The following is a 288,358-nucleotide window of genomic DNA, read 5'->3' on the forward strand; positions in this document are numbered from 1 at the left end:
GTATAGATGTAGCAGAGCTGGGTGTGTTTGGGCATCTGTCATGTATAGATGTAGTAGAGCTGGGTTTGCTGGGGCAGCTGTCATATATAGAGATATAAGCAGAGCTGAGTGTGCTGGTGCAGCTGTCATGTGTATAGATGTAGCAGAGCTGGGTGTGTTTAGGCATCTGTCATGTGTATAGATGTAGTAGAGCTGGGTTTGCTGGGGCAGCTGTCATATATAGAGATATAGCAGAGCTGAGTGTGCTGGGACAGCTGTCATATAGATATATAGCAGTGCTGGTGTGTTGGGGGCAGCTGTCATGTGTAATGATGTAGCAGAGCTGGCTGTGTTTCGGCAGCTGTCATGTGTATAGATGTAGTGGAGCTGGGTTTGCTGGGGCAGCTGTCATATATAGAGATATAGCAGAGCTGAGTGTGCTGGGACAGCTGTCATATAGAGATATAGCAGTGCCTGGTGTGTTGGGGGCAGCTGTCATGTGTATAGATGTAGCAGAGCTGGCTGTGTTTTGGCAGCTGTCATGTGTATAGATGTAGCAGAGCTGGCTGTGTTTTGGCAGCTGTCATGTGTATAGATGAAGTAGAGCTGGGTTTGCTGGGGCAGCTGTCATATATAGAGATATAGCAGAGCTGAGTGTGCAGGGACAGCTGTCATATACAGATATAGCAGTGCTAGGTGTGTTTGGGCAGCTGTCATGTGTATAGATGTATTTTTTTTTTTTTACAGTCAGTTGTAATGCAGCCTTTATGGCTGTGAGGGTAAATGCTTTGCCACTGATTCACTTATAATAAGATTGGAGGTTGTGGGTTCGAATCCCAGACCAGGAGACTTTAGCAGACAGTAAAATTAGATCACACTAGCGGCTGTGAAGGGGCCCTGAACACGATATTTAACTAACTTGAAAATAAACTGTCACACACGCTGCTGGGGCGCCAGGCCCCCTTGGCAGCCCGGGCCCCGAAGCAGCTGCTTCCCCGGTAGTTACGCCACTGAGCCCAGCGCTGGATCTGAAACGCTCTGAACAGGTAATTTTTTTTTTTCACTTTAGCACCATGCTGGCCCCACCAATTAATATGCAATAACAGTTGAAAGTAAATGTCCCCATACACATAAAGGAGCGTAGGCCAAACCAGCCTGTTGTATGGGGTTCCCCAACTGTCCCTTAATCACAGATACTAGGGGAAAAGATGGATTCTCGCTACTGAGAATACAAGCATGCTCAGCCAAGCTGCATGTGCATGCATATAGGGGGGACGGGATGAACTGCTGTCCACTGAATGAGTGGCTGACAGCTGAGGTTTACGGCGATCTTATGGAAAGCTTTCTACTTGGAGATTACAAAATTGTTTTACTAAACTTTACTATGTAGGGAGATTTTGAAATAAATAGAGCTTTTTCAGGTTTTCACGTAGCAAACTAGAACTAGATGCATACAGATAGATTTTCAGTCGTATTCCATGTGAATCAGATAAATAAGAAGATACATGTAAAATTCTGTAATCAGAACTAATTTCCCCTAGAAGCATTGCATGGAGCAGAGAATACATCCCTAATATGAAGGCATAGGAAGCACTATATGGCGATACACGGGTTTCCTATGGGGCTGTAGTGTGGAGCCACATTAGGGGGTGATAATTTGCAGTGAAAGAATTTCCTCAGCTTAGGGCTCATGCACACAAACGTATTTTTTGTCCGTGTCGTTTTTCTTTTTTTTTTAGGCCCGTATGCAGAACCATTCACTTCAATGGGGACGCAAAAAAATGGAAAAGGCTCTGTGTGCATTCCGTGTCCGTGTCACAAAAAAATAGAACATGTCCTATTATTGTCCACATTTCGGACAAGGATAGGACTGTTCTATTATGGGCTGGCCGTTCCGTAAAATGCAGAATGCACGCAGTCGGCATCCATGCTTTGCCGATCTGCAATTTGCATGAGCCCTTACAGAAACAAGACAAGAGTTTAGGTTATGTTCACACTGCCATCATCAACATTGCTATTCTTCCTGTTAAAATTACAAGAATGATGACATAAGTCAGTAGGGTCCATCGGACTCTTGAGGTTCCATCATTTTATGGATCTGATTATGCATAATGGTTTCTGTAAGGCCTCACGACCGTATCTGTTTCTGTAAAATTCTAGTGAATTAAAAGAAAACCTTAATTTTGCCCCAGGTTCTACAAGTATGAGCGTATCTTTATCTTTACAGATTGTCATGACCAGAATACCACCTGACACTGACCACATCTGGTTAAACAATGCTTCATCTCTAGTTTGCTTCTCTTTCTGGAATAAGAACCATACTGGTTTCCTCCTTTTTGAGGTGCAAATGTATTATCCGTTTTAACTTTATATTTTTGGACAAAACCTATGGCAATCTTTATCACACCAGCATTTATGTTAAGTAATTGTACAGTCATATGAATCAGAGTATTAAAAGTGTCTTAATGGGGTTGTGTAATCTGAGATACTGGTGGCATATCATTAGGATATGCCACCAATGTCAGCTAGGTGCAGGTTCCAGAGGTGACAACCCCTTTAATACATTTGAATTACAAATGACACCCACCTTTCTATTTGGGCTGCAGTATCCATTCTTCCCTGTGGTCAGGACTGCAAGGCTCTGATGTTCACTGAAGGTGCATGATGTCCTGTCTGCCGATCATGCAATGTCTCCTCCCTGTTGCTCCGCTCCCTTAGATGGAGCTTCCCAGGCATTTGCTCAAACTGCCTATTTTCCATATATACTGCAGGAGCTCTGCATGTATCCACGTTTCTCCACTCCAATCAGTGTTCATGTCTGTTGGAGGAGAACTGCGCTGATACATTGCTCCTATGCTGTAGAAAATAGGCAGTTTGAACAAATTTGAGTCATCTAATCCAGGGGTTGGATCCTCTCCTTCTCCAAACACTACAGGGGACTCTTTTCTTCTCTTTAGTGGCTCTGGCCTTTGGGCGTGTAGCCCACCAGTCTTTATCCATGGGTGCCACCTCGCCTGTAGGATGGATAAGGCATCATGACCGTAAGTGTTTTGAGGCTCGCAAACGACAGATACTGGCCATGTGCGCCCCTTAATTTCCCGTTCCGCACATCCTGCACTATTGTAGACAAGGGCGTAGCTAAAGGCTCGTGGGATCTGGTGCAAGAGTTTAACTTTGGCTTCACCCTCCATCAGTGCTTTGTGGCAAGGGGCAGGGGTGCACCTAGCCTTTCTGCTGCCTGAGGCAAAAATTGCCTACTGTTAAAGACATACCGTATTTTTGCCCTATAAGACGCATCGGCCCATAAAACGCACCTAGGTTTTAGAGAAGGACAATAAGAAAAAAATATTTTTCATTAGACCTCAGATAAGGCCAGTAATCAGTACCCCAATGTTAATCAGACTCTCAATCAGACCCCCATGCCTCACATCAGCCACTATGCCATCTATGAGCCCCATGCCATTTATGAGCCACACTTACCTCTCCTGCTCCGGACGCCGCCGCTCCTCACCTCCAGCGCGCTCTGTCTTCTTCCTGTTGCGGCTGTGCTGTGTCCCGACGAGCACAGCGTGAGGTCACGGAAGCGATGAGTACAGAGCCCTCACCGCTTCACAGTCCTCCGGTACTAATGAGCGCTTCCATAATGGAAGCGCTCATTAGTATTCACCCCATAAGACGCAGGGACATTTCTCCCCCATTTAGGGGGGGGGGAATGCATCTTATGGGGTGAAAAATACGGTACTTGGAAAACATAACATACAGCGCTACAAATATACAGGAGAATACAGTGCCCTATACTTCTTACATCCAGTGATGTCTCCTGTGATGTAGACGTTCTCTTTCCTCATCTTCTCCTTTCAGACCAGATTGCCATGATGATTTCTTTAAAGGGGTTGTCTCATCATAGACAATGGGGGCATATCGCTAGCATATGCTCCCATTGTCTTATAGGTGCGGGTCCCAGCTGGGACCCGCACCTATATCGAGAACGGAGCCATGCAAGGTGGTGGCTGGAGGACTCTGGTCCAGCCACCACCAAGCTGGCTCCCCATAGAAGTGAATGAGAGTTCACCCTGCATGACCGGCCACCACTCCCATTCACTTCTACTGGCTTGACGGCTATTTTCGCCGGCCCCATAGAAAATGAATGGAGGGCGGCTGTGCATGCGCAGTGCGCCCTCCTTCACTTTCGGGGCTCCGTTCTTGATATGGGTGCGGGTCCCAGCACCTATAAGACAATGGTAGCATATCCTAGCGATATGCTCCCATTGTCTGTCATGAGACAACCCCTTTAAGCTATTGCTCGTCTCTGCAGAGTTTGACAAACAGACATCTTAGTTTCCTACTTTTCCATCATCCTCCCCACCTTCTCAACACCCTATCCTGCCACCACCAGTACTGTGCCCACTGTGCTCCCCAAATCTATACTAAAAATACCTGAAAATACTAGTACCACACAGATAGTGCCCCTTCAATAATTATTGGTACACAGTGCCCTAAAAAATAACTGTGCCCAGCAAATAGTGTCCCTGACACTAATAGTATAAACATAATGTCCCCCAAAAATAATTATGCTAAGCTGATACTATTCCCAGGGTGCCGCCCACTGTAATAGTGCTCCTCAAAGTCCAATAGAAATAATTATCTGTTAACAGTGCCCCCAAAAGTAATACTACTCTCATTGTGCCCATATTAGTAATCATGTTCACTATAGTAATAATTCTCCTTATTCTGTGAAGAAGTTCGGGTTTGGGTACCAAACATGCACAATTTTTCTCGCGCGTGTGCAAAACGCATGACAATGTTTTGCACTTGCGCTGAAAAATCGCGGGTGTTCCCGCAACGCACCCCCACATGTTTCCGCAACGGCCGTGTGAAAGAGGCCTTAGTGCTTCACTGCCCACTCCTCCTGCAGAGTACTGAGAGCGTTGCACTCACTCTCCTCTCTGGTTTCCCTGTACGCTAGTATTGGAAGTGCTCACTAGTATTCGCTTTATAATATGCACTGTGTGTTATAAAACGGAAGATACCTCAACTGGCAGTGCGTTTCTGGCAAGGGTGCCCCCTTGCTTAGGGGCCTGGTCACAATTGCGACCGATGTGACCCCTATAGCTACAGACAAGGATACGGCTGTTCTTCAGAGGTCAGGATGTTCAGTTCTGAAAAATGCAGAACACACAAGGATGGCATCTGTGTTTTGCGGATCAGCAATATGCAGACCGCAAAACAGGCTACAGCCGTGTGCAAGAGCCCTTAGGGCTAATTCAGACGGCCGTAATATGGGCATTTTTGCACTATGGGTTCAATTCTGGTTCCCACTGTGGATATAACAGCATCATATATCGCTACAATGCTGTAAGTTCAGGTCATTACGGCTGTCTGAATTAAGGCCTTAGAGTGCAAATTAAGGCTACTTTCACACTTGCGTCTGGTGCGAATCCGTCATGGATCTGCACAGACGGATCCGCACTGATAATACAACCACATGCATCCGTTCAGAATGGATATGTTTGTATTAGCTTTAACATTGCCAAAACTGATCCGTCTTGAACACCATTGAAAGTCAATGGGGGCAGATCCATTTTCTATTCTGTCAGTGAAAACGGATCCGTCCCCATTGACTTGCATTGTGTGTCAGGACCGTTTGCCTCTGCAGCGTTTTGGTGTCTGCCTCCAGAGCGGAATGGAGGCGGAACGGTGGCAAACTGATGCATTCTGAACGGATCCTTATCCATTCAGAATGCATTAGGGCAAAACTGATCAGTTTTGGACCGCTTGTGAGAGCCCTGAACGAATCTCACAAACGGAAACCAAAACGCCAGTGTGAAAGTAGCCTTAATTTGAGCCTTACACTTAACATGTTGGCTCCCAGCATATAAACTTTCACCCAATGGAGGTCAAAAGATTGTCCTTTTTCATCCATAGGGGTGGTATGCATCATCATATTTTTTTCAACTGTATAGTAGAGTGTGTTTTCCCATATGGAGGTCTGCCAAAAAAAAAACTTAAAAAAATGCTTTTTTTTTTCTTTTACAACAGACCCTATGGGTGACATATGTTAACGTATGAGTATGTGGCATATGTTGGGGGAATTATACATCAGGAAATCTTCTCAATGTGTCCTGAAGACAAAACCAGGATTGGAGCCTCCACAGGGATCTAGTATAAAGGCTCATGCACACAACCATTGCCTGTTCTGTGGCCCGCAAATTGCAGATCCGGAAAACACAGATGCTGGCCGTAGGTGTTCCGTATTATGCGGAATGGAACAGCCAGCCCCTAACAGAACTGTCCTATCCTTGTCCGTAATGCGAACAAGAATCAGACTTTTTCTATATCTTTGTGGCAGCCACGGAACGGACATCCAGATGTGAATAGCACACTGTGTGCTGTCCGCATCTTTTGCGGCCCCATTGGAGTGAATGGGTTTGTATACAACCCGCAAAAAATGTGGATCAGTTGTGGGAAAAAAAATATGTTTGTGTGCATGAGACCTAAGGCATAAGGCAATATTCACACACAGCGACTGACGTGTGGTTATATCCACATTGAAAAAACTCAGGCATTTTTCCAGCTTTCTCCGTGAGCTTACACTTTTACAGGTGAAAAAAGCCAACCACACAGATTTTTTTTTCCGCCCCATGCAATTTAACCGTACCTCAAACTGCTACGTGTGAATAGAACCTAGATGCCTAGTCTTCACAGTGCAATTTTTACTTATTTAAAACACTGCATCAAAACTGCACACTGTGTACAAGCCCAAATGCAGCAGACTGCAGATTTTATGTTTTACTAAAACTGTCTCACATTTACAAGTATTGCTCCCTTATCTTTATGTATCGCATGAACACTAAAGCTATAAGAATATATATATATATAATTTGAAGAAAGTGAGGAAGCAGCACACTGTATAAGCAGGGGGTGCACGTCCGGCCAGTGTATATATATATATATATATATATATATAAAATGTGGTATTTCTGGTGGTAAGGGCGTTATTACTTCTCAGAATTCATGAAACAAGTCTTTCCCACTTGATGCAAACCACTGACATTAAGAGAAATGATACTGTTAGGGCTCATGCACGCGGCCGTTGTTCGGCCGTGCCTTTACAGGGAGTGCAGAATTATTAGGCAAATGAGTATTTTGACCACATCATCCTCTTTATGCATGTTGTCTTACTCCAAGCTGTATAGGCTCGAAAGCCTACTACCAATTAAGCATATTAGGTGATGTGCATCTCTGTAATGAGAAGGGGTGTGGTCTAATGACATCAACACCCTATATCAGGTGTGCATAATTATTAGGCAACTTCCTTTCCTTTGGCAAAATGGGTCAAAAGAAGGACTTGACAGGCTCAGAAAAGTCAAAAATAGTGAGATATCTTGCAGAGGGATGCAGCACTCTTAAAATTGCAAAGCTTCTGAAGCGTGATCATAGAACAATCAAGCGTTTCATTCAAAATAGTCAACAGGGTCACAAGAAGCGTGTGGAAAAACCAAGGCGCAAAATAACTGCCCATGAACTGAGAAAAGTCAAGCGTGCAGCTGCCAAGATGCCACTTGCCACCAGTTTGGCCATATTTCAGAGCTGCAACATCACTGGAGTGCCCAAAAGCACAAGGTGTGCAATACTCAGAGACATGGCCAAGGTAAGAAAGGCTGAAAGACGACCACCACTGAACAAGACACACAAGCTGAAACGTCAAGACTGGGCCAAGAAATATCTCAAGACTGATTTTTCTAAGGTTTTATGGACTGATGAAATGAGAGTGAGTCTTGATGGGCCAGATGGATGGGCCCGTGGCTGGATTGGTAAAGGGCAGAGCGCTCCAGTCTGACTCAGACGCCAGCAAGGTGGAGGTGGAGTACTGGTTTGGGCTGGTATCATCAAAGATGAGCTTGTGGGGCCTTTTCGGGTTGAGGATGGAGTCAAGCTCAACTCCCAGTCCTACTGCCAGTTTCTGGAAGACACCTTCTTCAAGCAGTGGTACAGGAAGAAGTCTGCATCCTTCAAGAAAAACATGATTTTCATGCAGGACAATGCTCCATCACACGCGTCCAAGTACTCCACAGCGTGGCTGGCAAGAAAGGGTATAAAAGAAGAAAAACTAATGACATGGCCTCCTTGTTCACCTGATCTGAACCCCATTGAGAACCTGTGGTCCATCATCAAATGTGAGATTTAAAAGGAGGGAAAACAGTACACCTCTCTGAACAGTGTCTGGGAGGCTGTGGTTGCTGCTGCACGCAATGTTGATGGTGAACAGATCAAAACACTGACAGAATCCATGGATGGCAGGCTTTTGAGTGTCCTTGCAAAGAAAGGTGGCTATATTGGTCACTGATTTGTTTTTGTTTTGTTTTTGAATGTCAGAAATGTATATTTGTGAATGTTGAGATGTTATATTGGTTTCACTGGTAAAAATAAATAATTGAAATGGGTATATATTTGTTTTTTGTTAAATTGCCTAATAATTATGCACAGTAATAGTCACCTGCACACACAGATATCCCCCTAAAATAGCTAAAACTAAAAACAAACTAAAAACTACTTCCAAAAATATTCAGCTTTGATATTAATGAGTTTTTTGGGTTCATTGAGAACATGGTTGTTGTTCAATAATAAGATTAATCCTCAAAAATACAACTTGCCTAATAATTCTGCACTCCCTGTATTGTGGCCTGCAATATGCAGGCACCAGCCATGTGCACCCCGCATCTCGGATGTGGACCCATTCACTTGAATGAGTCCACAATCTGGAAGGTGGGTGAGGAATGGAGGCACAGAACCACACGGACGCACTACGAAGCACTTCCATGGGATTCCTCTCCGTGACTCCGCACCGCAAAAAAATTTCAAATATAGCAAGGCACTTTATCCAGGTACATTCTCGCCAGGTGTCATTCTTCCAGGCTTATGCCATTGAGCGAGTATTGGCTCCGAAAAGGGGCGGTGACCATCGGAAGAAAATTCTTCTTCGTGAGGCCTACTGGATCTTTAGACTGGGTACTAGGGTCCCAGTGGGTCTCAATCTTAAGAAAGAACTTATATACATTTATCAGTAAAATTCTGGGTATGCCCAGTGGAGAGTTATTATTATTGTTTATTGCATATCATCATTAGTATTTTATGTTTATTAAACTAATATCTGGGCGGATGTGCTTCAGATGTACATCATACCATTTTGAATGTGATGGGACAGTTTATTGTGATTTTAGCAATAGTGCACGATACGTAGAAATTTTATATTCTGGATTCGCACGCATCTCTGTTCATCTACCTACTAGAACGCTGGCCAGACGGGGCGGTTTCTTTTATTTTATTTATTCCGGTTGTGCATGATAAATACTAACAGTATGCACCCATGATTCTATTGATAACCAGCCCTTTCCATCTGATATATATGTATTTAACCTGTATCACTTGCAAGCGGTAAGATTCCCAGCCTGTTATTAGGACGGTGGAGTCATTGTCTTTTTACTCCTACTCTGTTACCTATTATTAAAAGGTTAGATTAGTCCAACCAGGGTTGCTGGTATTGGATAAAAAACTAGTTATGTGCCGAAAGGCAGGAGGCCATTGTATTTGTTATTGCATTTGTTTTTATACATATTATATGTTTGTAATTGATGAATCAATTGAGTTTTCACACTGTGCGGTTTTTCTTGCGGAATGAATACACGGGGCAACCCGGGGTTAACAAGTCGGGGGAATGTCCACACAGTGTGTCACCAATTACTATCTGATTAAGGTAAAAAAACAAAAAAAGGTGTGTCTGAGTGTGCAGCAACTAATGTTGCTTGAAATCAGTTCTGCCCTATTGGAGGAGGGTTGTTTTCAACCCCTTTATATTGAGGGGCCACACTCAGCTATTTGTTACGACTAAGGGTACTCACCCGAAACGCGTCATCCTGCCGTGTACCTGATGGTTCTGTCTGTCTACTGTTTATAAACCAATAAAGAAGAGCTGAAAGAGGACTTTATCTGTCTCCGGGATCCTTCTTTAACTTTTTACTAGTAACATACTATGTTAGAAAAAAGACTGGCACTCTAACATATAGTAGTCACATGGACAAAATGTATCAGAGTTATGTAATATTTATTATATTTATTTAAGTCACTCAAAAATAATATAAACACACCTAAAAAATCTTAAAAACATATAGAGAATGTACATAAATAAGTGCACTTAATAATGTTGTATAAAAACAAATGATGGGTATAATAAATCACAGACCAGATCTGAATAGGTCATTCGCCGTAGTAAATTGCTGTATTTCAGATCCGTAGCCGCCAATATAGTGCTTGAATGGCGGTAGTAAAATAATTCAATATAGTCAGGTTGATTCACATGAAATATTTCCTAGAATAAGGGCTTGATGTAATTAGTTCATATATGCATGTACAGACAGTTCTTTCTTGTTCCCCGTTTGTACACTGATAGTTCAAAGGATTATTATATCTGAATTATTGCAGGCACTGTGTGATCAAACATGTTGAAAGGTTCCGCTTTTGATGTTTAGTTGTGCAAATCATACCCATTTGTCATATGCTGCAGCATTTCCATATAGTCAGAGTATTCGAATTGGGGGCCGCAGGAGCACAAATGAAAATATTACTCACAGTTCCGATGGTCGGTCCGCTGTGGCATCCCACTTCAGTGGGCTTACCTGGAGTTGTGAGCAGTCCCGGTGAGTTCGATGTTAGTGAGTGGGGTCCGTCATCTCAGCAAGGAAGTTTCAGCCAGGTAACGAGGCTGTGCTGGGTCTCGACGTCTCACGGTGTGCTCGATCTTGGCGTGTCACGTGGTTCACTCTACATCTCGCGGGAATAGGTTTGCATATAGCGTTCGTATGACTCCGATTTTGTTTGGGTTTGCTGAAGAGCTTCAGACTTATTGCACATCATACTTTCAGATATTCTTACCCATTCATATTAGTTTAGGCATTGAATGTAGTACGAAAATACCAGAAGTGTGTCGGGGAGTCCTTTCCCCTTCTTCAGCGTCTACATTCAATGTCCACAAGTCTGGTCTTTTACAGTTGCAAGAAAAAGTATGTAAATCCTTTGGAATGATATGGATTTCTGCACAAATTGGTCATAAAATGTGATCTGATCCTCGTCTAAGTAAACATTCACAGTGCACGTGGAAAAAGTATGTGAACCCTTGGATTTAATTGAACCTCCTTTGGCAGCAATAACTTCAACCAAACGTTTCCTGTAGTTGCAGATCAGACGTGCACAACGATCAGGAGTAATTCTTGACCATTCCTCTTTACAGAACTGTTTCAGTTCAGCAATATTCTTGGGATGTCTGGTGTGAATCGCTTTCTTGAGGTCATGACACAGCATCTCAATCAGGTTGAGGCCAGGACTCTGACTGGGCCATTCCAGAAGGCGTATTTTCTTCTGTTAAAGCCATTTAGTTGTTGATTTACTTCTATGCTTTGGGTCGTTGTCCTGTTGCAACACCCATCTTCTGTTGAGCTTCAGCTGGTGGACAGATGGCCTTAAGTTCTCCTGCAAAATGTCTTGATAAACTTGGGAATTCATTTTTCCTTCTATAATAGCAATCCGTCCAGGCCCTGACGCAGCAAAGCAGCCCCAAACCATACTTCACAGTAGTTGGGATGAGGTTTTGATGTTGGTGTGCTGAGCCTCTTTTTCTCCACACATAGTGTTGTGTGTTTCTTCCAAACAACTCAACATTGGTTTCATCTGTCCACATAATATTTTGCAAGTACTGCTGTGGAACATTCAGGTGCTTTTGTGCAAACTGTAAATGTGCAGCAATGTATTTTTTTGGACAGCAGTGGCTTCCTCTGTGGTATCCTCCCATGAAATCCATTCTTGTTTAGTGTTTTACGTATTATAGATTCGCTAACAGGGATGTTAGCATATGCCAGAGACTTCTGTAAGTGTTATGTCTGCTAAATTTGTGAATGTATTTTCAAATAAACAGGGTCTTGCTCAGGTGGACGAAGAAGTACTTTCCCATGAAACCACCTAGTGTGTCTGGTCTCGTTGTGAAAGCAGTATAGCACGTACATACTTCTGAATGAATTGGCACCACACAAAGAAGGAGGAAATCGTATGAATTGTGATGCCAATTTGGCATCAATGGGTGGACAGACAGCTTGCATAACTTCCTGATTCAAACGCACAAGAGGACTTGCGCAAAACCATTAGACAAGGTCACAAGCTAGCAAGGTAAGAATTTTTATTCTTACAAAACCTTCTCTGAGCCTTTTGCCCAAGTGGGTTCTCAAGAGTTGAATTGGTGTTATTGCGATAGAAGGGTTCAAATCAAATTAAGCTGATCTGTCCTTTAAAACGAAAGAACCCATTTGAGTATTCCTTCTTTGTGTGGCTTTTCATGTGGTAGGACATGCTGGAACTAAGCGGAAGTTGTTAGACAGCTGATAGTTGCATATTCTGTGACATAGAATTAGATCCCAGCCAGACTCTGACTACAGTTTTTGGAAAAAGGAAGGATTGTATTCTGTTGCTTTAGTTTTTTATGTGAACTCCCAATAAGGAAGACTCTAGGTTAAAAATGTTGTGATTTCCCGTTTAGGAAGAATCTAGGTTAAAAAAAATAGTGGTTTCCCTGACTAGGAAGAATCTACAATATTAATAAAATATTAACATATAAAATGGTTAACTCTAATGTTACAGGATATAGTGAGGAGGTGTTAATGGCAGCTCGGTTGATGCAAGAAAGTCATACAGTGTAGCAGAGATATCCGGTATTATCCGGAAATACGTAGAAGATGTGCAAGAATTCCCCCTAGAGGCTGAATATCGAAACTAAGCTTGTTATTAAGTTAAAATTGTTAATGTGTGCAATTGATATGCCATGTAGGATTTTGGAAAGTGTATTGATGGAAAAGAGAAGTTGATTGAAGGATAATAATAGGCTAGTGCAAGCTGAGTTATGGTGTAAATTGTCTATGGAAGTGAGAAGAGAGAAATTCAAGTAAGTTGAAGAAATGATTAGAACAGATACCATGTGGCATCCCAACCTCCTTTCTCAAATTCCGCAGGTTAATCTGTATCTTGTAGTTCCACAGTAACTTTTCCTGTTTTCCCTCTGAAATGTGCTCTCAACAGGAACACCTCCCATCTGTATTTTGCTCTTTTCTTCACATCCACCTCCTGTGCTCTTACTAAAACATATGGGGGTTGGTGGAGCGGGGCTGGTAACTGGTAATGCAACTGGTAATGCATCTGCAGACTGTGAATATGCTAACATGTGTGTTATAAATAGACCTTCCAGACAGGGCTCCATTCTTTAACCTTTCCCAATTGTATGCTTCACTAGTTAAGAAAGTGCCTGCAGTGATTGCCCTATGATGCCAGTTGGAATTGTCCAATCCTATCAATCTAGGGACTCTTAGTCCTTATTCAGACTTATTTGGGTTGCAGTCAGAGAAAAGTGTAGAGATATCTGCATCATTGTATGATGTATGACATCTACCATCCCCAGTTGTAACATCCACATCTGCCCTACCATAACCAAGTCTACCCCATTGTACTCCTAGGCACTAAATCCCTGAAATTGCTCCTCCCAGAGGTTCAAATAATGGCCCTGATGAACCAATATATCGTCATTGGTCCCCTAGTGAGATGCCATGATGAGTAGAATTCCAAATCCAGAGGACTTCCTTATGCTGCTTTATAGAAAATTAGTAAAAAAAATTGAGAGTTTTCTCATATTATTGGTGAGATTTGGAAAGTTTAGTCCAAAGTAGAGATGGGGATTTAATGCATAGTGAAGATCATTGAGTCTGGGAGGAAGCGTTTAGGTCATTAGTCAGTCACATTGTTTGATTATTCATCAGGACATGACAGAGAGTGTGGAGAAAGTTTTCACTAGACTCCAAGAAAGCTGGGTGGATTTGGGTTTTTGAGCTTACCTTAGATATGCATGAGAAAATCCTAAATGCTGTCTTTATGAATGATATTAAGGATCATCTGGAAAGGTCTAGTGTTGGCTAGGCTTGAGTGAAGTTCATTTTGTCCCTCCATGTTGTTGAAAGGGAATGAAACAAAGTCGTAAGGCAGGCATGGCTGCCTATCAGTCCTCCCCACAAGGGGGGGGGGGGGAGAAAGACTTTGTATGTCTTTGCCCACTTCCTCGCCCATGGGAGGAGCTACAAATGTTCAGCCTTTTAAGGGCAATGCCGATAGGGAATTAACAACCCACAATCAAATCCTGGATTTCTATTATCTATACAATCCTTAGGCTGAGTTCACACAGGCGTTGCAGGAAAAGGTGCGGGTGCTTTACGGGAACATGTGCGATTTTTCCACGCGAGTGCAAAACATTGTAATGCGTTTTGCACTCGCGTGAGAAAAATCGGCATGTTTGGTACCCAAACCCGAACTTCTTCACAGAAGTTCAGGTTTGGGTTAGTTGTAGTGTAGATTGTATTATTTTCCCTTATAACATGGTTATAAGGGAAAATAATAGCATTCTAAATAGAGAATGCATAGTACAATAGCGCTGGAGGAGTTAAAAAAAAATATATATAATTTAACTCACCTTAATCCACTTGCTTGCGCAGCCGGCATCTCTTCTGTCTTCTTTTTTGCTGTGTGCAGGAAAAGGACCTGTGGTGACGTCACTCCGGTCATCACATGGTCCATTACATGATCTATCTCCATGGTAAAAGATCATGTGACTGACCATGTGATGACCGGAGTGACGTCACTACAGGTCCTTTTCCTGCACACAGCAAAAAAAAAGACAGAAGAGATGCTGGCTGCGCGAGCAAGTGGATTAAGGTGAGTTAAATTATAATATATTTTTTGTAACCCCTCCAGCGCTATTGTACTATGCATTCTCTATTCAGAATGCAATTATTTTCCCTTATAACCATGTTATAAGGGAAATAATAATGATCGGGTCTGCATCCCGATCGTCTCCTAGCAACCGTGCGTGAAAACTTGCTTGCGGATGCTTGCGATTTTCACGCAGCCCCATTCACTTCTATGGGGCCTGCGTTGCGTGATAAACGCACAATATAGAGCATGCTGCGGTTTTCACGCAACGCACAAGTGATGCGTGATAATCACCGCTCATGTGCACAGCCCCATAGAAATGAAAGAGTCCAGATTCAGTGCGGGTGCAATGCGTTCACTTACCGCATTGCACCCGCGCGGAATACTCGCCCGTGTGAAGCCTTAGGATCAAATTCCATTGCCTCATAGCAAACATGTTCCATGATCTCTCAAGGCTAAGGGTAATATCACATGTGTAGGAGTAGATAGTACTGCAAATTTCTACTCCTCTCACCAATTAATCACCGTCTTAAGGGTATACAAAATTAGATCCAACTACTCTGCTGCGTCTGGAGGGGTGGGAGTAGTAATGCTTTCTGGGAGTAGTAGTGCTTTCCCACCTCTATAAAAAAAATAAAAAATTCTAATAAATTCACATGACTGTTTCCAATTAATTAACCAAATGTTTGAGTGTCTGGTAGATAATTTCAGGTTCTTGGAAGATGGATTATCTTGGACAGAATATACTGTTCCTACTTAATCTGATGTTGTCAAGAAAGAACCACTCCCTCCAGCAAGGTTAGTGCAGGAGACAGAGTTGAAGACACTCTCCGAGGTTTGTAAGATGGCTGAGGGTAAGACTGCTAATATCAACATTAATCCAGGTATGCCTTCAGTATCACTCATTATGGTCTAATCTGGTGAAGCAGAGATTTTGTTTGATCTATGGGTATGCCCATGAATAATGAATGCTGAGTGTATGAAAGATGTTTGATGCCCTGATGCTGCCTGAGAAGGTAGAGGCTAAACTCAGGGGTGTGGAAATCGTATTGCCCGACGCCTGGGACATGTAGTTCCGGGCGCCGGGCAGGTAGTTTGTTCAGTAGGTTAGCCCTGCTGCGGGCAAATAGCAGGGCTAAGATGGCTTTGTTTAACAGAACAGTGGACGCAGTGGATCGGTGACGAGCTGGGCGTGGAGAGGCGTTCCCATGGTGATGGGGACGCTTGAAGTTAAAATATACCATCGGATTGGAGAAAATTCTGATCCGATGGTATATTCTTAACCGAGGTGTTCCCATGGTGATGGGGACGCACCTCTGACAGGGCGCTGCCATCCGCGGCACCTGAGGGGTTAATTGCGTGGACGGCAGCTCCCTGTCAGAGGTCGGATTCCGGGAATGTTTCTACAATGTTTGCATTGGTGGGCAGTGCGCCCCCCCCCCCCCCCGGTAGTAAAATCATTGGTGGGCGGTGCGTCCTCCCCCCATTCCTAGTATTAAAATAATTGGTGGGCAGTGCGCCCTCCCCACTCCATCATTGGTGCAGAGGCAGTTCCGATCGGTTACCATGGCAGCCAGGACGCTACTGAAGTCCTATCTGCCATGGTCAGTTACTCAGCAGCATTATACTTACATGCGCTGTGGCCGCCCGGCGCTCCTTCTTCTTGTACCTCACAGGTCTGTGCAGTGCATTGCTATAAGCATAAGCAATGCACTGCACAGACCTATGAGTTACAATGCTGGGACTCCGATCGGAACTGCCGCTGCCACCAATGATGAGGGGGAAGGGGGAGGGCGTACTGCCCACCAACAATTTTAACCTGTTACGAACACAGGGCGTACAGGTACGCTCTGATGTCCTGGTATTTAAGGTCACAGGGCGTGCACGGCGGCTGGTGTTCGGAGCAAGGTGCCTGCTCAAATCATTGTCGGCGTGTCGGCGATCGCAGCAAACCGCAGGTCATAATACACCACCAATCACCGTCCTGCGATCCTGAGTGTTGGCGGTCACGCCAACTCTCAGGATCTCTTCTGATTGATCGGCTGGGCAGGTGGTCGGGCCGAGCGGCAGTTTTGAATTGCCGGAGCTTCTCTCCCAGCTCAGACACATCCGAGGAATGTGAGAGAGAGGAGCTCGGCTGGATTGTAAGTTTTTTTTGTGCCATCAGGCACACATCAGAGTATTTTGGAGAGGTAGGGAGAGGTGGATTAGGTAGGGATAGTAAGGGAGAGTTAGGGGGGAAAAAAATGATTTTTTTATTGCAGTTTAGCACCCGTATCGGGTGTCTGGGGTCCACAGCACTCAGCTGTGTGACCCAAGACCCCCCCAGGGGTGCAGCAGCTTCCCCCCACACACACACATTTTTTGGGGGGGCGCAAGTGTTTTTTGTTTTTTTTTGCATGCGCTGACTGTGGCCGGCACTCTAAGCGTCTGGCCACTGTTAGCGCATCGGCCACCCCACCACTGATCAGCTTCGTACCACTGATCAGAGTGTTTGAATCTTTTTATTTATTTATTTTACCCTTTTGGGGATTTACAAAAAATTTTTGTTCCTTTTTTTTTTTCTGTTAGGTGTAGGGCAAAGTCCGTGAACACCCGTCCCCCACACACACGCACACTGAATAAAGTTTTCCACGCACGCACACATACACACTCCCCTATGGCCCGCCGGATGTTCTTGGCCAAGGAGGCATATGCCCAGCTTGCCTCTGAATCCGAGAGTCCCAGTGAGGACGAGGATGACCCCACTTTCCTCTTGTCATCCGCGTCCTCCTCCTCAACTAGCGCTGATGATGAGCCTACAAGGCAGCGGAGATGCCGCAAGGCGGAGCGAGGCAACTGCTATGCCAGGGACTGTGTGGCCCACACTAGTACGAGCAGCTCTGGGGCTAGTCTGGTGTACCCCAGAGCATTTTGAGCCTGTGATTACTGATTTTGTTGGCCAAGCAGGAATCCAGATTCTCCCAGTGGGTTTCACTGAATATGACTATTTTAGTCCTTGTTTCAGTGACCACTTTGTGAATCTGATGGTGGAGCAAACAAACCTGTATGCCCAACAGTTCAGTGCTCAACAACCGGGCTCCTTTTTGGCTAGGGCTGGTGGCTGGGCTCCGGTTAGTGCAGCCGAGATGAGGACGTTTTGGGGCCTCGTGCTGCACATGGGCCTTATTAAAAAAAAGCCCAGTGTCAAGCATTACTGGAGTGGGGACGTCCTCTACCAGACTCCACGTTACAGTATGGCCATGACACGTTCCCGGTTTGAGGCCACCTGGAAATGCCTGCATTATACAAATAATGCAGCATGTCCCCCCCAAGGTGATCCTGCCAATGACCGCGGTCCTCAAGCCCGATTGTATCATCGACTACAGTCGGTATATGGGAGGAGCTGATCTCTCTTATCAAGTCCTCAAGCCATATAATGCCCTGCACAAAACCCGAGCATGGTACAAAAAAGTTGCGGTCTACTTGGTACAGGTTGCCTTGTACAACTCTTTTGTGCTGTCTCGGAGAGCTGGCAACACAGGAAAATTCCTGCAGTTCTATGAAGCAGTCGTCAAGACCCTGATCTTTTCTGACCGGGAAAGAGCAGGCCGGAGTACCTCGGGAACTGGAGACGCCCGGATCGTCCCTGGCCAACACTTTCCAGGTGTGGTCCCCCATACTGGAAAGAAGAGATGGTCCCAAAAAAAAGTGCAGAGTGTGTAACAGGAGGGGGATACGGAAGGACACCACCACTCAGTGTGACACGTGCCCCAATCATCCGAAGCTCTGCATTGACGGTTGCTTCAGGGAGTACCACACTTCCATGGAGTACAAAATTTATAATCCCCTTCCCCAATTTCAATTCAATTTAGCCACTGACAATCGAAAAAAAACTATGGTTCTCAGACTTCAGACACTAAAACAAAAAAATCTTTTCTTTCAAAAATATTATTTAAAACTAAAATAAAAAAGTACACATATTATTAGGCATCTCTGCGTCCATAAGAATCTGCTCTATAAAAATGCCCCATGACCTAACCCTATAGATGAACATGGTCAAAAAATTTAATAACAACAATGCAAAAAAAGGTATTTTTTTGTCACCTTACATCACAAAAAGTGTAATAGCAAGCGATCAAAAAGTCATATGCCCCCCAAAATAGTGCCAATAAAACCGTCCTCTCATCCCACAAAAAATGAGCCCCTACCTAAGATAATCAGCTAAAAACTAAAAAAAAACTGACTATGGAGATACTAAAATGTTTTTTTTGTTTATAAAAGGATAATATAGTGTAAAACCTAAATAAATAAATAAATAAATAAAAAGTATGTACAGCCACGTCCATAAGAATCTGCCCTATAAAAATACCTCATGACCTAACCCCTTAGATGAACACGGTACATTTTTTTAAATAGAAACAGTGCCAAAACAGCTATTTTTCCATTTTAAACCATTTTATTCCAGTAACAAAGCAAGGGTTAACAGCGAAACAAAACTTAATATTTATTACCCTGATTCTGCAGTTTACAGAAACACCCCATATGTGGTCGTAAACTGCTGTATGACCAAACGGCATGGCGCAGAAGAAAAGGAACGTTTGTTTTCTGGAAGGCAGATTTTGATGGACTTTTTTTTTTGCACCATGTCCCATTTGAAGAACCCCTGATGCACCCCTAGAGTAGAAACTCTATAAAAGTGACACCATCTAAGAAACTACACCCCTCAAGGTATTGAAAACTGACTTTACAAACTTTATAAACCCTTAAGGTGTTCCTCAACAGTTTATGGCAAATGGAGATGAAGTTTCAGAATTTCTATTTTTGGTAACCTTGCCTCACAAAAATGTAATATAGAGCAACCAAAAGTCATATGTACCCTAAACATAGTCCCAAAAAAACTGCCACCTTAGGCTACTTTCACACCTGCTTTCAGGTGTCCACTCGTGAGCTCCGTTTGAAGGGGCTCACAAGCGGCCCTGAACGCAGCCGTCTGGCCCTAATGCATTCTCAGTGGAGGCGGATCCACTGAGAATGCATCCGTCTGCCAGCGCTCAGCCTCCGCTCCGCTCAGTGAGCGGACACCTGAACGCTGCAAGCAGCGTTCGGGTGTCCGCCGGGCCGTGCGGCGCGAGCAGATCCGTCCAGACTTATAATGGAAGTCAATGGGGACGGATCCGCTTGAAGATGACACCATATGGCTCAATCTTCAAGCGGATCCGTCCCCCATTGACTTTCAATGTAAAGTCTGAACGGATCCACTCAGGCTACTTTCACACTTAGAAAATTTTCTAAGTTATAATGCAGACGGATCCGTTCTGAACGGATGCAAACGTCTTATTATAGGAGCGGATCCGTCTGATGGACCCGCTCCGAACGCTAGTGTGAAAGTAGCCTTATCCTGTAGTTTCCAAAATGCGGTCACTTTTATGGAGTTTCTACTCTAGGGGTGCATCAGGGGGGCTTAAAATGGGACATGGTGTAAATAAACCAGTCCAGCAAAATCTGCCTTTCAAAAACCACATGGCGCACTTTTACCACTACGCCCTACCGTGTGCCCGTACAGTAGCTTATGGCCACATATGGGGTGTTTCTGCAAACTACAGAATTGGGGCAATAAATATTAGGTTTTGTTTGGCTGTTAACCCTTGCTTTGTTACTGGAAAAAATAGATTAAAATGGAAAAAAAAATAAAAAAATCTGAAATTTCAGCTCCATTTGCCAATAAGTCTTGTGGAACACCTAAAGGGTTAACCACATTTGTAAAATCAGTTTTGAATACCTTGAGGGGTGTAGTTTCTTAGATGGGGTCATTTTTATGGAGTTTCTACTCTAGGGGTGCATCAGGGGGGCTTCAAATGGGACATGGTGTAAATAGACTAGTCCAGCAAAATCTGCCTTCCAAAAACCACATGGCGCACCTTTCCCTCTATGCCCAACCGTGTGCCGTACAGTAGTTTACGGCCATATATGGGGTGTTTTTGCAGACTAAAGAATCAGGGCAATAAATATTGAGTTTTGTTTGGTTGTTAACCCTTGCTTTGCTACTGGAAAAAATGGATTAAAATGGAAAATTGGCCAAAAATAAAAATATCAACGTTTGTAAAATCAGTTTTGAATAACTTGAGGGGGTGTAGTTTCTAGAATCGGGTCATTTTTTGGTGGTTTCTACTATGTAAGCCTCACAAAGTGAAGTGAAAAATTTGAAGATTTGCTTCTAAACTTCTAACACTTCTAACATCCCCAAAAAATAAAATGTAATTCCCAAAATGATCCAAACATGAAGTAGACATATGGGGAATGTAAAGTAATAATTTTTGTAGGTATTACTATGTATTATAGAAGTAAAGAAATTGAAACTTGGAAATTAGCAAATTTTTCCAAATGTTTGGTACATTTTGTATTTTTTTATAAATAAAAATGATTTTTCTTTACTCCATTTTACCAGTTAAGTACAATATGTGACGAAAAAACAATCTCAGAATGGCCTGGATAAGTCAAAGTGTTTTAAAGTTATCACCACATAAAGTGACACTGGTCAGATTTGCAAAAAATGGCCTTGTCCTTAAGGTGAAAATGAGCCCGGTCCTTAAGGCGTTAATACTAATGCAAACATTGTATAACATTCCCGGCACCCGACCTCTGACAGGGAGCTGCCGTCCACGCAATTAACCCCTCAGGTGCCACGGATGGCAGCGCTGTCACGGAAGGTGTACAGGAAACAAGACAACACAAAATGAATATACGACTCACTGGATCCAAAACTAAGGAACAAAAAGGGAGACCCCTGCATCAGACCTGGCACTCTCCCTGACTGCTCAGCCTATGCGAAAATCCCAATGGTAGATGATCGCATACCCTCGTACCTCGACTGTATAACACCTGAACACCCTATAATAGTGAGGGGATACGACCACCGGCTCCCTACACTAGATACAGAGGGAGTCAGGGTCACCTGGGATCCAGCAAACAGAAAAACACAAATGAATGCACAACACTTATCTTGTAGAAGACTGGGAAGTAGGATCAGCATGCACACACACTCCAGGAAGAAATATAAACCGCAAAGTGATGCACTATGGGGAGGAATTTAAAGGGATGCAATCAGTACAACTACATGACAGCTGAGAGAGGCTAACGAGATGAGGAACTGAAAGCAAAACAAAGGAAGCTCAAGGAGGAGGTTCTGAAAGGCATCTGTCAGAGCTTCTCAGATGTCTGGTGGTGACAAGCGCCCTGTTAGAAGTGCGTCTCCATCACCATGTAAACGCCTCGGTTTAGAATATACCATCGGATCGGAGTTTTCGCGATCATAAAAACTCTGATCTTAAAAAGCTAATAGTATTATTTTCCGTTATAACCATGTTATAACGGAAAATAATAAAGTGAAGTTCAGGTCCCAAACCCGAAATTTGACCTGAAGTTCGGCTGAACACGAACTTCACCGAGTTTGCTCAACACTAGCAGTGACTGAGCAGTGGTCGTAGAGCAGTGACGCAGCCGTGGTGACAGAGTGGCGGGGGGGAAGGGGGTGTACTGACAGCATGGGGAAGAAGAAATTACAGAGCTGGAGGGGTGGAGCATTGAAAGGTTCTGTCACGTCTCCGGCTCGAAGGGAGGAGCAGTGACAGAGCCGTTAACAGAGCCAGGGGCATTGATAGAACATTCAACTCTGCCAGCATCCCTCAGAGGACCCCCTTTCTGCAGGTGTTGTCAAACTGGGAAGGTGAGTAGGTCCTTTCCATGTCACATCAGCAGCTAATTTGCCTAAACCACCTAGAGGTATGGGTAGTAATGTGCTAAGAGCAAGAGTATGCACTAAACTAATTGCTGTGATCACATTAAGGCCTCGTTCACACCAGGCAGTGCGTTCCGGCCTAATTCTGTTGAGAATACACTGCACCGCATTGCGGCCGGCTAACTATATTGTGGGGCAGGAGGGGGCGTAGTGGTCTGTTGAAGTGATTGGCACCAGAACCATGCCCAACGGCTGCAATGCGATTGGCATGCACAGGATCGCAAGGTACATTATGCCTGCGGTCCAGTCCAAACAAAATGCTGCAAGCAGCATTTTGACCGGACCTAAGGCATAATTTTGCCTTGCAATCCCGTGCATCCGATCGCCTGCGACTGTGGCTACGGTGCCATTCACTTTAATGGATCGTCACGCCCCCTCCTGCCCCACAACATAGTGAGCTGCGATGTAGTGCATTCTGGACAGAATCATCTGGTGTGAACGAGGACTAAATGAGTGATTTCACACCACAAAGACTGAAACGCAAGCCAGCCACCTCCCTGCATGAGGAAGCGTGGCGATGCATTGAAATATGGTTTTGATTTTAAATTGTTTTGTGTATCAGGACAAGTAGATTGTCATGAGTAGATCGAGACCCAAATTAGTCCTTCAAGAAGTAGGTTTTTTAAAAATTTCCACATTACCTGAAGTCTACGCTGGAAGTGTGTGTGATACAGGATGGCTTAGGGCCAGTGGACTTCCAAAAAGTTTGTCTTTTTCAGATACAGGCTACAGAGGCTGAAAGGAAACATCAAAGGATAAATGTAGAAGTGATGATTGGGAATGGACTCTGGAGAGTTGATAAGAAGCTCTTCCTTCAAAGTGCACTCTGCCTAAAGAGGATGGATTTCAAACTTGGGCAAATCAAGAGAGACAAGGTTTGATTGGGTTCTGTGGTGGATGGCTCCTGGGATCAACAATGCTGCCAGTAGGTTAGTTGAAGGTGAATGCTTTAATAATGAAGGGAGAACTATGGGGGTTCCAGGAAGGCATATGCCAAGGTCATCTTACCCATTTCATAGACTGCGGAATTGACTACATTCAGAACAAAGGTGGAACAGTATGAATATGTCTGTATTGATCTTTTTCCAGGATATTCTGAGATTTGGCCTATAGCAAAGGCTACAGTTAAAAGATACTGACTGAGGTGAGAGTACCTACCACTGGGGTTTTTCTCCATCCGGTACACATGTAACCGGAAGATAGGCCTAAGTCCTTATGAAGCACTCTTTGGAAATACCCCTAGATTAGGTCTCTATTTCCCCAACAGCTCAAGATTCAGCATAGTAGTTTTTCCAAATTATGTTGTCTGTTGAACAAATTGATTATCTAATGTATATTTCCAGGTTTTAGTTGTTTTCTAGAATCCAGACTGTATAGAAGCAATGTATTCTTTACAATCAGGAGATTGGGTAGTGGTGAAACGAGAGACGTGTGTAAAGTCGTAGCGCTACGGTTTGAAGATCTACATCAAGTCCTGATAACCACCGCCACTGCTGTTGAATTGGAAGGAGAGCCTGATTGGATCTACGTGTCATATTGCAATCAAGTGCCAGGACAAGAGCCTTAATGTTTTGTTTGTTCCATATAATACAAGGGGGAAATAACAGTCAAATCTAATTCCAATGGTGTTATATTATCAAGATAAGTCAGGAACAACTAAGTTGACTTTTGCAGTATAGTGGACTGTAAGACAGATGACAGATAGGACACTTGGTTTTGGTCTGATAAGTACATCTGTGTGACTGGAACTGACCCAGTCTATGGTAATTGTGCTTAGATATGACTATACCAACGGTGGATAGTGGAGATTAACAGAATAGAGCACTAGTCTGAAGTGTTGGTAATATAAACCAGTGGAAACTTCCTCTAGAGTATGGTTTCGGGGTAAATAGGACAAGGTGAAGGCAAAAACGAAAGGGAGTTGAGGGGACCTGGTGAAGCAATAAGGAAAGTCTCACTTTTGCCTGTTTACCTTTGGTCTATTTCCCGCAAAAGGAGGGATTTGTGAGAGATGGATTTTATTTCTCTACATTCTGTAGTACACATTTTTGTAAAAATGGATGGCAACAAACTAGATGTATGAGCCATGTGTGCATTCTTTGTTTTAAGGTCCTATCAGGTTAAGGAGCCAATAGTCTCTTCTTAAGGAACACTCCTTTTGTGATGTCATGTCTGCTATATATGTAAATGTATTTTCAAATAAACAGGGTCTTGCTCGGGGGGATGAGAAAGTGCTTTCCCATGAAACCAACTAGTGTGTCTGGTCTCATTAATGAAAGCAGTATAGCACGTGCATACTTATACTTCTAATTAATTTGGCACCACACAAAGAAGAAGGAAATCGTATGAATTGCAATGACAATTTGGCATCAATGGGTGGGCAGACAGCTTGTGTTAACTTCTGATTCAAACGCACAAGAGGACTTGCACAAAACCATCAGACAAGGTCACAAGCTAGCAAGGTAAGAAGTTTTATTGTTACAAAACCTTCTCTGAGCCTTTTGCCCAAGTGGGTTCTCAAGAGTTGAATTGGTGTTATCGCGATAGAAGGGTTCAAATCAAATTAAGCTGATCTGTCCTTTAGAACGAAAGAACCCATTTAAGTATTCCTTCTTTGTGTGGCTTTTCATGTGGTAGGACATGCTGGAACTAAGCAGAGGTTGTTAGCTGATAGTTGCATATCCTGTGACATAGAATTAGATCCAGCCAGACTCTGACTAGAGTTTTTGGAAAAGGATTGTATTCCCAAATCAGATGAATCTAGATGATATAGTATGTTGTTCCCCTATTCGGAAGAATCTAGATTATATAGTTTTGAGTTCCCCTAATTGGATGACTTTTAGATTAAATTTTTTTCTGTTGCTTTAGTTTTTTTATGTGAATTCCCAATTAGGAAGAATCTAGGTTAAAAATGTTGTCATTTCCCGTTTAGAAAGAATCTAGGTTAAAAAAAATTGGAAAAATTTAGGAATAATCTAGAATATTAATAAAATATTAACATATAAAATGGGTAACTCTAATGTTATATAGTGAGGAGATGTTAACAGCAGCTCGGTTGATGCAAGAAAGTCATACAGTGTAGCAGAGATATCCGGTATTATCCGGAAATAAGTAGTATTGTGCAAGAATTCCCCCTAGAGGCTACATATCAAAAACTAAGGTTTTTGTTAATAAGTTAAAATTGTTCATGTGTGCAATTGATATGCCAGAAACCGGTAGGCTAAATGAAGGATTTTGGAAAGTGTATTGAAGGAAAAGAGAAGTTGGTTGAAGGATAATAATAGGCTGATGCGAGCTGAGTTATGGTGGAACTTGTCTATGGAAGTGACCGAGAGAAATTGAAGTAAGTTGAAGAAATGATCAGCATTTCTGTTAGCAAGATGGAGGTTTTTGAATCCCATAGAGAACAAAGAACAGAAACCATGTGGCATCCCATCCCCCTTTCTCAAATTCTGCTGGTTAACCTGTATCCTTTAGTTCCACTGTAACTTTTCCTGTTTTCCCTCTGAAATGTGCTCTCAACAGGAACACCTCCCATCTGTATTTTGCTCTTTGCTTCACATCCCCCTCCTGTGCTCTTACTGAACCCCCCCCCCCCCCCCCACAGGATTTCAAACCCCCCTCCATATGGGGGTTGGGGAAAGGGGGGCTGGTAACTGGTAATGCATCTGCAGACTGTGAAGATACTAACATGTGTGTTATCAATAGACCTTTCAGACAGGGCTCCATTCTTTAACCTTTCCCAATTGTATGTTTCACTAGTTAAGAAAGTGCCTGCAGTGATTGCACCATGATGCCAATTGGAAATGTCCAATCCTATCAATCTAGGGACTCTTAGTCCTTATTCAGACTTATTTGGGTTGCAGTCAGAGAAAAGTGTAGAGATATCTGCATCATTGTATGATGTATGACATCTACCACCCCCAGTTGTAACATCCACATCTGCCCTACCTTAACCAAGTCTACCCCATTGTACTCATAGGCACTAAATCCCTGAAATTGCTCCTCCCAGAGGTCCAAATAATGGCCCTGATGAACCAATATATCGTCTTTGGTCCCCTAGTGAGATACCATGATGAGTAAAATTCCAAATCCAGAGGACTTACTTATGCTGCTTTATAGAAAATTTGTTAAAATATGGAGAGTTTTCTCATATTATTGGTGAGATTTGGAAAATTTAGTCCAATGTAGAGCTGGGGATTTAATGCATAGTGAAGATCATTGAGTCTGGGAGGAAGCGTTTAGGTCAGTCACATTGTTTGAATATGCATCAGGACAGGACAGAGAGTGTGGAGAAAGTTTTTACTAGACTTCAGGAAAGCTGGGTGGATTTGGGTTTTTGAGCTTACCTTAGATATGCATGAGAAAATCCTAAATGCTGTCTTTATGGATGATCTTAAGGATCATCTGGAAAGGTCTAGTGTTATCTAGGCTTAAGTGAAGTTCATTTTGTCCCTACATGTTGTTGAAAGGGAATGGAAGTCCTAAGGCGGGCGTGGCTGCTTATCAGTCCTCCCCACAAGGGGGGGGGGGGAGACTCTGTATGTCCTTGCCCACTTTCTCACCCATGGGAGGAGCTACAAATGTTCAGCCTTTTAAGGGCAACGCCCATAGGGAATTAACAACCCACAATCAAGAGCTGGATTCCTATTATCTATACAATCCTTAGGATCTAATTCCATTGCCTCATAGCAAACATGTTCCATGATCTCTCAAAGCTAAGTGTAATATCACATGTGTAGGAGTAGATAGTACTGCAAATTTCTACTCCTCTCACCAATTAATCACCGTCTTAAGGGTGTACAAAATTAGATCCAACTACTCTGCTGCGTCTGGAGGGGTGGGAGTAGTAATGCTTTCCCACCTGTATAAAAAAAAAAATTCTAATAAATTCACATGACTGTTTCCAATTAATTAACCAAATGTTTGAGTGTCTGGTATATAATTTCAGGTTCTTGGAAGATGGATTATCTTGGACAGAATATGCTGTTCCTACTTAATCTGATGTTGTCAAGAAAGAACCACTCCCTCCAGCAAGGTTAGTGCAGGAGACAGAGTTGAAGACACTCTCTGAGGTTTGTAAGATGGCTGAGGGTAAGACTGCTAACATCAATATTAATCCAGGTATGCCTTCGGTATCACTCATTATGGTCTAATCTGGTGAAGCTGAGATTTTGTTTGATCTATGGGTATGCCCATGAATAATGAATGCTGAGTGTATGAAAGATGTTTGATGCCCTGATGCTGCCTGAGAAGGTAGAGGCTAAACTCAGGGGTGTGGAAACCGTATCGCCCAGGTAGTTTGTTCAGTAGGTTAGCCCTGCTGCGGGCAAGTAGCAGGGCTGAGATGGCTTTGTTTACTGGAGAAGTGGATCGGCGACGAGCTGGGCGTGAAGAGGCGTTCCCATGGTGATGGGGACGCTTGAAGTTAAAATATACCATCGGATTGGAGACAACTCCGATCCGATGGTATATTCTAAACCCTAGGTGTTCCCATGGTGATGGGGGCGCTGCCATCCGCAGCACCTGAAGGGTTAATTGCGTGGATGGTAGCTCCCTGTCAGAGGTCGGGTGCCGGGAATATTTCTACAATGTTTGCATTGGTGGGCAGTGTGCCCTCCCCCACCCTCCCCGGTATTAAAATCATTGGTAGGCAGTGCACCCCCCCTCCCCAGTATTACAATCATTGGTGGGCAGTGCGCCCTCCCCCTTCCATCATTGGTGGCAGCGGCAGGTCCGATCGGAGTCCCAGCATTGTAACTCACAGGTCTGTGCGGCGCATTGCTTATGCTTATAGCAATGTGTTGCACAGACCTGTGAATTACAAGAAGAAGCAGTGCCAGGCGGCCACAGTGCATGTAAGTATAATGCTGCTGAGTAACTGACCATGGCAGACAGGACTTCAGTATGTAATGCTGGGACACCGGTCAGTAACCATGGCAGCCAAGATGCTACTGAAGTCCCGTCTGCCATGGTCAGTTACTCAGCAGCATTATACTTACATGCACTGTGTCCGCCTGGCACTGCTTCTTCTTGTAATTCACAGGTCTGTGCAACGCATTGCTATAAGCATAAGCAATGCGCCGCACAGACCTGTGAGTTACAATGCTGGGACTTCGATTGGAACTGCCGCTGCCACCAATGATGGGGGGGGGGAGGGCGCACTGCCCACCAATGATTTTAACCTGTTACGAACACAGGGCGTACAGGTATGCCCTAATATCCTGGTACTTAAGGACACAGGGCTGATGGTGATCGGAACAAGGTGCCCACTCAAATCATTTAGCGGGGACCTTGGTACAATGCCCAGGGAGGTCCAGTGACCCCCCCCCCCCCCCCCGTGTCGGCGATCACAGCAAACCGCAGGTCAATTCAGACCTGCGGTGTGCTGCGTTTCTGTTTTTTTTGGGTCTCTGCTGATCCGATAACCCGGAATAGGACGGTGATCAGTGTTGTTATAATACACCACCAATCACCGTCCTGCGATCCTGAGAGGTAGCGGTCACGCTTCTGATTGGTTGGCTGGGCAGGTGGGCGGAGCGGCAGGTTTTAATTGCCGGACCTCCTCTCCCCGCTCATACACATCCGTGGAGCGGGAGAGAGAGGAGCTCGGCTGGATTATAAGTTTTTTTATGCTATCAGGCACACATCTGAGTATTTTCGAGAGGTAGATTAGGCAGGGATAGTGAGGGAGTTTTTTTTATTGCAGTTTAGCAACCGGATCGGGTGTCTGGGGTCCACAGCACTCAGTTGTGTGACCCTAGACCCCCCAGGGGTGCTGCAGCTTGCCCCCCCACCCTCACACACATTTTTTGGGGCGCAAGTGTTTTTTTGTTTGCATGCACTGACTGTGTCAGGCACTCTTAGCGTCCAGCCACTGTTAGCGCATCGCCCACCCCACCGCTGATTAGTTTTGTACCGCTGATCAGTGCGTGTGAATCTTTTTTTTTTTTTTTACACTTTTTAGGATTTTCAATTTTTTTTGTTATTTATATATATTTTTTCTGTTAGGTGTAGGGCAAAGTCCGTGAACACCCTCCCCCCTTCCCACATGCACACTGAATAAAGTTTTCCACGCACGCACACACACACTCCCCTATGGCCCGCCGGACGTTATCGGCCGAGGAGGCATTTGCCCAGCTTGCCTCCGAATCCGAGAGTCCCAGTGAGGACGAGGATCACCCCACTTTCCTCTTGTCATCCGCGTCCTGCTCATCATCTAGCGATGATGATGAGCCCCCAAGGTGGCGGAGACGCCGGCAGGCAGAGCAAGGGGCCGCCATGCCAGGGACCCTGTGGCCCACACTAGTACGAGCCGCTCTGGGGCTCGCACTAGTTTTCCGGCCCACCTGAGAAGTCCACCTGAGCCCCCTACCGGTGAACTTGTCTGGTGTACCCCAGGCATTTTGAGCCTGTAATTCATGATTTTGTTGGCCAAGCAGGAATCCAGATTCCCACAGGGGGCTTCACTGAATATGACTATTTTAGTCATTTTTTCAGTGACCACTTTGTGAACCTGTACGCCAAACAGTTCATTGCTCAACACCCGGGCTCCTTTTTGGCTAGGGCCGGTGGCTGGACTCTGGTCAGCGCAGCCGAGATGAGGACGTTTTGGGGCCTTGTGCTGCACATGGGCCTAGTAAAAAAATAACAGTGTCAGGCATTACTGAAGTGGGGACGTCCTCTACCAGACCCCACTTTACAGTACGGCCATGACACGTACCCGGTTTGAGGCCACCCGGAAATGCCTGCATTATGCAGATAATGCAGCATGTTCCTACCCCCCCAAAGTGATCCTGCCTATGACCACCTGTGTAAAATCAGGCCGGTCATCGATCACAGCCAAATTTTTGGAGGCCTATGTACCTGGAAGGGAGGTCGCGGTTGATGAGTCTCTCGTTGCTTTCAAAGGGAGACTCCTTTTCCTCCAGTATGTTCCCTCTAAGCGGGCGAGGTATGGCGTGAAGCTGTACAAACTTTGTGAGAGTAACTCAGGGTACACTTACAAGTTTCGTGTGTACGAGGGGCGAGATTCCCATATTCAACCCCCAAAATGTCCCCCCACTCTGGGTGTTAGCAGGAAACTTGTATGGGACCTTATGCACCCACTGATAGATAAAGGTTACCACCTGTACGTGGATAAATTTTATACTAGTATCCCCTTGTTCCAGTCCCTCACCGACAGATCCACGTCCGCTTGTGGGACCGTGCGGAAAAATCAACACAGCCTCCCTACCCACCCCCTCCAGGAACCTATCCCCCAGGGGTGAGACCCGTGCCCTTACCAGGTGAAACCTGTTGATGGTCAGATATAAGGACAAGAGGGATGTCCTTATACTGTCCACAATTCACGGTAACGGCATCACCCCTGTCCCTGTGCGAGGTACCGCGGCAACGGTCCTCAAGCCCGATTGTATCGTCGGCTAAAATCAGTTTATGGGAGGAGTTGATCTCTCTGATCAAGTCCTCAAGCCATATAATGCCCTGCGGTCAACTTGGTACAGGTTGCCTTGCACAACCCTTTTGTGCTGTCCTGGAGCGCTGGCAACACAGGGAAATTCCTGCAGTTCTATGAGGCCCTGATCTTTTCTGACCGGGAAAGAGCAGGCCGGAGTACCTCGGAAACTGGAGGCGCCCAGATCGTTCGTGGCCAACACTTTCAAGGTGCGGTCCCCCATACTGGAAAGAAGGGACGGTCCCAAAAAAAGTGCAGAGTGTGTAACAGGAGGGTGATACGGAAGGACACCAACACTCAGTGTGACACGTGCCCCGATCATCCGGGCCTCTGCATTGACGGTTGCTTCAGGGAGTACCACACTTCCATGGAGTACTACATTTATAATCCCCTTCCCCAATTTTAATTCCATTTAGCCACTGACAATCCCCAAAAAAACTATGGTTCTCATACTTGAGACACTAAAACAAAAATATATATTTTTTTAAAATATTATTTTATAAAACTAAAAAAGAAAAAAAGTTGACATATTAGGTAACACCGCGTCCACAAGAACCTGCTCTATAAAAATACCCCATGACCTAATTCCTCAGATAAACACTCAGTCAAAAAATTTAAATAAAAAAAGTGTAATAGCAAGCGATCAAAAAGTCATATGCCCCTTAATATAGTGCCAATAAAACCGTCCTCTCATCCCGCAAAAAATGAGCCCCTACCTAAGATAATCAGCTAAAAAAAAAAAAAAAAACTGACTCAGACTATGGAGATACTAAAATGTTTTTTTTATTTGTTTATAAAAGGATAATATAGTGTAAAACCTAAATAAAATTAAAAAAAGGCATATTAGTTATTGCCGTGTCCATAAGAATCTGCTCTATAAAAATACCCCATGACCTAACCCCTTAGATGAACACGGTCCAAAAAATTAAATTGAAACGGTGCCATTTATTACCAGTTTACAGAAACACCCCATATGTGGTTGTAAACTGCTGTATGACCAAACTGCAGGGCGCAGAAGGAAAGGAACGCCATATGGTTTCTACAAGGCAAATTTTGATGCCCTTTTCTTTTTTTTGCACCATGTCCCATTTGAAGAACCCCTGATGCACCCCTAGAGTAGAAACTCCATAAAAGTGACCCCAGCTAAGAAACTACACTCCTCAAGGTATTCAAAACAGATTTGACAAACTTTAATAACCCTTTAGGTGTTCCTCAATGGTTTATGGAAATAGAGATGAAATTGCAGTATTTCTATTTTTGGTAACCTTGCCTCACAAAAATGTAATATAGAGCAACCAAAAATCATATGTACCCTAAAAATAGTCTCAACAAAACTGGCACCTTATTCTGTAGTTTCCAAAATGTGGTCACTTTTATGGAGTTTCTACTCTAGGGGTGCATGAGGGGGCTTTAAATGTGAAATGGTATAAATAAACCAGTCCAGCAAAATCAGCCTTCCAAAAACCCCACGGCACATCTTTCTCTCTACGCCCTACCGTGTGCCCGTCCAGTAGTTTACGGCCACATATGGGGCGTTTCTGCAAACCACAGAATCAGGACAATAAATATTGAGTTTTGTTTGGCTGTTCACCCTTGCTTTGTTACTGGAAAAAATGGAAAATTTTCAAAATTCTGAAATGTTATCTCCATTTGCCGCTAACTCTTGTGGAACACCAAAAGGGTTAACTACGTTTGTAAAATTAGTTTTGAATACCTTGAGGGGTGTAGTTTCCCATTTTTGGGTGGTTTATATTATGTAAGCCTCACAAAGTGACTTCAGACCTGAACTGGTCCTTAAAAAGTGGGTTTTTGAAAATTTCTTAAAAATTGGAAGATTTGCTTCAAAACTTCTAAGCCTTCTAACGTCCCCAAAAAATAAAATGTCATTCCCAAAATGATCCAAACATGAAGTAGACATATGGGGAATGTAAAGTAATAACTATTTTTGTAGGTATTACCATGTATTATAAAAGTAGAGAAATTGAAACTTGGAAATTTGCTAATTTTTCTCAATTTTTGGTAATTTGATATTCTTTTATAAATAAAAATGAATTTTTTGACTCCATTTTACCAGTGTCATGAAGTAGAATATGTGACGAAAAAACTTTCTCAGAATGGCCTGGATAAGTCAAAGCGTTTTAAAGTTATCACCACATAAAGGGACACTGGTTAGATTTGCAAAAAATGGCCTGGTCCTTAAGGTGAAAATGAGCCCGGTCCTTAAGGCGTTAATACCAATGCAAACATTGTATAACATTCCCGGCACCCGACCTCTGACAGGGAGCTGCCGTCCGCGCAATTAACCCCTCAGGTGCCACTGGTGGCAGCGCCCTGTCAGAAGTGGGTCTCCATCACCATGGGAACGCCTCGGTTTAGAATATACCATTGGATAGGAGTTTTCGCGATTATTTTCCGTTATAACCATGTTATAACGGAAAATAATAAAGTGAAGTTCGGGTCCCCATTGACTTTAATGGGGTCCGGGGTGAAGTTCAGGTCCCAGGGAGGGGGGATGGCGCACTGCCCACCAATGATTTTAATACCGGGGGTGGGGAGGGCGCACTTTACACCAATGCAAACATTGTAGAAACATTCCCGGCACCCGACCTCTGACAGGGAGCTGCCGTCTGCGCAATAAACCCAAGTGCGTCTCCATCACCATGGGAAAGCCTCGGGTTTAGAATATACCATCGGGTTGGAGTTTTCACGATCGTGAAAACTCAGATCTGAAAAAGCTAATAGTATTATTTTCAGTTATAACCATGTTATAACGGAAAATAATAAAGTGAAGTTCGGGTCCCCATTGACTGTAATGGGGTCCGGGGGTCAAGTTCAAGTCCTAAACATATGTAGTGAAAGAGACCACGGCACTCGTTTTTTATATATATGAAGATTATTTTATATTTTCAATTTTCATAATTTTCATTCCATGATATTATTTCATTATTCATAATTTTTCATAATTTTTCATAATTTCATTATTTGTAAGCATCCAGGAATGCAGGCATTATGCAGCCCGGACAAAGGCCGTGATCAAGGTCCCATTCAAGGACCGAAACGTTAAACGTTGGCCAAGTCTATGCATTCCTGGATGCTTACAAATAATGAAATTATGAAAATTATGAAAAATTATGAATAATGAAATAATATCATGGAATGAAAATTATGAAAATTGAAAATATAAAATAATCTTCATATATATAAAAAACGAGTGCCGTGGTCTCTTTCACTACATATGGTTTTAAATTACCAGTGAGCACCGTACAAAAAAGGACTCTAGAGGAGTGCCGTCCAATCCAAGTACTTCAAGTCCTAAACATAACCTGAACTTCACCGAGTTCGCTCAACACTAGCGGTGACTGAGCAGTGGGCGTAGAGCAGTGACGCAGCCGTGGTGACAGAGCAGCGGGGGGGTGGTTGGGCGTGGTGTACTGACAGCATGGGGGTAGAAGAAATGACAGAGCTGGAGGTGTGGAGCAATGAAAGGTTGTGTCTCGTCTCCGGCTCAGGGGGAGGAGCAGTGACAGAGCCAGGGGCATTGATAGAACTCTCAACTCTGCCAGCATCCCTCAGAGGGCCCCCTTTCTGCAGGTGTTGTCAAACTGGGAAGGTCAGGGGGGTCCTTTCTATGCCACATCAGCAACTTATTTGCCTAAAGCACCTAGAGGTACGGGTAGTAATGTGCTAGGAGCAAGAGTGTGTACTAAACTAATTGCTGTGATGACATTAAGGCCTCGTTCACACCAGGCAGTGCGTTCCAGCCTGATTCTGTCCAGAATGCACTGCAGAGCTTTAGTCCTTCGACAAGTATTTTATTTTTTCCACATCCCTGAAACTATTACCTGAAATCTACGCTAAGTGGAAGTTTGTGTGATACGGGATGGCTTAGGGCCAGTGGACTTCAAAAAAGTTTGTCTTTTTCAGATGCAGGCTACAGAGGCTGAAAGGAAACATCAAAGGATAAAGGTAGAAGTGATGATTGAGAATGGACTCTAGAGAGTTGGTAAGAAACTCTTCCTTCAGAGGGCACTCTGCCTAAGGCCTCATGCACACAACAGTTGTTTGGGTCCGCATCCGAGCCACCGTTTTGGCGGTTCGGATGCGGACCCATTCACTTCAATGGGGCCGCAAAAGATGCGGACAGCACTCAGTGTGCTGTCCGCATCCGTGGCTCTGTTCCGCGACCCCGCTAAAAAAATATAACATGTCCTATTCTTGTCTGCACTTTGCGTCAAGAATAGGCATTTATATTGCCGCCACCCGTTCCGTTAATTGCGGACCGCAAAAAACGGCACGGCCGTGTGCATGAGGCCTAAAGAGGGTGGATTTAGAATATGGGCAAATCAAGAGAGAGAAGGTGTGATTAGGTTCTGTGGTGGATGGCTCCTGGGTTCAACAATGCTGCCACTAGGTTAGTTGAAGGTGAATTCTGTAATAATGATGGGAGAACTATGGGGGTTCCAGGAAGGCATATGCCAAGGTCATCTTACCCATTTCAGAGACTGCGGATTGACTACATTCAGAACAAAGGTGGAACAGTATGAATATGTCTGTATTGATATTTTTCCAGGATATTCTGAGATTTGGCCTGTAGCAAAGGCTACAGTTAAAAGATACTGACTGAGGTGAGAGTACCTACCCCTGGGGTTTTTCTCCATCCGGTACACATGTAACCGGAAGATAGGCCTAAGTCCTTATGAAGCACTCTTTGGGAATGCCCCTAGATTAGGTCTCTATTTCCCCAACAGCTCAAGATTCAGCGTAGTAGTTTTTTTTCCAAATGATGTTGTCTGTTGAACAAATTGATTATCTAATGTATATTTCCATGTTTTAGTTGTTTTCTACAATCCACACTGTTTAGAAGCAATTCATTCTTTACAATCAGGAGATTGGGTAGTGGTGAAACGAGTGACGTGTGGCAAGTCGTAGAGCTATGGTTTGAAGATCTACATCAAGTCCTGATCACCACCGCTACTGCTGTCGAATTGGAAGGAGAGCCTGATTGGATATACGTGTCATATTGCAATCAAGTGCCAGGACTATAAGAGCCATAATGTTTTGTTTCATGTCGCATTGTTTGTTCCATATTATACAAGGGGGAAATCACAGTCAAATCAAATTCCAACAGTGTTATATTATCAAGATGAGTCAGGAACAACTAAGTTGACTTTTGCAGTATAGTGGACTGTAAGACAGATGACAGATAGGACACTTGGTTTTGGTCTGATAAGTACATCTGTGTGACTAGAACCCACCCAGTCTATGGTAATTGTACTTAGATATGACCATACCAACGGTGGATAGTGGAGATTAACAGAATAGAGTACTAGTCTGAAGTGTTGGAAATATAAACCAATGGAAACTTCCTTTAGAGTATGGTTGCGGAATAAATAGGACAAGGTGAAGGCAAACCCGAAAGAGAGTTGAGGGGACCTGGTGAAGCAATAAGGAAAGTCTCACTTTTGCCTGTTCACCTTTGGTCTATTTCCCGCATTTTTGTCCAATGGATGGCAGCAAACTAAGATGTATGAGCCATGTGTGCATTCTTTGTTTTAAGGTCAAGGGGGAAGAGGGGAGTTAGAGTTAGGTTGCAGTTTTCAAATCTACCTATGAACTCAGGGTTGAAGTTGCTGAAACCACTCCTATCAGGTTAAGGAGCCAATAGTCTCTTCTTAAAGGGAACCTGTCACCAGTTTTATGGTGTCCTAACTAAGGGCAACATAAATAAGTGACTGATTCTCCTATCAAAATGCTGGGTCACTTTCTTTAATTGACCCAGTCAATCTGCCAACATCTTGTATTGAAAATCTCCAGCTGATAATGATGAGTCCTGAATATTCATGAGCTCCTGACTCCCCCCGCCTACCTGCTGCTGAATGACAGTTTGTTTCCATAGGGATCAGCAGCAGGTGGGCAGGGGAGTGGCTATAGCTCTGAATTAAATATACGCTGGACTCAATGACATCACGCCGGACTCAAATCAGCTCATTAGCATGCGGCATCTTTGTGTGTATATTATGAGGTAACCATCTGTCACACCAGTAAGTGAATACATCTAAGGTACTTTTTAGTAGTTAATGATTGTATACAATTAGTTAGATTATAATCAAATATCCTTTTGTGATGTCATGCCTTTTATATATGTGAATGTATTTTCAAATAAACAGGGTCTTGCTCGGGGGGATGAGAAAGTGCTTTTCCATGAAACCACCTAGTGTGTCTGGTCTCATTATAAATGCAGTATAGCACGTGCATACTTATACTTCCAATTGATTTGGCACCACACAAAGAAGGAGGAAATCATATGAATTGCGATGACAGTATATAGCATAGCATGTACTGTAACATTTGCATAACACTGAAGCACATGATAAAATGGCTGCTTCTACAAAGATTACATGTCTAGCTAACAGAATTGACAACTCCCTGAGTGACAATGATAACCAGCGGAACAGCTCTGCATAACATAATGTCCCTGAAACAAACATAGATCTCTCACCAGATATGCTTTTACCAGGATGGAGGAGTTTAAGAAGGAGATATGTAGGAGGACAGCACTGTATTGTGTCCTGGAGACTTCTCTTTCCCAGGATGCTTTGCCCTCCCACAATGCTTTGCACCACCCACAATACAGCAGTCTTTGAAACAAGAAAAACAAGGTGCAATACAATATAACACTGCTAGATGGTGGTATTACCACATTAATCACTACAGGAATACAAAGGCTAGGTCTACACAATGACATTTGTCGCACCTATGTCGCGCGACAATTTTTATAATGATAGTCTATGGTGTCGCACTGCGATATGCTGCGACTGCGACATGACAGTCGCAAAAAACCCATTCAAGATGGATTTTTCTGTGACTGTCGACACCATAGACTACCATTATAAAAATTGTCACGTGACATATGTTGCAGTGTAATTGTGCGACACATGTCGTCGTGTAGACCTAGCCTAAAACCTGACTGACGTGAAATAGAATTTAATTCAAACCCTGCAGGGCAGAACAATCCACATCAGGCTTTTTTTGATGTGTTTCTTTTCTGACACATTTTATAAAACACTTTTTGATGCAGTTTTGGTGTGGATTTTCATTCCTTCCCATTTTCAGTAGGAATTCTGGACATGAACCCCGCGTTATGAATGACCAGGGCACTTCTGTATTTCCATGGTGCAGTTTATAAAACAACAAGCTGAAAAAAAGGGGCTGTCCCATCCGGGCCCCTGAAGTGAAGGGAGAGCAAAGTGTGCATGCATGGTTATCCTCTATTATGCTATAAGTGTTCTGATAATATCTGATCACTGGCTCTGCTATTTTTCAAAATTCCATAGCAGTGAATGGAGATAATGCTGTACATGCACACTATTATGGGGGACCTGTGGATGACACACTGTTATGGGGGACCTATTATTTATCGGCACGGCATCTGGCTAGCCTTCATTTCTCTTGCACTGACTCTAGCTAACAATTATGGCATATCCTGAGGATTTCTCATAAATAGCTGCCTAGCTAATACCCCTTTAAGTGCACCTGTAATGTCTGCTTATTCGGTACAGTATTTCAACACTTATGGATGGCTCACAGAGTACTTTAATAAAGGCTTTGAACATATATAGTAACTCACTGCGATCCATGGGCTCATGCTATGGATGACACACTGTTATGGGGGGGCTATGGATGACATGGTTATGGGGTACCTGTAGATGACACGATTATGGGGGACCTGTGGAGGATACACTGTTATGGGGGACCTGTGGAGGACACACTGTTATGGGGGACCTGTGGAGGACACACTGTTATAGGACCTGTGGAGGACACACTGTTATGGGGGACCTGTGGAGGACACACTGTTATGGGGGACCTGTAGAGGACACACTGTTATGGGGGACCTGTAGAGGATACACTGTTATGGGGGACCTGTGGAGGACACACTGTTATGGGGGACCTGTGGAGGACACACTGTTATGGGGGACCTGTGGAGGACACACTGTTATGGGGGACTTGTAGAGGACACACTGTTATGGGGGACCTATAGAGGACACACTGTTATGGGGAATTTGGCTGTGATATGGCCACAATGTGTGACACACTGTACCTTTACAGATGCTCCTCCCAGGTACTGAAAAAAAAAAAAAAGACTGCTAATTTTGACTCAGATTCTTAATCTATAATCCACTGCCCCCCCCCCCCCCCCCCCTGCCATTAACAATGCAGACCACCTAAACAATGCTGTCTTCATTAGTTTAACTAGAGCCCTCTATGGCCCAGACCGCCATGTGGTAATTGAACGCAGCGTGGCCATGTCACAAGCACCACACGAGCATGCCTTTTGGTTGTGCCCTGGAGACACACGGAGCCCACAGGACACAAGGAGCTCACACAGAGGCACAGGGAGCTTACATACGAAACACAGGGAGCTCACACGGGGGAGCGCACACAGAGGGGGCACAGGGAGCTCACACAGTGTGCACAGGGAGCTTACACAGCAGGCACAGGGAGCTAACACAGCAGGCACAGGGAGCTAACACAGCAGGCACAGGGGAGTGCACACAGAGGGGGCACAGGGAGCTCACACAGAGGGAGCACAGGGGAGCACACACAGGAGGGGGCACAGGGACCACACAGTAGGGGGCACAGAGGAAACACAGAGCTGACAGTAGGAACTCACAGGTCAGTGACCATCAGTAGTTGAGGGCAGTGCAGGGCTGTTACAATGAGAGTGTGATCCAGCAGCCCTGCACCCCCTCCTCCACAGACACTGCTGCATGTTTCTTAGGCCTCACTCACACATACATGGACTACAGTCCGTGAAAACCCAGCGTGCCGTCCTGCTGAGTGCACATGCTAATGGCATCATTGGTTGCTATGACGCAGTGTGCTTTGTGCCGCCGCCGCTGTACAGTAATACAGTCGTATAGATCCACGTATGTGTGAATGAGGCCTTACTAGATGGACTTACCAAGTGCTCTAATAAGAGGGTCCTGGGAGCTCCTGCAGTCCAGCAGCTGAGGTCAGAGCCTGTGGGTGGACACAGCAGAAGGCCCAGTCATTCCAGTCTGATGTTATGGGTCTTGCAGCCTGGAGCAGGTGCCTCATGGCACATGCCTTCAGCTTTCCTCGCAGCGCTCATACGCTGTGCCACGGGGACCATCTCATTTACCTCTTCCTCCTACTAGTGACTCTTCTGACCAAGGTCTATCTGTGAACGAAACGTCAAAGAAAAACAGTCACAATCTAAATATTGGCAATTATTCCTTTTTTGTTTCTTTTTGGAGGATTTGTCATAAAATAAAAATAACTTTATTTTGCATATAACCCTTGAGTGGTTCTCTCTTTCTTATAAACATTGGTTACTGATCAGCACGGCATCTGGCTAGCCTTCATTCCCTGCACTGACTCTAGGTATTTATGGCATATCCTGAGGTTTTCTTATAAATAGCTGCCTAGCTAATACCCTATAAAATTGCACATGTAATGTCTGCTTATTAGGTACAGTATTTCAACACTTATGGATGGCTCACAGAGTACCGTACTTTAATAAAGGCTTTGAACAGGTATAGTAAGTAACTCACTGCGATCCATGGGCTTCATGTCACAAATATCAATGTGAAAGTGAATGAAACAGCGCCACCTAATGCCTGTCTGCTGCATCTTCTGTGACAAATAATCCATCACTAGAGCAAGGATCAGCAACCTCCAGCACTCCAGCTGTTCGGAAACTACAACTCCCAGAATCCTCCTTTCACTTCTAAGAGAGTTACAAGAATAGCTGGGTAAGTGTGCATGCTGGGAGTTGTAGTTTCACAATAGCCAGATTGCTGATCCCTGCTTTAGAGTGTCTCTCATATTTTACAAAATGTATCCCTACTATAGACAAGTCTATGGAAAATGACTGAAAAGTATACTATGTTCTGAAAAATACAATATGGATCCCAAAAAGTGCACAAAATTGTGGAAAAATGCCAGAAAATATACACCATTCCTGGAATATATTATGTTCTGAAATACAACACAGACCCCATAAAATGCACCAAAAGTGTGGAAAAATGCAGTTTGTAGTGTCCCTCATAAATGCTCTATCCAGAGTTTTGCACACAAAAAAAAGCTGTGAACGTGGTAAAAGTCAGAGGCGCATAGAACCTTAAAATAAAATGTTACTCCTGCCTATGTCTACAAAATTAGCAAAAGTTAAGAGACCAAAAATCTGTGTGATCTTCAGTTATAGACTCTAGATTTTTGGCAGAGTTATAACCTATATCCTTGGCTGTGAAAGGGTTACAGGGGTTTTCTTATGAAAAATATTTTCAATTTTTCAAGCCCACATCTGGGTCTGAAAACTTTTGTAATTGTATGTAATAAAACTTTTTGGATAGCTACGGAGTTATTCAATAAAATGTATCTGTATAGCGCCACCTGCTGTTTGTTGTTTTACTTATTTCTTGTCCGACTTACTGAGGTGGTCTCACGCGCTCAGCTTAAATCTTCAACTGTCCCCCGCCATATCTTCTGTTAGAAAGTGCAGCAGTTACAGGGAAAGACCTACTGCAGAAGTTTCACGAACATGGCAAAAGAAAAGTCATTAAAACTTTACATGCTCGCGGCAGCAATTGCAGTGGTGAGCAGGTGTAATTACAACTGTGGCGTCCCCATTCACTTCTATGGGACGGTTCTGTAGTATTCCCTTGAACAGACATTGCCATCCCATAGAAGTGAATGGGGACGCCATACTTGTAATTACACCTGCTCACAGCAGGTAAACAGAACAGAGAAGGCAGCTGATCTGATATTGATGACCTATACTGAGGATATGTCATTCATAGTAAAAAGCGGACAGCCTCTTTAAACCCAGGCCAGTTTTCACCTTCCTGCCCAGGCCATATTTTGAAAATCTGACATGTGTCACTTTATGTGGTAATAACTTTGGAATGCTTTTACTTATCCAAGCCATTTGATTTAGAATTTTAGAAGCAATTCTTTAAATTTTTAAGAAAATTTCCAAAGCCCACTTTTTAAGGACCAGTTCAGGTCTGAAGTCACTTTGTGGGGCTTACATAGCAGTAACCCCCCCATAAATGATGCCCATTGTAGAAACTACACTCCTAAAGTTACTCAAAACTGATTTTACAAACTTTGTTAATCCTTTAGGTGTTCCACAAAAATTCTAAGAAAATGGAATTAAAATGTCTAAATTTCACTTTTTTTGGGCAGATTTTCCATTTTAATCCATTTTTTTCTTTAACACATTGAGGGTTAGCCAAACAAAACTCAACATTTATTACCCCGATTCTGAGGTTTGACCGATTGTCTTAGGTAGGGGCAGATTTTTTTGGGGATGAGATGATGGTTTGATTGGTTCTATTTTGGGGGGTATACGCCTTTTTGATCGCTTGGTGTTGCACTTTAAATTATGTTAGGTTACAAAAAATGGCTTTTTTGCCACTGTTTTTATGTTATTTTTTTTTTACGGTGTTCACCTGAGGAGTTCATGTGATATTTTTATAGAGCAGGACACGGCGATATCTAACATATCTACTTTTTATTTATTTATTTCACTTTAGACATGTGGGCAACTAAATTTAGGGGTATTCCCTGAGACTACCCAAGAAAAAAAAAGCAAGCCTGTCTTACAAAGGGGAGGCTAGCGAAGTACCGGAGGCCGCTGCGGTTGATAAAAAATATCAAAACTGATTTTTTTATCGCCGCAGTGCGTGTAAAGTGAATGTGCAGTGATCAAAAAAAAAATTGTTTTTGTCAATGCGGTGGGGCGGGTGTGGGCGAACGCACGTGTGGGCGACCGATCAGGCCTGATCGGGCAAACACTGCGTTTTGGGTGGAGGGCGAACTAAAGTGACACTAGTACTATTATAGATCTGACCGTGATCAGTTTTGATCACTTCCAGATACTATAAAAGTACAAATGCTGATTAGCGATACGCTAATCAGCGAATAACGGACTGCGGTGCGGTGGGCTGGGCGCTAACTGATCGCTAACTACCTAACCAAGGGACCTAAACTATACCTAAAACCTAACGGTCAATAACAGTGAAAAAAAAAAGTGACAGTTTGCACTGATCACTTTTTTCTTTTCACTTGTGATTGACAGGGGTGATCAAAGGGTTAATGGGGGTTCAGGGGTGTGATCAGGGGCTATAGTGTAGTGTTTGGTGTACTCACTGTGAAGCCTGCTCCTCTGCTGGATCCAACCGACGAAAAGAACCAGCAGAGGAGCAGGCAGCCATATAACAGATCATATTCACAAATATGATCTGCTATCTGGCACTTTGATTGGATTTTTTAAAAATCAGCAACCTGCCAGCCACGATCATTGGCTGGCAGGTTGCTGACGAAATACTTCTGTGCGAAATGCCGGCGCGAACTGCGCATGCGCGCGCGCATAGTCGCGTCATCTCGCGTCTCGCGAGATGACGCGTATATGCGTGACTGTGCGCAGCGCTGCCACCTCCGGACCGCACATCTGCGTTAGGCGGTCCGGAGGTGGTTAATACAATAATAGCATTTTTGAAGCAATGAAAATCATATTTTAGTGTCTCCATTGTCTGAGAGCTATAGTTTTTTTTAATTTTTTTTGGCGATTGTCTTAGGTAGGGTCTCATTTTTTGCGGGATGAGGTGACGGTTTGATTGGCACCATTTTGGAGGGCATACACCTTTTTGAACGCTTGGTGTTGCACTTTTTGTGATGTAAGGTGACAAAAACTGTAATTAGACTTAGGCCTCATGCACACGACAGTTTATTTTCACGGTCCGCAAAAACGGGGTCCGTAGGTCCGTGATCCGTGACCGTTTTTTCGTCCGTGGGTCTTCCTTGATTTTTGGAGGATCCACGGACATGAAAAAAAAGTCGTTTTGGTGTCCGCCTGGCCGTGCGGAGCCAAACGGATCCGTCCTGAATTACAATGCAAGTCAATGGGAACGGATCCGTTTGACGTTGACACAATATGGTGCCATTTCAAACGGATCCGTCCCCATTGACTTTCAATGTAAAGTCTGGAGTTCTTTTATACCATCGGATTGGAGTTTTCTCCAATCCGATGGTATATTTTAACTTGAAGCGTCCCCATCACCATGGGAACGCCTCTATGTTAGAATATACTGTCGGATATGAGCTACATCGTGAAACTCAGATCCGACAGTATATTCTAACACAGAGGCGTTCCCATGGTGATGGGGACGCTTCAGGTTAGAATACACTACAAACTGTGTACATGACTGCCCCCTGCTGCCTGGCAGCACCCGATCTCTTACAGGGGGCTGTGATCAGCACAATTAACTCCTCAGGTGCCGCACCTGAAGGGGTTAATTGTACTGTCATATCCCCCTGTAAGAGATCAGGGCTGCCAGGCAGCAGGGGGCAGCCCCCCCCCTCCCCAGTTTGAATATCATTGGTGGCCAGTGCGCCCCCCCCCTCCCTCCCTCTATTGTAATAAATCGTTGGTGGCACAGTGTGCTCCCCCCATCGCCCCCCCTCCCTCCCTCTACTGTAATAAATCGTTGGTGGCACAGTGTGGCCCCCCAACGGCCCCCCCTCCCTCCCTCTATTGTAATAAATCGTTGGTGCCACAGTGTGGCCCCCCCCCTCCCCCCCTCTATTGTAATAAATCGTTGGTGGCACAGTGTGGCCCCCCCCCCATCGGGCCCCCCCTCCCTCCCTCTATTGTAATAAATCGTTGGTGGCACAGTGTGGCCCCCCCCATCGGCCCCCCCTCCCTCTATAGCAGTAACAACATTGGTGGCAGTGTGCGGCCTCCCATCTCCCCCCCCCCATCATTGGTGGCAGCGTAGTTCCAATCGGAGTCCCAGTTTAATCGCTGGGGCTCCGATCGGTAACCATGGCAACCAGGAAGCTACTGCAGCCTTGGTTGCCATGGTTACTTAGCAATAGTACAATAGTAGAAGATTCATACTTACCTGCTTGCTGCTGCGATGTCTGTGACCGGCCGGGAGCTCCTCCTACTGGTAAGTGACAGTTCTTTAGCAATGCGCCGCACAGACCTGTCACTTACCAGTAGGTGGAGCTCCCGGCCGGACACGAACATCGCAGCAGGCAGGTAACTATGAATCTTCTACTATTGTACTATTGCTAAGTAACCATGGCAACCAGGACTGCAGTAGCGTCCTGGTTGCCATGGTTACCGATCGGAGCCCCAGCGATTAAACTGGGACTCCGATCGGAACTCCGCTGCCACCAATGATCGGGGGGGGGGGGATGGGGGTGATGGGAGGCCGCACACTGGCCACCAATGTTGTTACTGCTATAGAGGGAGGGGGGCCGATGGGGGGCGCACACTGTGCCACCAACGATATTCAAACTGGGGAGGGGGGGGGTCTGCCCCCTGCTGCCTGGCAGCCCTGATCTCTTACAGGGGGATATGATAGTACAATTAACCCCTTCAGGTGCCGCACCTGAAGGGGTTAATTGTGCTATCATATCCCCCTGTAAGAGATCGGGTGCTGCCAGGCAGCAGGGGGCAGTCTTGTACAAAGTTTGTAGTGTATTCTAACTAGAAGCGTCCCCATCACCATGGGAACGCCTCTGTGTTAGAATATACTGTCGGATATGAGTTTTCACGAAGTGAAAACTTAGATCTGAAAAAGCTTTTATGCAGACGGATCTTCGGATCCATCTGTATGAAAGCAACCTACGGCCACGGATCACGGACACGGATGCCAATCTTGTGTGCATCCGTGTTCTTTCACGGACCCATTGACTTGAATGGGTCCGTGAACCGTTGTCCGTCAAAAAAATAGGACAGGTCATATTTTTTTGACGGACAGGATACACAGATCACGGCCTTGGCTGCAAAACGGTGCATTTTCCGATATTTCCACGGACCCATTGAAAGTCAATGGGTCCACGAAAAAAAACGGAAAACGGCACAACGGCCACGGATGCACACAACGGTCGTGTGCATGAGGCCTTACCGGTAATTCTGCTTCCTTGAGTCCACCATGACGGCTTAACCATGAGATTGACCCCTTGACCTCTATGGGGCAAAAACACTGAGTTTAAAAGGCCACCACCCACTCTCACCCTCATAGTTTACAAATTATCAAGTGGGTAGAGTTGAGCGGACACCTGGATGTTCAGGTTCGGACGAACTTGAAAAAAAAAATCGGGTTCGGGACCCGAACTTAACCCCGAGCCCGAACCCCATTGAAGTCAATAGGGACCCGTACTTTTGAGCACTAAAATGGGGGACACACGCTCCAGTGAGGGAATTAAGGACAGCACATTTTCTTTGTAACGGGGAGCCAGCAGGGTGGCCATCCAGTAGTCAGCACATGTTAAAATGTGGGCAACTCTGCTGCTGCGCAGGCACTGCAGCATGTAGTCGCTCATGTGTGCCAGGCTGCCCAGAGGTAAGGACAAGCTGTCCTCTGTGGGAGGCGTATCGTCTGCGTCCTCTGTATCCCCCCAGCCACGCACCAGTGATGGGCCCAAGCTGCGTTGGATGCCACCCTTCTGTGAACATGCTTCATCCTCATCCTCCAGTAGTGGGCCCTGGCTGGCCAAATTTGTACCTGGCTTCTGCTGTTGCAAAAATCCTCTTTCTGAGCCACTTCTAAAAGACTGGCCTGAAAGTGTTAGAGATTACCTCTCTTCCTCCTCCTCGTCCTGGGCCACATCCTCTTCCATCATCATCGCCCTGAGTGTTTTCTCAAGGAGACATAGAAGTGGTATTGTAACGCTGATAACGGCGTCATCGCCACTGGCCATGTTGATGGAGTACTCGAAACAGCGCAACAGGTCTCGCATGGAGGCCCAGTCATTGGTGGTGAAGTGGTGCTGTTCCGCAGTGCGACTCACCCGTGCGTGCTGCAGCTGAAACTCCACTATGGCCTGCTGCTGCTCGCACAGTCTCTCCAGCATGTGCAAGGTGGAGTTCCACCTGGTGGGCACGTCGCATATGAGGCGGTGAGCGGGAAGGCCGAAGTTACGCTGTAGAGCAGACAGCCGAGTGGCGGCAGAATGAGAACGCTGGAAGCACACACAGACGGCCCGCACTTTACGTAGCAGCTCTGACATGTCGGGGGAGTTGTGAATAAATTTCTGCACCACAAAATTCAGCACATGCGCCAGGCAACGAGATTACGCTCATTATGGCACACCACCAGGCTGGGCTTGAGGCTCACTGGCAGCAACCACTCGTCGGTCTGTTGTTCTATACCCCGCCACAACTCCTGTGCGGTGTGGGGCCTGTCCCCCAAACACATCAGTTTCAGAACGGCCTGCTGACGTTTACCCCTGGCTGTGCTGAAGTTGGTGGTGAAGGTCTGTCGCTGACTGGATGAGGAGGTGGTAGAAGAGGAGGAGGAAGCCGAGTAGGAAGAGGAGGCAACAGGAGGCAAAGAATGATGCCCTGCGATCCTTGGCAGCGGAAGGACGTGCGCCAAACAGCTCTCCGCCTAGGGTCCAGCCTCTACTACATTTACCCAGTGTGCAGTTAGGGAGATATAGCGTCCCTGGCCGTGCTTACTGGTCCACGTATCTGTGGTTAGGTGGACCTTGCCACAGATGGCGTTGCGCAGTGAACACTTGATTTTATCCGATACTTGGTTATGCAGGGAGGGCACGGCTCTCCCGGAGAAGTAGTGGCAGCTGGGAACGACGTACTGTGGCACAGCAAGCGGCATGAGCTGTTTGAAGCTGTCCGTCTCCACCAGCCTGAATGACAGCATTTCAAAGGGCAGTAGTTTAGAGATGCTGGCATTCAGGGCCAGGGATCGATGGTGGCTAGACAGGAATTTACGCTTTCTCTCAAAGGTTTGTGAGATGGAGAGCTGAATGCTTCCGTGTGACCTGGTGGAGATGCTTGGTGACAGAGGTGGTGTTGTTGGTGGCACATCCTCTGTTTGCTGGGCGGCAGGTGCCAACGTTCCTCCAGAGGCGGAGAAAGAGGCTGAGGCAGCAGCAGAAGAGGGAGCAGGAGGGGCCTAACCCCTTTCTTGGTTTTAAAGGTGCTGACTCCACTGCAGCCCGTGTCTTGCATGTAGATGCCTGGTCATGCAGGTTGTGCTAAGGTTCAGAACGTTAATGCCTCGCTTCAGGCTCTGATGGCACAGCGTGCAAACCACTCGGGTCTTGTCGTCAACACAATGTGGGGAACTCCTTGAAGCTGCCTTTGGTGTGCTCGGTCCCTGGTGACGATGGCCAGTAGCAGGTGAACTGTTTTGGCGACGGCTGCTCTGCTTTTGCACCCTACTCCCGCTTTTGCTACGCTGTTGGCTCGGTCTCACCACTGCCTCTTCCTCTGAAAGTCAGTGGCACGACCTTCATTCCATGTGGGGTCTAGGACCTCATTGTCCCTGCATCGTCTTCCACCCAGTCCTCCTCCCTGACCTCCTTTTCGGTCTGCACACGTCAGAAAGACGCAGCAGTTGGCACCTGTGTTTTGTCATCATCAGAGACGTGCTGAGGTGGTATTCCCATGTCCTCATCAGGAAACATAAGTGGTTGTGCGTCAGTGCATTCTATGTCTTCCACCCTTGGGAAGGGCTAGGTGGATGCCCTTGGGAAACCCTGCCAGCAGAGTCTTCAAACAGCATAAGAGACTGCTGCATGACTTGAGGTTCAGACAGGTTCCCCGATATGCACGGGGGTGATGTGACAGACTGATGGGCATGGGTTTCAGGCACTACCTGTACGCTTTCTGCAGAAGACTGGGTGGGAGATAATGTGAACGTGCTGGATCCATTGTCGGCCACCCAATTGACTAGAACGGCATTAGGCTTGACCAAATATCGCTGTAGATTCTGGCGGCTACTGGGACCTGAGGTAGTAGTTTCAGTAGGACGTGTAGCTGTGGCAGAACGGCCACATCCTCTCCCTGCACCAGAGGCTCCACCAACACCACCACCATGACCGCATCCCTTATTACATGTTTGCCTCATAGTTAGCGTTCACCAAGCAAAGTAAAAAGTGGTTAAGCCTGTTAAAAATAATTAACCGCCAATAAAAACCCTGATGTAGGGTATTGCACTCAAATTTTTTTTTTAACTCTATATGATAGCGGTATTTGTGGCCTAAATTTCACAGTAACTTATGCACGTCTAATCCCAGATGTGCAGTATATCAGAGCGTTTTTTCACCCCAGTAACCAAAAAGCTGTATTTCTGGCCTAAATGTGACACTCGCGTATGCACGTCTAATCCCAGATGTGCAGTATATTAGAGGGTTTTTTCACCCCAGTAAGCAAAAAGATGTATTTCTGGTCTAAATGTGACACTCACTTATGCATGTCTAATCCTAGATGTGCACTATATGAAAACAAGTTGTTTTTTTTTAACTCCAGTAAGCAAAAAGCTGTATTTCTAGACTTGCAGACATGCAGATAGCCTGTGCTGGTGCACTATCGTTGCATAAAATGGCTGCCGATTATGTATTGATATTACCCCAATAATAAATGACTCACGAACATGAGTACCCGTGCTAAGCCTGCACGCAAAGTCCAACACCAAAAGAAAGAGCAGCTAGCACAAATAGCAATGAATATAAACTTTATTATAGTCTCAGAAAGAGACAAAAATCCAATAAAATACAATGAGAGACAATACAATAGTGAATAGAGAACAACCAGGATAAAAATGGGACACCACTAGGCACTCGACATATCAATACTGGCAGGGTCATAAAAGTACAGCATATTATATAAGTAACCCAAACAAGGTATATGGTATATAGATCCAGCCAGGGCCATCAGAACAGTATTAAAATCAAATACAATACATAAATCTATAAAGTGCAGTGTGTATGAACTTCCCCCCTGAAGAAGCTTACGCGAAACCTGTGTCGGGGCTCTCTGGTTCACCACTCAGGTATCTATTCTATGGCTCTTCAGTAACAGTTCAGTATATATTATCCATGTACTTTGCATCTTGCACTCTGCACTTTATAGATTTATCTATTGTATTTGATTTTAATACTGTTCTGATGGCCCTGGCTGGATCTATATACCATATACCTAGTTTGGGTTACTTATGTTGTGGAAATTTTATTATGCGGACATTTTATCTTAGGATGTGTGTGTGTGTTTTTATAGATTGTCATCTGTCTCCCTGTGTCGGATTTAGCCAAGGAGCACTCTAGCAGAGGGTACTTTGGCTGAATCGGGACCAGTGGTAAAACTGTCAGTATGAGAACATCTTTATTAGATACTGATCACTTTGGAGCAGTATTGAGTGAGGTCCATGCTGACAGTGATGGGGGGTGGGCGGCCACCTGGCTGGTCGGGTAATGGGCATGACTCATCCTTCCTTATACAGGGATGGGGGTGTGTCCATTGTCTGCCCAGCCACATTGACTGCCCCTCCCTGTCCTTTGATATGTCATCACTTCCTGTATCCTTGTCTTGGGCCAGCCCCTTTTACACCTTTTGTTAGTTAATAAAAGTGAACACACTGAGCAGGGCAGGAGGAGTGCTCAGCAAGAATTCAATCAAGATGGTAGCACCTGGGTCTTTCTCTAACTGCGGCTGATGGAAAATGGATTTACCTTTTTCCTTAAACAGACTTTGATGCGAGCTGATTACAACATTAATATTTCTACAACAGATGGCGAGCTCAGGAAGGAAATAATTCCCCCCCCCCTCCCCGTTATTAGCAGAACTTAACCACTTCAGCCCCGCTAGCTGAAACCCCCTTCATGACCAGAGCACTTTTTACACTTCTGCACTACACTACTTTCACCGTTTATCGCTCGGTCATGCAACTTACCACCCAAATGAATTTTACCTCCTTTTCTTCTCACTAATAGAGCTTTCATTTGGTGGTATTTTATTGCTGCTGACATTTTTACTTTTTTTGTTATTAATCGAAATGTAACGATTTTTTTGCAAAAAAATGACATTTTTCACTTTCAGCTGTAAAATTTTGCAAAAAAACGACATCCATATATAAATTTTTCGCTAACTTTATAGTTCTACATGTCTTTGATAAAAAAAAAAATGTTTGGGCAAAAAAACAAATAATTTGGGTAAAAGTTATAGCGTTTACAAACTATGGTACAAAAATGTGAATTTCCGCTTTTTGAAGCAGCTCTGACTTTCTGAGCACCTGTCATGATTCCTGAGGTTCTACAATGCCCAGACAGTAGAAAACCCCCACAAATGACCCCATTTCGGAAAGTAGACACCCTAAGGTATTCGCTGATGGGCATAGTGAGTTCATAGAACTTTTTATTTTTTGTCACAAGTTAGCGGAAAATGATGATGATTTTTTATTTTTATTTTTTTCTTACAAAGTCTCATATTCCACTAACTTGCGACAAAAAATAAAAAATTCTAGGAACTCGCCATGCCCCTCACGGAATACCTTGGGGTGTCTTCTTTCCAAAATGGGGTCACTTGTGGGGTAGTTATACTGCCCTGGCAATTTAGGGGCCCAAATGTGTGAGAAGAACTTTGCAATCGAAATGTGTAAAAAATGACCGGTGAAATCCGAAAGGTGCACTTTGGAATATGTGCCCCTTTGCCCACCTTGGCTGCAAAAAAGTGTCACACATCTGGTATCGCCGTACTCAGGAGAAGTTGGGGAATGTGTTTTGGGGTGTCATTTTACATATACCCATGCTGGGTGAGAAAAATATCTTGGTCAAATGCCAACTTTGTATAAAAATATTGGAAAAGTTGTCTTTTGCCAAGATATTTCTCTCACCCAGCATGGGTATATGTAAAATGACACCCCAAAACACATTCCCCAACTTCTCCTGAGTACGGCGATACCACATGTGTGACACTTTTTTGCAGCCAAGGTGGGCAAAGTGGCACATATTCCAAAGTGCACCTTTCGGATTTCACCGGTCATTTTTTACACATTTCGATTGCAAAGTTCTTCTCACACATTTGGGCCCCTAAATTGCCAGGGCAGTATAACTACCCCACAAGTGACCCCATTTTGGAAAGAAGACACCCCAAGGTATTCCGTGAGGGGCACGGCGAGTTCCTAGAATTTTTTATTTTTTGTCGCAAGTTAGTGGAATATGAGACTTTGTAAGAAAAAAGAAAAAAAAAGAAAAATCATCATTTTCCGCTAACTTGTGACAAAAAATAAAAAATTCTAGGAACTCGCCATGCCCCTCACGGAATACCTTGGGGTGTCTTCTTTCCAAAATGGGGTCACTTGTGGCGTAGTTATACTGCCCTGGCAATTTAGGGGCCCAAATGTGTAAGAAGTACCTTGCAATCAAAATCTGTAAAAAATGGCCTGTGAAATCCGAAAGGTGCACTTTCGAATATGTGCCCCTTTGCCCACCTTGGCTGCAAAAAAGTGTCACACATCTGGTATCGCCGTACTCAGGAGAAGTTGGGGAATGTGTTTTGGGGTGCCATTTTACATATAACCATGCTGGGTGAGAGAAATATCTTGGCAAAAGACAACTTTTCCCATTTTTTATACAAAGTTGGCATTTGACCAAGATATTTTTGTCACCCAGCATGGGTATATGTAAAATGACACCCCAAAACACATTCCCCAACTTCTCCTGAGTACGGCGATACCAGATGTGTCACACTTTTTTGCAGCCTAGATGCGCGAAGGGGCCCAAATTCCTTTTAGGAGGGCATTTTTAGACATTTGGATCCCAGACTTCTTCTCACACTTTCGGGCCCCTAAAAAGCCAGGGCAGTATAAATACCCCACATGTGACCCCAGTTTGGAAAGAAAACACCCCAAGGTATCCAATGAGGGGCCTGGCGAGTTCCTAGAAATTTTTTATTTTTTGCATAAGTTAGCGGATATTGATTTTTTTTGTTTTTTTCTCACAAAGTCTCACTTTCCGCTAACTTAGGACAAAAATTTCAATCTTTCATGGACTCAATATGCCCCTCATGGAATACCTTGGGGTCTCTTCTTTCCGAAATGGGGTCACATGTGGGGTATTTATACTGCCCTGGCTTTTTAGGGGCCCTAAAGCGTGAGAAGAAGTCTGGAATATAAATGTCTAAAAATGTTTACGCATTTGGATTCCGTGAGGGGTATGGTGAGTTCATGTGAGATTTTATTTTTTGACACAAGTTAGTGGAATATGAGACTTAGTAAGAAAAAACAAAAACAAAAAAAAAAATTCCGCTAACTTGGGCCAAAAAAAATTCTGAATGGAGCCTTACAGGGGGGTGATCAATGACAGGGGGGTGATCACCCATATAGACTCCCTGATCACCCCCCTGTCATTAATCACCCCCCTGGTAAGGCTCCATTCAGACGTCCGTATAATTTTTACGGATCCATGGATCGGATCCGCAAAACACATGCGGACGTCTGAATGGAGCCTTACAGGGGGGTGATCAATGACAGGGGGGTGATCAATGACAGGGGGGTGATCACCCATATAGACTCCCTGATCACCCCCCTGTCACTGATCACCCCCCCTGTAAGGCTCCATTCAGACGTCCGCATGATTTTTACGGATACATGGATCGGATCCACAAAACACATGCAGACGTCTGAATGGAGCCTTACAGGGGGGTGATCAATGACAGGGGGTGATCACCCCCCTGTCACTGATCACCCCCCCTGCAAGGCTCCATTCAGACGTCTGCATGATTTTTACGGATCCATGGATACATGGATCGGATCCACAAAACACATGCGGACGTCTGAATGGAGCCTTACAGGGGGGTGATCAATGACAGGGGGTGATCACCCCCCTGTCACTGATCACCCCCCCTGTAAGGCTCCATTCAGATGTCCGCATGATTTTTACGGATCCATGGATACATGGATCGGATCCACAAAACACATGCGGACGTCTGAATGGAGCCTTACAGGGGGGTGATCAATGACAGGGGGTGATCAGGGTGATCACCCCCCTATCACTGATCACCCCCCCTGTAAGGCTCCATTCAGATGTCCGCATGATTTTTACGGATCCATGCATACATGGATCGGATCCACAAAACACATGCGGACGTCTGAATGGAGCCTTACAGGGGGGTGATCAATGACAGGGGGGTGATCAGGGAGTGTATATGGTATATGGGTGATCACCCGCCTGTCATTGATCACCCCCCTGTAAGGCTCCATTCAGACGTCCGCATGTGTTTTGCGGATCCGATCCATGGATCCGTAAAAATCATGCGGACGTCTGAATGGAGCCTTACAGGGGGGTGATCAATGACAGGGGGGTGATCAGGGGTTCATAAAGGGTTAATAAGTGACGGGGGGGGGGGGGGTGTAGTGTAGTGCAGTGTTTGGTGCGACTTTACTGACCTACCTGTGTCCTCTGGTGGTCGATCCTAACAAAAGGGACCACCAGAGGACCAGGTAGGAGGTATATTAGACGCTGTTATGAAAACAGCGTCTAATATACCTGTTAGGGGTTAAAAAATTCAGATCTCCAGCCTGCCAGCGAGCGATCGCCGCTGGCAGGCTGGAGATCCACTCGCTTACCTTCCGTTCCTGTGTGCGCGCGTTCACAGGAAATCTCGCGTCTCGCGAGATGACGCGTATATGCGTCCAGGGGGAGTAAAGCAACCACCTCCCGGACGCATATCTGCGTTAGGCGGTCGGTAGGTGGCTAAAGGAGACACAGTTTAATTTTCAAAAAGCAAAAAAGGCCGGCATAAGGTAATATTATTTTCCTTACTCTCATTTTTGAGAAAGTTTTGTTCTTTGTGAACTGAAATCTGTGTACTCCAATCTGCTGGTATCAGAAAAAATATCTATTTAAACAACCTATGTGGTTGTTTTCTGCTGCATCAGGGGGTGTAAGGATAAGGTAAGTGTTTTTCCATTGTGTAGTTTTTGATGGATCCGAGTTGATTGTATGATGAGCAGTACAGGGTATTGTGTTTTCTTGTAACTTCTTAACTTTTATGTTACTGTGATTTTCTAAGAGGTGATTTTATAGAGGTTTATAGAGGCAGCAATTGGTTTGTGTATGACCATGTGCTTGTCGGCCATCTTTAAGTTTGTCGGCCATCTTAGTTAGTTTGCTATGGAAAGCGATTTGATGGTTTTTGACTGAAATGTTAGTTTTGTCAAATAGTTATCTTGTCTTCTTGTAACCTTTCTATGTACAGTTTGATTTTGTTTTGATAAGTTTTGTGCTGGATATCAGTTGAGTGTTCGGTTATAGTATAGCGCAGGGACCAGTCTGATACAGGAATCATTGTGTGAACATTAGTGGCAGTTTAGTGGTGAAGTCGTCCTATAGTTGATGATTCTGCTTAATGTTTGTATATCTGTGGCTGTTACACTGAATTGTAGACTTGTTTGGCATAACTAATACGGGTACTACAGTGTAGAAAGGTTCTGTGCCAAAAGTATTGGGACAACTCCTAGAAATTGGTACTAGTGTTTTGTTTTTTTGTAGCAACCATTGTGGTGTTTGTTTTTTGTGCAATGGAAAGTATTTTTAAAGAAGTAGCAAAGTTGAAGGACACGGCGGCCATTCTTAAGGCTATGCAGGGATCTACTGATCCATGGCTGCAGGCCCAGAATTGTGTAGCAAACCTGATCGGTACCAGAAAATGGCGCAAAGGGAAAGGCAAGTATGCTCTGATTTTTGCTGCTGGGTGGATAGCTGATAAATATCAGGAATCTTGTAAGCTGAAGCTGAGTTTGGAAGGAGAAGTGGAAATTCTTAACATTGAGAACTCTTGTCCAGCAGGCAGCTGAAGCTAGCGCTAATTATAAATGTACTGTGAGGTGTAATACTGAGCTGTGCAAGGAGAATGAAAGTTTATCTGAAAGCCTGATGCATGCACAGGGAGCTGGAAGGGAATTGCCAGAGTTATTGAAACAACCGTTGGAGAGTAATGTGTCTGGGGTTAGAGGAAATGTATGGGCTGAAAGCATGGAGAAGTCTGAGGACTGTGGGTCGCATGGTGGATCTGAATCAGGGATGGAGATGGACAATGTGTCTGGCCCTGGAGTTGGGCGTATTAACACAAGGCCAGAAGATTCCTCAGATGAGTCAGTGGTAAGTGGACTCAATACAGATAGTAGTGTGGGATCTAGTCATGCTAGGATGGTTAATGTTGTGCGCCAAGTCAAATAGCCATGTGCAAGTTATTGTGCAAGGAGGCGAGCTATTCTTTGTTTCGCATGCAGGGAATACGGTCACATTGCACGATATTGTAACGTTGCCAATGGCAACAGACACAGGAAGGTTAAGTGCCCCAGAACCACACCTAGAAGTGAAGTGGTTTATTCAGCAAGGTGGGGTAATGGTCCCAGACATGCTTCTTAGCAAAGGCAGAGAACCCAGGGACAGCCAAGGTCATGGATCAATGAAGCGGATTTTAAATCACAATATGAACGGTTAAAATCAGAAAATGTGAAGCTCAGAGAGGAAAGAGATCGGTTCCTGGAATTCAGTAGAGTTTCTAATTTTTGTGTGCCAAAGAAGGGCACATTAAGGGCTTTGTAAACTATTTTAACTCTTTAATTTGAATAGAATCCCTCCCCCTAGGAAAGAAACTGGTTTGGGGACCTTGTGATGTTAAATCCTGCTTCTCTGGTAAAATGAATCTGAAGCTGTTTGGGGCTGGGCAAATTAACATTTCAATGACTGGTTGGGTAGAAATTATCTTGTACAGTTTCAGGGGAACCCTCCAGGACATTGATTTGTTAATTCAGTCCTATACAATTGTATGTGTTCCTAAGGTTTTAGGTTTTGTATCTGAGTTTTGGGTTTTAAGGTAAAATTAACTTTTTACTGAAGCTCAATGTATGTAATCAAGTGTTTTTTTCCTTTTTCAGTTATTTTTGTCTATTTTTGTTTGGGTCTCAGCTCTCAGTGTGATGTCATAAGGAGGCGTGGCCGGCCTTCACTCTAGCTGCCTAAGCCCGCCCAGCTTTAGAAACAGAAAAGCAGGAAGTGATTTATGAAGTAACTGCAACTCTGGCTGATTTTGCAAGATGGGAAAACCCCTTTAATACAGAATGCTAAGTATAATGTCAATTAAGGGGTTAAAAATAATAAAAACATAACTCACCTCATCGCACAGCCGGGATCCTCTTCTTTGTTCTTATTAAAGGACCTTCGCTGACGTCATCGCGCTCACCACGTGGTGAGGTCAGCGCAGGTCCTGCTGAATGAAGATAGAAGGTCCTGGCACCTGTTCAGCCACCATCTTTGAAGCCCCAACTTGTGCCGTACATGTATGGCACTGGTCCTGAAAGAATTAGTCACTAACTTTTCACACAACTTTGCATAAATGATGGTTGTGGGCAGCATGGTGGCTCAGTGGTTAGCACTGGTGCCTTGCAGCTCTGGGGTCCAAGGTTCGAATCCGACCAAGGAGTTTGTATGTTCTACCCGTGTTTGCGCGGGTTTCCTCTGAGTACTCTGGTTTCCCCCACACTCCAGAGACATAGGGTGCTTAGATTGTGAGCCCCATTGGGGATAGTTGGATGCTAATGTCTGTAAAGTGCTGCGGACTATAGTAGCGCTATATAAGTGCATAAAATAAATGGTACCAGGGGCCAGAGAAACTTCTTAACCCCTTAAGGACTCGGCCCAATTTGACTTGGCAATTATTTGCAAATCTGACCAGTGTCACTTTAAGTGCTGATAACTTTAAAACGCTTTGACTTATCCAAGCCATTCTGAGATTGTTTTTTCGTCACATATTGTACTTCATGACACTGGTAAAATGAAGTAAAAAAAAATTCTTATTTATTTTTTGGGGATGTTTCAAGGCTTAGAAGTTTAGAAGCAAATCTTGAAATTTTTCAGAAATTTTTAAAAACCCAATTTTTAGGTACCAGTTCAGGTCTGAAGTCACTTTGCGAGGCTTACATAATAGAAACCACCCAAAAATGACCCCATTCTATAAACTACACCCCTCAAGGTATTCAAAACTGATTTTACAAACTTTGTTAACCCTTTAGGTGTTCCACAAGAATTAATGGAAAATAGATACAATTTCAAAATTTCCCTTTTTTGGCAGATTTTCCATTTTAATAATTTTTGCTCAGTTACAAAGCAAGGGTTAACAGCCAAACCAAACTCAATATTTATGGCCCTGATTCTGTAGTTTACAGAAACACCCCATATGTGATCGTAAACTACTGTACGGGCACATGGCAGGGCGCAGAAGGAAAGGAATGCCATACGGTTTTTGGAAGGAAGATTTTGCTGTACTGTTTTTTTTTTTTTTACACCATGTCCCATTTAAAGCCCCCCTGATGCACCCCTAGAGTAGAAACTCCATAAAAGTGATCCCATCTAAGAAACTACACCCCTCAAGGTATTCAAAACTGATTTTACAAACGTTGTTAACCCTTTAGGTGTTCCACAAGAATTAATGGAAAATAGAGATACAATTTCAAAATTTCACTTTTTGGCAGATTTTCCATTTAAATTTTTTTTTTCCAGTTACAAAGCAAGGGTTAACAGCCAAACAAAACTCAATATTTATGGCCCTGATTCTGTAGTTTACAGAAACACCCCATATGTGGTCGTAAACAGCTGTACGGGCACACGGCAGGGCGCAGAAGGAAAGGAATGCAATACGGTTTTTGGAAGGCAGATTTTGCTGGACTGTGTTTTTTGACACCATGTCCCATTTGAAGCCCCCCTGATGCACCCCTAGAGTAGAAACTCCAAAAAAGTGACCCCATTTTAGAAACTACAGGATAAGGTGGCAGTTCTGTTGGTACTAGTTTAGGGTACATATGATTTTTGGTTGCTCTATATTACACTTTTTGCGAGGCAAGATAACAAGAAATAGCTGTTTTGGCACAGTTTTTATTTTTTGTTATTTACGACATTTATCTGACAGTTTAGATAATTTGGTATTTTTACAGACCAGGTTGTCACGGATGCGCAATACCTAATATGTATACTTATTTATGTAAAATCACAATGATTTCTTTTTTTAAGCAAAAATAATCATGTTTTAGTGTTTCCATAGTCTGAGAGCCATAATTTTTTCAGTTTTTGGGCGATTACCTTGGGCAGGGTATGATTTTTGCGGGATGAGATGACGGTTTTATTGGCACTATTTTGGGGTGCCTGTGACTTTTTGATCGCTTGCTATTACACTTTTTGTGATGTAAGGTGACAAAAAATGGTTTATTTAGCACAGTTTTTATTTTTTATGGTGTTCATTTGAGGGGTTAGGTCATGTGATATTTTTATAGAGCCGGTCGATACGAATGCGGCGATACCAAATATGTATACTTTTTTTTAATTTATTTAAGTTTACACAATAACAGCTTTTTTAAAACAAAAAAAATTATGTTTTAGTGTCTCCATATTCTGAGGCGATTTTTTTATTTTTTGGGCGATTGTGTCAGGTAGGGGCTCATTTTTTGCAGGATGAGGTGACTGTAAGATTGGTACTATATTGGTGGGCAAACGCCTTTTTGATCGCTTGCTGTTGTACTTTTTGTGATGTAAGGTGACAAAAAATGGTTTATTTAACCGTTTTTATGGTGTTCATCTGAGGGGTTAGGTCATGTGATAGGTTTATAGAGCCGGTCGATACGGACGCGGCGATACCTAATATGTATACTCCCCCCCCCCCATTTTTTACCAATTTTTTTTTTTTTTAACTTTATTTGGGGAAAATGATGTTTATTTTTATTTGAAACTTTTAATTTTTTTTGGGGGGGGGGGGGGAGAAACTATATTTTTTGTCCCACTTTGGGACTTGAGCTTTTGGGGGTCTAATTCTTTACAATGCATTCCATTCTGTATTGGAAGCAGTTTCTAACCCCCAGCTAGGATCATGTGCCCAATGTACGGCGGCACAACCCGGATAACCCCTTTACCAAAACAGTCTTTCTTCCCCAGGTTTGAGGAGCCAGTTTTTATAAAAAGCCCCCAAACCCCTATAAAATCAAGATATGTGCATTCACCCACAAAACAGCAGCCAGGAGCAGATTGGCAATAGACCTCCGGTGGACTGATGATAAGGGGGGCGCCTGAGCCCTGCTCAGGGCCTATCATTTTGTGATAGACTGTGGTACTTGGCTCTGTTGGGGCGGTATAATGTGCCACAATACGTACTGCAGGCCCGGCCTTCCTTTTTATCCAGCCCTCTCCCACAGCTCCCCTACATGATTTCTAACAGGCACAGTCCTTCTTCGCAAATTATTAACCTTCAAAAGCATCAAACCTCCCCCTTTTCACCGCCTGCAGAGCATTAGTCTCCCACCTCCACCAGACACAGCACGTTTCTAGAAAGATAGGGAGGTCACATGACCGCTCGGTGCCACGTGACTCTCCGTCCTCAGCCGCTCTCCTCCATCGCCGCTGTGTGCTGCGCAGTGTGGGCACAGAAGCGCGCTCCCGCCGCCTGCTGCTCGCTCCCGAGTACCGGACCGCCTTCTGTCTACCGGGGCGGTCGGTACCGTGTCGGGGTGGGCGTGTCCTCTGCCGTGACTTTACTTTATGGCCACCTACAAGTCTGTTTTATTTCTCCCCGTATTGCATCCGTATTTCACAGTAGAGTGAAGCGAGCAGACGGAGGCCCGGTGTCAGCAGTGATGGAGGGGCAGGCTGACGAGGAAGTGCCTTCCACTTCACGGGAGGAAGCAGACACTGCTGCCGACGAGGTACATATGAAGAAGGCAGTGGGGGAGGGGAGGCAGTTGTCAGCTTCGGGTCACATCTACCCTTTTTCCCGCGGTTTTGCGCTTTTTTGGCCGCGATTTTTGTGTTTGAGGCAAAATGGCGGGAAAAACAAGACAGACCGGGGGAAATCTCATGTCTAGCAAAGAGCAGATTGCGCAGCAAGGATGGATTTTTTTTCTGAGGCGTTTTGCAGCAGGATATAAAGTGAGCAGGGCGAGTCAGAAGCTGGTTGGTTCACTATAGCAGCCTATCGGAGCTCTTCTTTCATTTTCTGAAAAGTAGTAGAATGCTGAGAGCTGTAAAGTCATTGGCTGCCATAGACTGTCTGCACCGTTATATAAGTGCACAGCAAGGCGGGGCACCATTAGAGGTTCAGCGATGGTAGCAGCGACGGGCATGTGTCTGCTGCCATAGAGATAAGCGAATTTCATATTTTGAAATTTGTTCACACTTCGTTTTGTGGTAAAAGCAGAATTGCGTTATGGATTCTGTTACCATGGACCTTAACGCAAATCTATGACGGAATGCGTTTAGAGGGGAGTCCTCTCCTGCATAACGGAAAGGGGACGGATCCGTTTTGCAGCCCATAGACTTCTATTATGACAGAATGAATAACAAAATGCCTCTAGGGCCTCATGCACACGACCATTGTGTGTTTTGTGGCCCGCAAAACACGGATGGCGTCCGTGTGCGTTCCTTAATTTGCGGAATGGCACGGACAGCCTTTAATATAACTGCCTATTCTTGTCCGCAAAGCGCGGACAAGAATAGGACAGCTTATATTTTTTTGGGCGGACCATGTAACGGAGCAACGGATGCGGACAGCACACGGAGCGCTGTACGCATCTTTTGCTGCCCCATTGAAGTGAATGGGTCCGCATCCGAGCTGCCAAAACTGCGGCTCGGATGCAGACCAAAACAATGGCGGTGTGCATGAGGCCTAAGGCTACTTTCACACTCGGAACGCATCCGTTTGTATTATCTTTTACATAGCCAAGACGGATCCATCTTGAATACCATTGAAGGTCTATGGGGGACGGATCTGTTTTCTATTGTCAGATTGTGCGGAATGGAGACTGAACGGAGGCAAACTGATGCGTTCTGAGCGGATCCTTATCCATTCAGAATGCACTAGGGCAAAACTGATCCGTTTTGGACCGCTTGTGAGAGCCCTGAACGGATATCACAAACGGAAAGCCGAAATGCCAGTGTGAAAGTAGACTACAGGCATTCTGCCAAAGAAATGCGTTATAGTCCGTGGTAACGGAATCCATAACGCAATTCACCTTTTACTAACAAACGACGTGTGAACGAATTTCATAAGTGGAAATTCTCTCATCTCTAGCCAGCACCAATTCTCATACTCGGCCACCCCTTTAACTCCGCCCAAAACGTAACTATACACACCCAGTCCTCTTAATGCCCCAACATAGTAATTCCCCTTTGTGCCCCCCTCACAGTAGTAAAGCCCGCATTGTGCCCACTTCACATTAGTTATGATCAGATATGTGCCCCCTCACAGTAGTTATGATCAGATATGTGCCCCCGCACATTAGTTATGATCAGATATGTGCCCCCGCACATTAGTTATGATCAGATATGTGCCCCCTCACATTAGTTATGATCAGATATGTGCCCCCTCACATTAGTTATGATCAGATATGTGCCCCCTTCACAGTAGCTATGATCAGATATGTGCCCCCTTCACAGTAGCTATGATCAGATATGTGCCCCCTTCACAGTAGCTATGATCAGATATGTGCCCCCTTCACAGTAGCTATGATCAGATATGTGCCCCCTTCACAGTAGCTATGATCAGATATGTGGCCCCTCGCAGTAGCTATGCCCTGCCCAGACGTGTGGCCCCTCGCAGTAGCTATGCCCTGCCCAGACGTGTGGCCCCTCGCAGTAGCTATGCCCTGCCCAGACGTGTGGCCCCTCGCAGTAGCTATGCCCTGCCCAGACGTGTGGCCCCTCGCAGTAGCTATGCCCTGCCCAGACGTGTGGCCCCTCGCAGTAGCTATGCCCTGCCCAGACGTGTGGCCCCTCGCAGTAGCTATGCCCTGCCCAGACGTGTGGCCCCTCGCAGTAGCTATGCCCTGCCCAGACGTGTGGCCCCTCGCAGTAGCTATGCCCTGCCCAGACGTGTGGCCCCTCGCAGTAGATATGGTCAGATAAGTGCTCCCTCACAGGAAGTTAAAAAAACAAAACAAAAATGTAAATACTCGCCTAGTTCCTGCGATGATCACAGCTCCCCAGCAGCAGGATACTGTCACACATCTTGCTTGCAGGGCTGTGTAGGAGGAGAAGCAGAGATGATTCCACTGCTCCTTCTACACAGACCGGTAGAGACATGTGTGACAGTACATTGTTCCGCTTCTGCGGAGCGCTGGCAGCTCGCTGTTGGCTTCCTGCTTCATCATTACAATCAGCTGTCCTGTGTCCTATTGGATGCCGAAACAGCTTCCTGAGAGAGGAACATACCTCAGCTGCTGCGGGACAGCCACTAAAAATTAGGACTGTCCTGCCGGATCCGGGAAGGTTGGGAGGTATGCTTTGTCTTCTCAGAGCAGTTTAAAGGGGTTGACCAAGTGTATTATACTGATGACCTGTCATCAGTATCAGATCAGCTGTTTGAAGAGGCCAGGGCACTATCCGTTGTATAGCCGCTGTCCTTGGTATTGCAGCTCAGAATGGGGCTGAGCTGTGCCTAGGCCATGTGACCGATGAATGAGAGGTCAAACAGTTATTTGAATAATTGATTGGGGGGGGAGGGTGCCAGGAGTAGTATCCCCACCAATATGAAACTGATGACCTATTCCGAGGACAGGCCATCAGTGTAAAGCACTTGGACAACCCCTTTAACCCTTCCTTCACGCATACGGGGACATTTCTTTAGACCAGTGTTTCATACACAGATAATAAAGGGGTTTTCCGGGGCAGATATTGATCCTTATAGTATAAAGAGTGATAGGCACACACCATATGGAATCACATAGGACGTAAGGTGTTCAAATCTCAAACCGATTTTATTTGTATGTAACAAAACACAGTGATAAAAATAATCAAAAGTTTAAAATATGTAAAAAAAAAGAAAAAATTAAATAAAAAATTGTGAGAAATGTGAATCTATTCCGTTGATGTCTCTGTTAAAGGGTTTCTATCATCAGAATTTCTGTTATGTAGCTGACTGACATTAGCGATGTGCTGTCAGCGGTACATCAGTGTGATTTATAATTGTGTCGCCTGCCGCCGTTCTCCTAAAAAATAAACTTTTGAAATATGCTAATGAGCCTCTAGGTGCTATGAGGGCGTTGATTCAGCACATCGCTACATAACAGAATTTCTGATGACAGAAACCATTTAAGGGCAATCTATATAAATTACGAGGATGTTTTGTACCTAAATAAACTTGTAGATATCACACCATATTTATTAGGTTACAACCTTACTATATCAAAACCATAGTATATACATATAGATCCAAACGTTGTGTTTTTACATTAGTGCAGTAAACCATAGGAATGGATATCAAGTGACTAGGATAACGGGTATTTCCTAGGAGTCCTGGACCGCATATCATGTTTAGCAATTTGTAAGATGATCCACTATTGGTTTTATATTGTGTGATCACTGAAACATCTGGCAACTATAAAATGGATATTAACTATTGACCGAAATTAATCAGGTTAAGGCCTCATGCACACGACTGTTGTTTGTTTCCGCGTCCGTTTCGCCGATTTTAGCGTTTCAGATACGGACCCATTCATTTCTATGGAGCCGTTGAAAATGCGGATAGTCCACCGTTTGCCATCCTCGTCCGTGGTTCCAGTCCGTCAAAAAAATATAACCTGTCCTATTCTTGTCCGTGAAAAACGGTTCGTGGACCTATTAAAGTCAATGGGACCGCTAAAAAATGCGGAGGCACACCCGATTGTCATCCGCGTCCGTTTTATTCCTATCATTTGCATGGCAAACCTGTCTTACACTTTTTTTTTTCCTTCCTTTTTTTTGGTGGTCCTCAAAAAAAAAAAACTGAAGACACATGGAAACGAAACGGATCATGGAACAACGGAACCTCATTTTGCGGAACGGTAAACAACAACGGTCGTGTGCATGAGGCCTTTTTGAGATGGTTTTGCAGCCTAAAAATTCAGTTCACAGCAAACATCATATATACCAGGGCTGGCCAACCTGCGGCTCTCCAGCTGTTGCAAAACTACAACTCCCATCATGCCTGGACAGACTACAGCTATCAGCCTACAGCAGGGCATGGTGGGAGTTGTAGTTTTACAACAGCTGGAGAGCCGCAGGTTGGCCATGCCTGATATATACCAAACCATAAATCCTAAAAATTCATAAAACTTAAATTTACAATAGATATCATGTATACCAAACTATATTATGCATATCATATATGGATGTCTATTGGTTCAGAAGTGCAGAAAATAGGTGGATCTATATCTGCAAATTCATATGTTCTAAGTTGTAAAAATGCAAGTGACAGTTCAGACCATGCGGTCAGTATAACAGATTACTATGTCCTATAGGAATATTAACGTGCCCCGTCACACACAATTGTTTGTTACTCACGGTTAGGTGCGGGGATAAGGAATTCAGTGCCTACCGTGGCGTCCCACGTGGTCTCCGGGACATACAGATTCTCCCTCGCTGTGCTTCCCGATCTTGCTGCTCACTTCTTATTTTCTAGTGTATCGCAGCCGGCTTTGTGTGTTGGTGCAGAGGTTCAGCACAGGTTCCACACATAACCCTGGGTTCACACCTGAGCGTTCGCGATGGAGCGCTCTGTATGCGCGATTGCACAGGCGTTTGCAATCGCGCATACAGAGACAAGCGAACGCCCATTGTCGCGCGTTCCCGGAAGTCTATGTACGGGAACGCGCGACGAGACGCCCCAAAGAAGCTCATGTACTTCTTGGGGTGTCGGGCGTTTTACAGCGCGATCGTACGCGCTGTAAAATGCCCAGGTGAGAACCATGCCGATAGGGAAGCATTGGTTTCTTCTTGTTGAGCGTTTTACAGCGCGTAGGAACACACTGTAAAACGCTCAGGTGTGAACCCAGCCTAAGATTTAAGGTGAATGGAGAACCTTATCCACATAATGATTTCTTTTGTTTAAATAGCGATTCCTCAGGTGGCAATTCCTCAAGGGATTCTTATGCAGCGCTCCATATAACTTCAAATGGGTACATCAGGCATGAGGGTCCCACGAAACCAAACACGTTTCGGAGTTTTTAGCGTGCTCTTTCCTCAGTGGTTGGTGATATTGATCCTTCTCTCAGGCTAGGTCACAGTATTAGATCACTGATGGTCGGACACCCCACACCCCTGCTGATCAGCCATTTCAGGCAGCCTCTGGCATCAGGATGGAGGCAGAAGCACAAGGTTCCCTCCCCTGTGTAGTGGCCGTGTCGGAGTACTACAGCTCAGCTACCGTTCAAATGAAGCCTTCCGTCCACGGTATAGTTTCTGCCGCCTGCAGCTGATTGGTGGGGGTTCTAGGTGCGGGACCCCACTGATATGATGTTGATGACCTTGAACTCAAATATACACGAGCTAAGAGCTGGCGTAGTTAATTTACTCAATTTTCCAAGCTTTTTTTTGTGGCTTTTTAAAAAACTTTTTTTTTTTTTAGATTTTTGAAGTTTTTTTTCCCCCCATAGAGAAGGCTGTGAAAAAACCAGAGCATGCTTTGTTTTGAAAAGAAAAAAAACACCTTGGACTCAAACAACGCAACTCAAGTGAAGAAAAACATTGGATCTACCAATTTGTACGACAGAAAACTGGTTTAAAAGACGCCAGAAATTAACACCATCTGGGAGCGCCAGAATTCTTAACCACTTCAGCCCCGCTAGCTGAAACCCCCTTCATGACCAGAGCACTTTTTACACTTCGGCACTACACTACTTTCACCGTTTATCGCTCGGTCATGCAACTTACCACCCAAATGAATTTTACCTCCTTTTCTTCTCACTAATGGAGCTTTCATTTGGTGGTATTTTATTGCTGCTGACATTTTTATTTTTTTTGTTATTAATCGAAATGTAACGATTTTTTTGCAAAAAAATGACATTTTTCACTTTCAGCTGTAAAATTTTGCAAAAAAAACGACATCCATATATAAATTTTTCGCTAAATTTATAGTTCTACATGTCTTTGATAAAAAAAAAAATGTTTGGGCAAAAAAAAATGGTTTGGGTAAAAGTTATAGCGTTTACAAACTATGGTACAAAAATGTGAATTTCCGCATTTTGAAGCAGCTCTGACTTTCTGAGCACCTGTCATGATTCCTGAGGTTCTACAATGCCCAGACAGTAGAAAAACCCCACAAATGACCCCATTTCGGAAAGTAGACACCCTAAGGTATTCGCTGATGGGCATAGTGAGTTCATAGAACTTTTTATTTTTTGTCACAAGTTAGCGGAAAATGATGATTTTTTATTTTTATTTTTTCCTTACAAAGTCTCATATTCCACTAACTTGCGACAAAAAATAAAAAATTCTAGGAACTCGCCATGCCCCTCACGGAATACCTTGGGGTGTCTTCTTTCCAAAATGGGGTCACTTGTGGCGTAGTTATACTGCCCTGGCAATTTAGGGGCCCAAATGTGTAAGAAGTACCTTGCAATCAAAATCTGTAAAAAATGGCCTGTGAAATCCGAAAGGTGCACTTTGGAATATGTGCCCCTTTGCCCACCTTGGCTGCAAAAAAGTGTCACACATCTGGTATCGCCGTACTCAGGAGAAGTTGGGGAATTTGTTTTGGGGTGCCATTTTAGATATAACCATGCTGGGTGAGAGAAATATCTTGGCAAAAGATAACTTTTCCCATTTTTTTATACAAAGTTGGCATTTGACCAAGATATTTATCTCACCCAGCATGGGTATATGTAAAATGACACCCCAAAACACATTGCCCAACTTCTCCTGAGTACGGCGAGACCACATGTGTGACACTTTTTTGCAGCCTAGATGCGCAAAGGGGCCCAAATTCCTTTTAGGAGGGCATTTTTAGACATTTGGATCCCAGACTTGTTCTCACACTTTCGGGCCCCTAAAAAGCCAGGGCAGTATAAATACCCCACATGTGACCCCACTTTGGAAAGAAGACACCCCAAGGTATTCAATGAGGGGCCTGGCGAGTTCCTAGAAAATTTTTTTTTTTTTGCATAAGTTAGCGGATATTGATTTTTTATTTTATTTTGTTTTTTTCTCACAAAGTCTCACTTTCCGCTAACTTAGGACAAAAATTTCAATCTTTCATGGACTCAATATGCCCCTCACGGAATACCTTGGGGTGTCTTCTTTCCGAAATGGGGTCACATGTGGTTTTTTTTTACTGCCCTGGCTTTTTAGGGGCCCTAAAGCGTGAGAAGAAGTCTGGAATATAAATGTCTAAAAATGTTTACGCATTTGGATTCCGTGAGGGGTATGGTGAGTTCATGTGAGATTTTATTTTTTGACACAAGTTAGTGGAATATGAGACTTAGTAAGAAAAAACAAAAACAAAAACAAACAAAAAATTTCCGCTAACTTGTGCCCAAAAAAATGTCTGAATGGAGCCTTACCAGGGGGGTGATCAATGACAGGGGGGTGATCAATGACAGGGGGGTGATCACCCATATAGACTCCCTGATCACCCCCCTGTCATTGATCACCCCCCTGTAAGGCTCCATTCAGACGTCCGTATAATTTTTACGGATCCATGGATCGGATCCGCAAAACACATGCGGACGTCTGAATGGAGCCTTACAGGGGGGTTATCAATGACAGGGGGTGATCAGGGTTATCACCCCCCCCCCCTGTAAGGCTCCATTCAGACGTCCGCATGATTTTTACGGATCCATGGATACATGGATCGGATACACAAAACACATGCGGACGTCTGAATGGAGCCTTACAGGGGGGTGATCAATGACAGGGGGTGATCAGGGTGATCACCCCCCTGTCACTGATCAACCCCCCTGTAAGGCTCCATTCAGACGTCCGCATGATTTTTACGGATCCATGGATACATGGATCGGATCCACAAAACAGCATGCGGACGTCTGAATGGAGCCTTACAGGGGGGTTATCAATGACAGGGGGTGATCAGGGTGATCACCCCCCTGTCACTGATCACCACCCCTGTAAGGCTCCATTCAGACGTCCGCATGATTTTTACGGATCCATGGATACATGGATCGGATCCACAAAACACATGCGGACGTCTGAATGGAGCCTTACAGGGGGGTGATCAATGACAGGGGGGTGATCAGGGAGTGTATATGGGTGATCACCCGCCTGTCATTGATCACCCCCCCTGTAAGGCTCCATTCAGACGTCCGCATGTGTTTTGCGGATCCATGGATCCGTGGATCCGTAAAAATCATACGGACGTCCGAACGGAGCCTGACAGGGGGGTGATCAATGACAGGGGGGTGATCAATGACAGGGGGGTGATCAATGACAGGGGGGTGATCAATGACAGGGGGGTGATCAGGGAGTTTATATGGGGTGATCAGGGGTTCATAAAGGGTTAATAAGTGACGGGGGTGGGTGGGGGTGTAGTGTAGTGTAGTGTTTGGTGCGACTTTACTGACCTACCTGTGTCCTCTGGTGGTCGATCCAAACAAAAGGGACCACCAGAGGACCAGGTAGGAGGTATATTAGACTCTGTTATCAAAACAGCGTCTAATATACCTGTTAGGGGTTAAAAAATTCGGATCTCCAGCCTGCCAGCGAGCGATCGCCGTTGGCAGGCTGGAGATCCACTCGCTTACCTTCCGTTCCTGTGAGCGCGCGCGCCTGTGTGCGCGCGTTCACAGGAAATTCCGGACCGCACATCTGCGTTAGGCGGTCCGGAGGGGATTAAGTGGTGCATCTTATGCCAGTCTTAAAAAGGTTGCCAGAAATGTTGATATGGACAGCCTATCCACTTCTCATTGGCAGGGATCTGACTCCCAAAACACTCGCCGACCAGGTGTTTGAAAAGGCAGCAACGCTTTAGTGAGCGCTGCAACGTCACATTCATCACCCACATAGCCAACTGAATCTCATTAAAGAGATTGTCCGCTTTTTTCTATTGACCTATCCTCAGGATAGGTCATCAATATCAGATTGTGGGGGGCCGACTTCTGGCACCCCCTCCGATCAGCTGTAGTGCACTGCCTTCTGTTCACTGTTGACCTGCTCGCCATCACACCCACAGTGGTGAGCAGTGTAATAACATTTTAGCTGTCCCGGCTCTGTAGTATTCACTTGAACAGGAAGAAGCCGTCCCATTGAAGTGAATGGGAGGCCAAAGTTGTAATTACACTGCTCGTATGCGATGGCGAGCAGGTAAACAGAGAAGAGACGGCAGCGTTCGTATGAGCACTGCTTTCCCTTCAAACAGCTGCTCGGCTGGATAGTATCGGTCATCAATAGAAAAAAAAGAGGACAACCCCGTGAATGGGGCTGAACTGCAGTACCAAGCACTGCCACTATACAATGTATGGCGCTGTACTTTGTAACCTGTGAGACCACCTCAGGGCTCACTGGAGTGCCACGGCCTCTTTAAAAGGCTGATCAGTGTGGGTGCAGGGTGTTGTACCTCCCGATCCTGAGCATAGGCCATCGAATGTCAAAATATTGGAAAACCCCTTTAACAAATTCCGTATGTGTGTAGCTAGCTTAAGGATTACCTCCTCTCTAATTATTTATGTATTGTAAGTGATAATTGATATTCTATTTTTTTTCTTTTTGAGGGGGAAGGGGGTCTTAATGCTAAATCACTGCCCCTTCTCCTTTGATCAGTTATAGTGTAAAAGTATGCTGCAAACAATGACCGAGCATGTCACTCCACGAGTGACTCGCCTTGTTCACACAATGTATTATTTTTCTGCTCCGATGAATTAGTTTTAAGTTTCATGCTTTTTTTTTTTTTTTTTTTTTTAATTAATTTAACTTGCTTTTATAGCGCTGATATATTCCGTGGCACTTTACAGAAGTTATCATTACTCACTGCCCTCAGTGGGGCTCACAATACAATCTCTATCAGGAAACTCCTTGCAGATGTTGTCCTTGGTGGGAGTAAAACCTAGGATCCCAGCACTGAAAGGCACCAGTACTAATGACAAAGTCTCACTGCCAAGATGACCTCCTTGTGACTGAAGATGACCATTGTACTCTCCCAGAGATCTGCAGGGAGTGATAAAGAGGAATATGACCACGACTTCATATTTCCAGACATTATCAGCTTTATTCAGAAGTTTGATACTGTAGGTGTTGAGACTTCTGACATTCTAGTGAAGTCTGATCATAAAACTTTCCAGGGTTGTAAAATTTCCCCATTAAAAAGAGCCGCCCATGTTCCAGTAAATGCAGTGCAGTAGACACCAGTCTCAGAGGTAAGACACACTGGAATTTGCATACACTACCGTTCCTGGACTGTGTCGGAATTGGGCTGGAAAGCTATTATCCCCTTAAAGGGGTATTCTCATATCGGACAAGGAGAACGGTGCAGGGAGAACTGTGGCTGGAGGACCCCGGATTTTCCGGGTGCCGTCCACCACCAAGTGCTGCTCCCATAGAAGTGAATGGGAGCGCACGCGCGGCCCCTGCTCCCATTCATTTCTATGGGGCAGACGCAGATAGCTGAGCCAGTGGTCGGCTATTTTCGGCGGCCCCATAGATATGAATGGAAGGCGGCTGCGCATGCGCAGTGCGCCCTCCGTTTATTTCCCTGCTTTGTTCTCATTGTAGGTGTGGGTCCCAGGGGTGGGACCCGCACCTATCAGACAATGGGGGGCCTAATCTAGCAATATGCCCCCATTATCTGAGATGGCAAAACCCCTTTAAGCTTCATAACCATCCCATATGACTCTTCCTGTCCTGATGCCAATGCTATGTCCGCATTAAACCTTGTGAACACCGAGGGCAACACAGCAGACACCACTACTGAATGTTTTGTTTTTTTTTCCCTCAGATGTCCCAGTTATTATTGTGTGCCATAGCACCCTCCTGGACTGCCCCTTTAAGAGGGTTATCTGGGAATTTGATACTGATGCCCTATCATCAGGATAAGTCATCAGATCGGCGGGGATCGACTCCCAACACCCTTGCTAATCAGTGTTTTCACATATTGATTATGTAGTCCATGAGATTTCTAGCATGTCCAGGTATAGATCTTGTGAATATGAATGACTTTATCGAAGAATTGCCAGATATTTTTCTCCTGTATGAATGAAGCAGCCACGTGACCACCATATGGAGCGAGAGTAAGTGGTAGACGGATGGACCGTACACTCCAGACTGTTTCCAAAGTATGTCCTGTCCCACGCGTACAAAGTGGAAAAAGTTGCTCAGAATAAATAAAAAATACATAGTAGTTTCTCCAATGTCTGGGTTTACACAAAGATTTTACCCAACCTTGTTTTTCAGGCATGTTGGAGATATATGCAGTTGTATTCCCAGCTTATAACTCCCTCGAGCCTCCAACACATGCCACTGCCCCTCGCCTAGGCATACAGTGGGATTGGCAAACTCAGTTGGTGGCAGATGAGGGCAACTAGCCAACAAGAGCAGCATCAGATCCCTGGGAGGCTGATGGTGTGGCATGAGACCTGGTGGTGGCGGTGGGGAGAAGCCAGCATGGAGAAATGGTTCTGTGGGTCCTGGTGTCTGACCTGATGCCAGGTGGGCTGTAGATCCATATACTAGGAGCAGGTCCAGTAGCCTGATAGTTTACTCAGTGATGGGGGGGCTACAGGAGCACCTGATGAGATGCTGGGGGTAAGGAGGCATCTATTGATGAATGATTGGGGTGGGGTTGGAGACTGACAAGAGTCCTCTTCAGATGTCCTCTTCTGAAAGATTACAAGCACTTTGGGTGTATGCAGGAAGTATTTCCACAACATATGCCCTTTATGCCCACCTCAAATGTTTTCTGTATGTCATCCATTGACTGCATTATAAAAATGCCTTATGCTGCATGATATTCATTATTCCACTCTTTTGGCATACGCTGGGTTTGAAGTGACCTGTGGGCACGTCCGAGTATATGGAGGGGAATAATCCTGGTGTATACTGATGATGTGACGGGAAAAATGAGATGTGGGCAGAGCAATGTATGAATTCTTATTAGCAGATCCTAACTGAAGGCTACATTCACACAACCGTATGTGTTTTGCGGTCCGCAAAAGCAAAAAAAAAAAAAAAAGCTGACGTCGATATGGCATTTGTTGTTTTGCAGATCCATTGTAACAATGCCTATCCTTGTCCGCAAAATGGACAAGAATAGGACATGTTCTATTTCTACGGAAAGGACATACGGATGCGGATAGCACACAGTGTGCTGTCCGCATATTTTTGCGGACCAATTGAAATAAATAGTTTTGCATCCTATCCGCAAACAAAAAAAACGGAACGGACACGGAAACAAAATACGTTAGTGTAAATGTAGCCTAAGGAAATCAGAGGTAGGTACTCCTCTTAGAGCAGAGACCTGCTGTAAAGGGTAGCTCCTGCTTTTTAGGGCATAGTCACTGCATTTCCTTCACAGCGCCCAAATAAAATGACCAATGAAATAGATAACTGGGGCAAACAGCGGCATCCTGTGTAAGCCGCCTTTCTATAGGATTGTGCTACAGATGGCCAGACCAGGAAGACCAGTACCGCACACCCTTAGGCCTCCTGCACACAACCATATGGTTTTGTGGTCCGTTTTAGGGTCCATTCACACGGCCGCAAAATGGGTCTGCATCCGTTCCGCAATTTTGCGGAACAGGTGCGGACCTATTCATTTTCAATGGGGCCGGAAAAAAAATAGAACATGTCTTATTCTTGTCTGCAATTGCGGACAAGAAAATACATTTTCTATGAGAGTGCCGGCGATGTGCGGTCTGCAAAATGCGGAATGCACATTGCCGGTGTCTGTTTTGCGGATCCGCAGAACACATACGGATGTGTGAATGGACCCTTAAACGGATCAGTTTTTCCATTTTTTAGTTTCAGTAGTGATTCCGTTCCGTTTTGATGTTCCGTGTTTCTGTTTGTGTTCGTTTTTTGCGGATCGGAAACGGAAGCATGCAATAATGTTTAAACAGTAAGTACATAAAAAAAATTGGGCTGGGCATAACATTTTCAATAGATGGTTCCACAAAAACGGAACGGATATGGAAGACATACGGATGCATTCCGTTTTTGTTTCTTTTGATGAACCATTGACTTGAATGGAGCCAGGGAACGTGATTTGCGGGCAATAATGGACATGTTTCTATGTTTGAACAGAAATACGGAAACAGAAGGCATACGGAGTACTTTCCTTTTTTTTTTTTTTTTTTTTTTTTTTTTTTTTTGCGGTTCCATTAAAATGAATGGTTCCGTATAGGGAACGCAAAAAACGGAAGGCCTTAAAGGGTTACTCTGGTTATATGAAGTTATCCCCTACAGGATAGAGGATAACTATAAGGTCAGTGGAGGTCCTACCACTATATCTCCACCGATATTTAGAATGGGGGCCTACTACCCTGTGGATTTTTATCTTATTTCAAGGTAATGAGTTGGCTTCCAAATCCTTCAGATTTCAACCTGGAAAAACAAGTCCAATCTATGGAGGACATTACAGGACTTAAAGAGATTCTGTCACCAGTTTTTACCCCCTCCAGATAAAAATATGGTTATGTTCATAGCCTAAAAAACGCTATTAATAACCTGTCATTCATAAAAATAAGGTGCCCAAGGGGATGTAAATGGCTCCAAGCTGCCGCCCGCACCCGCCGCCGTTCGTGGCCTGCTCCTCCTTTCCTGACATCAGCGCCGCCTCAGAATCCCTGTGTGACGCCTCCGGCAATCGCTCACTCCCCCGTCCTTCTCTAACATCTCGCGCGTGCGCACAGGCCTCTGCCTGATGCGCTTGTGCGGACTTCTCCGTTCGGCTTCATAGAGCAAAGTACGCATGCGCCGGCACTTCGCTCAACCTCGTGATGACCTGCACACTCGCTCCATGAAGCCGAACAGAGAAGTGCGCATCAGGCAGAGGCCTGTGCGCACGCGCGAGATGTTAGAGCAGCAGAAGGAGGAGGGGGGGGAGAGCTGGAGGCGTCACACAGGATTCTGAGGCGGCGCTGATGTCAGGAAAGGAGGAGCAGGGCACGAACAGCGGCGGGTGCGGGCGGCAGCTTGGAGCCATTTACATCCCCTTGGGCACCTTATTTTTATGAATGACAGGTTATTAATAGCGTTTTTTAGGCAAAATGAGCCTACAGATTTCAGTTATAAGACCACATTAGGAATCACTAAAGCTCCATGAACATTTATTTTTATCTGGAGGGGGTAAAAACTGGTGACAGAATCCCTTTAAAGGGGTTGTCTCACCTGACACATTGGTGGAAATTCGCTCCCAAAGTAAAGGAGAGCGCATGTGTGGTCGCCCTCCATTTGTTTATATGGGAGTGCCGAAAATAGCAGAGTGGCGTGCTCGGCTATCATCGGAAGTCCCATAGAAATGACTAGAGAGCGTTCTGCGCAAGTACGGGCATCGCTTTGTTTGCTTCTATGTAACTGCCAGAATTTTATGGTGCTCCCTTAGGAATAAATGGAGGTTGGCTGCACACGTGTGGTGCGGTCTTATTCACTTTGGGAGCTCCGTTCCTGTCCCCGCACCTATCTGACATTTGTGGTGTATCCTAGTGATATGCCACCAATGTCTCATGTGAGACCAATTTTTATAATATTTTTTTTGGTGCGGATTTCACCCTTTGTAATGCAAGGGTGAGAAATGTGGCAAAATTGCATCCAATCTGCAATAAAAAAAAACACGGGTAACACAAGCTGGTTTTGGTGTTGAAAAGTACAGCAAGTATAAAGGAACAACATATAATTTTTTTTTATTCACTCATGATTTCGGCTTTCAAACATTTATCGGGAAACCTGACCACGTGGCCGTACCGAGTTCCCATGCACACAACCGTATTTTCTAATGCACATTTTTTGTGGGTCGGATGCATTCAATTCAATGGGGCTGCAAAAGATGCGGACGGCACACCATGTGCTGGCTTCATCTGTTTGTCCATTCAGCGACCCTGCATAAAAGAGAGAACGTGTCCTATTCTTGTCCATTTTGCGGACAAAGATAGTACATTTCTACATACATGGAGGCATTGCACACGGCCAAAATCCACGATTTTCAGACCACTAAAATGGATACGGTCATGTGCATGAGCCCTTACTGTATCCTGATTTGGATCCACACAGAGGGGATATTGGCTTTTGGCAGCTCCTCCAGTGAGTCCTTGTCCCGTGGTAGCACTGGATGTGGCAGAGAACGATAGAACATATATATGATTTTCAGGACACTTTCCAGAATCAGAAGACTAATTTGTTCCTGTAGTCTTTTTCTAGGTTTTGTCTCGATGTGTTTTCATCATCTGGTGTGTAATTCTTTGTCACTTTTATTCTGTCCTAGAAAAATGATCCTCCCTTTCAACTGAAGCTTCCACCTAAAGCTCAGCGTCCCGAAAAGGAAGTGGATCCAGAGTATGAAGAAAAGATGGTAAGCAGTGCGTTGTCAGGAGAACAGACGCTGAGGCTGCCCCGAGTAGTACAATAGCAGGAAGCACCAACTTTACTGACAGGATGTGACCAGGAAGGTTGGTGAGGAAATTGTCAGTGCCCGCTCCAGACTCTAACCAAGCATAGTGAGCTGATACACGTCCTACATGTTAGTGGGGTAAATGTGCTCTTTATGGTTCCTGGAGCTGGTGATATTGTGATACTAGAGGAGAGCATTATAAATGATCGCTCAGAAGCAGTGTAGCCAAACACGTATGAATACAATGAGCACAACTGATTAGGGTGGTTACTCACAGTGGGGTCATTCACTATCTTCCATATGCCAGGTTTTGGCATCAAAAAGACCCTTTTTTGCAACTTTCAAATTCCTGTGCGACAATATTTTGTTGCATGGGCATTTTTACGCCATCATCGCCATTTGAGAGTGATGTGGGCTTTATATTTATGCTTGGAAACAGGCTAAAAGTGTTGTGAAAACTTTTCCAGTCAGGGGCTGGCGTAGTTTTCACCCCCAAGGAGATCCGCCTAATTAGTGATGATGCCTGCGCTTCCTACGGCAGCAATGGGGCTATCAAAGACCGGATAATAAGCTGATCTTTGATGAATGACCCCCTAGTGTTTTTTTGGGAAAACAGCAGTTTTTGATGGAGCTTTTTTTTTTTTTTTTTTGAGCCAAAATCAGAAGTGGATCCAGCAGGCAAGTGAGGTATAAACTGTGGACTTTGTAAAACCACCCTAAGGGCTCATGCACATGACCGTTGTTGTTTTGCGGTCCACAAAACATGGTTACCGACCGTGTGCATTATACATTTTGTGGAACTGAATGTCTAACCCATAATAAAACAGTCCTATCTATGTTCGTAATGCGGACACTAATAGGACATGTCGTATTTTTTTGCGTAACGGACATACGGACACTGAATGCACACGGAGTCAGTTCTATTTTTTTGCGGCCCCATTAAAGTGAATAGTTCAGCATACAGGCCGCAAAAAAACGGAATGGACACGGACAAAAAATAAGTTTGTGTTCATATGGAGTGGAATTCTTTCAATTGATTTTTCCCCAGCAACAGATCCATTGCATATGCTGACATTCTGAATAAAGTGAAGAAGAGATTCCGTTGTATTGTATGTATGTTTAGGGTCCACTCCTGGTTGTATATGTACGGCGGGCGATCCAGATCCCTCAATCCTGCTTCTTAGTACAGGCTTTGAACTGAGAAAGAAGATGATTTTCACTATTTCTGTCTCCTCTTTTATGTACTACATGGCGCTCAGTGAGTGCTGGGTATGGAATAGAGGCAGCGCTTTACCTCAATTGGTCCGCCGCGTGATCATGTGACTGATCACATGGCTAGATGACCTGTCAAGAAACAACCTTCAACTGCTGCAGTGATGAAGAAACACTTGTCTCCATTGGGAGAAAGGCCCCCAAAATGTCTTACTGTGCACCAATAAAGTTGTTGTAACCATGCGTGTTATTGCTTTTATTCCAAGTGTTGTTATTCTTACAGGTCCGTACATCACGTGCGGCCATTAATTCATACACTCTCTTATATACCCACATACAGCACCTACGCTGTGTGTATTTTTAGAAATATTAAAGGGGTGTTCTCATGGCAGAGCCACAAGATATGCCCTAAACGCTTGATATGTGGGGTTCCTATGTCTGGGACCCTCCCTTAGGAGAATGGAGACACAATGACCCATCCCTGATATAGACAATTTTGGCAGTATGATTCCTGGCTGCCAAATTGTCTATATGAGGGATGAGCAACCTCCGGAAGTCCAGCTGTTCTGAAACTACAACTCCCAGAATCCTCCTTTGACTTCTATGGGAGTTGCAAGAATAGCCGAGTAAGTGTGCATGCTGGGAATTGCAGTTTCACAGCAGCTGGAGTGCTGAAAGTTGCTGTACCATGGTCTATATACTTCAATGGACAGGTGGCCACTCTTGTGTTCAGCCGTCTCCATCCAGTAAATATATGGAGAATGTGATGGCTGGAGATAGATTTACATTTACTACATGTCTCCAACAGTTGGATATTCACACCTACAGTACCTTCTATTTCATGATTTGTAGCAGTTTCGTGCTAATATCTAGCTAATGGGCAATTCATCAAACCTCACATAAGCCTCTTAACAAATTGGGCATATCTTTGGTCCTCCATGCACCAGAAAGCCAAATCTATGCTGGGAGCTGGTCCCACCGCTCCTACTAAGCCGCAGCAACACCATACCGCTTTTTGGTATGGTGGCATGAAAGATGGAAAACGTCCAAAAGTCACACATTTCTGTGCACTGGTTTAAGGTACGTTCTCATATGTGGCAGTGGATCCAGCAGAGAGCAGCCTGCTGGGTTTCACCGGATTCTACAATTCACAGCCGGATGTCCATTGACCATAAAGCGGTCCGGCAGTGAGCTGGCTGCTTTTCTGGCATAAATGCCAGGTTTTGTCAGCCAGCATTTATACTTGATCAGGCATGCCACAGATGTGAATGTACACTTTTGCCAGTGTTCTGTTGTAAAGGAAGTGATATATTCCTCCAATGTCTCTAAATTTAGGTCTATTGCACAGTGAGCTGTTGGCATCACCATATCAAACATTGACGGTATGTTCACACGGCTAAAATCTGCCTTTCTGTGGTGTAATCCACTATCAAAACACCAACACTAGCTTTCCTTTGAAAATTCCCATTAGCACATAGTGGTGTGTCTCCCCCCCCCCCCCCCAGCCCCCTCTGATTTCAAATCTACTTCAGTAGTGGTGAGTTCCTTCTTTGAGGTAGGTTTTCTCTCCGTTTCCCAGTGAAGTCAGTCGGGAAGGACTAAAGTAGCGGTTTGCCCAAAGCAAATCAGCTTCCTGTTCCGCCACTTTTTTGTGTGGCAGATTTTAGCTGTGAGAATACGCTGAGAGGTATGCATACTGGCCAGAGTAGTAAGATGTCTTTGTTGCTCCCTTTGTATCCCATATTTTAAGGCTCGGTTCCCACGGGAGTCACGTTTTGGCTCAGGATGCGTCCCGGGTGCATTGCGGCAAACCCGCGCTAGTAGGTACCCAATTGCAGTCAGTTTTGACTGTGATTGCGTTCCGTTGTTCAGTTTTTATCGCGCGGGTGCAATGCATTTTGCACGCGCGTGATAAAAAACTGAATGTGGTACCCAGACCCGAACTTCTTCACTTTAGTTCAGGTTTGGGTTCAAGGTTGTGTAGATGTAATTATTTTCCCTTATAACATGGTTATAAGGGAAAATAATAGCATTCTTTAATACAGAATGCTTAGTACAAGGTCAATTGAGGGTTAAAAAATAAATGAATTAACTCAAACGACCTGTGGTGACGTCACTGAGCTCATCACATGGTCCAATCACATGGTTCATCGCCACAGTGATGGACCATGTGATTGATGTGACGTCACCACAGGTCCTTTAGCCGGCAGCTCATGATTAAAGAAGTAAGAAGAGATCGGCAACTACGCTATTAAGAGGAGGAGGTGAGTTAATAGTTTTCTTTTTTAACCCTTAATTGACCTTCTACCATGTTATAAGGGAAAATAATGTAGTGAATAGACTTGGCAACCATGCGTGAAAATCGCACCGCATCCGCACTTGCATTCACTTCTATGGGGCCTGCGTTGCGTGATAAACGCACTATATAGAGCATGCATGAAAATCACCGCTCATGTGCACAGCCCCATAGAAATGAATGGGTCTGGATTCAGTGCAGGTGTAATGCGTTCACCTCACGCATTGCACCCGTGCGGAAATCTCGCCCGTGTGAACCCAGCCTAAGAGAGGGAGTTGCCTGCATTGCCCATGTCCGTATTCCTCTCCTTACTTTGCTATATAAGGGCTCATTCAGATGGCCGTATGCTGTCAGCAAACATGCAGATCCGTTTTTTTGCAGATTAGATGCTGTCCCATTCACTTCTATGGGGCCTTTTCTTCCATTGCACAGCTCAATGAAACATGTCCTATACTTGCCAGTGAAAATCAGGACATGGCCTCGTTAAAGTCTATGGGTCAGCAAAAACGGAATGCAATCAGTTTTTTACGGACATACTGAACTGTCCGCAAAAAAAACGGATCTGCATTTTTGCCGACAGCATACGGCCATAAGAATGAGCCCTAACTCTAAGCCCCCTTTCAGACGAATGAGGTTCACGCATTGGACTTGCAGCGTGTGTCAGCGAGAGCACCCGTTCTGACCTCCCTAACACTGACTGGGTCGCATAGCATTATACTAATTTATGATGCCATGTAACCCTTAGGCCCCTTTCACACGAGCGAGTTTTCCGTGCGGGTGCGATCCGTGCGGCGAACGTATGGCACCCGCACTAAATCCTGACCCATTCATTTCTATGGGGCTGTGCACATGAGCGATGTTTTTAACGCATCACTTGTGCGTTCAGTTGAAATCGCAGCATGCTCTATATTTTCCGATTTTGACGTGACGCAAGCCCCATAGAAGTGAATGGGGTGTGTGAAAATCGGATGGCATCCGCAAGCAAGTACGGATGCCGTGCGATTTGCACGCATGGTTGCTAGGAGACCATCGGGATGGAGACCCGATCATTATTATTTTCCCTTATAACATGGTTATAAGGGAAAATAATAGCATTCTGAATACAGAATGCATAGTAAACCAGCGCTAGAAGGGTTAAAAAAAATAAATAAAAAAAAATTGAACTCACTTTAGTCCACTTGCTCGCGAAGCTGGCATCTCCTTGTGTCTCCGCTGCTGATGAACAGGACCTGGGGTGAGCTGCTCCATTAAATAGAGCTTAAGGACCTTCGATGACGTCACTCCGGTCATCACATGGTCTTTTACCATGGTGAATCACCATGGTAAAAGATCATGTGACGTACCATGTGATGACCGGAGTGACGTCATTGAAGGTCCTTAACCTGTATTTAATGGAGCAGCTCACCCCAGGTCCTGTTCATCAGCAGAGGAGGCACAAGGAGATGCCGGGCTTCGCGAGCAAGTGGACTAAGGTGAGTTAAATTTTTTTTTATTTTTTTTTAACCCCTCTAGCGCTGGTTTACTATGCATTCTGTATTCAGAATGCTATTATTTTCCCTTATAACCATGTTATAAGGGAAAATAATACAATCTTCAGAACATCAATCCCAAGCCCGAACTTCTATGAAGAAGTTCGGATTTGGGTACCAAACATGTGCGATTTTTCTCACGCGAGTGCAACGCATGACAATGTTTTGCACCTGCGCAGAAAAAATCGCGCATTTTCCCGCAACGCACCCGGCTCTTATCCGGGCAAAAAAACTCACGCCCGTGTGAAAGAGGCCTTAGACGTCTGGAATGTAGTGTGTGAGACTGAGATAATGCTGTCAGTGTTATACAATGCATTCCAGTGCTGTGAGGGTTGCATAGCATCATAAATCAGTATAATGCTAAGCGACCCCGTCAGTGTTACGGAGGTCAGAACAGGTGCTCTCGCTGACACACGCTGCAAGTCCAATGCTTGGAACTCGTCCTTCTGGAAGAGGCTGTCCACTTGTCCAGGCAAACCTTCCCTCTTGATCTGGTGGAGAGATGCAATTGCATGCTTGGTGGTCAGGTTGCTGAGGCATCAGTCCTTGTCTACTAAATAAGACACGCACAATACTTGCTTGGGTGTGCAGTTGCAGTAGAGAAGGAAATATAGACTCCATCTGTTCATCTTAAAGGGATTATCCGGGAAATGATAATGATAACCTATCCTCCGGCTAGATCATCATTATCAATTGGTGCGGGTTCGAGTCCCAGCACCCCTGCTGATCAGCTGCTTTAGGGCTCATGCACACAAATGTGTGTGCCCCATGCCCCTACTGTGGACTGCATATAGAGGTCCACAATGCACGGCACCGTCCGTGTTCACGCCATTTGCAGATGCAAACCCACTTGTATGGCTCCGCAATCTGCAAGAGACGGTCTACGCTGAAAAAAAATAGGACATGTGTATATTTTTGGCGGTACAGAGTCACGGACAGAAATCCCACGGAAGTGCTTTGTAGTGTTTTAGTGGGCATGCGATCAGTGCCTCCGCACCACTCAGTGTCTTGCAGATTGAGGACCTATTCAAGTCAATGGGTCCGCATCTGTGATACGGAGTGCACAGGCCAGTGCCATATATTCCGGACCTGCTGTTTGCAGCCCACAATACAGGCACAGAGCACACATGCTCTGCGGACTCCTAGCAGCGTAGTAAGCACAGCGCCGTACATAGTATAGCCACCGTGCTTAGTATTGCAGTTCAATCCCATACACTTTATTGGGGCTGAGCTGCAACTAGGCCATGTGACTGCTGTATGGTGACGTCACATGGCCTAGGAGGAGGGCCGCGGCGAGGATAGGTCATCCATATTATTTCCAGGATAACTCCTTTAATTGGATTTGAACTCAGGACTCCAGGGAAGTGAGAGCCGGGGTGTCAGGCACACAACCACATCCGTATCCGTATCTTGGTCCACACACCACAGATCAGCAAAACAGATATCTTTCGTGTGCTATTACTATTCTCATTCACAATGCGGAACAGAATAGGACGTGTTCTGTCGTTTCCAGAACGGCCACACGAATCTGCAAAAGTACGTGAGATCTTGGGAAAAACTGCATCTAATCTGCACCAAAATCCACAATTAGAAATTGCGGATATGGTGCAGAAATCCTCACGGAAATTCATGCAGATCTTATGTGCAATCACCCACTTTGTGTGCACGCGGTCTTAGGAAGCCCTCATCTGCATTAATGATGTGTATGGTCAGGGTCAGTTTAATTCACCAGTACTGTGCTGCCATTACTGAGGGCAGCATAGTGTAGTGTCAGGGAAATGAGTCTGATGAGGCTCGCTGCCCCTGCCCTCCCCCGGACTATGACTTTCCCTGTCAGTCATCATCTGGAGGTGGGGGGCAGCGAGTCTCACCAGATTAATTTCCCTCTGATTGCTGGTGGCCGCTGCGGGGTTCGGCATGTCAGTACAATAAAAGTACTGACCGCCAGCTCAGTAGTGACAGCACACTGAAATCTGTCACTGCCCATATTCCCAGTGACAGGTTCCCCTTAAAGCAGTACCAGCCTCCAGTGACCCAGCCCTTGCCGTAGATGATAGGTTATGTGTAGGCTTTAGAGCTGGCGTGTGATGTAGGACGCAAGGAAGGTTTACGGGGAAACCATCAGTAGTTTTCCCTATATGATAACCTTACTGTAACCTTTCTTTGTCCATATGATGGGTCAGGATCTGAGTAGACAGGAAGAACACTTACTTTACAGACTGCCTTTGCTTCTGAGTTTTACACTACATTTCCTGCTTTTCTAATGGGAGAAAAGTATGCAGGTCGTACTATTAATAAGTGGGAACCGCCATTGTGACTGTGATCAAAATCTTTCACCATATCTGGGGTCAATCGATTCCCTCTGGAGGGTCATGAGACTCACCTTCTTGCCTCATGTGATGCTTCTTCAGGCGGGACTGATGGGTTTTCATTGCACTGCTCCAGTAAATAAATGGACCATTAGAACCAATTGAAAACAATGCGATCAGTATTGTATAAAAAGCTGTAAGGAACAGCGGCTGTTCACCTGACATATGTGAACAGCCCTTACTCTTTTCATACTGCAGTCAAATGAGCTTTCCCACAAAAATAAATGTACCACCTACATCTGCAGGATAGGTGATACATGTATGATGGCCCCACCAACCACTAGACTGTGTTTATTTCCTGTTGCTCCATTTAAAGGGAACTGTGGGTCCTATATGTCAGGAACAGAGAGGCAGGGTGCATACTCACCCACTGCTCATTTATAACTCCTCCTGACCGTGGCCATGTGCGTGAGGAAGAACAGAGACTCAGGACCCCGGTCCAGTGATTGGTGTGGCTTCCCGGCTGTACATAAGTGCTAAGTGTATTTTGTGGGGGAAAACTCCACCCTAAGGGCTTGTTCACACGACCGTGCTGTGTTTTGCGTTCCGCAAATTGCAAAACACGGAAGCCGCCCGTGTGCCTTCCGCAATTTGCGGAACGGAACAGGAGGCCCATTATAGAGATGCCTATTCTTGTCTGCAAAACGGACAAGAATAGGACATGACTTATAATTTTTGCGGGGCCACGGAACGGAGCAACGGATGCGGACAGCACACGGAGTGCTGTCCCCATCCTTTGCGGACCCATTGAAATGAATGCTTCCGTATACGGAACGCAAAAAACGTTCGTGTGAACGAGCCCTAATAAGTATGACCCTGCACATCACTCCATGAAGTAGGCATCTGGTTTAGCATCAGTTACAGCTTCACATAGCTAAAGGTAGTGAATCAGAGATAGGACTGCATAGCCTGAGCTCACCTGATGCAAAAAAGTGCTGCAAAAGTGCTGCAATCCATGTTTTTAGGTTAAGGCCGAATGCACACGGCCGTGAGCGGTCCGTGGTATCCCGGCCGATCCGCTGCGGCTGCCCCACGGACTGTGTTCGTGCATTGCGGCCCGCATTTTGTGTACCGCAGCACGACCACGGGGTGCACACCTTCGTGTGCAGGGGGCCTTAGGCCGAATGCACACGGCCATGGAACACGGCCGTGAGCGGTCCGTGGTATCCCGGCCTGGCATCCTGCTGACAGCAGGAACGCACGTCGTCATCTGTTGCTGTGGCGCCGTGCGCTTCATGCCGCCGCTGCACTACAGTAGTACACTCATATGATCTATATGAGTGTATTACTGTAGTGCGGCGGCGGCATGAAGCGCACGGCGTCACAGCAAGCAAATGACGACGTGCGCTTCTGCTGTCAGCAGGATGCCAGGCCGGGATACCACGGACCGCTCACGGCCGTGTTCCATGGCCGTGTGCATTCGGCCTAAGGCCCCCTGCACACGAAGGTGTGCACCCCGTGGTCGTGCTGCGGTACGCAAAATGCGGGCCGCAATGCACGAACACAGTCCGTGGGGCAGCTGCAGCGGATCGCAGCTTTTCCGCAAAAAGATAGAACATGTTCTATATTTTTGCTTAACGGAAGTACTGCTTAACGGAAGTAGTGCTTCCGTAGGGTTCCGTTCCGTGCTTTCCGTTCCACACCATTCCGCATCTCCGGATTTGCGGACCCAATGGGTCTGCATCCGTGATGCGGAATGGCCACAGAATGGCACCCGTGTATTGTGGAACCGCAAATGTGGTCCGCAATACGGCAACGGGAAGTACACGTTCGTGTGCAGGGGGCCTAAAAAGAAGGTCTCATCAATGTGGTTGGTGCTGTATCTGCAGCATTACTGGCTGCAAATTACACAAGAAACAAAATGTGGCCTCTTATATTTTTTTTTCACTAAAAATGCATAAAAAGTGTTGTCTATGAGGATCTGGTATGTGCTGCTGTTGTCTGATGTGCAATGGATCTGGCAGAGTATTGTGACTTCAGAGTAATGTAACAGAGCAAAAATGTGAACAATATGAACACCGTTGGGGCAATTTTTTAATGACTGCCTTTTACTCATTTTGGGCTACAGATCATTTTTAAAATTGGTCTTTGTTAAAGTTTCTCTGCAGTCTTTTTGCAAACTATCCCTTCTGAGTTCCGTCAGCCGAAGCCTTATCTCTGATCTTCTGACCTCATAAGCACTCATTTAAGCTGTATCCTTATCAGTTTGATAAGAATCTAGCTATAATTAGTGTTTATGAAGTTAGGAGATCAGAGATAAGGCTTCACTAAGGAGGGAGGGATAGTCTGCAAATAATCTGATTCTTAACCGCATGACTGAAAATGCTGAAAATGTTTAATGAAGGCCAATTGAAAAAAAAAAATGATTTTTTTGGCCCAAAAATAAGTAACATGCAATAAAACTAATTGCCCTGAAGTTGTCTATAGCCTTTAAATCCTTCACATGGTAATGAGACATTTCTTCTAGTAAAAATTTTTTATGAGCTAACTTTATAACTGGAGAAAACTGAAACACAGTGTTTTTGGGCAGTGCTGATTTTCAAACAAATCCAATGTTTCATAAAAAAATGATTTATTATTTACAGAGATGTAAAAGCTTAGGGGCACATTTATTAAGACCGGCGTTTTAGACACCAGTCTTAGGCTCCATTCACACATCCGCAAATGGGACCGCATCCGGTCCGCAATATCGGGAACGGGTGCGGACCCATTCATTCTCTATGAGGCTGGAAGAGATGCGGAGAGCACACTATGCGTTCTCCGCATCTGCCTTTCCGGAGCAGGGCCTCGAACTTTCGGGCTGCGGTTCCTTCCGCAAAAGAATAGAACATGTCCTATTCTTGTCCGCAAGAATAGGCAGTTCGATGCGGGGTGCTGGCCGGGTGTATTGCAGATCCGCATTGCACTACGGACGTCTGAATGGAGCCTTAATAAGCCCTTTACCTAGCGGTGGATCCGCTGAAGTTATGAAGAGACGTCGCTTCTAAATATAAGACAGCTTCCGAGCTGTCTTACATTTACACCATTTTCTATGCCTAAAACATTAGTAGAAAATGGTAAATGAGACGGGCGTGAGTGGGGAGAAGTCGCAGATTGCGGCGCAAAGGTCCTTGAGCCACAATCTTTACGCTACTAAAAATGATCCATCTTAAGGCCGCTTTCACACGGTCGGTATTTGGTCAGTATTTGTAGGGCCTCTTCCACACAACCGTTTTTCCCCCTTTTACGGGCGTTTTTTTTGCGTTTTGTATATGGTCCGTATACGGAACCATCCATTTCAATGATTCCACAAAAAAAAAAAGAAATGTACTCCGTATGCATTCCGTTTTTCCATTCCGTTGAAAGATAGAGCATGTCCTATAATTGCCCACAAATCACATTCCGTGGCTCCATTCAGGTCAATGGGTCCGCAAAAAAAAAAACGGAACACATACGGAAATGCATCTGTATGTCTTCCGTATCCGTCCCGTTTTTGCGGGACCATCTATTGAAAATGTTATGCCCAGCCCAATTTTTTCAATGTTATTACTGTATGTGCCATACGGAACAGAAACGGAAACACAACGGAAACAAAAAACGGACCGCAAAACACTGAAAAAGCCATACGGTCGTGTGAAAGAGGCCTAAGTCAAAGACAGGAGTGGAACCTGCAGAGAAAAAGTATCATGGAAAGATTTGTGCCTGTTCCACTGGAGAGGACCCAATCTATTTGGCTTACAAATCCTGACGGTGTGACAGGGGCCCTTAGGGTATGTCCACATGGGACACATTGGAATTTCCGCTGTGGATTTGGCAGCAGGTTCACGCCAAAAATTGCATGAATTGCAGAGGTTGAAATCCCGGTGGAGAGCCACAGCAAAAATGAGTTATGCTGTAGGTTTGAATTTAGCACCACAGATACATTTATTCTAGACTGCCACGTAAAATTCTGCAGTGTATCTGCCATGTGTGAATGCTGTAATACATTTAGGAATCCTGAGAATGTGACCGGCTCAGTTCTGTAATGAGTAGATGTTTTCACACCTCCATTGTATATGGATTTGTATGTATTAGGGTTCGGCTGCACGACTATCATGGTCACCCGACAGCTGTTGTGCCCAAGGGTCGCAGTGTAGCGGTGCTAGCATAGAAATAAATGGCCAGAATCGCAGAAATACAGCACTGTTGTATTTTTTGTGATTCTGGGGTTGTGGTTACTGCACATTTTCCGGTTACTCTGCGACCCCATTCTGCGCTAGCACCATTACACGGCAATGCTACTGCGGTCCTTGGGCGCGTCAGCTGTCGAGAGATCAAAGTTGCAGTTTAGTTGAACCCTTACTGGATTTGTCTTAAAAGCTGCCCATTGATTGCTGTGATTTTTAGGAACAATAAATCCATTTTAATGAAATGAATAGAGCACTGGGCCACATAATTTGTTGATTTCGTTCAAATCAATTAAAATGAGAGATATACAAGCATCCTGTGTCAAATCAGATGACCTTGTTTCCCTGACTGATGCATGCTGCTGCCCTCTGGTGGTACCTCATCAAACTACCAAATAGAATTAAAAGGGAAATAAAAGCCATGTCCCTGATATGCATTGATTGCATGTTTGTTAGGTAAGTCATCAGCGGATGACTGGTGGGGGTAATAGTTCCACCAGTGTTGGATTGTAACGTAGCTAAAGTCAAGTGAGCGGGGCTGTGTTACACGTCGGATCACAAGGCGAGCTGTGTTATAAAGACAGAGGAGCTGCTTTGCTTTACAGACACTGTGGCCCTATTTGTTAAAGGGATTGCGGCAATCAGTACCTGTTGTGGGGAAAATTGTGTGACCGTGTCCCGATAAGTCACCTCTTGAATTATCTGTGCGCCTTGGAGAAAAGTTTGTTATAATTCAGGGACTCCAGGTGTTCTGAAACTACAACTCCCAAAGTGCTCCATTCACTTCTGGGAGTTAGAAGACCAGCCGAGCATATTTGCATGCTGGGAGTTGTGGTTTCACAGCAGCTGATGCTGTTGCTGATCCCTGTCCTAATGACTTTGGCTTATGTAGAGCAATGGGGCAGATTTACTAATCCTGTAGGAGACATCCATCAAACATATACCTCTGGAGAATTTTCTAATATATGCATTAGGCTACATGCACACGACCGTATGGTTTTGTGGTCCGCAAATTGCAGAAAAAATCTGCAAAAAAAAAACTGATAACGTTCTGTTTGGCATCCGTTTTTTTGGTGGATCCATTATAATAATGCCTATCCTTTTCCGGAAACTAGAGAAAATTAGAACATGCACAATTTTTTTTGCTGGGCAACGGAACGTACATACTGATGCGGACAGCACAGGGTGTGCTGTCCACGTTTTTTGCGGACCCATTGAAATGAATGGGTCTGCATCCTATGCGCAAAAAAAACCCAAAACGGAATGGACACGGAAACAAACAACGTTCGTGTGCAAGAGGCCTGTCACCACGGTTCTGGACTGGTACTGCAGATATGGAGTCCAGATTGCTATTTTTTATTTTCCTACTGCCCCGCATTTCCCCTCTGTCAGTACTCAAAGCTGCACTACATTGCAACGTCTGGACTGCTGTTCCATGAGAGGACTCAGCAACCCTGACAGCGGGGGTAAGGAGGGTAGTAGGGAAATAAAATATAATGATGTGGACTCCTTATCTGCTGTACTATTCATGTATTATATCAGATAATAGTCCAAGCCTGTGGTGCCAGATTCCCTTTAAAAGGGTTGTGCATTACAAAAACATGGCTGCTTACTTCCAGAAACACTGCCACACCAGTCCACAGGTCATTTCTGGTACTGCAGCTCAGTGCCAGATACAACCTGTGAACTGTACGACACTGTTTCTTGAACAAAGCAGCCTTTTTTTTCTAATCGAGGATAATTTTTCATCTCCACTTTTACAGCATATCACTGTGTTGAAATAAATGACATATGTCAACAAGTTCATTAGTTATTTCTTTATCTTGCTTTTTTCCGTTGTGTCTGTCCCGTGAAGATGGCAGGAAAAATGTTGTTGCAATCCCGCGACTGTGACGTGACAGTCTCAGAAAAATCCGTCCAAGTCTGAGTTTTGTGGGACTGTCGCATTGAAGTCACAGCATGTCACATTTCGCAATGTAGCTGTACCCTTTTTGTCGGACAACTTGCTGTCGTGCGACACATGTCGCCGGGTAGCCATAGCCTTAAAGAGGAGCTGTCACCTCTCCTTTCTATGGTAGTACATACTTGCGTATTTATTATGTTGTGGTGTTCCTCTCTTATTCCTCTTGAATGCTACTAAATAAATTGACATCAGGCTGTTACTATCCCCCTTGTCAAAGGGGTATGTCCCTACCCAGCCTAAGGCCAGGGCCTCATGGCGACGTGTGTCGTGCGACAAAAAGGGTGCAACTGCACTGCAGCAGTCAATGGTGTCACACTGCGACACCACAATCACACAAAAATCCAACATTGACTATTATTATAAAAAATGTTGCGCGACTTTTCTGCGACAAGAAGTCGGGCGACACATGTCGCCGTGCAATACCGGCAGCTTTGTTTGGACAGTGTCAGAAAGTATGGGGACATCCCCAAAGACCCCTTTGTCAATATACTCATAAACTTCTAGAAGGAATAACAGAGCAAAGGCATAACACAGAGTTATGAGAATACAGTCTCTTGAACTCTTATATTATTATTTATGTGCCAAGAGCACCAATTTCTAGTTCAGGAAATATCAATATACAGAAATTGAAGAAAGCGTTACTTTGATGCTGGAAATAACGTCATATATTTGTAATTTCTTTGTAGAAAACAGATCGTTCTAAAAGATTCGAGTTCCTCCTGAAGCAGACAGAGCTGTTTGCACATTTCATTCAGCCGGCTTCACAAAAGTCTCCCACTTCTCCGCTGAAAGTGAAATTAGGACGCCCCAGGACAAAGAAGGATGAGAAACAGAGTTTGTTGTCTGTTGGAGAGTATGCACATGGCTTCTCACATCCTTTCCTATGTCACCAATGCAATGAAACAGACTGAGCACAATTTTCTAATATTTGTGTCCATGTCTTTACAATTTAGCAATCGACACCGACGCACAGAGCAAGAAGAAGATGAAGAACTGCTGTCTGAAAGTCGCAAAACCTCCAATGTGTGTGTGCGATTCGAAGAATCACCTTCATGTACGTTATGGTCTTATGTGCAGAATTTACTTTGTAGATCACTTATTTGTCATGTACTTAATTTGAGCTACATCTTGGCTAATATTCCAGTCACATTAAAGGGGTTGTCCCATTACAACTACGTATCCCCTATCCTCAGGATAGGGAATTAATGTCTTATTGGCAGGGGTATGACTGCTGAGTCCCCAGCTGATCACGAGAATGGAGGCCGCGTTCCTCCGTTTATATGGAGCGGCAGACAGGCATGCACTTGTCAGAGATAGCCGAGTACAAGCGCTCAGTTATCTTCAGCATAGAGTTGAATGGAGCAGCAAAGCACATTCTTGTCTTCTGCTGCATTCAAATTTAGGAACACAGACCCCATTCTCATTATTGGCAGGGGCTCCAGTGGTTGGACCCCCACCAATTAGACACTTCCCCTATCCTGCATCTGTCCATTGTTTTTTTTAACCTTATTAACAACGTTTTGTATTCAAAATAGCACAAAGATTGATGCCCATTTAATGTGCCAGTGAAGTAATGCAATACCCCATTGTAAGGGCAATCTGCGCTTAAAGGGGTTATCTGGGAATTAAAGGGGTTCTCTGGGCTTTTAAAATTGCTGACCTATCCTCAGGATAGGTTATCAATATCAGATCGGTTTGCCATAGACATAGCAGCAGGAAGGGAGACGGCATGTGCACACTGCGCGCACCGTCTCCTCATACAGCTGATTGGCAGGGGTGCCAGGTGTCGGACCCCCACTGTTCTGATATTGATGACCTATCCTGAGGATAGGTCATCAATATTAAAAGCCCGGAGATCAACTTGCAGTATAACAGGCCGAACTGGATGGACAGATGTCTTTTTTCGTCCTTATAAACTATGTTACTATGTTACCTTTAATATTGATGACCTATCCTCAGGATAAGTACTAGTTTTAAGTACAAGACATGGAAAGGCGGTGTTTGATGTAGCATATAACATATCTGATTGGCTCTGGGAACACTGCTCCGCTTGTGGGTGATCCACCCCGACGAGCACGGAGAAAGAAAATGTACATTTACAAAAACCATCAAAATATTCAAACTATATACACCTAGCCTGACTCACTGACTGCACTAAATCTAATATACAACTATAGTTGTCTAAGGAGGGATTGTGATTTCTTTTGTATCAGGTACACTTTAAAATCCCCAGCAAGCATTCAAATCTAGGAAAATGCAACAGTAAATAACCAATTTTTGCCACACTTTTACCTTCTGTGATTTCAGCTTTAGGCCTCTTTCATATGAACATGTTTGGTCTGGAAAATATGGTCCATGTGATGGCCGCATTTCCCAGACTGTCTGCGACTTGGACGAACCAAACTCACAGCATCAGAGTGATTTCTGATACTGTGAGTTCCAGTCCATTCACGGGTCTTCTATACTGTACTGATGAGTGAGTACAGGTCATTAGAGCAGTGGTGTGGTTGGAACTTACAGCATCCTAAATCACTGTGACACTGTGAGTTTGGTTTAGCTAAGTCGCAGTTGGTCCAGGAAATGTGTGAAACTGGCCTTAAAGCGTTTTTTCAGCTGATAGATATTGATGACCTTTCTTGAGGATAGTGTATAAATATCAGATCAGAGGGGGTCCGACACCCGGCACTAGGAATCGACCGATATTGATTTTTTAGGGCCTATACCGATAATCTGTGAACTTTTAGGCAGATGGCCGATAATTTATACCGATATTCAGTGAATTTTCATTTTTGAAAAAAAATAAAAAATTCCTACACAAATCTTCTGAAAATGAATATGTTTATTGTTAACGTGTATTATTTTTTTTTGTAAATCTTTTTTTCCATTCATAATTAATATTTTTGGGTGTGTTTTTAGTTTTGTAACTTTCTTTTACTATTAGCCCCCTTAGGGACTAGAACCCTTGTCCTATTCACCCTGTTAGATCTCTATCAGGGTGAATAGGACCTCACTGTCCCTGCTGCTCTGTGCTTTGTACACACAGCAGCAGGGAGCCGACTATGGCAGCCAGGGCTTCAATAGCGTCCTGGCTGCCATGGTAACCGATCGGAGCCCCAGGCTTGCACTGCTGGGGCTCTGATCGGAACTTCCACTGAGGAGGAGGGGAGAGGGAACCCTGTGGCCACTGCCACCAATGATTAATACTGGGGGGCTTGGGTGAGGGGGTGCACTGCGCCACCAATGAATAATACTGGGTTGGGGGGGGCGCACTGCGCCACCAACAATTAATACTGGGGTTGGAGGGTTGGGGGGGGGGGCGCACTGCACCACCAACTATTAATACTGGGGTTGGGGGGGGGGCGAACTGCTCCACCAATGAAGATAACTCTCTTATTCATTCATATACAGGAGGCGGGAGCTGGCTGCAGAATCACATAACCGGCTCCCGACCTCTATGAGCGTTAGCTGCTATCCGCGCTATCCGCGGCACCCCTCAGGTGCAGGGTTAACTGCCGCAGATCGCAGCTACTTGTCATAGAGGTCGGGAGCCGGCTATGTCCTTCTGCAGTCAGCTCCCGCCTCCTGTATATGAATGAATGAGACAGTTATCTTCATTGGTGGCGCAGTGGCCACAGCCCCTCCCCTCCTCTTGTCCTCCCTCCTCTTATTGGTGGCAGCAGCAGCATAGGGGGAGGGAGACACTGCTTCCTTCTCCCCTGTGCTGCTGAGGGAACACGGAGAGCACTGTCAGCAGCGCGATCCTTGTTCCCCATACGTTATCGGAATATCTGCAAAATAGATGCCGATACCGATAACGTTCAAAATCCTGAATATCGGCCGATAATATTGGTAAAACCGATAATCGGTCGATCCCTACCCGGCACCCCCGAGATCAGCCGCCAGTGCTGGAAACGAAACAGTGGACGGAGCTAGAAGCAGAAGTAGCCATGACGGCGCATTGCATCTCTGCTCCCATTCACTGCACAGTGAACATTACACCCCCTCACTCCTGCCTAAGGATTGGTCATCCATATCTGCATGCTGGAAAACTGCATATATTGTGCAATTTGTATGAATTTTTGGTAGATTTGGCTGTTTAGAGGATGGACATTTTGTTTAAAGGGGTTGGTCACTTCTGGCTACTTGTGCCCGATGTGTATGTAGATGAATATATGACACTTACTAATATAACCTTTGCTGATATTCTGTGCCATTTTCTATATTTCATGTCCCCTTGTTAGGCAGATCTTCTTTGCACACAGAGGTCCTGTCCATACGATGGCAGGTCATGTGACTAAACATGTCACTCAGACTCCAATATTAAAACAGCCCTCCATCAGCCTCAGATCAGACCCCATCAGCCTCAGATCAGACCCCATCAGCCTCAGATCAGACCCCATCAGCCTCAGATCAGACCCCATCAGCCTCACATCAGACCCCATCAGCCTCAAATCAGACACCATCAGCCTCAAATAAGACCCCATTAGCCTCAGATTAGACCCCCATCAGACCTCAGATCAAACCCCCTTCAGACCTCAGATCAGAACCCATCAGCCTCAAAATAAACTTACCTTACTTGCTCCGGATGCTGCTGCCACTCATTCACTGGTCCCTGGTGTTCTTCTGGCTCCCGCATGCTGATGACTGTCAGTACCTTGCGGAATATAAGACGCACTGCCACTTCTCACTCACCTTTAAAAAAGTGCGTCTTATAGTCCGAAGAATGCAGTATATTTTTTAAGACGAATCTTTCTGGTATTTAAGCTAGATATTTTGTTTTATCGACTTTAATTGTGGTGTTAAATAAAAAAAAAAACAAGTTTTGTGCGCTTTTGAATTTCCGCACCCAATCCTTTTGTTATCCCGGGAGATGAACCACCAGGGGTGTCTGGCAGCATTGAAAACACATTCATGCTCAGCTCAGGGCATTTGGAAGAGGTACTGTAACTGTCTGTTGAGTATGTATAGGGGAGTTGAAGGTGCAGCTATTGAAGGTGCATCTGCACCCTCCAAGAAAGCAGGAGAAAGCTTTTCTCTACAAAGATAATGTGAAATAAATCTGCTGGTGCAGATCTGCTGTGCAAAACCAAACCCACACAAAGATTAAGCAGCACCCAGGCAGGCGCTAAGATTTATTCCAGCAGATACTCATTTTATTATTTTACATTTCATTTCTCTTACCCCATATCTTGAACCTATAGGATTTGTCACGCTGTCTTTAATCTGAGGAGACCTTTGTAAATTTCCTTCCTGTTTCAGAACTTTATATTCATCAGATATTTGGAATGTGCTTAGTGTCTTCTTGTTCTTTCTCGTTTAGGATTTCCTGCGATGCATAACTTCTGAGAAAACAGGGGGTCATTTATTAAGACCGGCGTTTTAGAAACCGGTCTTAATAAAGTCCCTGCACTATCGGTGGATCGGAACAGGCCTCTTCATAACTTCGGCACATCCAGTGCCAGTCTAAATCTAAGACAGCTTCCTTGCTGTCTTACATCTAGACCATTTTCTACACCTAAAACAGGTGTAGAAAAAGATAAATAAGACAGGCCGCCTTCTCCGCCCACTTTTTTAGACCTAGTGTAAGCGGGGAGGAGTTGCAGATTGTGGCGCAGCTAATTGTTGTGCCACCATTTGCGCCCGAAAAATATGCCCAATATAGGCGTATTTCAGTATAATAAATGACCTGTTTTGTTTCTTCAAGACATTTGCTGGGGTATTGACCATACTGAGTATTGTATATTTAATGCAAGGTACCCTTTGTTCACTGCTATGGAACTTCTGAAATTAGCTTCGAAACTCCCATACCGATGAATGGAGAGCACGCCACACATGCATGGTGTGCTCGCCTTCCCTTCGGGGACCCCATTCTCTGAATAGGAGCAGGTCCCAGAGGTGGGACCCACATCTTTCTGACATTGATGGCATATCATAACCATATGCTATCAGTGTCCCAGATGGGCCAACCCCTGTAATGTTCTAACCAGTCCACGAGTATGATAGCCTACCGGCGCCCATCAACTGACTGCATGAACCACGGTGCTCCAACGAGTGCCCATGAGCTGCACTACTAGGCACAGCCGCTACTAAAAGTACCGAGCTGTGCCTGGTTACCTGTGAAGGTGGCGGGACACTAGCTGGAGAGTACGTCAGTCATTTGATCATACCGATCTGATATAGATGACTTGTCCTAAGGGTAGACCATCAATATTGTAGTCCCAGATAAACGAAGTAGTTTTCCACTGAAAAACGTATACAAATGTTACTTCAGCTGGTGAAAAACAATATTGCACTGGTTAATTGGGGAAACCAAATGGAATAAGAAGGTTCAATTCGGGAAGGAATTTTTATTCCCCTAAAGTGAGGAAAATTGGCTTCTACCTCACAGGGGTTTTTTGCCTTCCTCTGGATCAATTTGCAGGATGACAGGCCGAACTGGATGGACAGATGTCTTTTTTCGGCCTTATGTACTATGTTAATCCTCCCCTTCTAGATTTTCTATGGTCTGACACTTGTCATTGGTGTTTATTGTGTCATTATCAGTTTTTTTCTCATGTCATCTCATTTTGAAATATTTGTTGCGCAGATGTGAAACGAGGAACACTGAGAGATTATCAAGTCAGAGGCCTCAACTGGATGATCTCTCTGTATGAAAATGGCATTAATGGCATCTTGGCCGATGAAATGGTAAATCCTATTCATGGCATGGTTCCCCTGTATGTAAACACACAACTAGAGACATTTATGGATATTTTAAATCTCTTTATCTGTATTTCTATAGAGCAACCTTATGGGTTAGGTGTCCTGGAATGATTTGAATGTCCCCTATAGAATTAGTTCTATAAATACTTGCATATATTTTGGTGGCCATTTTATGATGTTGTGGCCCCGCTCCACTCCACAACTCACATTATTTCTTCCCTATAAGAGTTATATAGTTACAGTGGAGGATCTGTGTTATTATGGCTGTTTCTCTCTTTGTCTTCAGGGACTGGGTAAGACATTGCAGACAATTGCTTTGTTGGGCTACCTTAAGCACTACAGGAACATTCCTGGTCCTCATATGGTGTTGGTACCAAAATCGACCCTACACAACTGGATGAATGAGTTTAAACGCTGGGTCCCAACACTTTGTGCTGTTTGTCTTATTGGTGACAAAGATGCACGGGTAAGTACAGTACTGTAAGTACAGTATAACTGAGCAGATCCTTCTGTAAATATAATAAGTGGAATTGGGAATACAGAAGCACACGGCACAGGCACGAGAATTCAGCCGAGATGGAGAGTAGTAGGCTGTCAATCTAGAGGAGAGGAGCGGGCGTGAGCTCGCTGGGCAGCTGAAATAGTGAGTGGACGGAGCCTTTAGGTGCTGAAAAGACGCCCCCATAGCACCTAGAGGCTCATTTGCATATCCATAAAACTACGTTTTTAAGCTTAACCGCTCCAGACAAAGGTAATACATGAACATGGTTAGGTACAGCGGACACAAGCAGATCGCTAGTGTTGGACAGCTAAATAGGTGAAAATCTGGTGGCAGAAACCCTTTAAGGACACGACCATATTTCACCTTAAGGACCAGGCAATTTTTTGCAAATCTGACCAGTGTCACTTTATGTGTGAAAAACTTTAAAACGCTTTTACTTATCCAGGCCATTCTGAGATTGTTTTTTCGTCACATATTGTACTTCATGACACTGGTAAAATGGAATTAAAAAAAAAAATCATTTTTATTTATATAAAAAAAAATACCAAATTTACCAAAAATTGGGAAAAATTTGCAAATTTCCAAGTTTCCATTTCTCTACTTCTATAATACATAGTAATACCTCCAAAAATAGTTATTACTTTACATTCCCCATATGTCTACTTCATGTTTGGATCATTTTGGGAATGCAATTTTTTGGGGATGTTACAAGGCTTAGAAGTTTAGAAGCAAATCTTTCTAAAACCCACTTTTTAAGGACCAGTTCAGGTCTGAAGTCACTTTGTGAGGCTTACATAATGGAAACCACCCAAAAATTACCCCATTCTAGAAACTACACCCCTCAAGGTATTCAAAACTGATTTTACAAACGTCGTTAACCCATTAGGTGTTCCACAAGAGTTATTGGCAAATTGAGATCAAATTTAAGAATTAAAATTTTTGGGCAAATTTTCCATTTTAATCCATTGTTTCCAGTAACAAAGCAAGGGTTAACAGCCAAACAAAACTCAATATTTATTGCCCTTATTTTGTAGTTTTTAGAAACACCCTATATGTAGTCGTAAACTACTGTACGGGCACAAGGCAGGGCGTAGAGGGAAAGGAGCGCTGTGTGGTTTTTGGAAGGCAGATTTTGCTGGACTGGTTTATTTACACCATGTCCCATTTGAAGCCCCCCCTGATGCACCCCTAGAGTAGAAACTTCATAAAAATGACCCCAATTTGGAAACTACGAGATAAGGTGGCAGTTTGTTGGGACTATTTTTAGGGTACGTATGATTTTTGGTTGTTCTATATTACATTTTTGTGAGGCAAGGTTACCAAAAATAGAAATTCTGAAATTTAATCTCCATTTGCCATAAACTGTTGAGGAACACCTAAAGGGTTAATACAGTTTGTAAAATCAGTTTTGAATACCTTGAGGGGTGTAGTTTCTTAAATGGGGTCACTTTTATGGAGTTTCTACTCTAGGGGTGCATCAGGGGTTCTTCAAATGGGATATGGTGTCAAAAAAAACTGTCCAGCAAAACCGACCTTCCAGAAACCATATGGCATTCCTTTCCTTCTGCGCCCTGCCGTTTGGTCATACAGCAGTTTACAACCACACATGGGGTGTTTCTGTAAACTGCAGAATCAGGGTATTAAATATTAAGTTTTGTTTGGCTGTTAACCCTTGCTTTGTTACTGGAAAAAATGGATTAAAATGGAAAATTTTGTTCATCTGAAGGGTTAGGTCATGGGGTATTTTTATAGAGCAGATTCTTACGGACGCGGCGATACTTTATATGTCTACTTTTTTATTTATTTTAGTTTTACAAAATATAATTTTTGAAGAAAATAATTTTTTGGGGGGTGTCTCAAGCCTGAGAACCATATATTTTTTTCGATTGTCAGTGGCTAAATGGAATTAAAATTGGGGAAGGGGATTATAAATTTAGTACTCTATGTAAGTGTGGTACTCCCTGAAGCAACTATCAATGCAGAGGCCCGGATGATCGGGGCACGTGTCACACTGAGTGATTGTCACGGATGGTGTAACAGAAAACAAGAAGTTACAAATAAGGATCCGACTGGCTTGATCCGAAACTAAGGAACAAAAGGGTGACCCCTATTTAAGCCCTGAAACTCTCCCTGTCTTCTCAGCCCATGCAAAGATCTCTATGATAGAAAATTGCATGCCCTCGTGCCTCGACTGTATGACACCTGAACACCCTATAATAGTGAGGGGACACGACCACCGGCTCCCTACACTTGATACGGAGGGAGTCAGGGTCACCTAGGATCAAGCAAACAGGAAAACACAAATAAATGAACAGACTTATCTGTAGAAGCATCAGTTGTAGCATCCAGCATGTACACACTCCAGGAAGTTGTATAAACCGCAAAGTGATGCAGTATGGGAGGGGATTTAAAGGGATGTAATCAGTGCAACTAGATGACAGCTGAGAGAGGGAAACGAGATGACAAAACGAAAGCAAAACAAAAGAACATCAAGCAGGAGGTTCTAAAGAATGTCTGTCAGAGCTTCTCAGATGTCTGGCGGTGACAGTGATGGTGTCCTTCCGTATCCCTCTCATGTGACACACTCTGCACTTTTTTTGGGACCGTCCCTTCTTTCCATTATGGGGGACCACACCTGGAAAGCGTTGGCCAGGGACGATCCGGGCACCTCAAGTTCCTGAGGTACTCCGGCCTGCTCTTTCCCGGTCAGAAAAGATCAGGGCCTTGAGGACTGCCTCATAGAACTGGAGGAATTTCCCTGTGTTGCCAGCGCTCCGGGACACCACAAAAGAGTTGTACATGGCAACCTGTACCAAGTAGACCGCAACTTTTTTGTACCATGCCCGGGTTTTTGCGCATGTATTTTAAATTTTTGTTAATAGGCAGGAGTCCGACTACAGGAAATATTTTTGCCCTAAATGTATTTGTAGGCTGCTAACTGTTTGGTAACTGACAACTAAATATTTGTTTTTTTATGATGTTATTATTGGGTTTGGGATTGGGTGGGACTGGCGATGAGATGGGCACAATACAAATTTGGGACTGGGGTAGATGGCGGAGGAAACACCAGAGCCCCCGAGATGGTTCTTCTAACCTTATGTACCAATGTGGGGATTATGGCTGATAAAATTAAAATAGTAAGGTGGAATGTAAGGGGATTAGGAGACGCAACAAACCGAGCTGCAATATTTTTTGCGTTATAACAATATCAGCCACTACTACTCATTTGCTACAGAAACTCCCGAATGAAAAGGCTCCCGGGATGGATGGTTTACAGGCTGAGTTTTTTTAGAAATATACCAAACTATTATTACCACAACTACTTTCTGTCTTTAAAGGGATTCTGTCACCAGGTTTCACCCCCTCCAGATAAAAATATGGTTATGTTCAGGGAGCTTTAACCATTCCTAATGTTGTCTTATAAATGTAATCTGTAGGCTCATTTTGCTAAAAAAAACGCTATTACTAACCTGTGACGTCTCCTGCTCTCCCTCCCTCCCCCCTCCTCCTGCTGTGACGTCTCCTGCTCTCCCTCTCTCCCTCCCCCCTCCTCCTGCTGTAACATTGCGATGTTACAGCAGGAGGAGGGAGGGAGAGCAGGAGACGTCACAGCAACCTTATAGCAGCAGGAGGAGGGGGGAGGGAGAGAGAGAGCAGGAGGCGTCACAGAAGATTATGAGGCGGCGCTGGGCACGAACGGCAGCAGGTGCGGGCGGCAGCTTGGAGCCATTTACATCCCCTTGGGCACCTTATTTTTATGAATGACAGGTTAGTAATAGCGTTTTTTTTAGCAAAATGAGCCTACAGATTGCATTTATAAGACCACATTAGGAATGGTTAAAGCTCCCTGAACATAACCATATTTTTATCTGGAGGGGGTGAAACCTGGTGACAGAATCCCTTTAATGATGCCTTTCAAAAGGGGGAACTGCCAGCTTTAATGAAGGAGGCAGTGGTGGTTGTACTACCAAAGCCTGGGAAAGACCTGACCCTTATTGATTCGTATAGACTAATCTCACTATTAAACTTTGATGTTAAGATATTGGCAAAGTTCCTAGCAAATAGGCTACAGGCTGTTATCTCGACTATCATCCATAATGATCAGGCAGGATTCATGTCTGACAAATCCACCTCGATAAACCTCAGGAGGCCAGAGGAGGGCAGAATCGGTGGAAGATCGGGCCATACTATCTCTGGATGCGGCCAAAGCCTTTGATAGTGAGGAATGGAACTATCTCTGGGAAGTATTACGTGTCATGGGCTTTGGAAACATATATATATCCTGGGTTCAACTACTATACCGCAATCCCAGAGCTAGGATTAAAGGTAATGGTGGTACATCGGAGGTATTTGGGTTGGGCAGAGGCACACGTCAGAGGTGCCCGTTATCCCCTCTTTTATTCGCCATCGCAATTGAACCGCTTGCATGTTTACTCCTATTCTCAGAAAAAATTGTGGGATTCCCTATGGGAGCCAAAGAGGAGAGGGTGTCTCTCTACGCAGATGAAATGCTCATATATGTGGGCAATGTGTAGCAGTCGCTGGGCCCTATCATGTCTCTTATACAGGATTTCGGAGACAGGTCTGGTCTTCGTATAAATTGGTCCATTTTGTGTCCACTGGATCAGACCCCTATTGATTTCTCCCTTTTATACACTCAGCCGCAGGTCGCCCACAAATTCAAGTACTTGGGAATTGTGTTCTCAACAAACATTGGGCACTACGTGAAAAACAATATAGAGTCGCTTCTGAATAAATGGGTGAAAAAATCAATGCGTGGTGCAAACTACCAATGTCTGAAATAGGTAGGAGCAATCTCCTTAAAATGATTCTCATGCCCAAGCTTATGTATGGTCCTGCACAATTTCCCTGTCTGGATTCCACAACGAATCTTTTTCAGGATAGATAGAAAGTTTAGAAGCTTCATCTTGTGTAAGAAAAGAGCCAGGATCCGGCTGGATATTTTACAGAGAGGAAAAGAAGCAGGGGGTCTATCCATTCCAAATCCATGGCTATATTATATATCCTCTCAGTTGCAGCAGCTGAGGGGGTGGGAGAGACCCCAGGGGATATCGCATCTGCCCGGCTAATAGCACACATTATAGAAGATGACTCACCGGGGGTCCTATTGGAACAAAGTGGCCTCTCTGATAAGTTGGGGAGTCAACCCTACACTTACTCTGATACATAAGATTTGGCTTAAGTGTCAGGATTTGCTGTTTGTACAGGGATTCATTCAGGTCACTCCCCTGTGGAAAAATCCCGTGCTACCTGAGATATTTCGCTTAGAAGGGTTTTCGCCCTGGGAACGGAAAGGCGTGAAATTTCTGTATCAGCTGCAGAGAGATGGGGCGTTCAAATCATTTGAACAGCTCAGGGACGACTTTGCCCTGCCTCATACGGCCTTTACTAATTCTTGCAGGCACGGCACACATTCCAGGCTCAGGCAAAATCTATGTCACCTACAATCACAACAGTCCCACTGTTCCAGCAGATTCTCACAAGTGACTCCTCCAGTGGCTTAATATCATCCATATATAGGAACTTGTTTGTTTGTGAAATCTGTGAAACAAGATACATTAGTGGTCAAGCGAAGGTGGGAAGGAGAGGTTGGGCCAATATCAGAAGACCAATAGAAGGCAGTTTTAGCCTTGACACCTCAGTTATCATTATGTGAGGGCCAGCGTATGTCCCAGTTGTTTCTTGTCCACCGGGTATATAGAACTCCAGCATTTCTGTTCAAGATTGGTGTTAGGAATGATGCTTCATGCCCTAGATGTGGAGTGAGTCCTGCATCCTTGCTGCACATGTTCTGGGAGTGTGCGGGGCTTGGAAACTTCTGGTCAGGTGTGCTAGCAGATATCAAGGACGCCTATCAGGTTGCGGTTTCGCCCGGTCCGAGGACATGTGTACTGGGAATATTGGACATTAAAAACTGACACTCGCGCACCGGAGTGCAGCGCTTGCTCTTCCAGGCCAGGAAATGAATAGCTAAATACTGGCTTAGACCCCAACCCCCAACTAGGGCAGAATTTTTTAACAAAATGACCGAGATCCTTCGCCTAGAAATGGGTGTTTATCTTAAAAGCAATGCCTGGCTAAGTTTAACAAAATATGGGACAAATGGGTTGAATGTAGGTCCATTATGGTATAACAGGGCTTAGAAGGGTTTTCTGTGGAATCTTTTGTCAGGAGGAAGGATCGCAGAGATCTGTGTAGATGCAGGACTTCCTCATATGAATCCCACAATGTAGAATGGAGAATAGGTGTGTAGACCTGGTGTGGAGGTGGATAGGTAACACTGTCTTGATGGATATGAAGCCCATACTTAGTGTATCAAGAGTTTGTCTGTTGGTGTTCCAATACAATATATCTTTTTTGTGGTTGCTGTGCCCGTTTCATCGCCGGGGTGGGGGGTGGGTGGGATGGTTTAAGGGTGGGGTAGTTACTGTTAATATTAAAATATGGATGAATGGGCCTTGACATGTAACCTGTACTATTACTTCTGGAAAATGTCTAGATACATTTCTACAGGTCCAAATAGATTACTTGTACCCCTTATTGTATCCGTTGCTGATATGCCATGTTTATTTTTGTATAAATGGAAAATCGTTAATAAAAATGATCTGATACAAAAAAGAAATGATAATTTAAGCATCCACATGCACAACTTTTTCACCCGATGAACAAGCGTTTTGCTCCTTTATTGGGTGATCTGCAGCACTTTTATGAAGGCAGATTATCAGGAACGAGTGTTCGTGTAAATACAGCATTACTCATCTTGCATTAGACATGTTTAATATGGAGTAATTGGCGACCTTCTTATAGCAGTTTTTGCCTTTGATCAACACAGTAAGAAAATAGGTTACACTAGATGGACCCTTATCACCTATGTCAATATATGAAAGAGAACCTATCACCATGAAATGCAGTACAATCTGCAGGCAGCATGTTATAGAGCAGGAGGAGCTGAGTAGACTAATATATTGTTTTGTAGAAAAAGATTCAGTAAAACTTGTAATTTATACATTTATTTCTCTTCTCTTTCTGAATTTAAGACCACTCCCGTGTACAGCTATCAGTGACTGACAGCTGTCTCTGTATACAGACTTACACAAAGAATGCTATCAGTGATAACACCTCCCCTGTGTACAACTTAAGTCAGAAATAGCAGAGATTTATATGTATAAATTACACATTTACTGAATCTTTTCCCATAAAAATATGTATCAATGTGCTCCGCTTCTCCTGTTCTATAACGTGCTGCCTGCAGATCACACTGCACTTTGTGGTGACAGATCCTCTTTAAACACTATCTGTAACAATGAAACATAGCTTATCTTGTTTAAATCTCGAATTAGGTGATCTACTAGTGAAATAGTGACAGATACTTGTGGCACAGGAGCATGCTGCTGCAATCTTACTCCATGTGTCTTTTGTAGTTGTCCCAGTGCAATACCAGCTTATAGCACAAGTCATGTCTCTATATGATTCCTCAATAACTTCACTAGAAAAAGATGGTAACAGGCACACTGATCTAAAAAATCTGTGAGGATGCGGCTCCCCTATTTATGTGCTGAAGCCCCCATACATGTTATACTATTGTCAGCCAAACCTGCACCATTCAGGAGGACCTATAGACAGTCTAACATTTAGTATAGCCCAGGGATGGGCAAACTCCCAGTATGCCCAGTCTGCCTACAGCTATCAACCTACAGCAAGGCATGATTGGATTTGTAGTTTTACAACAGCTGGAGAGCCTCAGTTTGCCCTTCCCTGGTATAGCCTCTCGACTGTCCCCCAACAGATAATGTCAGGGGATGGAAGAATCGGGTGCATTGAACTTCTACGCCCTGATCCTTTCGTTATCCCGGCAAATGAGTCACCAGAGGTTTCTGACAGCAGAACCAAGGGTGTACATGTATGGGGCGAGTTGAGAGAGATTGTTTTTAGCTATTGAGGGTTTATGTGCACCTTTCAAGGCAGCAGGAGAAATCCTGGTGACCTCATTTTGAGATATACCAATAGATTACGATCTACTGTGTGTCATCTGCTGGTATATTTAATGAATGAGAGATATGCTATCCATTATTCGATCATAAAGCAACATCTCTGTGTTAAAGCCTTATCATATTCTTTTTCACTTTGTCCTTCCTTTAATATACAGTGGGGCCCCCGCTAATCAGCTGTTTGAGAAGGCAGCGGTGCTTGCAGTAGTGCCATGGCCTTCTCTCGGCTTTCCCTAGGCCAGTGACGTCACGTTCATCTGTCACGTGGCCTAGGCACAGCTCAGCCCCTATTCACTTGATACCAAGCACAGCCATTGTACAATATGTGTCAGTGTGCTTGGTAAGCAGGGAGAAGGCCACCACGCTCACAGGAGCACTGGTGATTTCTCAAATAGCTGATTGTCACAAGTCCCGGGTGTCGGACCCCCACTGATCAGAGGGGATAGGTCATCAGTCCTAAAGTCTTGGAAAACCCTTGTAAATAACCGTATTCAAATGTAAAATGTGCTGCTTTCTCAGTCTTCAAGGTCTTCATGTTTCTTTTTGTATAACAGGCTGCTTTCATACGAGATGTTATGATGCCGGGAGAGTGGGATGTTTGTGTTACCTCCTACGAAATGGTCATACGGGAAAAATCTGTTTTTAAGAAGTTCAATTGGAGATACCTTGTTATCGATGAGGCACACAGAATAAAGAATGAAAAATCTAAGGTCAGTTACATGATTCTGAAATGTGTGGTTTAGGGCTCATTCACGTGGTTTGGTTCCGCAGCCGAGCCACATTTTTAGTTGCTTGGGTGCGGACCCATTCACTTCAACGGGGCCGCAAAAAATGCGGACAGCACTCCTTCTGCTGTCCGTATCCATTGCTCCGTTCCGTGGCCCCACAAAAATTATAGATCATGTCCTATTCTTGTCCATTTTGCAGTCAAGTCTAGGCATTGCTATGATGGGCCGTCTGTTCCGTTCCGCAAATTGCGGAAGGCACATGGGCAGCATCCGTGTTTTGCGTATCCGCAATTGGCGGACCGCAAAACACGGCACGGTCGTGTGAATGAGCCCTTATACAGACAGACAATACACTTAAAGCATACCTCCCGGAACCTCTTAGTACATTCTCTTTTAAACTTTTTCTGCTGCAGACTTCTTGCTTCTTCGCTAGCAGGCAATTGTTATCATTGCCTGCTGTACCACAGATACAGTGGAGCTGCCACGTCAGCCACCGGTCTCTGTGTCTGCCAGCCCACTTTACTCTCTGCCCTTTTCCCTTACAAATGTTGCAGTACAAACAGGACCTTATTACCTAGCATGTTCCCTCTACATCCACAGAAGGCATGAACTATGATTGAGTAAACTATGTACCATACAAGCTTGACAAAGGCCATTCATGCTAAGCCCAAACACTGCCTGATATGTTTCTTATATGTGAACACCTGATGGTAGCCGATTTCCAATAAAACTCCCTATAATTGCATCAGACCTATGGGTGCTGTCCCCTCTTTGTTAAAAAAACATTGGGTATACTGATCCTTTGGCCGTTGATTTTAAATTAGTTTTCTCTTCTGGTTCAGCACAGCAGTCACATGTAGTATATGGGCTCATCACTGCTGCAGCTAAGAACATGACATCATATTTTGTGGGGGGGGGGGGGGGTTTGAACCGGTGAGGTATAAGTTCTTTTAACAACTCCAAGACCAGGTAGTTGGTGGACAGGAGGATGGGAGTGGTAGTTTTGGCACTGATAGGAGTAGTTCACAGTGGCTTTTCTCACTTTGTTGCTCCCGGGGATCGTGCAGTGAATGGAAGATGCACCCTTTCCTCCCTCGGTCCATACCCTGGGCTTTTTGGGGGCTCCTGCCTGGTGGTGATTGGGGTGCTCTTAATGTTAGATATATGGCTGAGTGCAGGGCAGGAAGGCAGATGCAAAGGCCTGTAGAAGGATGGAGGCAATAACTAGGCCTGTTGGTTGCAATAAATAAAATCTATCTTTACTGATTTGATGATTGGAGTAGTAGTACTTATAGCAGCATAGGCACAGTTCCAAAATATGTTACAGTGTAGTGCTTTTGCCACTAGCTGTGTATAGGCAGTAATAATGGTAGTAGTACTCCTAGTCTCTCTCTAAGTACACTTTGCAATCTTTCCAAGATTTGTTCTGTTCTGTTCTTATTAACCCTTTCTGCAATTCCTGGGCTGAGGACTGCAGATTCTTGATATGGATGGCCAGTCCATTTGAGAGTGTGGTGGACACCGAGGCAATATTTCTTTTCCACAGCAACAAAAAATGTCTGCCATAAGCAAGCGAATACCTTGTTGTTGTTATCTTGCACTGCCTTTATGGTGGTTCTAGACCTTCTAACATGGATGGTCTTTTTCTCTCAGGGGTACTCTGTTGGAAAGTCTCTGGACTTGGGTCTAGTCTCCAGGAACTCTCACACACACGTGTGCTGTTAGGTATGCAGAGTACATAGAGACATACGTGCTTCAACATTAAATCACAACATTTAACTCAGTAACATTAAATTAACCCTTTAAGCGATAATTAACCCTTTGCAGTTTGCAGTGGTCCACTGTGGCACTGCAGATAGGCATGTCAAAGCAGCAACAGGGGGAGTGCCTATGTATCTAGCTGGGGAGAGGAGCTTTAAATTAGCTGGAATCTATATTGCAATATAATTTTAAGCATGTGCGATATGCGATATATATCGCAATATATTATATATTTTGGGGGGCTAAACATTTATTTTTATTTTTTTACTTTTTATTTAATAACTATAAGCCTCCTTACGGGCTAGAACCCTTGTACTATTCACCCTAATAGAGCTCTATTAGGATAAATAGGACTTCACACTCTCCCTGCTGCCCTGTGCATAGTACACACAGCAGCAGGGAGCTGACTATGACAGCCAGGGCTTCAGTAGCGTTCTGGCTGCCATGGTAACCGATCGGAGCCCCGCAATTACACTGCTGGGGCTCCGATCAGAAGCTGCCAACTTGGGGCCACTGCCACCAATTATTTAATACTTAGAAGAGGGGGAGTAGAAGGGAGGGGCTGTGGCCACTGCGCCACCAATGAATATAGTTAATATGCCTGAATACAAACGTAGCCTGCATGTGCCGGCCATATCCCATACCTGGCCTCTATTACTGCAACCTGAGGGGTTAATTACTGCGGATCACGGCGCGCAGTAATAGAGGCCAGGTATGGGATATGGCCGGCACATGCAGGCTACTTTTGTATTCAGGCATATTAACTATATTCATTGGTGGCGCAGTGGCCACAGCCCCTCCCCTCCTCCTCCTCTCTATTCTCATTGGTGGCGTAGTGGCCACAGTCCCTCCCCTCCTCCTCCTCTCTATTCTCATTGGTGGCGTAGTGGCCACAGTCCCTCCTCCTCCTACTCTGTTCTCATTGGTGGCGGAGTGGCCACAGTCCCTCCCCTCCTCCTCCTAGTCTGTTCTCATTGGTGGTCAGCGGCAGCCGCACACAGTGGGGAGGACTTCCTCCTTCTCCACTGTGCCGGCTCAGGAGAACATGATGCGTGCCGAGAGCGGCGCATGCCATGTTCTACCGCGATATGGCGATATAAACAAAATCTCTATTGTTGGCCAAATTTATATTGTCTGTATCGCCCACCCCTAGCTGGACGTTGTTTGGTGTGGAAGCCACAGTGCAGATGCAATCAGCGCCTATGTCAGTTCTCGCAGTAAATACAGGTCCCAACTTGAAAATTCTGGACTTACCACTTTGTTCTTTAAACCTGAAAAAATTTATGTATTTTTTTTAAGGAAAAATCCAGTTTAATTAAATATGCTGACTTTTGGGATCATTTATCAAACTGGTGTAAAGTAGAACTGGCCTAGTTGCCCATAATAGCCAATCAGATTTCACCTTTCATTTTCTAAAGGAGCTGTCAAAAATGAAAAGTGGAATCTGATTGGTTGCCTTGGGCAACTAAGCCAGTTCTACTTTATATCAGTTTAATACCCCATATATGTTTATTTGTACTGCATAACTTTTTCTTAAAGTGTTACAAAAATGAGAGAAAGGATACAGATGTGTACACTGGTATTTTGTGTTTTTTTGCTCTATTCTTTAGCTGTCTGAGATTGTTCGAGAGTTTAAGACCACAAACCGTTTACTACTGACGGGCACACCTCTTCAGAATAACCTCCATGAATTATGGGCATTACTTAATTTCCTTCTACCTGATGTTTTCAACTCTGCAAACGTGAGTATTCATTTATTTATGAGCCGTACTGACCACACCAGTGACAACTTTTTACAAATGCCTTATTGTATGGTGTGTGAAAATCGCAGTTATGCACTGCCAAAACTGGAAAATGTATTTAAAAAAAGTTTACCTGATAGTTTGCTTGGCAGCTAAAGACATCTATGTTGGCCCTATGTTCATATGTTCCCGCATTGCTGAGGAAAATGATGGTTTAATGTATACAAATGAGCCTCTAGGAGCAACAAGGGCATTGCCATTGCACCTAGAGGATCTGCTCTCTCTGCAACTGCTGTGCCCTCTGCACTTTGATTGACAGGACCAGGTGTGATGAGGTTTTACTGCCTGCTCCTGTAAATCAAAGTGGAGAGGGTGCAATTGCAGAGAGAGAGAGCCTCTAGGAGTAATGGCAATGCTGCCTCCTATGAACATGGGACTAACACATATGCCTCCAGCTGCCAAGCGAACATGTAACAGGTCAGCCAGTGTCATAGGTACAAATCTGCTGAAAGGGGCCCTTTAAACAGCAATTCACTTATATAATTTTATGAGCAGAATTGTGCCCTTTGTGAGTAGGAATGGTCAGATACTTGAACATAGAAGGGATGGGGCAGTTAAGTTAGCTCTTTTCATAAGGCCATCAGAGGAATATAGGGTGTCATTTATGTCAGACTGTGAGTAGCAGACACAGGCAGTCAGAAATTAGTATATTACATCTGTTCTTCATACACAGGGCTCGAGGATGGCGACCAAAATGGTTGCCAATGCGACTTAGAATTTACAAATGGCGACAAGACTTTTTAGTCTTGTCGCCATTTGCGACTAGACCTGCCGCCGCATCTCTGCAGTTGAATACAGCGGTGGGGCACAGGAGATGATAGTTCTCTGCCCCGCCGCCAATGTTCTTCTCAGCAGCGCAGTGGAGAAGGAGTCTCTCCCTCCTCCTGTGCTGCTGCCGCCGCCAATAAGAAAAGAGACAGGAGAAGGGGAGGGGCTGTGGCCACTGCGCCACCAATGAAGATAACTGACCTGTTAATACAAATACAGGAGGCGGGTGCCGACAGGGAGCTGCGATCCGCTGCCGTTAATACAAATCCAGGAGGCACCTGAGGGGTTAACGGCAGCGGATCGCAGCTCCCTGTCGGGTTCCGGCTATTTGATTCCGGCACCCGCCTCCTGGATTTGTATTAACAGATCAGTTATCTTCATTGGTGGCTCAGTGCACCCCCCCACACCCCAGTATAATAAACATTCGTGGGGCAGTGCGCCCCCCCAACCCCTCAGTAATAAAGTCATTGGTAGTTCAGTGGCAGTTCCGATCGGAGCCCCAGCAGTGTAATCGCTGGTCTCCGATCGGTTACAATGGCAGCCAGGACGCTCCTGAAGCCCTGGCTGCTATAGTAAGCTCCGTGGTGCCGTGTACACAAAGCCCAGGGCAGCAGGGAGAGTGTGAGGTCCTATTCACCCTAATAGAGCTCTATTAGGCCCCTTTCACACAGGTGAGTATTCCGCGCGGGTGCAATGCGTGAGTTAAACCCATTGCACCCGCACTGAATCAGGACCCATTAATTTCTATGGGGCTGTTCACATGAGCGGTGATTTTCACGTATCACTTGTGCGTTGCGTGAAAATCACAGCAAGCTCTATTTCGTGCGATTTTCACGCAACGCAGGCCCCATAGAAGTGAATGGGGCTGCTTGAAAATCGCAAGCATCCGCAAGCAAGTGCGGATGCGGTGCGATTTATACGCACAGTTGCTAGGAGACAATCGGGATGGGGACCCGATCTTTATTATTTTCCCTTATAACATGGTTATAAGGGAAAATAATAGCATTCTGAACACAGAATGCATAGTACAATAGCGCTGGAGGGGTTAAAAAAAATATATCTTTTTTTTTAACTCACCTTAATCCACTTGCTCGCGCAGCCTGGCTTCTCTTCTGTGCTGTGTACAGGAAAAGGACCCGTGGTGACGTCACTCCTGTCATCACATGGTCCATCACATGATCTTTTACCATGGTGATGGATCATGTGATGGACCATGTGATGATCGGAGTGACATCACCACAGGTCCTTTTTCTGTACACAGCACAGAATAGAAGCCGGGCTGCGCGAGCAAGTGGATTAAGGTGAGTTAAATATATATGTATATTTTTTTTTAACCCCTCCAGCGCTTTTGTACTATGCATTCTGTATTCAGAATGCTATTATTTTCCCTTATAACCATGTTATAAGGGAAAATAATACAATCTACACACCGATCCCAAACCCGAACTTCTGTGAAGAAGTTCGGGTACTAAACATGCCGATTTTTCTCACGCGCGTGCAAAACGCATTACAATGTTTTGCACTCGCGCTGAAAAATCGCAACGCACCCGCACCTTTTCCCGCAACGCCTGTGTGAAAGAGGCCTTAGGGTGAATAGGACAAGGGTTCCAGCCCCTAAGGGGGCTAATACTAAGTAAAAAAACAAAAAAAACACACAAACAATAAAATATTAAGTTTAAATCCCCCCTTTCCCAATTTTACATATAAAATATATAAACAATAAATAAATAAACATATTACATAGCGCTGCGTCCGAAAAGTCCAAACTATTAAATTATTTAAAAATATCTCCTATGCTGTGAGCGCCGTAACAGAAATAAATAAATAAAAACAATGCGATTCACCATTTTTTTTGTCACCTTGTCACCCCAAAAATTAGGATAGGACTGTTCTATTATGGGCCGAACGTTTTTTATTTTTTATTTTTTTTTATTTGGCGTGGTATTGAGTATCGCAATACTTTTTTATGGTGTCGAAAGTGAATCAAAATTTTGGTATCGAAACAACCCTAAGCCGATCTGATCGGCGTAGCCTTGTCACAATACCCCAATTTTGATTCGATTTCGATTTGGCGACTACAAATTTTATTTGGCTCCTAAATTTTTCAGTTCAGGAGCCAATGGCTACTAGGTATTTTTTTTAGTCTGGAGCACTGATACACCAAGATAACCTCCATACCATGCAGTGTTGATTTTTTGTTATGAAGAGGCATGTGTCCTCTTTAATTCATATGAGATTTCATTTTCATGCTGCTCATATCAAAGAGCTTGTCTCAGCATAGGTCCCCAGTATCTGATCGGTGGGGTCCTGACTCTCAGCACCCTCATTGATCAGCTTTTGGAAGCTAGTTGGCAATCACTGCAGACTCTTCCTAGGCTCGTGATACCATGCCCATCGGTCACATGTCCCATCAACATTTTATTTTATTTTACAGGATTTTGATTCTTGGTTTGACACCAACAATTGTCTTGGGGATCAGAAGCTTGTCGAAAGACTTCATGCAGTAAGTATGGTATTGTGTGTAGACAGTAAGATTTCTTATATCTTGATTTTGAACATACTTATGACTTTATGCATCTTTACAGGTTTTAAAGCCATTTCTTTTGCGTCGTATAAAAGCTGAAGTTGAAAAAAGCCTTCCGCCAAAGAAGGAAGTAAAAATTTATCTGGGACTGAGTAAAATGCAGAGAGAATGGTAAGAAAGTTATTTGCCCGTCATGTCTATTAATACAACTAGGTGCGGAATCCTTTTAAACCAGGATGTGTCACCTATTTGAGAGCAGCATCTGGTGACAGATACCCTAAGCAAAACACAATCTCTTTCTTGATTTGACCCAGTTATTTTGCAGCAATTTTCCCTCTGGCAATCAAGCTGACATCACATTCAGCATCCTTGTGATATAACCATATGACTTCATAGCCTCCAGCCAAGCAGGTGCACATGTGCAGATTGCCAGAAGAGCCTTAAGGGCTTGTTCACACGGCAGATTTTGTGCACGGACTCCAGCAGATTGGGAATGTGCACTACCATACACACTGTCGCAAATAATTTCTGCATGGATTTGCAAACTGTGTGAAGAAGGGAACAGTTTTTTCTTGGTATGGTTTCCACTATGGGCAGAATAGTCTCATTGAATGAGACTAAATCTGAGAGCGAAACCCAGCCAAAACCACATCAGATTTTTCTGGCACGTACGGTCACACAGTACAGCTGTGCCATGCATTGATATACAGGTGAAACTCGAAAAATTACAATATCGTGCAAAAGTCCATTTATTGCAGTAATGCAAATTAAATGGAATTGCATTAATGCAGCTTAAAATTAGAATTTTGGGAAAAGGTTCAATATTCTAGGCTCAAAGTGTCACACTCTAGTAATTAATCCATACCCCCTGAGCAAAGTGTACCTCAAAATTGTGACTTTGGGGTTTCATAAGCGATAAGCCATAATCATCCAAATTATAACAAATAAAGGCTTGAAATATCTCGCTTTGCATGTAATGAGTCTATCTCATATGTTAGTTTCCCCTTTTAAGTTGCATTGCCGAAATAAATAAACTTTGCACGATATTCAGATTTTTTGAGTTTCACCTGTATTACTGCTAAGCATAATTTATAAACTTGAACATGAGGCCATTTGTATACATTTTGATTAAAATTCATAGGCCCACTCTCCATGTCACAGTGGTCTCTTTTGAGTGTGTCCCTAAACTAATTTGGCACAGCACCATATGGTAGCCACCACAATACAGCATCTGCAGCCCATGACTACCCCCGAGCGCCCACACTGTCGCTATTTTTTTCTACATGACCGTCTATTTCGCTTTTACTTCTGTGGAGTTGGACATCGACTTTACACACCCCTTAGGGCGGTGTATTTACCCATCTCTGGCCTCTTGTCCATTCCTCTGGGTGGGAGATGGTCTGATGAGTCTGCCCTCCTCCAATATTTCTGGCGTCGACATCGCTTCAGCCTACCTTTAGTGCTGTCCGGTCCAGACAATTTCGTCTCTGGTGTATCAGGCGGCTTCTCTTGTTAGGGAACTTACAACGATCCTCTGCGGCTCTGGGGGCATCCGCCGGCCATATTACCTTCTCAGGGAGTTTTAATTTTTTTTACCAGGTGTACGCTGCGATTCTTAATCTGCTTCCATGAGTGTACTCATAGCGACATCCCCAGATATCCCTGGTGTATGTCTGTGTTCTTTCACGCCTGCTCCCTTTTTTCAGTGCAGTTACCCTGTCTCTGCTGTGCTTCCTAGCAGCTGTCATGCTGTTGTCTGGGATCCGGCATCATTCAGTCTTCCTTTTATCTAGTGACGGAAGTTTGTGCGGCTCTTTCTTTCTTCAGCATGGCTGGGATATTACTGTTCCCTGAGGACACTTCCAGACTACTCACCATTCGCATATGGTTTTTCCATACCACCTATTCCAGTTCTCATTGTGGCTTCATCTTCCGTGGCCATCCCTATTTTCTCTTACGAATTAGCCCACAGGTGTCTCCTCTATCGGGGAGGTCACTCCAGAACTGGTTCTCTGCCTGCTGCCCAGTTGATTCCTTTCAGATTACCATGTTTTTTCCTATGTTGAAACCTCCCTTCCTGGAACTTACACATTTGGTAGAGTTTTGTCTGGGTCCTCCTGTTGCTTGTTGGCCTAGTCTTAGATGTACCTGGATCTAACAGATCCATTTTTATTGGGTAGACCTCTCCTGGTTTTTCTGTATGGCCTATTGTCATGCAAGACATCCTGGCTTTCCATTCCGGTCTTCCAGAGCAGTTCTGTGGTCCTCAATATCCACAGGTTCCGTCTGGACATCATTTTAGTTCGTCAGAATTGCTTATCCCTCTTGTGGATGTTCTGTGCTGCTATCCACATCTTCTGATGTAGCTTCAGCCCTTCGGCTTCGTTTAACTGGGTTTTCTTCTGTTGGCCCGGTCTGTCGTTGCTGTGTGCTATACTCTCTCTGGCTGGCCTGCCTGATTCATGCTCTTCCTGTCCTATTCAGGTTCCATGTGCATCTTTCAGGATCTTATGGCCAGCCTTAGATTTGTTCTGTTTTTTTTTGTTCCCTCTCCATGGTACTGCTTTACAATGTCCCATGGTCTCCTGTGTCCCCCAATCATACGAGCGAGAAAATAGGATTTTTCCCCGGCACCTCCACAACGGCACTCACAGGAGGGTGTCCCCGCCTCCCCAGGACAGGAAACAATGTAGAAGCTCAAGTTTAAAAGGCCCCCTCCCTTTACCTGCTTCAGTTGTTGTTTCCTGTCCTCAAGGGATCTCGTGGAAGCCACTCCTGCAGTGTCGGGAGTACAAGTGAAGTTTTGCACAGCCTGTCAGTTTCTCCATTCGGGAGGGTCTGTGCAGGGGACAACGATTGAAGAGGGCCTGGCACCTCTTTCCCGTTCCTTTGGCACAAGCCCTTCAGTCAAGGCGGTCCCGGGAATTCGCTTCCCTGGTGATGGTACCTGGGGAAGCGAAGGATCACACGCGCATGCGCCTAAAAGGCCAGAACGTTTGGGTAGAGTTCCGCTTTGCCAGGTCTCTGCGCGTCACTTCCACCAGCACATGACATCAGAGACCTGGCGGATATCAGAGGAATGTCGGGAGCAGGAAGTGCAGTAGACAGCGTCCTGCACGTGCAGCATGTCCGCTCCCTTGGAAGTTCCTGACATGTCCCCCAGACCTGTGGATCCTTCTGCCGTCAAGAGCCTGGTAAGCCTTCTCCTAACAGTTGTGTCTCACATGTTACCTCTATGTGAGGGAAGAGGGAGCACAGTTATATTGTTTCTCTCTCCCACTGGGGTTGGTGCTGGCCTTCATTTAAAATTGTTAGTTGCTAATTCGGCCCAAAAATGTATCTTACTTTATAGGGCAGGGAGGCCAGCAGCGTAAAGACCTCTAGCGGAGAAATTTGGCGCAGAGAAAATGTGCAATGTGCAAAAAAATTCCTGCCGTCTAAGTCTAAAAAGACGCTCTGTCCTAGGTATACAGACAAAGTAGTAACTGAAGAATCACGATCCTTCCTAGAATCCATAAGAAATATGATCAAGGAGGACGTAAACGCGGTGATAGATGCAAGATTACCAACAGGATCCCCACAACCGTCAAGATCACAGATAGCGGAATTCCCATGTGATCGAGACTCGGATGAGTGTGAAATATTTTCACAAGCAGAGTCTAAATCTTCTGAGGAAGAATCAGGGAAGTCTTTTTGTATTCCCGAAGATACAGAAAAATTATTAAAAACAATAAGAGCTGGGGGCGTGGCCTGGTCGGGCATGTGAACGGACATGCTTGCGGGGAGCTCCTAACTTGCTGTCTGCTATCCTGTGGAATCCTTCATCTGCAGTAAGCGCTGCTGCTCCAGGCACCGCTGAGAGACACCGGGAAGTGAGCAGAGCCTGCAAAAACCATTATGACCCGCACTGGCAAGAAGGAGAGGGAGCTGAAAGAAGCCGGGACCTCCACGCCGGTAAAACAAGATGGCGCCGCAGCAGAGGTACGGGCAGCGGAGGTGGCGGCCCGCTTGGGTAAATATGCCCGCACAGCCTCTACATTACCTTCTTCTGATGTGCCTGCTCCATCCCCTGTTATGTCTGGGGAGACATCTGTGTGTCAGACAGCCTCGGCATCCTCGGTAATGGGGCCTACGCATGAGGGCGCACAGGCAGGTTAGATGGCTGAAGCTGCGGCCTCTTTCCCTCTAGCTCCATCTAGTGGCCCTGCATCTATATGTACCCAGCATGGACAGTCTGATAATGATACTGGCGAGCCCACTTCTAAAGATATCTTTAACGCGGTACAGCAATGCAATAGCTCGCTTGCTCTTCTTACTACTAACATGGGTAGCTTACAAGAAAACATTTCCTTTCTCCGTCAAGACCTTAAAAAAGTCTCTGATAGGATGGCTGAGGTTGAAGTCAGAGTGAGCACCCTGGAGGACCAACTGCCCCCTGTTAAAAGAGATCTGGGCAGGATTATTCACAATGTAACTCTGTTGATGTAAAAAACACATGATTTAGAGAACCGTTCAAGGAGGAACAACCTCCATTTGGTGGGGGTCCCCGAGAAGGCAGAAGGTTCTGACCCAGTGTCTTTCTTTTGAAGACTGGCTTACACTTAAATTTGGCAAGGACTTGTTATCCAGGATGTTTGCTATTGAAAGGGTGCATAGAGTGCCATTCCGTGCTCCACCACCAGGGGCCCCACCCTGTCCAGTTTTAATGAAGTTGCTACACTTCAGAGACAGGGATGCTATTCTTAAAAAAGGAAGAGACCATCCTGAGCTACTGATTAATGGAAATATGGTTTACCCGGATTTCTCCGCTGAGGTCTAACGGAAGAGAGTCAAGTTCCTGGATGTGAAGCGACGTCTCAGAAATCTACAAATTCCATACTCTATGCTGTATCCCGCCAAGCTTCGTGTAGTGGCGCATGGAGAAGTTTGCTTCTTTGATTCTCCTCTAGAGGCGGCGCAGTGGATTGACGCCAACGAGCCATCGCTCAAGAACTCGGCAACTGTGGGATGAGTGTCCTGCCTATCCCAGCGTTGGGTCACGTGAGATATGATGAAAATACTACGGGACACGTTTGATATGTTATGCATATTAATGCTTTATGTATAGGATGTACCTCCTTTCTGTCTAATGCTCTTATGACCTCTTGTTTACTCTACATATGTTATATATGTCGGGTCTCTAGGCCCTTGTGTTATCTTGGTGACTTGTTGCGGGTGTCACCTAAAGTTGCTTGGATATGTCTTCATAATTTGCTCATACATATTTAGCTGCATATTTACTTGCCTATAGGCGGGTCAGCAAAAGTTACCCGATCTATGTTTGTACTCTTTCACGGGTTTTCCTGTGGCACTTATTTCGCCATATATTTGGCCGACTGTAGGGAAAATTTTTCGCCCTTTTTGTGGGGTTTTTCATGGTAGAGATCCTATCCTTGCCGGACGCTGTTATGTTACTGGGTTCGTTTTTGGGGCTGGGAATGGGTGGGTTGAGCGATGGATTGGGATCCGAGGATCTTCTGTGGTATGTAGGAAGTATGGAGGTAACATGTATGACCGGAGTGGTGTGCTTGGCTATTAACTGTACTGTAAGTCCTTATGGCGAATAGTCTTAAGATAATAGGATGGAATGTTAGAGGTTTAGGTGAATCGACTAAACGAACCGCAGTGTTTATGGCGCTGCAACGCTTTCACCCTGCTATAATCTGTCTGTCAGAGACTCATTTATCTACTAACACTAATAGCCCCATGAAACAAAGTACGGAACCGGAGGATTGAAGCGCTTCAAGTCAAGCAAGAGGAGAGGGATCGGTAATTAATTTCGTAAAGGAAAAAGCCGGAAAACTACATTTTCTAAAGAGACCTGACCCTGCGTGATATCAACCACCTGCGCAGGAATAACATCAGGCAATCACTAGTACGGCACGCCTACAGACGATTACCGAGGATCCCAAATCTCATACACAAGCCTCCGACAAGTCATTTGGAAACCAGATTGGAATTACATCACAGCCTGCAACAACCTTATTGCACGTGGGACGCCACGAGAGATGCAATTAAAACCAGTATAACTCAACTAAAACAGTGAGTAAAGCAACACTGATTTACTATACAAGCAGGCAGTGATATGCAATGTTATTATATTGAATACATAAAATGATTATTACTTAGCAAATTCAAGTTACTATACTGAGAACTTCATCTGAGTACCAGACTGTCCAATATTATTTAAATACCGCTGACCGGGACATCAGCTGGGTTAATTAACCCACCAGAGAGATAACATCATCTATTTATATAGACTCAAAACATTGGCCGAATATAGGGAAACATCAGTACTATCTTGTACATTAATTTTATATGTATTACTTAGTGTGTATTTTAAATAAGTACCGTATATTACCTGAATAAATTTATCGTTTTATTAACTCTCCATGTGCAACTGAGTGAAGGAGTGCCCTACTATTTTTCTATTCTTGACCTCAATAATTTTCAGAAGATTGGGTGAATTTTCTTTGTAGGTGCACCCATACCATTCTTGATTAGTAGGTGAGCCCTCTCTAATATTTATTATCTACTAACACTACCTCTGTCGTATACAGGCCGTAGATTGGTCATGCATATCATTCCATGTTCTCTTCACATTCCAGGGTGTGAGCGTTCTGGTGCATAAATCATTGCCATTTGTGTTTCATTCGTCCCATATAGACGATAGTGGACGCTACTGTCTCCACTGTACTTGTTATCATTGGTCCTTTGTACTGGTAGCAGTGTACATTCCCCCTCCCTATAGCACTGAGGTGATAAAGTAAATTATGAGATATGTTGAGGAACTACCCCACTGCCCTATACTGATAGTAGGTGTTGGTGCATGGAAACTTAATCCATTCTGGTTACAGCTGGTAGATGGGGAAAATGGCATGGTGGAGGAACTGAGGGAGTTCTTAATGCAAAATGTGGGGTCGGCGTCTATGGGGGTGGTGTAGGACACTTGCAAAGCATACGTTAGAGGCCTTTACATTCAAAAGATTAGTTTACATAAAACAAAAACCCGGAACGCCCAGAAAAAGCTGTAGGCTTTAGTAGTGGAGGCGGAGGAAAGGTTTGTAAATTCACCTGACAGGGCAAGCGAGGAATCCCTTATAGCAGCACAGATGGGGTTGAAGCAACATCTCCTAAATACGGCGGATAATCGCAGGTTCTTTTTAAAACAAAAGTATTTTGAGGCTGGGCAAAGTTCTGGAAAACTACTAGCAAGGGTTATCAGAGCCCAGGAGGGCCCGTCCAAAATCTTGTCTATTCAGAGAACAGATGGTTCTCTTGCCACGGCAGATGAGGAGATTTTAGCAGTATTCCACACCTATTATGAATACCTATATAGGATTAAATTAGAGGTGGACTCTGCTAATATAGCTGCTTATCTTACAGAGATTGGGATTCCGCGATTATCGGCGGAAAGTGTGACGGGTCTAGATGGCCATTTTGGAATTGGCGCTACAATCATTTCCCAACGAGAAAGCCCCGGGGAAAGATGGACTACCGATGGTTTGTAGTAGTGTCCTGCTGCCCCATCTTATGTCGTTTTTTAATGATGCCCTTCAAACAGGAAGCCTTCCCGCCTCTATGAAAGAGGCTATTGTAGTGGTCCTGCCCAAACCCGGTAAGGATCCCAAGTCCCCTGACTCGTACTGACCAATTTCTCTGTTGACCTCTGATATTAAGATTTTGGCGAAAGTTTTAGCGAACCGTCTTCAGTCCGTAATCTCTACTATTATTCTTAGCGATCAGGCGGAATTCATGCCTGACAAATCTACATCGGTAAATCTTAGACGACTTTTTCTTAATATTCAGAGAAGGGTCGAGTCAACCGGAGGTCGAACCATCCTTTCACTGGACGCGGCTAAGGCCTTTGATAGTGTTGAGTGGAGTTATCTTTGGGAGGTGTTGCGAGTCATGGGATTTGGGAATACCTTTATTTCCTGGGTCCAGTTGTTATACAATGGCCCCACGGCTAAGATACGGGCCAATTGGGGAACTTCGGAGTCGTTTAGATTGGGCAGAGGAACCCATCAGGGATGCCCGTTACCCCCCCTTTTGTTCGCCGTCGCAATTGAGCCACTTGCCTGTGTGTTGCGCTTATCTGATAGGTTCATAGGAATTCCCTGTGGGATCTGGGAGGAGAGGGTATCCCTGTATATGGATGACATGCTAATCTATGTGGGTAATATGGATACAGGAGTTTGGAGATAGGTCTGGTCTCCGTATTAACTGGGATAAGTCCACTCTCCTACCGTTAGATGAATCTGCTATGACTCTCCTTCCACAGTCCAATCCATTACAGATTGCGCAACAAGTTAAGTATTTGGGGATCTTAGTTACTGCAAACCCTAACAGTTACCTAATATAGAACCGCTTTTGATTACAATGTTGGCTAAGGTTAAGGCTTGGTGCAAATTGCGATTGTCTGAAATTGGGAGGAGTAACCTTCCTAAAATGATTCTCATGCCCAAACTCATGTACGTCCTACATAATTCCCCGATATGCATACCTCGCAGGATATTATTTAAGGACCTGATTTGGCGTCATAAAAGAGCTCGGATTAGACTAGACACTCTGCAGAGAGGGAAAGAGGAGGGAGGGCTTTTAATCCCGAATGTATGGCTCTATTACATTTCGTCTCATCTGCAACAGTTGAGGGGATTGGGTAGGATTCTTGGAGATATTGCTTCAGCCAGATTGGTGGCACATATTATTGGTCATAACTCCCCGGTTATTTTATTGGAAAATAGTGGACTGGCTGGCAAGCTGACAGGGCATCCCACACTTATCATGATACATAAGGTCTGACAGAAATGTCGGGCGCTGCTGTCAGTTCAAGGATTTACGCAGTTTTCCCCTATATCGAAGAATCCGCACCTGCCCGAAATGTTCCATTTAGATGGCTTGTCGCCTTGGGAGCTTAAAGGAGTGAGATATTTATGTCAGCTACAGAGTGCTGGCGTCTTTAAGTCCTTTGATCAGTTAAGAAATGAATTCGGTCTCTCACATATGGCCTTTTATCAATTTCTGCAATTACGACATGCTTTTCAGACACAGGCAAAATCCTTATCGCTGAAATGTACTACGATCCTGTTGTTTCAGCAGCTTCTCACAAACAGTTCCTCGAGTGACCTGATATCATCCATATACAGGAATTTGTATGTGAAATCACTGAAACAAGACATTTTAGCAGTTAAATCTAAATGGGAAAATGAGGTAGGGACGGTTTCAGAAGAGCAATGGAAGTCGCTTTTAGCACTCACTCCGCAACTGTCGGTTTATGAGGGGCAACGTATGTCCCAATTGTTTTTGTTACACCGGGTGTATAGGACTCCAGAGTTTTTATGCCGGATTGGTGTTCGGGCAGGTGCAGATTGTCCTAGATGCGGTATGAGTCCTTCATCCTTGTTACACATGTTTTGGGATTGTGCGGAGCTCCGGAGTTTCTGGACTGCGGTTCTGGCCTCTATAAAATATGCATATAATATTACGGTTCCACCTGGGCCAAGAACATGTGTGGTAGGGATATTAAAAACTGCCATCCTCGTCTGGGAGTACAGCATTTGCTATTTCAAGCTAGGAAACTGATAGCCAGATACTGGCTTAGACCCCATTCTCCGTCTAGGGGAGAATTTCTAAATAGAATGTCAGATATATTGCGCCTAGAAAAAGGTGTATATATTAAGAGAAAATGTGTAACGAAGTTTAATAAGATATGGGAAAATTGGGAAAAATATAGGATACAGTGTATTAATTAAAAATGTTTGTAAATATATGATAAGCAAGTGGCTCACTCTGGTTTATCACGATTGGTGCTCAGGTTCAAAGACACACCCCTAGTTCTGATCTGCGTAAGTATATGTTGGATGGAACCGGCACTCAAAACAGTAGGAATTCACTTGGGATCGAATTGAAAGTGTCAAAATATTTATTAAACCATATACCATATGTGCACTAGGTTAATTGTATAAGAAGCATATATAAAAAACATATACAAAACATATCAATAAAAACATATATCAGAATTGCATTGCCCTCTAGGTTCGCTATGTCATATGAGGCTGCATCCGTATCCTCCACAATGGGTAGGACTGGTTGAATCACAGACGTCTATGGCAGAGCGACCTATACGCAGGGCCACCTATATGACTATATTCTGAATAAAATTGGGTGCATTCAAATGCTTGTGTGAATTACCACCGTATAGGGCGTAGAAAAATGGCTTGTGGCTATTGCTTTCCACGTTATACAGTATATCAGTTGTTCTTCCGGTATGGTTGTATCAAGAGTCTGAATATACCGTCTGGATAAATCCAACTGTCCGGTGAGATTGGTGTACTCACACCTATGTCGTTCTTGGCTCAAAGGTATAGTATAACTCCACTTGTATTTATATCAATTGTGTGTTTTCAAGGATTGGGTGAAAAGAAAAGGAAAGTCTTCCCGGTCCATAATAACATTAAAATGTTGATCGCTAAAGAATGAAAGAATCCAGAAAAGCGAAATACAATTCCGAATGCCTTTAAAAGAAAATACCCCTTTGCAGAATCAGACTCATGCTCGTGGGATAAAGTTTCCAAGATCGACGCTCCAGTTGCCAGCATATCAAAAAAGGATTCTTTACCTTTTGAGAACATGGGCCTTTTAAAGGATCCAATGGATAAGAAACGTGAGGGTCTTCTCAAGCGGGCATGGGAGACAAACGCAGCTATGCTGAGGCCTTGTATAGCGGCTACCTGTACCTCCAGATCATTATCGGTCTGGTTAACCCAGCTGGAGGAACACCTGACGGCAGGTACCCCAGAGAGGAGATCCTGGCCTCTATCCCTATTTTGAAGCAGGCCTCACATTTTTTGTCAGATGCCTCGGTGGATCTAGTAAGGCTCTCTGCTAGGTCTGCTGCCTTATCGAATGCCACTCATAGAGCTGTATGGCTCAGATCCTGGTCCGGGGATGCTACCTCGAAGAATCGTCTGTGCTCCATTCCGTGTGAGGGGGATAAGCTGTTTGGTTCAGCCTTAGATGACATTTTGGAAAAGGCATCAGACAGGAAAAAAGGATTCCCTTCAGACTCAACAAAGACAGTTCTTTTGGAGCAAAAAAAGGACCAGATCAGATCAAAGGAGGAAAGACATCTCTGGAAGATGGCAATCCTCAAGAGGAAAGGGGAAAGTTTTTTTGTTTACCCCAGAAACCACTGCAAAATCTTCACAATGACGCCATATTTCAAGTAGGAGGCAGATTAAAAAGATTTGCCTCAGCCTGGGAAAACATTTCTACCTCCTCTTGGGTAAGAAATACCATAAGAGAAGTCTACAAGCTAGAGTTCGCTACTCTTCCCCGAGATTTCTACACCAGCAAAAAGCCTTTGAGTCGACTAGAAAAACTGCAGGCTCTGTAATCAGAGATATTATTGCTGCTACAAAAACAAGTCATAATTTCGGTACCAAAAGACCAGGAGGGAACAGGGTTTTATTCTCCGGTCTTTTTAGTTCGAAAACCAAACAACTCTTACAGAATAATAAAAAACCTGAAAAATTTGAACATCATGACGCTTTTAGGCCATTTGACGTCCACAATTCATTTCTCCTGGAGAACTGGGATGGCAATCAGAATACCCTAGACAAGAGGATAAAAGTTCCTTTAAAGGTAAAGTAGTCTCTCCTGTGGTGGAAAATAAGAAAAAATCTTCAGTCAGGAGTATTTTGGCGACACACAAATCAAGTCGTTATTTCTACCGACTCCAGCAATCGCAGATGGAGAGGCCAAACCAAAGATCAGGTAATACAAGGTGTTTGGAGTCAAAAAATTGTAGAAGCATCTTCAAATCTAAAAGAGCTGATAGCAGTCTTCAAAACACTCCTCTCTCTCCAATCAGCTGTAAAATCCCAACATGTAAAAATTCTGCCCAACAATTCCACCACGGTGGCCTATTAAACCGGCAAGGAGGGACAAAAAGCAGAGCTCTGCGAAATCTGTCGGGGGAGATATTTCGCTGGGCAGAAAAGAACCTGAATTCTTTAATGGACGTCCATCTCAAAGGCAAGGAAAACATAGTAGCAGACTTTCTCAGCAGAGAGAATTTAAAAGAGGGAGAATGGTCACTAGACCCCGACATGTTCGATCAGATATTGAAAACCTGGGGGACCCCAGTCATAGACCTGTTTGCAAACCAAAAGAACAAACAAGTAAAAAAATTCTGCTCCCTCTCCTTAAAGGATCAGCTGTTGTTTGTGGACACTCTATCTGCCCCATGGCCAGAGGGCCTCCTGTATGCATTTCCACCCTTCAGTTTATTACCGAGAGTGCTTATGAAGAAAAAGTGCAGATCATTCTGATAGCACCCTTTTGGCCCCAAAGATCCTGGTTTCCCCTCCTTTCTGACCTTGTAGCTGGGGAATTCTGGATTCTCCCATCATATCCAGGCCTACTGCATCAGGGTCCAGTATTTCATCCATGTGTGTCTCAATTACACCTAACATTTTGGAGACTGAACAAGCTATGTTGAAACAAAAGGGTCTGTCAGATCCTGTAATATCCACCCTTCTGTTGAGTAAAAAGGACACAACGTCCAAGATCTACACAAGAACATGAAAAGCCTTCTTAAAATGTACAGATGGTGTCACTATCGAGATCCGGACATTCCCCTAGTACTGGAATTTCTACAAGCAGGTCTAGATAAAGGTCTCAGACCAAGCACCCTTAAGATGCTAGTTTCAGTGTTGTAACTTTCTAGAAACAAAACTCGTGGGTCTACCCCTAATAAAACGATTCCTAAAAGGGGCAACGAGATGATTTCCATTTGTCTATTCTAATATACCTCCTTGGGATTTAAATCTGGTGCTTGATGTTCTGACGGATACGCTCCTTGAACCCTTACAGAATATTCTGCTAAAACTTCTGACATTTAAAACCACCTTTTTATTGGCAATTACATCGGCTAGAAGAGTTGGGGAAATCCAAGCCTTTTCCTGCAGACCACTTTACCTCACGGTATTAGAAGACAGCATTATTCTCAGGCATACTCCAATGTTTTTGCCAAAAGTTGTTTCCAGATTCCATCGACAGCAGGAGGTATCCCTACCTTCCTTCTGTCCAGATCCATCCTCAGAATTAGATAAGAAATATCATAATCTGGATGTAAGAAGATGCATACTAACTTAGACGTCACCAAAGAATTCAGAAACTCGGACCATGTTCTTCTGCAGTATCAGGGTCACCATAAATAATCTGCAGCAAGCAAGAGTACCATTCAAGATGGATAAGAAATACCATTGAATTCTGCTACATTCAGAAGGACTTGACTCCCCCTAAAGGGATAAAGGCACATTCTACTAGGGCAGTTTCTACCTCATGGGCAGAATATGCCTCTGCATCTGTAGACCAAATATGCAGGGCAGCCATTTGGGCAAACCCTAGTACTTTTTTCAGACATTACAAATTGGATGTACTCCATAACTGTGATTTATCTTTTGGCAGAAAAGTATTACCTGCGGTAGTCCCACCCTAAAAATTGTTTTTTCTGTGTTATTCCTCCTGTGAGTGCCGTTGTGGAGGCGCTGGGGAAAAGGGTTAATTACTCTTACCGGTAATTGGATTTTCCAATAGCCTCCACAATGGCACTGGAGTTTCCCAACCCGTTTCTTTTGTTCTGTGACATAATTATGTGATAATGTATTATCTGAATATTTAAATACACTTTCTTTGCATTACTAATGAGTCCTATGTCATTAACTGAAGCAGGTAAAGGGAGGGGGCCTTTTAAACTTCAGCTTCTACGTTGTTTCCTGTCCTGGGGAGGCGGGGACATCCTCCTGTGTGCCCATTGTGGAGTCTATTGGAAAATCAAATTTTTGTGCTTACCTGTAAAATCCTTTTTTGGCTGAGTTCATTGGGGACACAGCTCCTAACCAGTAAATACATTGCTGGCTCTTCCTGATGGGTCCCACCTTTCTTGGTTCTGACCCATCATCAACTCTCTTCTTACTCTTGTTTTCTGTTGGCTTCTCTTGGCTGCTCCTACTGCTTTTCTACAAACTGATTAGCTCAGTTTATGCAGGAGAGATAAAGCTGAGAGGAGCAGGAGCATAGTGTCGCCTCCTAGTGGCAGCAGCTATACCCCATGGTCTCCTGTGTCCCCCAATGAACTTGACGAGAAAAGGACAGGTAAGCACAAAAACTCCTACTTTTCTGGTGTAAGTGATCTTAAAGGGGTATTATCATCTTAATGATCACTGTTAAATCTGTTAATGATTTAACAGTGCTAATTTTTCTAAATATATTTTATTAACAAATCCCCACCCCTTAGAAAAAAAATAAACCTATAGTTACCAGACTGTTGTCTTCCGTCTCCCCTGGTTACGGCGACCGCTCTTCTCAGGAATCACGGTGGCCGCGCGTGCGCAGACGACTTATTTTCTTCCCCCGGCCGGCCGCGCGCTGTACTGAACGCGCACGCCGAGTCCGCGCATGCGCCATGGTGACTTCTTCCTGGCAAGTATACTATACTGGCCAGGAAGAAGTCACCAGGGCACATGCGCGGACTCGGCGTGCACGTTCAGTACAGCGCGCGGCCCGGCCGGGAGAAGACATCAATGAAGATGGAGTCCGCTCCCTGCCGAGTGCCGAAACAAGGAAGTGGACGGCGCGCCGGGAGCAGGTAAGTATAAACCTGCGTGTTGAGAAAACCCCTTTAAATTAGTCAGTAGGGCTGATCAAATCGATTCGCAAAAAACTTCATTAAAATACTGTACGGAGCGGGAGCTGTAAAAAAAACCAACCTTTTACCGAACTCGGGTTCTGTTCCAACCCGAGGATAGGTCATCAGTATCAGAAACTGAACACATGGCAGGTATTGCAATCTCAGTCATGAATGGCTTAACTGGAATACCACTTTAATGACCATAAGTATTGCAGTGCTCTATTCACTACATAAAGGAATAGTATTCACAGTTATGAGGAACTCCAAGGTAGCTGTGTGTGCCCTCCAGCATAATTCTTCTTGTATGGTGCTGCCAAGGACATTTGTAATGTGCTGAGTGCCATCACAACAGTTCCTTGCATCATGTAAAGAGTACTCGCTGCTATAATCAGTCATTGTAATCTGCAGAGGGTAATGGTGCCCATACACCTTTAGTACCTGTCAGCCAAACCATCATTTGGCCTACAGATGTATCTCCCGACATTCTTCCCGACTCGTTCAGCTGAGCATATGTATTTTCAATGGAGAGAGGAGAAAGCTGTTATGAGACATCTCTGGTGGCGGCTCCCCCGTCGTCATTTGTCAGGGGAAAGTCAGGAGCTACCCATACACATTATATTGTCGTCTGGTCCTGCAGAAAAAGTTGGTTTCAGATATGTGCATTTTTTTATTTATTTTTTTTCGTTTTTTTGAACAGCGCTTATAGCAAAGTACTTTTTTATGGTAATCATGGAAAAATAAAATAAAGCACATATTAATGCACCGTGACGTTTTATTAGGCCATTAGTTATGTTTTACTATAATGCAGTCATCAAAATCCTGCTATCAGTTGTGCTACTGACCCAATATACATTTTGAAATAAACCTGCAAGCTGGTTAGTAGAGAGATGCTGAATGTCCTGTCATCATGATGTTGTGTTACCTGCCAGTCTCATCCACTAAAAGCCTTTGCTGTCTCTTTAGGTACACAAAAATTTTAATGAAAGATATCGACATTCTGAATTCTGCTGGGAAAATGGACAAGATGCGTTTGTTAAATATACTGATGCAACTGCGCAAATGCTGCAACCATCCGTACCTGTTTGATGGTGCTGAGCCAGGACCCCCTTATACCACTGACACCCATCTGGTCTACAACAGTGGTAAGATGGTGGCCTTGGATAAACTACTTCGAAAACTGAAAGAACAAGGTAATTACTCTGCCTTGTGCTGTTTCTCCAGAGCCTCACATAACTTTCAGATTCTCAGAATGAAGGATATCCTTGGCATCCATAACAGTGATACCTCTTGTACGGTAGGAGGCTGACCACAGCTGTAGTGATCGGGCCCACAGTGATCAGACACTTATCACTTACACTGTGCATAAGTGATAATTGTCATTAACCCCCACTATAGGGGAGATTTGTCATCCTCCTGCACTTGATTTTTGGCATAAAAAAGTTACAAACCTTGGGGGACATATATCAATAATGGCGTATTGTACGCCAGAATAATCCTTACATCACGAATCAAAAGTGGTGATTTCTTTCACCTCATTTATCAAAAGGTGCATGCTTTTTTTTAAATGTGTCTTTTGTAATTGTAACTAATAATCTTTCATTTTATAAACAAATGCGACATTTTTTATGCTGAAGTGTTAGAATGAGACATTTGACTGTATCTACGACAATGCATCTGTGCATGACTGATTTTGAACGTACGACTCCTTTAAAGAATATGCGACACGTAATCGCTAAAATTACAACTTTTTGAATAAAAGTTGAATCTATCTGATCTGCCTTGCATCTTTTTAATAGTTTACACTACCACAGAAGCAAGTTTAATCTACTGCTACTTTTTGTGCCTTTTAAGCTAAACAAGAGTTGATAAATGAGGCGTAATATACGCCAGATTGGTAGCCCCTCCCACTTTGACATTCAGAACACTTTTCTGCCATGTTTCATTCTTTCTGGTGAAAAATAAGGAGAAAGCAGTTGATATATTTGGCACAAATTAAAAAGCCATTATTTTCTGGTGCAACATAATTAGTAAATGCACCCCTCCAGCTTGTGTTTGCAACTTTTTAGATGTCATTACAACTAAATAATGTTGCAGGTGGCTTTTTTATGCTGCCCTTGCCACTTTTCCGAAAGGTGCATACAAAGACTGAAATCTATGGAAGCATGGACTACAGGAGGGTGCACCTGATAAATGACAAGGTGTGTGCCTCTGGATTCGTAAGGGCATTTCTGATCGGAGCCCTAGCAGTGTAATCCTAGTGCTCCGATCGGTTACCATGGCAGCCAGGACGCTACTGAAGCCCTGGCTGCCATGGTAATTTCCCTGCTGCTTCGTGTACTAGACACAGGGCAGCAAGGAGAGTGTGAGGTACTATTCACCCTAATAGAGCTCTATTAGGATGAATAGGACAAGGGATGAAAAGATCCCAGGTTCTAGCCCCTAAGGGGGGAAATAGTTATTAAATAAAAATTTTAAAAACAAACACCAAAATATTAAGTTTAAATCACCCCCTTTCTCAATTTTACATATAAAATATATAAACAATAAATAAATAAACATATTACATATCGCCACTCCCCAAAAAGTGCGAACTATTGAAATATAAAAAAATATCTCCTAAGAGGTGAACGCCGTAACAGAAAAAAATAAATAAAAACTTTGCGATTCGCCATTTTTTTGTCACCTTGTCCCCCCCAAAAATAGGATAGGACTGGTCAATTATGGGCCGGACGTTCTATAAAATGCGAAATGCACGCAGTTTTTTTGGTGTGGAATTGAATGGTATCGAGTATCGCAATACTTTTTTATGGTATCGAAATTAATCAAAATTTTGGTATCAAAACAACCCTAGTGGAGAACCACATATCACATAGTTAAATTTGATGTGTCATCAAATTCCAGCATGGGGCATGACAGAAAAAAGTGGTTGATGGAGAAACCCTAGTTGGGCTGCTGGAATTTGATGCCACTTGGATTTCAGCCCAGTCAGTGTATATTACGCATGCACCAACACAGTCCAAGCAGAAGTGTGCAAGTTTTTGTAGAAGGAGTATAAGAAAATGGTGCCTGGAGGTGGAGAAGGCAGGCGTACAGGTTGATAGGGAGGTGTATAGCGGGTTTATCGAGATGACTCTGATGCCAGCACTCGGAACACTGGGGAATGTAGTCATTGTACTGGAAACTGGCACAGAGCGGAAATGCTGATATTAGCAAATGGCCGCACGATCTGTGTGAAATGGGCTCAAAATTGTAAAAAGGGTATCTGTGGAGCTTTTGGACAAAAATGGGCATAAAATGTGATGGCCTCAAATTGTTAGGTAAATGCATATTGGTGTTAACCTTTTTAATTTACTGTTTTGTGAATGCTTCAAGGGTCACTGAGTTTTTATAAAACTTTTGATATTTCATAGAGACATATCAAAGGTTTTGATTGGTGGCGGTCTGAGTGCTGAGACCCCCACCGATCCCTTGAATGAAGAAAGAGAAGCATTCACATATTGCACTCATTCTCCTCCCTGTAGAAGAGGAAGAGAAAGTCTATGGGCCTGTCTCAATTCCATCTCCGCAGTGAGGATAGAGTAAATGGTGGGGGTCTCAGCTTCAGCCTACAGTGTGTCTGTAAGTGGGACTTCCCCCTACAGTGTGTCTGTAAGTGGGATTTCCCCCTCCTTATCTGTTCTGTGAGCTACAAATCTGAAAACTTGGGAAGTAAGGAAAAGGATGTCACAGCAGTACAGTGCTGGAAAACTTCACAGAAGGGATACACCCCCTGCTTGTGAGAGAAATGCATCTAGCTGAGCAGCTGAAACAGGGAATAATATAGCTAAAACGATTTTAGGGAAGCCTGAAAAGACCTGTTCCTGCACAGTTATGATTGTACTAGAAAGAGAGCAAGAAATCTGATGAGAGGCAAGGATCCCCCAAACAGCCATCTACAGAAGATTGTCTTTTCCTTTTGAAAGAGTCTGTTTGGTATGAGGTTCTTTTCTTTCTTTTGGAGGAACGCTATCTTACATCCCTTTTTTTCCATGGAGCATTGCCTATAAATAATCCTTCATACACCACTGGATCTCTTCAATGAGAACTAGCAGAGCTGATTTTTGTATAGAAAACTGTTCTACCATATGCTCCTATTATGCCCTTTTATATTGAATTCCATGGCAAAATCAAACACTAAAGCGCCAGGCATAGAGCTTTGCCATTCTGTTGATACGAACACAACAGCCCCTCAAAATCACATTGCTGAATAAAATTATGTGAAAACAGAATTCATGAATGACCATCCACTTTCAGGTAACATCTGGTGCTGCATTTTTTTTTTTTTAATAGGTGAAAGAAAAGACTGGAAAAAGCAAGGATAAATTAAGCAGTTTTTTCTTTTTTTTTACACTAGATGGCGCTGTGGTACAGCAATCTGTGCACTGGTCTGCCATTGCCTTTACTGCTTACACAATGTTTCCCAGCCCTTCTTTGTATAAAGCTCGAAATCCGGCATTGTCTTTATTACATTTTTAAGCTGATTTATTCTATACATTATAGAATATATTAGAATACATTTGCCGCTCTGATGTAACATTTAAGCATGCCATTATATTCTAGAGAATAACAAACCATACAGTAACACCCAGTTCCATATGTGAATGCTTCTAGGAACAAAAAATCTTTCAATGTATGCATGTACTTTAGTATGCGGATAACACAATGCACAATGGTTGTACTTTTTCTCTAGGTTCTCGGGTTCTGATATTCAGTCAGATGACCCGACTGCTCGACATTCTGGAAGATTACTGCATGTGGCGTGGCTATGAGTACTGTCGCCTTGATGGACAGACACCGCATGAAGAAAGAGAGGTAATGTCAGATGGCTTTCATCTGCAGACGTACTGGAAGGATTTTACAGTCCTGATCCCTCCTGCTGAGGACATTGTAGGTCATGATATCTAATGGACCTGCTTGTCAGCAAAGCTAGACTTCAAAGATACAGCGCTTACAAAGAAATATAAATGCATACAGTGAATTATATTTTGCTCAAGTTTGCTTTCAATACGGACAAATAGCATACAGTAAAATCTGACTATTGGTAGAACTTTATTGATACACTGAGTTTTTTTCCCCCCTTTACTCTAAAGGGTTTGTCACCTTACAAACACTTACTGTATCCCCTATCCACAGCATCCAATTAAACTACAGGTGACTAAGAATATGACCACGCAGGAGGCTGCACTGCAGTCGACTGCCATGTGGCTGTACGAACCACAGCGGGCTTTAATTAAATTACCGTAATTTTTACCCTATAGGAAGCACCTGCCCATAAGATGCACCTAGGTGTTATATTTTTCATCAGACCCCCAATGTTAATTAGACCTCAGTTCAAACCCCCAGTGTTAATTAGACATCAGCTCAGACCCCCAGTGCTAATTAGATTCCAGCTTAGACTCCTAATCAAACTCCCAATGTTATCATACCTCAGTTCAGAGCCCCAATTAGACCCCCAATGTTATTCAGACCCCCAATGTTAATCAGACCTCAGATCAGACCCCCAGTGTTAATTAGAGCTCAGATCAGACCCCAATCAGACCTCAGTTCAGACCCCCAAGGTAATTAGACCTCAGATCAGACCCTTAGGATACTTTCACACTAGTGTTTTTGCTGGATCCGGCAGGGTTCAGGGAAAAAATGCTTCCGTTACTGATAATACAACGATCTGCATCCGTTATGAACGGATCCGGTTGTATTATCTTTAACATACCCAAGACGGATCCGTCATGAACTCCATTGAAAGTCAATGGGGGGGACAGATCCGTTTCCTATTGTGTCAGATTGTGTCAGAGAAAACGGATCTGTCCCTATTGACTTGCATTGTGGGTCATGACAGATCCGTCTTGCTCTGCATGCTGCGGTTTGCTCTCTGGTATCTGAACGGAACGGAATGCATTTTGGAGCATTCCGTTCTGTTTAGTTAAATTTTGTTGCCATTGACAATGAATGGGGACAAAACGGAAGCGTTTTTTTCCGGTATTGAGACCCGATGACGGATCTAAATACCGGAAAATATTAACGCTAGTGTGAAAGTAGCCTAAATCAGACCTCGGATCAGACCCCCATTGTTAATTAGACCTCAGATCAGACCCTTAATCAGACCTCAGATCAGACCCCCAATGTTAATCAGACCTTAGATCAGGCAAAAAATAAATAAATCAACTCACCTCTCCTGCTCTGGACGCCGCCACCACTTGGGAGCTCCAACGCTCTTCTCCTGCTCTGCTGTGACCTAACGTCACACAGCATGAGGTCACAGTACGCCTACATCCTCACTTTGTGTGCAGGTTACAGCACAGCGCGGCACCAGCAAAAGAAGACCAGAGAGTGTTGAGTACAGAGCCAGCACAAGAAGCCATGTATTCATCACTCCCCGGTCCTACTGTACTAATAAGCGCTTCCATAATGGAAGTGCTCATTAGTATTCACCCTTTAAGACACACTGGCATTCCCACCCCTCTTTTGGGGGAAAGAAAGTGCTTCCTATATGGCGAAAAATATGGTAATTTGGACCGCACTGTTTAGTTGGCCTGCCTTGTTTATGGCCGCTTAGTATTGTGGGTGCTTCACAGCCATCAACAATACAGATGGACTAAATAACGTGATCCTAATTAGTTTATTCAGAGCCTGCTGTTACTTGTACTGCCGCGTGGTACTTGACGGCACCAAAGCACTGTGGTCATACCCTACCACATGGCCAACCACAGCCATAGCCACATGGCAAGTAATTCTCAACTATAGTCAGTGATTAGGGGTGAATTATTAGTATAAGGCATAGTCCAAGTCATAAAGAGCATAACTTCCCTTCATACGTATACATACTGTCAATGAACAGTTTTCCAGTTTGCATTTCATTGCGGTAACAACTATATAACGTAGGTGGCAATATGGTTTGCTTTTGGAGGTGGATACTGATGGAGTAACAAAGATGAAGGCTTTGTGAGCACCATTGCTGGAGAAGTGTACCAGGTCAGCTGAGGGAAGGACAACCCCCTTCTGCATTCAAAAGCATATGAAGAGGGAATAGTCTGTCTCCGAGTGCACAGCAAATTGTCATTACAGGTGAAAAATCCCTTCCGTAAGCTGAACTGGTGGAGCTGGCTGGGAATCCTTCCTTCTAGCTCCAGTTTTTATCTTTTCCCAGGATCAGGCGTTGAAATCCGATGATTGTGACATTTTTACTTTTCTGTTTTCAAGCTTTTTATATGTGCTTTAGATGGGGAATTTTTATTTGTTTTTTTATGGAGAAAAACGGAAATGCACTTTTCTGTGGAAGCAGTTCTAGAGATATTTAACTTTTTTTTTTTTTTATAAAGTACCTTCAATGCTCCTTGGCTCCTGCTAGTTTAACCCCTTAAGGAGCAGGCCTGTTTTAATTTTTTGCTCCCTCTATAATGTTTTAAATTTTCTGTTTACATTTTTCACACATATTTTTTGCATGACAAGTTGTAATTTGTAATGACCCAATTTAATTTACCATGTCTTGTATTGGGAAAACTGCAAACAAACGCACAACCACGACAGGTCTGGGAACCTCCAGAAGGACCCAGGCTAATCATGATAACTGATCTGAAACTTGTGATTTCACCGTGGGTGCTCCGATTGGAAAACAGGCGGAGCAACTTCCCCCTGCCTAACACCACAGAGGTCATTGGTTGTTTCTATTGACAGAAGCATATGAGGGGATAAATGACCGGGTGCGGCCTGTACTGTCATTGCCGCAGGGAGCCTGCTGTATTATACAGCCAGCAAACGCCATTTACGGAATGAGCTCAGCGTGTGAGCGCATACTCCTTCAGCATAATGTTTGTGATTACGTTACGGATTAAATCTAACGCCTGCCGATATGGCAGAAGTGGTGCCTTGACAATCATATAATGTCTTGGTAACCATTCTTGGTGAGTTAGTTGACATCATATGTCTTGAACCAAAAATGTATCCAGTATAAATGTACACTGTAGAGTAGCCATAAGCCTCTGTGAAGGGGGCATATGCCAAAGAATGCCATGACAAGCACATAGTCACAAGGGTTAAAAAGGACACAGGTCCATCCAAGTTCAATCTCTTTCAGACCAATTATTCAACTCTAATTATTAGATTTATTATAATCCACAATGCCATTTGCTATTATATAACCATCCAGCCCATTTTTAAATGCTGACATAGATTCTGCCATTACTCCGTCTTGGGGCAGGGCAGTCCATAGTCTGCTCTGTAAAGAATCCCTTCCTGTATTGATGTCTGAATTGCCTCTCCTCCACACGTAATGAACGTCCCCTGGTCCTTGGTAAAGCGCTTGTAACAGACATGTCCCAGCTCTTTGTACTGATAGCACATGTATTTATACATGTAAGTGAGATCCACTCTCAGTTTTTCCAGGCTGAAAAATCCAGATTTTTCAAGCCTTCCCATATAATCATTTAGTCAGCCACCTTTGATCCCTCTCCAGTGCTCCTATATCTCTTTTTACATCAAACTTTTGATACCCAATCGATACATTTTTACCCGGATCGATACAATAACGGGATTTGCTTTTTCTCGACACTTGTGCTACTGCGTAGCTAGTATCTTTTCTCATGGTGTGTGCCATGTTCTCATCAGCAGCACAGTGGAGAACAAGTCGCTCTATGATACAGCCGGCACCTATCCGCAATGACCGGGAAGGCCAAACCCCATCATTTAACCCCTAAGGTGCCGCAACTTGAGAGCTTGAATGACGTGATTCAGCAGGATCGGCGTTCCCCGTCATTGTGCCACGTATGGAGCACGCTCACCGCAGCAGCGCGCTCCACACATTTGCATTTAGGGGTTAATTATTAACATTGGTGGCGCAGTGGCAAACTGCTTCCGGCCCCCCACCCCCTTAGTATTTTCATTGGTTGCGCAGTGGCAGGTTCCGATCGAAGCCCCAGCAATCGCGGGGCTCTGATCGGTTACCATGGCAGCCTGAACGCTACTGAAGCCTTCCATGCCTGCCATGTCAGCTCCCTGCTGCTGTGTGCACAAAGCCCAGGGCAGCATGGACAGTGTAAAGTCCTATTCACCCTAATAGAGCTCTATTAGGGTGAATAGGACAAGAGATTTAAAGATCCCAGGTTCTAGACCCCTAAGGGGGCTAATTGTTAGTAAAAATTTAAATTTAATAAAAAAAACACCTAAATTTTAAGTTTAAATCACCCTCCTTTCTCAATATGACATATAAAAATATATAAACAATAAAAAATAAACATATTAGGTATCGTCATGTCCGTAAAAGTCCAAACTATTAAAATATTAAAAAAATATCTCTTATGAGGTGAACGCATTAGCAAAAAAGAAAAAGATACGAGTCGCAGTTTTTTTGTCACCTTGTCCCCCCAAAAAATAGGATAGGAATGATGTTCTATTGTATGCCAAACGTTCCGAAAAATGTGGATTTTTCCCTAGTTTGGAGCCCAAAAGTGAACCCCATGGTCAAGATGTGGCTTTACAATTATGGTTTTATCTTGCTTTTAAGAAGTGGAATGACTGTTCTGTTCTTGCTATTTGTAATGCGGTGGGATGCTGAGAACAATAAGAGTCATGTAAATCCCATGGTTGGAAACTTAATGGGGTCATTTAGAGGTTAACTAGGCTTTTCCAGTCATAGGTTTGCTAGGTACCATAAGGAATGCAGTGTGTGAGTGATTAACCTGTTACCTCCTGTCTATGACGGTACAAAATGACCTCCAAGGGGCGAATATTACATGATGCTGAAGCTAGGGCACTGCCTGTATGATGGGATTATGTATGTTTGTAAGCGTTACATTTTTCTGTGGTCAGTGGATAAACCCATAGCGGTCGATTATTTGTTTGAAGCATGAAAAGTAACCTGTCTGTAATAACTTCTTCAATTTCCAGGAAGCCATACAAAGATTTAATGCACCTAACAGCAGCAAATTCATCTTCATGCTGAGTACCCGCGCCGGAGGCCTTGGAATAAATTTGGCAACTGCTGATGTGGTGATTTTATATGACTCAGACTGGAACCCTCAAGTCGATTTACAAGCGATGGTAAGAAGTCGAAATTATGTTGTAGTTATTTTACATGTTTCTTAATATTCCTTCCCTTGTTTCATATTTCACATTTTTCCTAGAATGCATTGGCCGGAATTCATTGTAACCTGGATATTAAAGAGTATTTCCAAGATTCTAATACTAATGACTTATCCTCTGGATAGGTCATCAGTATCTGATTGGTGGGGGTCTGATGCCCTGAACCCCCGCTGATCAGCTGTTTGAGAAGGTACCAGGACCCCTGTGGGTGCTGCAGCCTTCTCAATGCTTTCCCTAGGTCATGTGATGTCATGTTCATCGGTCACGTGGCCTAGGAGCAGCGCAGCCCAATAGAAGTGAATGGAGCTGAACGCAGTTCAGTGGTGTTTGACCCCCACAAATCTGATGTTGATGAGTGAATAGGTCATCAGTATAAATTCCCAGATAACTCCTTTAATCTTGCCATAAATTATACTTTTTTTTTCCTGTCAAACACCAGTGCATTTGTGATTTATAGAGCATGGGATTGTTATATTTTTTTTTACTTATGTATTTGCAATAGGATCGTGCCCATCGCATAGGACAAACAAAGACCGTCCGAGTATTTCGACTCATTACTGATAATACAGTAGAAGAAAGGATCGTGGAGCGAGCAGAGATAAAACTCAGACTGGATTCCATAGTCATACAACAAGGTATTTCCCAGCAATATTCTTCTTGACTTAGGTCTTAGGCCGTAGGTCTAGAGTTTGTTCCTTAGAAAAATAAATGTGTTTTTTTTTCGAGAAATAATATAATTAACCCCAAAAACAACAGAACTGCAAATGTATAATACAAAAGATAACACATTTTATTAGACTAGTAGTTTAAAATATAATTACATATGCATATGTTAGCAGCATTACATTCACACTACAGGGAGTGCAGAATTATTAGGCAAATGAGTATTTTGACCGCATCATCCTCTTTATGCATGTTGTCTTACTCCAAGCTGTATAGGCTCGAAAGCCTGCTACCAATTAAGCATATTAGGTGATGTGCATCTCTGTAATGAGAAGGGGTGTGGTCTAATGACATCAACACCCTATATCAGGTGTGCATAATTATTAGGCAACTTCCTTTCCTTTGGCAAAATGGGTCAAAAGAAGGACTTGACAGGCTCAGAAAAGTCAAAAATAGTGAGATATCTTGCAGAGGGATGCAGCACTCTTAAAATTGCAAAGCTTCTGAAGCGTGATCATCGAACAATCAAGCGTTTCATTCAAAATAGTCAACAGGGTCGCAAGAAGCGTGTGGAAAAACCATGGCGCAAAATAACTGCCCATGAACTGAGAAAAGTCAAGCGTGCAGCTGCCAAGATGCCACTTGCCACCAGTTTGACCATATTTCAGAGCTGCAACATCACTGGAGTGCCCAAAAGCACAAGGTGTGCAATACTCAGAGACATGGCCAAGGTAAGAAAGGCTGAAAGACGACCACCTCTGAACAAGACACACAAGCTGAACCGTCAAGACTGGGCCAAGAAATATCTCAAGACTGATTTTTCTAAGGTTTTATGGACTGATGAAATGAGAGTGAGTCTTGATGGGCCAGATGGATGGGCCCGTGGCTGGATTGGTAAAGGGCAGAGAGCTCCAGTCCGACTCAGACGCCTGCAAGGTGGAGGTGGAGTACTGGTTTGGGCTGGTATCATCAAAGATGAGCTTGTGGGGCCTTTTCGGGTTGAGGATGGAGTCAAGCTCAACTCCCAGTCCTACTGCCAGTTTCTGGAAGACACCTTCTTCAAGCAGTGGTACAGGAAGAAGTCTGCATCCTTCAAGAAAAACATGATTTTCATGCAGGACAATGCTCCATCACACGCGTCCAAGTACTCCACAGCGTGGCTGGCAAGAAAGGGTATAAAAGAAGAAAAACTAATGACATGGCCTCCTTGTTCGCCTGATCTGAACCCCATTGAGAACCTGTGGTCCATCATCAAATGTGAGATTTACAAGGAGGGAAAACAGTACACCTCTCTGAACAGTGTCTGGGAGGCTGTGGTTGCTGCTGCACGCAATGTTGATGGTGAACAGATCAAAACACTGACAGAATCCATGGATGGCAGGCTTTTGAGTGTCCTTGCAAAGAAAGGTGGCTATATTGGTCACTGATTTGTTTTTGTTTTGTTTTTGAATGTCAGAAATGTATATTTGTGAATGTTGAGATGTTATATTGGTTTCACTGGTAAAAATAAATAATTGAAATGGGTATATATTTGTTTTTTGTTAAGTTGCCTAATAATTATGCACAGTAATAGTCACCTGCACACACAGATATCCCCCTAAAGTAGCTAATACTAAAAACAAACTAAAAACTACTTCCAAAAATATTCAGCTTTGATATTAATGAGTTTTTTGGGTTCATTGAGAACATGGTTGTTGTTCAATAATAAAATTAATCCTCAAAAATACAACTTGCCTAATAATTCTGCACTCCCTGTATCCATAATACATACAGGTAAAATGCTCCTATAATTGAAGGGATGAAATAAATCCCAACAACAAATAAGTAAAGTGCAAAGTGCTACAGTACAAATCAATACATACAGGAGACAATTGTATAAAGTGTACAGACCAAAGTAATCCTAAATAATATAAGCAAGGTACAACTCTGCTTTGTAATGTCCCTTGTCATTTCAACATAACCCCTGGGACCATCTTCCCGCTCAAAATTAGGATCCCGTTGTTTGCGGCTGTGAATCGAGAGCAGGTTGCTCATGTATGGCCTTCTCCATTCACTGCCATGGGACTTACGAAAATAGCTGAGTATTTGGATTCTCTCTCTTAGCAAAAAAAAAAGCATATTGTGCACACAAGGATACCAATATTAAATTATAAAAGCACCGTGATGTCCTCCCCTTATTTGTCACGGTATTTCCCCTTTTAGAAGTCAGAGGCTAAATGTAAATAATTTAAAGGGGTTGTTTAGTACTACAATATTGATGATCTATCCTCAGGATATGTTATTAATATCAGATCGGTGGTGGTCCGAGTGCCGTTACTGCTTAAACAGGTGATCGTCAGGGTGCCAGGAGACAGACCACTGCCATTGATGACTTATCCTGAGGATAGGTCATGAATATTTTAGGGAGGGGGGCCCACTGGCTACCAATGAGTTAACTACAGGGGAGGGAGGGGGGCCCCACTGGCCACCAATGAGTTAACTACAGGGGAGGGAGGGGGGGCCCACTGGCCACCAACGAGTTAACTACAGGGGAGGGGGGGGGGGGCCCACTGGCCACCAACGAGTTAGCTACAGGGGAGGGAGGGGGGGGGGGCCCACTGGCTACCAATGAGTTAACTACAGGGGAGGGAGGGGGGGCCCACTGGCCACCAATGAGTTAACTACAGGGGAGGGAGGGGGGGCCGGCCGCACTGGCCACCAATGAGTTAAGAACAGGGGGGGGTCTGCCAGGCAGCAGGGGGCAGTCATGTACACAGTTCTTTTAGTATATTCTAACCTGAAGCGTCCCCATCACCATGGGAATGCCTCTGTGTTAGAATATACTGCCGGATCTGAGTTTCATATCCGACAGTATATTCTAACATAGAGGCGTTCCCATGGTGATGGGGACGCTTCAAGTTAAAATATACCATCGGATTGGAGAAAACTCTGATCCGATGGTATAAAAGGGACTCCTGACTTTACATTAAAAGTCAATGGGGGACGGATCCGTTTGCAATTGCACCATATTGTGTCAACGTCAAACGGATCCGACCCCATTGACTTGCATTGTAATTCAGGACGGATCCGTTTGGCTCCGCACGGCCAGGCGGACACCAAAACGACTTTTCATGTCCGTGGATCCTCCAAAAATCAAGGAAGACCCACGGGCGAAAAAACGGTCACGGATCACGGACCTACGGACCCCGTTTTTGCGGACCGTGAAAAAAAACTGTTGTGTGCATGAGGCCTAAAGGATATAAACACCTTTAGGTGCAACTTTTTTATTATTGCATTGTACTCCTTATGATGTAAAAATTATTTTTCCAATTGGTCTGGAGTCCTTTTCTCTGTACAAAGCGGAGATGCTTTATTAGCAGGATTTTAATTTTCTCTCTTTTCCCTCAGTTGGGGAGCTGACAGGCTCCTTATCTCTGCTCTCTGACATTACAGGGAGTGCAGAATTATTAGGCAAGTTGTATTTTTGAGGATTAATTTTATTATTGAACAACAACCATGTTCTCAATGAACCCAAAAAACTCATTAATATCAAAGCTGAATATTTTTGGAAGTAGTTTTTAGTTTGTTTTTAGTTTTAGCTATTTTAGGGGGATATCTATGTGTGCAGGTGACTATTACTGTACATAATTATTAGGCAACTTAACAAAAAACAAATATATACCCATTTCAATTATTTATTTTTACCAGTGAAACCAATATAACATCTCAACATTCACAAATATACATTTCTGACATTCAAAAACAAAACAAAAACAAATCAGTGACCAATATAGCCACCTTTCTTTGCAAGGACACTCAAAAGCCTGCCATCCATGGATTCTGTCAGTGTTTTGATCTGTTCACCATCAACATTGCGTGCAGCAGCAACCACAGCCTCCCAGACACTGTTCAGAGAGGTGTACTGTTTTCCCTCCTTGTAAATCTCACATTTGATGATGGACCACAGGTTCTCAATGGGGTTCAGATCAGGTGAACAAGGAGGCCATGTCATTAGATTTTCTTCTTTTATACCCTTTCTTGCCAGCCACGTTGTGGAGTACTTGGACGCGTGTGATGGAGCATTGTCCTGCATGAAAATCATGTTTTTCTTACCTTGCAGACTTCTTCCTGTACCACTGCTTGAAGAAGGTGTCTTCCAGAAACTGGCAGTAGGACTGGGAGTTGAGCTTGACTCCATCCTCAACCCAAAAAGGCCCCACAAGCTCATCTTTGATGATACCAGCCCAAACCAGTACTCCACCTCCACCTTGCTGGCGTCTGAGTCGGACTGGAGCTCTCAGCCCTTTACCAATCCAGCCATCTGGCCCATCAAGACTCACTCTCATTTCATCAGTCCATAAAACCTTAGAAAAATCAGTCTTGAGATATTTCTTGGCCCAGTCTTGACGTTTCAGCTTGTGTGTCTTGTTCAGTGGTGGTCGTCTTTCAGCCTTTCTTACCTTGGCCATGTCTCTGAGTATTACACACCTTGTGCTTTTGGGCACTCCAGTGATGTTGCAGCTCTGAAATATGGCCAAACTGGTGGCAAGTGGCATCTTGGCAGCTGCACGCTTGACTTTTCTCAGTTCATGGGCAGTTATTTTGCGCCTTGGTTTTTCCACACGCTTCTTGCGACCCTGTTGACTATTTTGAATGAAACGCTTGATTGTTCGATGATCACGCTTCAGAAGCTTTGCAATTTTAAGAGTGCTGCATCCCTCTGCAAGATATCTCACTATTTTTGACTTTTCTGAGCCTGTCAAGTCCTTCTTTTGACCCATTTTGCCAAAGGAAAGGAAGTTGCCTAATAATTATGCACATCTGATATAGGGTGTTGATGTCATTAGACCAGACCCCTTCTCATTACAGAGATGCACATCACCTAATATGCTTAATTGGTAGTAGGCTTTCGAGCCTATACAGCTTGGAGTAAGACAACATGCATAAAGAGGATGATGTGGTCAAAATACTCATTTGCCTAATAATTCTGCACGTAGTGTATAAACACTTATTAAAGCTCAGTCCTTATCTTACTAATATGAATGTGGCTTCAATAAGTGTTTATGACCTCTTAGTAGTTTAGAGATAAGAGTTATTAGATGACCGGCACAAAGTGAAAGTAGGATGCACACAGCTAGAAAAACAGTTATCCAACCCCTATAATGACCCCCCCCCAATGCTCTGGCCCCTCATATACATTATTCTTACCTGCTCCCCTGCACCTGCATCGTTCCAAACCCCTGCATGGTCTCTGCTGGATCTGCCCGTCACACAGATCAAAACATCCGACGACAGGGGGGAGGAGAGAGTAGCAGGCCGTGAGTGACGCTTTGGAGGCTCCTCCCCATTGCAGTCTGCTATTGGCTGCTCCCCCTCCAACGCTTGATGTTTTGATCCGCAACTGTGGCAGCTATGCAGGGATCCGGAGCGATGCGGGTGCCGGGAAGCAGGTCAGTATAATCTTTACAAGGGGCCTGAGCATTGTGGGGGGTTATTATAGGGTTTGGATAACCCCATTAACCCTTTATGACAGAACGGCTCAATATATTTAATAAAGACCAATTGATAAAAGTATTTTTAGTCCAAAATGAGTAAAATGCAATCATACAAAATTGCCCCCAAAGGTGTACATAGCTTTTAAAGGGAATTTACCAGCTCCAAAACACCCCCCAAACTAGAGTAAGTGGTGTTTCGTATAAGTGACACCGAGTCCAGTTATGTCATTTTTATCTTCATACTCACTTGTGTTCTGACACCGTGCTCGACCAAACCAGCAGTAAAATGCATTGAGTGGACTCTCGTGCTCACGTCTATAATGGAGAGGACTCAAAGAGGAGTCCTGTCAGTGCATATTCCTGCTGGTTTGTGGGAATACGGCGTCAGAATGCAAGCGAGTACGAAGATAAAAATGACACAATCAGACTCGGCACCACTTCAGCTGTACACCACCTCCTCTAGTATGGGGGGTGTATTGGAGCTGACAGACTCCCTTGAGGTGCTTCACAACTCCTCCCCTCCACCTGACAGCTGTAGTAGTCTCCTGTCCGTACGATACAGAGTAGAGGTGAGCGGCGGTGAATGCTGTATGCAGCGAGCAGACAGCTCTTCAGCTAAAGAGCCTTTGGGACACAGTGATAGTTTGCACAGTGACACCCCCAATAAAAGCATCCATAGCTGTCCACAGCCCCTAACTAGTGCTGTCAGCAGCAGGGACAAAAACTGCTGACAGTCTCCTTTTAATCATATCTGCAAGTCATTGTATGCTAAGAGACTGAGGGGAATTATGGTGGGAAAGGAAGCTATTGTTGAATAGTAGGTAATGCTGAACTATTCAGGCACATTGAAAACAGTTTGGTAAAAGCCTATTATATGAAAAGGGTTTTCTAAAAAAATGAATAGGGATGTGGAGGTGATCATATGTAACTTCTCTAATTCTAGGACGACTAATCGATCAGCAGTCAAACAAGCTGGGAAAAGATGAAATGCTGCAGATGATTCGCCATGGAGCCACCCATGTGTTTGCATCAAAGGACAGTGAACTGACAGATGAAGATATTACTACAATTTTGGAAAGGGGAGAAAAGAAGGTAGCATTTCTATTTCTGTGTCTGTTCCTGTAGGTCAGGTCACCTCTGATCACCATAACCACATACCAACGCAATTAAAGGGGCACTTTGAGAGTAATAAAAGAAGTACATATAAAAGGAAGGGATCCGCTCACCCCTATTTTTCTCAGGATAGGTGCTCCAATCCAAAGTTTGAGTCACCCCTCAAAAATTTTTCGGATATATATGTAAAAGATGGATTGGTCACTCTTATATGGAGATACAGGATGTTTTATTTGGCATACATGTTAAACAATTAGATAAAAGAAACACTTAAAATAGTGACAATTTAAAAAATACAATAAAAAATCTTTTGTGAACCATTCAGCACAGTGTCATATGCTTAATCTCTATCAAGATAATAGACACCGGCAGATCTCACGGAGCAAGGGCTCGAAATAAAGTCTCGACCTACTGGACGGCATAAGCAAAGGTAAGCCCACAATAGTGGGTATAACAACAAGAGATACCTTGCCAAGCATTAATTGAATGAACTATTTCAGCAACTCAAGCAAGCAGTTTGCACTGCAGTTATATACGATTTAATTGTAATAATCAACAGCCGGATGTAACATAGTATCAGTGTGTGGCGGTTGAAGCGCTACCTTTGATGCAGACGTCTGACACAAACAAATTATATTGGCTACACAAGTGAAGGATCCTTGCTGCAATCCAGCTGGTTGCTAGTATATCGGGACAATTAGTAGCTGGAAAGTTGATACTATTTATCATCTGTTTGCTAAAGAGTTGGAGTCCTTTTTTCCTGACACAGACGCCAGGACAGGTCTGTGTAGATATAAGAAAAGACTCAGTATCCAGAGACTATTTCACCCAATGGTGCAATACACCCTTTCTCTTTTAAAAATTGAATATTGGATGTAATTTCTATCAACCTGGTATTATTTGTTATCTAATCAGATAGTTACTGCTTGTGCCAATTTGTCTCTCCAATTACAACAGACAATACCACACCTAGGACTGTACAAGTCCAGGAGAATATTTAGAGAGAGAGGCTTCTGACACTATCAGTACCTATTTCAACGTTGCTATTCCCCATGCAGTGAATCTATCACCGATAGAATTTATATTATCTTGATAGAGATTAAGCATATGACACTGTGCTGAATGGTTCACAAAAGATTTTTTATTGTATTTTTTAAATTGTCACTATTTTAAGTGTTTCTTTTATCTAATTGTTTAACATGTATGCCAAATAAAACATCCTGTATCTCCATATAAAAGTGACCAATCCATCTTTTACATATGAGTGCAGAGCTTGCTCAGGAATGGCAGCAGGCAGGTGTGAGCATCTGCACGCACAGTGAGGCGAAGACTTTTGGAAGATGGCCTGGTCTCAAGAAGGGCAGCAAAGAAGCCACTTCTCTCCAAAAAAAAACATCAGGGACAGATTGATCTTCTGCAGAAAATATGGTGAATGAACTGCTGAGGACTGGGGCAAAGTCATATTCTCTGATGAAGCCTCTTTCCGATTGTTTGGGGCATCAGGAAAAAGGCTTGTCCGGAGAAGAAAAGGTGAGCGCTACTATCAGTCCTGTGTCATGCATTAGTAAAGCATCCTGAGACCATTCATGTATGGGGTTGCTTCTCATCCAAGGGAGTCGGCTCACTCACAATTTTGCCCAAAAACACAGCCATGATTAAAGAATGGTACCAAAACACCCTCCAACAGCAACTTCTTCCAACAATCCAACAACAGTTTGGTGAAGAACAATGCATTTTCCAGCACGATGGAGCACCGTGTCATAAGGCAAAAGTGATAACTAAGTGGCTCGGGGACCAAAACGTTGACATTTTGGGTCCATGGCCTGGAAACTCCCCAGATCTTAATCCCATTGAGAACTTGTGGTCAATCCTCAAGAGGCGGGAGGACAAACAAAAACCCACTCATTCTGATAAACTCCAAGAAGTGATTATGAAAGAGTGGGTTGCCATCAGTCAGGAATTGGCCCAGAAGTTGATTGAGAGCATGCCCAGTCGAATTGCAGATGTCCTGAAAAAGAAGGGCCAACACTGCAAATACTGACTCTTTGCATAAATGTCATGTAATTGTCGATAAAAGCCTTTGAAACGTATGAAGTGCGTGTAATTATATTTCACTACATCACAGAAACAACTGAAACAAAGATCTAAAAGCAGTTTAGCAGCAAACTTTGTGAAAACTAATATTTGTGTCATTCTTAAAACTTTTGGCCATGACTGTATACTCACCATCCGGAACACCCTCCATTCTAGCACCACCACTTTGATCAGGTTTTCCGTTGCACTTTTCATCTCTTGTAGAAATTTATGAATAACTTGACAACTGCGGGTTAACAGTTAAAGGGGTTATCCAACCCCTATGCTGACCTTCCCTCCCAATGCCCGTGAACCTCATATAGGTTATACTTACCCCACTCCACAGCGCCCACATCTCTCCTGATCCCTGCTGCACGTCACGCGGATCAAAACATCTGGCGACAGGGAAGGGCAGCCAATAGCAAGCCGCAACAGGGACAAGCCTCCCTAGCATCACCTGCGATGCTAGAGAGGCTCATCACCAGTCGCTGCCTGCTATTGGCAGCCAACAGGCCCCCCGCCCCACCTCAGCGGCCGTGGAGTGGGGTAAGTATAACCCTATATGAGGTGCCTGGGCATTGGGGGAAAGGGGTTATTATAGGGGTTGTCCCTACACTCACACACTGTCCAATCAGACAGACAGTCCCAGTTTGTGTAGGGACACACTCAGTTGGTAATTTATTCATACATTTGTAGGAAGAATAAAAGAAGAACAGCACAATGCAGTGGTATGAGAAAAGATGCTCCAGAATTGATATCTTATGGGGAATATAATTATAAAATACAGACTTGTCAGGAGAGCTGACAGGTCCTTTTTATGCAAATGTATTACCTGTATTTTTCCTCAATTCTGTGAAAACTGTGAAATGTGAACAGAAAAGCGCACGTTCCTTTAGGTGAATGATAAGCAGAATATATCACTAAGACGTTTGCTGCTTTACCTTTTTTCGTGTTGGTTAGGTGAACCAGAAGACTACAGTATTCTAGAAAAGCTACACTTTTAGCCTTTCCCTCTTCAGATTACGAAATATCTTTTTTTCAGACCGCTGAAATGGCAGAGCGCATGGAGACCATGGGGGAGAGCTCACTTAGAAATTTCTCTATGGATACAGAAACGAGTTTATATAACTTTGAAGGAGAAGATTATCGAGAAAAACAAAAGGTAACAAGTTACATTGCAATAAAAAATGGCAGAAGTTATAATTTTCATATTAGTATGTCTTATTAAACCTCCTAAAGCTTACATGTCAGACATAATTGTAAACAGACTAAATGCACATTAGGGCTCATTCAGACAACCGTATGCAGATCATTTTTTTGCGGTCAGTTCAGTGTGTCTGCAAAAAAAAAAACAGATTGCATTCTGCATTTTTGCAGACCCATAGACTTTAATGGAGCCACTTCCCAATTTTCACTGACAAGTATAGGACATGTATAGGTCCGCATCTGGGACCTAGATTTGTGCAAAATACGATATGGTTCCAGCCTGTAGCAGTTCACGACACCACTGCAAAGAAAGGCGACAGTGGGTGGATGGACATGTAATGGGTGCCATGCCACCAAATTTCGTCCTGCTAAGCACCTGGAAACAGAACGGACCGAGACAGGGGTGTGTAATGAAGGTGCTACCTGTGTCTGGATGTCTGGATAGTGGACATCAAAACTGTGGAAGCTGCTTGTGCTTGTCAGTGCATCAAAAATCCTCTTTACTGGTGGTCTGTCTGGGCCGTTCAGAGCCTATTCACAGTAGGTGTATGCCCTCACATAATATTCCTGCCTTGTACTTTGGTTGTCAGCATGGTACCTTATTTACAACTCCTGGCTTTCTCCTGACTACGTTCTTGGTTTATCATTTGGCTTTTCACAATCTGATTCATTTTGTGGTGACAGCCCTTGGCTCTGTCTCTGCCCCATCACTGCTCCTTCAGCGCTACCACTGCCAATGAAAGGGGAAAGATGCATCAGAGGAAAGTCACACAAAATGTAACCCTGATTTCCGGAAGGTAAGAAAATGAATGTATGGTTAAGCGTGGTCAGCCCAGTCTTACAGAGAGATGTATAGAGAGGATGGAGGTTCTGTAAAACTGAGGGAGATTTATCATGAGGGGAACTTTTAAAGTCAGTTTTTCTAAAGCTAGAACCAGCCCAGTACAGCACATTGATCTAGAGATCTCCCCATTCATTTCTCTGCTATATATCAATCCGGGCAACTCAAGGGGAGTGTCTTCTCTGCTGCAGCTAAGGGGCGTGTCTCAGCTCTCCCTATCACAGCTCAGGAGGCAGATAAAAGAGGAAACTGAGCATGTGCGGCCATCTCAGGAAGCAGGACAAAGAAATAAGAACAAAGAGCTGCTATACTGATACATTTTATTGAATAACTCAGTAACTATGCTAATTTTTATATTATATGCTATCACAAAAGTATTCAGATCCAGGTACTGGTTTGAACTGTAGAATATTTTTTATTGGACAACCCCTTTAACCACCTCCCGACCGCCTAACGCGCCGATGCGTCCGGGAGGTGGTTGATTTGTTCCTCCTGGACGCATCGGCGCGTCATCTCGCGATACCCGAGATTTCCTGTGAACGCGCGTAAGCGAGTGGATCTCCAGCCTGCCAGCGGCGATCGCTCGCTGGCAGGCTGGAGATGTGATTTTTTTTTTTTTTACCCCTAAAGGTATATTAGACGCTGTTTTGATCACAGCGTCTAATATACCTACTACCTGGTCCTCTGGTGGTTCCTTTTGTTAGGATCGACCACCAGAGGACACAGGTAGGTCAGTGAAGTCGCACCAAACACTACACTCCACCCCCCCCCCGTCACTTATTAACCCCTTATAAACCCCTGATCACCCCATATAAACTCCCTGATCACCCCCCCTGTCATTGATCACCCCCCTGTCATTGATCACCCCCCTGTCAGGCTCCGTTCAGACGTCCGTATGATTTTTACGGATCCACAGATACATGGATCGGATCCGCAAAACACATACGGACGTCTGAATGGAGCCTTACAGGGGGGTGATCAATGACAGGCGGGTGATCACCCATATAGATTCTCTGATCACCCCCTGTCATTGATCACCCCCCTGTCATTGATCACCCCCCTGCAAGGCTCCATTCAGACGTCCGTATGATTTTTACGGATCCATGGATACATGGATCGGATCCGCAAAACACATGCGGACGTCTGAATGGAGCCTTACAGGGGGGTGATCAATGACAGGCGGGTGATCACCCATATAGATTCCCTGATCACCCCCTGTCATTGATCACCCCCCTGCAAGGCTCCATTCAGACGTCCGTATGATTTTTACGGATCCATGGATACATGGATCGGATCCGCAAAACACATGCGGACGTCTGAATGGAGCCTTACAGGGGGGTGATCAATGACAGGCGGGTGATCACCCCATATAGATTCCCTGATCACCCCCTGTCATTGATCACCCCCCTGCAAGGCTCCATTCAGACGTCCGTATGATTTTTACGGATCCATGGATACATGGATCGGATCCGCAAAACACATGCGGACGTCTGAATGGAGCCTTACAGGGGGGTGATCAATGACAGGCGGGTGATCACCCATATACACTCCCTGATCACCCCCCGTCATTGATCACCCCCCTGTAAGGCTCCATTCAGACGTCCGCATGTGTTTTGCGGATCCGATCCATGTATCCATGGATCCGTAAAAATCATGCGGACGCCTGAATGGAGCCTTACCAGGGGGGTGATCAATGACAGGGGGTGATCACCCATATACACTCCCTGATCACCCCCTGTCATTGATCACCCCCCTGTAAGGCTCCATTCAGACGTCCGAATGTGTTTTGCGGATCCGATCCATGTATCCATGGATCCGTAAAAATCATGCGGACGTCTGAATGGAGCCTTACCAGGGGGGTGATCAATGACAGGGGGTGATCACCCATATACACTCCCTGATCACCCCCTGTCATTGATCACCCCCTGTCATTGATCACCCCCCTGTAAGGCTCCATTCAGACGTCCGCATGTGTTTTGCGGATCCGATCCATGTATCCATGGATCCGTAAAAATCATACGGACGTCTGAATGGAGCCTGACAGGGGGGGTGATCAGTGACAGGGGGGTGATCAATGATGGAGGTGATCAGGGAGTCTATATGGGTGATCACCCCCCTGTCATTGATCACCCCCCCTGTAAGGCTCCATTCAGACATTTTTTTGGCTCAAGTTAGCGGAAATATATATTTTTTTTGTTTGTTTTTTCTTACTAAGTCTCATATTCCACTAACTTGTGTCAAAAAATAAAATCTCACATGCACTCGCCATACCCCTCACGGAATCCAAATGCGTAAACATTTTTAGACATTTATATTCCAGACTTCTTCTCACGCTTTAGGGCCCCTAAAAAGCCAGGGCAGTATAAATACCCCACATGTGACCCCATTTCGGAAAGAAGACACCCCAAGGTATTCCGTGAGGGGCATATTGAGTCCATGAAAGATTGAAATTTTTGTCCTAAGTTAGCGGAAAGTGAGACTTTGTGAGAAAAAAACAAAAAAAAATCAATTTCCGCTAACTTATGCAAAAAAATAAAAATTCTATGAACTCGCCATGCCCCTCATTGAATACCTCGGGGTGTCTTCTTTCCAAAGTGGGGTCACATGTGGGGTATTTATACTGCCCTGGCTTTTTAGGGGCCCTAAAGCGTGAGAAGAAGTCTGGGATCCAAATGTCTAAAAATGCCCTCCTAAAAGGAATTTGGGCACCTTTGCGCATCTAGGCTGCAAAAAAGTGTCACACATCTGGTATCGCCGTACTCAGGAGAAGTTGGGGAATGTGTTTTGGGGTGTCATTTTACATATACCCATGTTGGGTGAGAGAAATATCTTGGTCAAATGCCAACTTTGTATAAAAAAAATGGGAAAAGTTGTCTTTTGCCAAGATATTTCTCTCACCCAGCATGGGTATATGTAAAATGACACCCCAAAACACATTCCCCAACTTCTCCTGAGTACGGCGATACCACATGTGTGACACTTCTTTGCAGCCTAGGTGGGCAAAGGGGCACACATTCCAAAGTGCACCTTTCGGATTTTGCAGGCCATTTTTTACACATTTTGATTGCAAGGTACTTCTCACACATTTGGGCCCCTAAATTGCCAGGGCAGTATAACTACGCCACAAGTGACCCCATTTTGGAAAGAAGACACCCCAAGGTATTCCGTGAGGGGCATGGCGAGTTCCTAGAATTTTTTATTTTTTGTCGCAAGTTAGTGGAATATGAGACTTTGTAAGGAAAAAAGAGAAGAAAAAAAAAATCATCATTTTCCGCTAACTTGTGACAAAAATAAATAAATTCTAGGAACTCGCCATGCCCCTCACGGAATACCTTGGGGTGTCTTCTTTCCAAAATGGGGTCACTTGTGGCGTAGTTATATTGCCCTGGCAATTTAGGGGCCCAAATGTGTGAGAAGTACTTTGCAATCAAAATGTGTAAAAAATGACCGGCGAAACCCGAAAGGTGCACTTTGGAATATGTGCCCCTTTGACCACCTTGGCAGCAAAAAAGTGTGACACATCTGGTATCGCCGTACTCAGGAGAAGTTGGGGAATGTGTTTTGGGGTGTCATTTTACATATACCCATGCTGGGTGAGAAAAATATCTTGGTCAAATGCCAACTTTGTATAAAAAAATGGGAAAAGTTGTCTTTTGCCAAGATATTTCTCTCACCCAGCATGGGTATATGTAAAATGACACCCCAAAACACATTCCCCAACTTCTCCTGAGTACGGCGATACCAGATGTGTGACACTTTTTTGATGCCAAGGTGGGCAAAGGGGCACATATTCCAAAGTGCACCTTTCGGATTTCACCGGTCATTTTTTACAGATTTTGATTGCAAAGTACTTCTCACACATATGGGCCCCTAAATTGCCAGGGCAGTATAACTACCCCACAAGTGACCCCATTTTGGAAAGAAGACACCCCAAGGTATTCTGTGAGGGGCATGGTGAGTTCCTAGAATTTTTTATTTTTTGTCGCAAGTTAGTGGAATATGAGACTTTGTAAGAAAAAAATAAATAAAAAAAATCATCATCATTTTCCGCTAACTTGTGACAAAAAATAAAAAGTTCTATGAACTCACTATGCCCATCAGCGAATACCTTAGGGTGTCTACTTTCCGAAATGGGGTCATTTGTGGGGTTTTTCTACTGTTTAGGCATTGTAGAACCTCAGGAATCATGACAGGTGCTCAGAAAATCAGAGCTGTTTCAAAAAGCGGAAATTCACATTTTTGTACCATAGTTTGTAAACGCTATAACTTTTACCCAAACCATTTTTTTTTTTGCCCAAACATTTTTTTTTCATCAAAGACATGTAGAACAATAAATTTGGCGAAAAATTTATATATGGATGTCGTTTTTTTTGGTAAATTTTACAGCTGAAAGTGAAAAATGTCATTTTTTTGCAAAAAAATCGTTACATTTTGATTAATAACAAAAAAAGTAAAAATGTCAGCAGCAATAAAATACCACCAAATGAAAGCGCCATTAGTGAGAAGAAAAGGAGGTAAAATTCATTTGGGTGGTAAGTTGCATGACCGAGCGATAAACGGTGAAAGGAGTGTAGTGCCGAAGTGTAAAAAGTGCTCTGGTCATGAAGGGGGTTTCAGCTAGCGGGGCTGAAGTGGTTAAGATGTTACTCCACTTCCTTTGCCAACCCTCTACTGTAGTAAGATTTTTGCTACTTTTTTCGCAGTTGATAAATCTGGAGTGAAAGTGATTAATATAGCTCTATGAGCTTCCCAGGCCAGTAGATTGAGAAGAGCAGGGGTCCTTAGACAGAACTTTGAGGGACAGTAACTGAGGAGGGACGAGACAGACAGGGCACTAGGTCTACAAATGTCAATACTTTTTCTTTGAGAGCACCCATATCAGACATAGACCACATCGACTTCTATGGGAGAGTTTTCTAGGCATGTTCTGTGACCTGTGCAGTGGTCAGAAGGGAGTATATAAGCTGTGATATCACCTATGGATCCTGCGTTACTGTTGCAGATGTAATATCTGTCATTGTAATTCCGTCTGTAATATGGCTACTGAAATGCCTAGTGGTCAGTGCGAAAACTGCATGGTTTTAGGTATATTTTTTAAAAATAGTCAGAAAAAAATACCATATTTTTTGCTCTAAAGGACATACTTAAGTTTTAGAGGAGGAAAATAAGAAAACAAATATTTTTCATCAGACCTCAGATCTGGCCCCCAATCAGACCACCAATGTTAATCAGACCTCATATCAGACCCCCAATGTTAATCATACCTCAGCTTCATCCTGGTGTAATAGGAGTACTATTATGGCAAACCTGGGGGCTTTAACTCAGCCCCCAGCTGCCATGACAACAGCTCTGCACCCTGTTGCAGCAAGGATTGAGAGGAGAGCAGGGGACAGAGAGAGTTGCTATAGACTGTATCATCTAAGGGGCTAAACGGTCGGGATCAAAGTTATCTCTGATCCTGACCAGTGCTAGTGGGTGTCAGCTGTATAACACAGCCAGCTACCAACATGTATGGAGCAGGCTCAGCTACTGGTCCTGCTCTATACACTTCCATATAACCTATGACATACGACATACATGTACATCATTGGTCGTTAAGTGGTTAATGGGTACTGGCACTTATAGACTGTGATAAACTTCAGCAGTCATTACAGAAACATCAATTAATAAATATACCCTGTTGTGCATCATATTTTGGAAAAAAATGGTTTCTAATAAAATAGTTGGTACCAGTTTATTACTCCATTGTAGCAGTGTTAAGGTGGTTTTCTGGTAATTTTTTTAATTTTTTTTTATCAAATGACCGCAGCATGGCCCCTGCAAGAGAAAATTGATACTTATCTGGTCCCTGCCACTCCGGTCCTCTGCGCTACCCCCGCTGTCTCCATCTTCCAGCTGGCCGCTGTTTATTTCTGGCTGGCTATGGGCATGGTCACATGCACCGCTCCAGCCAATGATTGGCTGCAGCAGTGATGTGACCACAAGCAGTATGCCACTGCTTAAGCCATTTATTGGCTGGAGCGGTGCATATGACCATGCCCATAGCCAGCCAGCGTGGGGAAGGGAAGATGGAGACAGCAGGGGAAGCTCGGAGGACCGGAGCGTCGGGTAACAGGTAAGGCTAGTTTCACACTAGCGTTTATAGATCCCACAGGCAGGAATGCCGTCCTGCCCCATTAACTGTAATGGGGTCCGGCGGAGATCCAGCCGCAACCCTGCAAATATGCAGAGAATCGGCATGACAAATCCTGAGGCGTGCAACAGTTTTTGTCTGGCTGATTCCCGGCATTCTATACCGGAACAGCCGGCTGGAAGTTAGTGCCGCTAGTGTGAAACAGGCCTAAGTATGAATCTTCTGTTTTAGGGCCATGCTGTGGGACCTTAATAAAATAATCTCTATTGGAAAACCCCTTTAAGACTATAAATAAAGGACATTGCATAGAAATAGCAGCTCCAGATCTGCAGGCAATAAGTTTATCCATGGTGCATTAACCCCTCTGTCCTTACTTTTGGAATAAAGGATGTACTTGGATGCCTTACTTGTACTTTTTACTGCGTGATGGCCATACTGGTCTTGAATATGTTCAGTTTCTTTAGTTAACCGTTGCTGACTCATCAAGTAATTGTCGTGAATGAAAACTTAATGTAATTTCCTGCTATGTAATGTTAATTGGCCACTTAAATCCCATCATGTTGATTTGTAATTTCCTGTAAAGTGGATACTTTCCTAAAGTGCTTTTTTTTCTTGGTTATACATTTAGCTAAGCATGTTGGAGTGGATAGAGCCCCCCAAACGAGAACGCAAAGCCAATTATGCCGTGGATGCCTATTTCCGAGATGCTTTGCGTGTTAGTGAACCACGGGCTCCCAAGGTAAAGTACTATTTGTTATGTTCTGTAGATTTTAAAACTTGCTCCCCCTATACCCATTTGCCATGTTCTTTACCACATTTGTCAGTCTGTGAGTTTGGCTAAACAATTCATTTTCTGCACTTCATTCAAACTTTAATTTGCCGTCTTGGGCCGTATGCTGCCTAACACGCATAATATGGCTCCACATGAAAGCCGAATTGGGGTTGGATCATCATCCCATCAATGCAAACCGCATTGGTCTCTTCCAAAGGTTTGATCTGGGACAGGGCACTTCTTTCTCGTGACGAGATTCGTATTTTAATCCATCCCTTATTAAAGACATATGCTTGTAATTTCAAGTTATACCCTATCCACAGGACTATTAGATCGGATGGTGTCCTACCATTGGGACCCCGACTGATCATGAGAATGAGGGCCCCATTCTCTACAGGGCCCCCAAAATTGTATGGAGCCCCAGTTATGGTTCTTCAACACATTGAAAGACAGATATCCCTCAAAGGAAGGAAAACCAAGCAAACGGTTGTCCCCATTATAAGGATCACCAGATCCACCATATTAAGTGGCCCCTATGTCAAGATCCAGCTCTTTTACAAGCCTTAAGGATGTGACAGGGGAAACCTAAGCCAGTTATTCATTCATAGGCAGCTGTTTCAGAAAGTTGCCCCTCATCAGTCTGGAGTTCTGGCTAACCATTCATCTCTGTCGGAGATGGACAACTACAGCGCTTATCTATTTCCAGCAGATCTCATAGAGATGAATGGAGTGGCTGTGAGCATGGTCGACCTGTTGCTCCTTAGATTTCATGGATCCATGCAAGGTAAAGGGCCCCTTTAACAATATATATATATATATATATACAGTGGATATAAAAAGTCTACACACCCCGTTAAAATGTCAGGTTTCTGTGTGTGCTGTAAAAAAATTAGACAAAGATAAATCATTTCAGAACTTTTTCCACCTTTAATTTGACCTATAAACTGTACAACTCAATTGAAAAACAAACTGACATCTTTTAGGTGGAGGGAAGAACACAAAACAAAACTGAAATAAAATAATGTGGTTGCATAAGTGTGCAACTGGGGATGTAGCTGTGTTCAGAATTAAGCAATCACATTCAAAATCATGTTAAATAGGAGTCAGCAAACACCTGCCATCATTTAAAGTGCCTCTGATTAACCCCAATCAAGGTTCAGCTGCTCTAGTTGGTCTTTTCTGAAATGTTCTTAGTCGCATCCAACAGCAAAAGCCATGGTCCACAGAGAGCTTCCAAAGCATCAGAGGGATCTCATTGTTAAAGGGTATCAGTCAGGAGAAGGATACAAAAGAATTTCCAAGGCATTAGATATACCATGGAACACAGTGAAGACAGTTATCATCAAGTGGAGAAAATATGGCACAACAGTGACATTACCAAGAACTGGATGTCCCTCAAAAATTGATGAGAAGACGAGAAGAAAACTGGTCTGGGAGGCTACCAAGAGGCCTACAGCAACATTAAAGATGCTGCAGGAATATCCGGCAAGTACTGGCTGTGTGGTACATGCGACAGCAATCTCCCGTATTCTTCATATGTCTGGGCTATGGGGTGGAGTGGCAAGACGAAAGCCTTTTCTTACGAAGAAAAACATCCAAGCCAGGCTACATTTTGAAAAAACACATCTGAAGTCTTCCAAAAGCATGTGGGAAAAGGTGTTATGGTCTGATGAAACCAAGGTTGAACTTTTTGGCCATAATGCCAAAAGACATGTTTGGTCCAAAAACAACACTGCACATCACCAAAAGAACACCATGCCCACAGTGAAGCATGGTGGCGGCAGCATCATGCTTTGGGGCTGTTTTTCTTCAGCTGGAACTGGGGCCTTAGTTAAGCTAGAGGGAATTATGAACAGTTCCAAATACCAGTCAATATTGCCACAAAACCTTCAGGCTTCTGCTAGAAATCTGAACATGAAGAGGAACTTCATCTTTCACCATGACAACGACCCAAAGCATACATCCAAATCAACATGGCTTCACCAGAAGAAGATTAAAGTTTTGAAATAGCCCAGCCAGAGCCCAGAGCTGAATCCAATTGAAAATCTGTGGGGTGATCTGAAGAGGGCTGTGCACAGGAGATGCCCTCGCAATCTGACAGATTTGGAGTCTTTTTGCAAAGAAGAGTAGGCAAATCTTGCCAAGTCAAAATGTGCCATGCTGATAGACTCATACCCAAAAAGACTGAGTGCTGTAATAAGTGTGCACACTTATGCAACCATATTATTTTAGTTTTGTATTTTTTCTTCCCTCCACCTAAAATATTTCAGTTTGTTTTTAAATTCAGTTGTACAGTTTATAGGTCACATTAAAGGTGGAAAAAGTTCTGAAATTATTTATCTTTGTCTCATTTTTTTACATCACAGAAACCTGACATTTTAACAGGGGTGTGTAGACATTTTTATATCCACTGTACATATATATATATTTGTAGTATATATATTGACTGTGTTGCATCCATCCATTTGGATGCCATAGAAATGAATAGGGTCAATCTGTCACCAATGTTTTTTCAAAAACATAGAAAGCAATGCACCCAGCTATAATTGTTCTTTCTTAAAGGTTTTTTTTAGGATTAGTGAAGCTTCATTTTTCCAAAAACAGGGTCACAGCTCTCCATGTGTGGTATTGCAGTTCAGTCCTTTTAACTTCAGTAGCTTGCAATTTTTTTATTTGCTCGCATGAATTATAGCTAGATACATTCAGTGCTATATGTACATTTACACAATAGTTAGTATATTGTTTATGCTGCTGGCACATAGCGTGAAAAGATATCCCTCAAATGTGACTGTGGATTTTTTAGTCCTAAAAAATTAAAATAATAAAATCATTTGTCCCCCTCCCAGTATGGCCCCATTGGAAAATGTAACTCATCCCATAAAATAGAAGACCCAACATAAAAATAAAAAGTAATAAGTCATTACTCCTGGGGTGTGGCAGTAAAAAAAACTGAAGGCCCAGAATAGGCAGGTCTTTAAAGGGAACCTATCACCTGGATTTTGTGTATAGAGCTGAGGACATGGGTTGCTAGATCGCCGCTAGCACATCCAAAATATCCAGTCCCCATAGCTCTGTGTGCTTTTATTGTGGGAAAAAAACGATTTGATACATATGCACATTAACATAAAAGAGTCATATCTTACTTGTGTGACCAGAGAAGAGTCATATTTTCAAGCTCTGACTCATCTCAGGTTAATTTGCATATGTATCAAATCGGTTTTTATACACAATAAAAGCACACAGAGCTATGGGGACTGGGTATTGCGGATGTGCTAGTGGACATCTAGCAACCCATGTCCCCAGCTCTATACACAAAATCCCGGTGACAGGTTCCCTTTAAGGGGTTGATGCCCCTATTTTCTCTGCGCTGATAAATAATACACTTGTGTTTTCTTTCAGGCTCCCCGGCCACCAAAACAACCCAACATTCAAGATTTTCAGTTCTTTCCTCCAAGATTGTTTGAGTTGCTGGAGAAAGAGATACTTTACTACAGGAAGACCATTGGATATAAGGTACGGCCAATATAATGTATTGCTTGTATCAGTGGTTATGACCTTGAGTAGAGAGACATGCTAAGAAGCAGCATTTCATCTATTTCATTTTATGTTTCCGTGTGCAGTAAAAACATATCAACAGTTTCCCCCATAACAGTGACCTCTACAGTACCCGCTCCTTTAACAATGACCTCCACAGTGCCTGCCCCTTTAACAGCGATCTCCACAGTGCCCGCCCCTTTAACAGTGACCTCCACAGTGCCTGCCCCTTTAACAGTGATCTCCACAGTGCCCGCCCCTTTAACAGTGACCTCCACAGTGCCTGCCCCTTTAACAGTGATCTCCACAGTGCCCGCCCCTTTAACAGTGACCTCCACAGTGGACTCCCCTTTAACATTGACCTCCACAGTGGCCACCCCTTTAACAGTGATCTCCACAGTCCCCGCCCCTTAAACGGTGACCTCCACAGTGGCCTCCCCTTTAACATTGACCTCCACAGTGGCCGGCCCTTTAAAATTGACCTCCACAGTGCCCGCCCCTTTAACAGTGACCGCATCTTTACCAGTAACCTGCACCGTGCCTGCCCCTTTAACAGTGACCTTCACAGTTCCCGCCCCTTTAACAGTGACCTTCACAGTTCCCGCCCCTTTAACAGTGACCTCCACAGTGCCCACCCCTTTAACAGTGACCTCCACAGTGCCTGCCCCTTATACAGTGACCTCCACAGTGCCCGCCCCTTATACAGTGACCTCCACAGTGCCTGCCCCTTTAATAGTGACCTCCACAGTGTCTTCCCCTTTAATAGTGACCTCCAAAGTGTCTGCTTCTTTAACAGTGACCTCCACATTGCCCGTCCCTTTGGACGTCACTGTTAAATAGGCGGGCACTCATAAAGGGATGGGCAATGTGGAGGTCACTGTTAAAGGGGCAGACATTGTGGAGTTCACTGTTAAAGGGGCAAGCACTGCGGCGGTCACTGTTAAAGGGGCTGGCACTGTGGAAGTCACTGTTAAAGGGGCGGGTACTGTGGACGTCAATATTAAAGGTGGCGGCCACTATGAAGGTCACTGTTAAAGGGGTGGTCAATATTGAAGGGGCGGGCACTGTGGAGGTCACTGTTAAAGGGGCAGGCACTGTGGAAGTCACTGTTAAACGGGCAGGCACGGTGAAGGTCACTGTTAAAGGGGCGGGCACTGTGGAGGTCACTGTTAAAGGGACAGATACTGTGGAGGTCACTGTTAAAGGGGCTGGCACTGTGGAGGTAACTATTAAAGGGGTGGGCACTGTGGTGGTCACTGTTAAAGGGGCGGGCACTATTACAGTGCTTGCCCCTTTAACAGTGACCTCCACAGTGCACACCCCTTTAATAGTTACCTCTTCAGTGCCTGCCCCTTTAACAGTGACCTCCACAGTATCTGTCCCTTCAACAGTGACCTCCACAGTGCCCGCCCTATTAACAGTGACCTTCACCGTGCCTGCTCCTTTAACAGTGACTTCCACAGTGCCCACCCCTTTAACAGTGACCTCCACAGTGTCAGCCCCTTTAACCGACCTCAGCTCACGTAGCTTAACCACTTCAGACCCCCTAGCTTAAACACCCTTAATGACCAGACCACTTTTTACAATTCTGCACTACACTACTTTCACCGTTTATTGCTCGGTCATACAACTTACCACCTAAATGAATTTTACCTGCTTTTCTTCTCACTAATAGAGCTTTCATTTAGTGGTATTTCATTGCTGCTGACATTTTTACTTTTTTTGTTATTAATCGAAATTTAACGAAATTGTTGCAAAAAAATTAAATCTTCTTTGCAAAATTAAAATTTATTGTTCTACATGTCTTTGATAAAAAAAAATGTTTGGGTAAAAAAAAAAAATGGTTTGGGTAAAAGTTATAGCGTTTACAAACTATGGTACAAAAATGTGAATTTCCGCTTTTTGAAGCAGCTCTGACTTTCTGAGCACCTGTCATATTTCCTGAGGTTCTACAATGCCCAGACAGTAGAAAACCCCCACTAATAACCCCATTTCGGAAAGTAGACACCCTAAGGTATTCGCTGATGGGCATAGTGAGTTCATAGAACTTTTTATTTTTGTCACAAGTTAGCGGAAAATGATGATTTTTTATTTTTTATTTTTTTCTTACAAAGTCTCATATTCCACTAACTTGTGACAAAAAATAAAAACTTCCATGAACTCACTATGCCCATCACGAAATACCTTGGGGTGTCTTCTTTCACTTGTAGGGTAGTTATACTGCCCTGGCATTTTAGGGGCCCTAATGTGTTAGAAGTAGTTTGAAATCGAAATGTGTAAAAAATGCCCTGTGAAATCCTAAAGGTGCTCTTTGGAATGTGGGCCCCTTTGCCCACCTAGGCTGCAAAAAAGTGTCACACATGTGGTATTGCCGTACTCAGGAGAAGTTGGGCAATGTGTTTTGGGGTGTATTGTTACATATACCCATGCTGGGTGAAATAAATATCTCTCTAAAAGTCAACTTTTCCAATTTTTTTATACAAAGTTGTCATTATAGAGAGATATTTCTCTCACCCAACATGGGTATATGTAAAAAGACACCCCAAGGGGCCCAAATTCCTTTTAGGAGGGCATTTTTAGACATTTGGATCCCAGACTTCTTCTCACGCTTTAGGGCCCCTAAAATGCCAGGGCAGTATAAATACCCCACATGTGACCCCATTTTGAAAAGAAGACACCCCAAGGTATTCAATGAGGGGCATGGCGAGTTCATAGAAGATTTTTTTGGGGGGCACGAGTTAGCGGAAATTGATATTTATTTATTTTTTCTCACAAAGTCTCCCTTTCCGCTAACTTGGGACAAAAAGTTCAATCTTTCATGGACTCAATATGCCCCTCTTCTTTCCGAAATGGTGTCACATGTGGGGTATTTATACTGTCCTGGCATTTTAGGGGCCCTAAAGCGTGAGAAGAAGTCTGGAATATAAATGTCTAAAAAATTGTACGTATTTGGATTCCGTGAGGGGTATGGTGAGTTCATGTGAGATTTTATTTTTTGACACAAGTTAGTGGAAAATGAGACTTTGTAAGAAAAAACTAACAAAAAAAAATAAAAAAATTCTGCTAACTTGTGCCTAAAAAATGTCCAAATGGAGCCTTACAGGGGGGTGATCAATGACACGGGGGTGATCAGGGAGTCTATATGGGGTGATCATCCCCCTGTCATTGATCACCCCCCTGTAAGGCTCCATTCAGACGTCCGTATGTGTTTTGCGGATCCACGGATCACAGGAAGTCTTGCGTCTCGCCATATGACGCGTAGACGCGTGACTCTGTCTGAGACAGCCGCCTCCGGACCGCGATCCTGCATTAGTGACCTCCGCAGTGCTTGCCCCTTTAACAGTGAACTCCATAGCGACCGTCCGTTTAATAGTTGCCCCTGCCCCCCATGCATGTAGCAGTGTCGTTGTGCCGTCATACGTCATATGATTGAATATTTAAGGACCTGTGAACTGCTAAAACTGTGATCAGTTGTTATGGCAACCTTGAGTAGGACTGCAAGCTTCTATTGGCTTATAAGGGACCGTGTAAATATCAGTTCGAATTTAAATGAAAGGCTTGCTGGCTTGTATTGGCTGATGCAGGTAATTTTTTGGGAATATCTCAGGAACGGTGTGTCCTAGAGAGCTGAGACGAGGTCTAAAACCTTCCAAGACACCTGATGTACCTGTGTGCCAAATTTGAAGATTGGAAGATCGGTCTAGTCGTTTGGGCGCGCATCAAGAACGTCCAGACGTCTAGCGTCTACACAGACAGAAACTCATTTTTATATATAAGACTAGCATAAGGACCCGGCTTTGCACGGGTATATTTCATCTTTTTTTTTTTTTATGTTTCCGTGTGTCATAAAAAGATATCGACAGTTTTCCCCATAACAGTGACCTCTACAGTACCCGCCCCTTTAACAATGACCTCCACAGTGCCTGCTCCTTTAACATTGACCTCCACAGTGTCTGCCCCTTTAACAATGACATTCACAATGCCCGCCTTTAACAGTGCCTACCCCTTTAACAGTGACCTCCACAGTGCCCACCCCTTTAACAGTGACCACCCCTTTAGCATTGACCACCCCTTTAACAGTGACCTTTTTAGTGGCCGCCCCTTTAACAGTGACCTTTTTAGTGGCCACCCCTTTAACAGTTCCTGCCCCTTTAACAGTGACTTTCACAGTGCCCGCCCCTTTAACAGTGACCGCCCTTTTAACAGTGACTTTCACAGTGACCGCCCCTTTAACAGTGACTTTCACAGTGACCCCCACTTTAACAATTAATTTCAAAGTGACCGCCCCTTTAACAGTGACTTTCACAGTGACCGCCCCCTTAACAGTGACTTTCACAGTGACCGCACCTTTAAGGCCTCATGCACACGACCGTTGTGTGCATCCGTGGCCGTTGTGCCTTTTTCCGTAAAATTTTCGCGGACCCATTGACTTTCAAAAAACTACAGGGGAGGGAGGGGGGGCCCACTGGACACCGTGGAAAAATCGGAAAATGCACCGTTTTGCAGCCGAGACCGTGATCCGTGTTTCCTGTCCGTCAAAAAAATATGACCTGTCCTATTTTTTTGACGGACAACGGTTCACGGACCCATTCAAGTCAATGGGTCCGTGAAAGAACACGGATGCACACAAGATTGGCATCCGTGTCCGTGATCCGTGGCCGTAGGTTACTTTCATACAGACGGATCCGTCTGCATAAAAGCTTTTTCAGAGGTGAGTTTTCACTTCGTGAAAACTCAGATCCGACAGTATATTCTAACACAGAGGCGTTCCCATGGTGATGGGGACGCTTCAGGTTAGAATATACTGAAAAACTGTGTACATGACTGCCCCCCCCCCCCCTGTTTTTAACTCATTGGTGGCCAGTGCGGCCGCCCCCCCCTCCCTCCCCTGTAGTTAACTCATTGGTGTCCAGTGGGCCCCCCCTCCCTCCCCTGTAGTTAACTCATTGGTGTCCAGTGGGCCACCCTCCCTCCGCTGTAGATAACTCATTGGTGGCCAGTGGGCCCTCTCCCCCCCTCCTAATTAAAATCGCCCCCCCTTTCATTGGTGGCAGTGGAGACTACCGATCGGAGTCCCAGTGTAATCGCTGGGGCTCTGATCGGTAACCATGGCAACCAGGACGCTACTGCAGTCCCGGTTGCCATGGTTACTTAGCAATTTGTAGAAGCTTCATACTTAACTGTGAGCAGCGATGTCTGTGACCGTCCGGGAGCTCCTCCTACTGGTAAGTGACAGGTCTGTGCTATAGGCAATGCGCCGCACAGACCTTTCACTTACCAGTAAGAGGAGCTCCCGGCCGGTCACAGACATCACAGCTCTCTGGTAAGTATGAAGCTTCTACAAATTGCTAAGCAACCATGGCAACCGGGACTGCAGTAGCGTCCCAGTTGCCATGGTTACCGATCGGAGCCCCAGCGATTACACTGGGACTCCGATCGGTAGTCTCCACTGCCACCAATGATAGGGGGGGGCGATTTTAATAAGGAGGGGGAGGGAGGGGAGAGGGCCCACTGGCCACCAATGAGTTATCTACAGCGGAGGGAGGGGGGGCCCACTGGACACCAATGAGTTAACTACAGGGGAGGGAGGGGGGGCCCACTGGACACCAATGAGTTAACTACAGGGGAGGGAGGGGGGGCGGCCCCACTGGACACCAATGAATTAATTACAGGGGGGGGCTGGGGGTCTGCCCCCTGCTGCCTGGCAGCATCTGCCAGGCAGCAGGGGGCAGTCATTCACACAGTTTTTCAGTATATTCTAACCTGAAGCGTCCCCATCACCATGGGAACGCCTCTGTGTTAGAATATACTGTCGGATCTGAGTTTCACGATGTAGCTCATATCCGACAGTATATTCTAACATAGAGGCGTTCCCATGGTGATGGGGACGCTTCAAGTTAAAATATACCATCGGATTGGAGAAAACTCCAATCCGATGGTATAAAAGAACTCCAGACTTTACATTGAAAGTCAATGGGGACGGATCCGTTTGAAATGGCACCATATTGTGTCAACGTCAAACGGATCCGTGCTCATTGACTTGCATTGTAATTCAGGACGGATCTGTTTGGCTCCGCACGGCCAGGCGGACACCAAAACGACTTTTTTTTCATGTCCGTGGATCCTCCAAAAATCAAGGAAGACCCACGGACGAAAAAACGGTCACGGATCACGGACCTACGGACCCCGTTTTTGCGGACCGTGAAAAAAAACTGTCGTGTGCATGAGGCCTGACATTGATTTTTACAGCGGCCGCCCCTTCTTTCACAGTGGCCACCCCTTTAACAGTGACTTTCTCAGTGACCGCCCCTTTAACATTGAATTTCACAGTGACCGCCCCTTTAACAGTGGCTGCCCCTTTAACAGTGACTTTCCCAGTGACCGCCCCTTTAACAGTGACTTTCACAGTGACCGCCCCTTTAACAGTGACTTTCACAGTGACCGCCTTTTTAACAGTGACTTTCACAGTGACCGCCCCCTTAACAGTGACTTTCACAGTGACCACCCCTTTAACATTGACTTTCACAGTGGCCGCCCCTTTAACTGTGACTTTCACAGTGACTGCCCCTTTAACAGTGACTTTCACAGTCACCTCCCCTTTAACAGTGATCTTAATAGCTCCTGCCCCTTTAATAACAGTGACCTCCACAGTGCCCGCCCATTTGACAGTGACTTTCACAGTGGCCGCCCCTTTAACAGTGACTTTCACATTGACCCTCCCTTTTAACAGGGACCTTCATAGCGCCCGCTCCTTTAAAAGTGACTTTCACAGTGACCGGCCCTTTAACAGTGACTTTAACAGTGTCTGCCCCTTTAACAGTGACTTCTCCTTTAATAACAGTGACCCCCACAGTGCTTGCCCATTTAATAACAGTGACTTCCACAGTATCTGTCCCTTTAACAGTGACCTCCACAGTGCCCACCCCTTTAACAGTGACCTTCACCGTGCCTGCTCCTTTCACAGTGGAAGGATTAGCGGACGCAGTATAGAGGCAACAACAAATTCTTTGGATCAAACAGTTCAGTGTTTTATTCACTTTAGGCAAGTGACAAAACAAGTCATATTCTAACAAAAAGTCACCTTGCGGTGTTGGTGGTAGTTCACGCCATTTAAAATCCGGTCTGGTATTTGACCTCACCTGGCTGTAAATCAGCCCAGCAGCACATGCTGGGAGGAAAATATCTGTTTTCCCAAACCAAACCTTTCACTGTGTCACATACCCCCCCTTTGATCAACGCTGAGGGGGTAAACACACGCCAGACAGTGTACCCAGGACGTGTTTCCCTGTAACCGAAAACTTAAAGTTTTGTAGGGAGAGAAACCATCGGGTGACCCAGGCATTTCTGTCCTTGGCCTGGCTCATCCACTTGAGAGGGGAGTGGTCGGTCACCAGGCGGAATTTTCTCCCCAATAAATAATAGCGGAGAGATTCTAGTGCCCACTTGATAGCCAGGCACTCTCTCTCCACTATACTATATCGGGTCTTAGCTGGGGTGAGCTTACGGCTGAGGAAGACAACGGGATGCTCCTTCCGGCCTCTTCCGTCTGATAATCCCAGGGAACCATCATTGACTTGTGTCCCTTCAAGAACCCTGTCAAGGGCGTGGCTAAAGTAGCAAAATGGGGAACAAACCTCATGTAATAGCCCACCATTCCCAGGAATGACTTTATTTGCCTAGTGGTGACAGGTCAGGGCCAATTCCGTATCGCCTCTATTTTGTTCACTTGTAGTTTGATGACTCCGTGCCCAAGGACATACCCCAGCTACTTAGTCTCTTCTAACCCTATTGCACATTTTTTGGGGTTAGCGGTTAGCCCAGCTTTCCGAAGGGAATCCTCTACAGTCTGCACTTTGGGTAGGTGACTTTCCCAGTCGGTACTGTGGATGACAATATCAATACTATCGGACTGGCCCACTCACTTTTTGACTCCTCAGTGACGTCTAGCTGCAACATTAGCAGCACTTCCTCCGATATGGCTTGTCGCCGAGCCTCGGTTACCCTGTATGGTTTTAATCTGACTTTTGCCTGAGGCTCAGTGACTATGTCATGCTAGATTATGGAAGTGCGTCCAGGGAGGTCCGAGAACACATCCGTGTTCCGACTAACAAACTCTCTGGCCTCCTGAGTCTGTTTAGAGGAGAGGCTGGCAGCAATTTTTACTGTGGCAGCTGCCTCTCTTGCATCAGACAGATGGGCCAGTACCTCTTCTCCTAGAAAACCCGACCGCGGGCTGTCTTCTGTACAGGTTTCTCTATCTTTCCACAGTTTGAGTAAATTCACATGGTAAACCTGCTCTGGCTTTTGCCGCCCTGGCTGACGTACCTTTTAGTTTACATCTCCAATTTTCTCGAGTACCTCGTAGGGCCCCAACCACCTAGCCAGGAACTTACTGTCCATGGTTGGCACCAGAACCAAAACCTGGTCACCCGGGTAAAAAATCCGGACCCGAGCCTGCTGATTATAGACCCGACTCTGGGCACACTGAGCTGCCTCCATATGCTCCCTATCAAGAGGCAACACTGTCTCTATCTGATCTTGCATCTGGGTAACGTACTCAATGACTCTTTCATGTGTAGTGGGTTGTTGTTCCCACGCCTCTTTGGCCACGTGATACTGCTCTGGAATCCCATCGCTACTTTTTTCCTATGTGATCAGTGTTTTCTCAGGTACGGCAGGAGTATTTCTCTCGTCCGGTTACTTTTTCTCCGTCAGGCAACGTTGCCACACTGTCAATATATGGTCGCTGACAAGGCTTCCCACCGCCAGTGATTCTCACATCGGCTTTATTTCTACCTATCTCCCAGGTATTGGTTATTTGGCCTGCAGTTGGGCATGCCTGATTCAGGCGTTTTTTCTCTGGTTTGTCCACCAGCTTCTCTAGTCAGAGGTCTCACCACAAGCCTCTACGCCTCTGGGGGCATTGGTATACCAGATGAGGATCCTGCGGTCCTGGAATTTTGTTTCTGCTTCCAGAGTTAGTACCAGGTACTTGTTTTTTCGCCCAAACAACGTGTAGGTCGTCTGGTGGTTTTTCAGTGAGAAACATGACCTCTCTCTGTGACGTCTTCTCCCCCCTTTTCTTCTGGGAAGGTGGCGTCCCTGATGGCGGGCTCATCCGCCCGGCGAATTTTGGAGTTGGTAGCGCCTTTCTTGTACGTACATGTTTTCTTGTCATCCACCCAAGTAAGGCAGGGCTCCGCCCAATACCTTCCTTTTCGCTGACGGTTGTCGCCGCCTTCCACGTCAGCACAGACATTGTTTTCCTTTCCCTCGCATTCTAGAGAGCGAGCTCTCCATCAGCCATCGGATTCAGGCTCGGAGGTTGCTTGTCAATGACTAGCTCTTTCCGCCATGCGGACTCTTGCCTACTTATTCTTGGAGGTCCTTGTAAAGGCTCGGCTGCCTCGAAGAGGACGTTCCAGATGGATCTGTTTGGCAGTTGCTGATGCATTGCTCTCCCGGGGCAAGGCACCGCCCAGCGGAGTTACGGTACACCCGACCAGCGGTTGGCGCTTCTTGAGTTCATCTAAACCATGCGTCAGCTTCACAGTTGTACAAGGCAGCGACTTTGTCCTCCTTGCACACGTTCACCAAGTTTTATTAGGTGCACTCCTTTGCATCGGCGCATGCTGCCTTGAAGCAAGGTCTTGCAGGCGGCAGTGTCCTGAGCTTCCTTGAGGGCGTTTTTTCCATAGGTGTGGGCTCTTTCCTCCCCGTGGACTGCTTTGGGACGTCCCACGGTCCTGTGTCTCCCAATGATAACGAGCGAGAAAACAAGATTTCTGTGAACTCATCTGTAAAATCTCTTTCTTGCTGAGTTTTCATTGGGGGACACAGCACCCACCCAGTATGTATATTCCTTTTGACGCTAAGGTTTAGCGATGGGTTAGCCAGGTGCGTCCTCGGTTTGGTTCAGACCACTGGCGTTTGTTGTGTATTTTTACTCTTCTTATTTCGGTTTGTTTCTCCTACTCCTACTGCTTGAGCACAAGCTGAGTTGCTCTCTCCTGGCTGGAGGGGGTAGTTAACAGTTCTAGCCTAGTGTCGCCTCCTAGTGGCAGCAGCTATACCCATGGTCCTGTGTCCCCCAATGAAAACTCAGCGAGAAAGAGATTTTACAGGTGAGTTCACAAAAATCTCGTTTTAATGTTTGGTTAAACCATTCTACCAGACCGTCCATTTGTGGATGATAAACAGACGTCCATAGTTGTTTTATGTGCAGCAACTTACAGAGTTCCCTCATCACCTTGGACATAAAAGGGGTCCCTTGATCGGTCAGAACCTCTTTAGGTAATCCTACTCGGGAAAACATCTCCATTAACTCCTTAGCTATGAGTTTGGCCGAGGTATGTCGCAGTGGCACCGTCTCCGGGGACCGAGTGGCGTAGTCTAGAATGACTAAGATGTGTCGATGCCCTCTGGCGGACTTTGGTACTTAGCCTATGAGGTCCATAGCTATTCGGTCAAACGGTACTTCGATAATCGGGAGAGGTACTAGGGGACTACAGAAATGTGGCTGGAGGCTAGTTGTTTGGCAGGTCAGGCAAGACTTACAAAATTCTTCCACTTCTTTGAATATGCTGGGCCAGTAAAACCGCTGTAGAATACGATCTTGAGTTTTCTGCAGCCCCAGTGACCCCCGAGAACGTGTTGGTGGGCTAAGATCTAACACAAGGTTGCGATAAGCCTTGGGGACCACCAAATGTTCAATAGGCTCACCCCGTAGTTGGTTTACCCGATACAACATATCTTGATGAACCACAAAATGGGGAAACACTGACTCTGCCCCAGATTGTTGTGGTTCACTATCTGCTATTAACACATTTTCCCAGGCGCGGGATAGAGTTGGGTCCCAATGTTGGGCGGTACCAAAATTATCCCCGGAGACATTGAGGTCTGCCAATTCAGGACCTGTAGGCAAGTTCTCCACGTCTCCTACCATAACACTTAGTGGGGTTGTTTCCCCCTCTTCCACCGAAGTGCGGATCACCCCTGCCGCTGGCCCTTCGTTCTCAGATTCCCCGTGAGCCGGGCCACTCTGCTAGGGTTACCCCTGTCTCATGGGTATCAGTCACTCTCATAGCAGGCCACAGTGCCGGGAAGTCTCTCCCTATTATGAGTTCATAATGTAGATTTGTGGCGACAGCTACCTCGTGGGTCCATCTACCGGCCACCGTGGTTAGAGACACCAGTGCGGTGGGGTAGTCTTTTAAGTTTCTGTGGATGCACATCACCCTGACTTTCTGGCCAGTATACTCAGTGGACCTGCACCAGGGTAGCCCTTACTAGGTTTACCAGAGAGCCTCTGCCAGAGTGTCTCCCACTTCCACCTCGCACAAGTGATCTAGAGACTCTGGGGTACCTGTTGCATACAGCCTCCTGGCATAAAGCGACTGACGGTAGCCATAGTGTCCATGTGCTCAATCCGATGGGGACAGTCCGACCTTACATGGCCAGGCTCCGGACACCACCGCCAGCAGGCTATCGGGTACATCCCGGGCGGGTTTTATCGGCTCAAATCTCCGGGTCCACCAGGTCCACCATCTCAAGGGCATTGCCAGGAAACACCTGACCGATCCAGTGCTGGAGATGGTATGGCAAAGCCCTCCAGAACATATTGGTTAATAGTCTATCCAGCATAGCCAGGGGACTCGGCACATCAGGCTGTAGCCACTTTTAGAAGAGGTGGAGTACGTCATAATACTTGGTCCTCGCAGGCTCATCCGGCTTAAACCCCCCACTGATGTACCCGCTGGGCCCGGACCTACATATTCACCCCCAGTCTTGCCAAAATCTCACCCTTTACTTTTTGGTAGTCGGCCGCTTGATCGTCCGGCAAGTCAAAATACACCTGTTGGGAATCGGATGCCAGGAATGGAGCGACGACCTCAGCCCACTGGTCACGGAATCTCTTTACCCTGATGGCCACTTTCTCGTACATCGCCAGGTAGGTTTTGATGTCGTCTGCGGGGGTAATCTTAGGAATCGTGGCACGGACTGCTTTCCGGGCATTGTGGACGCTCGGGGTTGCTCCTGCTGTCTGCAAAGCCATCACGTGTTGTAGCAGCAACTGGTTAGTCTCCTGCTGCTGCTTATTAGCCTTGCGTTGCTGCAGGTTTTACTCTCGCTGCTGCAGATTAGCCTCCATGAGGGCCTTCAGAACAGCCTCCATTTTGTTGTAATACAGCTAGTTTAATGTACGACATACAACTGTGCCTGAAAAATGCAGAAACCAAAAATATCGGCGTTCACGCCAGCCTCACTGCTTTTGCCCGCTTCCTCCACCGATTGTGGGGACTCTCTTTGGTAGACAGGATTAGCAGACGCAGTATAGAGGCAATAACAAGTTCTTTGGATCAAACAGTTCATTGTTTTATTCACACTTTAGGCAAGTGACAAAACAAGCAGTTTTATTCAAACAAAAGTCACCTTGCGGTGTTGGTGGTAATTCACACCATGCGGCAATTCTGCCTCAAAGAATCCTTGCTCATAGCAGCACCAACCTGTTTTTACGCCAAACAGGTAGCAAGCCTTCATCTAGACACAAGGCTCTCGGATCCCAACACAGAGACATGGCTTCTGAGCCCAGCTGCCTATTTAAGGACAGCCAGATGCTGCCAAAACCGGGATCGGCATTTAAAATCCGGTCCAGTATTTGACCTCACCTGGCTGTAAATCAGCCCAGCAGCACATGCGGGGAAGAAAATACCTGTTTTGCCCTGACAAATGGCCTCGGTGTGGTAAGAGCCGGTAGTTTTAAGTGTCAGCGAGTGCTGATTGGCACTGTTTGTTGTTAGTATGGCTGTAAAGCCAATCCGCGCCGACTCTTACTGGGAGTAGCCAAAGTGCTGGGTGGGTGGCTTCTCCCCACGCTCCAGGCCGGATCTTTATTGGCCTATATAAAACCCAGCCAGCAGACTCAGCTTGGTATGGATGATCCTCCATCTGACCGGGAAGCTGTGGAGACTCTGATTTGGGATCTGTGAATTGGTGCTGTGCTAAAGGCTTGAAAGCTGCATGCTGTGGACGGCTGGGGGAAAGACTGCTAACCAGGTGAAGATTTTGTTCTATGGACATTGCATTGTGTGAACAAACCCCAAGACGGTCATTTTGTGTTTCCTTATATGTGAATAAACGCCAAACTGTTTAAGTTAAAGACTTTGTGATTGCCTCTATACTGCATTCGCTAGCCTGTCTACCAGAGCCAAACCCACTATATAGGGCCATTAAAATGGTATATCTCACCCAAAGGAAGCTGGATGAGAACAAAAAAGGCTGGGAAAATAGGGTTTTCCTTCTGTGCGCCTAGTCCATGTGACCGATGAACATGTTGTCACTTGGCCTAGGGAAAGCTGAGAGACGGCCACGGCACTACCTTCTCAGACCGCTGATTTGCGCACGACCATATGACTTTTTCAGTAATTTGCGGTCTGCAAACAACGGATCCGAAAAAAAAACGGATTACATCCGTGTGCATTCCGTTTTTTGTGGAACGGAACAGCTGGCCCCTGATAGAACAGTACTATCCTTGTCCTTTTTGCGGACAATAATAGGACATGTTCTATCTTTTAATGGAAATATGTAAACGGAAGGCATACGGAGTACCTTTGTTTTTTTTTTTTTTTTTTGGCGGATCCATTGAAATGAATGGTTTCGTATCCGGAAAAAAAAAACGGAAAAGGGAAAAAAAAAAAATTGCTGTGCAAGAGGCCTAAGGCTGGTTTCTTACAAGTGTAATGCAAGCATATTTCTATATTCGTATTTCCCTTTACAAATCGCTAGTCAGACCACACATGGAGTACTGTGTACAGTTCTGGGCTCCTGTAAACACGGCAGACATAGCAGAGCTGGAGAGGGTCCAGAGGAGGGCAACTAAAGTAATAACTGGAATGGGGCAACTACAGTACCCTGAAAGATTATCAAAATTAGGGTTATTCACTTTAGAAAAAAGACGACTGAGGGGAGATCTAATTACTATGTATGAATATATCAGGGGTCAGTACAGAGATCTCTCCCATCAGCTATTTATCCCCAGGACGGTGACTGTGACGAGGGGACATCCTCTGCGTCTGGAGGAAAGAAGGTTTGTACACAAACATAGAAGAGGATTCTTTACTGTAAGAGCAGTGAGACTATGGAACTCTCTGCCTGAGGAGGTGGTGATGGTGAGTACAATAAAGGAATCCAAGAGGGGCCTGGACGTATTTCTGGAGCGTAATAATATTACAGGCTATAGCTACTAGAGAAGGGTCGTTGATCCAGGGATTTATTCTGATTGCCTGATTGGAGTCGGGAAGGAATTTTTATTCCTCTAAAGTGAGGAAAATTGGCTTCTACCTCACAGGGGTTTTTTGCCTTCCTCTGGATCAACTTGCAGGATGACAGGCCGAACTGGATGGACAGATGTCTTTTTTCGGCCTTATGTACTATGTTACTATGTTACTATGTATTAGTGCCACAAATCCCAAACTAAGAGCATCATCGGGACTTTTAAATGTATGTGTTCAGTGTACACACTTGAAGAAAAGAATGAAAACCTGTATACCAGTGTACATGCCTTTACAGTGGTATACATCTGAATTCCTTCTAACAAAAATGTATACTTTATGCTTAAAGTTTCTTTAATGTGGGTTTTAGCACAAGCACATTTTGCGCTCCAAAAGCCGCAGCAAAAATGCAGGCAGAATAAACTGCCCATTGATTATAATGGGAATCCACTGCAGAAAAGAAAGAATGAGCATGTTCATTCTTGGTGTTGAAACCATGGGGAGTGGCCACTTATTGATTATCCCTATTAGGTGAGGTTAAATCCGCATTCCGATTTCCAGCAAGTATACCTAAAATCTTCAGCAGCTTTCCTGCCAGGGATTCTGTGACAAATATGTGTGTTTTTTTTCTGACATGTATACCCTAAGGTATATATCTATATCTGTAGATTATTCACTCGTACAGTTGCATTTTTTTTAGGATGTTGGCTTTGTTAGGCTACTTTCACACTTGTGGCAGGACGGATCCGACAGGCTGTTCACCATGTCGGATCCGTCCTGCGGCTATTTCGCCGTGCCGCCGGACCGCCGCTCCGTCCCCATTGACTATAATGGGGACGGGGGCGCAGCACGGCGGTGCACGGCGAAAGGCCGCCGGACTAAAATTATTGCATGTCACGCTTTTTAGTCCGGCGGCTTTCGCCGTGCACCGCCGTGCTGCGCCGGACCTCCACCCCCGTCCCTATTATAGTCAATGGGGACGGAGCGGCGGTCCGGCGGCATGGCGAAATGGGCGCAGGACGGATACGACATGGTGAACAGCCTGTCGGATCCGTCCTGCCGCAAGTGTGAAAGTAGCCTTAAAGGGGTATTTCAGTTTTTATTTTATACAATAGAAAATCATAACATTTTCTAATAAAATTCTGCATACATACCTTTCTGATATCAGACGGTTGACCCCAATATGCACTAGATTGGTAGAGTCATGTATCAGTCCTGTGGAATGAAACACGGCATTAGTCATGTGACACTCCTCAGATCATATAATCCCTGACATTCAGTAAGCAACAGTGTTACATGTGGTAGATCAGCACACAGAACACATACATGTGGTAAATAAATAGGATTAGTGGTGAAGTCAAGATTTTTCTTGTGGTTACAGTAACAACATTACTATGTATTTAAATGGCGACCTGTCTCTAGGTGATGTAAAATGGCTGCCTGTCTCAAAGTGATATTGTCATGTTGCTTCTGTCACCCCCCAAAAGTCATATTTTTTTTTTAGGCTAATTAAAATCCTTCTACTGCGATTTTTCAATATATAGGGCTCTTACCCTTTTCTGTTGGCTAGTTTCTTTAAAAACTGTACTTTTATAATATGTAAATTACCTCTCTACCAGCAAGTAGGGCGTCTGCTTGCTGGTAGCTGCCGCATCCTCCTTTAAAAAAAACGCCCCCTCCTCCTGCTGATTGACAGGGCCAGGGAGCACTCTCCTCCTCCGACTGGCCCTGTCTGCAATTCAGATCCCGCGCCTGAACCTCATTCGGCGCAGGCGCTCTGAGAGAAGGACGCTCGCATCCTTAGCACTCCCTCAGTGCGCCTGCGCCGATGACGTCACCTCTAAACCCGAAAGAGAAGACGTTTTTAAAGAAACTAGCCAACAGAAAAGGGTATATACCTATATACTGTTGCCCTATATATTGAAAAATCGCAGTATAAGGATTTTAATTAGCCAAAAAAAAAAAAGACTTTTGGGGGGTGACAGAAGCCCTTTAAAGTTTAGTGCAAAAACAAACAAACAACACAGATACCTGTTTCTGACAGACAAGATGCTGCAGGTAGTAGTTAGGGCTGCAGTAAATGGTTATTTTACAAATCGAGTATTCTACCTAATTTTTATGATTAATAGAGTACTCTAATAAGAAAAATTGAATTAATAGACTGTTTTCCTTTATCAAAACTCATCAGTGTGCGATCAGCTCAAGTGCATCAGTTCCCCCCAGTGCCATCAGCTCCACTATCCCTCAGTGCCATCAGCTCCACTCCCCCAGTGCCATTATCTCTCCCCGACCCCAATGCCTTTAGCTCTCCCCATCCAGTGCCTTCAGCTCTCCCCACCCAGTGCCATCAGCTCTCCCCCACCTGGTGCCATCAGCTCTCCCCCACCCCAGTGCTATCAGCTCCACTCCCCCAGTCCCTTCAGCTCTCCCCCACCCAGTGCCACCAGCTCCCCCATGTCATCAGTTGCTCCCCCTCCCAGTGCCATCAGTTCCTCCCCCAATGCCACCAACTCACCCCACTGCCATCAGTTCCCCCACTCCACCTCCTAGCCATCACTGCCCAGCCGCAGCGCCAGTGAACTAAAATGTCCTGACAATTTGTGTACGTCATGATCCAGTGCAGTGTTGTGCGAGCAGGCGGGTGACCACCGAGCGTGAGTAATGGCAAGCTCTTCACCCACACTCTGTGGTCACATGGCACAAACGAATCATCGATTCGAGGAGTTAATCAATTAATTTAAGTAATCGTTTCAGCCCTAGTAGTAGTACTGTATATACGGTATATGTTCTGCTCCCTAATACACTACTATTCACCTGTTAGATAACTGAGCAGTTAATGGAAAGCCAGGTCATAAAATACTTGTAAAGGTCACATGACGGCTCACATGACTGAAGCCAGTTCTCCTGTGGATGCATTTTACAGGACTGAAGAAGCTACTATGTGGATATCATAAAGGTCTGTGAGCAAATTTTTATAACTGTATATTAGAAAATTGTTCACCGTCCTATTCACTACATAAATACAGTTGCAAGGAAAAGTATGTGAACCCTTTGGAATGATATGGATTTCTGCACAAATTGGTCATAAAATGTGATCTGATCTTCATCTAAGTCACAACAATAGACATTCAATGAGATGAGATTGGAGGTGTTGGTTACAGCTGCCCTGCCCTATAAAAAACACACACCAGTTCTGGGTTTACTTTTCACAAGAAGCATTGCCTGATGTGAATGATGCCTCGCACAAAAGATCTCTCAGAAGACCTACGATTATTGTTGACTTGCATAAAGCTGGAAAGAGTTATAAAAGTATTTCCAAAAGCCTTGCTGTTCATCAGTCCACGGTAAGACAAATTGTCTATAAATGGAGAAAGTTCAGCACTGCTGCTACTCTCCCTAGAGTGGCCGTCGTGTAAAGATGACAGTGCAGACTGCTCAATGAGGTGAAGAAGAATCCTAGAGTGTCAGCTAAAGACTTACAAAAGTCTCTGGCATATGCTAACATCCCTGTTAGCGAATCTACGATACGTAAAACACTAAACAAGAATGGATTTCATGGGAGGATACCACAGAGGAAGCCACTGCTGTCTAAAAAAAACATTGCTTCACTTTTACAGTTTGCACAAGAGCACCTGGATGTTCCACAGCAGTACTGGCAAAATATTCTGTGGACAGATGAAACCAAAGTTGAGTTGTTTGGAAGAAACACACAACACTATGTGTGGAGAGAAAGAGGCACAGCACACCAACATCAAAACCTCATCCCAACTGTAAAGTATGGTGGTGGGGGCATCATGGTTTGGGGCTGCTTTGCTGCGTCAGGGCCTGGACGGATTGCTATCATCGGAGGAAAAATGAAACCCCAAGTTTATCAAGACATTTTGCAGGAGAACTTAAGGCCATCTGTCCACCAGCTGAAGCTCAACAGAAGATGGGTGTTGCAACAGGACAACGACCCAAAGCATAGAAGTAATTAAACAGAATGGCTTAACCCCTTAAGGACCGGGCTCATTTTCACCTTCAGGACCAGGCCATTTTTTGCAAATCTGACCAGTGTCACTTTATGTGGTGATAACTAAAACGCTTTGACTTATTCAGGCCATTCTGAGATTGTTTTTTTCGACACATATTGTACTTCATGACACTGGTAAAATAGAGTAAAAAAAAAAACTTTTTTATTTATAAAAAAATACAAAATTTGCCCAAAATTTCTCTACTTCTATAATACATATTAATACCTACAAAAATAGTTATTACTTTACATTTCCCATATGTCTACTTCATGTTAAGATCATTTTGGGAATGACATTTTATTTTTTGGGGACGGAAGGCTTAGAAGTTTACAAGTAAATCTTGAAATTTCTCAGACATTTTCAAAAACCAACTTTTTAAGGTCCAGTTCAGGTCTGAAGTCACTTTGTGAGGCTTACATAATAGAAATCACCGAAAAATGACCCCATTCTAGAAACTACACCTCTCAATGTATTCAAAACTACTTTTACAAACGTTGTTAAAGGGAACCTGTCACCGGGATTTTGGGTATAGAGCTGAGGACATGGGTTGCTAGATGGCCGCTAGCACATCTGCAATATCCAGTCCCCATAGCTCTGTGTGCTTTTATTGTGTAAAAAAAACGATTTGATACATATGCAAATTAACCTGAAATGAGTCCTGTACGTGAGATGAGTCAGGGACAGGACTCATCTCAGGTTAATTTGCATATGTATCAAATCGTTTTTTTTTTAACAATAAAAGCACACAGAGCTATGGGGACTGGATATTGCAGATGTGCTAGCGGCCATCTAGCAACCCATGTCCTCAGCTCTATACACAAAATCCCGGTGACAGGTTCTCTTTAACCCTTTAGGTGTTCCACAAGAGTTAATGGAAAATAGAGATACAATTTCAAAATTTCACTTTTTGGGCAGATTTTCCATTTTAATATTTTCTTTCCAGTTACAAAGCAAGGGTTAACAGGCAAACAAAACTCAATATTTATGGCCCTGATTCTGTAGTTTACAGAAACACCCCATATGTGGTCGTAAACTGCTGTACGGGCACACGGCAGGGCGCAGAAGGAAAGGAATGCCATACGGTTTTTGGAAGGCAGATTTTGCTGGACTGTTTTTTTTTACACCATATCCCATTTGAAGCCCCCCTGATGCACCCCTAGAGTAGAAAATCCCCAAAAGTGACCCCATTTTAGAAACTTAAGGATAGGGTGGAAGTTTTGTTGGTACTAGTTTAGGGTACATATAATTTTTTGTTGCTCTATATTACACTTTTTGTGAGTCAAGGTAACAAGAAATAGCTGTTTTGGCACAGGTTTTTTGTGTTATTTATAACATTCATCTGACAGGTTAGATCATGTGGTATTTTTATAGAGCAGGTTGTCACAGACGCGGCGATACCTAATATGTATACTTTTTTTTATTTATGTAAGTTTTATGATTTCATTTTTTAAACAAAAAAAAATCATGTTTTAGTGTCTCCATATTCTGAGAGCCATAGTTTTTTCAGTTTTTGGGCGATTATCTTAGGTATGGTCTCATTTTTTGCGGGATGAGATGACGGTTTGATTGGCACTATTTTGGGCTGCATATGACTTTTTGATCGCTTGCTATTACACTTTTTGTGATGTAAGGTGACAAAAAATGGTTTATTTAGCACAGTTTTTTATTTTTTGTGGGGTTCATCTGAGTGGTTAGTATAATATAAAATGAAAATTGCGGCACTCAGATTTGGATTATTGCATTCAAACTTTTTTATTTTTTCAAGTTTTTGCTGTAGTTTCATCCAAAAAAGCCCAATTAGATCCTTGGTACAAACAGTGTATTAAGACCAGACGTTTCGGTCATTTCAGACCTTCATCAGTGGTCACATATTTTTATCTGAAACAATACATGGTGCAAAACATGAGTTGGTATGAAAACAACTGAAAATACATATTTTTGTATAAAAAGAAATAATTTTTTCTTATGTACATATATATAGTAATCCAATTTGTTGCTGGATACATAGCTTGGTTGACACATAAAGGAACATTCCACAGACGTCTTAGGATGGAGAAAAATCAGATCATGTAGGATATATGATAAAGGAAAAAGATACACCGAGAAAATACTGTGCAGGGTGTGGTCAGATGGACGCAGGATCCATGTAGATTAATGCTGTGAGGTATGTGGGAGTCATCTGAGGGGTTAGTTCATGTGATATTTTTATAGAGCCGGTCGATACGGACGCAGCGATACCTAATATGTATACTTTTTTTAAAATGTTTTACACAATGATTTCATTTTTGAAACAAAATATATCATATTTTAGTGTTTTCATAGTCTAAGAGCCATAGTTTTTTCAGTTTTTGGGCGATTATTTTGGGTAGGGTATGATTTTTGCGGGATGAGATGACGGTTTGATTGGCACTATTTTGGGGTGCATATGACTTTTTGATCGCTTGCTATTACACTTTTTGTGATGTAAGGTGACAAAAAATTGTTTATTTAGCACCGTTTTTATTTTTAATTTTACAGTGTTCATCTGAGGGGTTAGGTCATGTGATATTTTTATAGAGCCGGTCGATACGGACGCGGCGATACCTAATACGTATACTTTTTTTTATTTATGTAAGTTTAACACAATAATATCATTTTTAAAACATTTTTTGGGGCGATTGTCTCAGGTAGTGGCTCATCTTTTGCGGGATGAGGTGACGGTTAGATTGGTACTATTTTGGTGGGCGTACGCCTTTTTGATCGCTTGCTGTTGTACTTTTTGTGATGTAAGGTGACAAAAAAATTGTTTATTTAGCACAGTTTTTATTTTTTACGGTGTTCATTTGAGGGGTTAGGTCAAGTGATATGTTTATAGAGTTGGTCAATACGGACGCGACGATACCTAATGTCTATATGTCTTTTCCCTATTATTTTTTTTACTATTTTTTTACTTTATTTTTGGAAAAGGATGCTTTTTTTTTTTACTTGAAACTTTTACGTTTTTTGTAAAACTTTAATTTTATTAACTTTTTCACTTTATTATTTATCCCACTCTGGGACTTCAACATTACAGGGTCTGATCCCTGTTTCAATGCAGCACGATACATCTGTATTGTGCTGTATTAAACTGTTAGTGTCTTACACTGTAAGACGCTAACAGTTGCCTAGGAGACCCAGCCGAGCCTCCTAGGCCTCCGTACATGCCAGGCCCCAAGCCTTGGAATGGCTTGGGACTGCCATTGCAACAATTGAGTCCCCGCCACAGCAGCGGTTTAATCCACTGGCATCGGCGTTATCGCCGATGCTGGTGGATGCAGCAGGGATCCGGCTGTCAGTAACCGCCGGATCTCTGCTGCTGATCGCGGGACTGCACGCGGGGGGGGGAGGGGGGTGGGGAACGACTGCAGAATGAACGCTTGTCCTTTAGTGCTAAGTGCTGGCGATTTAGAACGAGCATTCTCATCCTGGGTCGTTAAGGGGTTAAACAGAAGAAAATACGCCTTCTGGAGTGGCCCAGTCAGAGTCCTGACCTCAACCCGATTGAGATGCTGTGGCATGACCTCAAGAAAGCAATTCACACCAGACATCCCAAGAATATTGCTGAACTGAAACAGTTCTGTAAAGAGGAATGGTCAAAAATGACTCCTGACTGTTGTGCACGTCTGATCTGCAACTACAGGAAACGTTTGGTTGACGTTATTGCTGCCAAAGGAGGTTCAACCAGTTATTAAAGGGTTCACATACTTTTTCCACCTGCACTGTGAATGTTTACAGTGGTGTGTTCAATAAAAACATGGTAACATTTAATGCTTTGTGTGTTATTAGTTTAAGCAGACTGTGATTGTCTATTGTTGTGACTTAGATGAAGATCAGATCACATTTTATGACCAATTTGTGCAGAAATCCATATCATTCCAAAGGGTTCACATACTTTTTCTTGCAACTGTAAAATACCTCTTTAAGTTGCTCTTGCTAGATTTAACTGTATTATTGGTCCCGATATTGTAGCAGACATTTATATATATCTGCTATAACATTTTTTATTTCCCAGTTCCCTTTAGAGGGAACACAGTTAATAAAGGCAACAAATCTTACATAAAGTACCATAAAAGATATTATTCTGTAATACTAAATCTGATCTTTTCTATGGAACACTCACAAGAAGGCAATATTCTCGGAGATAGAAGCACAGGTGAGGATTCCAGCTTTATATTCATATGCCTGGGTTATGGGTTATGAGACTTGTTAACTTAACCCGTCTGAATGGCTTAAAGGGGTTCTGCAGTTTGTTTAAACTGATGATCTATCCTCTGGTTAGATCATCAGCATCTGATCAGCGGTGGTCCGACACCCGGGAAACCCGCCGATCAGCTGTTTGAGAAGGCAGCGGCGCTCCAGGAGCGCCGTGGCCTTCTCACTGGTTACCGCAGCTCCAGTGACGTCACGACTAGTATCAACTGGCCTGGGCGGGGCTAAGCTCCATTCAAGTGAACAGAGCTTAGCCGCGCCCAGGCCAGTTGATACTAGTCATGATGTCACTGGGCCTGCGGTAAACAGTGAGAAGGCCGTGACGCTACTGGAGCGCTGCTGCCTTCTCAAACAGCTGATCAGCGGGTGGCCCTGGTGTCGGACCCCCGCCGATCAGATGCTGATGATCTATCCAGAGGATAGATCATCAGTTTAAACAAACTGCAGAACCCCTTTAAACTCTCCCAGACCTGAAAGGTTAATTTTACAAAGTTTTGTAGGGGTAACAGAAATGTCCATAAAAGCAGGCTTTTTATTTCATGCTCCAGGCTGAAATATCTATTTGTGGAGTGCTCCCACTTTAGGCGTAACGTGGCATATCTACAAGGTTTATGGCATATCAACCTTTGGGAACATTTGGAGAACAGGAATCCAGTAACCCCTGTTGGCTGATTCCTGGCCACCGGCTTTTCCATACACTTGTGCAGAGAGGTGGTCCTGCTTACATGCAGACTTTTCCAATGAAGTCTCTGGGAACCACAGAAATAGCGGCGTAAGCAGCTTCTCCCGAAATCTGGGATGATCCCTTTTGTCCCCTTAACAATCAGGCACTTTTTGCCTCCATCACTGCTCTATGAATCCATTAGTGAATGTCTGCTCTTTATGCTCTTTATAGCGTGCCAAACTTGGAGCTTGAAATTACTGTATTTTATCAACTCGGCAAACAGGGAAGCTCATCTCTACTTTATTACTTTGCCCATACTGCTACATTTAGACCAGGCTTGCACTGCAACGATCGGGCAGGTTTTCATGCATTTAATGGGATTCTGTCAGCAGTTTGGTTGATGCAAAACTACTGACAGACACAGATAGGGGCAGGGGATAGGAGGTAATACATAACCCTGTCCCTGATTTTAATCAATGGTGTTCTGTAATTTTGAGTGCTTCTCCTACAAGTGCTGAGTGTGTGAGCCTCCACTCAGCTGTGACCGCTTTAGTGGTCTCCTGGTTGGATGATACAGCTGTTACAGCAGAGAGGAGGCTGTGTGCTCATACACTGAGCATGAAGCTCTGCAGCCTGTGGCCTTAACCCCGATTCACTTGCAGGAGCAGCATTCAAAGTTTATTTCTACAGCACTCCATTGATTAAAAGTGGGGACAAAGGTATCTATTACCAATTTTCCTGTACCCCTACCTATGTCTGTGAGCAGTTGTACGTTGAGCAAACTCAACTTTTGGAAGAGGCTGCAGCACCCTTGTGAGAGCTGGGTCCTCTTCAGTTTTTGCCTGCACGCCATCTTCCTTGTATCAGTTGTGCAGTGTAATTTACACCTTCCTCTCCCATTCACTGGGGTGAAAAGCTGTAATTACACTGCACCACCACAAAATCGAAGAAGACAAAGCGCTAACTGGAGAGCCGCAACCCCTTCAAAAGGCTAACCAGCAGGGGTGCTGGGAGTCAGACCCCTCCGCCTATAGTCTGATGTTGATGACTTATCCTGAGGATAGGTCATCAATATCTGTAGACTGCACAACCCATTTAAATGGGTTGCAATACCAGAACCAGCCCAGTGCACCTGTTTCTGAGGATTTAAAGTGCAGAAGATCCTTTATTGTTCAGGTAAGTTCTGTGACATAAATTTGGTGTACTAAAGTTTTGTTGATAAATTGATGATAGAAATTATGCTATGTTTAAAAAGGCCACGTAGAGATGTGTCCGCCATAACCTTTGCCTGAATTTGGTTAGGGACTCCAATTTCTCATGAAACTAATTCAACACATCATAACTACATGCTAGCAAAACCCTTTACAGGCTGCAAACCATGCACATCCACTGGTTGGCCATACTGTACATATAAATATATAGGATAGACATCTAGTGACACAATATTGCTAAATCTATAGAAAGAAAAATAAACACATAATTCAAACTTGCCACTTGAAAACAGGCACTCAACTATTTATATGAATGACCCATAAAGTTGCCACACAGTCACCAGCATATGTAGCGTCGCAGCGTCATACTCCCACAATCCTCATCCGCATAGATTAAAAACTTGTGAGATCTGTAAATGTCTGTAAAGCCCTGCAGAAAATGTCAGCACTATGTAAGTGAGTAAAATAAATCTCAGAGTTAGGGAAAATATAGCATATCTCCTATGCTAGGTATAGAGGGGTCCTGATCTACTCTGATATGTTGGGCCCTAGGATGATTGGCATTTATTCTACTTGCATATTAGTGCCAGGTATCTCACCCCCAGTCTAAGCCTCCCACTGATTAGAACACACGCAGCTTCCGATACCAAAGCAACTATACTGTCTGCCCCCGGGATCCTTTTCACATGCTGATCACGGCCAGTTCTCCACACCAGGAAACCATACAATGTAGTGTCACCCAGCACCTCCCCCACCATGATCAGAGCTTTCACCAAGCAATGAGAAGACTAGTGGCACATCTTGGGTGCCATCCTGATTTATAGTCATTTGGCTTTATTACATTTGTTTGTATGCATGTCAAAAATATTAGAAAACTGCAATGTTTTGTCCTTGTCGGTTTTCCGAGATTTTAATACTGATGACCTATTCTCAGGATAGGTCATCAGTATATTATTCCTGGGGGTCCGACATCTAAGACCCACACGGATCAGCTGTTTGAGAAGGTAATAGCGCTCCTGGGAGCACTGCAGCCTTCTCCCTGCTCGCAGGGTTTCCTAGGCCAGTGACAACATGTTCATCAGTCACATGACCTAGGCGCAGCTCATCCCCATAGAAGTAAAAGGTTGTTGAATGCTATACAATGTATGGCACTGTTCTTGGTGAGCAGGGAGAAGGCCGTGGCGCACACAGGGGTGTCAGTGCCTTCTCATACAGCTGATCGGTCCCGGCTGTCGGACCCCCACTGATCAGATACCGATGACTTATCCAGAGGATAGGTCATCATTATTAAGATCTTAGAAAACCCTTTTAATATGAGCAACAATTCCAGCACAGCACCAATCAGAGTCCAAATAAAGTGTCACTTTTATCAAAGGGGTTATTTAGACAGACCTCCCAGAGTGGCCAACCCACGGTGGTGATCATACTGACCTGGTCCCCGCCACTGGGTTCGGTCTCTGATGCTCCTGGGCTGGCTCTTCCCCTCCATGCCACCCTCGTCGACACAAGGCACGTGACTGCTGCAGCTAATCACAGGATGCAGCAGTGACCTATTTCCCTTGCAACACATGAATCAGTTGTTGTGACACAAGGGGAGCAGGTCACCGCTGCAGCCTGTGATTGGCTGCAGCGGTCACTGGTCGATGGATGTTAATTTCACTGTGGCAGGGAGAGAAAGAGCCGGCCCTTGAGCGTCAGAGACCGAACCCAGTGGCAGAGACAAGGTAAGTATGATCTCCTCTGCGGGTCAGCCACTCTGGGAGTTCTGTCTTACTCCTTACCCTCAAAAGTTAAAGGGGCTGTCCAAGAAAATATGTTTATGACATCCACAGCATAGGTCACAGGTATCAGATCTGTGGTGGTGCCAAACCTGTGAACCCCGGTGATCAGCTGTTAGAGGAGGCCTTGAGCCACTGACATTGCTGTATATCGTTGACATGGCCTAGTTGCAGCTCAGCCCTATTCAAGTCAATGAATGAGCTGAGCTGCAATACCAAGCACTGCCACTATACGATGTACAGCGCTGTCCTCGGAAAGCTGCTGGGAGCCTGCATCGTTCACCAGAGCTCCAGTGAGCGCAGCAGCTTCCTGATACAGCTGATCGGAGGGGATGCCTGGACATGGACCCCCCACTGATCTGATAATGATGACCTATCCTAACGATAAGTCATCATTATCTTTTCAGGAAACCCCTATAAAAAACATCCAGATACAGATCAAGCATGATTGAGTTGTTCTGGATTTTTATTTTGGCTAGTAGGTACCCCAATGGCCTTAATTGGAGGCATGATTTAATTTCTGAATATTAAATAAGGAAATCTCCCTCCTGGTGAAGTAAGGTTCCAGCTCCGAATCTCTTTAAATTTAGTTGCAGCCGTGAGCTTATTATGTCTAATTAAGGTAGCTCGCTGAAGCGTGTGAACCCGATGTTTGCTTTGTGTCTGGATGTTTTTAGCTTTGCTCATATGGATTGGTTTACCTGAGAGTTACCTGCATGCTGATGCTGGTCTTCGAATGATGATCACTTTCCATCCAAAATTGTGGGGAATCTGCACGACGCTAAGACTCCAAGTTTATTTTATCTTAGGACACATAACACAATTAGAATACACTTAGTCATAGCATAGAAACATATATCACCAATTTGGTTTAAATAGCAAGGTATGTTGGCAAAACCAATAGATACCTAGAAAGTCTGGTATGAAATAGAAATAGATGCATCACTGTCCACATATAATGAGAACTAAGACAACCAGTGTTGTAATGCAGAGTGTGAACAGAGTCAATAAGGGTAAGTCAGATCTGTTTTTAAATGTATGCCCTTTGGAAAGCAGCTTTCAAATGCCACAGGATAGGGGATATCTACTTGTACCTACAGGAATACTCCTTTGACTAGATCTTAGGATTTAGGGATAAGAAAGCATGTTCAGGCTCCAGTGACTTGCACATAAGCTTGTTTATAGTTGGACTGTTCTGAAGAAATGCATAGAGGGGCTATCCACAAGTTGGCACCGCACCACAGAAGTGCCAGAACAGAAAACAGAGTAGTTATTTTAAAAAGCTACTGACTGCCTTTACTTTTCATATCCATCTAAAATTCGATGTACCTTTTAGGCCCTTGCTTTTCTATTTCCCCCTTGTGATAGGTCCTCTTTAAGTCCCTTGCCGTGTCTTAAGATGTTTGGTCAAAGTCTCAGGGTGAATAAATGCAGAGCCTTCATGCTTTTCATTGTAATTCTGCTCTCAGTATAACCTCTATGACGTAAAATGTATTTTTACGGTTTCCTAGTTACAAAATCAATGGTTGTTTTTACCTGTGCGGTGTGTTGGTAACTGCTGGCGTTCATCCTGCTTGAATTTTCAAGTTCAAGCTTTACATTGAGATGTTTATTGTTAGATTATGTCTTATTATTCTGTTATGTCTGGTTTTATTCTTTTAATGAAAGTAACATACCACATTCTAAATTGTCATTGTCCAAGGGCTAACATGCATCAGTTGGAAGAGGTGGCACTCTTAGGCTTATATCCACACTGAAGAAAAAGAGAAGACCCCGGGTATCGCAAAAGCAAATGGAGGACAGTGCCTACACAATATAACTGTAATGGGGTACCCGAAAAGAGGTGACCCGGTACAAGCTCCGAGTGTAATAACAAAGGAAAAGAAAAGGAGCTCAGAATACCAAAGAAATAATAATGAAGAAATATTTTATTGTATCAAAGACATAATTAAAAACACACATACAAATGATGCCATGGACAGGGTAGAGGGAGCAGGGGAAGGAAGAAAAGCGCCACCCTGGATGAACACACAGGTCACACAGTACATAGTACAAAATTGGTAAGGTCATGAGAAAGATATACAGGGTACAATGACCAGATGTAACACAAATATATGGAAAAAGATATAAGGCAAGTGAAAGGTCAGTAAGAAAAACCGGCTACAGCTATAGTGCATAATATGCTGACCAAAAGAGTAATACAAAGGTTGTATAGGACCAGCAAAACGGTAAGATAGGCCCAGTGAGGAATCTCAACATCAACAGCACATAGCCGCAGGAGGGAGACTATGACCTAAAACTTGCCTAAAGTGGACCAAGTGTGGACAAGGAGACCAGGATGGCGCTACCCCAGCGCGCGTTTCGGCGTGCCTTCGTCAGGGGTAGCGCCATCCTGGTCTCCTTGTCCACACTTGGTCCACTTTAGGCAAGTTTTAGGTCATAGTCTCCCTCCTGCGGCTATGTGCTGTTGATGTTGAGATTCCTCACAAATCAAATAGTAAAAAGTAAATAATCATCACTGGCCTTTAATACAATATGGGGGACGGACAGACACTGAGTAGGTCATTCTATAACACATGGCTGTCTACCACGTTATAACACATGACACACACCCCAGGGTGTACAAAAGGGTGTACAAAATCAATACTTACATCCTACCTAGAATAAAGTTTTTAATAGAGTGCCAACTAATGTATGTGTGTAACAGAGTTTATACCTAGAAGTCATTGGCAACTGTATACATTCCTATGCATTGAGCTCCCCATAGTGGTTGGTGCAGACAGACAGTTTTATCACATGGGGTTTTCTGAGATTCTGATATTTATTGCATATCCTCAGGATAGACCAGCAATGGGGGTCAGCTGTTTGAAGAGGCCACGCACTCTGGTGAGCTCCGTGACCTCTTCCTAGGCCAATGATGTCATGTTCATCAGTCCCGTGGCCTAGGTGCAGCTCAGTCCCATTCAATTGAATGGGAGTTAGCTGCAATATCAAGCACGGCTGCTATCCCTTGGACAGCACTGTGCTTGGTAAGCTGCAAGGAGTGAGCGCAGTGGCCTCCTCAAACAGCTGATTGGCAGGGGTTCTGGGTGTCGAATCTAATATTAATGTCCTACTCTGAGGATGTAATGTGAGGGCTTGTTGATGCTGCAGATTTCCACAAAGAAACAGCCACGCTGATGTCCGTATGCCTGAGGATTATTAATTTGCGTATTTTCAGACTGTGCCAAGAAGGGAATCTGCAATTAAACAATTAGCCCCATTGAGTGAGGACCGCAGCTTGCTAAATGCCAAATCTGTCCCCTAAACCATGCTGCTGTACCTCGTTCTACATCTTCTTGAGACTTCTTTCTGTTTCCGCGTGAGGCGAGTCATTCTGCTGCATATCTCATTCATTCCTGCGCACAGCAAAAGCAATGAAAAAACATGGCTGTTGAGATCAGAAATGGGATGATGAACATTTCAGAACAAAGTGGTATTTACTCTAAGTAGGAATAGGGAATTGCAGGACGACTTATAACTGCTACCTGGCAAAATGATGGGGGTTTATCGTTTACTCGAGACCCATCAACACTAATATTCCAAGACTTTAAATGTGCATTAAACCAGCTGTTATTTCTGCTCTGGGTAGACGGTATTTTATCATGCTTGTATGTGTATATATTTACGGTACATATCTTGCATTGCACACATTGCTAGCTTTATTTGCCTGGTTATACTGCAGACTATTAATAAGCAAGAAATCTGCTGATGTTTGCCATCACTAAGTTCCATTTCATAATTTATGGTTGGTACGATTCAGTGATGTGTGAGCATTGCTGTAAAGAGTGCTACTTATCTGCCACAGTTCCAAAATTTTCTTATTTCTAATGCACAGTTATTAGAACAGCTGCAGTGTTATTCTGCAGTGTTATTCAGTGTGACAAATGCTGCATGGTGAAGTCCATCAATCCTTTTATCGGCTTTAGCCGGCTCAATTTCTGTAGCGCGTGTTGTAAAGTAAGATTGATATGAGTGGGAATGTATAATAACATTGTTCCTCCACAGCTTATTCTCATCTTGACTTCTGATTTCAGGTCCCTAGGAATTCAGACCTCCCAAATGCATCTCAGGTACAAAAAGAAGAACAGAGGAAGATTGATGAGTCCGAGCCACTTGGAGCTGCCGAGTCAGAAGAAAAGGAGACACTTCTCACACAGGTCTACAGAACTTACCTCCAAACTTATAACAGTAAGGGCTCATGCACACAAACGTATTTTTTGGCTGCATCTGATCCGCATTTTCTGCGGGTCGGATGCGGACCCATTCACTTCAGTGTGCCCTCCAAAGATGCGGACAGCACACCGTATGTCCATTCCGTGGCATCCACAACAATATAGAACATGTCCTATTCTTGTCCGCATTATGGACAAGGCTAGGACTGTTCTATTATAGGCCGGACGTTCTGCAAAATGTGGAACGCAGACGGCCGGTATCCATGTTTTGTGGATCCGCAATTTGCAGACAGCAAAAACGGCTACGCCCATGTGCATGAGCCATATCTTGTAAAGTAAGGGAATATCATTTTTTTATTGGTGGGACTCTGACCTCCAAGACCCTTACTGATCCTAAGAATGAAGGGGTCCCGATGCTGATTTATTACTACATTCTTGTCTAAGTTTTCCCTGCATACTGGCGCTCTCAGCCACCTGACTGCTTATGAAACTGTTGTCAACTCTATGTCCTCAACAGCCAGACAAATAATTAAGGGGACACAGTAGTAAAGTAGTGCCATGGCACATTCATTTTCAGTATCGATGGTGGGTCAAAGAGGTTGGATACCCACTAAGTGATGGTGTATCTTGCCATCACTTTACAAGATGGGAATTACCGTATAAGTATTACTGTATGCACCTCTTCTATAAATATCATGTTCCTCTTTAGGCAGGAAAAAGGTTCTTTGGAGCCTCTACTTTTAAAAACGCTCGCTCAGCATCTGCAATGTACTCTGTGTACGCTGAGCATTTATGGGAACACAAAATATACACGAACAATAAAACACTTATGGATTATATCCTCTACCTGTTCAATCATGTACTGCCTCCTTTCACAATGGGTAAAAATACTTGTCTTTTATTGGTCACATGTTGTCTCTTGCTGCCTGTGAAACTCCTCTGTCAGCTAGAAAAATTAGGGTCTATTCACATACGTAAACTTTGTTACAGAAATTTCTGTGGCTCTCCCATTCATCTGAACAGGGCTTGTAGAAATTCACAAAAAACTTTATTATTCAGATGAATAGAGCTAATTTTCAATCGTAGAAATTTCTGCAGTATATCTATTGCATGTGACTATACCCTTAAGCCTGACCATGCAGCCAGTGTCCACCTATAGCCTCCTTGTGGCAGAGTACCCTGCTGCCGTACAAGCCATAGCAGCATCATACTAACTAAGGAGAACCATATTGTTTATTAGGTCTTCATTGCTAGTGGCTACACAGTTTTGTCGGTTACCGAGCAGCCACTAGCAAAGAAGACCGAATAAACAACGCGGTTCTAATTTGTTAATATGATACTGATCTAGCTCATATGGCCACGTGGTACTCCAAACTGCAGCACAGCCGCTCTGTGTAGCCATCAATACCTTAAAGGGAGTGTTTAATCAGAAAATGACCTACTGTTTTAATCACGTTTTTAATTGTAACATAATGTTTTAGAATTTTTGGTGAGGTTTTTTGTTTGTTTTTGTTTTTTCATTTTTCCATGTCACTATATATATTGAATAATCTACTGTATTTTCCGACGTATAAGACGACCCCCAACTTTTCGATTTAAAATATAGGGTTTGGGCTATACTCGCCGTATAAGACTACCCCTGAATGCCCAGCCCTCCCTGTCTTCAAGACGATCTTCTCCAGTCCAGGGACTGGGATCTGTGGATAGCACTGTTATGAGGAGGGGGATCTGTGAAAGGCAGTATTATGGGGAGGGGGATCTGTAGATGACATTGTTATGTCAGTGGATGACAGACACTGCTATGGGGGGATCTATGGATGACAATATATAGCATCTTATGCTATATGTGTCATCCACAGATCCACCCCATGACAGTGTCATCCACAGATCCCCCCTAAACAGTGTCATCCACAAATCCCCCTCCCTATAACAGTGTCATCCACAGATCCCCCTAAACAGTGTCATCCACACATCCCCCTCCCCATAACAGTACCATCCACAGATCCCCCCTAAACAGTGCAATCCAGAGATCCCTTCCCCATAACAGTGCCATCCACAGATCCCCCTCCCCATAACAGTGCCATCCACAGATCCCCCCTAAACAGTGCCATCCACAGATCCCCCTCCCCATAACAGTGTCATCCACAGATCCCCCCCATGACAGTGCCATCCACAGATCCCCCTCCCTATAACAGTGCCATCCACAGATTCCCCTCCCCGACGCTCAGAGGAGTATACATTTATTAACTGTAATCTTTAACTTTAAATCAGCACTCATCTCTTGGGTATCTATAATCTTACTCTCATCTCCGGTAACAGGCAGTGCGGGCGGCGTTCACTCACTGATGTCACGCGCCTGCGCCACCTAGTGGGAGGAACATGCGCGTGACGTCAGTGAGTGAGCACCGCCCGTACTGCTTTTTACCGGAGCTGAGAGTAAGGTACCCTAGTAAAGAGATGAGCGCTGATTTAAAGTTAAAGTTACGGATTACAGTCAATAAATGTATACTCCTCTGAGCGGCAGGGCCCTGTATATTCTAACCCCCAGGCAAGCGTCCCCAACACCATGGGAACTCCTGGGGGTTAGAATATACCATCGGATCTGAGTATACCCGGCGTATAAGACGACCCCTGACTTTTAAAAAGAATTTCTAGTGTTAGAAAGTCGTCTTATACGCTGGAAAATACGGTATGTAATTCTGCAGTTTTCACACTGGCCGCTAGGTCTGATAATAGGTCATGATTTCCTGTTCTGTATAGGTGACTTTTCACTAGCCTTATCATTATCACTACAGGCAGAACTACAATGACAAGTAAGGGTACTTTCACACTTGCGTTTTTATTTTCCGGCATAGAGTTCCGTCACAGGGGCTCTATACCGGAAAATAACTGATCAGGCATATCCCCATGCATTCTGAATGGAGAGTAATCCGTTCAGTTTGCATCAGGATGTCTTCAGTTCAGTCGTTTTGACTGATCAGGCAAAAGAGAAAACCGTAGCATGCTACGGTTTTATCTCCGGCGAAAAAAACTGAAGACTTGCCTGAATGACGGATTCGGCATTTTTTTCCATAGGAATGTATTAGTGCCGGATCCGGCATTCAAAATACCGGAATGCCGGATCCGTCCTTCCGGTCTGCGCATGCGCAGACCTTTAAAAATGAAAAAAACAAAGAAAAACGGATCCGTTTTGCCTGATGACACCGGAAAAACGGATCCGGTATTGCAATGCATTTTTCTGACTGATCAGGCATTTTTCTGACTGATCAGGATCCTGATCAGTCTGAAAAATGCCTGATCAGTCAGAAAAAATGACATCCGTTTGCATACATTTTGCCTGATCAGGCAGTCAGTTCAGGCAACGGAACTGCCTGCCGGAATCAAACAACGCAAGTGTGAAAGTACCCTAACACCTCTATATAGATAGCATAGGTGACATCACAGCTTATCATCTCCCTCCTGACCTTTGTACAAGTCAATGAGGTCCCCTCCTGTCCATTGTGTCTGTGGCCCATGAAGCTGCTCTCAAAACACAGGCAGTCTTAAAGGCTATGTACACCTTCAGGGGCAATTTTTTAATGGTTGCATTCTACTCATTTTGGGCTAAAAATAATTTTTCAATTGGTCTTTATTAAAAATATTCAGCCATTCTGTTACAAAGGGTCTAGTTGTGTGAATCATACTTTCACTTCGTGCTAATCATCTAATAAACCTTATCTCTAAATTACTAAAAGGTTATAAGCACTTATTTTCAACCACATTCTTATCAGTAAGATAAGAATTTAGCTATAATAAAATACAGAGCCTGCTACTAGAGAATCTTAAGGCTGTACAGAGAAAAGGGCTCAAAATTAGTACAATGCAATAATAAAAAAAATATTGACCATTGCACACCCAGGAGCGTGCTCTTCCAGGTTTTAGAGCTCCCATTTGCTTTAGTTACATTTGACCACAGCATCTGACAGGTCAAATGAGTGTGCTCAACGTTATCGTCGATCGTGTACATTAGCTCGGGTGTCTGCTTTTTAAAATAGCAGGTACCTGCCGGCTATGGTGACCAGGATTAGCAGTGTACCGACTTATAGAAGTTTGTGAGTCCATGCACAGCTAACCAACCTTCCCTGAGGACAACAGAGCACAGCGTTTCTGTCCCGTCATTTTAGAGAACAGTGGGAGTCTCAAAACCACAACTGATCAAAACGCCTGACATGTCATTATGATGTGTCGAAGATTTAATAAAGCGGTGTTAAGTGAGTTTGTGTTGTACACGTTGTTTGAATGCACTAGCAGGCATAGATTTCAGTTTCTGGCGCATGGAGATCACAAATGCAACAAATTTAAGAGGCCATTGCATCCTGCTCCGGCAGCCTTTTTTAGTAAGACTGGTATGTGCAAAATATGAATGCAGAAATTGCATTTGCTGATTAACAACTTCAGCCCCGCTAGGTGAAACCCCCTTCATGACCAGGCCACTTTTTACACTTCGGCACTACACTCCTTTCACCGTTTATCGCTCGGTCATGCAACTTACCACCCAAATGAATTTTACCTCCTTTTCTTCTCACTAATGGAGCTTTCATTTGGTGGTATTTTATTGCTGCTGACATTTTTACTTTTTTTGTTATTAATCAAAATGTAACGATTTTTTTGCAAAAAAATGACATTTTTCACTTTCAGCTGTGAAATTTTGCAAAAAAAACGACATCCATATATACATTTTTCGCTAAATTTATAGTTCTACATGTCTTTGATAAAAAAAAAATGTTTGGGCAAAAAAAAAATGGTTTGGGTAAAAGTTATAGCATTTACAAACTATGGTACAAAAATGTGAATTTCCGCTTTTTGAAACGGCTCTGATTTTCTGAGCACCTGTCATGTTTCCTGAGGTTCTACAATGCCCAAACAGTATAACTACCCCACAAATGACCCCATTTCGGAAAGTAGACACCCTAAGGTATTCGCTGATGGGCATAGTGAGTTCATAGAACTTTTTATTTTTTGTCACAAGTTAGCGGAAAATGATGATGATTTATTTATTTTTTTTTTTTCTTACAAAGTCTCATATTGCATTAACTTGCGACAAAAAATAAAAAATTCTAGGAACTCACCATGCCCCTCACAGAATACCTTGGGGTGTCTTCTTTCCAAAATGGGGTCACTTGTGGGGTAGTTATACTGCCCTGGCAATTTAGGGGCCCAAATGTGTGAGAAGAACTTTGCAATCAAAATGTGTAAGAAATGACCGGTGAAATCCGAAAGGTGCACTTTGGAATATGCGCCCCTTTGCCCACCTTGGCAGCAAAAAAGTGTCACACATGTGGTATCGCCGTACTCAGGAGAAGTTGGGGAATGTGTTTTGGGGTGTCATTTTACATATACCCATGCTGGGTGAGAGAAATATCTTGGCAAAAGACAACTTTTCCCATTTTTTTTATACAAAGTTGGCATTTGACCAAGATATTTTTCTCACCCAGCATGGGTATATGTAAAATGACACCCCAAAACACATTCCCCAACTTCTCCTGAGTACGGCGATACCAGATGTGTCACACTTTTTTGCTGCCAAGGTGGGCAAAGGGGCACATATTCCAAAGTGCACCTTTCGGATTTTGCAGGGCATTTTTTACACATTTTGATTGCAAGGTACTTCTCACACATTTGGGCCCCTAAATTGCCAGGGCAGTATAACTACGCCACAAGTGACCCCATTTTGGAAAGAAGACACCCTAAGGTATTCCGTGAGGGGCACTGCAAGTTCCTAGAATTTTTTTTTTTTTGTCACAAGTTAGCGGAAAATGATGATGTTTTTTTTTTTTATTTTTTTTTTTTCTTACAAAGTCTCATATTCCACTAACTTGCGACAAAAAATAAAAAATTCTAGGAACTCACCATGCCCCTCACAGACCACCTTGGGGTGTCTTCTTTCCAAAATGGGGTCACTTGTGGGGTAGTTATACTGCCCTGGCAATTTAGGGGCCCATATGTGTGAGAAGTACTTTGCAATCAAAATGTGTAAAAAATGGCCTGCAAAATCCGAAAGGTGCACTTTGGAATATGTGCCCCTTTGCCCACCTTGGCATCAAAAAAGTGTCACACATCTGGTATCGCCGTACTCAGGAGAAGTTGGGGAATGTGTTTTAGGGTGCCATTTTACATATACCCATGCTGGGTGAGAGAAATATGTTGGCAAAAGACAACTTTTCCCATTTTTTTATACAAAGTTGGCATTTGACCAAGATATTTATCTCACCCAGCATGGGTATATGTAAAATGACACCCCAAAACACATTCCCCAACTTCTTCTGAGTATGGCGATACCAGATGTGTCACACTTTTTTGCAGCCTAGATGCGCAAAGGGGCCCAAATTCCTTTTAGGAGGGCATTTTTAGACATTTGGATCCCAGACTTCTTCTCACGCTTTAGGGCCCCTAAAAAGCCAGGGCAGTATAAATACCCCACATGTGACCCCACTTTGGAAAGAAGACACCCCAAGGTATCCAATGAGGGGCCTGGCAATTTCATAGAATTTTTTTTTTTTTCGCATAAGTTAGCGGAAATTGATTTTTTTTTGTTTTTTCTCACAAAGTCTCAATTTCCGCTAACTTAGGACAAAAATTTCAATCTTTCATGGACTCAATATGCCCCTCAGCAAATACCTTGGGGTGTCTTCTTTCCTAAATGGGGTCAGTTGTGGGGTGTTTGTACTGCCCTGGCATTTGAGGGTCTCCGCAATCATTACATGTATGGCCAGCATTAGGAGTTTCTGCTATTCTCCTTATATTGAGCATACAGGTAATGAGATTTTTTTTTCCGTTCAGCCTCTGGGCTGAAAGAAAAAAATGAACGGCACAGATTTCTTCATTCGCATCGATCAATGTGGATGAAAAAATCTCTGCCAAAAAAAAAAAATGGAGGGGAAAGGCGTCTGCCAGGACATAGGAGCTCCGCCCTACATCCATACCCACTTAGCTCGTATGCCCTGGCAAACCAGATTTCTCCATTCGCATCAATCGATGTGGATGAATAAATCATTGCCGGGATTTTTTTTTTATATATATATATATATATATATATATATACAAAGTGCTTGCCAAAGCATAGGAACGCCGCCTCCTCCTCAGCTCGTATGCCTCGGCAAACGTATCTGTCACTGCAGAGGAGAAAATCCCGTCTTGCAGCGCCGCATACACCGACTTGCGTGTAATCTGACAGCAGCGCAATGCTTCTGTCAGAATGCACATCGGTGCTGCAGCTAGTAGATCGGTTGGTCCACCTGGAAGGTAAAAAGACAAAAAAAAAAAAAAAAGAAAAAACCAGGCCACAACGCAATAATTTTATTAACTTTGGAACAGAACATGTAACTTTAACTTTTGGAACTAAACATTAACCTGTTTGCTTACCTGTTTTTTTTTTTTTTGTTTTTTTTTTTACCTTTATAGAACAAACCTCTCCTTCCCCATGGGTCAATGTGCAAAGCGCAAATCGCCCAAAGATGTGGCGAAGTGCGTTATGCACTTTGTCCCATGTGAAAGGAGACGTTTGCAGCAGCAGTGAGTGAATGGGCCCTAATAGCCCTGTGTGCCTATCCTGGTGAGATGTGATCCCTATGCTAGGTGTACCTGTGTGTGGTACTTTCGGAGACACGACATTTTTTTCGGGGTGGCGGTCGGTTTGAGGTACCAGCAACGACACTGGGGAAGTGTCGCTCGTGTAGACGGCTAACTACACTGGTGGATGGGGCCACGGAACCTCCTGGATACAGGAGGTTCGCGATGATCTCTTCCTGAAATTTGAGGAAGGATCCAGTTCTCCCAGCCTTACTGTAGAGAACAAAACTATTGTACAGAGCCAATTGAATTAAATATACAGACACCTTCTTATACCAGCGTCTGGTGCGTCGGGAAACTAAATACGGAGCCAACATCTGGTCATTGAAGTCGACCCCTCCCATGTGGAGGTTATAGTCGTGGACTGAGAGGGGCTTTTCAATGACACGGGTTGCTCGCTCAATTTGTATTGTCGTGTCTGCGTGAATGGAGGAGAGCATGTAAACGTCACGCTTGTCTCTCCATTTCACCGCGAGCAGTTCTTCGTTACACAGTGCGGCCCTCTGCCCCCTTGCAAGACGGGTGGTAACGAGCCGTTGGGGGAAGCCCGCGCGACTAGTTCGCGCGGTACCACAGGCGCCAATCCGTTCTAGAAACAAATGCCTAAAGAGGGCCACACTTGTGTAGAAATTGTCCACATAAAGATGGTACCCCTTGCCGAATAAGGGTGACACCAAGTCCCAAACTGTCTTCCCACTGCTCCCCAGGTAGTCAGGGCAACCGACCGGCTCCAGGGTCTGATCTTTTCCCTCATAGACCCGAAATTTGTGGGTATAGCCTGTGGCCCTTTCACAGAGCTTATACAATTTGACCCCATACCGGGCGCGCTTGCTTGGGATGTATTGTTTGAAGCCAAGGCGCCCGGTAAAATGTATCAGGGACTCGTCTACGCAGATGTTTTGCTCTGGGGTATACAAATCTGCAAATTTCTGGTTGAAGTGGTCTATGAGGGGCCGAATTTTGTGGAGCCGGTCAAAAGCAGGGTGGCCCCTGGGACGGGAGGCGGTGTTGTCGCTAAAGTGCAGGAAACGCAGGATGACCTCAAATCGTGTCCTGGACATAGCAGCAGAGAACATGGGCATGTGATGAATCGGGTTCGTGGACCAATATGACCGCAATTCATGCTTTTTTGTCAGGCCCATGTTGAGGAGGAGGCCCAGAAAAGTTTTAAATTTGGAAACTTGGACTGGTTTCCACCGGAAAGGCTGGGCATAAAAGCTTTCCGGGTTAGCGGTGATAAATTGTGTGGCATACCTGTTTGTCTCTGCCACGACTAAGTCTAAAAGCTCCGCAGTCAAGAACAGCTCAAAAAATCCCAGGGCCGAATCGATCTGAGCTGTCTCAACCCGAACTCCAGACTGGGCGGTGAAAGGGAAAACTACGGGTGCGGCTGAAGTTGGGGACTGCCAATCAGGGTTTGCCAGCACCTCTGGGATTCTAGGGGCTCTACGGGCACGTCTTTGCGGTGGCTGCGACGGGGTCACTACTGCACGTGCCACCGTACCAGCTTCAACTGCCCTTCTGGTGCTCGCTACTTCACCAGGTTGTACGGCAGTGCTGGTACTAGGTCCAGGAAGGGCTGGGCTGCTGGTGTATGCCTCACCACATAATCCGACAGCACCAGCCCCACTCTGCTGCTCTTGAAGCGGATCCTGCGCAACCTGCGGTCTAGCGACACGGGGCCGGGTACGCCTGGTGCTATCAGGGACCTCAGCCTCCTCGTCCGAACTTTGGGTCAGAGAGCCACTGCTTTCTACAGGTTCGTATTCTGACCCGCTGGATTCATCAGATGAGGGTTCCCACTCCTCATCCGACTGGGTCAGAAGCCTGTAGGCCTCTTCAGAAGAATACCCCCTGTTAGACATGTGGGCAACTAAATTTCGGGGTATTCCCTGAGACTACCCAAGAAAAAAAAAGCAAGCCTGTCTTACAAATGGGAGGCTAGCGAAGTACCGGAGGCTGCTGCGGTTGATAAAAAATATCAAAACTGATTTTTTTATCGCCGCAGTGCGTGTAAAGTGAATGTGCAGCGATCAAAAAAAAATATTTTTTTTTGTCACTGCGGTGGGGCGGGTGTGGGCGTCCGATCAGGCCTGATCGGGCAAACACTGCGTTTTGGGTGGAGAGCGAACTAAAGTGACACTAGTACAATTATAGATCTGACCGTGATCAGTTTTGATCACTTCCAGATACTATAAAAGTACAAATGCTGATTAGCGATACGCTAATCAGCGAATGACGGACTGCGGTGCGGTGGGCTGGGCGCTAACCGATCCCTAAACTACCTAACCAAGGGGCCTAAACTATACTGAAACCTAACGGTCAATACCAGTGAAAAAAAAAAGTGACAGTTTGCACTGATCACTTTTTTCCTTTCACTAGTGATTGACAGGGGGGGATAAAAGGGGTGATCAAAGGGTTAATTGGGGTGATCTGGGGGCTAAGTGTACTGTAGTGGGTACTCACAGTAATGATGTGCTCCTCTGCTCCTCTGCTGGAACCAACCGACCAAAAGAAGGAGCAGAGGAGCACAGCAGCCATATAACCCCATCATATTTACTAATATGTGGGGTTAAATGGCTGCTGATTGGTTTTTTTGAAAATCAGCAGCCTGCCAGCCAATGATCGTGGCCGGCAGGCTGCTGACGAAATACTCTGCAGTGAAATGCCGGCCCGCGATGCGCATGCGCGGGCCGGCTGTGACGTAATCTCGCGTCTCGCGAGAGGACGCGCCGATGCGTCCAGGAGGAACTAATCAACCACCTCCCGGACGCATCGGTGCGTACAGCGGTCGGGAGGTGGTTAAAGACAATCAGGGTTCAGAATTGCATGTTATTATAGATTCCCTTCCTTCATTATTTCACTTCAATTCTGTGACGAACAGATTCCCCTTCATTTCACAGAACACTGTACATTATATAACACAATAATAATAACGCTTTCTGTAATATCCATTTTATACAGCGATCATTTATTGTTAAGATTGAAAGGAATGGGAACTTAAGAAATGAAGCTTACATATTCCTTAATTCAGCTCTGTCCTATAAAGAAATCCAAAGAGAAAAATGTACCTTGTGTCCCAGAGGGCGTCCAGTGCGAGCACATGTGATACCATAGGTTTGGGAAAATTAGAGGGTTTTGGGCAACTTACTGCAGGGCCTAGAGAAGGCGTTAGAAACCGTCTCCCTCTACTCTGTCTGTAAAAGTACAAAAATTTGAGTTCATATCCTCCACTGGTGCTCAGGAGAACATGGACCATGATTCTGCAAGACTATTTTTGTCTATTTTCAGTTTTGAAAAATAGTAAAAATCTTATCTTCTCTGACAAAGGCAGTTTGGAAATTTACATTAAAGCTTCAGGGACAAAGAGATAGGGACAAATTCAAAATAAGGGTTGACACCTTTGCTCCACAATGTTTTCCAAGTAGTCAGCCTGTGGAAAGAAACATTTCCTTTAGGGATCATAACCACGAAGGTAAGGGCACTGTGGTGCAGGTGCGAACCCATTGACTTGAATGGATTCGCAATCCACAAGCTACAACTGAAGATAGGACTTCATCTATCTTTTGCGAAGCGGAGGCACAGATCGGAAGCCCATGAAAGCACTACGAAGCCCTTCTGTGGGCTTTCGGGTCCGTGCCTCTGCTCCGTTAAAGAACGTGTTCTATCTTTGGCTGTATCTTGCGGATCGCGGACCCATTCAAGTTAATGGGTTCACATCCACAAACTGAGTGCACATGGCCAGTGCCTGTGCATTGCAGACTGCTTTTTGCAGTCCACAGCACAGGGCCCTTATGCTTTTGGGCATGAGCCCTTAAAGGGGTTGTCTCACTTCAGTAAGTTGCATTTATCAAGAGAAAGTTAATACAAGGCACTTTCTAATGTATTGTTATTGTCCATATTGCTTCCTTTGCTGGCTGGATTCATTTTTCCATCAAATTATACACTGCTCGTTCCCATGGTTACAGACCACCCTGCAATCCCTTAGTGGTGGTCGTGCTTGCACACTTTAGGAAAAAGCATCAGCCTCTCTTGTGGCTCGGACTGCAGGAGCGTACATAGGCTGGTACTTTTTCCTATATTGTGCAAGCACGACTACCACTGATGGATGACAGGGTGGTCTTTATCCATGAAAATCCACTCAGCAAAGGAAGCAATATGGATAAAAACAATGCATTAGTAAGTGGCTTGTATTAACTTTCTCTACATGATAAATGCCACTTACTGAGGTGAGAACATTGCTTTTAGCAGTAGTGGCACGATTTACAGTACCGCTAATGCACTCAGTCTGAACATGTAAGAACTGTTATCTCCCAGTGAGGGAATAGTAAGAGGATGATGCGCACTAAATGCAAGAGTGCACATAGTCATTTTTTTTCTACAGTTTTTTATGAGGATAGGTATGCTGAGCTCAAGACAAGCAAAGGTTGGCAAACGTGGCAGCATTCAATGAATGACAGCACAGATGCAGCCACCTACCTACCTCTGTTTAGCAACAAAGAAGAGATTGTGTGTGAAGTATCCAGTGTCTGTACCAAAATAATGCAATACAATCAAAATACTGTATCCAAAAGACACACTTAGGGCTCTTTCACACCTGCGTTCTTTTCTTCCGGCATAGCGTTCCGTCGTCGGGGCTCTATGCCGGAAGAATCCTGATCAGTTTTATCCTAATGCATTCTAAATGGAGAGAAATCCGTTCAGGATGCATCAGGATGTCTTCAGTTCAGGACCGGAACGTTTTTTGGCCGGAAAAAATACTGCAGCATGCTGCGCTTTTTGCTCCGGCCAGCAATCCTGAAGACTTGCCGCAAGGCCGGATCCGGAATTAATGCCCATTGAAAGGCATTGATCCGGATCCGGCCTTAAGCTAAACGTCGTTTCGGCGCATTGCCGGATCCGACGTTTAGCTTTTTCTGAATGGTTACCATGGCCATGGTAAAGTGTAGTGGGGAGCAGTATACTTACCGTCCGTGCGGCTCCCGGGGCGCTTCAGAGTGACGTCGGGGCGCCCCACGCGCATGGATGACGTGATCGCATGGCACGTCATCCATGCGCATGGGGCGCTCTGACGTCATTCTGGAGCGCCCCGGGAGCCGCACGGACGGTAAGTATACTGCTCCCCCGCTCCCCACTACTACTATGGCAACCAGGACTTTAATAGCGTCCTGGCTGCCATAGTAACACTGAACGCATTTTGAAGACGGATCCGTCTTCAAATGCTTTCAGTTCACTTGCGTTTTTCCGGATCCGGCGTGTAATTCCGGCAAATGGAGTACACGACGGATCCAGACAACGCAAGTGTGAAAGAGGCCTTAAAAGGCTTATTAATGGAAAAAAAAAAATAGTTTTAAAGTTTAAATTAGCAATCATATAGTACATGACAATACCTTTCTAACAAATCTAGAACCAGCCCTGCACATCACGTGGATCCAGATATCTCCCTATTAATTTTTCCAATTGCTCTGCTAGATTTATTTCAGGATATAAGCTTAGAGTATGTGCCCTTTCTCAGGGGAAGTTTGGGGCAGTTATCCCTTTTTAATGCATGGTAACATGAAACAGAAAACATTAGCAAAAACATCTAAATGGGTTTTCTGGGGAAATTTAAAAAAGAAATGGACCAGAACTAGAGTTGTGTAACTGTTATGACGCTAGTAAGGTTATCTTCCCGTTTGTACCTGTACTCGGATCTAGTCCAGTTGACTGCAGCGATACACTAGAGATGGATGTGCACTTTTACCCTTATTGTATTTTATTTTGTAAGAATGTTGTCTTTTGCATATTATTCATTATACTAAGGGCCCATTCAGACGGCCGTAGTGCTTTGCGGATCCTCAAAACACGGATACCAGCCATGTGCGTTCCACAATTTGCGTACCGCACATGGCCGCAACCATACTAGAAAATGCCTATTCTTGTCTAGGATATGTTCTATCTTTTGCGGAGCCGCGTTACGGAATAACGGATGCGGACAGCACACGGGGTGCTGTCCGCTCTTTTGAGGGCCCATAGAAATTAATGGATCCGCAGACCTTCCGCAAAATTGCGGAACGGGCACGGATCCATTCATACGGCCGTGTGAATGAGCCCTTAATATAATATATTATGGCGTTTATGCAGGTGGCCTGAAGAAGGTCTGCTGACCTAACAGGTTTGCCTATAATCTGATTTGCCCCTAAAAAAAAATAATGAAAAAGCAATAAAAATGTATTGAGCACGATCTTAGAGTGTGCAGCAGTTTCTATTATCAGTGTCTAATAAAATATTCTATAATGATGATCAAATAACCATAAGGAGTCTTGGTGGTGGTGAACGGGGAAGGGGTGAATCAGACACGTTCTTTACATAGAAAAAATAAAAAAGTTATTCTGGGATGACCATTCCTTTTACATCAGACACTCTATCATGTAATTTCTATTTGCATAAGCAATTTACAGCGCATTTTCATATTAGAAATTCCATTTGGATTTTCATCCTTGTATTGTTTACCGATAGGGTTTCACAAATTGGAATAAACGGGACTTCAACCAGTTCATTAAAGCTAATGAGAAATATGGTCGTGACGATATTGACAATATTGCTCGTGAAGTGGAAGGAAAAACACCAGAAGAGGTCATTGAATATTCAGGTTTGTTAGTCTCTATGCTACATAAGTCCATATACTGGCTTGTAGTGTGACAAAAAAGTATCCTTCATTCAATAGTTACCTTATTTGTTATTAACCCCTTCAGGACCCTGCCATTTTTCAACTTAAGGACCAGGCCGTTTTTTGGAAATTTCCAAAGTGTGTCACTTTATGTGGTAATAACTTTGGAACGCTTTTACTTATGCTGGCCATTCTGAGATTGTTTTCTCGTGACACATTGTACTTCATGATAGTGGTAAATTTCAGTCAATATTTTTCATTTTTATTTAAAAAAGAAAAAAAACGCACTGACCTGGGAGCCTTGGCTACAGTTTAGGAGCTCCTCTCGCTTCCACACTTAGTAAGGCTACTTTCACACTAGCGTTGTTTTAATCCGGCGTTCAATTCCGACACTGGAACTGCCCGCCGGATCCGGAAAAACGTGTGAAAACGGATTACATTTGAATCCTGATCAGGCTTTCGATCACAATGGAAAAATGCATTGGAAAAAACGGATCCGCCATTTATGGACTTTAACTTTTTTTTCACATTTTTCGGGTTTAACATGCAAAAGCCGGATCCGTTTTGACTGAACACACAGGGCCGGATCCGGCGTTAATGCAAGTCAATGGGAAAAAAGCCTGATCAGGCGTTCAGTCAAAGTGTTCAGGCTTTTTGGCCGGAGGTAAAAATACTGCATGCTACGTTTTTCTGAAAAGCCTGATCAGTCAAAAAGACTGAACAGAAGACATCCTGATGCATCCTGAAGGACTGACTCTCCATTCAGAATGCATTAGGATAAAACTGATCAGTTCTTTTCCGGATTTGAGCCCCTAGGACGGAACTCAGCGCCGGAAAAGAAAAACGCTAGTGTGAAAGTACCCTTAGATACAGGCGATTACGCCTGAGACATCTTTTACAAGTTTTCCAGTTGTTCCCCCTCTTTCCCGCCCTCCCTTTTCCCTCTTACCTTCCCTGTCTTTTGTCTGTCTATATCTTGTCTTTGTTTGTTTCCTTGTCTACGTTGGTTGACTTTTCCGTGTTTCTTACCATGAGCCACGACTTTAGAAGCACTATATTCGCCTTACTACCATTATGTAATTCAGGTTCTTGACATGAGTGCTTGCTACACTCACTTTCAGCTATATGGTACTCGAGACGGTCCTCCTTCTTCAAATTGTACCTTGACTAGAGGATTATGCTGTAACGTGTATTAGTCTACTCACTGAAGCCTCTAAGCCTGTACTTAGGGGGCATTTTTTTGTTTACATTGCCTATAACGCTATGTTTACTTACTTTGTCCTTCTTTGCAATAAAAAGAGATTCAACAATAAAAAAGAAAAAAAACTGGGAAAAATTTGCAACTTTCAAAATTTCAATTTCTCTGTTTTTAAAACATATAGTGATACCTCATATAATAATTATTACTTTACATTTCCCATACTACTTTATGTTTGGATAATTTTGTGAATGCCATTTTATTTTTTGGGGACATTAGAAGGCTTAGAAGTTAAAAGGCCAATTTTTCAGAAAATTTACAAAACCCTCTTTGTAAGGACCAGTTCAGGTCTGAAGTCACTTTGTGAAGCTTACATAAATGAAACCACCCAAAAATGACCCTATTTTAGAAACTACACCCCTCAAGTTATTCGAAACCGATTTTACAAACTTTGTTAACCCTTTAGGTGTTCCACAAGAATTAAAGGAAAATTTAGATGAAATTTCAGAATTTCACTTTTTGGGCAGATTTTCAATTTTAATCATTTTTTTCCAGTAACAAAGCAAGGGTTAACAGCCAAATAAAGCTCAATATTTATTATCCTGATTCTGTAGATTACAGAAACACCCACACGGCACGGGCACACGGCAGGGCGCAGAAGGAAAGGAACGCCATATGGTTTTTGGGAAGGCAGATTTCACTGGGAAAATTTTAAATTGCCATGTCACATTTGAAGACCCCCTGATGCACCCCTAGAGTTAAACTCCAAAAAAGTGACCGCATTTTGGAAAATACACCCCTCGAGGCATTCAAAACTTATTTTACATACTTTGGTAATCCTTTAGATGTTCCACAAGTATTTAAGGAAAATGTAGATGAAATTTCAGAATTTCACTTTTTTGGCAGGTTTTCCATTTTAATCCATTTTTTCCAGTAACAAAGCAAGGGTTAACAGCCAAACTACTCAATATATATTACCCTGATTCTGTAGTTTATAGAAACACTCCAAATGTGGTCGTAAAAAACTGCTGTATGGGCACACTACGGGAGGAAAGGAGCGCCGTGTGGTTTTTGGAGGGCAGATTTTACTGGGATCGTTTTAAGTTGCCATGTCACATTTGAAGATCCCCTGATGCACCCATAGAGTAGAAACTCCAAAAAACAGACCCCATTTTGGCAACTACGGGATAAGGTGGCAGTTTTGTTTTATTTTAGGGTACATATGATTTTTGGTTGCTCTCTATTACACTTTTTGTGAGGCAAGGTAACAAAAAATTGCTGTTTTGGCACTGTTTTTATTTTTTGCTATTTATAACGTTCATCTGACAGCTTAGATCATATGGTATTTTTATAGAGCAGGTCGTTACGAATGTGGCAAAACCTAATATGTGATACCAGGTTGTTACGGACGTGATAATTCCAAATCTGACTTTTGTTGTTGTTTGTTTAAGTTTTACATAATAAAGTTTTTTTGAAAAAAAATGATTTTTTTAGTGTCTCCGTATTCTGAAAGCTGCAGTTTTTTTTATTTTTTGGGTGACTGTCCTATGTAGGGGCTCATTTTTTGTTCAGGTTGAGATGACGGTTTTATTTGTACTATTTTAGGGTGCATATGACTTTTTGATCGCTTGGTATTTGTGATGTAAGGTGACAAAAAAAATTTACTTTTTTTTTTTTTACGGTGTCCTTCTGAGGGGTTAGTTCATGTGATATTTTTATACAGCAGGGTGTTACGGATGCGGCGATACCTAATATGTATACTTTTTTTAATTTACATTTAACAAAGTAAAAGCATTTGAGTAACAAAAAATAAATAATGTTTTACTGTCTCCATAGTCTGAGAGACATAGTATTTTTTTTATTTTTTGGGCGATTGTTTTAGGTAGGGGCTAATTTTTTGTGGGATGAGGTGACAGTTAGACTGGTACTGTTTTGGGGGGCTTACGCTGTTTTGATCGCTTTCTGTTGCACTTTTAGTGATGTAAGGTGACAAAAAAAAAGTTTGTTTTTTTAGCACAGTTTTTATTTGATTTTTTTGACTGTGTTCACCTGAGGGGTTAGGTCATGTGATATTTTTATAGAGCCGGTCGTTACAGACGCGGTGATACCAATTATGTCTGTTTTTCTATTTATTTATTTATTTTTCAGTTATTTAGCAATTTTATGTGTTTTATTTTGGGAAAGGCTCTTTTTTTTTTTACTTTCAACTTTATTTTTTTATTATAGAAAACACCGTTTTTTATTATTATTATTTTTTACACGGATTTCACAGGCTTCCGTAGAAGGTAAGCCTCGATGCCTATGGAAAGCATCGGGCTGCCTTCTCTACCATCAGGTCCCTGTCACTGCAGTGCAGGGGCCCGATGGGGAGGCAGAGGGTATGCGTACCCTCCGCGATCCCCATGCATGCTGTGGTCAGCTTTGACCGCGGCATAGAAGAAGAAGAAAATTTCAGTGGGGAAATTTTGGCATAACAGCAGCAATCCATGGGGTTAATACGCCGGCATCGGTGGTTTCACTGATGCCGGCGTATGCAGCAGGGGACCTGTTCTGAGGATAGGTCATCAATAGAAAAAGCCCAGACAACCCCTTTAATTTCTGACAACCTGTAGTTTATTAGATGGAAGTGTTGATCAGTAGTCAGCCTTATAATGAATCACACGCAGCTAAACCAGACTGTAATTTTTGAGAAGTATTTGTTCATTAAAACCACAAACCAGGCAAGAACAGTAATGCCTCCAGCTACAATACTTATTTTTCTATATGTGCATTTTCACATATTATTATTACTTGTTTGGTTTCAGCCGTTTTCTGGGAACGTTGCAATGAATTGCAAGATATTGAAAAAATCATGGCTCAAATTGAACGGGGCGAAGCACGCATTCAAAGGAGGATAAGCATCAAAAAAGCATTGGATGCAAAGGTAAGAGTAAAGTATGTCTGACGTATGTCAACTGCAAGTGGAGAGAGAAGCATTTTCCTCTAATAAGATACATTAATTAGCTTTTTAATTTCTTACTATTCAATTTATTAAAATATTGATTGAAAGGCTAGATGCTCTTGGCAACATCTGGGGTACATATATGGCAGAATAGCGCAAGGGAAATAGGGCATGGGCTCAGTAGCTGAACCTGGAGCAGGTGGTGGCTTTGCTAGACAGCAAACAAAAGCCTGCAGTGATCCTGGTCATTTAACCCCTCAGCTGTAGCAGCCAGTGGCAACAGCAGTATCGGAGTGGTTAGGCAGAAGGGGAGGTCATACTCTGTCTCCCAGTCAGCCCCCTCGACGAGATTGCAGGGTGCCATGGTGGCCTGGTGCCTTGTGAATGCTCCCAGTCCTGTTATATACATTAACTATTCTTATTAGCGTACTTTCACACTTGCATTGTTGGATTCCGGCAGGCAGTTCCGTTGCCAGATCCGGAAACCTGTATGCAAACGGATAGCATTTGTTTCTGGATGCGGATCCAGCTGAAAAATGCGTTGAAATGCCGGATCCGTTTCTCCGGTGTCATCTGGAAAAACAGATCCGGTATATATATATTTTTTGCATTTTTAAAGGTCTGGGCAGATTCAGTTTTCCAAAACACTTGGTAACAGATCCGGCATTAATACATTTAAATGGAAATTAAAATGGAATTTAAATGGAAATTAAGTACCGGATCCGGCATTCCGGCAAGTGTTCCGGGATTTTGGCCGGAGAAAATACCGCAGCATGCTGCGGTATTTTCTCCTGCCAAATACCGTAAGAGTGACTGAACTGAAGACATCCTGATGCATACTGGACGGAATGCTCTCCATTAAGAATGGATTAGGATAAAACAGATCCACGGCAAGAACTGTAAAAAAAACTGCATGAATTAAGTGTGGTTTCTGCCGCAGAAATGACAGAGGATTTTACCCTGTATCTTGTTAAATCCATGGCGGAGATACGCGGCATATAAAATCTGCGCCGCAGGTCACTTTACGCAGATTTTTAAATGCAGAGTGTGGATGAGAGGTCTTAAAATTTCATTGAGGCCTCATGCACACAACCGTATGTATTTTGCGATCCGCAAAAAAATACGGATGATGTCCGTGTGCATTCCGTATTTTGCGGAACGGAACACTTGTCCTTGTCCGTAATGCGGACAATAATAGGACAGGTTCTATTTTTTTGCGGAAAGGAAATACGGACGTACGGAAATGGAATTTTTTGTGGACCCATTGAAATGAATGGTTTCGTATACGGTCCGCAAAAAAAAAAACACGGAACGGACACGGAAAGAAAATACGTTCGTGTGCATGAGCCCTAATGCTGTAGATCCGCTGCATCAAGTCAATGGAATGTTCGCTGCATGTGAACTTGCCCTACAAGTAATTTCCTAATTAATTAATGATCGGTGTGTGTGTTGTTCTTCTTTATTCAGATTGCAAGGTACAAAGCTCCGTTTCATCAGCTGAGGATACAATATGGGACCAATAAAGGCAAAAACTACACAGAGGAAGAAGATCGGTTCCTGATATGCATGCTGCATAAAATGGGCTTTGATAAGGAAAATGTATATGAAGAGTTACGCCAGTGCGTTAGGAACGCCCCCCAATTCAGATTTGATTGGTTCATCAAGTCCAGGACTGCCATGGTATGTATAATCACCTTATTATGTTAATGTATGCGATGTGCCATTGTAAATTCTTACTTCAACCACCTTTACATGCAAACATGAGTTCTGTTGTGTACGCTACATACATACTGCGTAACAATCCACTCTGTAGCTATAAGGAATGCAGAGGATGCTTTTGGGACTATATGCTGTATCGGTAGCACCGAAAAGTAGCACCATGCATTGGCAGTATTAAAGGGATATTCCTTTCTAGTCATTTTTCGGCATATCCACTGCCATGCCGTCTGTGCTGCAATCTGCTTGCTGGCTAGGCCGCACCGCCTCTGCCTGAAATCCTTGACAGGCTGTTTCTATTTTTTACCATGTACTGGTTTTCTGCCCAATTTAGTGGATTCTGACCCTCTACTACCTGTTTGTGACCCTTGCATTGACCCTTCATCGCCTGCCCTGACCTTGGATTGTTTATCAGATTATTTGTACTCTGCCTGCCCTGTCCTTGGCTAGTCCCTGACTACGATTTTCCCTGACCCCTCAGTATTCTGCACCAGTTTCTCTTGACCCCTGTGGGTCTGCTGTCAATCACACAGAGATTACTCCAAGAGGAGGCGGCCTGGTGGTTCCTGTGCAACAAAGTCCAGATCCTTGTACAGGGGTTAAAAGGTGAAAGCCAGGAGACTGCCAGGATAGTGCCGTTAGGATTAGCCCAAAACCAAATCTGTTGGTTGGCACAGTGGTTCCACGCCCACTGCCGTAGCATTCACATACTTGCAGGGCCCGGCTGGGCATGTGTTCACCAGTGCACATATCGATATACTTAGAAACATCTGTTATACCATCACTGTCTCGCATCATTTCCATCTGGCTCCTACATCATTATGTTTATGTGAACCAAATATTCAGGAGTGTGGAAATGGCAGCTGCAATTAGGCCCATGGCAGTCATCTAATGTGCGTAGGTGGCTTATCTCTCTGTTTTTTGTCAGCCGTGCCCCTCATGCTAATTGTGTCTTATATTTTGTAAAACATTTCAGTGTTAACCTCTTAAGGACACAGGGTGTACAGGTATGCCCTGATATCCTGGTACTTAAGGACACAGGGCGTACCTGTACGCCCTGTGTATTTAGGGCAATAAATATAGCTTTTTGTTTGGCTGTTAACCCTTGCTTTGTTATTGGAAAAAATTTATTAAAATGGAAAATTTGCCCAAAAATTTGAATTCTCAAATTTCATCCCCATTTGCCAATAACTCTTGTGGAGCACCTAAAGGGTTAACAAAATTTGTAAAATCGGTTTTGGATACCTTGAGGTGTAGTTCCTTAGATGGGGTCACTTTTATGGAGTTTCTACTCTAGGGGTGCATCGGGGGGGGGGGGGGGGGGGCTTCAAATGGGACATGGTGTAAATAAACCAGTCCAGCAAAATCTGCCTATTAAAAAAACATACGGCACACCTTTCCCTTTGAATACCTTGAGGGGTGTAGTTTCTATAATGGGGTCATTTTTGGGTGGTTTCTATTATGTAAGCCTCACAAAGTGACTTCAGACCTGAACTGGTCCCTAAAAATTGGGTTTTTTAAAATTTCTGAAAAATTTCAAGATTTGCTTCTAAACTTCTAAGTCTTGTAACATTCCCTAAATGATCCAAACATGAAGTACACATATGGGGAATGTAAAGTAATAACTATTTTTGGAGGTATTACTATGTATTATAGAAGTAGAGAAATTGAAACCTGGAAATTTGCAATTTTTTACACATTTTTTGTAAATTTGGTATTTTTTTATAAATAAAAATTAATATTTTATACTTTATTTTAAGGGGTTGAAGGGAATGTGTCATCACATAGCCCGGGAGTCCCAGGCTATGAGCTGTGCACTACGATTGGCCAGCGCTGCAGCAAGGGACAACCCTAATACAAAAACTCTGCCCAGTACAACAGAGGGAGCTGCAGGCACCGGAGCCTATACTGTGAGAACGGAGCGGCGCCCAGACATACTAGTAAGTGCAGGGGGACCCCTGGGCGCCGCTCTGCCCACTGATATAGTTAGTTTTTAGTTTTTAAACTAGTGAAAGGTCCTCTTTAAAGGGGTAGTGGCATCACAGTCAATGCCCCTAATGTGTTTCATTCCTTATGTCCCCAAGGGTCACTAACTTTTCAAAAACATTTTGATATGTTATAGAGACATGTCAAAAGTTTAGATCAGTGGGGGTCTGAGCGCTGAGATCCCCACAGATTGCGCTCTCTCTTGAGCTATGCCTCCTTCTCTCCCCTCATTCTAGACCCCCACCGAAAAGTTTTTTTTTAAACTAGTGACGCTCCAATTGAACTCCATGAGGGGGAGTTTGTATTTTATTGTCATTGGTTCCATCCTTCTGCAGTGCACCACTAAGGAGGACATGCATGCACAGTCTGAACCACCAATCTGTAGGGTCTTACTGATTGTGAAGGCTCTAGGCATGCTGATAGAAGAGTTCAAGGACATCCAAAGAACCGCAAGTGTTCATGTCTCCATATTAAAATGTCTATAACATGTGAGAGTGAATCTAGATCGCACATCCTCAATGCTGTGCTTTTGATATGACAACTGTTTTTCAGCATAATAAAACATGGCTTCTCAGCACAATTTATAATAAATATAACCCTATCCTATGCACTAAAAGGAGGCAATGGTATACAGCAGGGGTGCACAACCTGCGGCCCGCGGGCCGCATGCGGCCCCCAGAGCCATGGTTTGCGGCCCCCACCCTGCTGGGCAGAAACACAGCTGATCCTGCAATAAGCTGTGTTTCTGCACAGAGCGCCGCACAGCAGATGGATCACAGGTTTTGCTCCTGCACAGTAGCAGGTCCCTGGCTATAAGTGAGAACGGGGAAGCCGAGGAGAAGAAAGAAGCGCTTTATTAGCGCTTCTGTCTTCTCCTCTATGAGCGCTCTGCAGTGTAGACCCAGCGATCACGTGATCGCTGGGTGTCTCAGGAACAGAGGAGCGCTGCCCTGGTACAAACCCTCCGCAGCAGGCTGGTTTCCCTGTAACTGGGGCTCCTTTGGATGCTCAAGTTACAGTGGAAATAGTACAAAAAAAAAAGTCACTTATTATTTCCCAAAGGTCTTTCAGTGACCTCTTGGGGAGACATTATGTGGTAAAAATATATTTAAAAAAAAGTTACAAAATGATTTAAAAAATGTGAAAACTAAATAAAATTTAAAAATAAAAAGGAAAAAGTGCTTAATAAAAGAGTGTTCACTGTCCCACCACAGTCTTTTTATGAAAAAGTGCAAAATTTAAAAAAGTGACAATGTCCCCCAAGGTTTTTTTATGACCTCTTGGGGGACATATTATGTAGCAGAAATATATTAACTTATAAAAAAAATTATACATAAAAGAAAAAACACCCACACCAATCATATTATATAGCAAAATACACAAAATAGAGAACTAATTATAATAATTTATTTTGGTGTCCGTTTGCATATTTAAAGAATAAGGAGCTATAGTTTGAAAAAAAATATATACAGTTTCCCCCAAATAAAAATTGTTGCAAAAATGATCTTGGTAGTCTAACAAATAAGATAGTTACAAACATTTGAACTACCACGCGCGCTAAATCACAAAAAAGTGTCTGGTCATTAAGGCCTTTTCGGGCCTGGTTATTCAAGCGTTAACCAATAGGCGCCTTCCCCACTAGCAAGGTAATGTGCTTACTGGTTACTGCAGGGCGCCTATAACTGGATTGGCAGGAGATGGTAATAACCAGTGAGCTCCGTCCTCTGCAGTGAAGGAAAATGCTGATTTATAAATAGGAGGCAGGATGGAACGAAATGTCACCACTTTTCTGGTAAAAATGATTTTTAACAAGTTCCTGCAGCATAGCCTCTGAAACTGAAAATTCATAATTACCTGCTCCACTCCGCTCTGGTCCTCTGCGCTGCCTCCATCTTCCGATTCCTGCTCTGTTTACACCTGACAGTGCATAACCATGGTCACTTTCACAGCTCCAGTCAATGACTGGCTTCAGCAGTGACATGCTGCTTGTGGCCACATCACCGCCTAAGCCAGTCATTGGCTGGAGTGGTGTATGACCATGTCCATGCACTGCCAGGTGTAAACAGCTGGGGCAGTTCGAAGGACCAGAGCGGTGGGGAGCAGGTAAGTATACAGTGGAGGAAATAATTATTTGACCCCTCACTGATTTTGTAAGTTTGTCCAATGACAAAGAAATGAAAAGTCTCAGAACAGTATCATTTCAATGGTAGGTTTATTGTAACAGTGGCAGATAGCACATCAAAAGGAAAATCGAAAAAATAACTTTAAATAAAAGATAGCAACTGATTTGCATTTCATTGAGTGAAATAAGTATTTGAACCCTCTAACAAAAAAAGACTTAATACTTGGTGGAAAAACCCTTGTTTGCAAGCACAGAGGTCAAACGTTTCTTGTAATTGATGACCAAGTTTGCGCACATTTTAGGAGGAATGTTGGTCCACTCCTCTTTGCAGATCATCTCTAAATCCCTAAGGTTTCGAGGCTGTCTCTGTGCAACTCTGAGCTTGAGCTCCCTCCATAGGTTTTCGATTGGATTAAGGTCCGGAGACTGACTAGGCCACTCCATGACCTTAATGTGCTTCTTCTTGAGCCACTCCTTTGTTGCCTTTGCTGTATGTTTTGGGTCATTGTCGTGCTGGAACACCCATCCACGACCCATTTTCAGTTTCCTGGCAGAGGGAAGGAGGTTGTCGCTCAGGATTTCACGATACATGGCTCCGTCCATTTTCCCGTTTATGCGAATAAGTTGTCCTGTGCCCTTAGCAGAAAAACACCCCCAAAGCAAAATGTTTCCACCCCCATGCTTGACGGTGGGGACGGTGTTTTGGGGGTCATAGGCAGCATTTTTCTTCCTCCAAACACAGCGAGTTGAGTTAATGCCAAAGAGCTCTATTTTGGTCTCATCAGACCACAGCACCTTCTCCCAGTCACTCTCTGAATCATTCAGGTGTTCATTGGCAAACTTCAGACGGGCCTGCACATGTGCCTTCCTGAGCAGGGGGACCTTGCGAGCCCTGCAGGATTTTAATCCATTGCGGTGTAATGTGTTTCCAATGGTTTTCTTGGTGACTGTGGTCCCTGCTAATTTGAGGTCATTAACTAACTCCTCCCGTGTAGTTCTAGGATGCTTTTTCACCTTTCTCAGAACCATTGACACCCCACGAGGTGAGATCTTGCGTGGAGCCCCAGAGCGAGGTCGATTGATGGTCATTTTGTGCTCCTTCCATTTTCGAACAATCGCACCAACAGTTGTCACCTTCTCTCCCAGCTTCTTGCTAATGGTTTTGTAGCCCATTCCAGCCTTGTGCAGGTCTACAATTTTGTCTCTGACATCCTTGGACAGCTCTTTGGTCTTTCCCATGTTGGAGAGTTTGGAGTCTGCTTGATTGATTGATTCTGTGGACAGGTGTCTTTTATACAGGTGACTAGTTAAGACAGGTGTCCTTAATGAGGGTGACTAATTGAGTAGAAGTGTCTAACCACTCTGTGGGAGCCAGAACTCTTAATGGTTGGTAGGGGTTCAAATACTTATTTCACTCAATGAAATGCAAATCAGTTGCTATCTTTTATTTAAAGTTATTTTTTCGATTCTCCTTTTGATGTGCTATCTGCCACTGTTACAATAAACCTACCATTGAAATGATACTGTTCTGAGACTTTTCATTTCTTTGTCATTGGACAAACTTACAAAATCAGTGAGGGGTCAAATAATTATTTCCGCCACTGTAACTCTTCGGTTCCAGGGGCTATGCTGCAGCACGATATTTGGGACAATTACTTGGAACAAGTGTTCATAGAGCGCTCATATCTTATATCTGGCCGGTATAATCGTGCAGCTGATCAGTCGATAAACAAGGAATTGCTCATTTGTCGTCTGATTTGCATATTTTTATCAGGATGAAAGATGTACGATTATCTGCACCACGACTGTGGCAGTGATCACTCCTCCCCAGTCACTTTGCACTGGCTTGTGTAATAGGCAGATGAGTGCCGATCAACATTTTTTTATTTGCGGCCCCTTGAAATAGAGCGATGTGACAATACGGCCCCCAGACCAAAAAAGGTTGTGCACCCCTGGTATACAGTTTGATCAAAGAGCATAGGCCCACTTACCACGACAAGGTTGCCTAAGTGGGGACCTACTCTAAATTTGGCCCGGCACTGCTCGGCGACCACCGACACCACCGCACCAGCAGGCGACGGGACCCAGTAGCCACACAGCGCCCCCACTCTGCGGCAAAGCCACCCTGGCCCATGGCCCCATCACTCCACCAGCACAGCTCTTTGATCAAACTGTATACCAATGCCTCCTTTTAGTGCATAGCATAGGGTATATTTATTATAAATTGTGCTGAGAAGCCATGTTTTATTATGCTGAAAAACAGTTGTCATATCAAAAGCACAGCATTGAGGATGTGCGATCTAGATTCACTCTCACCTGTTATATGCTTTGTATAGTCTTTTCTCTGTTTCCCCCTCTCTAGATCAGCACTCTAATTGGCAGGAGTCTGCTAAGGGTCTATAAATTCCTACCATCTCTCAGTTGGAGTTCCTGAAAGTCTGTGAACAGGTTAGCTTTTTTGCACCTGTTCACATTATGCGGTGCTGAGTGGTGGCCATTGCTGCTTTAGTGCTGTGCTGGTGGAGGGATGGGGCCCAGGGCCAAGGTGGCTTTGCCACACAGTGGGGGCGCTGTGTGGCTACTGGGTCCCGTCGCCTGCTGGTGCGGTGCGGGGGTGTCGGTGGTCGACACGCAGTGCCGCACCAAAGTTAGATTAGGTCCCTACTTGAAGAGGCAACCTTGTCGTGGTAAGTGGGCCAATGCTCTTTGATCAACCTGTATACTAATGCCTCCTTTTAGTGCATAGCATAGGGTGTATTTATTATACCATGTTTTATTATGCTGAATAACAGTTGTCATATCAAAAGCATAGTATTGAGGATGTGCGATCTAGATTCACTCTCACGTGTTGTATATTAAAATGTCTGCTGAGAAATCAAAGTTTAAACAAAGCGGACTACGTTAACTTTCTTTTTTCATGCTGGGGCCATAAACATTTGGATAATCCCATTTCTTTAATAAATGCACTCATAATTAAAGAGAAAAGCCCAGGATGTTTCCGCAGCACTCTATACAATCATATCTAGAAGAAAATAGCCTTTGCTCTTCTGTTAGATGGTTACCATTAGATTATCTGCTTTTAGCAGATTCATCTTATTGGGACCACATTGTATGAATTGCATTTAGAAACGTTGAGAAAGTCATTTTCTATGTTTTAGACTAATGCATTACTTAGATATTGAATGTTTTCTTCCTGGAAATCAAATAGGAACAAAGAAATTGTTGAATGAAAATGCACCTCAATGATTTCATGACATTTCCCAGTCCTTTAGGGAGCTGAAAATGGAAAATACATCAGTCATTTGAATTCATCTTGTATGCTAATAATATTACAGGCATAAGATGTCCGCCCCTTGGTCTGAGAGGACCAGGGATGTTCAACCTGAGGCCCTCCAGCTTTTGCAAAAGTACAACTCCCAGCATGCCCTAATAGCTGTAGGCTGTCTAGGCATGCCGCGAGTTGTAGTTTTGCAACAGCTGGAGGGCTGCATCCCTGGTATGGACCATGGGTAGTGGTACACTGTAGAAGTGGAAAATGAGGTTAGAGGTAGCAGCAAAGAACCAGATGTTCTGCAGTGCTGTTCATGCTACAGTATCCTGCGTTATTGTTCTGCACAAAGAAATCAGATAAGAATTACATAAGTTTCAAGGATTTTTTTCATCATAGATGTGTATACTGTATTGAATCAGAGACGACTTGGAAGATTCAGAAAGACTATGCTGCTGTTTCTCTCTATATTGGATACTGTCCATTGATGTGCCCCCACTTCTGTCCTGGGAGTGAAGGACCTGGCACCGATCACACAGCTATGACCTCACTTGTGGTCCTTTTACACTTGCCGGCTTTACAGGTAGTTATCAGGATCACTGAGCAGAGGGGAGATCTGTATTTGCATGCAGAAATCATTCCCTCTGTATGAGGATGAGCAATCACTACGGTGATCGTTCATCCTCATACAGAGTCATTGGTTGCAGGCAGTCTATCCCTGTTTAATGATTTTAGGTGCCAGACGATAGGTGCGATCACCCGGTGAACCATTGCATGCCTCGTCATAAATTAAGAGCATTCTCCTGTCTGTTTGCCCATAGTTGTCATAGATTTCAGTAATCATTAACACTAGAAACCGCCCTATATGATGATAATTCTATCAAGTTTGTTGGTCCATCCCACACCATGTCCTCACACGCTCCCTTTTTGGAAATTGGTGAGGGCAGCGTAAAAAATTGTGACTTTTTTATGCCAGTTTTCTGGCATTGAGCCTTCATAAATGACCCCATGTGTGTTGATCTTTTCACACTGTGTTTCACAAGGACCTTTCAAAAGGGGTATTACTTCACCTATGTAGGAGAGCTTAACCTCTATTTTGAGTCTTGAGGAACCCTTGAGTGGCAGCCTAGGAAACACCAGGTTACCGACAACTAGAAATGATCACTGGCCTTTGACCCTTGAAGGGAGTTTTGTTGCAGAGAGTTAGAGAATGATCAGGAGCCCTCTTTTTTAGATACTAGGTTATATACCTGTACTTGCCATTGCTTGGGTGTACATCTATCTACATATATTATTAAGACAAGAAATTCCACAGCACATCCAGTTGTAAAAAGTAAAAAAAGACGGCTTTATTCACCAGACACGCGTGTCTGGTGAATAAAGCCGTCTTTTTTTACTTTTTACAACTGGATGTGCTGTGGAATTTCTTGTCTTTATATTGTTGGAGGTGGATCGCCTCCTCAGCCGCTGGCACTCCAACCGTACCGTCCAGACAGCTGTGCTGCCCACATCCTTCTATCTATACATATATTATTAGTTACAAATGCTTTTTCTTACCTAGAAATACTCATTGCTGTCTTTGGCGCAGTTAGAATTTTTTTTCAGATAGCTTATTATATATTTTATATTGTTGTGTATTGTTGACCAAACCTGCCATTCTCGCTAGATTCAGCCAACAGTTTAAGGGCTCATGCATACGACAGTATGTATTTTGCAGTCCGCAAAGCACGGATCCGCAAATAATATGGATGGCGTTGGTGTGCATTCTGTATTTTGCAGAACGGAATAGCTGGCCTCTAATAGAACGGCCCTATCCTTGTCAGTAATGCGGACAATAATAGGACATGTTCTATTTTTTGATAAACTGACATAAGGAAACGGAATGCACATGGAGTAACTTCGTTGTTTTTTTTTTTTTGCGGACCCATTGAAATGATTGGTTTCGCAAATGGTTAAAAAAAAAAAACATGTATGGGGAGCTCCCGAGTCTCCAATGACAGATGTTGTCAGCGGAGAGAAAGATCAGGCGAAATAAATATTGTCGCCTGCTCTTTTTGTTCTCCCGGGACATAAGCTGGCAGCGGCTTTCTCCTGTGTCCCCATTAAATACACATACACGTTTAGCCTAGCTGAAGCTGAGAGGAAGTTGGGATGAATTGCTGATCATTCCGCCAACAGCTATTGAATGTGTATGGCTGCCCCATTACTTTAGTCATGCCTGCAAACTTAGCAAAACCTGCTACTCCCCCGGTGCCCACCTCTTTGCACCTGTTTTGCGAGTGCCCCGCTGCATAGAGTACAAAGATAAACTGTTTGTTACAACCAATCACATCACAGCTTGCATTTTACTACAGCGCTTCTCAATGTGCCTCTACCCGCGTGTTGTCAGAAAATAAGATCACTTGTGATTCAGAGAGGATATGGCCTAACATGTCTAACATGTCTAAAAGATAAACTGCTTGTGGCTCATAGCAACCAATGATGCAGCATGCATTTTATACACTAATGTAACTGTAGCTGCCTCTCATTTCCCCTGCATTTCAGCCTGTCTCTCATCTCCCTACTGTTTGTTGCCCATACCAGCTAATCACAGCATAGCTTTCATTTTTGCCCATATCAAACAATCACAACACATGTTTTATTTTACTACAGCGGTTCTTACAATCCTGTAGACCTATGTTTACCAACCTGTGGCTCTCCATTTCTTACAAAACAGCAACTCCCATCATGCCCTGATGACTGCAGACACAGCTGAAATCTGTGCCGTGCTTGCTTGCTATGGGCAGCAAACAGTGTGTCAGTACATGCAGGGAGATGAGAGGCAGACTGAAATGCAGGGGAGATGAGAAGCAGTGCTTCAACAGTTACAGCTATGTATATATTTTAATGCATGCTGCATCGAAAACACATTCCTTTATTAGAACCTTCCAGAACCATGTCGGCTGGACTTGACAACTCCCAGTATTTTAAGTTAGATCATAAAGAGAGTATATGTGCCAGGTTTGGTTGAGATCCATCAAGGCGCTTAGGAGCCTGTTAAGAACAAACAAAAAACGTTCACTTTAATATATATATCTTCCATTATGTTTGAAGAGATTCCCTAGTGCTGCTCCTTCTAGCTATATGCATCAAATGTACTCTAGACAGAATGCACTCAATTTGGATTGTGGAGGGTGTTATCGAGGCACTACTAGAGCCTGTTAGGTTATAGATGTCTAATAAATGCAGATCCACCTCTGGGACCCACTCCTATTTCCAGATTGGTGGGTCCCTCACCCCATCCCACTTGGTGGGACAGTAACTGGCTGTGGAATATAGGCAGAGAATGGATGGCTCTCTCCATCCACGGAAACCGCTGAGCTATGAAGCGATGAATGGATAGAGCAACGCACATATGCAGTCAGCTCTCCATTCATTGTCCACCTGCATGCTGCGACCAGCAGCTGCCTCATCAGGCAGAAAGTAGGTCAGAGGACCTATGTACTGGACATAGGTGGCATCCACATCTATCACACATAGGCCATATCTGGTGTCTAAAATGGGAATACCCCTTTAACTGCTAGCATTGTATCGATTTTCTTGTGTAAACTGCACCTGACTCAGGATTAGTTCTTCTGCATATCTTAGAATATACACCCACCAAATAATATGTGTACCAACCTAGTGATATTCACAGGTATTGTGCTAGAAATGATAACATTTAACTCCATTCTCCGGCTGTGTTCTGCATGTGTACGAGCTGCCACTAGAGGGTGCTGTGTACTAAAACATGTTTTACTTCTTTGTTTTGTTTTTTGAAAAACAGGATTTTTTTTTGTCCATAGCATTTGAATATACACAGAAATATACATACTTTCTTTCCCAAGCAATCAAATAAAAAGTTTTGTGTATGCGATAGTATTTGTATATTAAACAGTAGAAAAAAATACACAACTAAATGGTATTTAGTTTATGATTTTTTTTTTGTCATCCTACTGATTTGGATACATCTATAGCAGGGATCAGCAACCTTCAGCACTCCAGCTGTTGTGAAACTACAACTCCCAGCATGCTCCTTTCACTTTTGTGGGAGCTCAGAGAACAGCCAGGCAAGTGTGCATGATGGGAGATGTAGTTTAACACCTGAAGTCCCGGAGGTTGCTGATCCCTGATCTATAGTATAAGATAGGTTTATTATTATAGGTGATGTATGATGACTTCACAATTGTTATGCTATTTGCGCTGATAAATGAATGAAATGTAGCTGATTGAGACTGCAAATATAGGTATAACTGCATGGTTCATAATTTCCTGACAGTCCAGTGAATCCCATAAGATGCAGGAATGAGTAAGGTTTGTAGGAATAAGTCTAACTGAAGGCAATGGCCTAGATAAACCCTGGTCATCTCTGTTTGCACCCTTTTGTTCCTGCCGCACCCTCCTCTCCAGAAAAGGTTTGATATCTGTCTGGTTTTCCTGGTTGTCAAGGGAACAGCACAGTTTTTTTCTCTATAATGTCCATATGCACTGGATGCTGCCCAGTGCTATATGTATGAAAAGTAAACATTTTACAGAGGTCTCGTTGTGTTATAAATTCTTTTGTCCTTCATGTTCTGATTCTCTGAATACAGTTGCATGTGTCACTCCGGTTGCCATGGCTACATTTGGTGATAATTGAGTTTATTTTGCTTGTACTTAAAATGCTTGTGATGTGCTACTTCAGACGTTATGTATTGTATGCTTGTGTATCAGTATAGACCAGAAGAGAAATTGTACTACCGTGCATCCTTTACACAGTGGTGCTTGAAAGTTTGTGAAACCTTCAGAAGTTTCTATATTTGACCTAAAACTACATAAGATTTTCACTCAAGTCTTAAAAGTAAATAAAGATAACCAAATCCAACAAATGAGTCGAAAATATTAGAATTCATCTAATGTGAGTAGTAAAAGTATGTGAACCTTTGCTTTCAGTAACTGCAACTAAATGTTTCCGTTAATTGTTGATTAGTCCTGCACATCAGCTTGGTGGAATTTTAGCCCATTCCTCTCTACAAAAAAAGCTGTAACTCTGATATATTGGTGGGTTTCCTCGCTTCAAGGTCCTTCCACAACATTTCTATTGAATTCAATTATAAAGTGTACATGAGTTTAAAAGAAAAATGTGCATAATGGCTCTGCTTCTTTGTACAATCTTAACTGTGAGGAGCAGTTATGTTTTGGCTTCCCTAATGTTTTTTTCAGTCATATTGTTCCCTGTTTTAGCTGCACAGCTAAATGCATTTCTCTCAGAAGCAAGGGTTGTCTCTCTTCTGTGGAATCTGCCAGCAATGAACTGCTGTGATGTCAGTTCCCTTGCTTCCCACTATGTTTTTTTTCCAGCTCTGGAGCTCACAGAACTTATAAGGAGCGGAGGGAGGGGGAATCACACTTACAGACAAACTGGAGACTCCTATAATCTTCAAAATCTGTGTACAATCTCAGCTAGCTCTGATGTGCCGCACTTCCTCTCAGCCATCTTCTAAATCTTAGTTAGCAGGAAGGATCTTGCTTGACAACAGGCAGTGGACTCCAACATACGGATGTAGTAGGGTGAAGACTCATGATTTATGAGATGTGCTAACTAAACTAAAGTTAACTAAACGCGTTAAGCAATTGCTTTTCAATGGCTTTTGTTTCAAGATAACGCGATGAGATAATGACATTTTAGTTAAGGGTTTGAGTGTTACCCCTGCTACATCTGTAGGTGGATATGAGACCCCGAGTGGTCATGACTTTACAGCTTTTTTGAGGTGGACGAAGGCATATTTTTTAAATGAAGTGATTTAGAAATGTTAAACCATTCTCTATTAAATAAAATTGTGTGAAAGTACAGTGACTTTTTAAGGTCAGTACTATTACTTGGCCGTTTCAAATCTTTAACTTTTTTGCTTCTTATTCTATGGTAGAACCACTTGCATGTTTAGGGTCGTTGTCTTGCTGCATGACCCCATAAGCCCTGCTTATTACTACTGATAATGCACAATATTAAGTGGTGGCAAATGACAATCCCAACATAGCAGATATTTCAATTATAGCAAAGATTTTTAGGTTGAAAGGAATAATATGTTACTGGACTTTGCATGATGCCTGATTCATTTCATAAACTGTACATATCCTTGTGTGGATCAGAATTGGAAGGATGCCTTTAGTGTGTTCCTAGGTTCTGCTGTGCCAGAGGTAAGGGGTCACAATCTGATTCTGCGGTGCTTTGACATACTTATTATTAATCATCTGCATTCAAGCTGAGATCTCTGGAGGATGGCTTTGTAAGATTTCCCAGTCGAAACCATTAATCTTTTCTCATATAGTTTACCTTCCTTTAGTAATACACTCACACCCTTTCTGTTCCCAAGAATTAGCGTTTCAATCAATAGGCTTTTGTTGTATGCACATTAGAAGGTTAATTGGTAACCAGGTTACTGAATGATCTATTCTCGTGTAATTGTCGATATCTAGCCTCGTACTGCTGCGAATTCCACAAACATATAACGGAATGGCGTCTGACAAGGTGAGAAGCCATGTATTACTCGTCCACAAGCCCTGCAATCATTTAGTACATACACACTGGGGTTTGCCCTATTTTTGAATGTATTCCAAATCTGGATTGCCCTTTACAGGAATGCAGGGTTATAACCCACCGTATTCTTCGAATCCTTAGTGTGTAGTCTATTACATTTTATAAGTTAAAATTCATGTTCACAGAACCCTGCAGGGCAGTCCTGTCCTTCCTCAGCCGCACTACGCAAGAACCAGCATAGGTTTACGTCCTTGTGCGGCCAGCTCATACTTGCATATTTTGCAAAAAATACGTAGGGGAAGATGAACTCATACAGATATATTGATTTTTAACATTTGTGTTCCGTAACGTAGCTATTAAAGAAAATAAGAATCACATCAAAGAAAAGCATACAGTCCTCTTTCAAATGCAGTATAAGGATGTGCATAGAAATACATGCTTGTAATATAAAGGAGTTTCTTTCTAAACCCATGGAGTGATTAAACGTGTTGTCTGGTTTAGAAAACCCATTTTCAGATGTCACGTTATGTTATTCTGAGTTAAAGGGGTATTCCAGGACTTCACTATTGATGGCCTATCCTCAGGATAGGCCATCAGAATCTCATCAGCGTGAGTCCATCACCCTGTTCTGAAGTAACTCAGTCCTGATTTAGTGGACAAAGCTGATTACTGCAACTTTTCTCCCATTGAAGGGCAACAGTAAGCAGCTTCATCCACAACAATGTGGAGCTGTGTAGTTTGCTCTTCAGGAGCAGCTGATTGGCTCGGTTGGGAGGTCTCGAACCCCCCACCAGTGAGATAGTGATGAGTAAGAGCCTGAACAACTGCTTTAAAGTGGATCTGTTATCAGGCTATGCTGTTCTGTGTATTGGCAGCCTAGTATGGGGACAGGTCCGCTTTCCTTTTAGCTAAGATGACACAAAATATATTGTGCCGTTTGACTAATAGGATCGTTAAAACAATATATGAGACACATAGTTTATATTTGTATTCATGATGTATTCTTAGTTATTCTTAATTATTCAGTTAACAAAACGGGAGAAAGTTTTTGTGCCATTTTGGCCAATAGGAGAGTGGACCGTTTTGATTACACATTCCCTTTAACATAGGGGGAGTCATTTCCCTGTTCAAAACCATTACCTATTAAGCCTGATTGGTAAAAGCTTAAAGGTGGTTTCAAGTTTCAGGAGGAAACCAGGCAACCCCCCAGGACCCTCCTGAAATAAAGAACAGTAAGTACTTACCTCCCAGATTCTGTGCAGCTTCTCTGGTTCTCCCAACTGGGATTTGTTTATCCATCTGCAGCAGCGCCGTCATGTCGACCACTTGTGACTTCTGCAGCCAATCATTGGCCTCAGTGGTGAACCTGATGAGGCTAGTCATTGGCTGCAGCTTTCACGTGTCATTGACAGAACGTCATTGTTGCAACTGGGTAAATAGATCCTGGCCAGGAGAACCAGAGCAGCTGCGCAGAATCTGTGAACCTGTTCTTTATTTCAGGAAGATCCTGGGAGTTGTCTGGTTTCTGAAAGACCAGTTGGATCCTGCTATTGTCTTTTGGGAGAAATATATAAAAAATCTGGAGCAGTGTTTAGCCCTAAATATCACAAGAAAACAATGAAATGTATGTGTAATTCACATCCCATTTGCCTAATTTTCAATTTCCAACTGTGCATTGGTGCAAAAATATGGATGCAGGTGCTTTGGACTGATGAGTCAAAATGTAAAATATTTGACTGTAACAGAGGGCAGTTTGTTTGCAAAAGGACTAGAAAGTGGTGCAATAATTGTCTGCAGGAAACAGAAGCATAGTGAGGTCCCAAGCAAATTTGGGGCTGCATTTCGGAAAACAAAGTTGGTGATTTGGTAAGGATTAATGGTTTCCCCAATACAGAGAAATGCAGGCAGATACTTACCCATCATGCATTACCATCAGGGAGGCTCCAGGTTTATTCTGCAGCAAGACAATGACCCCCAAACATGCAGCCAATGTCATTAAGAAGATCTTTAGTGTGAAGAAGAACAAGGAGTCCTGGAAGTGATGATATGGCCCCCACGGAGCCCTGATCTCAGCATTATCAAGTTTGTCTGGGATTACATGAAGGGACAGAAGGATTTGAGCAAGCCTACATCCACAGAAGAGCTGTGGTTAGTCCTCCAAGATGTTTGGAAGAACCTCCCTGCTGAGATCCTTTAAAAACCATGTGCAAGTGTACCTAGAAGAACTGATGCTGTTCTGAAAGCAAAAGGTGGTCACACCTTTCTCTTTTTCATTTTTTGAATTGACAAAAATAAACTATTAACACTTGCATTTTTTTTTAAGCATTCTTACTTTGTAGTATTTTTTCTACACTTTTGCAGAAGTGATAAACTTATAGAGTTTTAGCACACATTTATTGATAATTATTCCAACATCATCAGAATCATATGGAAATACGTATCTATCCTATATACGGATGTAGAAGTGTGATCTGCTTTGTAAAGGGAGGTAACTGCAAAGCCCTTATAGTGGTAACATTGACTCCCCTAGCTTATTTGGAGACATTAAAGGGACAGTTACCACCAGGCTAAGGGGTTCCTTCAAGTGTAACAGCTGCAGTAATGCTGTAAAAAAACCAAATGTATGGGTTTAAAGTATCCTTTGATATCATTTTTAAATTGTAGTACAGATCGTCTTGTCTATGTCATTCAGTGTAATTAGTGCCGGATCAGATCGTTGAGAAGACATATTAATTATCCGATGTCTGACGTCTTGAATCCAGGTAACTGCAGCATGTCTGCTTCCTCCAAACATACTTCTAAATGCCCGCAGAGGGAACTAGGGTAGCTTGCAAGTTTTGGGATTAGAGAAGGTTACTGAACCCACGAGGGAGATTGGTGATGTAAGATATGCAATAGGGAGGTTTATAGGCTTCTTAATTTAGAGACCAGAGCCCCCGGGCATTGAACTTGTGTACTGACTTAATGTGTATTTATTAAACCGCCCTCTGAGTATCCTTGAAGTGATATTAATAACCAGGTAATGCTGAACATATAGGAGTTTTTTCTGCATACCGTATGAGCGTGTAACTGCTTTTATAACTATTCTATGGTAAATAAAGAGTTAATCCATCGCACTTTACTAATAACAGTATCCTGCACATGTTAAGGGGGAAGTGATGTGGTTTTAAAATGTTTGTGTTCAGTATGAAAGACAGAAGCTATGAGAAACGAAGATACTATTTGTCTGTAACGCGAAAGCATCTTTTGTGGATATTTAAAGATATATTTGAGTGCTGGAGAACTTTGAAGAGTCTATTTGAAACCCCCCCACAATGAACAATTTTGAATTCTAAGCAAGTAGTTAATAATGGTCAGGCAGGATGATGGCCGATGGACACAGGCCTATGCAAAGAGAATGTGAGAGGAACAATTGCTACAGCAGTCTTTCCTCCAATATACTGTACAGTTCTTCGGCAGCACATCCCTGATTGCACAAGGAGATGTGCTGCCCGATAATCTGGCATCTTTCTTCCTGATGAAGAGCCAACACACCTCTGATCAACGGCATGATTATACTGGCCAATTATCAGAAACAATTGTTCCTATGAACGCTTGTTCCTGAGAAGCTTTAGGTCTGATTGGGCCCTAAAATTCCTAAGAGCATCAGTTGCCTGACTTGTGGAAAACTGTAGTCCCTAAACACAGAGCGTAATATTTATTATTAAAGGGCATCTGTCAGCAGATTTGTACCCATGACACTGGCTGACCAGTTACATGTGCTATTGGCAGCTGAAGATGTCTTTATTGGTCCCATGTTCATATGTGCCCGCATTGCTGAGAAAAATATTTTAATATATGCAAATGAGCCTCTAGGACCAAAGGGGGCGTCACCATTACACATAGAGACTCTGCTCTCTCTGCAATTGCCGCACCCTCTGCACTTTTATTGACAGGACCAGGCAGTGTAAATGTCACCATGCCTGGCCCTGTCAATCAAAGTGTAGAGGGCATGACAGTTTCTAAGAGAGCTAAGACTCTAGGTGTAACGGAAATGCCCCCGTTGCTCCTTTTGCATTTGCATATATTAAAACATTATTTTCCTCAGCAATGCGGGCACATATGAACATGGGACCAAGATGCCTTCAGCTGTCGAGCGCACATGTAACAGGTCAGTCAGTTTCAATCTTGTCACACAGTTCTGTCAGTCCTTCTTCACATCAGCTGGAATCTCAGATAAAAGCATGGATTTACATGTTAGATCTTTTATGCTCATAGATTGGCTACATCATTTATTAATCTCTGCCATTTCTGATTCCATTATTACATTTGTTAGGAGCTGCAAAGACGCTGCAATACCCTCATATCACTTATAGAAAAGGAAAACCTGGAAATTGAAGAAAAGGAAAGAGCAGAGAAAAAGAAAAAGACACCAAAGTCTTCGGTAAATATAAAGAAACATATTGTCTACACGAGACAGTATACTAATCAATTAAAAATTGTTTATAAAAGTTGTAATCAAATTATGATTGGGAAAGCAATCATGCCTATTAAAGGGGTTGTCTGAGATTGTGATATCGATAGTCTATCCTCAGATCAGTGGGGGTCCGATCCCTGCTAAACAGCTTTCTGAAGAGTGTCCCAGCCTCTTCCTAGGCCAGTAAAGTCACTTTTATCGTTCACATGGCTTAGGCATCGACCTGTCCCATTCAAGTGAACGGGTCTGAGCTGCAATAACAAGCACAGTCGCCATATAGCGTATGGCACTGTGCTTGGTTAGCTGTGAGGAGGCTGCAGGACTCACAGGAGCGCCGTGGCCATCAGCAGGGATGCCAGGAGTCGGACCCCCACCGATTAGTTAGTGATGACCTATCTCAAAGAGAGGCCATCAATGTCACAATCTCGGACAAACTGTTACATTTTCTTTTAGGCTGGATGCGCACATGCGGCCTGTAATGCAGTTTTGGTTCAGTTTTTCATGTAGTTTTTTTTAGCCGAACACAGAAGTACCGTAGTTTTACATAAAACACAGAAAGAAGGGTGTGTGAAGAAGACCTTAATCAGGATTCTCAAATGCAGTTTTTAAATCACAGTGGTGGATACACCAACAAGAAGTTATTCTTAGCACTGATTCAGCCTTTGGTTAAAAAAAGAATTTGCACCTAAAACTGAATATGTAGAAAAGGTAAGTTAAAATCAGGACACACACACAATAGCAAGGGTTGGCTGATGATACTCAGAGGTCATTATTAATGTAAGCACCAACTTTGGAGTTACTTTAACCTATTAGGGAATTGGATTACGATTACGGATCATATCGGATACATTTATCAAAATGGCAATAGCGATTTTTCAACAAAAAACCTTGAAAAAGATGAAGAATCATATGATCCTAGGAGGTGAACATTTTTCAGACCATTTTTTTTTAAACTGACAGTGCAGTTTTTTTTTTAAAGAGGATGTTCATTACCACCAGCAGCCACACGTTTACCCATAGCCATGTATGGGTAATGTTACCATTACTTTAAGGTTACTAATACTGGCTCAGTGTTTCATACAGTCCTAGGAGAGCCCAGAATGTCATCCAAAGCTTTTTATGGCAATGGCAATTTTGATTTGGGTTTAATTTTTTCTTCGATTTAGCCAAATCTAATTTCAAGAAATTTGCTCATTACGAATTATGAGCTATTCTGTAATGTACTTACGCTTGGGGTAGTAAGAACAGTGGCTGAATAAAACTCAAATGCCCCAATTGACTGCTTACCTGGCAATTAGCATATTCTGTATTCAGTAATTGGAAGGGGCAGTAGGGGTGTTGTGGTGTCATGGTGACCTCCTCTGCAGTCACCATCCACACAGTTCAGGCTTCATAAATGACAGATGCAGGGACTTTGAATTAGGGTCTATGGATACATAATATGGTGCCCTTAGGCTGCATGCACACATGTGCAGATTTGCCTTGTGGAATTTTTCTGCAGCCCATCCGCATTGTTATATTGTAGCATTAAAGGGGTTGTGCCTCCATCTACTTTTCACTCTAAAGTTTATCTTCAAGTACTCTAGCTCACATTTCTCCTTGGATTTTTTTTATTTTTTTCCATTTATTATATTTTTTTCAAATTTACCTCATTTGCAGTTTTCTTTTTCCCCCATGCTTGAATCCTACTTCCTGGTTAGTCATTTTGACTGCTGTCCCATCATGCCTTAAGGCAGTTAGATGTGTCCTGACTTCAGCAGGATATGTGACACTAACAAGTTCATTTTGTACCGCCACATATTCAAAATGCTCTGTGTAACTGGATATATAACAGACACCGTTTGTCCATGATTTGTTACAGCAAAATTCATCCTTCTGCATGTCTATTACCTATCTGTCTGTCCATCCATTCAATGTAACTTACACTGCATATAGAGGAGTGATTATTGAAGGGAAGGAAAAGAAGCGCTGTGAGCATGTGCGTCCTGTTTTATAAGGCTCCACTACGGGACTTAACCAACAGCTACTGAGAATCAGAACTGCTTTGCCACAGGGTGCAGTGGTAGGCTTATATCTGTAGAATAAGGCAGTTCTGATAGATGGTGGCATTTAGCTGGATGCATTTATATTAGTAGCACAACTCCTTTAAAAATCAATGGCATTTTCAAAATATCATGTACTGTTTATGTTGTGGAACATTTCAATGCATACTGAACTAGTGATGAGCGGCAGGTGTCATATTCGAATTTGCAATATTTCGTGAATATTTGGTAGAATATTCGTTGAATATTTGCAAATTCGAATATTCGTTATATTCTACGATTTTTTTACTCGAAAAATCGGCAAGGTAATGATCGTGTAATATGCAAATTTCCGTAATGCAAATTTTTATAGCGAATATTAAAAAAATACGAATATAGAGCAATTTAGCTAATATAGAGCAATTTCGCAAATATTTTGACTATAGTGATATATATTCGCAATTTCGAATATTCAATTTTTTTTTTATCAGTACACATGATCCCTCCCTGCTTCTAGCTTGTGGGCCAATGAGAAGGCTGCAGTATATTTGACTTTAGGAGTAGTGTTGTTTGCGAATTTTTGTAATGTGAACTTTTATTGCGAATTTTTCAACTTACAACTATTAGACAAAGAAGATTATAGCACTATATTAGCTAAATTGCTCTATATTCGTTTTGTTTTTTTCGAATATTCGCTATATTGCTATAACTTAGTTTTTTTCGAATATTCATAATATTCGAAAACAAGAATATATAGCAATATAGCGAATATTTGAAAAAAACGAATATAGAGAAATTGTCACGAGGGTGTCGAGAGCCACGCCTGACTCCGTTGTACCCGGGGTCAGGAGGTCGCAGCGGTTGGCTGCACGCTCTATGTCAGATAGGGAAGTTTCCTTATTGTAGCTTTCTGGGTTTGCTTTACAAGCCCTTTTGGCTCACTCAGGGATCCGTAGCTCCTTCTCTCCGCTGTTCCTTGTCCAGCACTCCAAATCCTCCTTATATTCCCCTCTCACACTTCTCTGGTTGCCAGATATAGAGCTTCCTGCCTGGACATCTATTCTGACCCACTGGAGCTGTGTTGCTGCGTTCTCTGAGTGTTGCCTTAGAACGCTACCCTCCGGATCCCTGTTGGACCTTTGTGGACATTGTTGCCGTCCACCTGGGTGTTTGTGTTTGTCTGTGTTTGTCTGTCCTCTCCCTGGTGTTTCCCTCTTAGTGCAGTGGTGAGGACTAGCGATCCCACCGGCCCGTTCATTATCTAGGGCTCATTTCAGGGAAAGCCAGGGTTTAGGCACGTGATCGCCGCACGGGTGAGGAACCCGTCTAGGGACGTCAGGGCAGGCAGGTGCCAGCTGCAAGGTGAGTTAGGGGTCACCACCTTTCCCTCTCCCTTGGGCAGGGCTTTCCCTGTTTTCCTCCCCGTGTGTGTTGCCGGTCATTACATTATATCTGGCAACCAGAGAAGTGTGAGAGGGGAATATAAGGAGGATTTGGAGTGCTGGACAAGGAACAGCGGAGAGAAGGAGCTACGGATCCCTGAGTGAGCCAAAAGGGCTTGTAAAGCAAACCCAGAAAGCTACAATAAGGAAACTTCCCTATCTGACATAGAGCGTGCAGCCAACCGCTGCGACCTCCTGACCCCGGGTACAACGGAGTCAGGCGTGGCTCTCGACACCCTCGTGACAGAAATTTAGCTAATATAGTGCTATAATCTTTTTATAGTTGTAATTTTTTTCCAATGTGAACTTCAGATGAGAAAAAAATGACAACTATTAGACAAAGAAGATTATAGCACTATATTAGCTAAATTGCTCTATATTCGTTTTTTTTCGAATATTTGCTATATATTCTTCTTTTAGAATATTATGAATATTCGAAAAAACAAAGTTATAGCAATATAGCAAATATTCGAAAAAAAAAAAGAATATAGAGCAATTTAGCTTATATAGTGCTATAATCTTCTTTATCTAATAGTTGTAAGTTGAAAAATTCGCAATAAAAGTTTGCATTACAAAAATTTGCAAACAACACTACACTAAAGTCAAATATACTGCATCCTTCTCATTGGCCCACAAGCTAGAAGCAGGGAGGGATCATGTGTACTGATTTAAAAAAAATTGAATATTCGAAATTGCGAATATATATCACTATAGTCGAAATATTCACGAATTTTCGAAGTACCTATATTTGCGATAAAATTTGAATATTCGTGATCAACCCTATACTGAACTGTCGTCAGGGATTTATGATCCGCGTCATATCAATTTATGTTGCAGATCTCTGCACATTTCATGCACAAATTTCCCATTGACTTTAACGGGAAAGCTATTTTCTATATGAAATCCACAAGATTAGGTTTTTATGTGGTTTACATGATTTTATTTGGATATACACTAAGATCTGCAAGTCCTAAATTAAAAAACTATGTAATCACCTCCCTTGGTGATTCCTGGGCTCCTTTGCCTTGTCCCATGCCATGCTTTGTACAGCTCAGCCTGCTGTGATGATGTCTTGTCCCACGTGATACATCAGCTGAAACTGGTATAGGACCAGGCAAGGGAGCTCCATAAGCACCAGGGGAGGTGAGTATTCTGTTTTTTAAATTTTTTTCAATATTCTTTTTATTCGCTGCTTACCTGTTTTCCGTAGGCAAAATCTTCACAAATGTGGACTTGTACTTGCATAAATCTTTGCAACCTCATGAAGGGAGTAATTCTGGTAATAGGTTAGGGATTTGTTTGTAATGTTTAAAAGAGTCAGCTTGCCAAAGGGGAACACATTAAAGCCATGGATAGACATGTTTTCAGGGCACAGCCATAATGATATATATTTTTTTCTTTTCTTCTAGGCGGCTAAAAGAAAGGCAGATGCAGCATCAGACTCTGTAAAGAAGGATACAAAGAAAGCCAGGTCTTAAGTCTCAAGGAAAGCTGTGTCACCGATATAAGACTGCCATTTCTGTACTCCTAAGGTATAACAATTTCTCACGTGAAGTTAACACCCAATGGTTGTGCATTTCCATAACTTCCCAGTTACAGTTACATGTGTATATTTTTCAATGTCTACCTTAAAAATACGTACTATTATATTTTATGCTTCCCAGTATTTACATCTTCCGTATTTTGTGAAAATCATACATTTCATATTACAGCAGTCCTTATTTTAAGCAAGTGCAGAGGGTTTTAGCTTTTGTATGTTTTATACTGTATGCAGTGGCTTTGAAATAAAAACCAAAATCAGATTTATTTCAGCTTTTTTTTCCCGCATGTTGTTGGACCTCAAGACTACTAGTGTATAGCGAACAGTTCAAACCATTGCCAAATTCCATGACAGTAAAATGAAAGGTCGAAAGCACAGTAAGAATTCCCTGCTTATGCGTCACAGTATACATGCGCTTCGGTATATTCATGAAGTAGTATTGCGGGTATATTGTGAAATGCCTGAGTAAAACAATATACTGGAAAAACAAAATTTTTGCTAACCCAGATTTGATTTCGACAGCATTAGTATATTTTCACAGGTGCTATAATTAGTACAGCACTCCTTAAAATGACAGTATTAATTCCAGGAATAATCATTGTAACTTTGAAAATATTGTACCGTACGTTGAGACAATAATTGTAAATTGAAAATTTGTAATTGGTTCTAAGGCTCCCCAAATGTCAGTGCAAAATAAGAAAAAAGGAAGATTAAAGCAGATCCTGTTTATATCAAGAGATCCAATGTACTGTTAGGGTCCATTCACACATCCGCATTTTGCAGACCGCACATCGCCGACACTTAATAGAAAATGCCTAATCTTGTCTGCAATTGCGGACAAGAATAGGACATGTTCTATTTTTTTTTTTCGGGAACGGAATTGTGGACCCGGAAGTGCAGATCCGCATTTCCAGATCCGTTCATAGAAATGAATGGGTCCGCAATTCCGTTCCGGAACAGAATTGCGGACGTGTGAATGGAGCCTAAGTCCAAGCAGAGGAGAAAGATATGATGCCATTTGGAAAATAAAGCCTAAGATTTTAGCAGACTCTTAACTGCATTGCTTCTCACCATTGACAGTTGGTACGTACATGCAGGTGCACAGCAGACTTCAGTAGATGGTGAGGGGGCGGTGGAAAGCTCCACTCAGGAATAAAACAAAGTTAAAAGTATGAGTCAGCTGCATTCTGTCTTAAACACAAATAATGGTGAAAATATGTATTGTGGTATTTGGTCTAATAATACAGTGGACCTGTCCTTTAAAGCGGCAGTATATTGTCGTGACAGATTCACTTTGGCAATAAATAATTATTTACATATCAGTCAGAAAGGGCTGCAGGAAAATGATATAATATCAGTACAGGACATGTACAGTAAAGAGCAGTACATGTACAGGTAGAGAGCAGTGCATGGCATGTACAGATACATAGCAGTACAGTGCATGTATGCAGGCAGTATAGCACATTTAATACAGGCAGATAGAAATATTTTACATATTCTACAGTTAGATCGTAGTATAGTACTTGTAACACACCAGTACATGTACAGTAGGACAGGTAGTGAGTAGTACAGCTAGAAGGCAGTATAGTACATGTAATACAAGCAGAGAGCAATATAGTGCATGTTATACATTTAGAGGGCAGTATAGTACTTGTAATACAGCAGTAAAGTACATGCAGCCCAGGTTGAGAGGATTTCAGTACATGTAGTACAGGTGGATAGGAGTACAGAACATGTAGTAGAGGCAGAGAGCAGTACAGTACATGTACAGGTAGAGAGGCGTACAGTACATATAGTACAGGTGGAGAGGAGTACAGAACATGTACAAGTGGAGAGAAGTGCAATACATGTAGTACAGTTAGAGAGCAGTACAGTACATGTAGTTCAGGTGTAGGGCAGTACAGTATACACAGTACAGATGAAGAGGAGTACAGTACAGGAGGAAAGGAGTACAGAACATAAGTACATGTAGGGAGCAGTACAGGTGGAGAGGATTACAGTACATGTAGTACAGGTGGAAAGGATTACAGAACATACAGTACATAGTAAAGTGCAGAACAGGACAGTACATGTAGTGCAGGTGTAGAGCAGTACAGTACACGCAGTACAGATATAGAGGACTACAGTACATATACAGGTGGAAAGGAGTACAAAACATGTACAGGTAGAGAGCAGTACAGTACATATAGTACAGGTGGAGAGGATTACAGAACATGTAGCACAAGTGGAGAGGAGTACAGTACATGTTGTACATGTAGAGAGCAGCAGAGTACATGTAGTGCAAGTGGAGAGCAGTACAGTATATGTTGTACAGGTGTAGGGGAGTACAGGTAGAGAGCAGGACAGTACAAGCAGTACAGGTGGAGGGGAGTACAGTACATGTAGTACAGTTGGATAGGAGTACAGTACATGTACAGGTGGAGAGCAGTCCAGTACATGTAGTACAGGTAAAGATTTTAACAGTACATGTATAGCTAGAGAGCAGGATAGTACATGTAGTATGGGTGAAGAGCAGTACAGTACATGCAGTACAGTTGGAGAGGAGTACAGTACATGTACAGGTGAAGAACAGTCCAGTACATGTAGTACAGGTAAAGATTTTAACAGTACATGTATAGCTAGAGAGCAGGATAGTACATGTAGTATGGGTGAAGAGCAGTACAGTACATGCAGTACAGTTGGAGAGGAGTACAGTACATGTACAGGTAGAGAACAGTCCAGTACATGTAGTACAGGTAAAGATTTTAACAGTACATGTATAGTTAGAGAGCAGGATAGTACATGTAGAACAGGTGAAGTACAGTACATGCAGTACAGTTGGAGAGGAGTACAGTACATGTACAGGTGGAGAGCAGTCCAGTACATGTAGTACAGGTAAAGATTTTAACAGTACATGTATAGCTAGAGAGCAGGATAGTACATGTAGTATGGGTGAAGAGCAGTACAGTACATGCAGTACAGTTGGAGAGGAGTACAGTACATGTACAGGTAGAGAACAGTCCAGTACATGTAGTACAGGTAAAGATTAGTACAGTACATGTATAGTTAGAGAGCAGGATAGTACATGTAGAACAGGTGAAGTACAGTACATGCAGTACAGTTGGAGAGGAGTACAGTACATGTACAGGTGGAGAGCAGTCCAGTACATGTAGTACAGGTAAAGATTAGTACAGTACATGTATAGTTAGATAGCAGGATAGTACATGTAGAGCAGGTGAAGAGCAGTACAGTACAGGCAGTACAGTTGGAGAGGAGTACAGTACATGTACAGGTGGAGAGCAGTCCAGTACATGTAGTACAGGTAAAGATTAGTACAGTACATGTATAGTTAGAGAGCAGGATAGTACATGTAGAACAGGTGAAGAGCAGTACAGTACATGCAGTACAGTTGGAGAGGAGTACAGTACATGTACAGGTGGAGAGCAGTCCAGTACATGTAGTACAGGTAAAGATTAGTTCAGTACATGTACAGGTGGAGAGCAGGATAGTACATGTAGTACAGGTGAAGAGCAGTACAGTATATGTAGTTCAGTACATGTACAGGTGGAGAGCAGTCCAGTACATTTAGTACAGTACATGTACAGGTGGAGAGCAGTCCAGTACATGTAGTACAGGTAAAGGTTAGTACAGTACATGTATAGTTAGAGAGCAGGATAGTACATGTAGTACAGGTGAAGAGCAGTACAGTATATGTAGTTCAGTACATGTACAGGTGGAGAGCAGTCCAGTACATTTAGTACAGTACATGTACAGGTGGAGAGCAGTCCAGTACATGTAGTACAGGTAAAGATTAGTTCAGTACATGTACAGGTGGAGAGCAGGATAGTACATGTAGTACAGGTGAAGAGCAGTACAGTATATGTAGTTCAGTACATGTACAGGTGGAGAGCAGGATAGTACATGTAGTACAGGTGAAGAGCAGTACAGTATATGTAGTTCAGTACATGTACAGGTGGAGAGCAGGATAGTACATGTAGTACAGGTGAAGAGCAGTACAGTATATGTAGTTCAGTACATGTACAGGTGGAGAGCAGTCCAGTACATTTAGTACAGTACATGTACAGGTGAAGAGCAGTCCAGTACATGTAGTACAGGTAAAGGTTAGTACAGTACATGTATAGTTAGAGAGCAGGATAGTACATGTAGTACAGGTGGAGAGGAATACAGAACATGAAGTTCAGTACATGTACAGGTGGAGAGCAGTTGACTGCATACTATACCTCAGACAGGCACTATGAGACGGCCAAGACAAGTCAAAGCTCTCTTACCAGTGATACGTGTATGCTGATTATCTGGATCTTAAAGCAAACACATTTGCGGCAGTTTGGCACTGTCTGCAACATTGTTAAAAGAGATGTCACAATGTTAAGGTAGACTGCATTAAAGAAAAATCCTTTAATACATATGGAAAATCCTTTCATCCCCATGCAGCATCCACAGTTGTCTTGTTTTTTTATGCCAGTATTTCGTATTGTTTGGGCTGTACTGCAGCCATGAAACAGGGCTATGACCAGAAACTGTAGGAAGTCCAATCTCAGGAATTACTTGGCAGCAGAACCATTCAATTAGCAGCATGTAATTACTCAACACTATGCTGTCAGACACTTCAGTAATAATAATAAATGTTGTATAGCGCCAACATATTCCACAGCACTTTACAAATCAATAAGTTGTGGTTTAGCAAAAAATTTCAATAGGGAACGCAGTTATATTCTGATAGTATTTGCATTATGCTGAAAATAAGAGAATTGCTTTTGTTTTTAACAATATGTTATTACCTATGTAAAAAAAAATATATATAATTACCGTATTAAATTTGGTAAACAAAAAAAAAATCTAAATTCTATATGTGGACAATGGAGGTGACTTTCAGTAGGTGCTTTCCTCAGTGTGGACATGTGACCCAGCCTCTATTTAAGCTGGAGTCACATAGCGCCGCCCGTCACTCTGCTCTGATTAGCGTAGGGAGAGGTTGCGGCTGCGACAGTAGGGCGAGATTAGGCAGATTAACTCCTCCAAAGGACTTGATTAACTGATCGATCTGCAGCTGTGGATCATTGAGCTGCTGATCCTCAATTGCTCACTGTTTTTAGGCTGCCCAGACCGTTTGTCAGTCACATTTTTCTGGGGTGATCGGCGGCCATTTTGTGTCTTGTGGTGCGCCAGCACAAGCTGCGACCAAGTGCATTTAACCCTCAATGGTGTGGTTGTTTTTTGGCTAAAGCCTACATCAGGGTGAAGCTGTCACACCAAGTGCATTTAACCAGCAATAGTCTGTTTATTTTTTGGCCATATACTACATCAGGGGCAAGCTGCGCCTGTCACCAAGTGCATTTAACCCTCAATGGTGCGTTTGTTTTTTGGCTAAAGCCTACATCAGGGTGAAGCTGTCACACCAAGTGCATTTAACCAGCAATAGTCTGTTTATTTTTTGGCCATATACTACATCAGGGGCAAGCTGCGCCTGTCACCAAGTGCATTTAACCCTCAATGGTGCGTATTTTTTTTGGCTAAAGCCTACATCAGGGTGAAGCTGTCACACCAAGTGCATTTAACCAGCAATAGTCTGTTTATTTTTTGGCCATATACTACATCAGGGGCAAGCTGCGCCCGTCACCAAGTGCATTTAACCCTCAGTAGTGTGGTTGGTCAAGCTATCACACCAAGTGCATTTAACCAGCAATAGTCTGTTCATTTTTTGGCCATATACTAAATCAGGGGCAAGCTGCGCCCGTCACCAAGTGCATTTAACCAGCAATAGTCTGTTCATTTTTTGGCCATATACTACATCAGGGGCAAGCTGCGCCCGTCACCAAGTGCATTTAACCCTCAGTAGTGTGGTTGGTCAAGCTGTGACACCAAGTGCATTTAACCAGCAATAGTCTGTTCATTTTTTGGCCATATACTACATCAGGGGCAAGCTGCGCCCGTCACCAAGTGCATTTAACCCTCAGTAGTGTGGTTGGTCAAGCTATCACACCAAGTGCATTTAACCAGCAATAGTCTGTTCATTTTTTGGCCATATACTACATCAGGGGCAAGCTGCGCCCGTCACCAAGTGCATTTAACCCTCAGTAGTGTGGTTGGTCAAGCTGTGACACCAAGTGCATTTAACCAGCAATAGTCTGTTCATTTTTTGGCCATATACTACATCAGGGGCAAGCTGCGCCCGTCACCAAGTTCATTTAACCAGCAATAGTGTGGTTATTTTTTGGCCATATCCCAGTCTAATTCTGTCACTAAATCCATACCGGTCACCCAGCGCCTAAATACTAGGCCTCAAATTTATATCCCGCTAAATCTCTCGTTACCGCTGTCCTGTTGTGGCTGGGAAAGTTATTTAGTGTCCGTCAAAGCACATTTTTTGTTCTGGGTTGAAATACAATTCCCAATTTAGCAATTTTAAAGATTTAGTGGTTTCTGCTATATCAGAGCTATTTGAAATCTATCCCTAAAAGGGTATATAATATTCAAGGTGCACATAGGGTCATTCAGAATAACTTCACACACAACGCTACTGTGCATATCCCAGTCTAATTCTGTCACTAAATCCATACCGGTCACCCAGCGCCTAAATACTAGGCCTCAAATTTATATCCCGCTAAATCTCTCGTTACCGCTGTCCTGTTGTGGCTGGGAAAGTTATTTAGTGTCCGTCAAAGCACATTTTTTGTTCTGGGTTGAAATACAATTCCCAATTTAGCAATTTTAAAGATTTAGTGGTTTCTGCTATATCAGAGCTATTTGAAATCTATCCCTAAAAGGGTATATAATATTCAAGGTGCACATAGGGTCATTCAGAATAACTTCACACACACACGCTACTGTGCATATCCCAGTCTAATTCTGTCACTAAATCCATACCGGTCACCCAGCGCCTAAATACTAGGCCTCAAATTTATATCCCGCTAAATCTCTCGTTACCGCTGTCCTGTTGTGGCTGGGAAAGTTATTTAGTGTCCGTCAAAGCACATTTTTTGTTCTGGGTTGAAATACAATTCCCAATTTAGAAATTTAAAAATTTTGTGGTTTCTGCTGTATCAGAGCTATTTGAAATCTATCCCTAAAAGGGTAGATCATATTGAAGGTGCACATAGGGTCATTCAGAATAACTTCACACACCCGCTACTGTGCATTTCCAAGTCTAATTCTGTCACTAAACCCATACCTGTCACCCAGCGCCTAAATACTAGGCCTCAAATTTATATCCCGCTAAATCTCTCGTTACCGCTGTCCTGTTGTGGCTGGGAAAGTTATTTAGTGTCCGTCAAAGCACATTTTTTGTTCTGGGTTGAAATACAATTCCCAATTTAGCAATTTAAAAATTTAGTGGTTTCTGCTGTATCAGAGCTATTTGAAATCTATCCCTAAAAGGGTAGATCATATTGAAGGTGCACATAGGGTCATTCAGAATAACTTCACACACCCGCTACTGTGCATTTCCAAGTCTAATTCTGTCACTAAACCCATACCTGTCACCCAGCGCCTAAATACTAGGCCTCAAATTTATATCCCGCTAAATCTCTCGTTACCGCTGTCCTGTTGTGGCTGGGAAAGTTATTTAGTGTCCGTCAAAGCACATTTTTTGTTCTGGGTTGAAATACAATTCCCAATTTAGCAATTTCATAATTTAGTGGTTTCTGCTATATCAGAGCTATTTGAAATCTATCCCTAAAAGGGTATATAATATTCAAGGTGCACATAGGGTCATTCAGAATAACTTCACACACACACGCTACTGTGCATATCCCAGTCTAATTCTGTCACTAAATCCATACCGGTCACCCAGCGCCTAAATACTAGGCCTCAAATTTATATCCCGCTAAATCTCTCGTTACCGCTGTCCTGTTGTGGCTGGGAAAGTTATTTAGTGTCCGTCAAAGCACATTTTTTGTTCTGGGTTGAAATACAATTCCAAATTTAGCAATTTCATAATTTAGTGGTTTCTGCTATATCAGAGCTATTTGAAATCTATCCCTAAAAGGGTATATAATATTCAAGGTGCACATAGGGTCATTCAGAATAACTTCACACACACGCTACTGTGCATTTCCAAGTCCAATTCTGTTAGTAAATCCATACCGGTCACCCAGCGCCTAAATACTAGGCCTCAAATTTATATCCCGCTAAATCTCTCGTTACCGCTGTCCTGTTGTGGCTGGGAAAGTTATTTAGTGTCTGTCAAAGCACATTTTTTGTTCTGGGTTGAAATACAATTCCCAATTTAGCAATTTCATAATTTAGTGGTTTCTGCTATATCAGAGCTATTTGAAATCTATCCCTAAAAGGGTATATAATATTCAAGGTGCACATAGGGTCATTCAGAATAACTTCACACACACGCTACTGTGCATTTCCAAGTCTAATTCTGTCAGTAAATCCATACCGGTCACCCAGCGCCTAAATACTAGGCCTCAAATTTATATCCCGCTGAATTTGAATACAATACATTGGGCCAAATAATATTTTTGTTGTTGTGGTGAACCATAACAATGAGGAAAACATCTAGTAAGGGACGCGGACGTGGACATGGTCGTGGTGGTGTTAGTGGACCCTCTGGTGCTGGGAGAGGACGTGGCCGTTCTGCCACATCCACACGTCCTAGTGTACCAACTACCTCAGGTCCCAGTAGCCGCCAGAATTTACAGCGATATATGGTGGGGCCCAATGCCGTTCTAAGGATGGTAAGGCCTGAGCAGGTACAGGCATTAGTCAATTGGGTGGCCGACAGTGGATCCAGCACGTTCACATTATCTCCCACCCAGTCTTCTGCAGAAAGCGCACAGATGGCGCCTGAAAACCAACCCCATCAGTCTGTCACATCACCCCCATGCATACCAGGGAAACTGTCTCAGCCTCAAGTTATGCAGCAGTCTCTTATGCTGTTTGAAGACTCCGCTGGCAGGGTTTCCCAAGGGCATCCACCTAGCCCTTCCCAAGCGGTGAAAGACATAGAATGCACTGACGCACAACCACTTATGTTTCCTGATGATGAGGACATGGGAATACCACCTCAGCATGTCTCTGATGATGACGAAACACAGGTGCCAACTGCTGCGTCTTTCTGCAGTGTGCAGACTGAACAGGAGGTCAGGGATCAAGACTGGGTGGAAGACGATGCAGGGGACGATGAGGTCCTAGACCCCACATGGAATGAAGGTCGTGCCACTGACTTTCACAGTTCGGAGGAAGAGGCAGTGGTGAGACCGAGCCAACAGCGTAGCAAAAGAGGGAGCAGTGGGCAAAAGCAGAACACCCGCCGCCAAGAGACTACGCCTGCTACTGACCGCCGCCATCTGGGACCGAGCACCCCAAAGGCAGCTTCAAGGAGTTCCCTGGCATGGCACTTCTTCAAACAATGTGCTGACGACAAGACCCGAGTGGTTTGCACGCTGTGCCATCAGAGCCTGAAGCGAGGCATTAACGTTCTGAACCTGAGCACAACCTGCATGACCAGGCACCTGCATGCAAAGCATGAACTGCAGTGGAGTAAACACCTTAAAACCAAGGAAGTCACTCAGGCTCCCCCTGCTACCTCTTCTGCTGCTGCCGCCTCGGCCTCTTCTGCTGCTGCCGCCTCGGCCTCTTCTGCTGCTGCCGCCTCGGCCTCTTCCTCCGCCTCTGGAGGAACGTTGGCACCTGCCGCCCAGCAAACAGGGGATGTACCACCAACACCACCTCCGTCACCAAGCGTCTCAACCATGTCACACGGCAGCGTTCAGCTCTCCATCTCACAAACATTTGAGAGAAAGCGTAAATTCCCACCTAGCCACCCTCGATCCCTGGCCCTGAATGCCAGCATTTCTAAACTACTGGCCTATGAAATTCTGTCATTTAGGCTGGTGGACACAGACAGCTTCAAACAGCTCATGTCGCTTGCTGTCCCACAGTATGTTGTTCCCAGCCGCCACTACTTCTCCAAGAGAGCCGTGCCTTCCCTGCACAACCAAGTATCCGATAAAATCAAGTGTGCACTGCGCAACGCCATCTGTAGCAAGGTCCACCTAACCACAGATACGTGGACCAGTAAGCACGGCCAGGGACGCTATATCTCCCTAACTGCACACTGGGTAAATGTAGTGGCAGCTGGGCCCCAGGCGGAGAGCTGTTTGGCGCACGTCCTTCCGCCGCCAAGGATCGCAGGGCAACATTCTTTGCCTCCTGTTGCCACCTCCTCCTTCTCGGCTTCCTCCTCCTCTTCTTCCACCTGCTCATCCAGTCAGCCACACACCTTCACCACCAACTTCAGCACAGCCCGGGGTAAACGTCAGCAGGCCATTCTGAAACTCATATGTTTGGGGGACAGGCCCCACACCGCACAGGAGTTGTGGCGGGGTATAGAACAACAGACCGGTGAGCCTCAAGCCCGGCCTGGTGGTGTGTGATAATGGGCGAAATCTCGTTGCAGCTCTGGGACTAGCCAATTTGACGCACATCCCTTGCTTGGCGCATGTGCTGAATTTGGTGGTGCAGAAGTTCATACACAACTACCCCGACATGTCAGAGCTGCTGCATAAAGTGCGGGCCGTCTGTTCGCGCTTCCGGCGTTCACATCCTGCTGCTGCTCGCCTGTCTGCGCTACAGCGTAACTTCGGCCTTCCCGCTCACCGCCTCATATACGACGTGCCCACCAGGTGGAACTCCACCTTGCACATGCTGGACAGACTGTGCGAGCAGCAGCAGGCCATAGTGGAGTTTCAGCTGCAGCACGCACGGGTCAGTCGCACTACAGAACAGCACCACTTCACCACCAATGACTGGGCCTCCATGCGAGACCTGTGTGCCCTGTTGCGCTGTTTCGAGTACTCCACCAACATGGCCAGTGGCGATGACGCCGTTATCAGCGTTACAATACCACTTCTATGTCTCCTTGAGAAAACACTTAGGGCGATGATGCAAGAGGAGGTGGCCCAGGAGGAGGAGGAGGAGGAGGAAGAGGGGTCATTTTTAGCACTTTCAGGCCAGTCTCTTCGAAGTGACTCAGAGGGAGGTTTTTGGCAACAGCAGAGGCCAGGTACAAATGTGGCCAGACAGGGCCCACTACTGGAGGACGAGGAGGACGAGGATGAGGAGGAGGTGGAGGAGGATGAGGATGAAGCATGGTCACAGCGGGGTGGCACCCAACGCAGCTCGGGTCCATCACTGGTGCGTGTCTGGGGGGAAAGGCAGGACGATGACGATACGCCTCCCACAGAGGACAGCTTGTCCTTACCCCTGGGCAGCCTGGCACACATGAGCGACTACATGCTGCAGTGCCTGCGCAACGACAGCAGAGTTGCCCACATTTTAACCTGTGCGGACTACTGGGTTGCCACCCTGCTGGATCCACGCTACAAAGACAATGTGCCCACCTTACTTCCTGCACTGGAGCGTGATAGGAAGATGCGCGAGTACAAGCGCACGTTGGTAGACGCGCTACTGAGAGCATTCCCAAATGTCACAGGGGAACAAGTGGAAGCCCAAGGCAGAGGAGGAGCAAGAGGTCGCCAAGGCAGCTGTGTCAATGCCAGCTCCTTTGAGGGCAGGGTTAGCATGGCAGAGATGTGGAAAACTTTTGTCAACATGCCACAGCTAACTGCACCACCACCTGATACGCAACGTGTTAGCAGGAGGCAACATTTCACTAACATGGTGGAACAGTACATGTGCACACCCCTCCACGTACTGACTGATGGTTCGGCCCCATTCAACTTCTGGGTCTCTAAATTGTCCACGTGGCCAGAGCTAGCCTTTTATGCCTTGGAGGTGCTGGCCTGCCCGGCGGCCAGCGTTTTGTCTGAACGTGTATTCAACACGGCAGGGGGCGTCATTACAGACAAACGCAGCCGCCTGTCTACAGCCAATGTGGACAAGCTGACGTTCATAAAAATGAACCAGGCATGGATCCCACAGGATCTGTCCGTCCCTTGTCCAGATTAGACATTAACTACCTCCCCTTAACCATATATTATTGGACTCCAGGGCACTTCCTCATTCAATCCTATTTTTATTTTCATTTTACCATTATATTGCGAGGCTACCCAAAGTTGAATGAACCTCTCCTGTGTCTGGGTGCCGGGGCCTAAATATATGCCAATGGACTGTTCCAATGTTGGGTGACGTGAAGCCTGATTCTCTGCTATGACATGCAGACTGATTCTCTGCTGACATGAAGCCAGATTGTCTGTTACGGGACCTCTCTCCTCTGCCTGGGTGCTGGGCCTAAATTTATGACAATGGACTGTTGCAGTGGTGGGTGACGTGAAGCCTGATTCTCTGCTATGACATGCAGACTGATTCTCTGCTGACATGAAGCCAGATTGTCTGTTACGGGACCTCTCTCCTCTGCCTGTGTGCTGGGCCTAAATATATGCCAATGGACTGTTGCAGTGGTGGCTGACGTGAAGCCTCATTCTCTGCTATGACATGCAAACTAATTCTCTGCTGACATGAAGCCAGATTGTCTGTTACGGGACCTATCTCCTCTGCCTGTGTCCAGGGCCTAAATATATGCCAATGGACTGTTGCAGTGGTGGCTGACGTGAAGCCTCATTCTCTGCTATGACATGCAGACTAATTCTCTGCTGACATGAAGCCAGATTGTCTGTTACGGGACCTCTCTCCTCTGCCTGTGTGCTGGGCCTAAATATATGCCAATGGACTGTTGCAGTGGTGGCTGACGTGAAGCCTCATTCTCTGCTATGACATGCAGACTAATTCTCTGCTGACATGAAGCCAGATTGTCTGTTACGGGACCTCTCTCCTCTGCCTGTGTGCTGGGCCTAAATATATGCCAATGGACTGTTGCAGTGGTGGCTGACGTGAAGCCTCATTCTCTGCTATGACATGCAAACTAATTCTCTGCTGACATGAAGCCAGATTGTCTGTTACGGGACCTCTCTCCTCTGCCTGTGTGCTGGGCCTAAATATATGCCAATGGACTGTTGCAGTGGTGGCTGACGTGAAGCCTCATTCTCTGCTATGACATGCAAACTAATTCTCTGCTGACATGAAGCCAGATTGTCTGTTACGGGACCTCTCTCCTCTGCCTGTGTGCTGGGCCTAAATATATGCCAATGGACTGTTGCAGTGGTGGCTGACGTGAAGCCTCATTCTCTGCTATGACATGCAGACTAATTCTCTGCTGACATGAAGCCAGATTGTCTGTTACGGGACCTCTCTCCTCTGCCTGTGTGTTGGGCCTAAATATATGCCAATGGACTGTTGCAGTGGTGGCTGACGTGAAGCCTGATTCTCTGCTATGACATGCAGACTAATTCTCTGCTGACATGAAGCCAGATTGTCTGTTACGGGACCTCTCTCCTCTGCCTGTGTGCTGGGCCTAAATATATGCCAATGGACTGTTGCAGTGGTGGCTGACGTGAAGCCTCATTCTCTGCTATGACATGCAGACTAATTCTCTGCTGACATGAAGCCAGATTGTCTGTTACGGGACCTCTCTCCTCTGCCTGTGTGCTGGGCCTAAATATATGCCAATGGACTGTTGCAGTGGTGGCTGACGTGAAGCCTGATTCTCTGCTATGACATGCAGACTAATTCTCTGCTGACATGAAGCCAGATCCTCTGTTATGGGACCTCTCTCCTCTGCCTGTGTGCTGGGCCTAAATATATGCCAATGGACTGTTGCAGTGGTGGCTGACGTGAAGCCTGATTCTCTGCTATGACATGAAGACTGATTCTCTGCTGACATGAAGCCAGATTGTCTGTTACGGGACCTCTCTCCTCTGCCTGGGTGCTGGGCCTAAATATATGCCAATGGACTGTTGCAGTGGTGGCTGACGTGAAGCCTGATTCTCTGCTATGACATGAAGACTGGTTCTCTGCTGACATGAAGCCAGATTGTCTGTTACGGGACCTCTCTCCTCTGCCTGTGTGCTGGGCCTAAATATATGCCAATGGACTGTTGCAGTGGTGGGTGACGTGAAGCCTGATTCTCTGCTATGACATGAAGACTGATTCTCTGCTGACATGAAGCCAGATTGTCTGTTACGGGACCTCTCTCCTCTGCCTGTGTGCTGGGCCTAAATATATGCCAATGGACTGTTGCAGTGGTGGCTGACGTGAAGCCTCATTCTCTGCTATGACATGCAGACAAATTCTCTGCTGACATGAAGCCAGATTCTCTGTTACGGGACCTCTCTCCTCTGCCTGGGTTCCGGGGCCTAAATATCTGAGAATGGACTGTTCCAGTGGTGGGTGACGGGAAGCCAGATTCTCTGCTATGGGACCTCTCTCCAATTGATTTTGGTTAATTTCTATTTATTTAATTTTTATTTTAATTAATTTCCCTATCCACATTTGTTTGCAGGGGATTTACCTACATGTTGCTGCCTTTTGCAGCCCTCTAGCCCTTTCCTGGGCTGTTTTACAGCCTTTTTAGTGCCGAAAAGTTCGGGTCCCCATTGACTTCAATGGGGTTCGGGTTCGGGACGAAGTTCGGATCGGGTTCGGATCCCGAACCCGAACATTTCCGGGAAGTTCGGCCGAACTTCTCGAACCCGAACATCCAGGTGTTCGCTCAACTCTACTTACAGACTATCTGATTTGGGGGGACTCTCTCTTCTTGGGGAGAGAGCGCCTTAAGACTACCTGCACACAGGTGTGGGTAGACGTGCAGAAATTGCGCATACATTTCTGTGCAGATTTCTCCGGGGATCTGCACCAAATCTGCATCAAAATCCACGTTTCATGTTTCGCTGCAGAGCTAACCCTTCTATTGGAAAGGGTAAAATGTGCACCAAAAATCTCACAATTGACATGCTGTGGATTTCAAAATCTACATGGTGGATTAAGTTCCGCTCTGAAGAAAAAACAAAGGGTACATGAGATTTCTCGAATCTTACACTTTGCTGGAACTGTATTATACTGCGTTTTTTTCCACGCAAGAATCCGCATTGAAAAGATGCATGGAATTCTCAATGTGTGCAGGTGGCCTAATGGTAAGAAAGCCATGCATTGAATGATCCCTAACAGCATTTTCAAAGGAAAGTTAACTGTAATTTGCCAAATTCATGAAAATAAGATTGATGAAAAATATCAGACCAAGTCTGTATTAGTGATATTAGTTACTGTACAAATGATATAACCAGCAGGCCATTTCGAATATACACTCACCTAAAGAATTATTAGTAACACCTGTTCTATTTCTCATTAATGCGATTATCTAGTCAACCAATCACATGGCAGTTGCTTCAATGAATGTAGGGTTGTGGTCCTGGTCAAGACAATCTCCTGAACTCCAAACTGAATGTCAGAATGGGAAATAAAGGTGATTTAAGCAATTTTGAGCGTGGCATGGTTGTTGGTGCCAGGCGGGCCTGTCTGAGTATTTCACAATCTGCTCAGTTACTGGGATTTTCACGCACAACCATTTCTAGGGTTTACAAAGAATGGTGTGAAAAGGGAAAAACATCCAGTATGCGGCAGTCCTGTGGGTGAAAATGCCTTGTTGATGCTAGAGGTCAGAGGAGAATGGGCCGACTGATTCAAGCTGATAGAAGAGCAACGTTGACTGAAATAACCACTCGTTACAACCGAGGTATGCAGCAAAGCATTTGTGAAGCCACAACATGCACAACCTTGAGGCGGATGGGCTACAACAGCAGAAGACCCCACCGGGTACCACTCATCTCCACTACAAATAAGAAAAAGAGGCTACAATTTGCACGAGGTCACCAAAATTGGACTGTTGAAGACTGGAAAAATGTTGCCTGATGAGTCTCGATTTCTGTTGAGACATTCAAATGGTAGAGTCCGAATTTGGCGTAAACAGAATGAGAACATGTATCCATCATGCCTTGTTACCACTGTGCAGGCTGGTGGTGGTGGTGTAATAGTGTGGGGGATGTTTTCTGGGCACACTTTAGGCCCCTTAGTGCCAATTGGCCATCGTTTAAATGCCACGGGCTACCTGAGCATTGTTTCTGACAATGTCCATCCCTTCATGACCACCATGTACCCATCCTCTGATGGCTACTTCCAGCAGGATAATGCACCATGTCACAAAGCTTGAATCATTTAAAATTGGTTTCTTGAACATGACAATGAGTTCACTGTACTAAAATGGCCCCCACACTCACCAGATCTCAACCCAATAGAGCATTTTGGGATGTGGTGGAACGGGAGCTTCGTGCCCTGGATGTGCATCCCTCAAATCTCCATCACCTGCAAGATGCTATCCTATCAATATAGGCCAACATTTCTAAAGAATATCAGCACCTTGTTGAATCAATGCCACGTAGAATTAAGGCAGTTCTGAAGGCAAAAGGGGGTCCAACACCGTATTAGTATGGTGTTCCTAATAATTCTTTAGGTGAGTGTATACATACACAGTCGAGTCACATTATTATGACCACTAGCTAATATCCAGAGTAACCGGATATTAATGCTGATCAGCTGAGGTCCAATTCCAATACTACTGCAAAAACGAAAGCCTTTTCTGCCAAAGCAGAGTTGCAGTAACCATCCGCCTGCTTCAGAGCCCCATACGCAGTAGGGTTCACTGAACTGTTGTTTTAGACACACGTCTGGTAGTCCCCTGGTTCATTTGGGTGGTGAGCTGCCACACTTTCATAGCCAACGTTCACCTCTCACATTAATAGCACACAGTGGTCCTCAGTTTCCACTTCGCTTATTCACAATGGTGCCGTTTGTCCACTCACGATATACTTTCACCAGAAGAGCTTGTGAACAGTTCATAAACTGGTAGTTTAAGTCAATAATCAATAATCATCCCTTTTGCAACTCTGTTGCCCCTTTTACCCATGACAGCAATGAGTGATATGTGTGCAGACAGCCTATTGCACACCTTACAGTATATACTGTGACACAGTGAGGGGTTGTGTCTGGCAAGGCCGGTATTTTCCTCCCAGCATGTGCAGCTGGGCTGGTTTCCAGCCAGGTTGAGGTCAAATACCGGACTGGAGTATAAGTGCCGGTCCGGGTTTTGGCAGCACCTGGATGTCCTTAATTAGGCAGCTCGGCTCAGCACTGGTGTCTCTGTTTTGGGGATCTGAGGCTTTGTGCCGTGCTGGAGAGCTTAGAGCCGCATGCTGGGGAAACAGGCCCCTTAAAGCCTGCTGTGGACTACTGGAGGCAAAACTGCCAGCAAGGTGACTTGTGTTATATGAACTTTCCGTTGTGTGTGAACTAACACCAAGACTGAAAAGTTACATGCTGTTTTGTGCCTCAAGTGTGAATAAACACTGATGTTTTGAGTTAAGAACTTGTATTTTGCCGCTGTACTGCGCCCGCTTACCTTATCTACCAGAGCGAAACTACACAATTGGTGGAGGATGCGGGTAGGAGCAGTGAGGCTGGCGTGAACGCCAATATTTTTGGTTTCTGCATTTTTCAGGCACGGTTGTATGGGGTACCTTAGACAAGCTGTATCACAACCAGTGCCCCACGACAAAATGGAGGCTGTTTTAAAGGCCCTCGTGGAGGCTAATCTGCAGCAGTGAGAGAAAAACCTGCAGCATCGTGAGGCTAATTAGCAGCAGCAGGAGACTAACCAGTTGCTGCTACAACATGTGATGGCTTTGCAGACAGCAGGAGCAACCCCGAGCGTCTAAGATGCCCAGAAAGCAGTCCATGCCATGTCCTACAGACGACATTGAAACCTACCTGGTTATGTACGAGAAAATGGCCATCAGGGAAAAGCTACCCCGTGACCAGTGGGCTGAGGTTGTTACTCCATTCCTGGCATCCGATTCCCAGCGGGTGTATTTCGACTAGCTGGACGATCATGCGGCCGACTACCAAAAAGTAAAGGGTGAGATTTTGGCAAGACTGGGGGTGAATGTGTTTTTCCGAGCCCAACGGGTACATCAGTGGGGGTTTAAGCCGACTGAGCCTGCGAGGACCCAGTATTATGACTTACTCCACCTCTTATAAAAGTGGCTACAGCCTGATGTGCTGCATCCCATGACTATGCTGGATAGACTATTGGCTAATATGTTCTGGAGGGCTCTGCCACCCCCCTCCAGCACTCGATCAGCCAGGTGTCTCCTGGCAACACCCTAGAAATGGTGGAGCGCTACATTCTACTAAGACTGTTACAGGGGGTTATTTTGGGAGGGGGGCAGTCAAACCCCGTAAATCTCCATCCCAGACCCAGCGACTTGCACCAACCAAACCCACCCGGGGTTTACCCTCTACAGACCTGGCTCCGATAGTCTGCTGGCAGTGTCAGGAGCCGGGCCATGTAAGAGCTGACTGTCCCCATCAGGTGGAACCCATGGATACTAACTATGGCTACCGTCAGTCGCTATATGCAAGGAAGCTGTGTGCAGCAGGTACCCCAAAAACTCTAAAGGTAGGACACACTCCAGCAGAGGCTCTGCTGGACTCAGGGAGTCTGGTGTCCTTAATAAAGGCTCCCCTGATATGGTCAGCGGAGTATACGGGCCGGAAAGTCGGGGTGATGTGCATCCATGGAGTCTTAAACGACTAACCCACCATCCTGGTGTCTCTAACATCAGGGGCTGGCAGATGGACTCACGAAGTGGCAGTTGCCCCAAATTTACACTACGAACTTATAATAGGGAGAGACTTCCTGGGCTTTCTGGCACTGTGCCCTGGTATGAGACTGACTGATGCCCATGAGACAGGGGTAACCCTAGCAGAGTGGCCCGGCTCAAGGGGGAGACCAGAACCCTGGGAACGTGAGACTGAAATGCCAGCGGTAGGGGTGACGGCCACTTCGGTGGAAGAGGGGGAGACAACCTGCTAAGTGTGATAGTGGGAGAGGTGGAGGACTTGCAGCCGGGTCCTGAATTGGCAGACCTCAATGTCTCCGGGGATAATTTTGGTACCATCCAACGTCGGGACCCAACACTATCCCGCGCCTGGGAAAATGTGTTAATAGTGGATGGTGAACCACAACAACCTGAGGCAGTCAGTGTTTTCCCATTTTGTGGTTCATGAGGATATGTTGTATCGGGTAAACCAACTACGAGATGAGCCTATTCAACAGTTGATGGTCCCCAAGGCTTATCACAATCTTGTCTTAGATCTAGCACACCAACACGTTCTTGGGGGTCACCTTGGGCTGCAGAAAACTCAGGATCGTGTTCTACAGCCGTTTTACTGGCCCAGCATATTCAAAGAAGTGGAAGAGTTTTGTAAGTCTTGCCCGACCTGCCAGATAACTAGCCCCCAGCCAAATTTCCGTAGTCCCCTAGTTCCTCTCCTGATTATCGAAGTACCGTTTGACCGAATAGCTGTGGACCTCATAGGCTTGGTACCTAAGTCCGCCAGAGGGCATCAACACATCTTAGTCATTTTAGACTATGCCACCCGGTACCCGGAGGGGGTGCCACTGCGACATACCTCGACCATACTCATAGCTAAGGAGTTAATGGAGAAGTATTCCCGAGTGGGACTACCTAAAGAGGTCCTAACCGACCAAGGGACCCCTTTTATGTCCAAGGTGATGAGGGAACTCTGTAAGTTGCTACACATAAAACAGCTACGGACTGGTGGAAAGGTTTAACCAAACATAAAAAAATATGTTGAAAAGGGTAGTGTCTAAAGATGGGAAGAACTGGGACCTCCTTATGCCCTATCTCATTTTCGCAGCAGGCCTCTACTGTGTTCTCGACATTCAAACCGCTATATGGCAGACACTCTCGCATTCTCTTGGATGTGACCAAAGAGGCGTGGGAGCTACAACCCACTCCACATAAAAGTGTCCTTAAGTACGTTACCCAGATGCAAGATCAGATAGAGACAGTGTTGCCTCTTGGTAGGAAGCATATGGAGGCAGCTCAGCGAGCCCAGAGTCGGGTCTATAATCGTCAGGCTCCGGTCTGGATCTTTAACCCGGGTGATCAGTTTTTGGTTCTGGTGCCGACCGTGGACAGTAAGTTCCTGGCTGGGTGGCAGGGGCCCTACGAGGTACTCGAGAAAATTGGAGATGTAAACTACAAGGTACACCAGCCAGGGCGGTGAAAGCCAGAGCAGGTTTACCATGTGAATTTACTCAAACCGTGGAAAGATAGGGAAACCTGTACAGAAGACAACCCGCGGCCGTGTTTTCTAGGAGAAGAGGTACCGGCCCCTCTGTCTGATGCAAGATAGGCAGCTGCCACAGTAAAAATTGCTTGACAGCCTCTCCTCTAAACAGACTCAGGAGGCCAGGGAGATTATTAGTCGGAGCACGGATGGGTTCTCAGACCTCCATGGACGCACTTCCATAATCCAGCATAACATTGTCACTGAGCCTTAGGCAAAAGTCCGAATAAAACCATACCGGGTACCCGAGGCTCGGTGACAAGCCATATCGGAGAAGGTGCAGCTAATGATGCGTATTCTATGCCCCGGGTGGATGAGCTCATCGAGAAGTTAGGACAAGCCCGGTATTTTTCTGTTTTGGACCTCACAAAAGAGTACTGGAAGGTGCCCTTAACGGAGGCTGCCAAAGAGAAAACTGCCTCTATCACGCCTGAGGGGCTGTATCAATATAAGGTCTTACCCTTTGGTCTGCATGGCACCCCTGCCACTTTTCAGCAACTAATGGACATTGTGCTTCGTCCACATCGCCGGTACGCTTCGGCTTACCTGGACGATATTGTCATCCACAGTACCGACTGGGAAAGTCACCTACCCAAAGTTCAGGCTGTAGTGGACTCTCTTCGGAAAGCAGGCCTAATCGCTAACCCCAAAAAGTACCTGGGTTATGTCATTGGGCGCTGAGTTTTCAAACCCCAAGTGAACAAAATAGAGCCGACCTGTCACCACTAGACAAATAAAGTCATTTCTGAGAATGGTGGGCTATTACACTTTGCTACTCTAGCCGCGCCCTTGACAGGGCTTTTGAATGGATGAAAATCAGGGATGGTTCACTGGGGTGATCGGGTGGAAGATGCTTTTGCCGCTTTGAAGTCGGCCCTGTGTGGGTCACCGGTTTTGGTGACGCCCGACTTCAAGAAGGAGTTCGTGGTACAAACGGATGCCTCCGAAGTAGGCATTGGTGCTGTACTGTCTGAGGAAGTCAACGGCATTCCGTTGTCTTCCTAAGCCGCAAGCTCACCCCAGCCCAAACCAGGTACAGTATAGTGGAGAGAGAGTGCCTGGCTATTAAATGGGCACTCGAGTCTCTCTGCCACTATTTGTTGGGGAGAAAGTTCTGCCTGGTGACCGACCACTCTCCTCTCAAGTGGATGAGCCAGGCCTGGGTCACCGGATGGTTTTTTGTCTCTGCAGAACTTTATCTTCTCGATAGAACACAGAGCAGGCCAGTTGCAGGGAAACGCGGATGTCCTGTCCTAGGTGCATTGTCCACCCCCTCAGGGTTGAACAAAGGGGGGTTGTGTCTGGCAAGGCAGGTATTTTCCTCCCAGCATGTGCGGATGGGCTGGTTTCCAGCCAGATGAGGTCAAATACCGGATAGGAGTTTAAGTGCCGGTCCAGGTTTTGGCAGCAGCTGGCTGTCCTTAAATAGGCAGCTGTGCTCAGCAGATATGTCTCTGTTTTTGGGTTATATGAACTTTCCATTGTGTGTGAACTAACACCAAGACTGCAAAGTTACGTGCTGTTTTGTGCGATTGCCTCAAGTGTGAATAAACACTGCCGTTTTGAGTTAAGAACTTGTATTTTGCCTCTATACTGAGCCCGCTTACCCTATCTACCAGAGTGAATACACACCAAGCCAGTTAACAACATGTGACTTCCTGTATACGGTACATAAAATATTCAGAAAAACTAGATACATCTGTACATATATTACCATTATGATGTTCCATTAATAATTATGTAACGTCAATGCTACAAGGAAAATATAACTAATTATATGTGAACATAATGGAAACTGTAATGAATTGCATAATGCGAACATCGAAATGATGGATAGAATGTTTAATTCTGTTATTATCACATACATAAAACTGCTGGAGGGGATAACCCATGAACATAAGTAAGCACTAGTGATATTAAGGACCTATTTATCTACTGGGTAGCTTTGTGATTTGTTTTACTGGGACTAATGAATAATGTTCCTGTCTAGTATAACCTTTGCATCAACAGAGGCATGTTTAAGACGCCCAAAAAGGGTTAACCTAATGGATGCTGCATGCACCTACTGTGTAGCCTCCAAAACTTGAGCCAATGGATGCAGTTCCAGTGGATTACATCTTACTTTAGTTGAGCATGCAATAAGAAATAAGAGCGGTCTACTACTGACAGTCCTCCAAATAGCATCCATTAGTTATATACAGATGTAAAAAGAAGAGGCCCAGACTGCATATAAGCCACAACCTCTGCCTGATCACATGATATAATGGCACTTGTAGCATTGTAAGGGTATATGCACACAATGCGGATTACATGCGTTTTTCTGGTATGGATTTTTGGCTGGAAAATCTGCAGTGTAACAGCAAATCCAAATCTCATGTACAGTACATAGTGGAGTTTTTTTTTTACGTGTGGAAATTGACCTGCGGTGTGGATTTTCAAATCCACAGCATGTCAATTGTTTGTGCGGATTTTTAGTGCAGATTTCACCCTTTTCAATGCAGAGGAAAAATCTGCCTTCAAATCCGTAACAAAATATGGAAGTAACACATGGATTTTGGTGCAGAAATGCAGCAAAACCTGCATAAAGATCTACATGAAAAAAATGCTAATACGACAATGCTGTGTGCATATACCCTAAAAAGTCATAAAAATTGTTGCAATCTTACCCCAGGAAAGGAGTGGGGTAGGAAGAGAAGACACATTTCAAGACAGAAATGTTAGACTTCGGGAATGATTTAAAATGGGCAGAAGCAACCTGTCCTAAAATAAGAGCAGGACTGGTTGCCTCCACTTGCAGAGCTACCTGAGGGGAGGGGAACCTCACTGCACACTACGCTTTGACATTTGTATACAGTATACTACACATTGGTGAATGTTCCTGTCAGACTGCTCAACCATGATGCCATATCATAGGCCAGATCACATCATTACCACCTATTGTAAAGCAACGTAGTGTGTGGTGAGGCGCCATCTCCTCTACCCCACTAGACAGCTCTACAAGTGGAGGTACAGTGGCCGGGTTTGGAGTGGCCCCAAAGCTACGCTGAGTCCCCCGGACACTGTCGAGCAGTCACTACGTGCTGCTGCTCTCTGGAAGGGATGGTAAGGCGTGGTGCACCCCAATGGGAAATAAGTCCAGAGAGTCAGGGTCTGCTGCAGACAACTAGTGTGCTTCTTTAGTGGAGGAATTCAGGGGCAAAATGATACAGGCAAGGCATAGGGCTGGCTTATCCAGTCTCTTCCTTGGCAGAAGAAGGGTTTGATACTGAGGAAAGGCCTAGACTAGCTCACTCTCTCTCTTCAGAAAGCTGGTACCCTGGTCTGGTTACCACTCCTGTGTGGCATAGACTTACATTGGAGCTTCAATGATACTCAATGGCAATAGCACATCAGTTTTTCCAAACGAAAACAAGTTTCCAGACATAACAACAGAGCTAAACCAGACATTCAAAAGGTCAGTCTGTCTGGTTTTGGTGGTAAACAATTCTGGCTTTTTCCCTCCAAAACATACTCTTCTTTAAACCCTATGGCAGCTGTGAAAAATTAGCAGATTCTTATTCAAAATCCCAAAAGTCTCTCAGTATTCATTAACCCTTTCCACCACAAAGCCTTGCAAATACAGTGCAAATGAACAGGATATATACCACAACATACATATAAAATGCAGTAACACAGTAATAACCAGTATAAGTTAATCCTTTCAATAGAAATAAAGTAAGAAGTTTTAACGTTGCATAAAGAAAAAGGGGAAAATGTCCAAACGTAAAAGTACCCCTGCTCCAGGGCACTACAGAGGCAACCAGTGCTGCTCACATTCTAGGACAGGTTGCTTGTGGCCATTTTAGATTATTCTCGGAGAAGCCCTTTAAAGATACACAAAACTAGTAAAATATTGTGTAACAAAAATGTGACACATATGGCAACACAAACTCCTATAAAACTGAATTAAAAATTCCCCTCAGGATACATTCCCCCATTTTGCATGTATATAAAACTTTCATGAGCTTTTCATGTAACTGTTATTAAAAAAAATATATATAAAAAGGCAGATTTTTTTCTGCAAGTCATGTACAGATTACGTGATGGTTGCTATTGAAGCTACACAAGTCTGTACTGAAAATTATGTGATAGTTGTGACTATGTAGAATAATAGGGAATGAAGGAAAGTGGAGGCGGCATTGAGTCTTTTTAAATGGACCACATAGAACTATGCTTCTCAGCAACTGTGTGAATCTGTTTTTTACAGAATGAACAACAAATTCCAGAAAGGGGAGTTTCTGGGCCAGTTTTGGCCCAGATTTACTGATATGCAAGCAGGTGTGGACCCACTTGCGCCACTGACTGGCTAAACTCTGGAGGGGCGTGACTGAGTAACTACCTGGTCTTCATTAGAGCTTCTGATGGTGAGGATAGGCTTCGGCCGTTAGGGTAGTTACCAGGTGCCACTCCAGAGCAGTCCCCAAGTCAGTGCCAGCTGACCAGGGGGTCACAGATAACGGTTCAATCTCCAAGTGGAAGGACGTGGTCAGGAAATCTGAAGTAGAGCAGGCAGCGATCAAGCAAAGTCCATAAACAAAGTCCAAGGTCAGATGCAAACGGCAAACAAGCAAAATCCATTAAATCAAAATGCAGGGTCCGGTATACAGAAAAACAGAAACTTAACAAAACACCTTCACACTAGGAACTAGACAAGGTGCCTTACTGGGGCCAGAAGCACTTTTAAATACTTCCTGCAACCCAGCCATAGGCTGGGGAGATAGAGGGAGCGTACATGCTGCCTCACAAGAGAGGAGAGACACACCTGTGCATGTCCTAACAACAGTACAGGACTCGAGCAGGAAGTAAGCTCTGGCATAGAGCACAGATGCAACCGTTAAGCTATCTGCTGCCCGCACTTGTCAGCACAAAAAACTCTTGCAAAATGAAGCAAGATGGATTCAGCGACTCAATACAATGAGTCCAATTGGTTTAAATGAGGGCTTCACATATACAGCATTTATATAATGCCCTGAATATAAGAATGGGAACTATAAATAATGGGAGAGAGTCCTGATGGACCCCTTATGGAAAATACTCTTCTTTTTTCAATGATACATCTGTAGATAATTACTACAAGAAATATAAAAATTTGTCAATACTTAATGATTAGTCCATAAAAACATAGGCCATCACATATCTAGGGAATCTAAAAGATGGGTCTCTACAAAAATGAATAAATGCAGATACCCTAGAAAGGCTGGAGGGGAACTTACATGTGAAAAAAGAGGGGGGGGGGGGGGAAGAAATAAGAACTAATCCTGAAACTTCTATACGGATTAAAAATCCCATAAAAATCTTTCAGAAAAATAAGAATATACTATGGATACATGATAAATGATCTGATAGATGTGGATATCTACCTATATAAGAATATCCTGGGATTTTGAAATAGCAATTAAAGTGCGTATCATTCCCATAATAAACTCTAAACTGCCGGAATGAAGATCTCTGGGGCTAAAGTCCGAATGTAGAAGCGTGATTAATATCAGGGGAATATAATCCTAGTTCCAACATATGCGAATGCGATTATGCTACTGGAAAGAAAAGCGAGAAAAAAATGAGTGTCATCGCATGCGCTGTATAATGGAAGATCTGGTAAATTAAGAAATCGGATTCAACATTGGAAATTTAAAACACCAATATATGCGCATTAGAGGGATATACAGACCTACCAGAGTATAAGTATTAACGCATGCTCTAAGTCCGGACATAACCGATGGCAAGATAGGTGAAATCGCATGACTCGGCAGCTTCAAGTCTGATCGCAAGCGCAGAGGACATGGGGAAATAATCGAGTAGTGGAGAACAATTCAAAGTCATGGAGCATGCGCTTTGAACTTAGGTACGCAACCGGGAGTGAGTCTATCTCCTAACGCATGCGCACTAACCCCCCACAGTTCTGTATGTAAAAGTTTCAAACACCAGACGCAAGCGCAGAGCCCACCCTGAAAGTATGTGATTGGCCACTAGTGGACATCAATCAACATGAGAGTGCAATGCAATAGGTGGCTTCTAAATGAGACCCACCCCTTTGACATAAAAGATCGCAGACAGGAAGCACTCGTGTTGATAGTAGCTCCATCCCCCTGAAGACGCCGCGTTTGCGGTGAAACATGTTGGGGGAGCTGTGTCTGTAACATTTTAATAATAATGGTAGGGCTGAGGATGGACTAGGGAGAGGCGATCTGCAGACGCCGAACCTGTGTGAGGGCCAGATCAGAAGTATATAAGTAATATAGCAACTGTGAGACTGTCAGTGAGGGACAATGTAATAAAGACATAGGCTAGGACACAACATTGTTACTAAGTGCGGCGTGTGCCTGGTGTCGGCTGACACCTACAGGCACTGAAGTGTAATTACACAGACTAAATATAGAGAAATCCACATATGATGTCTATGAGAGATTGTCCTCCTGATTAATCAGAAAACACGGATACTGAGCCCACAGGTCCAAGCCCTCCATATACATTTTAACAAGAGTGGTTTTTTTGTGTGTGAAATATAGTGTTTAATAAAAGGAAAATAAAAGTTATATTTTAATATAAGACCAGAAACAGGAAATTATAGTCAGCAGACTATTGGAATATTCACTTGTCAGCACGGCGCACAACAGCAGGAGGGAAAGAGGAAGTCTGGCACCCTTGCCCGTGGGTAGGGGAAGCAACAAAGGCATGTACCGCTGGGCTAACATTTACTTATCTGTCTATGCCAAAACTCTGTCTAAAAAGTGGCATAAACTGGCACAATTTGATGCATCTGCACTTTTTTCTGATATGCTCGATGGGGGGTGGGGATTAGCATAAAGGGGTGGAGCTTTGCTGGAAAGAGGACAGAGCCTAAGATGAGCCATTTTGTGCCAAAATGGTGGCACAATTCTGGCATAAAAATCAGTCATAAGCCATCCAATAGTTGGTATAGAGTCATTAAACGTGTCTATCCCAACATTACATTCATCATCCAGCCTCAGTCCCTGTGATAAATCTGGTGCAGGTCTAGACTGCCAGTCTAAGCTTACACCATCCACAGGCCTTTGTGTCATGAAATCTTGAATATCAATGCTCCTTATGAGGTCCGGTGTTTCCTCATTTACATGTATAATTTCACCACTATAAATACAATTAGGACATTTGCTCATTCCACATCCTCATCTGTAGACACCCGAATAGCTATAACATTTTTCTAAACCACGTAGAAACAATAGCCTATACAGGTCATCACCCGACTTTGCAAAGCTTTTGAAAATTTTATGAAATATATGCATGTTTTAATAAATGATCAGTCCACACTTTTAAATAACCATAACATTCGATTCTTTTGCTTAAGTAATGACTTTCATGCAATTTTGGAACCTTGAAGAAGTTAGGTCTTATGAATGTTTAATTAGATGTCATTCAAACTGAAATGCCAATTTTAAAATATTATCATTGCACAGCAAAGTCAGCAACGCGTGCGATGATTTTCTCAGTAAAACTATTTTTTGTATACTTAGAGACCTTGACATTTTGTCTTTGTAATTAATGAACACGCTTCAGTTTGATGTAAAAGGGATTTTCATACCTATTAAAATCACTTTAAATAACAAACAGTAAAATGAATGGCTTTTAAAATGTGCAAATGTGCACCAATAATGGTCACAGCAATAACAAGCCCAGGGGTTTGGGCATGTGTATGTATATGACAGGTCATCAACCGCATCACTGGCGGGGTGTGAACAGAGCCAAATTGAGTAAATGCATACATCACTGTTTAAACGGGGTGCTGGCACCCCTTAAAGAGACCAGCTATGTATGCAGAGGTAGGCCTCGCTCACATCTCTGCTTTTGGATCAGGCAGGCTGTTCCAGAGCAGCCTGCCTGATCTCACAGATTCGGCGTTGCCGGATCCTCAACTTCACCCCCGGATCCCCATTGACTGCCATGTGGTCCGGCGGTGATCCGGCTGATTTCCAGAAAAAATTGTGGGTTTCGGCTGTACATAACCTCCTGCATGCAAAAGGTTTTCTTCCAGCCGAGACGCTACATTTTTGCAAGAAATTGTCCGGATCACCGCCGGACCCCATTGCAGTCAATAGGGATCCGGTGGTGAATTTGAGGACATGTGAATGAGGCCATATTGGAAATGCTCCATGGGAAAAACATATATAAAAGAGGTATCTCCCAATGAACAGGAACCAAATTGCTAGCACCACCTTTTGGAAGTAGCTCCCTATGAGTCAATGCCCTGGGGCATGATATATCCATCCAATAATCCATCTGCAGACAACTGTTTTGAGGTGCTGGCCCCTAATCAGTATGGAGTGGGATTTTTGTTGGCTGAGTGCGATGCCTTGGATGCAGCTTATGCAGCTTAGCTCTTTCCCTTGGAGAAACCTCTTTACATCACTTTGAGTTTTAGTGATTGAAGGCTTGCTGAGGTTTATTTTATACAGTTTGGAGAATGCCTGAAAGAACCCGTGGGCATCTTCATCACTATACCCCAGCAAAGACTCCGGTGTGTTCCTCTAACCATTAACATTTTTATGGTTCTGGTGGTTCTCCGTGAAATAGCTTTTGCCCATGTGCCCAAGATTTTATGATGATGGGGAAGTAGAACCCCAGGGAGTCATGTTGGGAGGTACAGTTAGGCCATGTAGATGCATGATAAAACATAGGCATAAGGATGCTGTATTGCTCATGTGGGAGGACTTTCGCCAAACAACTGTAGCGGTACATACACTGAACAATAAACGCAACACTTTCGGTTTTGCTCCCATTTTGCATGAGCTGAACTCAAAGATCTGAAACATTTTCTACATTCACAAAAGACCCATTACTCTCGAATATTGTTCACAAATCTAAATCTGTGTTAGTGAGCACTTCTCCTTTGCCGAGATAATCCATCCCACCTCACAGGTGTGGCATATCAAGGTGCTGATTAGACAGCATGAATATTGCACAGGTGTGCCTTAGACTGTTCACAATAAAAGGTCACTCTGAAATGTGCAGTTTGATCACACAGCACAATGCCACAGATGTAACATTTGAGGGAGCGTGCAATTGGCATGCTGACTGCAGGAATGTCTACCAGAGCTGTTGCCCGTGCAATGAATGTTGATTTCTCTACCATAAGTCGTCTCCAATGGCGTTTCAGAGAATTTGGAAGTACATCCAACAGGCCTCACAACTGCAGACCACGTGTAACCACACCAGCCCAGGACCTCTACATCCAGCATGTTCACCTCCATTATCATCTGAGACCAGCCACCCGGACAGCTGCAGCAACAATCGGTTTGCAGAACCAAAGAATTTCTGCACAAACTGTCAGAAGCCGTCTCAGGGAAGCTCAACTGCACCGTCCTCATCGGGGTCTGGACCTGACTGCAGTTCGTCGTCGTAACCAACTAGAGTGGGCAAATGCTCACATTCGATGGAGTCTGGAACTTTGGAGAGGCATTCTGTTCACGGATGAGTCCTGGTTTTCATTGTTCAGGGCAGATGGCAGACAGCGTGTGTGGCGTTGTGTGGGTGAGCGGTTTGCTGACGTCAACGTTGTGGATCGAGTGGCCCGTGGTGGTGGGGTTATGGTATGGGCAGGCGTATGTCATGGACAACAAACATAGGTGCATTTTATTGATGGCATTTTGAATGCACAGCGATACCGTGACGAGATCCTGAGGCCCATTATTGTGGCATTCATCCACGACCATCACCTCATGTTGCAGCATGATAATGCACGGCCCCATATTGCAAGGATCTGTCCACAATTCCTGGAAGCTGAAAACATCCCAGTTCTTGCATGGCCAGCATACTCACCAGACATGTCACCCATTGAGCATGTTTGGGCTGCTCTGGATCGACATATACGACATTGTGTTCCAGTTCCTGCCAATATTCTGCAACTTCGCACAGATATTGAAGAGGAGACAGAGATGTGTTGCACTGCTTGAGGCAAATGGTGGCCACACCATATACTGACTGACAGTAAGGCAAAACTGTGCACATTTCTTCAGAGAGATATGCCACACCTGTGAGGTGGGATGGATTATCTCAGCAAAGGAGAAGTGCTCACTAACACAGATTTAGACAGATTTGTGAACAATATTTGAGAGTAATTGGTCTTTTGTGTATGTAGAAAATGTTTCAGATCTTTGAGTTCAGCTCATGCAAAATGGGAGCAAAACCGAAAGTGTTGCGTTTATATTTTTGTTCAGTGTGTGTAGTGAGTGACTTTGTGCAGAGCCTGGTCATATGAGGCTTGACAGAGTATAGAAAAGGACTGTGTGGTTCACTGTGAATGTTGGGCTATTGCCATGGAGAATCTGAGATGGGTGGAGGAAGAAGCCTGCAGCCAGACTGTAAAGAGCCCAAGCACAAGACCTAGGGCTGGATGGCACATTAAATGGGTTCTTTGGTTCCATAATAAATTACGTCCCCTGTTCTCAGCATCCATTCATCTTGGCAGGATATTTACATGCGAAACTCCCTGCATTTACATATTTACATGCAGAACAGTAGTTGGATAGGTGACGCAAGCCTGTAAAACATTACAGAGGAAAGCATGTTAAGTTTGGTTTACAAACCCAGCATGAAGCTGATGAAAACAGGACGTTCTATATGTAACCATCCCACCAGGAATTAGTGATGCTAGGAACTGGGGAAGAAAAGTGCCGACATGAAAAATAGGTATATGGGGCAAAAATATACAGTTTTTGGGGTACTATGGATAGATTAAGTGATAATAGTAGACCAACGGTGAGACGGGAATTCACACATCAGGAGCAGTGTTCAGCCCTGGAAACACTGCTCCCACACGGAGAGTCTTTCCCGGACTAAATACGCTCGTCTGACAATGGTCTAAAGTATAGCTGATTGTTTTCCTGCTTTCATCTGGGCTGTGTCCGTGACTTTGCTGCTTTTCACACCCCTGCCTTTCCCTCCACATTTAGGTGCTTCATTTTTATATGTTAGATGCATTGGGATTATAAAGGTGTACAGATGTAGCAGGATTAGCACTCCATCTCTTAATTCGAATTTTTTAACTCATTGCGTTAGCTGGAGACAAAAGCCATTGAAAAGCAATTGAAGGTGTTTGCTTAGATTAGATAACACAACTCAAATCTCAGAAAACAGGAGTGTTAACTCTACTCCATCCGTCCATCCGTACATAGCCTTAAAAAGTGAAGTATTGGAAAAAGCAGCTCTCACCTGTTTCCTGCTGTACAGAGCATGGACAGCAGCCCCTGGGTTTGGCTGTTCAAACAATAGTCCAGAAACACACTTGGAAGTCCAGCTCTAATCAAAAGCAGGGGAACTTTATTTCAGTGGTTTAAAAACTTTCTGTTACAGAAAATGAAGTATTGTTACGCGTTTCAGACCACCTTTATTCTGGGTCCTTCATCATGACATTGTCATGATAAAGGACCCAGAATAGAGGTGGTCTGAAACATGTAACAATACTTCATTTTCTGTAACAGAAAGTTTTTAAACCGCTGAAATAAAGTTCCCCTGCTTTGACTATAGCCTTAAAAAGGTTTGTTGTCAGAAAAACACATTCTGATTTTGGTATTGTCACACATGTAGGGTAGTAACTAGTGTTGAGTGAATCAAAGTATCCAAAGCGGACTTCAATCTGAATTTCAGGGAAAATTCTATTTGTCACAGCCAAATTTCCTCATGCTTCATGGTAATGAATTATTTTTTCCTAAAATGGTGGCTGAAAAAATGTTATACTCACCTCATCCACTTTCTCGCGGAGAGGCCGTCCGCTCCCATCTTGATTGAAGAAAACCCGCCAAAGGACCAGCGTGATGATGTCCCCACATGATCACACTGGGTGCAGGCAGTGATGTCATCATGCTCACCGCAGGGTTTTCTTCAATCAAGACAGGAGTGGATGGACTCTCCGTGTCACGGTGGGGAGTGGGAGAAACCCCCCACCGAACAATGTAAAGGGATAATGGTAGCAACTAGGCCAGGACACTGGCATCAGGGAGCAGGTCACCTCCTATTGCAGCCCTAATCCTCTCCCTAACTCCTAACCGTATGAGCGGACCCTGATGGTGGGATGGCTCATGCCCTGGATACATAACATCCTAAGTCGCCCGTGAAATCCCTCACTTAGGAGCAGAAGAGAGACGACCTGTTCATCTGCTACACGGAGGAACAGGAGTCTATAAAGGCCTAGAAGCAGGGAAAGGGAGAGACCGTACTCAGCAAGAGGATCGGCAGGTAAGAACAACTCACTTACCTGCCGAAGCCTCCACAACTGGAACCCGTGCATCAGTACAGGAGCCCGAACACACAGCAGGTCACAGTACAAACAACCCACACAGGAATCCAGCATAACAGCTCTGCCAGAGCCCCCATGCTCACACAGTGTATTGTAGCCCCAAGCAGCGCTGCAAACAGGCTTCAACATACAGGGCAAACGTCAAACATACATGTAGGGACAAACACCAACAGCCCAGACATGTAGCAACCAACAAAATGCTACACACACCCAGAACATAAACCCACACATACAACAAGTGAGGGTAAAGGTACAAGGAGGGTACAGAAGGGAGGACAATTTATGTTCAATAAGGTGGCCCTCAAGGACTGGGCAGAATCACTCAGGCAAGGAGCAAAGCTCCAACACCAAGCAAGGCTGTAGCACAACTGCACCCAGCCAGCAAGCCACAGGTTTATATCAAGCTTGTGGCCACACTCAGAAAACACCTTCATCCCCACTAGGCAGAAGATTAACCCCTTGCTCACCAAACAGCAGGGAGGCACACCTTAAAGGGGAAGTGCACGTGCATACCACAAACTACATGTTGCCCCTGGCAACCAGTCTGCACAGCAAACGCATCACGGTGAACCACAAAAAATGACCGTGACCCTCCATGAGCAAGTGGATGAGGTGAGTATACATTTTTTTAACCCCCAATTAACCCCTGATAGGCCGAATGTGAGTCACAGATGCCTCAATCAGCATTGAATGCGGCATCTGAGGGGTTAATTGATGGGGACGGCGCGATCGCCATTCCCCATCATTGCCCCAGGTCCATACAATGGAAAGTGATTTGAGATAAAATAATTTGTAACAAACTTCAAACTTCAGTGTTTATTCACACATGGTGCCAAAAACAAAACGTCACTTTTGCAGTGTTGGTGTTACTTCATACCCAATAACAAGTTAATATAACAAAAAGTCACCTTGGTGGCAGTTCTGCCTCAGAAAGTCCAAATACAAGCTTTAGGCGGCCTGTTCCCCTGGCACACTGGGCTCAGCTCTCCAGCTCAGCACACAGACATGCCTTCTGAGCTCAGCTGTCTATTTAAGGACAACCAGGTGCTGCCAAAACCCGCACCGGCACTTAAAATCCGGTCCGGTATTTGACCTCACCTGGCTGTAAATGCTGGGAGGAAAATGGATGTTTTCCCAGACCAAACCTCTCACTGTGTCACAATTTTTTTAATTTAACATACAATGAAGCTTTTACAGAGAGGTGATATAGTAGTGTGCCTTTTGCTAGAGTTATAAACGACTATTATGCGTACATATTTTTCTTAATATTCTTCTTTAAACATTAGTGTTTCTTTTGAAAGGTATTGCAGCCCAGTGTGTGGCTCCTGTTACGATGAATAGCGGAGGCTTCCTGAATACAGGATTCTAGGTGACAGAGGCTATACTTTCTGTTTGTTTCTAACCTGCTGCTTTATCTTCAAAGAGAAGCTCTATCAGCTAATGAAGAAATTACGGGCGCTATGTCAGCTCAGCACGATAACCACTCTGGATGTAGTGATAGGTAAACCTTGACAAAATCCTTGGTAAATAAAATCACCTTCCAATTTTTAATAGTCTCTTTTCTTTGTGATATTGAGACAAACTTGGATAGGTACACTGTGTCTTTTAACAACCAGAATGTATGATAGCTTCTCCAATTTTCCTAGATTTGCATAAGCGTATAATTATAGGAGCAATTAACTTGAGTAAGTGGAAAAGAGAGAACATTTTCCACTCAAGCATGATAACAAGATGTGTGTTTTTCTGAGTCTCTTTCTGTCATTTTCCCCTTTTTCTGCCAATAAAACAAGGTAGGTCATATAGCTGTCACATTTATCAAACTCAAAAAACAAACAACTTGTCCACGTTAGTCAAATGCACTAAAGTCGTGCATTGCGGAAAAATAACAACTTGTGCCGAGAAATGACAAGAGGCAACCCTTCTGTAAATGTGCTGTATTCACATATAAAGGTCTAAATGATGATGATACCGTAAAAACATTGAGATGTGTTCAGAGATGGATACAATAATAAAGGGGTTTACTGGGCTGTAGATATTGGTGACCTACCGTATTCTCTAGACAGGCCATCATTATCAGATTGGGGAGGAGGTTGGTCTGACATCTGGCACCCCAACCAATAATTTTTTTTGGACTGCTGTGGTGCCAGAAACTATACAGTGTACAGAGCTGGAGGGAGACAGTTCTGTAAACTGTGTAGTGGCTATGTCGAAGTAGTAAATATACACAGAGGTTTGGCAGCACTACTGATCCCATAATAAAGAGGCCATTAAAGTTACCTTTAAGGTGAAGGTGGTGCACGCAGATGGGGACCAACTGCAGTAGAAATACAAAAATCTGCAGCACTCGCCAGTATAGTAAATCCAGTAGTGATTTATTCACAAAACAGCATGGTGATGCGACGTTTCGACTTTCATCGGTCTTTCTCAAGCAATGTGAGAGAAAGACCGATGAAGGTCGAAACGTCGCATCACCATGCTGTTTTGTGAATAAATCACTACTGGATTTACTATACTGGCGAGTGCTGCAGATTTTTGTATTTCTTATGTCGAAGTAGTGCCACTCAGCTCCTATTCAGGTGAATGATAGCTCAGCTATAATACTGGGGTCTTCTTATGTGGCAGAGGGGTCTGTGGGTCCCTTCAGACTCCTGGGCCCAGTAAAATCTGCTACCTCTAATTACACCTGTCAATTTAAAACTGACAGGCAGCTTATTAGGCTGAACTATAATACTAGCTAATGTGAGAAAGGCTTTTAGTTTGCTTAGAGGTTACCTTGGGTTTCTTTGTGACTTCATGGACTATTACACAGCTTTCTCTTGATCAACCACTCCTGGTCCTGGGGAGGGTAATATTGGTCTTGGATTTCCTCAATTTGTACACAATCTGTGTAACAGTGGATTGGTCAAGTCCAAACTTTTTAGAGATGGTTTTGTAAACTTTTCCAGCCTGATGAGCACCAACAACTCTTCTTATGAGGTCCTCAGAGATCTCCTTTGTTCTTGCCATGATACATTTCCAGAGATACAGACTTTGATAGATACCTGACTCTGCTAATTTGCTAATCCTAAAGGTTTTTCTTTAATAAATAAATGACAATCTAATATTGTTGACTCATTTGTTTGATTTGGTTATCTTTATCTACTTTTAGGGCTTGTGTGAAAATCTGATGTCGTTTTAGGTCTAATTTATGCAGAAATATAGAAAATTCGGAAGGGTTCACAAACATTCAGGCACCATTTTAGTTACATGGGGATTTAGTAATTTGGTATTTTATCACTTTATTTTTACATTAAGTGACGTCAACACACTGTAACATACAGATTGGATTCTGTATTTGAAGAGTATGTTTTTACAGAAGAGAATCGCAGGTCATCTACATTCTGTGCTTGGACTAGATGCATGGCAACTGCAGGGCAAATAAGTAAGGTTGAACTTGATTGTTGGGTCAAACAGCTTTTGATTTTTATGGAATTGTCACACTATATAGACTACCAGCACCAGTGTCAATTTCTATATTTTTTTTGGCGTATATAACAATGTGTTGCACTGAATTGTACATATTGTGTGATGGCCTATCTCTATGAAACATCACGCTCTTATGAAAACTCTTAACACACATGCTTTGTGACATTTTCAGTTCTCTTTAAATGGGGTTTTCCCAGACTCCCTCACCCTCCACTCATCTGTGTGAATCTGTCAAAAACTCTAGTTTCTAATGTACTCACCATTTCAAACCACTGTTGAGCTGCTGCTTTTAGAGTCGGTTGTGTTACTTGCCTCTTTGGAAAATTTTGACTTCCATAATGTCATTGGAAGTCAAGATTTTCTCTTTGCTTACTATTATAGTAAGTGCATTACAAAGGTTTTTTTTTAAAGAGGAACACAGATGATTGGGGTTGAGTAAACTCCTTTGAGGCTCACTATAGATTGGTTTAAAGGGTTGCACAGTCAATATAAAAATTTTTAAAAACGTGCTTCGTAAACATAATGTATGCTGCCCTAGGCACTTTTACGGTGACGTTTAACAGAGTGGCTGCAGCACAGCTGTCACCTGGCGAGCCACTGCTAAACGATGCAGCCAAAAGCTATGGTTCCATGTGGTCTACTAATGAAGTACGTGCTAACACGTTGCTGTTTGTTCTTGGCCACAACATTTTTGTGAAAGAGGAGTTAAAGTGTACCTAACCTTTTTGAAGACCTTCATTAAAAACTATTCTTAGTGCCCTAAAATTAATCTTTGTAATATAATTTTCTCAGTTTTACTTACAAAATATGCATCTGAAGTTCAGGTGCCTATAGCGCTTTAGAATCTGTACACTCATACACTGCTGATATGATAGTGGAGTACTGGTGTACTGGATTCCACTGTGGAGCGTCAGTGAGCATTGTACAAGCAAGAGGACACATCACTGCTCTTGTCTGCACCTGCTGTCTCCGCTAAAAAGCTAGACATGGCTCATCATTACAGTAGAGCCTATACAGATGTTCTATGCCAGGCTGTAAGAGAGTTCAGGTGCCTAGAAGTAAAACTGGAAAAATAGTATATTACAAATGATTTTTTTAATAACTTGTATTTAATCATTTTATGGCACTTAGTTTTTAATAAAGTTCATCAAAAGGTTGGGTAAACTTTAAAACTTATTTCATTAGCAACCAGCTTGGGGCCAGCAGTGGTCTTTTGACATCCGCTGGGTAGGTATCTGCTAGGGTGTCCTTTTTTTTTTTACTGCAGTTCATGCTATTCCATATACAGCTACCCATAAAAAAAAACCATTTAGCATGGTCACCTATGATGGATGGATGCAAGTCAGTGGCATCTGTTAAATGCATGTGTTCAAGTTTTAGGTCAGGACATCTTGTGTGGGAGAATAAAAGGATTTGTTTGCTCATTATTGTGAATTGTGTAAAACTTTGATAATTATGTTTGATATTTTCTGTAATGTAGACAGATACATAAGCCCCTTTAGTATAAGTAATAAAGCACCTAACACTTTCTGAACTTACTTTGCTAAGATATAAAATTGCAAAAGTTCACCCAACTCGGGAATCTCCAAAGGATTCATCGTAAATTATTGAAGCTTCCCTTTATGCAGCAGTATTTCCCTTTAAATGGACAACTAATGCGATTTTAATGCAGTAGTAACCTACCATTAGCCATAATAACCCTGAATATCCTCACTATGGCATAAACCTACAAATTATATGAGCAAGCTTTTACAAGGAACTAGAATGTCAGAAGACAGAGCCAGACATTGTAAATGTGTTAGATCTTTATTACGAGGCTCAATAAACAAGGAGATGAGACAACAAAATGTTAATTGAAGAAGTTAATATAATTCTGATTTTACAAATCTGCAAGAGCCTTCCTTTAGAGAGTACTTTCATTGTAAATGCAACGACTGAGTCAGCAGTGCTAAGATATGCCGCGAACCTATCTGCCGCTAGATTTTAATATTGTCATTCTCTCAATATTCATAGAAATTTAATTGACGCGGATGACAGTTTTCGTCAGGTGCAGCAGCATCGAGACGGTCTGTCTTTATGTTATTGCTGAGCTGTTGACTATTGTAATTGTGTTATGGTGATGCCTCAAAATCATGAATAAATAAGTTGTCTTCGAAACATATGGATAACGTAGCATCAATGAAAATATTGTAGGAAAAAACACTTTATTTAGTCTTATAGGGATTGTCCAAAATTGGAAAAATATGTCTGCTTTTATTATTTATTTTTTTAGCAAGAAACGCCATACCTGTCCATGTCTTGTATCTGATATTGTAGCTCAGCTCATTGAAAAGAATCTGGTTAAACTACAATGCCACACACAAGCCGTAGACTGCTGTGGAACTGTTTTTTGGAACAAAGCAGCCATTTTTTTGCATACATTACAGCTGAGGCCAGTGATTGGCAAACAGAAAGGCGGGATCCTTGGTGCTGGGATGGTGGGACTGGAAAGGGCAAGTAGTATTTTTTATTTAAACACTTACATTTTTTTGTTATGTTGGACAACCCCTTTAAATACCCCAATTAGACATGCAAGATAATTATCTCAACCTATATGATATAGCTTACATACATGTGCCTGGCCATATCAACCATCCCCCATGTTAACCAGAAGTAATCCCAGCATTTTAAAGAGGACGTGTCACCACAAAATGCAATGTAATCTGAAAAGACCATGTTATAGAGCAGCAGAAGCCGAGCAGATTTATATATATTTTTTGGGAAAAGATTCAGTAAAACCTGTAATTGTATCAGCATAGGAGAGAGGTGTGATTGATGGCATTATGTGCATACAGAGATCGCTGTCAGCCACTGATAACACCTCCTCCTGTACTGATAGCTCTTCACAGGGCTGAAAAAAAGCAAAGATAGAAATGGATAAATTACAGGTTTTACTGACTCTTCCCACAAAGATATATATCGATCTGCTCAGCTTCTCCTGTTCTGTAACATGGTGCTTTCAGATAGCATTGCATTTTCAAGTGACAGGTCCTTTTAAATCCCCCCTTCCCCCAGTACCTGTGAAGAGATCTATACTTACCTGCAACAATGTTTAGGTACAGTAGGTAGTATACCGTATATCAAAGTGACATTGTCACGACCCTTGGTCATGGTCGTGACTCCTTGGGAGCCGCATGCAGTTGCCTGTGGTTTGGTGTTGTGTCAACCGCAGCTGGGGGCACTTAGTGGTTAGCCTCAGGTGCGGTTGCCGCGGACAACAGGCATGCGCGCGGTTGCCCTTGGCAACGTGTGTTTGTGTGCACTTCCCTTTGTCTGTTTGTTGTGCACGAGGTCATGTTTGTATGCACTTAGACACCTCCCTTCACTTGCGGTTGTCCACGGCAACGTCTGGTGTGTGCATGTGGTGGCAGTGTCTCGGCCTGCTGGCTGTTCTTCAGAACACGGTTGCCACGCATGCCGTTGCCAGTTGTAACAGGTGAGTGTGTTTGTGTGCTTTTCCCTTTGTGTGGCTTCACTACCCTGCCTGGTGTTGGAAGGGTTAACTCCCTTCTTTCTGTGTGAGCACTGGGTGTGTCTGACTGTTGGGTGTGGCTTCTTGGCCCGATAAAGCCTCAGTGGAAGCCAGTAGTCAGAGAGGGTGCTTCAGCCATGCTTGCTGGAGACATCCTCCTGGTTATTTAACAACTGCCAGTGGGGGCCACCCTTCTGGTCATAAAACTTTGTTACACTGTGTTATGTAGGTGTGTGTGGGGTTCCCTTATTATTGCAACTTATGGTCCTGGGTTCCTGTGTAATGTCTGGTGTGTGCTGTGTTTGTTGGTGTTCTGAACAGCAGCACTTGCACATGGGTTCCAGGTTTTGTTGTCTGTGGCAGGTGAGTGTTGTGTTGATTGCATTTGCCTGTCACTGCCATAAGTTGTTTCTGTTCCCTTTGTAGCTTGACCAGTGAGACCCTTGTTCCTCCGTGTCCAGAAGGAACAGGCCGTCTTACCTTGACTCCTAGTTCAGGGACCGGCCGGAGGGTGAGTTAGGGATCCGAGGTTCCTGAGTATGGGCCCTCCTACCTTCAAGGTCGGCCCATGCAGCTAGGAGTTAGGGTCAGGTTAAGGGACGCTTTAGGAGGTGACCTGCTCCCTAATCCTGCCGTCTTGGCCGAGCAACCTTACCATCACCTGGCACCGCACGGCTGAGGGTTTTCCCCATCCCCAGCCGTGACAGTATGACCAGAATGGCTCCTCACCTGTTCCCTCGAAAGAGGGTGAAGCATGCATCGCCATAGACTGATGGGGTGCATGCACGTTCTCCGGAGGGAGAGCGTTATGGGGTTCACCGTTAATGGCACGGTTGGTGGCTTTTCCCCGTCAGCTTGCTAACCGTGTCCGTGTTGGTGACCCCTCGTCCCTCTCAGGGTTCCTATCTCTGGTCGTCTGCTGGCAGCATTCCTTTGGTGTTCCGGCAGGTGTGCTGGTTGGGGAGTGTCTGCTGGCAGCGACCTGGAGTAGGAACGTTTTCCTGAGTTGGACGCGGTGTCCAGTGTCACTCCTCCAGACTGCTTTGGTGGCTGGCTGCCTGGGACTGAGGTGTCGGTCCAAGTATGTTGGCGGCAGTTCTGGAGGAGGATACAGGTACCTGTCTGGCAGTGCCTCCAGTTGTTCTTTCCTCCAGTCTGCTTTGGTGGCTGACGACCTGGGACCATTGTGTCGGTCCAGGTTTGTTGGCGGCAGTTCTGGAGGGAGACACTGGTGGTTAGCAGGCACTGCCCCTCCCCCCTTCCCTGTTGTTTGGTCCCACCAGCTTCCCTTTTCGGTTGGGGGGGGGGCTTTGAGGCCTTGGTCATGGTCGTGACTCCTTGGGAGCCACATGCAGTTGCCCGCGGTTTTCCCCATCCCCAGCCGTGACAGACATCCACTTGAATGCTAGGACCAACGGTATTTTAAAAGGGGAGTCCAAAGATGACCACGGGTTGTCATCCCCAGCGGAGCAATACTTTTGCATGGATGGGCTCATGTGCACTGCTGCTGACAATCGCTGGCCTCAGTGGTGATGTGTCCCCATGTGGCATGTTACTGCTGGGTCATGTTCCACTTAAAGACATATTACCATCAAGGCCACGTGACACCATGCCTGCAGAAGTTGACAGACAGGGACCTGAAGTGCAGTGCAGACTGCTTGGAAACCTCTGAGCTGGAACGGAGCAGCAGGGAGCAGGCAACTATTAATCTCTTCATAGGTACTGCTGAGGTAGGGGGAGGGAATAAAAATGATCCTGGATAACCCCTTTAAAATATATTGGGTCCTCACATTCCTATGGAAGCTACTTTCTGAGATAGACCTGGCACTTTCAAAGTTATGATGACTGCAACTGATTTACGTCTGGTTGACCTCACTACATATAAAATATGTCCTGCTGCTTGGGGCTGCTAACTGCATGAGGTATACTGTTGAGTAGCCGCTCAATGTATATGTTTAACATATTTTACCACATGTGTCAGTATTTGAAGTTAATCAGAATGGTAAAGAACCACGAAAATTCACAACAGTTCAAACAACAGTCCATAAATGATCATAGAAACAACAACAAAAAAACACACCTAAAAACATGATTTTATGGATCTAGTGACCGGATGCGTTCCATAACCGCGTCATGAGCACATCATGACCGCTCTGTGTGGTCGTACACTCATATGTAAATGCTTTAACTACTGATATAAAATGAACCTTATGTATCATACATTTTCCCTGCTGATCGCAGTCTCCTATTTACCGGCTCCACTAATGGGGCTATTAATCAGTTCTTGAATGGAAGATAATGGGCATTGGATGTTCCTGCTCTGATTTCCAGAACACTCACTGAAAGCATCATCCAATATGATATAGATCTACACTACATCGCATTGCTATCCACCGAACAATTTATTCCCTCAAATCCCCCTATGGCTTTCAAGGTCAGCAACTAGAAGTTATCACTGGGAAACTTTAAGTGCTTTTATATCACCAGCCATGTAAACTTGGTCCACAATTTCCATTGTACTTTCTGTAGACAAGGATAATCTCTACAAAAGAACACAATCTATGCAGATTTAAATGCATTATACAAATGTCGACTTGCATGGAATATTATAGTCAAGAGAACAGATTTCTCTAAGCACATATTTAGGCAATAATAAAACCGTGTACTGATGTAGAAGGCCAGCAGCAAAGTAGATTATAATTCTAGATCCAAACAGCCCTGCTGCCTAAGTCTACTTTCACACTCGTGTTTTGGCTTTCCGTTTGTGAGATCCATTCAGGACTCTCACAAGAGGTCCAAAACGGATCAGTTTGCATTCTAATGCATTCTGAATGGAAAAGAATCCGCTCAGAATGCATCAGTTCAGTCTACATTCCGCTTTGAAGACGGACACCAAAACGCTGCATGCAGCGTTTTGGTGTCCGTCTGATGAAACTGAGCAAAACGGATCCGTCCTGGCACACAATGTAAGTCAATGGGGATGGATCAGTTTTCACTGACACAATCTAGCACAATAGAAAACTGATCTGTCCTTCATTGACTTTCAATTGTGTTCAAGACGGATCCCTCTTGGCTATGTTAAAGATAATACAAACAGATCCGTTCTGAACGGATGCAGAGTGTTGTATTATCTGAACGGATCTGTCCATGAGGGATCCGCACAAAACGCGAGTGTGAAAGTAGCCTAAGAAAAATGCTCACTATCTGGGATGAAAACATTGGATTTTACTTGTAGCATTTTGCTTAGCCCGCATCTTCTACTTCACACCTACTGTACATTAATCAGCCTCACAGTATGTCCTCTGTTTTACACAATCACATATATGAATAAATAACATAGCACGGTGCCGCCTTATTTCCCAATATTCAGCTATCCACTATTTGAAATGCAATTATCACACAGCAGGGCTCCACTGTCTGTTTCATGTCAAGGATAAACTGTAAAATGAACACTACATTTTTTCTTCCATCTTCTATTCCATGAAAATAATTTATTTATTTTAATACAATAATCTACTATTTTATTTACATTTATTTTACATGACCTGTAACAACACATCCGTGCTCTATGGGCTATTATGTAGGCTTACCACCTAGGCTAAACGTCACTGAACAACATTTTATAGTTCTATAATATACATAACGTGCATAAAAACTTGTGTTATGTTCTAAATACTTTGCATCGCTTATCTTGCACTGAGCAGTCCAGAGCTGCATTTGTAATTCTGCAGGTTGTTATTGTGACCTGTTAACTTCAGGCAAATCCCAAAAAGTATCACTAAGGGCAATAATTTTTTTTGCTGATCACAGGGAATCATATTGAGGGGATGCCCTGTGATCACCTATAGAGAGGAGCGAATCAAAGTTGACAAAGTGGAATTGGATCCGATTTTCAGGAATTATTCGATTCACACCGAATTCCTCACGCTTCATGGTAACGAATCGCATTTTTTCCTAAAATGGCTGCTGCACATGTTAGGAAATGGAGCAAGGAACTCTGGGAAGGCGGGATCACCCACAATGCCATGCATGCAGCCAATCAGCAGCCAGCCATCCCTGTGATGTCACAGCCCTATAAATAGCCTCAGCCATCTTGGAGTTAACCATTTACCTGTGTACTTAGTAGACGGAGAGACGTTAGCAGGTGCTAGGGACAGTGCTAGGAAAGACTTGAATACTTTTATTTTGCTGAATAGAAGTTCAGGGAAAGAGCATTAGAAGTGTAGGGAAAGCATAGGGAGGAATTATTCCACAGTATTGAAGAAGAACAGTGTTCAGTAGGGGAGGTTAAAGCCTGGGTAATAGGAACATTCCTATTACACCTTGCTGCACTGACTGCGGATCCAAATTGCCATTATACAGCTCATTTCAGGATTGCAATATATGATACCTGTGTAATTCCACTAAACCATTCTTGCTATTGGGGTCTTAGTAGCCCTTGTGCGGTGCAGTTATCTATATGTTCTAAAGCCATTTTTGTTGTGTATTAGTGGGGCACAAAATAGGCATATTAGCCGCAGTGTGTTGAAGTGAGAAAATTAAAGCAGTTTTTGGCGTGTACTAGTTGCAAAAAAATTGGTATTTGCCGTTCATGACCGCAGTTACTGTATATGTTCTAAAGCCCTTTTTTGTCGTGCATTAGAGGGGAAAAAGAAAAAGGGCTTATTAGCCGTTGTGTGGTGAAGTGAGAAAATTAAAGCCCTTTTTGGTGTGTATTAGTGGCAAAAAAAGTATTATTTGCCGTTCACGGCCGCAGTTATATATTCTAAAGCCCTTTCATTTTTGTATAAGTGGGGAAAAAGAAAAAGGGCTTATTAGCCGTTGTGTGTTTAAGTGACAACATTACAGCGACCGCAGTTATATGTTCTAAAGCCCTTTTTGGCGTCTATTAGTGGCAAAGTAAAAAGTATTATTTGCTGTTCATGGCCGCAGTTATATGTTCTAAAGCCTTTTTTTGGCGTGTATTAGTGGGGAAAAAGAAAAAGGGCTTATTAGCCGTTGTGTGGTGAAGTGAGAAAATGAAAGCCCTTTTTGGCATGTATTAGTGGCAAAAAAAATATTATTTGCCGTTCGCGGCCGCAGTTATATGTTCTAAGCCTTTTTTGGCGTGTAGTATATGGGAAAAAGAAAAAGGGCTTATTAGCCGTTGTGTGGTAAAGTGAGAAAATGAAAGCCCTTTTTGGCGTGTATTAGTGGCAAAAAAAGTTTTTATTTGCCGTTCACGGCCGCAGTTATATGTTCTAAAGCCTTTTTTTGGCGTGTATTAAAATAAAAATTGGGGAAAAACAAAAAGGTCTTATTAGCCATTGTGTGGTGAAGTGGGAAAATTACAGCCCTTTTTGGCGTGTATTAGTGGCAAAAAAAACTTTATTTTCCGTTGACGGCCGCAGTTATATGTTCTAAAGCCTTTTTTTGGCATGTATTAGTGGTGAAAAAAAAGGGCTTATTAGCTGTTGTGTGGTGAAGTGAGAAAATTACAGCCCTGTTTGGCGTGTATAAGTGGAAAAAAAAGTATTATTCGCTGTTCACGGCCGCAGTTATATGTTCTAAAGCCATTTTTTGTTGTGTATTAGTATGGGGAAAAAAAAGGCTTACTAGCCATTGTGTGGTGAAGTGAGAAAATGAAAGCCCTTTTTGGTGCGTATTAGAGTACTTTCACACTAGCGTTAGAAGAATCCGGCAGACAGTTCCGTTGCCGGATCCGGAAATCTGCATGCAAACGGAGATCATTTGTTTCCGGATCCGGATGCGGATCCGTCTGACAAATGCATTGAAATACCAGAGCTGTCTCTCCGGTGTCACCTGGAAAAACGAATCTGGTATTTTTTTTTTAACATTTTTAAAGGAAAACTAGATCCATCAATGCGACAATTTGTTGAGCATTCGGTACCGGATCCAGCATGAATACATTTCAATGAAAATTAATGCCGGATCTGGCTTTCCGGCAAGTGTTCCGGAGATTTGGCTGGAGAAAATACCTTAAAAGGGACGGAACGGAAGATCAATGCGCCCTGTATGGCGCATGTGTTCAATCTGGTTGTAAAGCGGTTCCTGAAGTCTTCCACCCATCTGCAAGACATCCTAAAAATGGCCAGGAAACTTTGCATGCACTTGAGCCACTCGTACACTGCCAAACACACCCTCCTTGAGCTGCAGCGGCAGAACGGCGTCCCCCAACATAGGCTGATATGCAATGTTTCCACCCTCCATATGTTGGCCCGACTATACGAACAGAGAAAGGCTATAAACGATCCAAACGGACAGAGGTACTCCCCTGTGTAACTTCGATGTTAGCCAGTGGCAGCTCATGCGTGACACCTGCCATTTGCTTGTGCCTTTTGAGCAGGCCACTTTATTTGTCAGTCGCCAGGACTACGGGATGAACAACATTAGTCCATTGATTCATATCCTGGAAAAGATGTTGGTAAATCTGGCTGCTCAGGGGACTGGAGATGTGGAGTCTACATCTCACGGCCACATGAGCCCTGTGGGGACTGAACTGGAGGAGGAGAAGGAGGTCATTGGAGCACAAGCAATGTGTAGCGAAATGGGTGGTTTTTCTACACAGGTGACAGGAGAGGAGGAGCAGGGGCAGCCGAAGGAGCAAGAGGGAGATGAGAAAGATGAGGCAGATGACCCAGGCACACCGTGGCCGTATTATCCACCATGTTAGACTCTCGCTACCAGTCCAAAATAGGGGCCTTTGTTATACTTGCTGAGAGAGAGGACAAACTGAACTACTATAGAGACTTCCTATGTAGTCAGTTGGCCTCTGCCTATTTGCGCCATCATCTATCCTCATGGAGGTCTGACCGGGGGGGTCCCTGTGTGCTCATGTTCCACTGCCATGGCTGCTGGGGTGGGGGTGGCAGGAGCAGTACCAGCTTCATCAGCAGCAGCCTGAGTCTAGAGTAGCTGATGAGCAGCTTTCTTCACCCGCATAGTGCAGAAACTACTCACCAGCAGCTGGACATAGAAAAGCACCTGAACAAGCAGGTGGTGGCATAATTGGAGTGCACCCGGCCACCCATGAACAAAGATCCGCTGGACTACTGGGCATCAAAATGGGATTTGTGGTCGCAACTGGCCGAGTTTGCCCTGGAAAAGCTGTCCTGCCCGGCCAATAGCAGCGGGGGCCATAGTTACTCCAAGGAGAACTCGCCTGTCCTCCCAAAATGTGGAGAGACTGACCTTTGTCAAGATAAATCAGGCATGGATCAGCCAGGATTTCCACCCACCAATGCCTAATGCATCAAATTGGATCATCCATGCTGCCTCACCCAAACCTTAACAAAAGAGACTGGTTTCTTCTGGCTACCTGTCTCAGCTACTATTCTGGTGCTGCCACCCGCCTGATGCCAAGTGCTACTTCTTACACCCACCATCGTCAGCGGGTACTGTTATTGCCACCCACCTCCCCACTCTGTCACCGGGTCACTCTGTGGTCTCCTCATACTGCTGCCACCTGCCCACTATGTCACCTTGCCACTCTGTGGTCTCCTCATACTGCTGCCACCTCCACACTATGTCACCTTGCCACTCTGTGGCCTCCTTATCTGCTTATGCCACCTCCACACTCTGTCATTATGCCACTCTGTGGCCTCCTCAAGCTGCTGCTGCTACCTCATCACTGTCATTGTGCCACTCTGTGGCTTCCTCATGCTTCTGCTGTCACCTCCACACTGTCATTGTGCCACTCTGTGGCTTCCTCATGCTGCTGCTGCAACCTCACCACTATGTCACTGGGCCACTCTGTAGTCTCCTCATGCTGCTTCCACCTCACCACTATTTATTGGGCCACTCTGTGGACTTCTCAAGCTGTTCTCCCACCCTCCCCACTCCATGACTGGGCCACTATTTTGCCTTTTTGGCCTGGATGACGACAATTTATTTGACCCTTCTTCTGATCTGTCAGACTCTTTTCACACTAGCGTTTTTGCTGGATCCAACAGAGTTCAGCAAAAACCCTTCCGCTACTTATAATACAACTATCTGCATCAATTATGAACGTATCCGGTTGTATTATCTTAAACATTGCCAAAACAGATCCGTCGTGAAATCCATTGAAAGTCAATGGAGAACAGATCCTTCTCTATTGTGGCAGATTGTGGCAGAGAAAACTGATTCATCCCCATTGACTTGCATTGGGGGTTATGCCGGATCCGTCTTGCTCCGCATCCCTGGACGGAAAGCAAACTACAACATTTTGTGGTTTGCTCTCCGGTATGGGAACGTAACTAAATGGAATGTAATGGAATGCATTTTGGAGCATTCCGTTCTGTTCAGTTCAGTTTGGTCCTGATTGGCAATGAATGGACAAAACTGAAGCATTTTTTTCTGGTATTGAGCCCCTATGACGGATCTCAATATCAGAAAACTAAAATGCTAGTGTGAAAGTAGCCTCAGAAGGAAGGAAAAATGAGACACACAACGGATCCTGTCTGTGTAGCAGCCATAAGGCCTGTATGGTCCCATCAGAATTGGCTTATGATTTGGTAGCCAAAAGCAGGAGTGGGTACGAAACACAGAAGACATGCAAATATTCCATTCACGTGTCATCTCTGTTTTGGATCCACTCCTGTTTATTTTTGGCATTAGCAATACTGATGGATTACTGACCAAATTACCACCGAGTGAAGGCGGATGCTTAACAGACAGGATCCGTTTTTTGGGGGTTATCGTTCTGACAGGTCAGAGGAAGGGCAAAATAATCAGTGACATCAACACAAACTTACTGCTGACATTCTCTCCACTCCGCTCTACTTTTATAAGCGTTTAATAGAACAGGTTCTGTAGACATCTATGTGGAATCAGCTGACGACGGTGTAAAAGAAGTGCACTTCTTCTTGACGCTAACATCATACTTTTGTTATTTGCTCAGTTTTGGCCCCGTAACTGCCCAAATAAGTGAAGTGTGCAATGATGCTATGATTCTAATCTGCAGGCCTCCCTTGCCTGTGTCTGCAATGCTACATCGCCCATCAGTCTATCTTTCTACACTTCCATTGTGCTTCCTGGATCTCACAACCATCATTCAAGCCTTAGTCACAATTAAACCATACTTGTGGTTTTGGTGTATTTTGGTGCATTTTTGGTGTGTTTTGGTGCATTTTTGTTATTCTGAACTGCTGCTGTTTGCATTAGAGTACCTGACCCCAGTGGGTGAGCTGCCAACTACACCAGGACTTACCAGAAAGAAGAGGATTGCTAACCCACAGTGAAGTCCAAATCCCTGTATAGGGGTTAAAGGATGAATACCGGGGAAGCGCCAGAATAACACCCTTTGGGTTACCCCTACACCAAATTGGTTGGTTGGCACAATTGGTTCACACTGATTGATCCGTAACACACACTATACTAGCCTAGGATTTTGCAGACTTGATGATGCATATACAGTACAGACCAAAAGTTTGGACACACCTTCACATTCAAAGAGTTTTCTTTATTTTCATGACTATGAAAATTGTAGATTCACTGAAGGAATCAAAACTATGAATTAACACATGTGGAATTATATACATAACAAAAAAGTCTGAAACAACTGAAAATATGTCATATTCTAGGTTCTTCAAAGTAGCCACCTTTTGCTTTGATTACTGCTTTACACACTCTTGGCATTCTCTTGATGAGCTTCAAGAGGTAGTCACCTGAAATGGTCTTCTAACAGTCTTGAAGGCGTTCCCAGAGATGCTTAGCACTTGTTGGCCCTTTTGCCTTCACTCTGCGGTCCAGCTCACCCCAAACCATCTCGATTGGGTTCAGGTCCGGTGACTGTGGAGGCCAGGTCATCTGGTGCAGCACCCCAGTACTCTCCTTTATGGTCAAATAGCCCTTACACAGCCTGGAGGTGTGTTTGGGGTCATTGTCCTGTTGAAAAATAAATGATGGTCCAACTAAACTTAAACTGGATGGAATAGCATGCCGCTGCAAGATGCTGTGGTAGCCATGCTGGTTCAGTATGCATTCAATTTTGAATAAATCCCCAACAGTGTCACCAGCAAAGCACCCCCACACCATCACACCTCCTCCTCCATGCTTCACGGTGGGAACCAGGTGTGTAGAGTCCATCCGTTCACCTTTTCTACATCGCACAAAGACACGGTGGTTGGAACCAAAGATCTCAAATTTGGACTCATCAGACCAAAGCACAGATTTCCACTGGTCTAATGTCCATTCCTTGTGTTCTTTAGCCCAAACAAGTCTCTTCTGCTTGTTGCCTGTCCTTAGCAGTGGTTTCCTAGCAGATATTCTACCATGAAGGCCTGATTCACACAGTCTCCTCTTAACAGTTGTTCTAGAGATGTGTCTGCTGCTAGAACTCTGTGTGGCATTGACCTGGTCTCTAATCTGAGCTGCTGTTAACCTGAGATTTCTGAGGCTGGTGACTCGGATGAACTTATCCTCCGCAGCAGAGGTGACTCTTGGTCTTCCTTTCCTGGGGCGGTTCGCATGTGAGCCAGTTTCTTTGTAGCGCTTGATAGTTTTTGTGACTGCACTTGGGGACACTTTCAAAGTTTTCCCAATTTTTTGGACTGACTGACCTTCATTTCTTAAAGTAATGATGGCCACTCGTTTTTGTTTACTTAGCTGCTTTTTTCTTGCCATAATACAAATTCTAACAGTCTATTCAGTAGGACTATCAGCTGTGTATCCACCTGACTTCTCCACAACGCAACTGATGGTCCCAACCCCATTTATAAGGAAAGAAATCCCACTTATTAAACCTGACAGGGCACACCTGTGAAGTGGAAACCATTTCAGGTGACTACCTCTTGAAGCTCATCAAGAGAATGCCAAGAGTGTGCAAAGCAGTAATCAAAACAAAAGGTGGCTACTTTGAAGAACCTAGAATATGACATATTTTCAGTTGTTTCACACTTTTTTGTTATGTATATAATTCCACATGTGTTAATTCATAGTTTTGATGCCTTCAGTGTGAAGCTACAATTTTCATAGTCATGAAAATAAAGAAAACTCTTTGAATGAGGTGTGTCCAAACTTTTGGTCTGTACTGTATATGTAAATATAATGTTTATATATGGATGGTGGACCCTCAAAATAATTTCTTCAAGTGGGTCCAAGGTACTTCAGTCAGACACTGGACACATTAGTCTAAGTCGACTAAGGGTATACATATTTTAATCTTAAAGAGAACCTGTCACCATGAAATTTAGTACTGGACAGTCTTATCTGTGGTTGACAGCTATCTTATACAGGGAACACTGTCAACCACTGATAAGATTGCCCACTTGGGCAACTAAATTAAAACGCTCAGTAGAGATGAGAGCAGATTTTAATAAATAAAATTCAAGTTATTCTGAGTTGCCTCCCATAAAACAATCTTTCAATCTGCTCAGCTCCTTCTGCTCTATAAAATGCTGCCTGTAGATTGCACTGCATTTCATATTTACAGGTTCTCATTAAAGGGAAGCTATCACCCGTTTTATGCTCCCCTGCCTGAGGCAGCATAAACTAATAGTGGCAGACAGGGTCACATTGCTTTTTAGAACACTGTAGTGCTCGCCATGTAATGCACAAGCCTGGGCGGCCTCATATTCATTAGCTCCCTGTTATTTCTTTCCCCACCACTGGGTGGAAGTTTTCTGCCTATGCAATCATCGACAGGAGGACAAGTGGAGCCACAGCTCAATAGCATCCGGACTACAGCGCTTTGGTGCTGCTGGAGCTTCTCCCTTGGAAGTTTAAGGAGGTTTACCCATCTCAAAATTTGTGGCACATTGCTAGGGTATGCCATCAATGTCAGATAGGTGCTGGTACAACCTCTTGGACCTGCTGTTATCTCCAGAACAGGGACCCTGAAGTGAAGGGAGAACAGCCACACATGCATGGCCACCTTCTATGGCCACTCGCTCGTCTACTTTTGGATGTCTGATAGCAGGGAATGGAGACGACACGTACAGTGTGCTCTCCTTCATGTTCTGGAGATAGGAGAAGGTCCCAGAGGTGGGACATGTACCTATCTGACATTTGTGGCATGCATTTTCTGGCTATATACCAGAAATGTTGAGATAGGACAACCCCTTTAATGAATTGACTGGGCAAAAAGCAGTCTCTTTAACTGGTTTATGGTACCCTCAGATAGAATAAAACTGATGACAGATGTCCTTTAAACGACCCAACTGTTCAGTATTTGTCCATGTACCAGTCAAAGGCTGTAAACTTAGATCATGACATTACTGGAAATAAACAGCCATTCAAACAGCCGTTTGGCTTCAATCCAACCATTACCACATCGTTATGGAGATGGCGTTAGATTTGTACAGTTCCTACAGTATAAGGATAATTAGGTAAATGTAGCAATGCAGTATAATAGGAAATTTGAATGCTGACAGAACTGCATATCAGAAGACGCTGATGACACAACGTGCATGCATTGCTCAGGCTGTGAAGGCTTTTCTGAGTGTGAACTTGTCTAGCATTTCCAGTAACTGCTACAATTTTAATTCACTATAGTTTTGCCTCAGAGATAGCGTGTTATGAGAGCTGCCAGAAAAACATTTCATTACCTTCTTTATTCCGCTGCGACATTAGACGTAACAAGCTGAATTCCCGTCTCCACAGCCATCCGCACAAAGATGCAATTTATCTTGTTTGTGCTGCAACAATCTCCTAATACCTGAAAATAAAATATTTTTGAGAGTAAACCGATAAACACTCCATTAGTGCGGATGACCTGTTCAGTGGAGAGGCTTTTAGTGTTCCTAATGACAATGGGAAAATGGCGCTATTCAGCCTACTTAGTTTAGGAACGGGTGTGTGCCTCAGGATACACATCCCTCAAGCACTGCTAAAGGAAGGAACAGGCTATAATATTGCTACATACAGTGTTGGAAAACACATTCATGCACATTGAAGCATAATTTTTACTTAAATGGGTTCTGAAGTGCTGTGCCTAAAAGTCTCATTCAGCTAACTCATGGAGAGAATGCTCTTTCAGCAGTACTTACCCTTCCAGCTCTTTGCCGATTCCATGGCTAGGATCAGGGTTGCCAACCAGAATTTTCCTTTTTTCTGGACAACTTATCTCAAAATCACAGACAGCCAAAAAATTTTACAGACAAATTTGAAAACCATAGTGAATGATAAAGTAACAAATGTCTATAGCTCAATATATCTATAAGAACTCATTACCGGCATTTACTGTGAGCTGTAAAATGATGATAATTACCACCAAAATAATCTAGTCAAGTACTGCCAGCCTTTAAAAAAAATGATCTATTTTTTTTCACAGACACAGGAAAAAGTTTTTCTTACAGACTGTCCAGAAATTTCTAGATGGTTGGCAACTCTGGCTGGGATCAGGTAACCGCCCAACTGACTGCCGGCTCTATCTCTGACATCATGACCAGATGGGCTCCTCTTTCGTCCTAAATCTGCATTGTACAGATGAATAGGAAGAAAGAGGAGCACACCCCATTACAACGTCAGAAGAGCCCCAGTGACCAATCACATGATGCCAGCCAGAATTGCGCAATTGGTGTGTGTAACGGATCTCCTAGCACCCCGACCGGGTACCTCCGTTCATGGATGCTCCTAGCTCATCCCGAGGACTCCAAGCACTCCGCTCTACACCAAAACCACCACAGGAACAAGGAACATGAACAGCTCTTACAAGAGCTAGTAGTATAGCCAGGGGAGTATAGCAAATCTTCAGCGTATAGCAATCCCCAGTGTCGATCAGTTACCCAAACACCAGCCGCAACATGATGAAGGGTAAAACAGGAACTCTTTATTGAACACACAGCATTGACTTATATACACATGACATACTGAGGACATAAAATGGCAGCCAATTCTGTACAGTTTAAACACAAAACTAACCCTATTCAACAAACACAATGGCATTGTCTGTGACGCAATTAACAAACACACTGGCATTGTCTTTGACGCAATCAACAATGAACATGCAAACAGATATCTTCACCCCCTCCATAATGAACGAATGGGAAGAGGAGACACATGTGATGGGATTATCTCCTGAGTGTATCATAGGAGTCGGCTGCTATTATAATCAACTATCTTAATCCCATCACTAACACAATCAGTGGGAGTCTCAGTGCAGAGTTAACCCTTTTTGTGTTGCTGAATCCACAATATGCCTTTTTAATGGGCAATAGGAAATATGTGGCATATAAATTACACACATAAATCAGTATTCATAGTTCCTTGTAACCCCAAAAAGTCTGAGAGGGTCTCCATAGTTTGTAGGAAGGAGGCTGGCCCTCAGGCTTCTCCAGCAGCCCCAGTGACGGTTCAGTCTGTCACAGTGTGAGTAAGAATAAGTACTGCTCAAAATGTCTTCTGTCTACAGGTCAGCTGAAAGAGACTTCTTAGGTACAGGCCCAAAGAACGCCTTTAGGGTCCATTCACACGTCCGTAGTGCATTGCAGATCCGCAATACACCCAGCTGGAACCCCCATAGAAATGCCTATTTAATAAAAAAAATAGAACATGTCCTATTCTTGTCCGCAATTACGGACAAGAACAGGCATATTCTATTAATGCCGGCAATGTGCGGTCTACAAAAAGAAGCATTTAAGCTCCGTTGCGGACGTGTGAATGGAGCTTAAATGCTTTTAGTCCCCATAAAAAAACTCTTCTGGAACATCTTTTCTTAAACTTTTATGTTGTCCCTTTCATCTGTATTCCTCCAAAAATGTATGAATAGATTGACAACTGGGTATTACTATTCTCCTTGCTAAAGGAGGTGCATCCCTACACAGCCAGCACTAATTGGATAGTGTTAGACCATAGGCGTGGCTACAGGGGGGGAAATTGCCACCCCAGGTTATTCCTTGCTCCCCGCTGATTCCCCTTTAAAACACTGGCTGCCGCTGCCACTAGTCCAGCTACGATCTGTCCACGGCCGTCTTTAACGTGGGGCAAAAGGGGCAGCTGCCCCGGGCCCAGTTGCTCCTGGGGGGCACAAGGCAGCTGCCTCTTGAGCCTCACTGGCCACTGCTGACGTGGGGACGGTGGCAGGGCACAGGGAGATGAGCGCTTCCATTGTGGAAGTGCTCATCTCCATAGTCATCTGTATCACCGTCCTCAGGACAGCGATATAGATGGAATCCTATCAGAGGCCAGTGCAGGCGGCTTGTTGACGTCATCGAGCTGAGCTGTACAGCGCGGGCCACGGGCCAGAAGAGGCCTGCATCGCATCGCTGCCAGCCTGATGGAGGTAAGTATGTGTTTATTTTTTTATATGGTACTACTACTGGCACATTATTGGGGGGCATCTATGGGGGCACCTATTACTGGCACATGAATGGGGGACATCTATGGGGGTACTTTTTACTGGCACATGATTAGGGGGCACTTGTTACTGGAACATGATTAGGGGGCACTTGTTACTGGAACATGATTGAGGGGCATCTATGAGGGCACATCTTACTGGCACATTATTTGGGGGAATCTATGGGGGCACTTTTTACTGGCACATTATTGGGTGGCACTATGGGGCACTTCTTACTGGCACATTATTGGGGGCACTATGGGGGCATCTACTGAGGCCACAAAGAAGGGGTATTTTATATGGGGGCTCTGTATAAAGGCATGTTATACTGGGTCACATTATGGTGGGTACTATGGGGTAGGGGAGAGAGGAGTACTATGGGCTCATCTATGGGGGGCACTAAGAAGGGGTATTTTATACTTGCAAATTATGGGGGACACTGAGGGCATCTACTGGGGCACTATATTTGGGGCATTTTATATTGGTACATTATAGGGGGCACTAAGAAGAAGAGGGCAGAGGATCACTATGGGGCACTATATAGTGGTATTTTATACTGGCACATTATGGGGGCACTATGGGGACATTAGCTTAACTGGGGGCATTGAAAGGCGGTATTTTTTGCACTGGCACATTATAAGGAGAATTATTACTACTGGGGGGTATTATGGTGGGCTTTATTACTACTGGGGGTCTATGGGGAAAATTATTACTAGTATGGACACTATGGGAGCATTATTACTTCTGGGGTACAGTGGGGACATGTTGGGGGCACTGTAGGAGCACTATTACTACCATGTGTGCTCTAGCAGAGTATTATTCCTATTGGTGGGACTTTTGGGAGCACTAT

At 44.0% G+C, this 288,358-nt stretch overlaps 1 protein-coding gene across 2 annotated transcripts; it reads left to right on the forward strand.

The window, feature by feature from the left end:
* Nucleotides 1–55,783: 55,783 nt before the first annotated feature.
* On the forward strand, nt 55,784–233,219 carry SMARCA1 (SWI/SNF related, matrix associated, actin dependent regulator of chromatin, subfamily a, member 1). Of its 2 annotated transcripts, none has more exons than XM_044306187.1 (24): nt 55,784–55,943; nt 76,000–76,086; nt 90,326–90,492; nt 90,593–90,693; nt 96,226–96,326; nt 96,628–96,807; nt 105,407–105,562; nt 108,952–109,083; nt 112,346–112,414; nt 112,497–112,606; nt 128,136–128,362; nt 131,902–132,023; nt 137,091–137,243; nt 137,788–137,920; nt 144,366–144,514; nt 147,651–147,770; nt 155,417–155,527; nt 158,960–159,073; nt 189,334–189,456; nt 203,578–203,710; nt 207,731–207,849; nt 209,335–209,547; nt 227,810–227,917; nt 232,823–233,219. In XM_044306187.1, exons 1-24 carry the CDS (start codon nt 55,818–55,820, stop codon nt 232,889–232,891), a joined length of 3,123 nt encoding a protein of 1,040 aa, XP_044162122.1. In that variant the 5' UTR covers nt 55,784–55,817; the 3' UTR covers nt 232,892–233,219. The 2 variants fall into 2 exon arrangements, with proteins under 2 accessions (XP_044162122.1, XP_044162121.1); XM_044306186.1 differs by lacking the exon at nt 55,784–55,943 and adding an exon at nt 60,227–60,532.
* Nucleotides 233,220–288,358: the final 55,139 nt, after the last annotated feature.

The sequence above is a fragment of the Bufo gargarizans genome, chromosome 9 (assembly GCF_014858855.1).
Source record: "Bufo gargarizans isolate SCDJY-AF-19 chromosome 9, ASM1485885v1, whole genome shotgun sequence".
In the NCBI taxonomy this organism is placed as follows: domain Eukaryota; kingdom Metazoa; phylum Chordata; class Amphibia; order Anura; family Bufonidae; genus Bufo; species Bufo gargarizans.

Coding starts and splice junctions, on each gene's coding strand:
- SMARCA1 (XM_044306187.1), top strand. CDS start 55,818: ATGGAGAAGTCTGAGGACTGTGGGTCGCATGGTGGATCTGAATCAGGG. Junction 96,808..105,406: donor TTGGTGACAAAGATGCACGG/GTAAGTACAGTA, acceptor TTTGTATAACAG/GCTGCTTTCATACGAGATGT. Junction 105,563..108,951: donor TAAAGAATGAAAAATCTAAG/GTCAGTTACATG, acceptor TCTATTCTTTAG/CTGTCTGAGATTGTTCGAGA.